This window comes from Lepus europaeus, chromosome 14 (genome assembly GCF_033115175.1).
Source record: "Lepus europaeus isolate LE1 chromosome 14, mLepTim1.pri, whole genome shotgun sequence".
Lineage (NCBI taxonomy): Eukaryota > Metazoa > Chordata > Mammalia > Lagomorpha > Leporidae > Lepus > Lepus europaeus.
In genome coordinates this window covers 49,041,708-49,268,629 of record NC_084840.1, presented here as the reverse complement: position 1 = coordinate 49,268,629, position 226,922 = coordinate 49,041,708, and the positions used below count along the sequence as shown (strand labels likewise).

The 226,922-nt window shown below is 51.6% G+C and overlaps 1 protein-coding gene across 1 annotated transcript; it reads right to left on the bottom strand.

Annotated features, from left to right (window-relative positions):
* Positions 1 to 20,872: 20,872 nt before the first annotated feature.
* On the bottom strand, positions 20,873 to 216,162 carry GALNT2 (polypeptide N-acetylgalactosaminyltransferase 2). The gene is made up of 16 exons (XM_062210588.1): positions 215,985 to 216,162; positions 107,812 to 107,905; positions 85,171 to 85,324; positions 51,366 to 51,464; positions 51,106 to 51,173; positions 50,801 to 50,866; positions 43,629 to 43,750; positions 41,704 to 41,791; positions 38,932 to 39,019; positions 37,726 to 37,829; positions 36,092 to 36,218; positions 31,525 to 31,617; positions 31,224 to 31,307; positions 29,199 to 29,325; positions 25,321 to 25,440; positions 20,873 to 22,346 (listed from the first exon to the last, which is right to left on the bottom strand). The coding sequence occupies exons 1-16, from the start codon at positions 216,108 to 216,110 to the stop codon at positions 22,191 to 22,193; spliced, it is 1,716 nt and encodes a 571-aa protein (XP_062066572.1). The 5' UTR covers positions 216,111 to 216,162; the 3' UTR covers positions 20,873 to 22,190.
* Positions 216,163 to 226,922: the final 10,760 nt, after the last annotated feature.

Genomic DNA, 226,922 nt, shown 5'->3' with positions numbered 1-226,922 from the left:
ACCAAAGCACCCCTGCTCCTGTTCTTTCTGGCTGCTGGGGGGCAAGGGTGGGGAGGGAGACGCCGTGGAGGGTGACGCTATTTTTTATTTTTAAATATATCTTCAGGTTATTTTCTTACTGTTGCTTAGGATCTACTGTAAAAGGAAGGGGTCGTCCTTCCTCCCGCCCCTCTCCCTGCCACACTTCCTTGCATGATCAGGGCTCTGTGTCTGTGCCCATGGTGGAGCCAGGAGGGGCAGCTCGTGTCCAGAACCAATGCCCACCGTGGACCTGGGGCGCATGTCCCAGACGTTGTTGGCAGAAGCCCTTGTTTTGACAAATATGTAGCATTGCTGAAACAACCAACCAAACCCTGCACGGGTGACCATTTGCGGATTGTCTTTCCTCTGTGCAGCACCCCTGGCAGTGTCTGCCGTCCCCAGAAGGGAGGGGTAGTCCTGGGAAAACCCTGGAACAGGACTGTGGCCACACGGTTGGGTGCCACTTGACCCGAGTGCCAGAAGGACTGGTTCATGGCAGAACAGGAAAGAGCAGGGGGCTGGCAGGTAGCAGCGAGGGTGCCGTGGCTCTCCGGAGAGAGCTGGGCTCCTGCGTGTCCATGGGGCCCCACAGCACCCAGGCACTGGACAGGGCTGACTGTCCCTGTGGACCAGAAATAAGTCATTTCTGAAACTACCCGATCCCCCTGCAGCCCAGTCTGTGTCAACACCTCATTTTTACAAATGCAAAACCTATTCTACTCAGGCTTCGGGACGTTTCTCCGTGTTCACACTCAGTTCATTAAAGTGTCGCTGGCAGCATGCTCTCAAACCCCATGTCCTCTCTAGCCAAGTCCATGGTGATGACCCTCACCCTTCGATGCCACGGACTGGAGGCCAAATTTTCAATGGTGTCTCAAAAACACCTCTGCTGTGCCCTTGAATCGGATTGAAAGCACTTTTACCACATGGAGAAATATATTTTTAATTTGTGATGCTTTTCTACAAGGCCCACTATTTCTGAGTTTAATGTGTTTCCAACACTTAGGGAGACTCTAATGAAAGCTGATGAATTTTCTTTTGTGTCCAAACAAGTAAAATCGAAATAAAAGTCTATTTAGATGTTGATTCTTTGTTATTATGTGGATTTGTTTACAGTCAGGGACCCAAATACAGGCTCCTCCTTGAAGACTTAATTTCTCATTATATCATCTAGCATATATGACCTTAGTACCATGAACTACTGAATGGTTTACGAAAGTAATCCAGTTAATCCTTGATCAATAGAACTATGTATTGATACTGAAGTTCTGGGAGTACAGTGGTTCTCCCCTTAGCTGCAAATTCTCCTTCCATGGTTTTAGTCACCCACAGTCAACACCAGTCCAAAAATGCAGGGTGAAAAATTCCAGAAGCAAACAATTCATACATTTTATTTATTTATTTATTTTGCACAAAAATCCAGTTATACAAGTAGTGATTAATTCATACATTTTAAATAGCTTTCATTGTAGCCTATTGCTAGAATTGTTCTATCTTGTTATTAATTATCATTAATTTCTTGCTGTGCCTAATTTATAGATTAAACTTTATTGTGGATGTATATGTACAGGACAAAAAAACCTCCTATCTATAGGGTTTGGTACTCACCGCAGTTTCAGGTACCTGTGGGGTCCTGGGACATATGCCCTACAGATAAGGGGGGACCGCTGCATAGACTTGTTTTAGGTGCCTGTTCCCTTGCAGCAGCTACCGGGCCTGCCTTCCAACCTCGTGACTCCTCTTCCAGTTTGTGCCATGTGTCATTCTGAATTAGCGTAGAGATGTATGGGTGAGTTGATTCTCGAGTAATTAGAGAGCAATTACAGCATCTCAGTGCTCTGTCTCTGACATGGCAGCCACCTGTGTTCTGACACCTGATGGAAACAGACAGCCATCCAGTGGGGCATTTGGGGAGGCTGCTGTGACCACTCATGCCTTGCAAGTGGGGAGTCTGCTGCTTCCAGCAGGACAGAGTGGCCTGCCCGGCTGACTGGGAGAAGCATCAGGACCCCAACCTTACCTTATATGTGATTTGCAGCATCTGCCTGGGTTCCCTGGCCCTCAGACTGGCACCCAGTGGCTCACTCAGTAACCGGCAGTGCTGGCCGGCTGGGAGAGGGCCTGGGAAGTGGCTCTCGTGAGAGAGGGGCCAGCGTGGCCTGTGGTCACCTCCAGCCAGGGAAACCCCTTACTGCCTAGGTCCTGCCCCTGTTACACACTAGTCTCCCGTGGGATGTCTTAGCAGCAGGGTCCAGGAAAGGCAGAGGGGAAGTGAGCTTCCCAGTCCTTCTGCAAAAAGAACAAGACACCATCAAAGGCGTCAGAGCTTCTCCAAGGAAACCCCCCTTGGATTGTACCCACAGGGAGCGGAGCCCACACTGCAGCTTACGATACAGTCCCGAGAACTGTAGTTTTTTTGGAATTAGGTCAGGGGCGTCCGTGGACGAACTGACCTTAAACGAGTGAATTTCTGATTGTGTTTGCTGCCTTCTTTTTTGTGTTCTGTATTTGACTCGTGTCATCTCTGGTCTCCAGAGAACCTCTGTTATTTTGAGCATGGTACTGCAGTCAGTGGAGCATACTAGGGTTGTCATGCACAACGCAGCCAGGTCACACAGGGAAATCTTGGTGTCTGGGCCATCGTGAGCAAAGACGTCTGGTCACTGTGTAAGTCAGACAGGGCCTTGCTGCCGACGCTGAATTCATTGTGCAGTGTGGCGGAGGCCGGAAGGCGTCTGACCTATAAGAGGCTGGATCCTCTGTGGACAGTTGTGTGGACCCTCTAGACAGTTGTGTGGACCCTCTGTGGACAGTTGTGTGGACCCTCTGGACAGTTGTGTGGACCCTCTGGACAGTTGCGTGGACCCTCTGTGGACAGTTGTGTGGACCCTCTGTGGACAGTTGCGTGGGTCCTCTGTGGACAGTTGTGTGGATCCTCTGTGGACAGTTGCGTGGATCCTCTGTGGACAGTTGTGTGGACCCTCTGGACAGTTGTGTGGACCCTCTGTGGACAGTTGTGTGGACCCTCTGTGGACAGTTACGTGGATCCTCTGTGGACAGTTGTGTGGACCCTCTGTGGACAGTTGTGTGGACCCTCTGGACAGTTGTGTGGACCCTCTGGACAGTTGCGTGGATCCTCTGTGGACAGTTGTGTGGACCCTCTGGACAGTTGTGTGGACCCTCTGGACAGTTGTGTGGATCCTCTGTGGACAGTTGCGTGGATCCTCTGTGGACAGTTGTGTAGACCCTCTGGACAGTTGTGTGGACCCTCTGGACAGTTGTGTGGACCCTCTGTGGACAGTTGTGTGGACCCTCTGGACAGTTGTGTGGATCCTCTGTGGACAGTTGCGTGGATCCTCTGTGGACAGTTGTGTAGACCCTCTGGACAGTTGTGTGGACCCTCTGGACAGTTGTGTGGACCCTCTGTGGACAGTTGTGTGGACCCTCTGTGGACAGTTGCGTGGATCCTCTGTGGACAGTTGTGTGGACCCTCTGGACAGTTGTGTGGACCCTCTGTGGACAGTTCCGTGGATCCTCTGTGGACAGTTGTATGGACCCTCTGGACAGTTGTGTGGACCCTCTGTGGACAGTTGTGTGGACCCTCTGTGGACAGTTCCGTGGATCCTCTGTGGATAACTGGTGTGGACCCTCTGGACAGTTGTGTGGACCCTCTGTGGACAGTTGTGTGGACCCTCTGGACAGTTGTGTGGACCCTCTGTGGACAGTTGTGTGGACCCTCTGTGGACAGTTACGTGGATCCTCTGTGGATAACTGGTGTGGATCTTCTGTATACAGTTGCATGCTGCTGTCATCCCCTGGGACGCAGCCTCAGTGTCTGGCAGTGAGGGAGGTTCTCTGAGCATCAGGTGGCTGTAGGGAGCCAGGCACCCCTGCCTTTACCAGTGAGAGACAGCCATGAGCAAGTGAAGTCTTCAAGCTTCATTTGTTCTCCTCCAGTCTCCCCACAGTTCCTGGAAACCTGGATGACAACGAGTCAGTGACATGCCGATAGGGGGTGGGAGGTGTTATACCCCCCAAGCTGTGGCCTCCACCCACACGGCTCGCTCTGTTGATCACTATGTTTGCTCAGAGAGCGCCCTCTGCACCAGCTGCCACTCTTTGCTGGGACCCCTGTGAGGTGGGCATGGACTGTTGTGGACCCCAGGTTGCAGGTGCATTCCAGCCAAGGGCTTGCCCAGGTAAACCAGCTAGGGGGATAGAGTCTTAGGCCCAGTCCTGCTGGACACAGGAGGCCACATCCCCTGCAGTGCAGATCCTGGCTGTCCAGATTCATCAAGAGGGAGGGAGTTTGTTCCTGTTTTATTTAATGTCTTTGTGTAGAGTCTTTGCTCCTTTCCATAACCTTTCTAGGAAGGAACCCAAAACTCTTTGCAGATGACGACTGTGAGCATGGCAGCTCCCCACCCCCACCCCTGCCAAGACACTTGTGCGTAGAGAGCCAGAGCCTTGTGTAGTCACAGGACCAAAGAAGAGACCCCTCTACCCCGCAAGGTCCCAACTGGGGACCAGGGCACAGGCTCCCCAGCCTGGCTCGCGCCTCAGCAGCCTGCTATGCAGGAGAGTCCTGTCTGTGAAGAGATCCCTGTGTGGGCCCTGGCATCCGTCAGTGTGGCCGTGGTCCTCTTCCCAGACACCTGCTGCCTTCACTCTGACTCCATCATTCGATGTTTGTCTCCTTGCAGCTTCTTCTGTGTGTGTGTCATCTTTGAAAAAACTTCTAAACCTTTCTGTCCAAATATGTCATTCTTCTCCCAATAAGAAATAAAAGCGTCAGGTACCGAAGTGGCCCCCAGAGCTGTTGCCATCAGCTCTCAGCAGAAAGTGAGGATGGATGAGCTGTCCGCTGACGCTGGCCCTGCATGTATGTGTGTGTGTGCTCGAGCCCCTGCCTCGCTGTGCCTGGTCCATTTCTCCCCAGTCCAGTTGCCCTGGTGGCCTGGCAGCTTCTTTGGGTACAGCCTGGTGGTGCTGGTGTCAGTGGTTGCTCTGTGAGAACTGCTCGCGCTCCTCATCACCCATGGGAACGAAGCCCCTTGGCCCCTCCATGTGCAACCACGTCCGGGCGTGGGAGACCCCTCCTGTGAGGTGTTTGTGCCCTCTCCTTGTCACAGTTGCTCTACACACAGACACCGCTCTTACCTTCTTTTCCTTAGCCAAGCGTCTTGCAAGCCTGGCCCCTTGAGTGGATATTTGGAGAAGCAGGGAGGGGAGGACCTTGCCTTCTAGAGGACACCACTGGGGAGTGGATGGCTGGGGGAAGCGTGCATGGCCCGTGTTCGGATGTGAAGTCCATGGCTCCCTGGGGTGTCAGGGGCATGATGTGGCCAGGGAAGTGCAGTGATTGGGGTTAGGGGCAAGGCTGAGCCCACCAGAGACCCACCTCCCCATCTCGCCCTGCACTGGGGGTACCACCTGGGCAGTGCACCCCACCCACCTGGGTGTGTCTCTGGAGTCCTCCGTCTTCTCTCCTGCTCTGTTTTGAGATGCCTTTCTCCGAGCCTAATGGTGATAAAAGTACCAGTTCACATGCACAGAGTCGTTGTGTTCCAGGCACGGCTTTGTCTCCGTGCTGGGTTCTTTCACCGAGTCCTCAGGACAACCCTGGGAGGTGGGAACCCCAGCGCCCCTTCTGTGACCAGCCAGGTAATGCTTGCAGAACCACGGACTGCTCCAGAGGGTGGTGGAGTGGGTCCCCAGCCCCTCCCCTCCAGGCCTGCTCGCCCTCGGCCACTGTGGCTCAGGCGTGGTGCCGAGAGCCAGCTCGTGTTAGTGGACAGAGCGCGGCCTTCGCCCTTACGGTGTTAGGATTTCAGCATGCGGAGGGCACAGAGCGGGAAAGACAATCAAAAGAAAGGTTTCGGCCAGGGGCGGAGCCCCCAAGCGGTGGCGGTACCCGTGGGCACCACTGCTGGCTCCAGCCACACAGGTACCGTCTGAGAGGCCTCTTTCCTGTGGGCGCCCGACACAGCTGGCTCCGTGTGTCCCCAGGAACACAGCATCTAAGCCGCTGCAGCCAGCCACATCAGCGCCAGCTTGACCCCAGCCCCGAGGGCCGGTGATGCGCATGTGTATCTGAGGAGCAGGCCCCTGCCCCAGCTTCAGCTAGGAAGGAGGCCAAAGCCGAGCCACAGGCACATTTCCCATCTCACAGATACTGACAGGCAGTCAGACATTTTCTGCACCGTCCATTTTCCCGATGGCTTCTGCTTGATTCTGCTTTCCTCCAAAGAACTGTGGACCCTTCCCCTTCCTCCTGGCTGAAGGTGGGCGTGAGCGACCCCTCGTGCCCGCCTGGGTACTTCGAGAGAGAGCACAGCTTCCACTGGGCATTAGCTTTGGATCGGTTCTTTCCACAGACTTTGCTGTCTGTTGGAGAAGTCGCCCGGCTCCCCCTAGCAGAGCGAGCAGGCTGCAGAGGGAACACGCGGGAGGCAGGGAGGGGGTCTCTGTCCTCTCAGGAGGGTAGAACAGTGGACTCGGAAGGGCTGCACACACTTCAGGGGTAAACGGGAGATCTGGGGGCTGCACTGTCGTGGGACTTTTGCTTGAGGCACTTTTTGGTCACTTTGATCCACCTCAACATAACACAGTTATATAACACATCCGTAGAAGTGCACGTGTGTGCATGTGTGGGAAATCGTATGAAGGACAGCTGCAAGGCTCTGCAGGATCCTCGGCAGCCCGGTTGGCACGGACCTGTGGGGGTCGGTCCAGGAGGGCAAGGGCGGTGTGTCGGCATCACAGCCACGCGAAGACAGGGCAGGTGACGAACCTGCAGGGCTCGGCTTGCGGAAGCACTGCCCTAGGAGGGGTCAGGCCCGGCACCCCGGCTTGTCCTGATCCCTTCCTGGATGCGGCTCCAGAGGCCGAGCGGGAAGGGATGGGTGCGCGTGGCTGGGAGGCAGCCTTCAGCTCGGTGGGGAGAGTGGCTTGCAAGCCCACAGCCACGCAGCCTGGCATTGGGGCAGCTCAGAGGGTAGATGACGTTGCCTTTACTAAATGCCTTCCAACAGAGGCCGTGCCGGGAGCTCCGGGCCTAGGGCCTGTGGGCTTGGACACAACACTCCTGCTACCAGTGCTGCTCTTAACAGAGGAGGGGCTGGAAACAGCCAGGAAGCTCAGAGCCGGTCCCTGGGCTCCTGGGCAGAGCCTCATGGGAAGGAAGAAACATGAGCACATGTGCGTCTCCCTGGGGTGGCCTGGGGGAGAGCCTGCAGACCCATCCCCGCCCGCTGACACAGACTTCACACCGAGGCGTGCTTGCAATAACTTTCTACCAGTTTTGTAAACCATGAGCTAAATTCTGGGTTCTAAAATGTGAAGTGTGACCAAAAAAAAAAAATTAAGATTTAATTCCGGTATGTTGTCATGTGATTTTTATTTCTTCCACCAAGTTTGTTTACAGTCAGCAACTTTGAAATACAGTCAAACATGGTACCTTTGCTGCTGTCTGCTGGTTTTTCTTTGGGGTGGGGGTGAGGGCCCAGAGGGGAGGGAGAGATGCTGCCAAGAGCTGTGGAAGCCGCTGTCGCCAAAAGGGATGGGGGCCAGAGTCAACTGAGCCTGGGAAGCCCACCCAGACATGCAGGGGTCCTGCCCAGGACCCAGCCTTCCTCCACCCTGCCTCCCCGCCAGGGGGAGCTAGGGAAGCGGCTTGTCCATTTGTCCGTGCACCTGTGCCAGCAGAGAGGGACCTGTGCAGCCCACAGCCCCTTACAAGCCTCTGCCATCCTCCTCTCGCTCCTCAGAAGGTGCTGGAAGCTGAGAGGAGCCCCTCCTTTGGAAGAGAGGGGCTGGTATGGTGGTGCATCAGGTTAATCTGCCACCTGTGACGCCGGCATCCCTTACCAGAAACCCCAGTTCCAGTCCTGGCTGCTCTGCTGATGCGCCTGGGAAGGTAGCAGGTGCTTGGGCCCCTGCCACCCACGTTGGAGACCCGGATGCTTCGGCCTGGCCCAGCCCCAACCATTGCAGCCATTTAGGGAGTGAAGCAGCAGAGGGAAGAACTCTCTCTCTCTCTCTCTCTCGCCCTCTCTCTCACTCTGCCTTTCAAATAAATAAAAAAATCTTGGGGCCAGAGCTGTGGCTTAGCGGGGAAAGCCGCTACCTGCAGTGCCAGCATCCCATATGAACTGTTCCACTTCCGACCCAGCTCTCTGCTGTGGCCTAGGAAAGTGGTGGAGGATGGCCTAAGTCCTTGGGCCCCTGCACCCATGTGAGAGACCTGGAGGAGACTCCTGGCTCCGGGCTTAGGATCAGTGCAGCTCCGGCCATTGTGGGAGTGAACCGGCGGATGGAAGACCTCTCTCTTTCTCTCTCTCTCTCTCTCTCTCTCTCCCCCTCCCCCTCCCCCTCCCCCTCCCCCTCCCTCTCCCTCTCTCTCTCTCTCTCTCTCGCTCCCCTTCTCTCTCTGTATAACTCTAACTTTTAAGTAAAATAAATAAATCTTTAAAAAAATAAATCTTAAGAAAAAATTAAACTGAAGAGATCCACAGGTGGGCCCTGTGATCGGAGGGAGAAGTGAAGCTGCCACTGTGACCACACCCCCACCCACCCCCAGGGACCAGGAACTCCATTCGGGTCTCCCACTTGAGTGACAAGGACCCAAGTACATGAGTCACTATATGCCACATCCCAGGTGCCTTACAGGAAGCTGGATCAGAAGCAAAGGCTGGTCTCTATCCCAGACACAGATATGGGATGTGGGCATCCTGAGAGACAGCTTAGCCCACCGTTCCACAATGCCCACCCCTGAATAGTTTTATTGAACTCTTCTGGAATCATGGAGCACTGTGGTATGGAAGATGTAAGACAATCTTGGCCTTTGACAACTGTCGAGTTGTGGGAGAGACACAGACACAAATGTCTTGTGTGGTCAGAGTAATACTGTTATGTAAAAAATGGCCAAGGAGTCAGGGCCACATTTTGTTTTTTGAACCACAGTGGGGCCACGGGCCACAGCTGTCACTGGGCAGAACATGGATGCCATTCCACAGAGTCAGCAAACTTTGGAGCACACCCATGGGACACTGGCTCACTTGGGATTTGCCGTGGGTGGGTCTTGGGCCAACAGGTGTGAGCTTGATGATGCTGCCCCAGTCTAACCACCCCGATGCTACAGGACAAGAGGATGCAAAAGTCTGCACCTGTTAATTTCTGCTTAACTTTGTGTGGCCAGTCTGCAAGGAGGAGGCCCTGGGCTGAAGAAGCCAGAGTTAACTGGGCCAGGATTCTGAGCCTAGCTTTTCCCAGTGAGAAGGCCATGGCCGACTTGCTCTCTCTGCCCCCTCACGTCCTTCTCCCCTGTCCCAGGAATTAGAGAAAGATGGAGGGAGATGGCCCTTAGCCCTAGCGGTGCTCTCACAGCCCCGGCCACACTTGCGGCTTTTTCTTCACAACCGCCATCCAGAGAGCAGGAGGGAGCAGTCCAGCCCCCAAATCAAATGCCCGGCCTGCAAGAGTATTCATGGAAACAGGTGAATGGTTGCCCTGGCACAGACAGAAGAGCCACGACCAGAAGGAAGGTGCCGGCAATTTTGAGCTCAACAGGGTTGCCACAACAGCAACCAAAGTACTTAACAACTCCATCAGCTCACAAAGCAAATGTTGGCCCCTCCCCTTTGCCCAAATCCTCCTGCAGCTTTGAGATGTGGGCCGTTCCCCAGTGTGACCAGCAGAGGGCAGAAGAGTGACACATTGTGAGCTTCCAGGAGCTGTGAGGGTCCCAGGTGCAGTAAGACAGGGTCTCCGGTGATCAGAGCAAGGAGGGTGGGCAATAAGCCAGTCGTCGGGACCGCAGCAAAACATGATGGCGGCAGGACTGGGAGGGGTCCTTGCTGAACCATCCAGCCAGCGTTTTCTGGGGCTTGTGAGGTGCTAGGTGCTTCTAGGGCTGGTTAACAAGACGGCAGTAGTGCCCTCCAGTAAGCACCATAAACACCCAAAGCATTGGGTGGTCTTCTGCAGTACATCGGCTGTCACGGGACAGAGCCTGGAGAGTGGATCTGGGGAGCCCTGCAGAGTGAGGGGCAGTGGGAGGGTAGGCCAGGTCCTGAGCTGTCCGATTGGACCACCGCTCTAAGGGGAGGGACACAGCCAGGCAACCCCAGGAAACCACAGGGCCTGGCTTCAGCCTTGCTGTGCTGGGACCACTGGGGGGGATACCTGGGCTGCGCTCCCAGGCCAAGGTGGAGGACAGCCCCGGGTCTCACCCATCTCACAGGTGAGAGTGGTCGTGCTCAAACAGGCCCACAGCTTGCTAAAGAAACAACAGTTGGCGTTAAAACCCACAGGTGTCCTGACCCAGGCCCAGCTTTCCCTAGCATCACCGCTGTGCCCGGGCCCCCCACCCCGCCCTGGCCTAGACCATACAGTCCTTTCTCTCCTTACCTCAGATGGTTGTTCCTGCCACTGCAGAAACATCTGGGGCGCCCCAGTCCTCGGTTAACTGCAGGGAACGGCTCAGCCTCCTCCCTGCGGCCGCCAGCAGGCAGCGGGGACAGTGCGAGGCCTGCCCTGAACAAGCTGCTCCTCCACAGGGGCCCTCTGTGACTTCCAACATGCGAAACCAAGAGGAGCTAAGGCAGAAATCTCCAGGAGAGACCTGGGCTCCAAAAATGATGCATGCAAGCCACTTGCAGCACAGGGCATCTTAGCAAGAAGACAGCTTCTAAGTAACTTTTAACTTGGGGAGCAATCCTTTGGGAATGAAAATGTTAGAGGCCCTGAAGATCAGCCCTGGGTGAGAACGTCTTCCATGCCTCTTTTTCTTCCAAGCCGCCTGTCCCATCCCCAGGGGGCAGCAGGACCCGGGGAGTAGAATGGCTGGCAAGCCATAGGCTGGGGGCAGCCAGGGACCTTAACGCCTAAGGGTGTGTTCTCCACCTGGGTCCGAGGAGTGTGCCCCTGTGTGTCCTGTGTGTGGGCAGCCACTCTAGGATTCACTGCCAGCTCACCGTCCAGTGGGTGCATTTACATCGGCTGACTTTTTTTTTGAAAGAATGTATTTATTTGAAAGGCTGAGTTATAGAGAAAGAAAGAGACAAAGAGAGGGCAGTGGGGAGAGAGACTTCCATCTGCTGGCTCATTCCCCAAATGTCCACAACAGCCAGGTCTAGGCCAGACCGAAGCCAGGAGCTGGGAGCTTCGCCCGGGCCTCATTTTTTTTTTGTCCCCAGGGGAAGCTGAGTTCAGGGCAGGGCAGAGGGAATGTGAAGGCTTTGGCTGCGGGAGAACAGAGACGGGCCTGGTGACTGACTACTCCCCACTGCTCTGTCTGGAGCGCTGAGGCTCTGTCGCCACCTTGTGGGCACTCGGGCTGCGCTTTCTCCCTCCCAGCCCTGCTTCTCTCTCACCGGGTCACCGCCTGGCCGGGAAGGGGCTGCGTGCTCTGCCCAGCGGGTCGGATTGTCTTGATGCCTGGGCCAAGCGTGTTCAGCTTTGTGCTGGGTGCCTGCCGTGGGAAAACTGGGGTCTCTGACTGGCGCAGGTGTCTCCCAGCTAGAAAGGTGGGGCGACCCGCGGGGCTCCCGCACACCCCCAGAAGCTGCGAGTGAAGCCTCGGCTGCCCCTGGAACAGAGACCTTTTTCTCAGCGGATTCACTTGGGAATACCTGCACCTGCTCCCTCCCTGGGGGGAGGAGCTCCTGCACAGGTGCCTCTGGGACTCACCCCTGCAGGTCCACTCCCTCCAGCAGGAAATCTATGCCTCCTAAAGCCCAGAGGCCATGTGCGCCTCTTCCTCTCCACAACAAGGCTCTGCCTGGAGCCCCTGGGAGTCCCAGGGAAGGCCCCTGTCCTAGTGGGGGTCTCCCATGCTGGGTCTCTCCTCCAGCCCCGGTCAGCACTCGGCCCATTGGCTGTTGCTGCACTACCCCTCCCAGGCCCAGCCTCACTTTAGCAACGGCCCTGAAGACTCGGAAGGCATGGTGGGCCATGTCAAAACCTCCCCCAGGATGCCCGCCTCCTACTTCCTGGAACCAGACACTCTGTGTATTACCCAGCAGACAGAAACTAAGGTAGCGGAGGGAGTTAGGGCTGTTCATCAGCTGGCGTATATGGGAGGATGAATCCGTGTGATTTGGGCAGGTGCCAGGGCAATATGAGGGTCCTTATGCAAAAGAGCCTTCCCTGGCTGAGTTCATGGAGGGTTTTGAGGATGGATGGGGCTATGAGCTGAGGACTAGGGACAGCCCACGGATGCTGAGAAAGCCACAGAGATGGAAGGAGCAGAGCCCGTGTCACACTTGACCTCTGGGATTATAAGAAACCACACCCGTATTATTGAAGCCAGCAGGTTCCAGGTGCTTTGTATAGCAGCAACAGGACACTAATATAAAGGGGTCTCCAAACCCCAGAGGGATGTGGAGGCCACTGGGACATTTGGGAGGGGCTCAGTAAAGGCAGCACTGGCAGGTGCACAGAACATTGCTCTTTTTTAAAAAAAGAATATTTTATTTATTTGAAAGAGTTACAGAGAGAGGTCGAGCCAGAAAGAAAGAGGTCTTCCATTTCGCTGGTTCATTTCCCAGATGGCCGCAATGGCCAGAGCTGAGCCAATCCGAAGCCAGGAGCCAGGAGCTTCTTCTAGGTCTCCCAAGTGGGTGCTGGGGCCCAAGGACTTGGGCCATCTTCTACTGCTTTCCCAGGCCATAGCAGAGAGCTGGATCAAAAGAGGAGTAGCCGGGACTCAAACCGGCACCCATATGGGATGCTGGCATTGCAGGCCAGGGCGTTAACCCACTGCACCACAGCGCCAGCCCTAGCACATTACTCTTGCAGGGCTGGTTCTGCAACCAGGGCAAAAGCAGGCTCTAGCACAGCGTAAGAACGGGGCCCTGCTTCATTCTTTTCGAAACGCACAGGCAGACGTCAGCTTGGAGCCCTTGAGTCTCCCTGTGGTTGTGAGCAGCAGCAGGTGAGGTGCCACTGTAGAAGGACTGCGCAAATGGGCAACCCAGCATGACCCCCATGCTGACTCAGGTGTCACCTCAGCACACAGGTCACACAGTCAGGTCGTGATCCATCGGCGGCAAGTCCATCCTGGAAAGGCATCTTGGAAGCCTGAGGAAGACAAACTGCCGGCCAGGTGAAGCCGAGCAGGGAGGGCTGGCCCCTCGGGCCCTTTGCTGCTACTCACAGCCACCCTGGCTTCTCTCCCGAGAGCTGACCCTGCACTGAAGGGAGGGGGAGGCAGGGCCATCAGAGGGGCAGGCCTGGTGTCCAAGGAGGCTCTCACGGGCAGAGAGGAGTTTTGGCCACGGCGGCAGGACTGTGGAATTGCAACTGACACCTGCTGTGGCCCTGAGCCATCCTGGGGCCCTGCTGAGTGCTGAGTTCTAGATAACCTACGTTGGAAGGTGACTGGGAGGCTCTCGTAAAAGCCGGCAGCCAGCCGAGAACTTTCTGGGTGCCAGGCCCGGCTAAGCGCTTCCCCTGTGAGGCGCTGCCTTCATCCCCCAGGCTGCCGTGAGCAGTGACCAAGGTCTTGGCGACGGACAGCAGCAGAGGCTCTGGCTCTGGCTCTCACACCACCTCTGCCCACTCTGGTGCTCTGAAGCCAGGTGTCAGGAGGGCTGTGCGCTCTCCGGGGAGAACCTGGGAGAATCTCCGGCATCTCTTGGTGTGCCCTGGCCTTGGGCAGCATCACCCCAATTTCTGCCTCCATCTTCACACTGTCTTTTTTTTTTAACCCTCTCTCTATATATTAACAACCACAAATAACAGAAAATGTGACATTTTTCTGTTGGGGTCTGGCTTACTTCACTTAGCATTAATGGTCTCCAGTTGCATCTATTTTGTTGCAAAAGTCAGGAGTTCATTCTTTTTTATGGCTGAGTAACATTCCATCATCTGTATATATATATATATATATATATATATATATATATATATATATACACACACATATATATATATTCCATCACACACACACGCATTTTCTGTATCCAGTCATCAGTTGATGGACTTCACACTGTCATTTCTTTGGTGTGCATCAAATCTGCCTCTGCCTTTTAAGCTTTTTTTTAAAAAAAAAGATTATTTTATTTGAGAGGTAGAGTTATAGACAGTGAGAGGGAAAGACAGAGAGAAAGGTCTTCCTTCTGTTGGTTCACCCCCCAAATGGCTGCAACGACCAGAGCTGTGCCGATCCGAAGCCAGGAGCCAGGTGCCTCCTCCCGGTCTCCCACATGGGTGCAGGGGCCCAAGGACTTGGGCCATCTTCTACTGCTTTCCCAGGCCACAGCAGAGAGCTGGATTGGAAGTGGAGCAGCTGGGACTAGAACCGGCGCCCATATGGGATACCGGTGCCACAGGCAGAGGATTAACATACTGTGCTATGGCGCCGGCCCCTGCCTCTGCCTTTTAAATGAGGACACCATGGCTGGATTTAAGGTTCACTTGCCTAAGCCAGGATTCTCCCTCCACAGTCTTCTTAACGCAACCACAATGAAGATCCTTTCCTTAAAAGCAAACGGTTCCAGGCTCCGGGACTTGGGACCTAATGTCCCTGAGTGGGCTCTTCAGTCACCAGAGTCCCTCCTCAGGTCTCCAAATGTCCACGTCCACACCACATGCAAAGCATATTCTCCTCACCCTGAAGTCTCCACCCCTACAGCATCTACTCCAGTCCAAAATCTCATCAACTCGAAAGTCCCAAATCACATCATCTCACTTAGGCAGAGAGGAGGCTGGATAAGACCCTTCCTGGAGGGGCCAGTGTGGCGGTGCAGTGGGTTGGGTTAAGCCCGGAATATCGGAATGCCAGTTCAAGTCCCGGCTGCTCCACTTCTGATCCAGCTCCCTGCTAATGCACCTGGGAAGGCAGTGGAAGATGGTCCAAGTGCTTGGGCCCCTGCCACCCATGTAGGAGACATGGATAGAGCTCCTGGCTCCTGGCTCTAGTCCTGCCCAGCCCTGGCTTTTGTGCCCATTTGGGGAATGAACCAGCAGATGGAAGATCTCTCTCTCCTTCTCCCCTTGTGTCATCCATCTTTCAAATATATATATATATATATATATATATATATATATATATATATATAAAGTTCCTTCTTGGAGAAAAATTCCTGTCCCTGTCTGGACCAGTGAAACTAGAAAGTAACTTGTGTCCAGAATACCACAGCAGGACACACCTGGTGCACCAGACACAGACATTCCCGTCCGAAAGAGGAAGGAGTGATGAGCAAGGAGTGGCTTAGAAACCCCAGAGTGAGACAGCCATGGGTTTCAAGTTCTGAGGGGAATCCTCAGGGGCCTAATCCTACACCCTCTGGGCTCACAGCCTGGCACCAGGGCCGGGAGTGGGGAGCTTGCTGGGGTCAGTATGCAGGCTAAGACAAGGGCCATGGGAACACCAGGTGACCCAGTCTCAACTGTGGCAGGGTGTGTTTTTCACCAAGACTCTAATACAACATCTTGAGCACGATTCTTCCTCTTCTTCTTCTTCCTCTTCTCCTTCTCCTTAAGATTTATTTATTTGAAAGTCAGAGATACAGAGAGAGAGGGAGAGACAGAGATCTTCCATCCTCTGGTTCACTCCCCAAATAGCCACAATGGCCAGGGCTGGGCCAGGCCAGAGCCAGGAGCCAGGAGCCCCAGCCCGTGCCCCAGCCCTGGTGGTGGTCCAGGATGGGTTCCTCCACTCAGGCCTCACTTCCCCTGCCCATGTGGTCCTACCATCAATGAATATGCCGGGTGTTGGCACAAGGCCCAGGGGTCCCCCGGCTGCAGGCCCTCCCCGTGTCCCATGAACCTGCAGGGAAAGCTGGGAGGCTCGCGGTAGCTCGGCCCTGGGCCGGCCTGGACTGGGAAGTGGCTACCATCCTTCACCTCCAGTCTCACCAAGAATCCTCCAACACCAGTGGGAAGTCTTCATTTCACAGCCTGGGGTTCTTGGTTCAGCTTAAGTGGCAGGCTCTGGGGGTGGAAGCCCCGTCTCTCGGCTCCCATGACCCCTCGCTTCCTCATGCAGGCCAGGAGTCCCTTCTCCCCCAGCTCTCACAAGGTAGCACCAGGAGTCGCTACCACGACCCTGGCCACGCCCAAAGGCTGGCCTGCCTTCCCCTGGCCTCCTGCCTCTGCCCCTGGACAGCGGACAGTCAAAGCACTGGGCGCCACTGAGCGTGTGCAGACTGAGCACATGGTGGGGTCCATCGGGGCCTCAGTTTCCCTGGTGGTGGAAGGGGGGTAGCATTTAAAACCCCTTCCCTTGAGCCTCTCTCCTGCCTCCTGAGCTTCAGTCCTGCGTGGTGGCTCCGCCCGAGCCCGGCTCCCAGAGGCCTCACCCAGACCCACAGGCCCAGGGTGAGCAGAGTGCGGAGGCAGTGGCCAGTGGGCACCCTGCTCGTCCCGAGCTGTAGTCCTGCCCAGGAGGGTTCTAAGGACAGTGTGGTGGACGAGGCTGTGCCCCTGGTGGTCGTGGAACGCCGCCATTGCAGTCCTTCTTCTCCAATAAAGAGAGCAGAAAAGTGTCAGCAAAGCCCCAGGCCCTTTGCCTGCCACGCGCCCCAGGTCCAGCCAATGCAGGGAGCAGGCACTGTGCACTGACAGGGCAAGGATCTTCCCTGCAGCCCCTCCCAGCTCGGCCTCAGCCACCTCCCCCCAGGGCACCTGCCTGCTGCTATTTCTCAATGCAAACGGGAAGCAGTGACTCAGGGTGATCTGTGCCCACGCTGTGCTCAGACTCTGGGCCAGAGTCCAGGCTCAGGACAGCTCAAACCCCGGGAGGCCTTCTGGCCCTACCCCAGCGACGCTCTCCGTCTCCCCCTTTGCCGTTGGATGCCACTGCAGAGGGGAGAGAACTGACTCACATCCGTCAGAGGCCTCCACCAGCACAGACAGAGCGCCAACAGGATCTACTGCAAGAACACCTTGAAAAGGTCGAAAACAAAATTGAGAGCTAAGTTTATTTCGGCACAGACACATTTTGCAATCCACGCGTACAAAGGGTCTTCACAAGCTTCATGAACAATGCCTGTGAAGAAAACAAACTATGGATGGATTTCAAAATGTCTGCACCAAAATAAACATCTGCCACCTGCATCTTCCATGGCTTTGTGAAGTGCCCCTGCACACGTGAGACACACACAGAGGAGGGGCATTTACGAGGGAGCTGGTTGGCCGCAGGCCGGGGCCCTGGGATGAACCTCGGTAGCACGGCTCAGGCCAGAGCTCAAAGCTTCAGAACCAGGAGCAGAGGGTGCAACTTCCAGTCCAACACCAGGGAAACTCGGGGGCAGGGGTGGGGCAGTCGCTGGCGTTAAGTCCTGCAGTCCAAAGGCAAGAGACCCTGGGAAGAGGTTGTCCCTGCTCCACGTGCCTCCGCTCCATCTGGCCCAGCCAATTAGGGGGCGTCCACCCACACTGCAGCTAGCTCCTCCCCTCTCAGGGCACAGCATCAATGCCCACTGCCCCACGGACACACCCGGAACATGCTCCACTGGCCCTGCAGGCATCCCTCAGGGTTCAGAAACTTCCACGGGGAAACTTCTGAGTGACACCCAGCATTTCCTCTATTATGAGTGTAGCCAACACACTGGGAACTTTAATTTAAAACATCGCAGATATTTTCACCACATTATTGAAGAGCTTTCAAAATACCGTTTATGCTCATCACTATCTGGGAATCAGGGCAGCGATCAGATAAGGAGGCCTTGTTATTTAATGCATTAAGCAGCACATTATGAAAATATTGTGATAACTGCGTCAGTATAATCAGCCTTCTTTGTTCTATGTGCTTCATTCACGGGAAAACCTTTGCCAAGGAGGTCCAGAGACGTCCATGGCCCGGACAGGGTGAAGGGCTGAGTCCACACAGCTGCTTCTCCTAGACGCGGGAATCCTGTGGGCGTGCCACTGCCCCTGCCCATCAGGCTGCTGCCAGAGCTCTTCCAGGGGTGGCAGCGTGCTGGGCATGGCGGTGCCCCTTCCCTGGCCTCCCGTCCAGCAGCAGGAAGGACCCTGCCTCCTGGCTTCCCACGCACAGCAGGGCGCAGACGGGGCCTGAGAAGTCAGCAGAGGGCCGTGGTGGGGGGGTGAGGGTGCTGCTGAGAAATGTGTGCCCTCCCCCAGAGAAGACGGGAAGTAGCACAGAGGAAGCCAAGTGGGAAGGGGGTGGTCAGACAGGAAGCAGTTTGTTCCAGGATCCACCCGGATCTTATTACACTGCATTTCTTTTTAAAGATTTATTTATCTATATGAAAGGAAGGGGGGGAGAGAGAGAGAGAGAGAGAGAGAGAGAGAGAGAGAGAGAGAGAGAGAGAGAGAGAGATCTTCCATCCTAAATGGCAAAGTGGCAGGGACTGGGCCATGCTGAAGCCAGGAGCCAGGAACTCCATCCAGGGTTCCCATGTGAGTGGCAGGGGCCTAAGCACTTGGGCCATCTTGCACTGCTTTCCCAGGTGCATTAGCAGGGAGCTGGATCAGAAGTGGAGCAGCCTGGATCCAAACCAGCACCCGTACAGGATGTCAGCTTTGCAGGTGGCAGCTTTACCCACTATGCCACATTGCCAGACCCTGCCCCTGCCCTGTACATTTTAAAACACATGAGATGAGGGGCTGGTGCTGTGGCACAGTGGGTTAAAGCCCCAGCCCACAGCGCCAGCATCCCATATGGGCACCGATTCTAGTCCTGGTTGTTCCACTTCTGATCCAGCTCTCTGCTATGTCCTAGGAAAGCAGTGAAAATTGGCTCAAATCCTTGGGCCCCTGTACCCACATGGGAGACCTGGAAGAAGCTCCTGGCTCCTGGCTTCGGATCAGCTCAGCTCTGGCCATTGCAGTCATCTGGGGAGTGAACCATTGGTTGGAAGACCTCTCTCTCTCTCTCTGGAACTCTGTATTTCAAATAATTAAAAATAAATCTTTAAAGAAAAAAAAAAAACATATGAGATCAATAGCTGCGTGGAGTTTGAGATTTTACTCTGGAATGTGCTGCAAATCTCATCCTCTGTTCTCCCATTAGGAATCCGCACAGCTCCCCTGTCCACAGAACGGGGGCCGGGGAGGGCAAGCCCCTTCCTGAGCATCCCGCCCACGGCGGAGCCCACCTGCCCAGGCTTCCTCTCGTCCCCGGCCCGTGTGCTCATGTCTGTGTCCCAATGCACAGAAGCACAGCTCAGACGCACCCCTTTGGGGCACGGTCCATGCGCTCAGCTGGCAAGACATCTTGCTCCTCCCTTTCTGGGGCCTGTAGCATGTTTCTCCCCGACCCCAGGTCTTCCCTGGGACTCTCGATGTGACACAGAGCATCTCAACAGATCACTGCTGGACGGACGCACAGTTCCCGGCTCTGCTGGGCACCAGGAGATGAGCGGAGAGCTGCTTCTGTGTCTCAAATGGCAGCAGAGACAGACTCAGTTGATGCTGCTTGCGCGGGCACCTGCAGGATGGTTGGCACGCAGGTATTTTAAAAGTGATCCAAAGACCGCCAAGTAGCCTGGGATGGAACTGCAGGGTCCCACATCCCGGAAAACAAACCTAAAGACCTTAACACACGTTAACAACTGTGAACGTATCCGGTCTCCTGGTTTGGGGCCTGGGTGTGGATCCAAATGCCCAGGTCGACTCCGGTGGGTGCCCAGGAGTGGTGTGACCTGCTGGCTGCTGGTCCTGAGCAGGTGAGCCGCTGCAGCCTCCACCTCCCAAAGTACTGCAAATGAGAATTTTCTCTGAAGGCTTCACTGGGTGCCGGGCACATCATAAATACTCCACAGGTTATTACAGATGAGAATAAACAACAAAAGGGCAGAGCAATAAAAGGCAAACGCATTTTAGAGAGGTGATGAGAGACAGCGACCAAGCAGCAGCCCCGGGGGACGGCGCAGCCACCCTGTGGAGACCAGGAAACACGCAGCCGGCAGCAGAGGGCAATTTCTATAAAGTATCTTCTCTTTATTTAAGTTAAACAATTGTCAAGGATGGTTTCCATCTATAAAATGGACAAAGTACAAGCTCTGTACAGCAGTTTGTTTTAAAAATCAACTGGGAAAAAAAAAATTACCAAACTATATTTTGAATTTTGCAAAACATACTCGCAGGTACCATCATTCCGGCTTTTTATGAGGACGTGGGATGACCACAGAGAAGACGGCGAACTGTGTCACGCTTTGCTCCGACGGCTCTTAGCAAAGAAGTTTGCAAGTTTTTAAAAACGGGCGTGGGCAAGTGGGGCAGTCCCGATGACGAGAAAACCAGGCAGCCGCAGTCAGTCACTTTGGCACACTGTGTCATGTAAACATAGCTCCTGCGGAGGCCTGCTCCCTCCAAAGCCGCCCCAGCCGCCCGGGGCGCAGCCAGCCCAGGGCACTGGGTAGACACGGACGTCCCCACAGTACCGAGGTTGGTAAGATTTCTGGGTCATGTGGAGGGGTGTACGGCCAAAGGACGCATCTTCAGAAGCCCCGATTCAACAGCACAGCCCAGGTCAGTGCAACCTCAGTGTGCTCTCCCCTCCGACGGCAGTGAGCAGCTCACAGGTGCCCAGCACACGCCTGTCTGCCACAACCTCGCACGGGTCCCGAGGGTCAAAGCTCCTAAGACGGAAGTGTGCACAGTTCTTCACGCTCCTGGCTGCCCTGGCTCTGAAGGTGGACCTGGCTGCTGAGCAAGGGTCCAAACAGGGAGAAGGTGTGGGACAGTGCCCCAGCCAGGCCTTCGCTTCGGGCCCCACTGTGGGCTTGCGTGGCACAGGGTAGGACCAATGGACCCTGACCTCAGAAAGAGAGCAGCGCCAGTGCCATCTCCTGGGACCACTGGTGACCCCCGAGTGGCTGATGCTGCACCCGGGAGCTAGAGGGCTGCCTGGCCTGGCCAGCCCCATTGAGACAGGGTGTGTGTGTGTGTGTGTGTGTGTGTGTTGGGGGAGGGGGGAGGGGGGAAGTGGAGGAGGAAGCAAGGCCAGGATGTGGGCATGATGACGATGGAGCCGTCCGATAGGGGCTGTATCCAGCCTGTGGCTGCGTGGGGGCGGCTCTGGGGAGCCAGCCGGGGCACCCTGGAAGATACGCCGGCTTCTCCCCCGGCTGGGACTTCTGGTTCACAGCTGTGCTGTGCATTATACAGGACCATGAGGGCTCCTGTTTCACGCCCTGAAGCTGCAAGGCGTTACTTGCTTCTTCCCCTTCCCTAATTCTTTACCCGAAGCCCCTGCAGCCTCGCTTTCACCAGCGGGGAGGGGAAGGTGTGGCGGGGGGCGGGGGACTGTGAGCTGGTCTTCTGGCAGGCCCGGAGGCGTGCGACACCTGCCTGGTGTCACCGATCGGCCCTGTCACCAGGCAGCAGTGGGGGTGCTCCCTGCTTCCCGCTCATGTTGGGTGTTTGTTTATTTTTCTTAGAGGAAGGAAGCATAATTTGAAAAGACCCAAAGTGATATTTGTCAGGATAAGTAACCCATCCAGGTGTACAGATGGCAATGACACGCAGTGGATTCTGACACACAACAGTGGCTCCCAGGCGGAGCCACAGAGGCCGGCGGGCCAGAGCTGGTGGCAGTGGGGTGGGGGGGAGGCCCCACAGCACAGTAGCACCCACAGGCTTCCATCCTGGCCGCCGGCTCCTCTGTGGGCGAGCCACCTGTGCGCTTCTGTCCAGCGTCCCATCACAGGTGAGTTCATACTCAAACACAGCAAGAACATCGTGGAGGGGGTGGGTGGGTAGAGGGGTGGCCTAGGCTGGGAAGACCACTGGGCACAGGGGAGGACGGCAGGGACCTGCACAACGACGGGACTCAGCCCTGCGGAGTGAAAGACGGGGTCGGAGACGGGGATTTCGAAAGCGCTCTCCTGGCCGTGGCGGGTGGGGTGGGCACCAGCAGCGCCCCCTTCGCCCTCCCTGTCCTGCAGCCGACCTGGCCGTGTCCGGCTGCTTCTCTCCGCACGCTGCTGGTTGCTGGGCTGTTCCTCAGCGGCCGGGCCGGGAGGGGGCCTGGCTGCACCCCGGGCGAGAAGAGCAGCCCTTTGCCGGCCGCGGCTGTGTCTGGCAGTCCTCCCAGGGGGCTCGGCCAAGTCCTCCGACTCGCGGACCGTGATGGAATACTGAGGTATATAGTTTCGCGGAAAGTTTAAGAAACATAATCAAGAATGTGATCGGCAGACTCAGCCCGCTGGTGCTGGCGGCGAGACGGCAGGGGCCCCCCACCCCGGGCCCTCCTACTGCTGCAGGTTGAGCGAGAACTTCCACTGCTGCGACAGGGCCGGGCTGCACACCTCCACGCTCAGGCCGCCGTTCTTGGCTGTGCGGCTGTCCAGGCACAGGTTGCTGCCCACGTGCCGCAGCTTCGAATTGCCTTCGATCTGTTCCCATTTCTGCAAGGGGCAGAAGAGCACAGAGCATGAGCACAAGCGGGAGAGGCCCAGAGACGCCTTCCGACTGGGGGGGGCTCTGAAGGCCAGGAAGAGGGGAGGGAACGGATTGCTGATTGACGTGACGTGACGTGACGTGACGTCACGGTTTAGGCTGTAGACGTGTGTTGGGATATCGCATGGCGCCCCATAAAAATGTGAAAGTATCGCACGTTACTACCACCCCAAGCAGACGGGCAAGCTTCCTTGCGTCCTTCCTTTTAGCGGATGGCCTCTGGTTACAGCTAGTGATGGTCCTGGGACACAAGAGCCACGGGCACCGATGAGGACCCAGGAGGGAAGCAGGCAAGCTCCGCCTTGCTGCTGCCTTCACCGGGTGTCCCTTCGCCAGAGCCTCGGTGGTCGGGGCACCACCTCCCTCCCCACCCGGTCGCTACCACAAGGACTCCATATAGGGGAGTTTGCATTTGTTTCCAGGACAGTCTGATCCAGGGAAGTTTAACCCCAAGCAAGGAGCCACGGGAACCCGGGTCGGCCCTGGAGGGGCCTGCATTCCCCTGGCTGCTGGAGGTGGCCCTGCCTGGAAGGCTGCTAGAGGCTGCTCCATGGTCCCACTTGGGGTCTTGGGCTTGGCTAAGCCACAGGAACAGCCCGATGAGAGAGAGAGGTGCGTGTGTGAGTGCAACATTGCATGATGGGGTCTATGTCTACTCTGTCTGCCTCTACCAGGCCATGTGTTGGCTGGGGGGCGTGAGCACCTGCCTCGGTCACCCTCTGGGCCCTGGTCTGCGCGCAGGGCCAAGTAGTGGCTGTTAAACTCTGTTCTGAACTTGCCGCTGGGGTATAATTATCGTGCTTCCCTGCCAACCCTCATACGAGTTCAACCCGCCAATCCCCACCACCCACATCCACCCAAGCCAGAAAACAAAGCCCGAATCCAGGCCCCCTCACCCCACTGTTGTTAGTAAGCAACCGAATATCCCCATTAACAAATCTCTCACATTTGCTCTTTAAAGAAGTAAGGGATTTTTTTTTCCTCCTAAAAGCTCTCCCTTCATTAATGCAGTCTGTGGTTCTAATTAATTTTTTACACTGTATGCACTAAAGCTCCTTTACTAAGTATTTTTGCAAATCCTTTCGACACTGTGGAATCAAATCTTCTCACTCTTGCCTCCCTTTCCCCTTTGACTCCACAAATGCACACATAATATGAACACACGGACGTGCCTGGAAACTAAACATGCCAACTGGCGAGGCGGGGCAGCTCTAGGGTAGCACTGGCAGAGAGGCCTCCTCTGGGAGGGCGCAGGAAGGGGCTGGGGGGGAGCCGGGGCCCGGGGAAGCCGGGAGGATGCTCTCCTTGGGACCCTGCCAGCTTCACTGATGCCCACCTGCTCCTCCCAGGACTCCTGGCAAGAGCGAGAGTCCGTGCAGTCAGGAGCCCGGGAGAGGCCCATCACCTCCTCCTTCATTTCCGGCTGCTGCCTGGCTGCTGTCAGTCACCCACCCCACGGTGCTGGTTTCCTCCATTGTCATGCAAAGCATGTACTGAGGCTGCCAAGTCACGCTGGGCAGCCAGTGCCAGGAAAGGCTCAACAGAGGATGCCCGATGGATGGGATCTGGTTCTGACCTCAGGAGGGATTCTGCCGGTCAGGTGCCAGGTATCAGCTACACTGAGGCCTTTGAACAACAGAAAGTAACCGCCCCATGGCTCCAGTCAGCTCGGCCCCCTGCGTCCGTCTGGCAGGACTGAGGTAAGGTGGGGCCGACCACAGAGACAGCAGGCGGGCCTGAAACAGCCTCTCGGGCAGGCTGTCAGGGGTTCACGGCTCAACAGATCCTCGCTCACATGCACCGTGCATCCAATCATTGCAGCCTTTTCCCAATTCACCAAGGCATGCCCATCAGCTCTTGAAATTGAGCCAGATGAAAGCAACTATTTGTTTTTATAACAGGTTTGGAGGCCAGCTGGAGGCACCGCTGCAGCGTGGCTTCTGTCCCTGGGGAATGCAGCTTGCGCTCTGGGCGGGGACGGCCTCGGCCTGGCCTCCCAGCGAAAGCCGCCTTCCCTTGGGCAACAGGCACTCTGTTTTTGTCTAAGGTACTGAGCAAGTTACGAAATTGCAGCATCAACACAGAGGAACGTTTAGGGGACCCGAAAGGGAGCCGAGGAGCTCTGAAGAGGAAAACTCTCACTACCAGCATAGGCTGGGGTTTGCAGAGTGGGCAAGGAGAGGCCACCCGGACACAGGTGTGAGAGTTCAGAGATGGACAGATGGAAGCGGGCCCTTTGGGAGCACCTCCCTGCCAACCGGGATCTCATCCAGGGACCGAGTCCCCGCCTTGCTTCTCTCGGGCAAAGCTGGGGCGGAGGCACTGACTTCCCGGGCCTAGTCTCCACCTCTGTGAGATTCGTGTTGGAGCCAACGCCTGCCCCAGCAGCCTGCTGCCTCCACTCCCTGGCCCCTGTCCATTTCTGCCACGGGCACTACAGGAAGGGGAGTCCACCGCCCACAGATGGGCACTTAGAGGACCTGTGCCTGCAATCCCATTCCTGGCCCCAACTCTTAGCCTACAGCTCCAGAAAGCACGTGCTTCCAACTTTCCACCAGGGAGGACGTCAGACACCAGTGCACAAGGCACAATGCACGCTCAAGTGTTCAGACAAAGCCATAGAAAGTGTGTGTGTGTGTGCGTGTGTGGGTGAATACAGCCTCGCCCACTTGACCTTGAACTAAACAGGATAAATATTAAGTAAACAAAAACATGTAGTTACTCTACAAAATATGCAGTGGCATGGGGGAAGACAATGGGAATATACTGGAAACATGCAACCTTCAGCCCCTTGGGCTTAGGCTGGACATTATTCAGATAACGACGCACAGACACATGCGCACAGGCTGCCACAAAGGCTGCGTGCGCCCTGCACGGAGCTGCCCTGGAGCACGGGCCTCCACAGGTGCCCGGGGAGCTTACCTGTCTGCTGTCATTTTCCCGGCAGCCCTGCAGCTTTATGAGAGAGCCAGGCGCCCTGTCCACCACAGTAAGGCACAAGTCCATGTGCTTCACCGACTTCTCCTTCGTCAAGGCCCACTCCTGGAACACAGAACGGGGAGTCAGGGCTAGGCCACGCAGGGCTGTGAGATTAAGCAAAGGAAGTCGGTCAGGGGCCTAGAAGGGAGACAGGTTGAGCTGGGGAACCAAAATTCAGCACCTCTGAGCCAGCGGAGAGCCAGCAAATGACTTTCCACCTGAGGGCAGAGGATGCGGCCAGGAGCTTCCCCACGGGGCGGCGAGCCGTGCGGAAGTGCACTGGGGTGTTCCGTAGCTGCGCTAACAATGAGTAGCTCGCCCAGAATGCAGCTTAGCCTGAGCTTGGTCCCGCACGAGACGGACAGCTCAGGGTCCGGCGTCCCGCCTGCACTGTTCCATGAGGCCTGCCCCCGCGCAGGCATGGCTTGGAAGCAGCACCTGCGAATCTAACGGCAACGTGCGAAAATGATGAACGACAAACTGCATAGTTAAAGCGAAAAATGAAGTGCTCAGAATCGAGCCCTAACTTGATCTACTGACGCTCCCGACGCTCTCTGGAACTCGGAGGAAGGGACCCACGGGTTTGTGCAGACACAGCACACGCAGCTAGATGTAGCTGAGCGCTGACTGTGTCCCAAGTGCGTTTACAACATCCCTGTGAGGGCCTAGTATTATTATTCTCATTTTACAAATGAGAAAACAGAGCCAGGGAGTGCTTACATAACTTGTTCCTGATTTTAAAACACGATTTATTTATTTTATTTTATTTATGTGGGAGGCGGGAAGGAGGAGAGGGAGAGGAGAGGGATAGAGAGAGCGAGCGAGCGAGCGAATGAATCCCATCTGCTGGCTTGCTCCCCAGATGCCTACAACCGCTGGGACTGGGCCAGGCTGAAGCTGGGGGCTGGGGAGCCGGATCCTGATCTCCCACGTGGGTGACAGGAAACCCTGGGCCATCACCACTGCATTGGCAGAAAGCTAGAATTCAGAGTGCAGCCAGGACCCCAATCCGGGAACCTGAACCCAGACACTCCAGCATGGCTCTCGGGAGTCTACCCGGTGAAGGAAGCCCTGCACCAAACGCCTGCGCCGCCCGCCCATGCTGTTCAACACTACAGACATACACACTTATGAGTGCCCACGCGTGGGCACACACAGGCCCTGGGCCTGCCCGCAGACGCCCTCCTCCCCCAGCAGGGAGATGTGGGCAGGTGCTCTGCCTCCCTGGCCTTAACTTCCTCATCTTTTCATTATGCGTTTTGCTAATTTTCCTCTGTAAGGAAATGAGAAACTGGCTCTAGGTCAAATCAATATGGGCACACCTGGGATCAGTGTCTTGAACACTCATGGCATACTCGATTAGGGTTCTGATGGGTCCTAGAGCGGAACGGCCGCCTGGCCCGTTCCCTGCGGCATCGTAGGCTCATGTCCCGAGCACGCAGAGGCCCAGCCTGACCTGCCCTGCCAGGCTCTCTGGGCACCAGCCACCCGCAGGCTGCCTTCCGGGAACGGCTACACAAGGGACCCCCACCCCCACTCTGCCAGGACTGTCGCTCGTCTCAGGCACCCACAGGCGTGGAGTGGACCCCCCCAACGCCACAGGACAGCGTGACACAGCATCAGGTGTGTGTCTGCTCCCTGCCTGCACAGGGGCAAGGCAGCAAAGACCCTGGTCACCTCCCGGGCCACCCCAGTGCTAGGTACCATCTTTTGTTCTCATCTTTGGCCTTGGCTGACACAGAGCTGAGATCTTCCTCAGCCACAGCAGCACCTTCTGTTCCAAGGGGTTCCCAGGTGGAGTCCAGGCTCCACATAGACCAAGCTCTGATTAATCAGAAGCTTAGAACTTCCAGCCCTACTCCCACCCCTCAGGACGGGAGAGGGGCTAGAGATTAAGCTAAAGACCAGCCATGCCACACACATCTGAGTTATGGGGCTTGGGGAGTTTCTGGGTTGGTGGACACCCAGAGCTTCTGAGAGCATAAGAGGCGAGAAGGCTCTTCCACCCGGCTTCCCCCACTGTGCCCTACACCCTATTCAGTCTCTTCCATCCAGCTGAGTTGTAGCTTCTTGCAAGCGAACAAGTAACCTGGCGAGGAAACTGCTTCCTGTGAGCTCTTCTACCAAATGATGACGTCTGAGGGGGTGGGTGGGAAGTACAGGTGACAACCTAGACTTGAGCTTGGCCTTGGCAGAAGAGGGTGGCAGTGTGTGGGGGTGGAGCGGGGGATGCTTGTGGAAATGAGCCCGTATCCTGTGTGTCTGAGCAAACTCAGAACAGTGGGTGTCAGGACTGAATTAAACTGTGGGTGCCTGTAGGTGCTGGGGAGTGACACATGTGTCACAAGTACATGCCTGGATGTGAGTATAGAGTATTCACTTGGCCGCAGCAGGTGCTGGGGGTGCTGAGGAGAGACCGAAGCCGTGTGGCGTCTTCCTGCAAACAGCCCGCATTCTGATGCAGAAGTCCAGGGAGAGGCTCGTCCCTACTGCCTGCCATTCGTGCATAGGTGCTGACCGCACCTGCGGTAGGAGGTGCCCACTCCCAGCTCAGAGGAGCCCCGGTGGGATGGCCTTGCTGTGCAGCAGGGTTTTGGATCTCCTGGGCAGCAGGTGCCGGGAGATGTCGGAAGGTTTGTTGACACCGACTTAAAGATCGTGCCTGAATGTTCTGCAGCTTTCTTGCTATTGTGTGCTTAATTATTTTAAAGCAGACTTTACACTGAAATCCAGAAAAACTAATTCAGCTATGCAAACAACAGAGCTCGTTTTGTTCTTCTGTTGCATTTCAATTATCTGAATTTGTAAAACATAGTTCATAAATATTTAAGAAATGCTTTTTTTTGAGCTGCCACTCTTAAAAAGCACGGCCATTAATTTTCCCACTTCCTATGTGTCTGCTGAGGCTCGGCCAGAAACCAGGCAACAAACCTCACTCTTGCAGGGCGCTGGGCCCGATCTGCAGTTGGGAAATCTTATCTGCCCTCTCAGGCCTCATGCACATGCCATGCTACCCCAAAACACACTACATCCCGTCAGTTCCCAAAGACTGACTCTGGGGGCAGGGCAGGGGGCTCAGGAGTAGGAGCACAGGGCAGCACGCGTGATCTCTGGCTTCCATTGCCTCCGGATCATGCTAACATGCTAGCCAACGGCCACATGTAGTGGTTTACACTCACTGAATTAGACTGATGTCTAGGATTACCGTGTGGGCCTGGCCCATCAAGCTTTTGCTTCCATGTGTCCTTTCCAATGAGGACAGAAGGGGGTAGATTTCTGGGCCTCCAGGGATAGGCGTGCGTGTGACTGAAGCAGCTGACAGTTAACATTTTACAACCTGGGCGACCATTATCTAACAGGAAGAAGTGTACAACAGTGACACTAGCAGTAGCTGTACCGTGCCCCGTGGAGAAGCACCTATTAAGCAGGGACACCAGTTCAGGCCTTAGCATCCCACTCAAGTCCAGATGGAGACGTGGTGCTTTGGGGGCAAGCACATGGCAGGAGAGACACAGCTGGCAGGGAGAAGACCAAGTCTACCAGCATTGCCAACATGCTGGGGACAACAAATGCTAAGGCTAACTTTGATCAGTGCGCCCCTTGCCACTGTACTATTGCCAGCTGATGTCGCCTCTGACGCGTCAGTCAAGGCCTGTGACAGCCCACAGCCCCCCACTGAGAGGCTGCGACCAGCAGGAGCCCAGAGCTTCCTCACACGCACTTCTGTCCCAGAGGACAGGTGGCAGCCAGGCCTTTAAGCTCAGGACCGCATCTGCACCTGGTCTGGGCCTTTAGGTGTTCGGGCTCACTCAGACACGTACCTGGTTTCCCCCAGCATTGTGACACTCGTAGACCCCAACAACACCGTCAGCAAAGTGTCCTAAAGTGTCGAGGCAGTTGGTCCCCTGTTGCAAGGCTCCAAATGCGATATCCTGATGGTCTGGGACCCTGGAAGGCAATGTGAGGGTCCTGAGTCGTTCCTAGGACCCCCTGCTCCCGCCCACCTGCCCGCTTGCTCGGTGACTCCACCCCAGGAGGCAGGAGGGCACGGAGCTCCTCCCTGCCACTGCGGGCTGCTTCGGCGACACGGCATGTCTGAGAGTCTCAGGGTTGCTAACTCTTAAGACTACACTGGAGCCACAGGCTTCGTGTTCTCTACCAGGGACATTTTTCTGGCAAGAAACAGCCCAGTAGCTCTTCAGTGCTAGTTGGATGGAAGTCATTCACAGCCATGGAGAAAATCAGGGTGGGCAGCCCCTATCTCCTGGGATGTTCCGCTCTGTTAAGGGGGAAGCCGTGAGTGACCTGCTACAAAGAGAGTGTCAGTGCCAGCGCCAGAGCAGGGACAGCAACCGGCTTTGAGTGAGACCTGTACCCGAGCTCCAACCCTCGCCACGTTCCTGCGTGTGTGCTCTTTTGGGTAGGACCTGCTCTAAGCCTCTTCTGTCTGGCACTGAGCAAGCAGGTGTGTGCTCCATAAAGCGACCCCCCGCAGAGCGACAAGCCTGGTACGTGGCCTCCAAGAAGCACAAAGCCGCTGCACCAGGTGCCTCCCAGGTGGTCCTGGGTGGGGGCAGGGTGTGGGGCCACCCCCACTCGGAGTTTTCACTGTCACTCCCACACACCAGGGAGCAGGCAACCATGACAGCAAAAACAGAGAGTGGCCTGGTGGGGTTAAAATCTACTGCTGAGAAGCCCCTCCAGGTGGGTGGGGCCGGGGTGACAGGGCTGGTCCTGGCCACAGGCACTGTTCCTAATCCCTGGGGAGAGCCATCCTCCATGGAGGGGACCCGAGGGAGAGGACAGGGTGTCTGCCCTCTGCCCTGTCCTGGGGGATGTGGGCTGCCTGCCGGCTCATCTATCATTTTGAAAGCACGGGAAATGGTTCCAAGGAGATGGAGGTAGGTGCGTCTCCACTTCTCAAACAACCTCCGGCGATGGCGGCCACTCCTGCGCTCACAGCCCCGTGCTGGAGATGGGGCAGTCGCTTTAAGTGCCCTGGGACTGTCGAGAGTCAGAAACGTGCTGCATTAAGGCAGAGCCTGTCTGAGGGCCCCTGGAAGAAGCTGGAGTTTTGCTGGCTCCCACAAACAAGCAGCTCTGTGAGTCTTCAGCTGGGGTGATGGAATTCCACGGGATGGGACGGGGCTCACGTTTGCGTATAGCCGAGGCCTGGGGCAGAACTAAAGCTCCAGGGAGGGCTTCCGCCGTCATCAATCCCTGGGCCAGAGGGAAGCAGGCAGGGCGCCGGCGCTAGAGCTAGCCAGGGGAGAGGCACCGAGGTCGCATCCCTGGGCCTGGAGCCCCGCTGGTCCACAGGCAGTGCAGTGGTGCTCTGAACGTGGAGGTGGTGGGAGCGGTGGGGCTGCTTTACCTTCTGTCTCTTGCTGTCCCACCCCCCCCAACCCAGGGCCCCAAGCCTGCAGCCTCCTGAGGCTATAAACACACAGAAGGCGGGAGGGGGCCCACGGGCGAGGATCCCTGGCCTGGAGAGGCAGAGGCAGGTGGCAGGGAGCGCTCCGCTGGCACCGGCAGAGCCTGTGACGCAGTCGTCCCCTGGGTCCCCTGGCTTGTCCTCTTACCGGTGGGGAACAAACTAAAGTGAGATAACGCTTGGGGTTGCTTCCTGGATGATGCAGGCCGGAAGACAAACTGCAGGAAAGGGAGCAGGATGGTCCCAGAGAGGCCGGGGGACGGCCATGGGGCGAAGAGGGGAGCTCTCGCTGAGAGTCCTGGCTCCAGGCCTCCCTCTGAGGCTTGACCTTCATCTCCCCTCTCCCTGCGGTCCCTCTGATCTTTGTTTCTGAGCTCTTACAAAGCAAAACTCCGGGTCCCTGGGCGCTTACCTTAATTCTGGATAGACGTTTTCAAGGTACCACTTGAAAGGCTTGCAGCTGAGTTTCTTCCGAAGCTCCAGTCTGCTCTGAATACTGGGGAGGGGAGGGGTGGTGGTGAGGCCTTTACAAATCGTAAGAACAGATGGGCCCTCCACCCCAAATCTGAAAACCCACGATGCGAACGGGGCCGGGGCAGGTCGGGTAGTACCCATTGTCCCGGCACGGAGCCCAGTGCGCCCCCCAAGCCTTGCACAGGGGCTCACCCCACCAGCCGTGTTCTGCTCTGGCCACGGGACCCCAGGGCACTTACTTCCCGTAAGGAACGTTTCTGGCAGAAGGCACGGCTGCGTAATAGAAATTTTTGTATTCGTCCATCCAGACTTCTGCCGCCCGGCGGGTGTTGCTACAGACAAAACAGAATCTTGAGGTGGGAGCTGCTTTTTGACAGTGTCACTGTGCACTTGTCTGCTCAAAGTGTGACCAAGGGAGGCACCTGCAGGTGCACGGGGCAGCGAGTGCCACTGCTCCCCTCCCTGCCCCGGTTCCTGGGTGACTGGTCACAACCCACAGGACTCCTTTCTCACCTTTCATAGCACAGAGACTATCAAAAAGCAGAAGTTAAAGGCAGCATCACAGTACAGGCTGGTGCTTTTAGTTTTGCTTTGTTTTTAAAGATTTATTTATCTATTTGAAAGGCAGAGTTACAGAGAGAGGGAGAGACAGAGAGACAGATTTTCCATCTGCTGGTTCACTTCCCAAATGGCCACAACAACTGGAGCTGGGCTGGTGAGAAGCCAAAAGCTTCCTCTGAATCTCCCAGCTGGGTGGCAGGGGCCCAGGCGTTTGGGCCGTCCTCAGCTGCTTTCCCAGGCACATTAGCAGGGAGCTGGATCTGAAGTGGAGCAGCCGGGACTCTAAGCGGGGCCCACATGGGATGCCAGTGTGCAGACTTTATCTGCTATGCCACAGCGTTGGCTCCTAGGGGGTGTTTTAAAGAACAGCTTGCCTTGTACCACGCAGGAGAACAAAAGAGAGTCGCTTGGGGACAACTCATATTACGCATCCACAGAGGGCCAGTCTTGGTCTCTCTGGCCTCTCCAGGGCCATGGCGCTACCAACACCAGGCAGCTCTGGGGGAAGTTAAGATGAGATGAGAGCTGCTGTTCAAATTGCGTTGTCTTCTGCAGCCCTGAGCTGAGAGCCCAGGAACAGTGGCACGAGGGGCTGGGAGTGGCATGAGGGGCTGAGAGTGTCACGGCCATGCCTGGCGTTCCTACGGCTTGAGGGCACAGGCAGAGCAGGGTTTCCTAGGAGGGAGCAGAGCCACACCTAACTCACACACTCACGGAGGGATCCCCGAGCTATGATGAACAGGGCCCTGGGACACGTCAGTGTTGAAGGTCGGACATACAAGAAAGGCTACCGAGCTGGGTAGCCGTCAGCAGCACATCCTGCCAACGGTTCTTCTTAAAGTGTCCAGGAAGCAGCGTTAACACAGCGACCCTCTTTGCTATCATGTCCTGAACCCACTTCCGAGGGAGGCCTACGGTGAACCCTCACATGGGACATGCTGTTCTTGCACAATAAATACGCTGGGGAGGCGACGTGCCCTCTGCTCTCCCAGGTTGAATGATGAGCCCTTCAAATGATCGGAGCTACATCAATGAACGTAATTTCTATGAGGGGCCGCTATCTTTCCTATAAAGTGATGCGTGCATCTTCTTCCTCTTACTGAAGTGGGCCATGGACAGTCAGAACGCCACTGAGGAGACAGGCAAGACAATATGCACGCATGGATGCTCTGACCCAGCAGTTTCACTTCCAGAAATTTACCTCAAGGAAATAATCCACCAGGAATGAAAGTAAATGTGAAAATATGCTCACTTCAGCACTGTTCATAATGGCAAAAAAAAAAAAAAATCAGAAATTAGAAACACATGTGACCAAACACATAGGGAAGTGATCAAACAAACGAGCTTCAGGTGAGCGCTGTGGTCACAAAAATTGCAGGTGTACGTCTTACAATGTCCTTGACTTGATGTTGGATGAAAACAGACTACAGGACAGTACACAGTGGATACGTGGTGGGGGAGGGAAGGGGACAGAGCAAGGGAGCGAGGGAGACTGAGAAGCTGAGACATCAGATTACAAAAATACTAGGGTACAATGTGGTTTAATCATGAGACCAGTAATTTCTTGCTCTCTATGAGAAAACACATAAATTTAACCATGAGTACTGGGAGTGCTGGGGATACTGGTTCTCAAGTGTTATTTCTCAGGAGAGCCATTCAATACTCCTAGAGGCAATCTGGGGTCTTGCTGAGTGACCCTGCCTTAACCTATGCTCGCCCGAGGTGTGACTGCGGCCCTCTGGCACCTGGCTTTCTCCAGCAGGAGGATGCTGGATTCAGTTCAAGGACGCTGCTCCAGGTCCCTTGCAGCCCTAACAGTTTATAAGTTTTGTGAATTCTAGCCACACAGTGTTTTGCAATTGCTTAAGTCCTTCAATGATTAAGTCATTTCTTAATTAATCACTAAATGCAAAAACAACCTATTCTGTCTACTGACTAGAGAAAGATGATCAAGGTAGCCTCAAAGCGCGAACTTCACGTGCTACTTAGTGCTGGTTCCGCTTGTTCATTCACAGGGGTATTAACTTGACACTTATTATACTGCAGTCTCCTTGCTGTGACAAACACAGGAACACCTGGGAGGCAGCAGGTAATGGCTCAAGTACTGGGGTCCATCGCTTCCATGCGAGAGACTCAGATGGAGTTCCTGGCTCCTGGCTTTGGCCAGGCCCCGCCCTGACTGTTGTGGGCATTTGGGGGAGTGAACCAGGGGATGGAAGAGATCACTCTTTCTGTCTCTCCCCCTCCCTGTCATTCTGCCTTCCAAATCAATCAATCAATACATGAAAAAGTAATCATCCCCATTCCCCATCCCAAAGCTTCCCCATTTGAGGAGGGCACCCCATCAGCACCTGTGTGACAAACATCTGGGTGTCACCCTTAATTCCTTGTTCCACCTCCCTGGTCTCTGCCACCCATGAGCAATCACAGGGATGGGTGCTGATCCCAACTCTGTTGTCATACACCTGCTCCAGGAGCCCCCTCTGTGGCCTGGGCTACTGAAACAGGGCTCAGAGGCCCCCTGGTGGGACAGACACGGCACCACTGCTTTATCACGGTGTCTTCTCCTAGTACCTCCGCCCAGCAGGACCTGTCTGAGGCTTTAAGCAGAGAAGTCAGGCCCCCGTTTAAAACCCCCAATGGCTTCCCTGTGCCATCAAACAACATCCAAGGTTTCCCAAGACCTTGGGGGTGCAGGCTCAGGCCTGCCTAACTCTTCCCACACCTGCCCACTGTCCCCTCGTTCCCTGGGCTCGTCACCTTGGCTTCCTTGTGGTCCTGGGGTGTGGACGTGCCAACCTCCCCCTTGTGTCGGCAGCCTGGACCTGCCTCTGCTGCAGGGACCCTCACTACTGCCAGTTCTAAGCTCTCACACCTGCTCCTCGGCCCTGCCACGAGCTCGCGGCTCTGTCTGTCCAGGGCACGCTTAAGCCAGGACTACGTGCTTTCTTCCTGACAGCCTGCGGTAGTTCAGTCTTTGAAACCATGTCCTTTGCTGTGTGTTTCACTGTGGACCCCCTGGGAAAAGGGAACCTCCCCAAGGTCGGACTTGTACACTGTTCTATCTTTAGCATCCAAAAGAATTCCCTAGGAAAAATATCTGATGTGATGGAATGGCCATCTGCGATTCTTCTCCAGAAAGTTCGTCGTGTTTTTGAAAACCTGCCTATGTTCCATCATGAATTCTCTCTGGGTATGACTTGATTTTAATGTCTGCCATAGCTTGAGAGCTGAAACTCACGCTGAAATGCAGTGGCTGTGGTAACAAACTGCCAGTGTTAAGAGGTGGGGGCTCCACTCTCAAAGGTGGAGCGGGTACCATGGAGAAGGGCAGGCTGGCGTCCGCTTGTCCTCTCTCGCCCTGTCTCACCGTTTCTGCCCTGAGGTGCAGCAGGGTGGCCTTCGTCAGGTGCCCACACCTCCACACTGCACGTTCCAGTCTCCAGAGTGTGCACGCTTCTGTTCCTTCTAAATCACCCACTCCGTGGTATACTGCTCCAACAGTCCAAGGCTACATAATCTTTAACTGTGCCTTGGGTGGTAAATACATAAACTGTTCTTCCCTCGGGATGGCTTATGGTGCCGTGGGTTAAGCCACAACCTGTGATGCCACCATCCCATTCTGGAGGGCCAGTTTGTGTCCTCGCTGCTCCAGTTCCAATCCAGCTCCTTGCTAATGCACTTGGGGAGGCAGCAGAAGATGGCCCAGGACCAGGGCCCCTGCCACCTATGTGGGAGACCAGCCTAGCCCAGCCTAGCCCAGCCCAGTCTATTGTAGCCATCTGGGGAGTGAACAAGTGGATGGCCTCTCCCTTTTTCTGTTACTCTGCTTTTCAAATAAACAACTCTTCACACAAATATATTTTCCTCTAACACTGTTGGCGTGTTACAGGAACCCTCAGAGGGTTCACACATACAAGTATGCACCTGTGCACCTACCAGCACCATCCGCAGATGGAACAGGGCAGCCCCCCAAATGCTCTGGAACTGCCCCCTCCCCGTCAGTCTCCCCAACCCCAGCCTTGGCTGCTACTGCTCATCATCACTAGAGACTCACCACAGTGCCCTGGAGAGGGGCCCGTACGACCCTGTCAACAGCCTGCTCCCTTTAACTGTGAGTGCAATCTGTTGTACGAACACACCACTCCCATTAAAGGACACCTGTTCCCACGCAGCCTGAGGTCCAGGCCTGTCTCAGTGGCAGGCAGTCCCGTCCCAGTCCCTGCTCATCCCTCCACTACTCACCGCGCGAAGACGGTGCCACTGCCGCCCGGGAACGTGTAGGGGTGCTGCTTCCGGAACACGTGTCCCACACGGCTGCACGGGATGATCTCCAGGCTGCCACCGCACTGCCACACGCGGAACGAGATCTCTGGGATGGTGGAGGAGACACAGGTGACCCAGAGAGTCGGGGGGCAGCTCTGCACCAGCCCATGGGGACCTGCTGAGGGACTGGCTCCTTCTAGGGCATGGTCCAGAGCTTTCCACAGGGGGCACATCCGGCACACTTTGTATTTTCAGGGTAATGCAGAACTCTCTCCCGGGGGTTAAAAATTCCAAGGCCTTTCCTGTCCAAATGCCTCCTTCAACCCAAACCCTGCTTAAAGGGCAGTGTGTCAACAAAAGCCCTTAAAGAGCGCGGTGACACAGCTTACAGCAGCTTCCAGGCAAAGGGCCTCTGGAGCAGAGACGTCACCTCTGACTGTGGCACCTTAGAATAACGGACAAAGTCGGGGCCGGCGCTGTGGTGCAGTGAGTTAAAGCCCCAGCCTGCAGCGCCGGTTTCCCATATGAGCCCCAGTTCAAGTCCTGGCTGCTCCTCTTCCAATCCAGCTCTCTGCTATGGCCTGGGAAAGCAGTGGAAGATGGCCCAAATTCTTGCACCCCTGCACCCATGTGGGAGTCCCAGAAGAAGCTCTTGGCTCCTGGCTTCAGATCAGCTCAGCTCTGGCCGTTGCGGTCATTTGGGGAGTGAACCAGTGAAATGGAAGACCTCTTTCTGTAACTCTTTCAAATAAATAAAATAATTCTCTAAAAAAAAAAGAATGGACAAAGTAACAGGTGGCCCAGTCTTTCATTTGAGACAAAATAAAAAAAATGACCATGGCCTCTGTTGCAAGTAAAAAGTTCTCAGAATGACAACGGGCCTCAGTTTCCCCCTTTTCCCCAGGGGTTCCCTCCCCCAAGGTTAAAAGTCGTTGAACACTGTTCGACAGTCGGGAGGGGTGGCTCAGGACCCGAAAGTCAAGGCTTCCCGAGAAACAAGCCAAGAGAAATCATGAGCCCTGAAAAAAATGAACCAAGATGAAATATGAGCGGCCTCCTGTCTTACGCAGTGAAAAGGAGGCAGCTACCTTTGCAGACCACAGTCTGTAACATTTCATTGCTCCTAAACCTGGGTAAAAATGAGGTCCACGGGTTATTAGAAGTCCAATGCGCTATCCATTGTGCAACAGAGCCACCTGGTCCATGGGTTATTAAAAAAGAAATTAGGCCACATTAGAGCCATTCATAAAAGTCATCACGAAGGGATTAATTGCCAAGGCCTCCTCCACCCCATCTGACTTCCAGGATTACAATACAGTCCACCCCAGCCTCCCACAGCTCACTTTCGCTCTGCCTGGCTAAAGGCACCAGTGCTGCTTCCCCCATCCCTGCAGGTCTGCACTCCAAACCCCCGGATCCTCAGTGTCTCCCTTTAAGGACTTTCTCTGTCTTCTGGCATGCTCTGTGCTAACCAACAGGCACACGTTCTGTGACTGACGCAATGCGCTCCCAGGAGTGCAGGGGTGCTGTGTGCACACACGGGGGTCTTCTAAAGTTCTCCTCCCCGGGCACCCTGCCCTGCCCCAGCTGCCCGCCGCGAGCGGGATACGTACCCAGGTTCTCTCCACCCCACACGTCCATCATCATGTCGTACTTCCCCAGCTCCTCGAAGTAGAACTTGTCCATCACGAACAGCCCACCGGCGATCATGGGCGTTCTGGAGAGGCGGGAAGAGAGGGTGAAGAGATGGTCGCACCCTTCACCAAAGCCAAGCCCCAGCTGACCTCCAGGACAGCTGCACATGGCCTTGTTCCGGACCCTGAGCCCTGGGTGCCTCTGTCTGCCTCACTACTGCTGCCTTCAGTGTCTCCCCCTGGCCTTGCCTGAGCTGTCCCGCAGTGCCAGGGGCTGGCCTGAACCTCCCCTGGGAGGGCCTCACTGTGGCTGCTGGGACCTCCTGCTGACTCTGAGCCTTTTTATGTCTCAGTCCCCTTATAGGGTAATTAAAGACACTACCAAAAATCACACACACACACACACACACACAGCTCCTAGCACACTCAGCAGGTGCTTGAAAGCATCAGTTCCAATTGTCACTGTCACGGTTCGGCCTTCTCCTCCCTAAGGGGGGACCCAGCCCTGGGCGGGAGTGCACCACGGAGCGTTTCTGAGCCTCCGGCTTGGTTTCCAGTGCAGATACTATGAGAATCGAGTTGGGAGTGCTGGACACGGCTGTGGTGGCTCTAAGCGCTGAAGTGCCAGCCAACGTCTTTCAGGGTTTGGTGCTTGGCAGGAGCCATCTGTGTGAACTGGGTGTCCCCCGTGCCCTCCCAGCCTGAGAAGGCGATCCCAACTCCCAGCCAGGATCCTCTGTGCAGCCTGGAAGTCTCGGAGCACACGGGAGCTCCTCTGTGGGCCCACGGGGAGTTGACACCTGCCTGGAGGTTGGGGGAGTAACCAGCAAGGGGAAGCAGCAGCAGGACCCACGCTGGCCCACCGTTCCCTCTTCCAGGAGGTCCCTGAGACAACCTGGAGCCCCTACTCTGCTACAGGAACAATACATCAAACAAGAAGGGACATACAGAACTGGCAGATTTGCCTTATAAATACATGCCACACTTCACCTGAGAAAAAGATATCTCAGCGAACATTATTCTATGATCTGGTGCACAGGTACCTGCCCTTGAGCTAAGATGATGGAAGATGGCAGGGCAGAAGGTGAAGGGCCTAGCCAGGTCTCCAGGTAACACGGGCCCTGCAGCAGGGCCAGAGATGGCTCTCACCCGCAAGGGGCTCCCCAAGGGCCGGCCAGCACTTACTTTATGGGGGCAACAGGGTTTCCTTGCCGAGACCTTCTCTGTTCAGGCGTCATGTAATCCCACTTGAACACCAAGTTCCAATCAAAACCTGCCGGCCGGGAAGAGAAAGCAGGGTGCTGACAATGGGCTGGCTCCTGCCACCCAGCCCGCCCCAGTGGAAAACATTCAGCATCTGGATGAGGTTGGCTAAAAACCAAAATGAAGCAAAAAGATGGAGAGGAGGTGCAGGAGAGAGCCAGCACCTGGGAGGTGGTGCTGGGGGAGAGAGGTGGGCAGGTAAGGCGTCCATTAAAATCTTCGCCCTGCCAGCCCCCAGAAAGAAAATCAGGGTTGGCCTTTTCTGATATCCAGGTACAGAAGAAAAACGTAGCGTGCACAGAGCGCCGGGGTGTGTGTGGGAGCACCACTGCACATCCAAGGGCTCTAAAAAGGTGGAGGAAAGAGTGACCAAGAAGACCGCCGGCCACCTCCTCCAGTGCTGCCCCGCGATGGGAATGCAGCAGAGGGCACAGGGGTCATGGGTTCCCTGGGTCGGCAAACTTGATCTCACAGTGTCTCTCCCTTGCACGAGAAATTGTATTTGTGGCAAGAACAGGGTGGGGACAAAAAAGACATGTGAAAACTCTCAGATGAAAACGAACGGGGGGAGTTGCCAAATTGGACAAACAAAAATTTGGCACCTGCCCTGTTTCAGTTTTAGGGCCCACAGACCACTCAGGGAGCAGAAGCCTGGGTCTGGAACAGGACTTGGTTTCGGGTGTTTGCAGGGCCCCAGCAGTAGGGTCTCCTCTGTGCTCCCCAGAGAACCGGCAGCACTCGGAGCCCCACCTGCTGCAGCTCTCCAAGCACATCCAGAGACCCCCTCTCGGGGAGCTTGTGGCTCCAGCCGCTGCACTTCCAGCCAAACCTAATTACTCCAGGGCCATCTACCTTTCAGCCCTGCGCCAGCAGGTGAAGCTCTCTGCCAGCCGGCGTTTTGTCAACAGGGCTCTCGCAAGGCCACGTTTGATTTCTCATCTGCGTGCTCTGAAATTCAGGGTTCGTCTGCCCTGGTGGCCTCCGTGCAGAGGGCCCCTGGGCCCGCTCAGCAAGCTTGACCAGAGGCTTTGGGACACAAAGATCTCTCAGCTGTCTCTCAACAGAGTAGGGGGCAGGCTCAGCATGCGGACACTGACAGCCACACACAAGAAGGGAGTCGTCGCAGGCCCTTCCCACCGTCTCCTTAAGCAGACGGACTGCCCTGAGTGCACTGCGTGCAAACCAGAAAAAGTCGCGTCCTGGCCGTTTCTCTAACAGAGAATATGAATAATCAGCATGCCATTACCTTTCGTTTTTTATGTCTGCGATTCTTACTACATGTTCTATGAATCTGGACCAAACGGACAAGCTGTATTCGATTAAAAGTCCGCTAGGCACGCCATCCCTGATTTTCTTCACGATGCTCTAACAGTGATTCTGGCCCCATTCATCAGACCCAGCAGAAGGCTTGCAACCGCTCTCCAAGTGCCCCACTGTCCTTGTACCTGCTCGGACCTGGGCAGCTACACTGGGAGATCTCAGCTCCTCTAAGTACTTGGAAGAAAGAGATGCCCTGAACATGCAAGCTCTCTGGTATCTATGGGGTCTGTCCTTAAATTTTAAAGCCCAAACACTCTACTTCTTACCCTGGGCAATCAATCTGTCCTGAGGTCTATCTTTCCCGACTTCAATACAGCAGCCCCATCCCCCCAAGCACGCCACCCTCTTGGTGTCCCTGGGAAGGGGCCGCTTGGTCACATCCAATTGCAGCAAATGCCAATGCAGTGCTGTCTTCACGCAGGCTACCTGAGTCCCTCTACAAGCCTGAGTGGCTTGCAGGGTTATTGTACCATTTCTCAGATGGAAAAACTGAGGAGCAGAGGAAAACGGCCCACCCACGATGACAAGGCCTGTAAGCGGCAGGTGGGGCCGAAGTCCCGTCTCACAAAGCAGTCCTAGCATCCTGGTTGCTCAGTTGGGGTCTGATGTTTTTTCTACCGAGTGGGCACTGTGGTGCAGTGGATCATGCTGCTGCCTGGGATGCCTGCACCCTACATCGGAGTGCAGATTTGAGTCCCAACTCTTGCCTTTGACATGAAACCCTCTGATGTTTAAAGGGAGACCTCATGGCCTACATGCACATGGTGGGGTCTGCAGCCGGCCGCAGGCTGAGGGGCAGCCACCAAGGTGGACATACACAGCCCACACAAGCCAAGGCTGTTTGGGGCCTGCGATACTTTTGACCAGGTGGCAGGGGCACTTTAGACAAATGGCTCCCGGGGCTCTACAGGTGGTGAGTGCGCAGGGTCACACATGGAGGCCGTGAGGACCCAGAGTCATTCAAACACGAGGTGGCCCAGGGTCACGGCACACGCAAGGGGCAGGACCCACAGGGCTGGGTGGTGATGGGGAGCTGGCACCGCACCTGGTCTCCCTCTGGGGGCGTGAAGCTCGCGCAGAGGGCTGGAGAGAGAGGAGGCACAGGCAGGCACCAGCCCTCCCGCTCCGCGAAGCCTCAGCTCTGCGGGGCGGAGGTGCAATGGGAGAACAAGGAGATAGGGTGCAACAGAACAGGAAGCTCTGTAGGGAAGCCCTGCTGTTTCTCGGTCTCCTTGTGAAGCCCGACTTGCTAAGCACACACACGCTCTTCACTGGGAGCACGCTCGCTGTGGTGGAAGCTCTGCCGTCACCGCCGCTCCTGCAATGGGAGGGAGGCCGCACGCGCTGGGCAGGTGCACGGCGACGGACACCTACCGCCCTTCAGGTCGGCAGACGCCCCCACGTACTGGAAGTTGTCCATGTTAATGACGTCGATGATGGGAGACACGACCCGAGTCCTGTCCTGCAATGCGGATGCAAACAAGGTGAGAATGGGCAACCCCACCCAAGGCAGTCACGGCGGGGCACACCCTCAGCACCATCACCCTGTGCCAGGGAGGGTGCCCACCTCCCCATCTCACAGATTTCACCCCTACACAGGCGAAGCTCAGCTATTATCAGGCTGTGAGCTGTAGTCAGCTTTAGGAATAGGCCCATGGCTAAAACAGCCACATGACAGAATCAGGAATGTACTTCTATGGCAAAATGTGGAGTGTGTGTGTGTGTGTGTGTGTGTGTGAGAGAGAGAGAGAGAGAGAGAGAGAGACAGAGTCAATATGATTGCAGCAGAAGGTAAACCAAATCAAGCAGAGAATTCCAGATTCTAAACCTGCCTTAGCTGTGATTCTCCCAAAAGGGAATCTCCCCCTGCAATGGAGCCATATCTTTTACCATTATCATCTGGTAAGTTTCTGAACAAGCTTCTGGGACCTCTTTAAATCTGAATGACTGATGCAGGCGAGAGACACTGCACCTCTGCCTCATGCTGACAGTCAACAAAGAGTGACTGCGTTCCTGGAGCCATTTACAGAACCCCTGTTAGCCAGGAGAAAGGAAAACAACTCAGCAGTGGAATCAGCAGAGCTAAGAACACAATACCTCAAGGAACACACCAAGAGAACGTCATAAAGTGCCAACGCCTCTTAGGTGGCAATTACAGGAAAAAAGCCAGGAGAATGAAATCCGCCTGGCCTGGCCCAGCCTGGCCTGGGTGCCGGAGTCAAGTACACTTTACGTCTCTTTTTGATAGGAGGATTTGGATGAGTGAGAATTAAGAGGCACAGCCCCAGTGCTCCCTGGTTTAGGGGGCGGTGTGTGAAGCTGCTCTGACCACAGGCACGTGGGTTCTGCTTTCCTGGTGGACGGAGAAGTGGTGGTGGTGGGAGGGATGGGTGCCAGGAGGGGTCCTTCTCCCATGCAGGTGTGGGGAAGGGCGTGGGAGAGAGAAACCCACTCCATCCAGATGTGTTATGAAAGTTTGCCGAACCCCAGTGTCCTCACTTGTCAAATGGAGGTGCTACCTGCACTGAAGGTATCATATCAAAAGCACCTAGCATGGACTTCTAGTTCAGTGAAGAGCGGTGCACAGCAATTCTCGTAATTACTGGGAGCTTGTGGTTATTCAGTATTTCCTGACTCACTGCCCGTCAGCTACCCTTGCTACGCTGCAGGCGGAAGAACGTGCTCATTTTCCATTTCTGGAGTAGTTTCATTAAGCTTGCTTTATCTCCCCCAAGGAAGCACTTTCTTAGTAGGAAGGAAGCAAAGTCAATAAAGCCAGTGGAAGGCAAGAGAAATAATCAAAGGCCAAATGTGACATTGGTGTGATGTTTCTAGAAAAGCAGAGGGTGCAAGAAGTGGAGGCAGGAAGTGGCAGCTGTACCTGGCCACTGTGTGGTCATCACCCTGCATTCTCCCCGGGAACCTGGAGCAGGCTGGGCTGACCCCTCCTCACAGGCCGCACAGGGGCAGCACCCACACTCCTCCCCCTCCCCGCCCCGCTCCCCCCTCAGACACGGGCATCAGAAGGCAGGAGTTGAATGCAGAGCTGCAGGCCAAGGAGGCAGAGGCTCCTAAGTGTAACAAAGGGGTTCCCACCCGCCTCCCTCAACTGTCTCCCAGCTGCCTGGTAACCGCTCCTCCTACTCAGAAGACTCCCCCAGCCAACAAGGCGGTCTCTGAAGGAACGCCTCAAAGGCATCAAGAAACCCACAAGCAGCTCACTGCCCCTTGGCCTCCCCCAGCCCCCGCCCCGCCCCTCCCAGGCACCTCCCACCTGCTGGGCCCGCCGGGGGCCTCACCTCTGCCACCCTCTCCAGGAGCGGCTCCAGCCAGTGCTCGTTGCACTCACAGTGGCTGTCCAGGAAGGTCAGGACCTTGGCTTGGGCGGCATCGGCCCCGCGGACTCGCGAGCGCATCAGGCCTGCGGGTGTGAGTTGCGAAGTGCATCAGGGGAGAGCCCGCGGCAGTGAGAAGAGCACGCCCCGGCACGCAGGGCAGCTCACCGCCAGCTTGGCGGGCAGGGTCGACACCGCCCTGAGGTCACCAAGACAGCATTCCGTGAGGAGCTCTCAATACAACAGTTACTCGGGTGATGGGAAGACGGCTTCCTTGGAACGGCTGTCCTCCGAGAAAGGCCTTTGTGGACTGAAGTCTCCCACGTGGCACGCTCAACGCCACTTTTCTTCTGGCACAGCAACAGACCCTCCTGAGTAACTGGGCTCAGGGAGGTGTCCCCCACACATGTCCAGTGCTAACGGTGCTGCCTTTCATGGTGGCACCGTCAGCAAGAGGCCGTGAATGTCTGTCTTCTATGACTCATCACAGCCAAATAATGTACATGGCGAAACCTGGTTGTCTGGCTTTTACGCTAAATAACACTATACTGTCTACATTATAAATATAAACTATGTATTTGTGATCTGTTAATAACACACATTTTCCTTATGATGCACAGTTTTATAAACAGTACACTCATTCGTGGAAACTGTCACCGACGCCTTTGGCTGACTGTGCTGGGCTATGCGGAGGGAGACAATGTGACATCTCACAACCAGTGAGGGCACGTGATTTAAGTTTCTTTGCGCATGGTCAAAACTGATTCCCAACGATTCTTACATAGCTGCATGCTAAGGCAGGGGGAAAATGAAAGATTCCTAATTCTGGTAACAGTAAAGTCGCTTGCATTGAGCAAACCCTTGCTCTGACAACAATGATAAACTCCAACTAAAATATTAAAACAAAGCAAACAAGCAACTCAAAGTGTTGGAGAGAAGCCAGAAGCGCTCAAAAGCTAGAGGGGTTCCAACCTTTGAAACAAGAAGATAACATGGAGTGAGAGCTCTCTCTCTATGCTGTTCCCTTAAAGACATTCTCCAATCCCCTGCAGTGCAGTCTTCTTTGGTGTGGGGTCAGAGGACAGAGCTTAGGGCTTCTAGAGTGGTTAGAAACTGAAGGAGGGGATCAAACAGAGGAAGCTTGCAAGCCCCGAGTCTGATGATACCCTTTCCTTAAATCCTTGGCTGACTCCTCACTCTCTAAGGAGTCCACAAAAAATATCAGTTAGAAGACAAGAAAGGATCAAGATACCAGCTGTTCTCTACTGCACTGGACACAGAGTTTGGAATTTGAGTTCTGCCAAGTTAAAAGGATTTGGTAAACATTTCAGTTCTCCTACAGAAACTCCAAGAGCAATCAGACTGTCTAAGGAATAGAGAACTCGCCCCCGACATACTCATCATAGCAAAGTACAAAGACAGGTCTACACAACTGCAGAGTCATCAGCCAGCAATTTCACTGGCCAGTGCAACAAAGACAAGGAGCATAATCCAGCTTCTTAACCACAAATAATCTATATAATGTCCATCATAAAGTAACAAGTCACTAGGCATGAGAAAAAAACGGAAAATGTGGTCTATATCCAAGACAAAAAGTGAATAAACTCACCCTAAGATGACCCAGATGTGGAAGCAGCAGACGAAGATTTAACAGCAGGTATTATAACCACGCTCAGGAACTCAAAGAAGTGGTGGTTTTAAAGAGTGAACACAGGGAGAATTAAGAGGCAAATGGCAACTTGAAGATGAAACCAGATGGGTTTGCCAAAGCTGAAAAAATTAAATTATCTGAAATGAAAAATTCACTGACTGATCTTAATAGCAGATTGGAGATGGCAGAAAGACCAGTGAACTTGAAGACTGATCAATAGGAATAAATCTATCTGATGAACAGGGAGAAAAAAATATTAAAGAAAAAAAAAATTTAAGGAGCTGACGCTGTGGCGTAGCAGGTAAAGCCACTGTGTGCAGCACTGGCAACCCATATGGGTGCCAATTCGAGTCCCAGCTGCTCCACTTCCAGCTCTCTGCTATGGCCTGGGAAAGCAGCAGAAGATGGCCCGAGTCCTTGGGCCCCTGCACCTGTGAGAGAGACCGAGAGGAAGCTCCTTGCTCCTGGCTTCAGATCAGCCCAGCTCTGGCCATTGCAGCCATTGGGGAGTGAATGAGTGGATAGAAGACCTCTCTCTCTCTCCCCCTCTCTCTGCCTCTGCCTCTCTGTAACTCTACCTCTCAAATAAACAAATAAATCTTTAAAAAAAATTTTAAGTGACCTATGGGACAGCATCAAGTAGTAATAATACAGACACAACTGGAGTCCAAGAATAAGGCTGAAAAAAATACATGAAATAAATGGCCAAAAATCTCCCAAACTTGGTGGAAAATGTCAATCTTATAAACTCAAAGGGATCAACAAATCTGAAACAGGATAAGAATAAGGGAAACTAAGCTTAGGTACATTACAGACAAAACAAAGATGAAGAGAATCTGGGGGCCAATGCTGTGGCACGGCGGGTTAAAGCCCTGGCCTGCAGTGTCGGCATCCCATGAGGGCGCCAATTCGAGTCTCAGCTGCTCCACTTCCAATCCAGCTCCCTGCTAATGTACCTGGGAAGGCAGCAGAAGACGACCCAAGTCTTTGGGTCCCTGCACCCACATGGGAGACCAGGAAGAAGCTCTTGGCTTCTGGCATCATATCAGCTCCGCTCCAGCCATTGCAGCCGTTTGGGAGTGAACTAGCTGATGGAAGATCTCTCTATATATATTCTCTTTCAAATAAATAAAATATCTTTAAAAAATAAGAGAATCTGGAAAGCAGCCAGAGAACATGACCTGTAATATACAAGGGAGCACAATATGAATGATGTCTACATCTAGACAGGGAAATCCAAGACAGATATTGGAACGAGCTTTTTTAAAGTGCTGAAAGAAAAAGTAATGGTCAACTCAGACTCCTTCAATAATGAAGGATAAAGAAAGACAGAAGAGCTGAGAACTGCTGCTGCCTACAAGACAGTTTTTTTTTTTTTTATTTGACAGGCAGAGTTAGTGAGAGAGAGAGAGAGAGCGAGAGACAGAGAGAGACAGAGAGAAAGGTCTTCCCTCCGTTGGTTCACTCCCCAAATGGCCACTACGGCCAATGCTGTGTTGATCCGAAGCCAGGAGCCAGGTGCTTCTTCCTGGTCTCCCATGCGGGTTCAGGGGCCCAAGCACTTGGGTCATCCTCCACTGCCCTCCCAGGCTACAGCAGAGAGCTGGTCTGGAAGAGGAGCAACCGAGACTAGAACCTGGCGCCCATATGGGATGCCAGAGCTGCAAGCAGGAGACTAACCAAGTGAGCCATGGCGCCGGCCCCTACAAGACAGTTCTAAAGGAAATTGTTTGGGCTAAAGGGAAATAAATGACATTAGATGGAAGCTTGAGTCTATGGAAAGAAGTGAAGAAATTGAGAGTGAACAGTATGAGGGTAAGCTTAACTGTCTTTACACAGTCTTGTCTTAGTTTTTAAACTGATTGTTCGAAGCAGAAATTTAACACTGTCTTGTGAGGCCTAAGACACGTAGAAGGCAAATATGATAACACCAGTACACAGGATAGGGAACAGAACTGAACTCTTGCAAGGTTCTTACATTTTATGTAACGTAGGATGGCACTGACTCTAAGCAACTCAGATAGAAATTTAGAAAGTACGCTTTGGGGGCTGGCATCCACCACTTGTTACACTCGCATCCAATATTGGAACATTGATTGGAATCTGCTGCTCCACTTGTGATCCAGCTCCCTGCTAATGCAACTGGGAAGGCAGTGGTTGATGGCCCAAGTCCTTCAAACCTTCCCACCACTTGGGAGACCCAGATGGAACTCCTGGCTCCTGGCTTCAGCCTGGCTCAGCCCTAGCTGTTGTGGCTATTTGGGAAGCAAACCAGCAGCTGGAAGACCTTTCTCTGTCCTTCCTTTTGTCTCTGGTGCTGTGTCTTTCAAGTAAATAAATGAATGAACCTTAAAAAAGGTCTGCTGCAATCTCAGCACAACCACTGAAAAAAAATAAGTACAGCTAAGAAACGCCAAGAAAGATTAAAATGGAATACTTTAAAAAATTAATCCAAAAGAAGGCAAGAAAAGTAGAGACAGAGAAACAAAAAGCAAAAAGCACACGAGAGAAGACAGCACTGTGGTGCAGCAGATTAAGCCTTTTGTGAAGCCAGCATCCCATGCCAGAGTGCTGGTTCGAGTCCTAGCTGCTCCATTTCTTATCTACTTCCCTGCTAATGTGGTTGGGAAGGCAACAGAAAATATCCTGAGTTTTTGGGCCCCTGCCACGCACATGGGAGGCCCAAATGGAGTTCCAGGCTCCTGGCTTCAGTTTCACACAGCCCTGGCTGTTGTGGCCATTTGGGGAGTGAACCAGTAGACAGATGATCTCTCTCTCTCTCTTTCTCTCTGCCAAATAAATAAATCTAAGACAGCTACATGAGACTAATGTAGAATAAAACAGTAGATCCAAATCTAGCTAGACCAATAATGACATCACATGGAAACAGAATGAATACTCCAATGTAAAAGCAAAGATTGTTATAGTGGTTAAAAAAAAAAGGGGCAAGATCTCACTATAATCTGTCTATAAGAGACACACAGATTTAAAAGGATAGAAATGGATACAAACACAAAGCATAAGAAAACTGGTATAGCTTAGTTTATATTGGACAGAGTAGACTTCAAGACATGCATTGTTACCACAGGCAGAGAGGTATTCCATTTTTGAACAGGATAAATTCATCAGGAAGATATAATATTCATAAATGTGGTCATACATAGTAGCCTCCAAACATATAGATCAAGAGCTGTCGGTGTAATGGGAAAAAAAACAAATCCTCAGCCAAGGTTGGAGATGTTAACCATCTTGCTTCAGTAACTGATACAGAGTAGACCAAGAAAGGTTGTTGAGGTCTGAAACAGCTGAATAGCACTGACCACTCTGATGTAACATTTATATAGAGACCATGAGGCTGGACACTGCAGAACTTGTCAAACACAGCTGTAGCCACAGATAGACTGGAAGTCTTGCAGAGTATATTCTCTGAAAATATGGAATTAAGTTAGAAATCAATAACCAAAAGACGAGGCCTGCACCGTGGCACAGCAGATAAAGCTGCAGCCTGCAGTGCCGGCATCCCATATGGCTGCCAGTTTGAGTCTTGGCTGCTGTACTTCCAATCCAGCTCTCTGCTATGGGCCTAGGAAAGCACTAGAAAATGGCCCAAGTCCTTGGGCCACTGCACTCGCATGGGAGACCTGGAGGAAGCTTCTGGCTCCTGGCTTCGGATCAGCCCAGCTCAGGCTGTTGCAGCTATCTGGGGAGTGAACCAGGGGATGGAAGACGTCTCTCTCTCTCCCTCTCTCTCTTTCTCTCTCTGCCTCTGCCTCTCTGTAACTCTGCCTTTCAAATAAATAAATAAATCTTTAAAAAAAAATAACCAAAAGACACCTTTAAAAACTCAAATATCTGGAATATAAAAACATAATCATTGGGTCAAAGAAGAAATCACAAAGGAAACTAGAAAATACGTCAGCACTACTGACCCTAAGGCTGCTCCTCCACTACTTCAGTATTGTGTACAACTGACTGATTCTGTCATCTAGTAGCATCATGATAAGCACCTGTGTGTTACATACATAAGATTAACACACACACACATACAAGTACACACTTATGTGTGAGTGTGAGCATGTATCCACATATTCTCCCACTCACACTTCCTCCAAAGTCTGGTCCCCATAACCTTTTATTTTCTTCCGTCTCGAAACAATGTATGAGTTCTTACCCAAATAAACATCCCAACCTAAAGCCATGAGAAGCTGGCATCTAGAAGTATTGCCTTGATTTCTAAGCAGGTTAAAGGCCAGCAAATGACTAATCAGGTATAAATTGCCCACACGAAACAGAATTCTTCTCTCTCTCCCTGTTTCTTCTTCTTCCTAATTGTTTCTTCTTTGGTCTGTGCTACCCTGTTCTCTTTTTAGGTGATGGGGTGGGATGGCAGACGCCTTGGGTTTAAATTCATTAAGTTATTGTATGGGTTGTTTAGGGGGTAAAAATAGTGCAACAAATCACAAGATTTCCGATGCATTCCTGATTTGGAGGACTCAGACGAGTCCATAAACAGGACTTTTGTCGGGGCAAGGCCTACCCTACTCGGCGAATGTCTGGGTTGGTGACCTTAGTTGGTTAAAATACAGTGCTGGCTGTGTTGCTCTAACAGGCTCAGTCACCGTGTTGCCTGAGTAGATTCTCAGCTCCAGCTGGACCACACAGAGAACTAGGAGAGTCTGCACTGATCAAGAATACAGCCACCAGGCCCAGGTCAGTAGCAGGGTCATCCTCAAATAGCATAAGTGGCATAGGTTTCAAAGCTCTGTGATTTCTTTATGTTGAGAAAAGTTCTCAGGCTGCAGTGGAGTCTAAATTCCAGCCACGAGGCTCTCCAGCAGCACCCGATGCTCTAGATGTTAATTACACTGTGATTAGAGCTTTCTTTCCAGACACTCCAAAATCATACTCTTCCCCCTTTGGCGTTTCTCTTATAACTGCCAACAAAGTAGACTCCATGAGCTCAGCTCTGGCACAAACAAGACTGACAGCCGGATCAGAGGCTGGCATGTGCAAGATCGCATAAGCATATAATTGCTGTACTCTCTCTCAGTTTTGGATGGTTCACCTTCATCAGGCTGTCAAACTCGAATCCCAGTTATTTTATCAGATGCCTGGGGCATGGAGTCATTAAACTTCTCATTGCTAAATCTCTGTTTTTGTTCTAAACTCGCGTACTCAAGGGACTGATACGATTTCTTGGCTTGTGAAATAGAGAGAAGCCAATTTTCTAAATACGTAAATAAAAATGTAATCTGAACTCTTGTCCTATTAGACAAACAAATCTCAATTAGTTAAGCATTTAATGTCTTTCCTGTGTTTGCAGGGAGAGAGCTCCCCAGTGGATCTAGGAGACAGAGGGGGACAGTCACGAAGACTAGACAATCAATCACTCTTTTTCAGTCGAAGCTCTTCTTTATGACCGGACTTGGGAAAAGAAAAATCAGCACTCAACTGCCTTGGTACTGAATTCAGAAGTGAGTCTTACCTTCTCGCCGATCGTTTCTAAGAACTCGCACTTTCTCAATTTTTCCCAAGAGAGCCCCGTCCTCAGCTGGGAAGAGAAACAGCTGTTTGAGTCTCCAGTTCACAGAGGGCCCAGCCTCCCAGCACAGCGATCCCCCAGCCCTCTAAGGCCTGAACACCTCCTTGGGGGCCCCAAGAGGCGCCTCTTCTTTCTGTCTCCCTGATCCCTGGCCTGTTCGCTCTTCAACGGCACTCCCAACCCTGTGACGGGATGGGAAGGCGAGCGCTGGGAGGCGCCCGGGCGGCTGTGCAGGGCTCAGTACTTACGATCGTTGCTGTAGTCATCCACCAAGATGATTTCTTTTATGAGGTGGGGTGGACTTTTCTTAAGCACACTGAGAAAAGACAAAGAGACGCAGGTTGTGGGAACACAGCTTGGAGTAGGGAACGCTCGTAACTTGGCTGGGAGAGTCAGCTGACAGAGTCTGCAGCCCCCTCTGACCACCCTGGCTGGACTGTGCCTGGGACCCAGCTGGGTCCCGCATCCTTGACAGAGAACAGCGCCCGTCAGGTGCAGCCGGCCTCACCTGACCACCGTCCTCAGCAGGGCCGACCTGGCTTCATTGTGAAACGTGATCACCACGCTGGTGGCTGGCAGGTCCACCCGCCACTGCTTGCGCTGACACCTGCAGGGAGAGAAAGATGGCCCAGACTAGCCTCAGCCGGTTTCACTCTTCGAGAGAACAGGTGCACTGAACTGCCTGGACAGACACACTGTGATTAACTTGTTTTCTGCAGTCACTGGCCAGCTCTGAGACGGAGCGCCAATGGGACAGAAGGAAACGGAAAAACACAATCCGAGCTATGCTTTAAAGAGATGGAAGCTTTTGGCAAAGAGTAACATATTGAGAACATCTTTTTCACATGTTTTGTAAAAAGCGTGTTTTAAAACAGAGCGATCCCATCTCGACTTGCATGAGATACACCTCGAGAGATGTGCTTTTCCCTGCTCACGGCAGTTATTTCTGTGGGGCAGGACCAACTCCGTGCTGCTGCTCTTTTCTGTTCTACTACAACAAGCAGGTGGTGCTCTGGTGATATCTGGAACCTGGCTCTCAGCAAGAATGACGGACCCACCGTCTGCTCCCCCTTATGCTGGGCAGCAGAGACACGTGCCCGTCACCTTGCCGGGCCGTCTCCCAATGGCCCAAGCGATGGTGGGGCAGGCTGCCAGCAATGGGGACTGGGGCTGTCAGTGCTCTCTTGTCCTTTAAGCAAGACTCAAAGAGCCCTGGGGCTACCCCTGACTGCAGAAGTTGACTGAGGGGCCAGGTGCACGGAGCACAGGCAGATTTCAACAACCTGCTCCTCAAGTCTGGGCTCTACAGACAGACACAGGACTGGCAGAGCGCTGTGTGGCTACTATAAAAGCAGGGTTCCTAACAGTGCTGTGGCACCACACGCTCAAGTATACAGGAGAAGGCAGGCTCAGGCTCTGCGGAATCCAGCACAAGGCGCCCCTGAAGGCAGCGCGTGTGGCCCTGAAGAAGTAATGTGCCTGAGACTCCTGGGAGAGCTCGGGGCTGCTGACGGTCCCCAGTGACCGTGAAACCAGAGTTGCTGGATTGGTGGCGCAGTGAACGCTAGCCTGGCAAAGGGGAGCGGGCAGCAAAAGCGACTTTGGAGGCTGGGAGGAGGAACAGGCCTTGGCAGTGAGGCAGCGGTGGGGACCTGCTCACGTTGATGATGGGTAGAGTGTTCCTGCAGCCCCCGCAGGGGAGCCCACGCCACTGGCATTGCAGAGTGGAGAAACCTTCCACGTTGGCATTGCAGAGTGGAGAAACCTTCCACGCACGAGACCAGTACGTTCAAAGACAACAACAGGCTTTTAGTTCTCAACGCAGTTTACCGTGGCCGCAAATTCTCTGCTCCCAGAACTCTTAAACAGGAAACCAGGGGAAAGCTTAGGAGAAGACTTTTGACCGCATCTAAGTGGTTAAGGACTGAAGCGGCTGCTGGACACTGACCAAAGACTCCACCTGAAAGGGACGCAATGCCGCTTCAGGGAAGATGTTCCACAGCCAGCCACTGACCCTTGTGACCCGGCAAATCGCTCCAGAGGAGCAAGTTTGGAAAAGGAGCAAGGAAAGCAGTACAATCAAAAAGCAATCAGGTCAGAAGCACAGAATGGGCTTCTTTTGTTGATTTCCGCTATTACGGTGAGGCCTGCTTCAATTAATCACAAGGCAACTGCAGAACACGGCGGCCTGGGGGGCGGAATACCTGCTGGAATTCGTACCTCCTTGGACCTCCTGCACTAAGCATTTGCTGGCAAGCAGACAGATAGGCCAGTGTTTTTTTCAATACGGAGAATGAGCAGATTGTCAGATTAAGGAAGTGAGACTCTGCAAGGCTTCAGCTGTAAACAAATTACGGAATAATGTCATTCCCAAGAACCCAATCTGTGATGCTAATGAAATAAGGACTTTGCGTTGGGGGGGAGTCACCTCCTCTACAATTAGGCTCCACTTAACGCAGCGGGAGTGCTGAGCTGCGCAGACCAGCGCTCCATGCCTGACTGAGAGCCGGCTTCTGCAGCCACGGGAGAATCGGCAAAGAGACACAAGGCGGCGTTTTTCATTCTCAAATCACAGTGAACTGAAGCAACGCGATCATGTCCTGTTCTCTCATTTTCGTTTTCACTGCGGGAAGCCTCATCTTCCGTGAGCACTTGGAAGTCTCACAGGGCCCTGGAGACATTTTTCAGAACACGCAAGGGTGGCAGCATTTGCATCATTTTATTAAAATTCCTCTGCATATTGACAGGCGGGAAGATTTGCTAGGAATTGGCAATCAGCAAACTTAACAGGGATCCTATTTTTAAGGCAAAGACGGATAACAAGTAGAAACAGAGAAAGATTTGACACTCATGAGTTAGACAGAGAGCATGCTAGCGTGTGTGTGTGTGTGTGTGTGCGCGTCCATGTGCTCCTGAATTCAAACCATAAATCTTCACAATGAGCCAAGAAAGGAGGGTGGGCTTGAGGAATTTCATGAAAAAGAAATGAATTCTGCATTTAAAGAGCCACAGGCCCAGGCAGAGGCAGTGGAAGAAAAGACTCAACAGGGAGCTGGCTGCGGGGCACTGCCTGGCTGGTTTTGGGGCCAGAGTAGTTTATTTGAAGTGAGCAGCGAGCGGGAGGAGCCCGTGGTGGGTCTGTGCTGTGACACTGGTGACACTGGGCCTGCCTCTAAGAGCTCCAGCTCACCTCTGTTTCCCAGCGTCTGGTACTGAAGTGGTACTGGAGAGTATAAAAACCAGATACAGATTTTCTTTTAATCCTCAACTTGGTGGCAAAGTGCCCTGAGGTCAGATGGCTATCGAGATCTGACCTCTCGATTGGCTTGCAACAGGAAAAATCCTGGTGCATCCTGAGTGGCGGCGGCCGGGGAGGGCGAACGGACGCACCTGGGGCAGACCTGACTTTGGCCCAGGTGTCTTGGGGAGGCCCGTGAAGAAGAGCACAGGATCAAAGGCAAGCCCTGTAAACTGGGAAGCTGGGGCTTCTGTTAGGGCAGAAGGCTGTTTCCTGGTGTGGAGGAACACAGAAGTATGCCTCCTCTCGGCCCTGGCCCTGTGCCCTTCCCAGCCTCACTGCCCCACTTCAGTGGTTTCTTGCACGGGCCCGTGCTAACCTTGGTTACTCCTGTGTGCTCTCAGGCAACGGCCCTTGGCATTTCCCAGTCTCTCATGATTACTGGGAAGGTTGAAGAAACAGGTTAATGCAAAAGGACTTTGCAAAACAGAAAGCTCACTGCAGTAAATCCAAGATCCCGCTTCAGGTCAGGCAGATGCAAGGGTGACTACCCTCAGGGCACAGGGTTTGCAGTGGGGCTCTCTCTAGTCCCTTGGGAGATGAGGCCAGCGACAAGGGGTCCGTGGGGGTGCCTAGAGGAACGCCCAATTAAAGGGCCTTAAAAAGGAGCTCAAAGATTGGAATGGTAGATGGAGAAACACACCAGCTTTAGGGCTCAAGAATTTCTGCGGGGACTGGGGAGGGGATGTGGCCAACAGCAGGTCCACACTTCCTGGGAGATGGACATGCACACCAAACAGAAGAGGGTCACAGGGAAGAACAGCCCTGGGTAAACACACCTCATCTCCCCAGAGTGCCTCTTGCGCTCTAGTTCTGTGTACTTGCTTAGGGTGTGAGTCCATGTTCTGCAGCTGTAACTGAAGACCCGCGAGTAGGGATCATGTACCTGCAGGGGTTCTGCAGGCTGAGAAGCCCTGGAGCATGGTGGCAGCACCTGGTGAGGGCCTTCCTGCTGCTTCCTAACATGGTGGGACAGGAGAGGACTTTATGACAGGCCTGCCTGCTCCCAGGACAGTGGTGCTAATCCATTCATGGGGGCAGAGCAGGGCCCCGGCCCCCAACACTGGCACGATGGTGATCCAACTGTGACGTGGATTTTGTGGGGGAGCCGTCAGATCACAGTGATCGGTCATTAAGCATGTGTTTATGTTCACACGGGTGCATTTTTATTACGGGAAAGATGGGAAAGGGACATACTCTAAAACCAAAAGAAGGAATTTTTAAAACAACACTGGAGCTCCGTGGGCATCTGTGTTACGCAGCCCCGGGAGTGTGCCCGGCCCATCTCTGCAGCCCTTCCTTGGATGGATGCACTCTGATTAGGATTCGGAGTTCCACGTGGGAACAAATGTGCTGGCCACACAGTCTCAGAACGTCAGCATCCACACCGGCTACCCACAAGCAGGCGTTCCAGCCCTGGCCCAGCGTCACCGCCAGGATCACCTAGGGCATTTCCAGGCTCGGATTCCCCTGACACAGGTTGCTCTTTACAAGTGATCACATCGGCATTCTGCAGTGACTTCATCTGTGAATTGAGTTAGAGTCTGTCCCTGAGGGACAAGTCAAGCTTGGATTTGCTGGCAAGAGAACAAAGCAAAGCACTATGGGGGAAAAAAGGTAAACAATAAACAAAACAACAACAAAGTCTCTGGGTTTGCAAAGCTAAGGGTCAAGTCTGGGACCAGTGGACATTCCCCAAGGCGGCAGGCTCTGCGTGGCCTCTCCGGAGGCTACAGCGAACATTACTATGTGAGTACATACGAACTATTTCAAACAAAATACAGAGCACGCGCACAAGCCCCCGCACAGCTTTACCCCATCGTAACGTTTTGCACATTGGCATCTGTTTCAGTTGTGTAATGTGAAATGACCCGCAGCAGGTAACCACTACCAGTCCCGTTGTGTCCCATTCCACTGCAACACCCAGCAGAGGGAACCCCTGCCCGGAACTTGGCGCTTCATTACTCCCAGGTGTGTTTTAAATGAACGGCACGTGCCCACACTCCCAGCAAACAGCCTACGGCATTCTGTACCTGTTCCCGCTCCCACGGGTGGCGCTGCGCTGGGACCCGCCACCCGCACTTCTAGAGACCCGTGCCTGCTGTGGCCCACAGAGCTCAGTCATTCATGCTCTCTGCTGTCCGGCTTCACCCTGGAGGACACTGTGCACGCCCTTCTCTGCTGACTACTGACTTCTGTTAACGAGGAGCCAGTGGAGCGCGCCTTTCCACCTACATGAGAACCGGCCTGCACGCGGGACCGCTGGGCACAGCTCGGGCCCCCAAACGCCACGCGCCGAGGAGGGGGCTGTGCGTCCACCTCCACCATGTGTGCGAAATCACACTGCAGCATCTCTCACTGTCCCGCCAGCCAGACTGCTACCAAACAGCCTCTTACCATTCTCATTTCCCTGGCTACTGGCGTGTTGACACATCTTTTCCTGTGTTTATGCGCTGATTGGATTGTTTCTTCCATGACCTGTCTGCTTATACTTAACTGCCTGCCCACCTTTTGATTAGGCTTTTACCTACTATTTGATGACAGGAGTTTATATATTCTGGATATCATCCTTTGCTACGTGCATTGAAGCAGTCTCCAACCGTGAGGCAGATCCTTTAATTTCAGGAGGCCTTCTGACAAACTTAAGTTTTTAATTTTAATTTTTTTATATCTGTGATCTTGAGTTACTGTTCAGGAAAGTTTTCCTAACTCAAGGTCATGATTATATTCTTCCAGATTTTCTTCTAAATGTGTTTTAACTTTTGCAAATGTTTTCAACATTAAGGCTATCCGTCTTCACACAGAGACGTGTGGTACAGGTAATTTCATTTTTCTCTATGTGGCTAATCTGCTGTCCCAGCATCACTTAGCTCTGTAGTTCATCCCTGATTAGTAGTGTCACTGCTGTCATATCATTTATACATACACACACACACACACACAGATACATCTATTTCTATTTTGTTCATCTGTTTGTATAATCTTGCACCCTAACCACACTGCCTTAATTATTGTGGCTTTGAAGTTAAGTCTTCATGTCTGACAGGCAAGTAGCCCTATTGTGTGTTGATTTTCAAGGCTGTACTGGGTATTTGTGGACATCTGCTTTTCTTCACGAATTTAAGAAGTAACTCTTTAAGTTCCACATCAAAACTGCATTGGATTTGTAGATTAACTTGAAGAAAATGAATCTTGATAATACATTTTCTAATGTCCTTAAAATGTTTTATAATTTTTTTTCATAAATGTCTTAACACAACTGTTGTTGCATCTGCTCCTGAATTCCTTAAGCGTTCGGCCTGCTGTACTGAAATGGTCTCTTTTCCTAGTCTGTGTCTGAATAGGCCGTGCCTGGAACTGTTTTCACGTGGACCCATATTCAGCCAACTCACTGAGCTCTTTCATTAGTTCTGGTGGCCACTGTGGCTTTTCAGATTTTCCACCCATCAATGCACCTGCCTTCGGTCCTTGCCTTCCCATTCCTTACACATCTTACAATTCATGTTTTAATGCGGCACCAGTGATAGCCTGCAACACAACATGGAATTTAATAAGGTGGTGGAGAACATCTTTGCCTTAACCCATCTTTAAAGTGAACATGGCAAGGATTTCATCATTGTTTTATATTTGACATAGATGTTTAAAAAAAACCTTTTATCAGCGTTAAATTTTTTTTTCCTTGTGATTGCTGACTTTTAATGTTTTTTCTCCCCTTATGTCTATTTTGAGAATCGTTATCACTTTTTTCCTTTAATCCACTGAAAATATAAATTATAATAAATTTTGATGTTGAGTCATTCTTTTATCCTAAAATAACTTTTTCCAAAGAAAGCAATAGATTACATTTCTTTTTAGGCAGATTAAATTAGAAATAGATTACATTTAGTGGTATCTGGTTCTGATTTTTCTCTTTTTGAATCTATAACTATCAATGTGATTGATCTATAATTTTCCATTCTACTTTCTTTTTCCAGTTTCACTGCTAGGTACTCCTGAAAAAATAGAGTAGCTTTCTCTCTCTGGTCTCTAAATCGGTCTGCATTTTATGCAAACATTTTTGAGCCTCGTATATTTTGAGAATACAATTTTTTTATTGCTGAAAATTACTTTTGGCAGTCTGCATTTGTTCTTATTTTCTCTTTCTTCAGAGACTTTGGTAATTTACATTTTCTTAGAAAACTGTCCATTCTAAATAAGTTTCAAATTTGTTTGTATGAAAGTCTACTTATAATTTCAGGATCTCAGTGCCTGCTTTATTGTTATTATCTAATTATGCCTTTCCTCTATTTTTGCTAATCAGTGTTCTCAGAGATGTAAAAATGAAGCTTTATGTAGTCCTCTGCATTGTTTGTTTTTCTAGTTCATTTCTTCTTTTACCTTCATTATTTCCGCCCTTCTGCTTCCATTACATTTACTTTTTTTTTTTTTAATATCTTCTTTAGTTACGGAGTGGCCTGAGCTGCCCTACGTAAGGATCAAGTGGGTGTAAATCCAATCCCTAGAGAAGGGTAGGAGAGATGGGGAGAAAGTCCATGGGTGTGGCCATCAGCTTCCTTAACTTTGGACACAGGGTGCTGAGGCACCTGTCTCTGTCCCTGGTTATGGTGCACACCATGGTCTGTGGTCTGTGCCCTGCAGCCGCTCTGACCGGTCTCTCCAGCAGATCTGGTGATCTGGGGCTGAAAGCCTGGAGCCTCCACCTGCCCCTGGGCCCAGAAAGCTGGGGTGGGGTGGGGGCGGGGGTGGGGCTGGGCCAGAATGCTTTAAAAGTCAAAAGAATTGCTTAGAATAGATTCTGAATCCCTCTGTTCCCTTCTATCTTCTGCTGCCCTCACCCACAGGAAGTGCTGCTCCATTCCCATTCCAAAGGCAGGAAAGGGTGAGTCTGCTTTTTTAGCGATTGTCTGGGCAGCCTGGCACAGCTGTCCCCATGGGTACTAGAAGGGCCACATATTCCTCTGGTTGGCAGTGGGGCTGCAGCTGGGCTGGAGCCAAGCACAGGGCGTGCATACCGTGGGTACATGCTCCTCGCCCAGGGCCTGGATTTGCTTCTGATCATCACAAGGCTCCCAGAGTGCAGTGAGCTGAGACCCCCCAGCCTGGGCCCTGCACACCTCTCCCATCTGAACAGGCAGGGCTGGGAGAGCTGCTGCAGGCAGTGCCTACGTGGGCTGTTCTCAGACTGTCACAGCACGTCTGCAGGACACTGAGGGATGCTCTCAGGGCTAACTGTTCTCGACGGCGGAGCCACAGACTCAGCTGCCTAGCTCTGGAATTATGCAGGGAACCGCAGAACGCAGAGAGTGACGAATACTCGGCCGCCACAGTTGTGGTTTTCCAGCCCTCATCTCGCCCCTGGGGGCCATGCAGCACACAGGGGCGCTGGCCCTGCTGCTGCTCCCCCAACTCCACTATGGCCATGGAATCTGCCCTGGAGACAAGGCCCGGGCAGTTGGAGTAAGCCTCCGACACATATTTTTAAATGCTTATTTAGCAATTTCTATCTACCTGAAAGGTAGACAGAGACAGACAAGACAGGCTTATGGACAGAAACAGAGACAGCGATACCTTCTATCTGCTGGTTCAGTCCCCAAATGTCCAAAACAGCCAGAGCTGGGCTGGGCTGAAGCCAGAGCCCAGAACTCCATGTGGGACTCCTATGTGAATGGCACAGACCCGACCTCTGGAGATACCATCTGCTGCCTCCCAGGATGTGTTAGTAACGAGCTGGACTAGAAGAGGAGCGGCCAGGACTCAGGCACTCTGAAATGGAATGCAGGTGCCCCAACAGGCAGCTTAAACCACTGGGCCACAATGCCCCCCAGCCCCCAACAGGCCTTGTGAACAAGGCCTGCCCCCCACCCCCGCAATCGGGATCCGCAACAAAGAGAGGGGTACCTGAAACAAGCCCTGCTCTCCCTAGCCCCCAAATGGCCTGAGCACGCACCTCTCAACCTCAAGGCGCCTCCACCCCGGCTCTCCCAATCGAGGTGCTCAGCTGCCTGCCGTCATGGCGGCTCACCCCGGAGCCTTCAGGGCCTCTAGTGGGCTGCCACACAGAATGTGACTCGGAAAAGGACGACAAAGGCTGATGCTACACAGCTGCTGTACACTTCTCACTTAATTAAAGCACATTCTTAATAATCCTGCAAACAGTGATAATGGCTTAATATTCCACCTAATCAACTAATTTTTGATCAGTCCTAATAGCTACAGAGCTTACTCCACAGAGATCTTTTAAGACCGAAGAGAAGCAAATCCTAAGATATTTAAAAATCTCGGCAGGACCCCTCTGAAATTAAGCCTCTTAAAAATCTGGTTGGCAGGAGATTTGAATAAGCCCCATTAATCACCTTAGGTTTGTCTCACTTAGAAATTATTAGTCTAAAACAGCTTTCTCGAATGCTGTGGGCCTCGCATCCTCCACTGCCTAGCCAAACAGGGGCATGTTCTCAAAACAAAATATTTATCCTCCCCTCCTACAAGGAACTGTAGCCTGTCCTATTTACTGCTCTCCCTTTGAAGTCCTCTAATCCCCTTGAAAAGCCAAGGGTTCCGGAGGCAAAAGGCACAGGCGGCCCAGGGCAAGCAGAGACTCAGGCTCCACACACTCCTGGCTCAGCACGAGGCGTGAGCGGTCCTCCAGCAGGCCGCTGGCTGATGCAGGAAAACTGTTTTCTCATTCAAACAGCATCCTCCTCCCTGCGCTACCTCCAGTGTTACAGACACACCATTTTAACTGCCAGCTTTTTTTTCGAGAGTCAAGAGCTATGGAAAGGTGAGAGAACAGGATGAAGCCGTCTGAGCTCCCCCATAATACCCTGCAAGTGCACTTCAGTGGCCAGCGCCCACTCAGCATCCCGACCACAGCCACTGCAGGGGACACAGTGATTGTCCTCTAGATGCTCACTGCCCCAACACCAGGGAGAAAGGCGCCTTCTCACACTGCCAATCACACAGCAAGAACCACAAGCCCCGGGTCTTCCCCCTGCCCGACCCCCAGGGCCAGGCAGCGCCTGGGGTCTCACTCAACTATGGGACCTGTTAGGCTTGGGTGCTGCTGTCTCCCGCTCTGATGAGACTGGATTTCCAGGTTGTGGGGGGTTGCCTTTGCCTTTCCACTGCTCCGTGAAGACTGGCTCGCTCCCTGCTGTCTGGCAAAGGAGACCAGCTCTTAAGGGTACCCTTGGGGCTCCCTCAGGCCATTGGCTTGCTTTTGTAGCCCACAGCCCTTCTCGTTCAAGTACCCCCAAAATCTGGGCTAACTGAAGGCATCTGTGGGGCTACTATGCAGCTTTACAGTTGTTAAAAACAGCTGGGAGAAGAGCTGAAGTGATGACAAGGATGATGTGTTTGGGCACCACTCTTTCCATACACATACTTCACCGCTGTGTTTTGGCGGGTGGTGAGAAAATCAACGTTTCACTCAACTCCATTGTTACTAGATCCGCTTCCTCCCGAAGATGAAAGGCAAACAGGTCCTCCAGTCACTGGATAAGGATGAGAATGTGACTACGAAGTAGAAGAGTCGGAGCTGAGCTCTCCTTGTTCCGGGCCTATCAGTGTGCCGGACGAAGAACAGAGCCCCCGCGGTACCCAGGGTCATTTGTCTGGGCCCCTTAAACTGGGCTCAAGTAAAACATAACAGAATTCTGTCGGCATCCTGGTGTGCGTGTGTGTGTGTATGTGTGTAGGGGGGTAATCAACTTTTTGTTGGAGACAGAATGGTATGTTACGGTAAAGAAGGAATCGGTATTGGACCCGTGGCTTGGAAACACTGACGGCTACTGTATTCACACGCAGTCCTCCTGCCTGCACGATGCTGTGAAGAGCCTTCCTCGTACATCTGAAGAAGGGCGCACCTTTCCTGGTAGCACAGAAGTCATTCCCCTCTGGCTTTTCTTGCAGATTTTGCTTTGGGTGGACTCCCAAGCCGCAGGGGTGAGTCCTGATTGGCAAGAGACAAATTCATTTCCCCAGCCTCTCTTGAGGTTGCAAACAGCTTTAGTTGTGGCCTGGGGACTGCAACAGCAGGTTTTCTGCAGTGGGGGGCACTTCCAGGGAGACCTGCCCTGCAGGTAGGGACAGAGGGCTCTGATGGGAAAGGGCCCTGCTGACCCCTTTGCTCCCTGCCTTGAAAAGTCATCCTGGTGCATGGAGCTGTGGCAGCCTTCTTGCAACCACGCATAGCAGAAAGGAAGCAACTGGAAAATGGAAATGCTTACAAGGGGGCTAAGCAAAGGAAGCATCCCCAGTCCAGGGCCAGCAGCGTGGGTGGCTACTTCTGGGCATTTTGTTTAATAATTCAATAAAATATCTTTTTTTTCTGCTTAAAGGTTCCTAATGTAATAAATAAACACAATCAGGATGGTTTCAGACTTATCAATAATACCACTAAACAAATAACAATGAAACAACATATACAGAATTTTAAAGGAAGAAAAAAAGACATGACACAAAAATTCTATACGTTGTGAGTGTACCATTCCTACGAACAGAAAAATATTCTTAGGTAAACAAAGGCTCAGTATTTCAATTACATGGGGCTTCTGAAAAACTACTTTAAGATCTATTAAAACAAATAAACAAAAAAATACAGTCAGGCATTTGGCACAGTGGTCAGGACACTGCTTGGGATGCCTGCTTTCCATCCTGGAGTCTGAGTCTGGCTCTGATTCTGATTCCATCTTCCTGCTAACGAACACCTACGAGGTATCAGACCACCCACATGGCAGACCCAGACTGAGTTCTGGGCTCCTAGCTTTGTCCTGGCCCAACCCTGCCTATTGCAGGCATTTAGGGAATAAATAAGAAAATGGAAGATCTCCCTTTCTCTCTACCTTTCAAATAAAAATAAATAAAATAAAATTCAAATTGCAGCACAAAATGGTAAGAAGCATTAAAGCCATTTATTTCAGCAGTACAGTCTAATAGCCTTGTGTAAATATGGTTATGCAAATGAAAAATTCTCAAAAGAAGATAATTATGTCTTAATACTTAACAACAATCTGTGTGTAATTCCAGACTATATCAACAAAACCAGAAACTGGGTGGGAGAAAGTAAAAGCATATGAATTCTTCATTTTAAAACATGTACTGTTTTATTCTTGGCATTAAACCAAAGCTTCTCTAGTTAATCAATATTTTGCTGGAATTTTAATAAACAAAAAATTCCAAGTAATTGAATAAGAAGGAAACAATTCTTTTTTAACCAACTAGAGGAAAAAAAACAACAACAAAACAAACAAAACCCAACAAAGACAAAAAACATCATCCACATAAGAAAGAAAAAGGTGAATAAATCAGGAAAGCATGGAATGATAAAAACAATTAGATGACAGAAGAAACATGAAAATTACTAGGAGACCATTAAATTTCAGACCATCAGGTTGGCTTAAAGACTAAAACATGGTATTAAGCTGCTCACAAAAGATACACTGCTATGGCTTGAGTCTGTCTACCAGGAGTAGAAGTCTCAGGGCAGTGGTGCTAGGAGGTGGGGTCCAGTGGCAGGTGCTTGGGTCACAAATGAATGGGAAAGCATTAACCAGCATGGAGTTCAGCCCCCTCTTCTCTCTCCTGTGTGTGCCCCCTTCTTCCTCTCTCTGTCACGACTGAAGCAGCACAAGGCCCTCACCAGAAGCTGGCAGGATGCCGGCTATCCTCCAGAACCAGGAGCCAAAATGAATCTCCTGTCTGTGTAAATCACCAGTTCACAAGGGTTTGATTATAACAACAGAAAGCAGGAGATGGCGCATCCTCACATGAAGCGTTACACAGAGAAGGAAAGATAATAGAAGGGGGAGAAAAGTGGAACAAAAATAAGCAAGATAAAGTAGGAGATTAGCATTACACAAAATAAAATATATGGCAGAAAAATCAAACACTCAATGTTAATCACTACCTTCTAGACCTCAAAGCATGACATAAAAGCAGATCAAGCCAACATGCTCAGAAATGGCTGCAGTGGACGCTTCAAACACTTTTGTCAAGTAGACAACAACATGGATTATAAGGCATTTTTTAAAATTTTGTTTACAACATATGATCTCGTGGTGTGTGTGTGTGTGTGTGTGTGTTTAAAAGGACTGATTTATTTATTTGAGAGGCACAGTTGGGGGTGGGGGTGGGGAGGGAGGGAGAGACAGAGAGGTCTTCCATCTGCTGGTTCACTCCCCACTCATGCAGGTCTCTCCAGTGGATGGCAGGGGCCCAAGCACTTGGGCTATCCTCTGCTGCTTTCCCAGGTGAATTGGCAGAGAGCTAGAAGTCAAGATCAGAAGTGGAGCAGCCGGGACTTGAACTGGCACCCATATGGGATGCTGGCGTCGCAGGCGGCAGCCTAACCTAAGCCACAATGCTGGCCCCAAGAGGTTTTTGAATGTAATCAATCAGGCTGATTTAGAGGATGTATTTTGAACTTTGAAACAACTGGAGGCACTTCTAGCCTTTTAAAATCAAAGTTTCAAACAATCTGGTCTCTAAAATTTCCAGTATCCTGGACTTTGGTTTTTCCAGTTTGGGCCCAACTGAAAAAATCGAAGGACCTATGTCTCTCATCTTATAGAGACACCAACTAATCAGGCTATTTGGATTATATTAGAAGTACTGTCAAGATGTGATGTGGTACCAAACTTTAATTTCTATAATGGAAAATGCTATTAATACAAATGTTTGAGAATTAAAAATCTAATGATCTTGTGTTACTAGACATGATAGTTATATTAATGAGAAAGCCCCAGAGGCCTAAAAGGTTAAATACTTGTAAAATGCTACAGGTGCTTTCAAAAATACTGTGAAGTAAGCAAGTGCCTCTTGTTGGTTGATGCGTTTATAATTTTAAACATGGAGACTTAAAGTGTTTTATCATCCACAGTTATATATGATTTGCTGCTCATAAAACTAAAACATTGTTGGTTCTGTGTTTAGCTGTCCTCCTATAGGTTCCTATGGACTTTTTCCAGCCACTTCCATTGTATTCAGTACTTTGGGATGGCTCTGTAAACAGATGAAGCCAATAATGTATTAACAGTACCAACTGAGAGAAAGTATAGTTAACTGAGGTTACTAAAAAAGCAATTCAAATCAATTGGCAATCTACAAAAAGAGTTAAAGATTTTAAAAGCTATTATTAAAATTGCTATATTGGTCTATTATGCTATGTTATATGTGTGTACATATTGTATGTCCACATGGGGAAATTTTATTAAGAATTTTATTTTAAATGGCTTATAGATAAGATTGTCCATAAATTTAAGCTGCTAAAATCAATCAAATATACATTTTAATTTGTGTGACCTGAATTTGTGTATCATATGTTTTAAACTTGTTGGTAGAAAGAAACTAAAAACATTTTATATGGTTGTGCTTAAGTTTACTGGTTAAACAAACTACACCATGTTAGATATTTAAGAGGTGTTTCCAAATACATGATTCTTAAAATTTATAGAAGGCATTGGGCCTTCTGGTAAATGTTTTCTTAAGTTGTTATCTAATGGTTGAAACGGTTTGCTAAGTATTCATGTGATATTGCTATTGTCAGCAAGCGATCTAGGACTTGCTCCCTCATTTCTCTATTCTAAGCCCAACTTGTTCTTTCATTTCTCTATTCTCTTCAAGGTAGGAAACTAATTCTATTATGAAGGAATCTGTAGGACGCACAATTTAATCTTTAGACCTTATAAAAGAGATGGCTAACATTTTTCTGTAATAGCATAGCCAAAATAAGAACTTAAATAAAAATCTCATAGCTAGATTCACTTCGCCATCAGCGAAGTATACAGTAAGTAGAAAAAAACCTCACTTTCAGACCAAAGGGAAAGAAAGTTTTAAAGTGAGAATATAATTTTCCTCATGGGCATTGTCTACCTTAGAAAAACTACTACAGAACATGCCTGTGACTGTAGACTTGTAGTTCAGGCCACCGAAGATTAGAGATAGGACTTGGGCACTCCCTTGGCTTGCATCCTCTGGTCTGCTTTAACACAAACCAGGAGGAAAAGAAAGCTAGGCATCAGAAGCAATGGGTGGCAGGCCTATTAATGGCTGATCTGTAAAGCCCTTCACTCAGCCCAACTTCCAAAGTGACCACTGCAGATGAGGGGATGGTCAAGTAGGGTCACCAACATTACAAGCAGAACTGTAAATTTCTTGTTAGAGATGCCCCCTGCCTTTACCTGGCCAGCTCTCCTCCTAGGCCAGCCAAGTAATGAAAGTCAACAGAGTGCCTTCCCCTAGGAGGTTCACACCTCCCTTAGGATATACCCCATGTGAAGACATAGATAGGTCTGGGTCTCTTAACTTACAAGGCCTAAAGCCCACCAGATTATTATCAAGCCCCTTCTATCAGGTTCTATTTGCCTCTCAATCAGAAAACTTAATTGTAGCTTAGACAGCACCTTTCTTAGCTCCTCTAATAATGACTCTGTCCTTTGTTCTAGACCCTGTCTAGCATACTTGGACCTCATTCCTTTGTAATCATAACCTCTACTCTACCACCAATGGCTCTACTCCCAACCTGTGTGTACTGATGGTCCTCTTCCCCACTTAATAATTGTTCAAACCTGGTAAATGCCACTCTTAGGATCATTGGTTACTATCCTCACCCTGTCTTTTATGACCTTGTCTAAATATGATCAGAGTCGGCAAACTGGGAAGGCTTCCATAGCCTTGGCAACTCATGACGACAGCCTAGGGTGGTTACTGGCACCATAAACTAGAGTGTCAATTTGTTGCGTCAACAACAGGAGTCACTGTGCACTTGCTCCTCATGTGGGATCTCTGTCCTTAATGTGCTGTACATTTTGATTTGATGCTATAACTAGTACTCAAACAGTATGTTTCACTTTGTGTTTCTATGTGGGTACAAACTGTTGAAATCTTTATACTAAATTGATCTTCTGTATATAAAGAGAATTGAAAATGAATCTTGATGCAAATGGAAGGGGAGAGGGAGCGGGAGAGGGGAGGGTTGTGGGTGGGAGGGAAGTCATGGGAGGGGGGAAGCCATTGTAATCCATAAGCTGTACACTGGAAATTTATATTCATTAAATAAAAGTTAAAAAAAAACACTCATCAAATATTTATAGAAATGAAAAGTAAATACTATAGCTCACGCCCTACCACTGCTTAGTTAATTGGACAAGTTACACAACCTCTCTGGTTCTCAGGTTTTATCTATAAAGTCATAGATAAAAACCCTCCATATATGCAAAAGGGTAAAATTATAAGATTGAGGGACCAGCATGGTGGCGCAATGGGTTAAGCCACAGCTTTCCATGCCCATATCTCATACCAGAGGCCAGTTTGTGTTTCAGCTGCTCTGCTTCCAATCCAGCTGCCTGCTTATGTGCCTAGGAAGGCAGTGAATGATGGCCCTAGTGCTTGGGCCCTACTACATGTGTGGGAAACCTGGATGGAGTTCTGGGCTTCTGGCTTTAGCCAGGCCCACACCTGGCTGTTGCAGGCATTTGGGGAGTAAACCAGAGGATGGAAGATTCCTATCTCTCTCAATCTCTGTGCGTGTATATCTCACTTTCTATAGCTCTGCCTTTTAAATAAATTTTTTAAAAATTATAAACTTTTGATATATGACTACACAGCAATAAACACCAAAGACTTCAGTTTAAACGGACAATAAGAGCAAAAAAAAATTTTCTTTTAATTTTGAAACACTCACCTCTGTAAGTTCTGTGTTAAAAGAGAAAGTAAATGTAGAATTACAGACTAGTGAGAAACAACAACATTTTGATAATTTAAAATCAAGTTAAAAATTAATAGACATTAAGATGCTACATTTCACAACACATGAGACTCAGCCAGAGTTGCACTCAGAAACAAGTTAAACAGACAGGAAGTAAACACTAAACATTTAATATCCACGAGGTGGAGGGAGTACAGAGGAAAGAGGTAAGAAAACAGTAAAATGCAGGCAGATATGAATGTACTACAAATACATAAGCATTAGAATTTATATATAATCCAGTTATGATTACTGATGCTGACATGGAGAAAGGAGGAGGAGGAGAAGAGGATGAGAAGGTGGGACCAGAACACTGGCATTTGTAAATAAGAAAATAGAAACGCTTATAATTAACAAAGATCTAAGTGTGTGTGTGTGTGTGTGTAACACTATGCCAATAAATTTGAAACGCTGAAGGAAATTTATGATCTTCCAGGAAGATATAAATTGTCAAAATTAATTCAAGTAAAACAGGAAAGTTTACCATATGTCAATATCCATGCAAGAAGTTTTAAGTTATCAAAGCATTACTTTAATTAAAACAAAAACAGCTCTTGGTTCAGATGACTTTGAATTTCAAGAAACAAACAATACCTTTGCAAATAAATGTTTCTTAAACACCTAAAGAGACAGGCATTTGTTCTCAATTCATTTTACAAAGCCAGAATAATTATGAACCAAAGTCTGCTGAGAGAAGGAAGAGGGAGAGACATGGGGGAGGGAAACAGGCAGGTAGGCAGGCCACAGACAACCTCAATAATGAATCTTGACTCAAAGCCCCACACAGAAGCAGGCATTGGGTCTGGTGGGTAAGATTCCCACATCCCGTACTGGAGAGCCTAGGATGGACACCTGCCTCTGGCTCCAGCTTTCTGAAAATGCAGCCTCAGGGCAACAATGCTGATGGCTCAGGGCTCCCTGCCACCACATGGGCCACCTGGATTGAACTCCCAGCTCTTAGCTTTGGCATTGACACAGCATGGGCACTGCAAACATTTAAGGAATAAAGTGGTGGATGGGGTATCTCTCTCTCTCTGTCTCTCTCTGCCTCTCAGGGAAAAAAAATTTAAAAAATAGCAATATAAAAAACACTCAAATCCCAAATGAATCAGTAGCTAAATTCAGCAATATACTGCATAATGTTTGGTATATTCTCCGAACAAATAATATATTGTCATCTCAAATAGTGTGTCCTTTCAAATGCGTGAGCAAAGAAGCTACTTAGAAATATTCACCCCAAAACCATATCCATCACTAGAGAACTAGCTAAATAAACATAAAGCTGTTAACAGGGACCCATGCTGTGGCGCAATAGGTTAATCCTGTGGTTAATCTGTGGTGCCGGCATCCCGTAAGGGCACAGGTTCTAGTCCCGGCTGCCCCTCTTCCAATTCAGCTCTCTGCTATGGCCTGGGAAAGCAGTAGAAAATGACCCAAGTCCTTTGGCCCCTGCACCCATGTGGGAGACCAGGAAGAAGCGCCTGGCTCCTGGCTTTGGATCGGCGCAGCTCCGGCCATTGCGGCCATTTGGGCAGTGAACCAACAGAAGGAAGACCTTTCTCTCTGTCTCTGCCTCTCACTGTCTGTAACTCTCTCAAATAAAATAAATAAAAATCTTAAAAAAAAAAAGCTGTTAACAATGAAGGCTGAAGAACTGAGAAAATGTTTCTTGTGTGTTACTGAATGTTCAAAGCAGATGGCCAAACAGCAAATGCAGCGCCATCTTGTTTATATAAAATTACATGGATGGGGGCCGGCGCGGCAGTGTTTTGGGTAAAGGTGCCACCTGCAGTGCTGGCATTCCATATGGGCACCAGTTTGGGTTCCTGCTGCTCTGATTCCGATCCAACTCTCTGTTATGGCCTCGGAAAGCAGTAGAAGATGGCCCAAGGCCTTGGGCCCCTAGACCCACATGGGAGACTCAAGTTCCTCTTCCCTTCAGGAGGTCTGACAGGTGACTCAGCCTGACGCTCAGAGGGCGCCTCCCCACCAACAGGATCCCGGAGTCCTTTCAGGAAGGCAGCCACCAACAGATCCAGTTTGGTACAGACAGGAAGTGGGTGACGACATGTTCCAGCAGTTACAACACTGTGCCAGCAATCTCACCCAGGAGGTGTAGACTCTTCTGGGGGTTTCTACTGCCCATTAGGACCTCTCCCCCTGTTCTTTCCTGAAGCTAAACCCTGGCAATTCCAGAGTTACTCCGGTCCCTGTGGGACTAGCTATTCAACGTGTGCCCACAGAATGAATATGACTTTATTTACTTAACCGAGCGAGGGTCCGTAATTCCCCGTCTAGGGGAAAATACCTATCATATCTGATGGCACCTGGCCATCATATCATACCCTGGATATGACCCCACCTGAATTGTCTTGGCAGTAAAAACTGACTTGAACTGATAGCTTTGATCTTTATTTATGCCATTTGGTGCAAATATTCATCTATTTTGCTGGGAAAAAAAAATCAGTGAGTTTTCTTCCAAGATACTGCCCTACAATTAAGGATATTAGCCAGTAAAGGGTGAATGTATCAAATTATCTATCTATCTAGTTTAAAAAAAAATACCTAAATTCTCCCAGTCTTTTTTTTTTTTTTTTTTTTTTTGGACAGGCAGAGTGGATAGTGAGAGAGAGACAGAGAGACAGAGAGAAAGGTCTTCCTTTTTGCCGTTGGTTCACCCTCCAATGGCCACTGCGGCCAGCACATCTCGCTGATCCGAAGCCAGGAGCCAGGTGCTTCTCCTGGTCTCCCATGGGGTGCAGGGCCCAAGCACTTGGGCCATCCTCCACTGCCTTCCTGGGCCATAGCAGAGAGCTGGCCTGGAAGAGGGGCAACCGGGATAGAATCCAGCGCCCCGACCGGGACTAGAACCCGGTGTGCCGGCACCGCGAGGCGGAGGATTAGCCTGTTAAACCACGGCGCCGGCTTTCTCCCAGTCTTTAAATGAAGGATTGATAGTGGTATCATAAGACAGTCTCAGTCCCACAGCAACTCATGAATCCCTGGAGAGAGGTGCGTGTAGCTAGGGGCCGAGGGAGCTCTGCAGAGTGGCTATGAATGTGTATGGGGGGGGGTAGTGACCCCAAGGCACGGGGCCCATCAGAAGTGGTTCTCTGCAAGAAGTGAGGCCAGCTGCATCTTGAGGGGGGTGTGCCATTTAGGAAGGTTTGGGAGGGCAGTGAAGAGCACAGGTTGAATATCCCTTATCTGAAATGCTTGTGACAAGAAGTGCTTCCAACTTTGGAATATTTGCAAGTCCATAATGAGATACCATGGGGATGAGATTCACATCTGAACATGGAATTTATTTCATATTCACTTCATATACATAGCCTAAATGTATACGGCATGCCCATGTTTGGGCTGTGACTTGCCACGTGTGGTCAAGGTGGAATTTTCGGTTTATGGTATCATGTCAGTTCTCAAACATAATTCAGATTTTGGATTTAAAAATACACATTAGGGATGGGTATCAAAATGGTTTTAAATGCTATCTCTAAGTTTTGAACGTCTCTAATGTGGGGGCCAGCTCTGTGGCATACTAAGCTAAGCCTCTATCTGTGACGCTGGCATCCCATATGGGCGCCAGTTTGAGTCCTGGCTGCTCCACGTCTGATCCAGCCCCCTGCTATTGCACCTGGGAAGGCAGTGGAAGATGGTCTAAGTGCTTGGGCCCCTGCACTCACATGGAGACCTGGAAGAAGCTCCTGGCTGCTGGTTTTAGATTGGCCCACCTCTAGCCATTGCAGCCATTCGGGGAGCGAACCAGTAGGTGGATGACCTTTCTCTCTCTTTCCCTCTCCCTGTAACTCTGCCTTTCAAATACATATTTAAGAAAAACAGAACCACCTTGGGGGCATCCACCACTCTTCTCTTCTTCACGCTAATCCTTCAGCACATCTCGTCATCTCTAGCTGCAAAACACGACCAGGATCCAACCACCCCTCAGGCTCTATTGTGACCACCCTGCTCTGCGCCACCATCCTCTCAGCCAAGGTTCGTGCTGGCCTCGCGTCTCCAACCTGCACCCCACTCCCATAAGCCTGGCCTCAACACAGCAACCTTTAACAGACCAACCCTTTAAAACATAATCCGGAGGTCGCTCCTCTGTCTCATTTGGTGGCTGAAATGGGTCCTCTCCCAGTTCAGCTGTTGCGACTCAATGGCCAATGTGATGGTTTCTAAGAGGCGGGGCCTTGAAGAGGTGTCCAGGTCCCGAGGGCTCCTCCCCTTGGGTAAGGGCTCCGTGGAGGGAGTTTTTGCCCCTCGCCTCACCTCCAGGGAAGTCTGCACTGGAGGTTCCACCTTGGAAGCAGGGACTGGACCCTCACAAGACTCTAACCCTGCTGGTGCCTTGATTTTGGACTCCCCTGTCTGCAGAATTCTAAGTGGCAAATTTCTACCCTGTATTACTTAGTCAGCGGTATGCTGTTAGAGCAGCACAAGAGGTTAGGACACAGGCAAAGCCAGGGTGTCAGGCTCCCAGGACCTGGCCCCTGGTTCTTTCCTCTCCGCTCTCACCTCCTGCATGCCCTGCACAACCCTGCTGCTCTGGCTGCCTGCTGAGCCCTGGGTGTCCCAGGCACATTCCCTCTTTGGGGACTTGCAGCCTGCTACCTCACCCAGTGGGACCCCTCTTTCCGTCTGCCTGATGCTTGCCTGTCAATGAGCCCATTCCTGGCTTCCTGCTCACCCGGGAACCAGACTCCCGCCTTATTTCCTTTCTCTCTACTACCATTGGCATAGTCTCTCTCTCTCTTTTTTTATTAGAAAACTTTTATTTAATAAATATAAATTTTGAAAGTATAACTTTTGGATTATAGTGGTTCTTCCCTATATAACCACCCTCCCACCCGCAAACCATTCCATCTCCTACCCCCTCTCCCATCCCATTCTTCATTAAGATTCATTTTCAATTATCTTTATAAATAGAAGATCAACTTAGTATATACTAAGTGAAGATTTCAACAAGTTGCAAACACAGACACAAAAAGTATAAAGTACTGAAGTTTGAAGGCTAATTTTACCATCAATTCTCATAGTACAACACATTGAGGACAGAGGTCCTATATGGGGAGCAAGTACACCGTGAATCCCGTTGTTGATTTAACAATTGACACTCTTATTTATGACATCAGTAATCACCCGAGGCTCTTGTCATGAGCTGCCAAGGCTATGGAAGCCTCTTGAGTTCACAAACTCTGACCTTATTTAGACAAAGCCATCATCAAAGTGGAATTTCTCTCCTCCCTTCAGAGAAAGGTACCTCCTTCTTTGGTGGCCCCTTCTTTCCACCGGGATCTCACTCACAGAGATCTTTTATTTAGGTCATTTTTTGCCACAGTGTCTTGGTTTTCCTTGCCTGAGATACTCTCATGGGCCTTTTAGCCAGATTCGAATGCCTTAAGGGCTGATTCTGAGGCCAGAAATCTGTTTAGGGCATTTATCATTCTATGAGTCTTTTGTGTATCCCACTTCCCATGTTGGATCGTTCTCTCCTTTTTAACTCTATCAATTATTATTTGCAGACACTGGTCTTATTTATGTGATCCCTTTGACACTTAATCCTATCTTTATGATCAGTTATGAACTTAAACTGATCACTTTAACTAGTAAGATGGCATTGGTACATACCAACTTAATGGGATTTGGAGTCCCATGGCAAGTTTTTACCTTTACTTTTAGGGGTAAGTCCGAGGGAATGTATGCCAAACGGTACACCTCCTCCCTCTATTATTCCACTCTTATTTTTAACGGGGATCAATTTTCAATTGGATTTAAATACCTAAGAGTAATTCTGTGTTAAGTAAAGAGTTCAACCAATGGTATTAAGTAGAAAAAGAAAATACTAAAAAGAATAAAATAATAAACTGTTCCTCGACAGTCAGGACAAGGGCTGATCAAGTCATTGCTTCTCATAATGTCTGTTTCTCTTCTACAGGTTTCCTTTTAGGTGCTCAGTTAGTTGTCACAGATCAGGGAGAACATATGATATTTGTCCCTCTGGGACTGGCTTATTTCACTCAGCATGATGTTTTCCAGATTCCTCCATTTTGTTGGCATAGTCTCTTACCATAAAATGACTCATTTGTTTTTATTGACTTCTACCCCTATCTCCATAATGTAAGCTCTATGAAGACAGAGTTTTTCCTTTTAGTTTTTGTCACTGCTTGTGTCCCCAGTGATGAGAAAGTCATCACCAATCACAAAGCAGCTACTCAAAAAATTGCTGAATGAATGCAAGAACTAAACAAAAAACACTGAATATAAAACTTCAGATTCCACTGCAATATTCCCATTGGAATATTTACTAGGGTAATTCAAAACATTTGTGGAAAGTAGAATTAAAAGATAAGTTTATTTTGGCACAAAAAATGAATTCATAGTTTGTTGTTGTTGTTGTTGTTTTTGACAGGCAGAGTGGACAGTGAGAGAGAGAGAGAGACAGGGAGAAAGGTCTTCCTTTACCGTTGGTTCACCCTCCAATGGCCACTGTGGCCGGCGCGCTGCAGCTGGCGTACTGCGCCAATCCGAAGCCAAGAGCCAGGTGCCTCTCCTGGTCTCCCATGCAGGTACAGGGCCCAAGGACTTGGGCCATCCTCCACTGCCTTCCCGGGCCACAGCAGAGAGCTGGCCTGGAAGAGGGGCAACCGGGACAGAATCCGGCGCCCCAACCGGGACTAGAACCCCGGGGGTTCCGGCGTCACAAGCGGAGGATTAGCCTAGTGAGCCGTGGTGCCGGCCCATAGTTTTTCCATAATACACACTTTCCATAAACTTTCTGAGGTACTCTTGTTCTTTTTTAAAAATGTAATGACTTAAAAAAGATTTATTTTATGTATTTGGAAGGGAGAATGGCAGATAGAGAAAGAGATCTTCCATCTGCTGGTTTACTCCCTAAATGGCTGCAACAGCCAGGGCTGGGCCAGGCTGAAGCCAGATGCCCAGAACTCCACCTGACTCTCCCACATGGATAACCGGGGCCTAAGGACTTGGGCTGTCATCAGCCACCTTCCCAGAACTATCAGCAGGAATCTGGATCAGAAGCACAGCAGCCAGGACTCAAACTAGTGCTCCGATATGGGATAGCAGCATGTTAAGTGGTGGTTTAACCTGCTGTACCACAGCGTCAGTGCCCAAATTTCAATTTGTTCTCTCGAGAGGTAGAGATGCACCAAAAGAGAGAGGAAGAAACAGAGGCACAGCCAGAGGCAGACACAGGGAGCTGGTTCACTCTCCTACTGCCCACAAGGGCAGCTGAGCCGGGGAGGAAGCCAGGAGCTGGGAAAGCAATGTAGCTCGCCCATGCAAGTGGCATGGGCCGCTTACCTGAGCCATCAGCATTGCTTCCCAGGGTCTGCATCGGCAGGAAACTGGGATTAGGAGCAGGGCAAGGAATGGAACCCAGGCGCTCTGTTACGGGATCTGGAAATCTTTTTTTTTTTTTTTATAACTATGCTAACCATCCACAGTTTTTTTTTTTTTTTTTTTAATTTTTTTTTTTTGACAGGCAGAGTGGATAGTGAGAAAGAGAGACAGAGAGAAAGGTCTTCCTTTTTGCCGTTGGTTCACCCTCCAATGGCCGCTGCGGCTGGTAACAGCCAGTCTAAGTGCCTGCTTCCCCTGCGACATTTTAATGGACTTGAAAATCAAAAGAGGTGTAGAGTCTTTGTCTATTTTCTCATCAATGTCAGGTGCAGGAAATCGCAGGTGACTCAGCCTAGTTCAGGTACTTTGAATTTTATATATTGAAATGCAGATCTGGGCTCCCCTGGATTCCATCCCCAGAGCAAGTGTGAACTGGCACGTTCACCAGGAAACAGACAAGTGTTCTGGCTTAACAATGAACACACCGTCATTATCAAGGCTGCTTTTTAAAAGCATTAGAAAAGTCAGATGTGATCTCTGAAACCATATCCGAGTGGAACTTACAGCCTAAATGACCAGAAATGTTGAAGCTCGTTTTGAATTTTCCTATGTCCACATCCCGTACCGAAGTGCCGGGGTTCAATTTCTGGATTCCAGCTTCCTGCTGATGCACACCTGGGAGGCAGCATGTGATGGCTCAAGGATTTGGGTCCCTGCCATCCATGTGGGAGACCCAGACTGAGTTTTGGGCTCCCGACTTCAGCTTGGCCCAGCCACAGTTATTGCAGGTGGCATTTGGGAAGTGAAGCAGTACGGAAGGCTTCTGTCTTTCTTTAAAAAAAAAAAAAAAAAGCCAGGTTGTTCTTACTGTTAGGTGATTTCCCAGCAATGGCTTTTAGATGGGTGTCTACAGAGGACGGTCTGTTGAGACCCGAAGATTGATCTCATTTATCAGGTGACACTCGGTAGGCTCCATTTTTCCTGCCCTAATTTCTTTCTGAAATAGATAGCATCGCCATTTCAAAGCTATTTTCTCAACTATTTTTGGTCAATGACAAAACCATCCGATGTTGTGCTACGGTGAGAAGACCCACTTAGCCCTGGCTAACAGAGGCGTTCACACACGAGGCGCTCAGCGTCTGTCCTCGGCACCTGCCTGGCACATGGAGGGCAAGACCTGGCAGAGTACAGCTCGCTCCTTACGGAGCTGGCTTCGCACACACACACCCCCGAGCGCCAGTCACGCACAACAACGTCCTGTATTCGTACTGCCACCTGCAGTCACGAAGTCCACTTGTAGACATCTGAGTTTAGGAACAATGCTGTCCACCAGCAGAGCAGGCATCATTACTGCTCTGCAGAAAAGAAACCCAGGGTTCACAGAGATGATTGCAATCTTGGGGTGACGGCTAAGACACAGCAAAGTGACTAAGCAAAGCCATGCTTCCCACACCCCAGTCCACCGACGCGTCTCTTTACTCGCGTTTGGCAGGGCTGTAGCTGCTCAGGGCAAGATTCAGGAACTGTCGAATTCACACCGAATTTGGATTCCAAGTAAAACTCGGGTGTTTTCCTGTTTTCAGGGATAGTAAATTTCCTTGTTGTAGACCAATGTGCTCCCTGAAATCCACTAGAAATTTCAAATGAAATATACTCCCCCCATACACACACACACAAAATCTATTTGAAGGCCCTGGAGACACCCAGGTGCTATGAGGCCAGGTTACCAGAAAGACAGGAAGCACCGTGAGACAAAGGCCGACGTTCCCTGGCCCTGCCGCCCCAGAGCTGAGCCACGGTGCCGAGAGCCTGAACGAGAGTGATGGCCTTGCAGGCACACGGGGAATCCAGGCTGGCAGCGCTAGTCCCAGGAGCTGGGAAGTCAGAACCGGAGAGCAGAACTCGCGGAGGAAACGCTGCTCTCGTAAACAGATGTCAGGCAGACTCTCCGAGGCCTACTTCCTAGGAGCCAAGAGAAATGAACCTCACCAACTCTCCCCTGAAGTCTGAAACCCAGCGTTCCACCAGCTCAACTCCAGACTTGAGAAAGGTGATCTGTCCTCTTTCAGTTGCCTGCCAGAGAGCAAAACTAAATCCTCTTTGGAGGACGGACATATTAGTTAGAGCTTTTAAACATCTCTATGTTGGTTCATACGCAACCAAATGCACTAGCTGAAATTAAGAATCCAGCAGATGGAGTTAAAAGCAGATGAGATGCAGCAGACGAATGAAATGGTGAACAGGAAGCTAGCTAATAGAAGTGTGCCCAGACTGAAGCACGGGGAATTAAAAATAAAAAGAACAGAGGCACATTAAAGAGTATAGGAATGGCAGAGGACACGCGGCTCTACGGAACAAAATGTAATTAAGGTCCTAGAGGGAGACAGGCGAGAAAGCGGAACACAGCACAACGACCAAAATACATGAAGCTACATAGTCCGGAAATTCTATAAACCCCAAGTGGGCTTAATACAAACAACATCATAAAACAGCTTCGCAAAATTGCTGAAACACAATGAAAAAGAGGAGTATCTGGAAAGGCCATCGGGAGAGTCACCATGCCCTCAAAGAGAACAGGAGCAACGGCTGGCGTTTCACTGGAAGCAACGGAAACCGGCAAACAGATGAATGACAGCACGAAGGTAACAACTCCACATTGAGTGAAAACTGTCTGCTAAAAGCAAAACAAAATAAACAGAAGGATACAATTAATGAAGCATCACGGGCAGTGTTTTACCCCAGCCCAGACCCTCTGTCTACACTGACACATCAGTCAACAGTGCAGCAAGCTGACAGAGGGGAAACACCGAGGGGAAGAAGGGAGAGGAAGGGAACCTGCAAAGAAACAACGGCCTGTAGCTGAAAGCCGGGAGTTGGTTTCATAAAGACTCTAACGATAAAGACGAAGAAGGAGCAAACCTGTGGCTCAGGTCTGAACTCTGCACGGGAAGTGCGAGCCAGGCCCTGGGCTGGGTTGAGGGGGCACCTGGGAAAGGAAGGGCCTTTGCTGTTGGCTAGTTCCGGCCCAGCACTTCCTGGCTGAGCCTGCCAGAGAGCAAACAAGGACGTCACTGTGTCTAAACACTCCTATACATGCACACACTCACACACACACGTGTGCAGGGATGTCACTGTGCCTGAACACACACACACACACATCCCAGCACATACTTTTAAGGTAAGAGTACGTCCCAAAGGAACATTGCCTTGCAATCCACGGCCCCACGGCGCCGAGTGTGACTCCTGGGTGACACACCTGTGCTTTCTGGGGGGTAGAGAGTGAGACCACATCCTACCCTTTCACAGGAGTGCAACGCTGTCCATCAATCAAATCAATGCACCTCAAAGGCTGGCCACATTTCATCATTCCCGATGAAATGTTCAACGAATGTCTTGTGACTATGATTACTGGAGAAATCTTTTTGGGCTTGCCGCTAAGCCACAGCCACATCCTCCCTGTCCCAAATGCCAACAAGGCCAGGCCACCCAGACCAAGAGACTGTGTGTGATCCCCCACCCCCCACACTCTCCCTCTACACAGGACTCTGTCAGCCTGTGTGCAGTGGAGCTTGGGCCCACCCTGTGGCAGAGCAGCCAGCCTCCTTCCCGGAGGTGATGGCAGGCCTGCCGCGTCCGTAGGCAGCATCTGAGAAGCGCAATTTCTGGACCATCCCATGGCCCCTTCTCGCACTCTACCGGGGAGCTGGGCTGCACCTTTTCCCAGAGCTGCTGTCCCCCAGGAGAAAGTCCGAGTCCGATAATAATGAACTCAGCCAGAGCTTCCCTCCGCACCACGCTGGCTGAGTTTACAATGAAAACCTCTCCTGGGCTTCAGCAATGTTAACTCTTCCAGGATAGCAAAGACAACTCGAGAGCGGTCTTTCCCCCATAACTCTTCTGCCCCGCTAGCCACTCTTCTAGCCGACGTGCTGGTGAGAGTCCAAGGCACAGCCCGGTGCTTCAGGCCTGCCCTCTGGTAGAAATGTCCCTGGAAGAGAGACACACAAGCAGCACCCTTAGGAGAGCTGGGCCCCGGGATGCGATGAGAGCCAGGCGTTTCACAAAGCCATCCCGACAGAGTTCTGCGGCGATTCTGCTAAACAAAACAGAGGCTGAGCAACCAGAATTTGCATGCTGCGTAAAAAGCATACAGTCCCGACTCGCAGACTGCCGGGTAAATCCACTAGGTGAGCAACTTGGACACACTCGAGGGCTCCTCTGTGGGGGCCCTGTTGAGGCAGCCCTGTCCTCGGGAGCAAATTTCACGCTGAGACACAAAACTGTTTCAAAGCTCCACACTGCACACTTCGTGGTAAGGGCGAGTATTCGGGGCAGCAGTGAAGGTGCTACCTGGGATGTCTGCAGCCCACTTCACACACCTGGGATCCAGTCCCACCTCCAAGCCAGCTTCCTGCTAGGGCACGGCCCAGGGAAGAGCAGGTGGTAGTTCGAGCATAGGGGGCCCTGGCCCTGTCACTCACACGGGAGTTCTGCTTCCTGACTTTGGTCCGGCCCACCCCTGGCTGTCTGAGGCATTTTGGGAGCGAACCAGCAGATAGAAGATCTCTTGCCTGTGTGTGTCCTTCTGCTTTTCAAATAAACAAAAATGAACAACTGCTTTTTCAAAAATGAATTTAGTGGCAAAAAGGCAGTGGTGGCAACACAGGGAGGAACTTCCTAATGACGTTAATGTGTAAACTTGAAGGAAACTTGTTGCTTTACCAAGCAAGTCTCATTTTTTTCCCAGTGGATTTAATGAAATGAATGAAAACGGACAGGACTTGGATGACAAAGGAAAAAAGAAAACAAAGATCCTGTTTTTCCCCTCCAAGGGTTTATTTGACTTTACTTCTATAAATAGCTTCAAAGTAAGCCATCTCAGCTTTCCCCAGCACAGAGATCGAGATTCCAGAAACTTCCAGGACTCTGCTTCCTGGGCCAACCTCCACACTGCGCTTTCCCATCAGATCCATTTCCAGGCAAAGAAACAAAACCCTCCTGGAAGGGAGGCTGGGCTCTGGACAGGCCGCTGCAGAGAGACCATCTCCTCACCACGCGCCACTCCACAGAAGGCAGCCGGCGAACGTCTCCCCTGCAGCCTCTGCACCCCATCACCCCCAGGAAGGCACTGGCAGAGCCTGAGCGCAAACGGAGGCGACTGGCACCCTGCTACTTCCAGGTCTGGCTCCCAGCAGCTTGCTGAGCTGGGAGTGGAGCACAGGAGGGCTCTGGCTGCCGTCACGGGGGAGCACACACTGGGCGGGTGGGTGGACCGCACCCGCTGACCCTCCCACAGCCCTCGAGGCTGCAGTCCCAGAAGGTGCAGAAAGGGTCCGTGGCTGCCTGCGAGCCACCTCCTCACTGGCTTCTCACACACAGAAGCGACGGGCCCTCTCCCTCTTCTTACACGGACACCTGTCCTATTGGAGCAAGGCCCCACCCTTGTAACCTCAATGAACCTCAACCATCTCCACAACAGCAGTACCCCCAAACAGGCACACTGTGGGGTGTGGGACCCCAACATTCGGATTTTGGAGGGTCAGAAAGACTTCCGGTGCAGCCTGTGTGGTCTACAAAGCTCGTGAGGTGATGGCTTTGCTTCTTTCAGGATTTACTCATTCATTTGAAAGGCAGATTTACAGGGAGAGAGAGAGAGAGAGAGAGAGAGAGAGAGAGAGAGAGAGAGAGAGAGAGAGAAAATGATCTTCCATCTGCTGGTTCACTCCCCAAATTGCCACGACAATCAGGGCTGGGCCAGGCTGAAGTCAAGATTCCATCGGGGCCTCCCGTGAGGTGCCAGGGGTCCAGGTCCTCAGGCCGCCTTCCACTGCTTTCCCAGGCACACCAGCAGGGAGCGCTACAGGAGCCAGCCCCAGAGGTGAGGGTTCACTGCCACCTTGCAGGGGAGGCAGATGAAGAAGGCAAGTCTGACCAGGCAATAACAGAAGCAACTTCAACACTCGTTTGTGGAGTAACTGGTAGGGGAGAAAGGCTAGGCAAACCAGGGGCTTGACAGGAGGCCCTGCTGGTATCTGGGGTAGTTTTTTCCTAGAGTTGAGTTTCCTCAATGTGAGAGACCACCCAATGCTACACAAGGCATCACTGGGTTTTGGTGGTTGGTGGTAGGTGCCAGGAGCACCACACACATGGGCTTTCTAACCCCAGAGGCCCCACCCTCCTGATTCCATCCTTGCTCCATGTGGGTGGTACCACCCTAGGCTGAGGACCACTGGATGAGAAACTCCTTGGAGGCTCCTAAGAAATTTACCATTGCAATTTTGTGCAAGGACGTCCGATGGCCATGTGAGCAGAGCCCCAGATCTAAGCAACCCACAGTGTCGGGCTGTCCTCCAAGTTAGCTGTTGGCCTGAAATCCACGGCTAGGGATCCAATGTTGGAACTGCCCAGGGCTCGGGCGTGGGCCTCCCCTCACTTCTATCTGTGTTCATTCCCTTGGGAGTGACGTCCAGTCTCATGATATTTTGAAAAGCAATTTACTTATTTTCATTTTATTTGAAAAGCAGAAAGACAGGTATCTTCCATCTCCTAACTCGCTCCTCATATACCTGCAGCATACCTGAGCCAGACTGGAGCCAGGAAGCCAGACTTTCACCTGAGTCTCCCGGGAGGGTGGCAGGGACTCATCCCATGGTGCACAGAACAGAAAGCTGGACTGGAAGTGGAGTGGCGACAACTGAACCCGGGCACTCTGATACGGGACGCAGGCATCCCCAACAGTGACTTAAGTCGCAGCACCAAGGGCCCACCTCGGTCTTACAACATTAAATGCTATCCATGTGCTACCCATTTGCAAATGCATGTTCCCACTAAGGCCTTTCTCCTCAATACCAGAGACATATCCACCCACCTACACAACAGTCCCCTACGCTGAGATGCATTAACATGTCCCAATTTCAACTCCTGCCGTGTCCCCTAAACCTGCTCCACTCATAGTGCCTCCCGCCCCCCCACTGCAGTGAGGTGACTCTGCCTTCCTCCTTTGTTCCAGCCAGGATCCTCGGAGCCATCCCCAGTGCCACACCCCTCCCCCAGAACTCCCCACCCTCCTTCCCGGCTTGCTTTTCCTCCATCATTTCCGTCACCACTCACACACCGGGATTTTGAGCCACTCTATTCCAGGTTGTTATTTGGGGTGGGACCAAGGGACTGCTGTCAGCAGGGACCTCACCAAGGTGGTTCTTGAGGAAGTACCTCGAGGAGGAACCTGCCCTTGTAAACACGATCGGTCCTCATGGGTTACAGGTAGGGTAAGGCTGTGTCGCCTTACACAGAACAAGGGCCACAGCGCGGAGGACTGGAGAGTCTGGAATTTCAACCTAGGTCTATGGGACTCCGCAGACTTTTGTTCTCAATTAACCTCCACCTGCAGTGCTTTCAGATTTATCACAACAGACTGAATTCTACTGTGCAAGCATGTCTCCATGTGTACACAAAGGGAGACACTGTAGAGTCGGGAAAAAAAGATTTTTAAATAGGAAGGTCAAATTCCTTAATAGCTCTCTACTAAATATACTGGGGGGAAATCTCCTTAACCCGACATTCAACAAGAATGGTTATTCTTGAGCTTCTACTTTGAGGGCATTAAATTGGTTCTCTTCCAGGCATCCAACTGACTCTGTACAGACTTTAATTTAGCTCGAATTCAACAAATGTGGAAGCCAGCCCAGCTGCTCCTTTAGCACATGCAAATGAACACGACACAGCGGCTGGAACTAAAATTAAACCCACCTAACACACATCCCACCATGATCTGAATATTCACACATCTGTTTGGATAAACTCATATCTCAAAAAACACTGAACAAATGTATATATAGTTTTGGAGACTTGAATGGGACTTGTAGTGGAGGCGGCAGAAGAGAAATCCAGCAGAAACCTGGAGAGGTGAAATCGCAGGACAAAAACTAGCTCTTACATCAAACAGGGAGGGGCAAGCATTCGGTAGAGTGGTGAGGCTGCCATTTGTGACACTCCTATCCTGGATCAGAGCATCTGGGTTCAAATCCTAGCTCCCCTTCCAATTCCAGCTTCCTGCGAATGTGCACCCTTGGAGGCAGGGGGTGTTCGCTCGGGTAGTTGGGTCCTTGCCACCCATGCGAGAGGCCTGGAGGGAGTTCCAGGTCCCTGGCTTCAGCATGGCCCAGCCATGTGGTAGAGGTGGTCAGGTGAGGGAAGGAGGGCAGTGAGGACACACATAACCAGGAACATCTAAAGAAAGCCGGAGACCCTCCCCCCAGAAATGCACACCAGTAGCCACCTGAGACCACACACCCCACTTCCGTTCAGAACTCGCACGGGGTCCCCAAAGCTCATGCCCGGCTCCCTGGGGCCTGTGGCTTTCAGGTGAGCAACCACTATTTTAGGTATGGGATTTAACAGTTCATGAAGGTGACTACAGCCAGGAAGCCAGGAGCACAGCATTTGAGAGCGAATGGGGCTGCTTGTGGGAAGGACCTTACTGCTTGATAAGAAACAGCAGGCAAAGATCACCTCCCAGAGTGCATTTGGAGAAACGATGAGATTTCTAGTACCGTGTGCTACACGTATGTGTATGTATGCTACCGGGTATCATTTCTTAAGTCACATGCACACTCTCTCCCAGAGAACTCTGAAGCTACCTACTTCTGAAGCACTAGCTGCTCTTTGAGTAGAACCCTCAGGTGTAAGGGAAGGGAGCCCCTGGCAGCTGATCAAGTTCCCTGGAAGTGGCAGTGAGGAGAAAAATCCTTTCAGCACACGCTAGGGCTTACACCACAAGCAGCACGCCGATGCGTGTGCACACGCAGCTTTGCTGGCTCCATCTCTGTGTGTGGGTCTCTCCCCCTTGCCTTCCTCCTGGATCCCTGAGACACAGAGCCTGGGTCCCTTGTGGGCTCTCTGGGAGCCAGGGCTTGGTTTTTGTGCTCACTTCCGGCCTGGACATCCCTGCTGGGGGGCTGTGCTGACCCTCCCCCTCTCCCGGGGGTCCCAGCAGCACTGACACAGGGCAGGCGGATGGCCCAACCTCGGGCAGCTGCTGCCCTTGCTGCCAGTCTCCCTGCCCAAGCAGCTGGAACAGGACCCCAGGACGCAAGCACAGAGTCCCGTGGGTGGTGGATGTGAAATCCACACTATGTAGTAAACGAATGACTGAGAGTAACTCGCAGGGCGGGAGGACCTAGCAAGCGGCCAGGAGAACAGCTGCCCTCAAAACGTGGCTCCTTATTTTTTTTTTTTTTAATAATCTGGATTTAAGATTAATCTACTGAGAATTCCAATGTGAGCAACTTCGCGATTAAGACTCTTGCCTGCAAGGCTTAGAGTTGGAGGGTGACCAAGAGGGTGTGGGTATCACTCTCCTACTAAGTGGTGGCTCTGACTGAAGGGCCTGGGAGCCCTCTGCACAGGAGCGTGGCAGTCTCTGGGGTGCCTGCCAGCCTCAAATCCAAGTTGCCTGAAGAACCACAGTAATAATAAAAAGCACGTGGACAAGACGCTGCCTCTTCGCACGGGGTGTGGGGACGTGTCCCTGGTCCCTCCTGCGTCCTGAGCTTCTGGTCCATCTAACATCTGCCCTCCTGGGTGGTTACTTTCCTGCCTCTAGTCTCTGGAACCCTGCCAACTTAAGCCATCCCAACAAGCAGAAATTTTTATTTTCTTTCTTCCAAGATTGGGGACAATGGAAAATGTGGCCTTTTTGTGAATGGATCTTAAAAATAATAAGCGAACAGGAGGCCAGCACAACTTCCTCTTTCTGACTGCCATGTTTGGGCCTCCCGTCCCACATACAGCCTTGGGGCACCTGAGCGACAACACAATCGAGGAAACCCCACTGCCACACGCCACAGGAGTCCTCTCATTTTTATGGCATGGCGAAGGTGCCACCGCACCGGGCCAGGTACTCACTGGTCGTGCCGGGTGTCAGGGATGGCCCTGTCCATTCGCAGCTTGTCACTCTCCACCTGGTTGAACTTGTTTCGCGCGTAAGGGTCCTGCCCGGAACGGACCATCGTCCCTCCAACGTAAGCTTCCTGGTTAAAGTCTGGCCACCGGACTTTCCCTGAAAAGAGAAGAGTGTCGGGATGAGGTGGAAAAGGAGACCAGAGGCTCACACAGAGACTGTGGTGAGTGTGCACTCGAGAAATACTGTCTGGGGCCGGTGCTGTGGCACAGCAAGTAAAACCGCCACCTACAGTGCCAGCATGCCACGTGGGCACTGGTTCGGGTCCCGGCTGCTCCACTTCTGATCCAGCTCCCTGCTAATGTGCCTGGGAAACCAGCAGAGAATGACCCAAGTGCCTGGGCTCCGGTACCCACATGGGAGACCCAAAAGAAGCTCCTGGCTCCTTTCTTCGGTATGGCCCAGCCCTGGCTGTTGCCATCATTTGGGGAGTGAACCAGCGGATGGAAGATGTCTCTCTCTTTCCCTCTCTGTAACTCTGCCTTTCAAATAAATAAATAAATCTTAAGGCCGGCGCCGCGGCTCACTAGGCTAATCCTCCGCCTTGCGGCGCCGGCACACCGGGTTCTAGTCCCGGTCGGGGCACCGATTCTGTCCCGGTTGCCCCTCTTCCAAGCCAGCTCTCTGCTGTGGCCAGGGAGTGCAGTGGAGGATGGCCCAAGTGCTTGGGCCCTGCACCCCACGGGAGACCAGGATAAGCACCTGGCTCCTGCCATCGGATCAGTGCGGTGCGCTGGCCGCAGCGCGCCTACCGCGGCGGCCATTGGAGGGTGAACCAACGGCAAAAGTAAGACCTTTGTCTCTGTCTCTCTCTCTCACTGTCCACTCTGCCTGTCAAACAAACAAAAAAAAAAAGAAAGAAAGAAAGAAAGTGCACTGCTGGGTGGGCTTAGCTTGGACGAAAAGCAGCGCCAGAGAAGCGAGCAGGGGTGTGATGCTCAGACGGCAAACACAAAGGGGAAGGAGAGATGGCCCAGAGGTAGACAGGGACTGACAGTCTGCTGTCAGCCGCCGTTCGCTGCGTGCTTCCTGCACGAGCCCAGACGAGTGTTCAGTCTCTGAAACCACATTCCATACAAAGTGAAACGAGTACATTTGAAAAAAAGAGATTTGTTTCACGAAGACTTCACAGTCCACCATATTCCAGTTCCAAGGTACATTACAAACAAAAAAAAGGGGGGGGGGGGGAGCCTGAAGCAAACACAACCCTGCCTGCATGAAGCTCATAAAATCTCAGCTGGTTGTTAAGTGTGATTTAAAAAACAAACAAACAAAACAAAAACCAAAAAAACCACAGGCTTTTCAGGGAGCAGGGGGCATTGGGGCTGTGGTTTTATCCTGGGGGAGGAGGGTCTGGCAGGATGACTGCACGCAGAGACCTGAACCGTGGAGGGAGCAGACACACAGATATCTCAGAGGAACAAGGTGTGCCCAGCCAGAGCAGGGTGAGGCAGGGTTGCCCATGGCTATGCAGAACAGGTGCGAGTGAGGGCCCACTGCTCTCTTCTGCTGCACATTAAGATCAGCAGGACACTTGTGCCGACAGCCCTGGGTGCCTGCGTGCGTGCCTGCGCACTGTCCCGCCCGACTCTGCTGGCGTGCCACCGAAAGGAGGTGGGTGCACTCCAGAGATGAGGAAACCAGGATTCGGTTACGTGTGGTTTGCTGGAGGCTGGAGAGTGAATTTTCTATCTGAAAGCTCATCTGCTTCTTGCTGCAATGCTCCTGCGAGGTCACAACCTCCATCTCATCACAGCTGGTTGCTGTGGAAATGATGCTCAGGGTCACGGAGGTCCAGCGCATGGAACAGGGAATCAGCTCCCAAACCCCAGAGCTGGCCGCGGCAAGGATGTATCGGCCCCAGTAAATACCTGGCCATGGGAGCCAGCCACGGTGTCAGCATTTTCTCACCTCGAAATAAAATGCTTCCAAAACAATTTTTGGAAACATGCTTTCCACGCAAAGACAAACACTTGCCGATCCTCCATTGTCTCCACATCTTCCCGACTTTATCCTCATCTATTTCCAGGGATAAGAAGAAGAACACCACCACTACCCTGTGTTAAAGAGCATGCACTCCACATTCCTCACCATACTGGGCTTATCCTCTCCCAGACTAATACAAAACAGCCTTTGAAGCCTTCGGCAAAATCTACGCCAGCAACACCCACAGCGGCATTCAAATGAATTGGCTCTAACTTATTTAGCGGCCTGATCTTATTGTTCGCTGCACTAGGGAACTTTGAACGACAAAAAGGAAACACAGTGGAGCCCCAGGCAAAGCTAGAGAAGAAACCATCACTGGAGAGATGGACCAGCTCACGTGAGTCTGCCTGCACCCTGCTTGCTTCTCACCCCGGCATTCCATGGGCAGTGACGTTCAAGTACTTTGGTCGGTGTGCCTGAGTCTGTGTGAGGAGCGCAGTGGCTATGGCCAAGGCCTCTGCGGAGCTCTAGGAGCTCCAGCCCTCTGTACCAGCAGATCCCCCGTCCCTCTTTCTGGGAAAAGACACAATTACAGCAGGGAGCCTGAAAGACACCTAATGCCTAGCAATCATGGGGCAAGTCAGAACCACGTATTCCAGACGTTGACTACATGCCAGACGTTGTGCTGGATCCTGGAGGCACAATCAAGCAAAACCAGGGCAGATGCCCAGCACTGGGAGCTCTAGGAGGTGGGCAGAGACAGAACAAGGGCACTAACAAACACATCACTGATCCCCGAGCCAAGTGCTCTGTGGAAGCGTCTAATAAAGAGACTTTACCAAGACCAGTGTGACCAGGGAAGGCTCCATGGGAAGGAGTTTTGTTGCTGTTGTTTTTTTAATTAAAGATTTATTTATTTATTTGAAAAGCAGAGTTAGAGAGAGAGAGAGAAGTCTTCTATCTGCTGGTTCATTCCATAAATGGCTGCAATGGCCAGAGCCGGGCTGATCTGAAGCCAGGAGCCAGGAGCTTTCTCTGGGTCTCCTACACGGATGCAGGAGCCCAAGGACTTGGGCCATCTTCTACTGCTTTCCCAGGCCATAGCAGAGAGCTGGATCAGAAGAGGAGCAGCCGGGACTTGAATCGGCGTGCATACAAGACGCTGGCACTGCAGCCGGCGGCTTAACCTACTAAGCCACAGCATTGGTCCCACGGAAGGAGTATTGAAGCTGAGATCTGAACGATGATTACGAGACTAGGAGAGGCTCTCTGAGACCGCCCAGAAGTGTCTTCTTTCTTCAACATCCAAAGACGGCCCGAGCCCACCCACCATGACCCCTTCCCTTCACACAGACGCCCCCTTCAGGAGGACTCTGGTGGGCCCTGCCCTGCCTGTGACCACCTCCCCCAGGCACGAGACTGTCTCACTGTAAATGACATTCTCTTCTTGAAAGCTTAGCAGTATGTTAGAACACGGCAGGGGTGTTCCCGTCTCCCTGGCTGTGGCACATATTTTACATCGGGAGCCAGATGTCCCAACGCAAACACAGGTGCACATGCCCAGACATGGAAGTCTCACAGTGCAATGCTTTCCTTCACAATATGGGATGAACAGGTACATTCTTCTTTTATGTGAGCGCGGCGCATGAAATTGACTTCACAATCTAATAATGGAGCACAACCCATCATTTGAAAAACACTGGGCTAAAGAACCATTACAGAAATTGGTTATTTCTGTATTACACAGAATTGCTAGGGTTGGAGCCACCCTAGGGGACACAGGAAAGAAAAAGCACAGAGAATAAGGTTTGCAAGAGGAAACATATGCCCCAGCCTGACCTTACGTGGGAAAGGAAGCCAGATGTTCACACCCCAAGTATTCAAGAAGTGCAAGTGAGACGCGCTGGAGATAAACAGTCAAAACAACAGATAAAATGCTTGACAGTGTGAACTTTGGAAAAAAAAAATGATATTTAGGAGTGGGTGTTTGGTGTAGCAATTAGGTCATCACTTGGGACACCCGCGTCCCATATCAGAGTGACTGGCTCAAGTCCTGCTCCTCTGCTTCCAATCCAGCTTCCTGTTAACGAGTACCCTGAAGCAGCAGCTGATAGCTCATGTTATTGGGTCTCTGCCACCCACATGAGACACCAGGATCGAGCCCTAGGCTCCTGGCCTTGGCTGGACCCAGCCCTGCTTGTTGTAGGAATTTCTGGAGTGAACCAGCAGATGCGAGAACTCTGTTTCTCTCAAATAAAATGTAAATAAATAAAAAAAATTAAGATTTATTTTTATTTGAGAACCAGAGTTACAGAGAGAGAGAGAAAGGTCTTCTACCTACTGGTTCACTCCCCAAATGGCCACAACGGCTGGAGCTGGGTGGAGCCAAGAGCTTCCCCTGGGTGTCCCACGTGGGTACAGGGCCCAAGCACTTGGGTTATTCTCCACTGCTTTCCCAGGCCATAGCAGAGAGCTGGATTGGGAGTAGAACAGCTGAGACTCAAATCAGTTCTCACATAGGATGCCAGCACCACAGGCAGAGGCTTAACCAACTACGTCACAGTGCCAGCCCCAAATAAAATTTTTTTTAAAATGTTTAAATGATATTTGTAAAATATATTTGCATCTATCACATCTTAAAATCCTTTTATAAAGAGTTTGGGGAAATTAAAGAGTTTTAGAAAATAAAGAACATATGAAAATCTAGTGAAAATGGACGTGACTACACTGATGGAAAATTTTATGCAAGGAAGCAGAAACTAGCTTCATCACCAAAGACCACAGACAAGCGAGACACATGTTTAAATACCACTGGGAGACAATGAGAACGTTACCCATCAAGAAAGGCTACAGCAACAGCTCCTTTGGTAAATGCAGTTATGGAAATAATGTGGCGCCCCTGTGTGTGGCACTGCCGTTCCCATTCCCCATCCTGCTCCGGTCTTCCCTCCCCAAGTGAATGAGGACAGAGCTCCCGGAATCACAGACCCGACCTCCCTGTTGGCTGCATCCCTCCCCTAGGGCCACCACAGCGCTCCAAGCGTGTAGCTGGCAAACTCCAGCTCACTGCTTTGCTGCGCGACCCAGGTCCTGGGTCTGAGGGACCCCAGGAGGATCGGAAAGAGCAACCCAAACCCTGCAGGTGACGTGGAAGCACTCAGCGCTGTTCTGGCACTGACAAATGTCCGGCTGCTGCCAGGGCTGGCGGGCGACTCCCACACCTCGCTCCATCTGTCTGCACATACTTGGCACCAGTGCCGGGAGGCAACCCCCGCCAGCCCCCTTGCCTCCTGGGCTGACAGGGAGATCAGCTCAACTGCTGGCTGCAGTGCGCTGCGGTGGGGAAACAATCCTGGCCTCCCACCCACACACACAGAGCCGAAGCTGCACACTCATAGGTAAGTACGGCCCTTGAAGGCCAGGATGCTTTTTTTTTTTTATGATAGCAAATTATTTATTTATTTATTTTATTTATTTTTTTGACAGGCAGAGTGGACAGTGAGAAACAGAGAGAGACAGAAAGGTCTTCCTTTTGCCGTTGGTTCACCCTCCAATGGCCAGCGCGCTGCGGCCAGCACACCGCGCTGATCCGAAGCCAGGAGCCAGGTGCTTCTCCTGGTCTCCCATGGGGTGCAGGGCCCAAGCACTTGGGCCATCCTCCACTGCACTCCCGGGCCACAGCAGAGAGCTGGCCTGGAAGAGGGGCAACCGGGACAGGATCGGTGCCCCGACCGGGACTAGAACCCGGTGTGCCGGCGCTGCAAGGCGGAGGATTAGCCTATTGAGCCACGGCGCCGGCCCCCAGGATGCTTTTCAACAGGGTAACTCCTCCAGGATCCCTCCCTGGTGCCCCCAGCTGCAGCCTCTTCCCCAGGACCTGCCTTCCTGCCCCCTAACACAGAGCTCCCCACAAACCTGGTCTGATAGGTGCTCACACTCCTCTAGCTAATAACTCGGTATTTCCATGGCAGAGTTCATCCTAGACTCTTAACCAATCCTTACATGAACTCCTGGACAATCTGACAGTCAGGGAGCTGCTTGCCTTTGGATGCTTTAAAGTTCAACCAAAAGTTTTTACAAAGATTATTTATTTATTTGAAAGGCAGAGTTACAGAAGAAAGGGTGAGACAGAGAACAAGAGAGACAGAGAAAGATCATCCATTCACTGGCTCACTCTTCAAAATGTCTGAAATTGCCAGAGCCGGGCCAGGCCAAAGCCAGGAGCCTGGAACTCCATCCAAACCTCCAAACTGGGTGGCGGGGCCCAAGCACTTGGGCCATCTTCCACTGCTTTCCCAGGCACATTAGCAGGAAACTGGATTGGAAGTGGAGCAGCCAGGACTCAAACTTGTGCCCCTATGGGGTGCCAGTATAGCAGGTGGTGGCTTAACCTGCTGGGCCACAATGCTGGCACCTCAGACAACTTCTAATTACATTTCTGAACATCATTTTTTCCTTAAAATTTTTGTTTTTTTACTAAACTTCATATTTGAAAAAATATATATAAATCCATGAAACAGAACTTTAAAAGAATCAATGCCACAAAGCATATGGAAACCTAGGTGTGAGGACGCACATGCCCAGATGTGGTCTCTAGGTTAGAAAGCCCTCAGGTGCGAGGGTCCTTGGGCAGATGAGGACCTCTCAGGACACGCTCCTGAGGACACATGTGTCATCGGCCACCTGCATGTGTGTGGGGCAGGGTGAGCGTCCTCCGAGGTGCAAGCTGCACGGGGCAGAGATTCTGCCCAGTGACCCTGGCCAGACAGCAGCTCTTCATTGCCCAGTGACCCTGGCCAGACAGCAGCTCTTCATTCAAACCCTGCCCAGGAAGGGTGGCGTACACTGTGTGAAGCTACCCCAGGTGAAACACAGGGCCTCTTCTGGGACAGCGGCCAGGAAGGGAAACAGCACACATCCAAAACCACAGGACAGGCTCTCCGACTTACTTTAACCTCACGCTTCATCTTAGACTGAGTGTAATTTTACTGTGTTTAAAAGGAAAATATTCCTAGCATTCTACCTCCAGAAGACTCTAACTCAACATATGAAAGAAAAGACGGAGCAAGGCCAGGATTACAAACAAACAGATCCATCTCACTGACAAAGGCATGTAAATTATGCTTTATTATTTGCTACTGGATACCTGGTAAGACAGGGAATTTTGTTCACAGGTGAGGAACTGGCTCCTGAAATAAGGAATTCTATACAATTCAATATGAAGGATAAAAATAAGGGAAAAAACCACAAGAAACTCAAAGAACTGATGAAAAATGATTTAAAAGAAAATCTGAGAAAATATCAGTGGTAATAGGGAAAATACTCTTCATTTATTTAAAGTTATTGGTGCTATCAAAACAGCTTTAAAAACTCATGAAACAGTCTCAAAAGATAAGGTACAATAAAAGCTGACGTGCATTCTGGGGTCTACACCTGGCTTAACTCTTCATATACGCGACTCCTCAGGTATCTCTCCCACAGATTTTAAATAAAAGCTCTTCATTTTCCTCTGCATGTCAGTGCCTAACGATAATAAATCCAGCTTGCTGTACATGGTCTCAACTCATCTCCTGTTTCAGCCCAAATACTAGTGAAGACATCAAAGTGAACCTGCCCCCTAGAATCAAAGTCGACCCACGAAGGGGCAGAAGGAAAGAGAGACAGCCCCCACTAACCAGTGCCTACTGGTCCACCACTTTTGGGGAGATCCCGTCCATACCACATGGTAACCCCGAGAAATATAATGCTATGAGTTTCCATTTTTCATATTAGGAAACTAAGACTCAAGGGTTAAAACTTATCCATGTATCACAGCTACAAAACGACGGAACATAATTCAAACCCAGGACTCTCCCGTGACAGATGTGCTTCTTCCATTGTGCCTGACAACTCACTGTTAAGTGGATAAAACTGAAGTCAAGGGGCTGGCGCTGTGCGGTAGCAGATAACGCCACTGCCTGTGACCCTGGTATCCCATAATGGCGCCTGTTCGAGACCTGGCTGCTCTACTTCCAATCCAGCTCCCTACTGATGTGCCTAGGAAAGCAGCCGAAGACGGCCTAAGTGCTTGGGCCGCTGCACCCATGAGGGAGATCTGGAAGAAGCTCGTGACTCCTGGCTTTGTCCTGGCCCAGCTCCAGCGGTTGTAGCCATTTGGAGAGTGAACCAGCAGATAGAAGATCTGTGTGTGTGTGTGTGTGTGTAATTCTTTCAAATAAATAAATAATTCGTTAAAAAAAAAAAAAAAACCTACAGTGAAGCACCAAAAAGTAACCCCAGGCGTGTGCTGCTCCCACCCACCCAGCAGCGGCCTTTCAGGCGGTGGGACCAGCCCCGGCCCAGCTTCCCCAGCACCAGGCCCACCACTGGGTGAAGGAGTGTCTGGGCACCCAGGCTCTTCTCTCTGCTGAACACCTGACGTCATGTGTGGCGGGAGTCAGAGGAAAAGGGGATGTGTGGGAATCTCTCTTCGCCCTCTAACGTCCAGCTGTAGCTCAGAGTCTCCAGCCTGCTGTTTCCAAAGGGAGACGGCTCCCCAGAGGGCCAGCACCACTGGCATAGGCTTCCTGCTCCCACCAAAGAAACACTGCTTCCCTCTAACTTCTACTCTCTGGGGTCTTAAGTGAAAAGACCAGAAACCAGAAGTCTTCAGGCTCCTTTGTGTGACAGCCTCTCAAATATTTGGACGTCACGATCTCATTTCCCCTCCTGAGCCCTTCCAGAAAAGCATCCACAGTTACGCAGGTGTTTTCGCGTCGGACACTGCTTCCAGCCCCCTCACCGCCTGCATCGTCACCAGCTGGACTGACAGATGTGCGAGAATCCCGGAGACCCTGTGCGCAGAGCAGACCACGTCCCATGTGGGGTGACAGCCCAGAAAGCCCTGCGTGACACCTGACTGCTTTGGGACAGTATAATTCTACTAATAAGGCTAATCATTCTGCTGTCATAGCTCTGTCAAACTCGGGCTACTGATCTGAACTCGTGGTCTCTACTTTGTTACTTACTGAAATAGAGGGAGGGGGACATTAGAAGCTTTTGGAGAGAGTGGTGGGTAGGGAGAGACATCTGCCTACCTGCCATCTGCTGATGCTCTCCAAATGGCTACAGCAGCTGGGGTTGGGCCAGGCTGAAGCCAGGAGCCAGACTCCATTCAGCCCTCCCATGTGGACGGCAGGGACTCAAGCACTTGGGTCAACATTCACTGCCTCCCAGGTGCATTAGCAGGGAGCTGGACTGGAAGCAGAGTAGCTGGGACTGAAACCAGCACTCTACTATAGGATATGCATGTTTCAAGCAGTTGCTTAATCTCCTGTGCCACAACTCCCACCCCTATTTCGTTTTGTTCTAATGTTGGCTGGGGTGTAAGAAAATGGGATTCTTGTAGAAGGCAAAATGGAAATTAATATAAAAAATTAATATAAAAATCCATTGCCACTGGCCTCACCATTTCACTTCCAGGAATCTAATTCTGGATGTTTGGAGATTTACCCCTAGGAATGTTGGCTGGAAACATTCTACACATCCCACAATAAAGGATAAGTTCAATGAACTGAGAGTAATGGACATGGAGTTGGCATCAAAAACACACGGAGGTGTCCATGATACATCACCAGGCAGCACAGCCCAGCCCCCAGCACGGTGACGACACTGAAGTAGGCACGGAGACGGCCTGTGGGAAGAGCTCGCTCTCAGCCGGGAAGGCAGGGCAGGGCCTTCTCCACTGGGAGACTGGAGAGGGACCCTGCAGGATGAGCAGGGATCTCTCAGCTAATCCCCATCCTTCGGAACACTGGTCGCCTCGTGGACAGCCCAGACATTTTTGTAGGAATTCATGTAAAGACTAAACCCTGGATGTGGGATAAAACTCAGGACCTGGGGATAGAGAGGTGAGAAGCCCCAGGAGCAAGCTCTCAGGTACCGTGTGGAGGGCCCCGGGGCCTCACATGCCCATTGTCAGTGCAACCAGAAAGATGCAAAGGAGACTCCCTCATCTCAGCTCCGGGGGGAGTGTGCCCACCCAGGGACATGCCCAAAACGAGTCTGGAGGAACACACGGCAGGAGAGCGACAGTGGCTATGTCTGGATGGCAGAAATGAAATGTGAGAATATAGCTGTCTTATTTTTTGCTTATCTGAATTTCATAAGTTTTCTAAAATAAATACATTGCTTGCTTTTTAAAGCCTGCTTCCCTATACTCAAAGCCAGTTATTTCCCTTCTGATGACACAGTGTAGCCCACTGGGTGCCAGCCCTGGGTCACAGTGACCCAATGCAGAGGTAGCCTCTCCCCAACTGCCACACACTTCTGCCCCAGATGATGCATCTCACAGGAAGGAATTCTGACACATGTGATAACACAGGTGAACCTGGAGGACAAATATGTACGAGTCCCTTATATGGGGTACCTAGAGCAGTCACAGCCACAGAAACAGCCAGTGGAGGGGAGGTAGCCAGGGTGGAGGCAGAGGAGTGGGGAATACATGTTTAATGACTATGGACTTTCAGTCTGAAAGAAGAGATACTTCTGGAGGCAGATGGAGGTGATGGGAATGTACAAATGTCATTGATTTGCACACTTAAAAATGCTTAAATGGGCCAGCGCTGTGGCATAGGGGCTAGGGCTGCCGCCTGCAGTGCCAGCATCCCCCATGGGCACTGGTTCAAGTCCTGGCTGCTCCACTTCCGATCCAGCTCTCTGCTGTGGCCTGGGAAAGCGGTAGAAGATGGCCCAAGTGCTTGGGCCTCTGCACCCATGTGGGAGACCTGGAAGAAGTTCCTAGTTCCAGCTTTGGATCAGCACAGCTCCGGCCATTGCAGCCATCTGGGGAGTGAGCTGGTGGATGGAGGACCACCTCTCTCTCTATGCCTCTGCCTCTCTGTAACTCCACCTTTCAAATGATAAATAAATAAATCTTTAAAAAATGCTTAAAATGGTAACTTTTATGCTGTATTTTTCAACATAAAGAAAGCACAAAGACGGAACCCATTCAACCCACTAACAGTAGAGAGGGGGCCGGGAGCTCTTCACCCCTTGGCAGCAGTGAACCTAAATAAACCAACAGGCACCTTCTAGCTCTCCTCTGGCAGGTGGGAAGCAGAAAAGCTACAATGTTTCTGTTAGGCTCCTTGGCGATTCACACCCTATTACACATTCGCCATTCCCATTTCATTCATCTTTATGTGAATATCAGCAATTTCTGGTTTGAGAAATCAACTGCCTGAGGCAATGGTGCAGCAAGAGGAAGGGGGGGGGGGGTAGGAAGGATGACTAGCACAGCAGGGACAACGGAGAGAATCCAAACTTCACAAGGACGCTCCTTTCCCGCTGCTCCCCACCCCCCCCCCCCCCCCCGCCTTCCTAAACCTCGCCCCTTTACAGGAGGCTGCTCCCCACCCCCCGCCTTCCTAAACCTCGCCCCTTTACAGGAGGCTGCTCCCCACCCCCCGCCTTCCTAAGCCTCGCCCCTTTACAGGAGGATACTAATGAAGACAGGAATGACACGAGGGTTCACCACGGCAAAGAGGAAATCTGTCCCAAGAGGCCACGCTGACCAAAGGACGACAGGTCCCCAAGGAGGGCCTCATCAATAGCTCTCCTGCAAGACAGACCTCGACCGTCCAACCTCGGTGACCTCGGCCACCTGGCTGGTCCTTCTGCAGCGTCCACTGTCCTGCCAGGTTGACTGGCAGAGACGCAGAGCAGGTTAAGTGTGGCTGCAGAGGAAGAGGGGCAATTATGAGAAAAATGGGTTTGCAATCCAGAGAACTTCTTCGACACTACACTGGGTGGGAGGAGCTGAGATTCACCACCATCAGGTGGATTTGCAAAAACACAAAGCACAGATGCTCTATTTGAAGATGAGACTTTGAAAACCAGTATGGGAAACAATTCGGCACCAACTGGAAAGCATGATGCCGAAGTAGACGCGAGCGTCCCAGGGGTTGAAGGGCGAAAGCCCTGCCACCGCAGGCATGAAATGTGGAACAGAGGTGGGAGGCGTTAAAGGTGCACTTTTACAGCAGCTCAAGGATAATAAAATCAGTGTTCCTCATCTGGGGATCAAGATTCCAGGAAATAGAAAGAGAGTCTACAGGACCAAGGGATCTTGGAGCTAGAAAGTGCCATTTTGCAGAAAAGGAAAGCGAAGCCCAAATACACACTGACCTATCCAAAGCCAAAGAACCGGTGGTGGGGCTGAGCTCAGTGCTCCCAGCTCATCATCTTTGTCCCCAAGTCCTGATCCCTAGTTCCCAGGCCAGTGTCTGGGGCCACAATCCACGACTCCTGGCTGGGACTACCACTCTGGTGTGGTGTGCCTCATCCCCAAATTCCAAATTCTACCCAGAAGTAGAGTACACCAGGGCAATAAATGAGTGAAAATAACCTGGGCTTGTTCGGCCATGGCAGCTCCGGTGGTCTCTGGTGATCTCCAGTGAGATCACGCAAGGCAATCTCCTGGGGCATAGCAAATAGACATGTTCAAGAGTTTTCCTGGTTGTTTAGAATAAATGATCTTAAACATGATCTAGAATGTTTCAACAGATTCATAAGTTAATATGCATATCATTTATACATGAATATTTTAATATATGCACTGAGGGGAATCTAAAAATACTTTTGCTCATGGGGTTTGTGGCCAGAAAGTTGAAAAGCATTGCCCCTAAACAGCACTGCTCTCTTAGATATTACTCCCTCTTCTGTCAACAGATTTTGTGGTCATAAAAATATTCGGCTTAGTGCCATATCCTCCAACCCATCTGTCCACAAACACTGGATTTCCAACATGGAGAACATAGGAAGCCACTCAGCTTCCTGAACAACCCACTTATACCCCAGGAACTGCCATACCAGTGCTTATTTGCAAGCTATAAAATTCTAGCCATATCCATCATGCTTGGAGAAATATGCTTTTTAATCATTAAATAATTTCTAAGTTAAAAGTCAGGTGTGTGCTGGTTTTGTAAAAAAACGTTTCAATTTAGAAAAAAAAGGAAGAGAAGCCTTTTGGCAAACATAGAAGGACATACTGTATTCAAAAATTAATAATAGTTCACAAAAAGAGGTGAATCAATATATTCCTACATCTTTGAAAGTAAGAAAATCAACTGTTCACAAGAGTTAGGAATATGAAAACCAAGGTCACTGCATACGTGAGACAGAGGATGACTTCATGGTTACAGGCTCTGAAAAAGCCTTCTTCCTACCTCTCTCCATATGTCTGAAAACCCATGAAAACACTTGGGTTGTTTTTTAATAGAAAATAACTCACAGGAAGTCTCTCAGCCCACACAGTAGAAGCATATCTCAGTTTCCTATTATTACAATAAAGAAATATCTGCTAGCTAGCTATTCTATTCGGATGTTCTCCACTGCGTGGGTAATCACTGTTTTACATATGAAGGAACCTTGGCTCAGGGCTTCCAGATTCACCCAGGAGTTAGGAAGGAGGCGGTGGCAGCTCCAGTATACACATCTAGTGTGCACACACGCAAGCGCGTACACACACTCTCAGAGCCCCTGAAGGAGATAGTTGTGAGGAGGCAGATGGACTCATAGGCAGTCAGGTCAGTCCCGGCTGGAATGAGGAAAAGGAGAGGAGGTAGTGACTCTGTGAGGAGTCAGGTGGGTTGACAGGCAGTCAGTAGAAATTGAGGGTGGAAAATGTCGCCCCTAAAAGTTATCTTTACCAAGGTCAGAAGTGCCTGCCTGCCCACTCCTTGAAAGCTTCCAATCGTATCAGGAGACCAGCAAGGGAGTGACGATTCCTACTGAGCTCCCAGTTTATTATAAAGTAAATTAGGCATCCCAGCCTTCTGATAGCTCTGATAAAGGTTTAAAATCAGGTTTTGTTCCCATCTTGTAACTGAATATCAAGCTGATAAGTTTTTATGCTTCCCCAAAATTGTGCTTAAAAACCCCAGTACCGCTGGCCTCTTTGGGATTTTTCCTCTCTTGGAAACTCCCCTCCATGTTGCTCTGGTTGGAGGTCTCTGACTCTAATAAATCTTGCTTTTAAATCTCTCTGCTTGTCCGCCTGGAAATTCTTCCACGTGAGACAAAGAACCGAGGTGGTTGTGTTCTCTCCACCACTGCTTTACCTGTAACAATTTTACCTTTCTGAGTTTTGGTTTATCATGAGAATAGAAAGGAGAATTTACCAATCACACCTTTCTGATGGTGTTTTGTCTTACCCTGAGCAAGCTGGACAATAGAGGACTATAAATCTGGCCTTTTGATGGCTTTTGTCCCCACGCTCTGACTGATGGTTAGCTGCTGTTCTGGTTTGTTTGTTTTTTTTTTTTTTAATCCCAAAATTGTGCGTTTTTAAAAAGACTTGACCATCACAGTTTCTTGGGCCTGCCTCTAGGGGAGCTCCCCCCTGGCTGCTGTGGGAGGCAGTTTCTGACTTAAGTAAATCTTGCTTTGCTCACTGCCTTGTCAGCATGGAAACTCTTCCTTCACTTGAGATGTAGCCAAGGTCACCTTTCCTCGCCACCACTGTAACCGTGACACGCCTGGTGTCTGGTGCGCTGGCACAATGAGTGTGTGGGGCTGGCATTGGCTGCCATGATGCAGCAAGGAACGTCAGCTCACAGCTTCTCACCAACAGAGGAAACTTCGTGAACAGTCTTCTGGCATTCAGGATGGCATAGAAGAAGACTGGAAGCCATCACTCCACACCAACAAGAAACCAAATGCAAAACTAACAACTCTTCTAAGATTCATTAGAGAACTGAGACCACAGGGTAAACCAGTGCCCCCCCCCCCCCCCGAATTAGAGACAGGCAGGCAAATACAGAGAATCACAACTTGCAGGAGCAGGAACCTCCACAGAACCAGCCCTGAGGTTGGAAAACCTAACCTGTGAGGCTCAGCGGGAAGGGACACAGCTGAGAGACTGAGAATGGCAGGGTCCCCATCCCCTCCTCTGTGCTCTGACATCTGGAAGCTCCAGCAGGGAGCGAGGGAAAAGACCAAACCCCAGCATCAGGAGCAACTGCCTGACCAGAGCCATCCCTACCGGGATCTCAACAGGGCCCAATCACCCTCTTGTCTTACCCATGGGGGCAGGGAGGGGAACGCTGAGAGGCACTTATGTGAAGGTCACAGCCAAGGGACACGGGCTCACCAACAGACTGAAACCTGATCACGGGACTACAGAACATGTCCTCTTCCTCAACAGCTGTCCACCACAAAGCATCGCCAAGGGCTTATGGCAACAGTTTCTTCCACTCATCACACCCTGTCCGGCTTTCAGAAATGAAATAAAACAGTTGCAACACATACTAAAAGGCAAAGGCACAGCTTGAAGAAGGAAGGAAACAATGATCAGAACCAGGGATTCAAGGCTGGAATGATCAGAGGACTTAAGACAGGTAGGTTACGACGCTGAGGGCTCTAATGGATACAGTAGACCAAATGCAAGAACAGATGGATGATGTAAGCGGACACATGGAAGCCTTACAAAGGAACCTAAGAGAAATACTAGAAATGGAAAATACTGTACCTTGGAGGAGCCCCTTAGGACACTAGACAGGGCTGAGAAGATTGTGGACTCGAGTTCATATCAACAGAAATCTCCCAAAGGGAAAAAAAGACAGAAAAAGAATTGGAACAGAATATTCAAGAACTGTGGGACAAGCACAAAAGTGTTAAGACATGTCCTGGGTATATTAGAAGGGAAGGAGAGAGGGGCCTGTGCTGTGGTTCACTTGGTTAATCTTCCACCTGCGGCACTGGCATCCCCTATGGGTGCTGGGTTCTAGTCCCAGTTGCTCCTCTTCCAATCCAGCTCTCTGCTGTGGAGCGGGAAGGCAGTGGAGGATGGCCCAGGTACTTGGGCCCCTGCACCCACATGGGAGACCAGGAGGAAGCACCTGGCTCCTGGCTTCGGATTGGCGTGGCACCAGCTGTAGTGGCCATTTGGGGGGTGAACCAACGGAGGGAAGACCTTTCTCTCTGTCTCTCTCTTTCACTGTCTAACTCTGCCTGTCAAAAAAAAAAAAAAAAAAAAAAAAAGAAGAAGGAAAGGAGAGAAAGGGAAGAATAGGAACATACATACACAACAATGACAACTCAGAAATTCCCCAGAATTCATGTCAGACAACAAACCATGGATGCGTATAGCACAGAGGATATCAGGTGAGTTAAGGGAAAACAAGACAAAACAAGAACCCAAACCAAAAAAAAAAGTATAGTAGGTATATTATATACAAACTGCAGAATCTCAAAGGAAAAGAAACACTTTGAAAGCAGCCAGAGGGAGAAATACCTTACAGACAGAGAAGCAAAGATGAGAATGATATCAAAGTTCTCCAAAGAAACCAGGCAAGCAAGGAGAAAGTGGAGCGAAATGTTTAAAGTTTTAAGAGAGAGACACACAAAGCAGCAGAATTCTGTAACCTGCAAAACTTGCCTTTGAAATGAAGGTAAAATAGACTTTCTCAAACAAACAAAAACTATGAGAATTCGTTGCCAGAAGAGAGAAGAAAAATGATCCTGGTCAAAAGATTCATGTCTACGTAATTAAAAGAGGAGCACTGGTGAAGAAGTAAGTAAAAGCAAAATGAAAAACATCTTTCTTATTCTTAGCTGACATAAGAAGTCACAGTTTGTCCAAAGTAACAATAAAGTAGTCCATGGTACATTCTTATACGTCATTTATATACAGGTGCTTGGGTATGCTTCTTTGTTAAGTGAAATGAATGACAGCAATGACACGGGGCCTGGAGGGAGGAATTCATACTGCCTTGTTGTTATGCCACATGTGCTACCTGAGATGCCACACAGTGTTATTTGAAAGTGACTTTGAATTCATTATAAATGTATATTATAAACTCTAGAGAAACCAGTAAAAATAGTTCAAAAAAAAAAAAAAAGCTTAAAGAGAAGAAAATCAGGATAATATAAAAGGCTCATTTGAAATCACAAAAGGCACAAAAAGCAAGGAAGACCAAAACAGGCACATATATCAAATCAATGAATAGGAAACAATAACAAATACAGTAGAAACTAAGACTACCAACACACACTGTGGCATCGATGATCTAAATACATCCACTAAAAGTTGAAGATTGAAAGAGTGGCTCAACAAACAACACCCAACATATATTTCCTACAAGACGCCCAGTGTAAGTATAGATTAAAAGTCAAGGAACAGAAGAAGATTCAACCTGTTAACACCAATCAAAAGAAAAGTAGAAATGGCTATATAAATCTCTGACACAGCAGATTTCAGAGTAAGGAAAGTTTTTAGGATAAAAAAGGAACACTACCTAACAATTGGGTCTAAGATGTAATTCTCAGTGTGTACATGCCCAACGACAGAATATCAAAATACGTGAGGCACAGCCTGACAGAACTGCAAGGAGAAACAGATGGATCCACTGTTCAGAGACTTCAACACCTCTCTATTAGAAATAGAACCAGCAGGCAGGAAGTCAGCAGGACAGAGCTAAACTCAACAGTGGCATCAACCAACTGAATAGAATCGACTCCTAAGGCCTGCTTTATCCAACAACAGAATATACATTCTTCTCAAGTTCACATGCAGTGTTCCCCAAGAGAGATCACACTCTGGGCTGCAAAACACACCTCAACAAATTTAAAGGAACAGAAATCATAAAATGTATGGTTTCAGATCAAGGAGGCAATAACAGAAACATAACTAAGAACTCCCAAAACACTGAAGATTAGAGACAAAATATTTCTTTCTTTTTTTTTTTTTTTGGACAGGCAGAGTGCAGAGTGGACAGTGAGAGAGAGAGACAGAGAGAAAGGTCTTCCTTTTGCCGTTGGTTCACCCTCCAATGGCCGCCGCGGTAGGCGCGCTGCGGCCGGCGCACCGCGCTGTTCCGATGGCAGGAGCCAGGTGCTTCTCCTGGTCTCCCATGGGGTGCAGGGCCCAAGCACTTGGGCCATCCTCCACTGCACTCCCTGGCCACAGCAGAGAGCTGGCCTGGAAGAGGGGCAACCGGGACAGGATCGGTGCCCTGACCGGGACTAGAACCCGGTGTGCCGGCGCTGCAAGGCGGAGAGACAAAATATTTCTAAGTAACACATTAAGTGAAGAGGAAATGCCCAGGGAAACTCAAAAAACATTGTGAATATGGAAATGAAAATTCAACTTATTGATATTTGTGGGATTCGATGAAAGTATTTGCAAGGGGAAAATTAAAAAATTGATTGTATACAGTAGAAAACAAGAAAGAGCTAAAATCAACAATCTAAGCCACTACCATAAGCAATTAGAAAAATAGAAAATTAAATCTAAAGTAAAGCAGAAGAAAAGAAATAACAAAAATTAGTGATGATGAAAAAGGAAACCAACAGAAAGAATCAACAAAAACAGGAGTTGGCTTTTTGAAAAGATAAATAAAATTGGGATTTCTCTAGCCAGGCTAAGTGAAAAATAGAGAAGTCACAAGTTGTTAATATGAGACATGAAGGAAGGGGCACCCACAGATCTCATGAACATTAAAAAGGTAACAGAGGACTAGTATGAATAACTCTGTACCCACAAATTCAGTAAGCTAGCTGAAATCCTTGAAAAATAATGCGTCAACACACACACAAGAACAACCTGAACAGACCCACATCTATTAATGAAATTGAACCAATAATGAAGAAGCTTCCCAAAGAGAAAGGACTGGCCCAGATGTGCTCACAGGTATACTCTATGAAACATTTAAGTAAGAAATTACACCAATTCTTTAGTCTCCTCCAGACGACAGAAGCAGAGGGAATGCTTCCTAACTCATTCTGTGGGAGCAGTATTACCCTAATGCCAAGAGACAAAGACAGTACCAGAAAAAAATAAAAATAAACAGAAATACAGACCAACATCTCTCATGAACACATGCAAAAATCCTTGACAAAATATTAGCAAATCAAATCTAACAATATACTAAAAATTAGACACCGTGACCAAGTGAAATTTATACTACTTATGTAAGGTCATTTCAACAAATGAAAACAAATTACTTTAATCCATCACATCAACAGGCTGAGGAAACATAATCATGTCAACAAATACAGAAAAAGCATTTGACAAGATTCAATACCCACTCAAGATTGAAACTCAGAACAAACTAAGAATACAATGGGAAAATGTCAATTTGATAAAGAACAATCCACCAAAAAACCTACCACTAACATCACATTTAATAGTGAGAAATTTAAAACTTTCCTGCTAAAATCAGAAATAAGGCAAAGACAGCCCCTGTTTGCAACACTATACTGGAAGTCTTAGCAAAGTACAAAGTCAAAACAATAAATAAGAGCTATACAGATTAGGAAGGAAGAAATAAAACTTTGTTAAAAGATGACATTACTGTTTCCATAAAATATATGAAAGAATCAACCAAAAAACTTCTGGGACTAATGAACAATTATAGCGAGATTGTAATACACAAGGTTAATACACAAAGGTCAATCATTTGGGGCTTGTGCTGTGGCATAGTAAGTTATGCCTCTGCCTGCATCCCATATGGGCACTGATTCATGTCCCGGCTGCTCCACTTCCAACCCAGTTCTTTCTTAATGGCCTGGGAAAGCAGTGGAAGATGTCCAATTGCTTGGGCCCCTACACCCACATGGGCACCCCAGAAGAGCTCTGGGCTCCTGGCTTCGAATTGGCTCAGCTCTAGCTGTGGTGGACATTTGGAGAATGAACCAGTGGATGGAAGACCTTTCTCTCTGTCTCACCCTCTCTCTGTCTCTGTCTGCCTGTAACTCTGCCTCTCAAAAAACACAAATACATCTTTTTTTTAAAAAAAGTCAATCACTTTACTACGCAGCAGGAATGAACAAAGTACAAAGTTGAAATAGGTATGTACAAATCTAAAAAAATATGTGGAGATTTATAAGATGAAATATACAAAATTCATGGGGCTGGCACTGTGGCACAGCATATGCCATCCATATGGATGTCGGTTTGTGTCCTGGGTGCACCACTTCTGATCCAGCTCCCTGCTAATGTGTTTGGGAAAGCAGCGGAAAGTGGCCCAAGTCTTCGGGCCCCTGCACCAACACGGGAGAACTGGAAGCAGCTCCTGGCTCCTGGCTTCAGCCTGGCCCAGCCCTGCCTGTTGCAGCCATTTGAGGAGTGAACAATAGACAGAGGATCTCTCTCCACCTCTGTCTCCGCCTCTCTCTCTATAACTCTGCCTTTCAAAAAAATAAATAAATCTTTAAAAAAAAAAAAAACTACAAAATTCTGATGAATGGTATCAAGGAAGAACTAAACAGAGAGCTGTTCCACGTTCATGGACATGTCAGACTCAAGAGGGCCATGATATCAGTCCTTCCCAGCTTGATCTACAGAGCCAATGCAATCCCCTGGGAGATCCCAGCAAGTTACTTGATGGCTATCAACAAACAAATTCTAAACTTTCTATGAAGCAGTGAAAGATTCTGAAGAGCCAACAGTATCTTAAAGGAGAAGGAAAAAGCCAGAGGATTGATACTCCCTGACTTCAAGGCTGATTATAAAGTTGTAGAGCCAAGATAGTGTGATATTGGCAAAAGAGACAGAAAGATGAACTGAACAGAACAGAGAACCCAGAAATGGACCCACATAAATATGGTCAACCAACCTTGGCAAAAAGAGCAAAGGCAACACAATGGAGAGAAGACAGTATTTTCAACAACACTTTCAACAAGCTGTGCTGTAACAACAGGACATCACATGTTGTGGGGGGTGGGGTGGGGAGAAAGAATCTCAATACAGACCCTATATCCACTACAAAAAAGAACTCTAAATGGATCACAGACCTAACTGTAAATCACAAAACTACAAACCTCCTAGAGAAAACACAGGAGAAAATCTAGGTGACCTTAGGTCCAGCAATGACTATTTAAAGACAAATACCAAAGGCATGATCCACAAGGAAAGAACTTAAGAGCTAGACTTCAATAAATAAAAAACTTCTGCTCTGGGAAGGACACTATCAACATAATGAAAAGAGAAGCCACAGACAGGGAGGAAATATTTGCAATAGTCTGGCCTGATATAGGACTGCTATCCTAAATATCCAAAGAGCACTTAAAAACCCAACAGTAAAGAAATACCCTATTTTTTTTTTTTTTTTTTTTTTTGGACAGGCAGAGTGGATAGTGAGAGAGACAGACAGAGAGGAAGGTCTTCCTTTTTGCCACTGGTTCACCCTCCAATGGCCGCTGCGGCCAGCGCATCTCACTGATCCGAAGCCAGGAGCCAGGTGCTTCTCCTGGTCTCCCATGCGGGTGCAGGGCCCAAGGACTTGGGCCATCCTCCACTGCCTTCCCGGCCCATAGCAGAGAGCTGGCCTGGAAGAGGGGCAACTGGGATAGAATCCGGCGCCCCAACTGGGACTAGAACCCGGTGTGCCGGCGCCACAAGGCGGAGAATTAGCCTGTTAAGCCACGGCGCCAGCCGGAAATAGCCTAATTTTAAAAAGAACAAAAGACCTGAACATCTCACCAAAGGAGATACAAAGATGACAAATACGTATATGAAAAGATATTCTCTGCCATGTCATTAGGAAATTTCAGAATAAAATAACAGTGAAACACCACTGTACACCTAGTAGAATGGTAAAAATCCAGAAAATACCAATGCTGGAGAGGCTTTGCAATGGGAGCTCTCAGTTCATTGCTGCTGGCAATGCAAAATGGCACAGCCACTCTGGAGGTGTCTGATAATCTCTTCCAAAACGTTCTCCCATGATCTGTACCAGCAGTCGTGTTCCTTGTTACTTAGGGAAATGAATCGAAAGCTATGTCCACACAAAAACCTGCACAGATACTCATGGCAGCTTTACTCATCACTGCCCCAAACTGGGAAACAACCAAGCTATCCATCAGTAGGTGAACATGGTATACCCAGACAATGGCGTATAATTCAACACTAGACAGAAAGTGATTTTTGAAGCCATGAAAAAGACACAGAGGAACCTCAAATGACTATTACTAGTTGAAAGGTATCGATGTTGAAAGACTGTACCCTGCATGACTCCATCTCTGTGACATTCTAACGAAGACAGGACAAAGGAGACAGTGAAAGCACTGAATGGTTGCAGGGGTTAAGGAGGAGGGCGGGACAAACAGGGGAAGCACAGCCAATCTTCTGGGCAGTAGTACTATTCTGAATGACACTATAATGATGGATACGTGTCACTACGCATTTGTCGAAATCCACAGTAGAATGAACCCTAATATAAACTCCGGGCTCTGGGTGATGACAATCTGTCAATATAGTTAATGGATTCTAATGAATGTACTATTCTGGTACAAGATAGAGATCACAGGAAAGGTTATACATGTGTAGGGGCAGGGGATGTATAGGAACTCTGCATCTCCCCCTCAGTGCTGCTTTCAAAGCCAAACTACTGTGGGAAAAAAAAGTCTATTAAAAACTTCACCAACTCTTGTATTTTCTATCTTTTGCTATTTTCTCTTTAAATGAGCCCTCAGCTTCTACTGGACTTTCAATTTTACCATCCACTGATGGGCCTGACAGAAGTCAGTCAATTAGCGCTCCAGGGCAAAGTCTCCAGCTGGCTTAGGAGATCCACTGCGTATCCCACAGGCCTCTTGTCCCAGGCACTACCTTCAGTTCACTCAAGATTATGCAGGCAAAGCAAGGTGACCCCCTGGCCCGGGGGCCCCGGCAGTACCTGGAGGGAGGGTCTCCATGCTCTGTGCTTTCTCTTCTCCATTGCTGTGATGAAGGTCTTTCTTTTTAATGGGGTCAATCTCATTCCAGTCCTCCTAGGGGGAACAGAGACACCAAATGAGTTGATTGCTTCTTTAAGCACACCTTCATTCACCAAGTCAATACATATTGAATCTGCCGATGCCAGGTGGCCCTGGGGAAGAAATGGTGAACAAGAGAGAGTTCTTAAGCACCCCACTCCTACCGGAGAACTTGTCAGAGTGTCGCGGTGGGAGAGGGGAAATAGTGTGGGAATACCAGTTTCTCAGGAAGTGTCTGCATTCCCCTCTCCATTTTATATCAGTTCAGCACTTTGCTAGGAAGCGAACACTGGGCTCCAAACACTCCCAGTGCTTTCAGGGTAAGGAAGTGAGACAGAGAAAGTGGATTACATGACTGACTAGGAGTTAAGCCATTAAAGCGAAGGTAGAGCTCGGGACACCTCAGCAGGTACATGGTCACCCAAGCACCAGATTCTCCAGATGGTCCCTCCTAAGCACCCCTCAGAAGCTGTAAATCAGGGCTTGCGCCGTGGCGCACTAGGTTAATCCTCTGCCTGCGGCGCTGGCATCCCATATGGGTGCGGGTTTTAGTCCCGGCTGCCCCTCTTCCAATCCAGCTCTCTGCTGTGGCCTGGGAAAGCAGTGGAAGATGGTCCAAGTGCTTGGGCCCCTGCAGCTGCATGGGAGACCTGGAAGAAGCACCTGGCTCCTGGCTTCGAATCGGCGCAGCTACGGCTGTTGTGGCCATCTGGGGAGTGAACCAATGGGAAAAAGACCTTTCTGTCTCTCCCTCTCACTGTAACTCTACCTCTCAAATAAATAAATAAAAATCTTTAAAAAAAAAAAAGAAGTTGTAAATTGGGGCCAGTGCTGTGGTATAGTGGGTAAAGCCACTGCCTGCAGTGCCAGCATCCCATATAGGCACTGGTTCGAGTCCTGGCTGCTCCATTTCCAATCCAGCTCTCTGCTATGGCCTGAGAAAGTAGTAGAAGATGGCCCAGTGCTTGCACCCCTGAACCACGTGGGAGACCTGGAAGAAGCTCCTGGTTCCTGACTCCAGATTGGCACAGCTCTGGCTGTGATGGCCATCTTGGGAGTGAACCAGCGGGTAGAAGACTTCCCCCTGCCCCCCCCAGCTTCTACCTCTCTGTAACTTTGCCTTTCAAATAAATAAATCAATCTTTAAAAAAAAAAAAAAAGTTGTAAATGCTTGGTTAGTTCCACTGACTACCACAGGACGGGGAATGGGCTTACTCTAATAGGGCTGACAACAGAACAGAGTTGCAAACTGAAGATTTAGTGTGAAACCAGAACTGATTTCTGTGACTATAGTAAGAAAGATTGCTGTACGGAACCCAAGTCAGAGATCTCTCACGGCTAGTTATTTTCCTAGCAGACTCCTGAGAGGCAGGCATCATCAACCAGCCACTGCCCAAGCAGATGCTACAGGGTGCTGTGCAGCGGTAATCCCTCCCTGCAGGGACACAGTCCACGCTCCACAGGCTTCTGCAGCCAGTACTCCTGTGGAGCAGCTCGGATTATGCACCGTGCAGAAGTTGGTCACAGGACACATTCTGGCTCTTTAAAATGCCAAGTGAGATCTGTGAGAAGGCTAGCCCCTAGAACCCGGGCCAAATGACATGGTTCCCCCCACCCCCAATGCAACGTGCTCTGCCAGTAACCTGCATACTGAACTCAAGAAGGACACTAGATGGACAGAAACTGTGCCTAAGCCTCCTTCCTGTCTCAGTCTTTCTTCCGATCGCTTCTGAGATGAAGCAGTACAGCCCGGCTCATCACACCAGGGCTACCATGGAAGCAGCAGGTGTGTGGTGAGCTGGTGAGGGAAACCAGTCTGTGCCTTGGGGGAGGGTACAAGCCCCACCCGCCCAGCACAGGACCTTTCACAGGCTGTCAGGCACTTGGATCACTGGGGATGGTCCTATCTCACTGTAATCGTTTTTTGCTCAAAAAAAAAAAAAAATCTTGAAAAGATAAGTAAACTTTGTTTTTGAGATTATTTGACTGTAAATAAACTTTCATTGATGGAGTAGTGTGGCAAGTATGGCAAATATACACCAGTAAGAGAATCTAACCCACCAATTGGTTTTATGATACAAGGAAACATGTGAGAACACTACATCGGCAAGTAATGAAGTTACCAGAATCACCGCGCGTAGACTTTTAATTAAGCTTTAGTTTTAACTTTGTAGCTTATTTACAACATCTTGTGGCTAATAATTACCCCAACTCCCTACAGGCAATTGGCCTCCTGCATACACTGGCTAATGGGTCAAACCATTTAACCTTGTACTTGAATTAAATCAAAAGCAAATGCTGCTGGTGGGGCCTGCAGCTCTAGTCTTGTTGTCTACATGTCAGAAGCCAGTCATTAGCTATAGCAATGACCAAATCAACATTTTTGGGAGGGTCAACCATCAGTGTTTTTGCAGAAAATGAACTTCTACTTCTTCCCATGAACAAGATTAATTAACACATAAGTAACGCTTCTTCAACCTCTCTGCCCCTCCCACTCAACTATGCCCTTTGTAAAACCAAGGTGTGAGGTGAAGTTGTGCCCACACAACCAGGGCACAGCAAAGCACCAAGCAGGTGAAGCAACACTGTGTCATTTATGAGTGCACCAAGCACTGCACCTAGGTGATTCCTCATCCTGCAGCAACCTTGGCATTTTATAATACCTGTCTCACAATGAGGACGCCTAACATCAGAGACGTTAGTGTGTCCAGAGTCACACAGCTGGTAAGAAGCTAAAGCTGATGACGATGGTGGCCTAGGGCTCAATTTAAATCAAGTTACATGAGCTTGGTTCTCAGACTGTCATGAAAACAGTTACCGTGTTAACTATGTATTCTCAGAGTAAGAGAGAGAAAGAGGAAGTAAAGGCGGAGCCATGGCAGCCACTGCGAACTGGTCACAGAGCACTCACAAGGAGCCACACTCCATCCCAAACACCACACACACAATCTGCTTCCTGTGACATAATTATTACCCTCATGTCATGCGTGAGGAAGCCCAGTCACTCAAAAGTTTAAGTAATATGAAGTCTGTAATGAGATAGGATCTGATCCCCAGGGGGTTCAGTGGAGTCCATGGTCTCAATCATTTGGCTACACTGTCTTTAGGTAAGATACTTTCCTTCTTCCTCAAACTAAAGAGCCAAAGTTGAATGACCTATTATCTATTCATTATTTATTAAAATATGTTTGGCCAACGGGAAAAATTCCTGAAAGACTTTCAGGATTGACTGGATTTGGTGCAGAGACAATACCCAGGGAATGACCTGCAGCTCACCCCCCAGAAGCTCATCTGTCCCATTCTCTCCTCCTCACCCCGACCCCAGTTCTGGGAGCACAGGGTGGGGGTGGGGGGTCAGGAAGCTCCTCTGCGAGCGGTATACACAGGACCTGGTACAAAGCCCAAGGAGATGCTGGCACAGCGCCAGACAGGTGGGGACAGGGATCGCAAAGGCGGCTGGGCACAGCACCCCAGCAGAGATGTGAGGGAGGCAAGGAGAGACGGGGGGGGGGGGGGGGGCGGAGGGGTGGCAGGTGTTCCAGATGGAGAGGACAAAAAGGTGGAAAACGGGAAGTCACGGGAAGTGGTGAGTGGTTTGAGATCTACGTTCTGTAAGTACCACTGGCTGCAGGTGGAGGCAGACTGGAGGGGGACAGAAAGAGGCCAGGAGATGGGGCTGGCAGAACACCATGGGGAGACAGTGAGCTGCATAGGTCCTGGTCCCGGCCATGAAGAGAGGAGGCGGGTCCAGCTGGTGGTGAATGGAGAGGGGCTGGTGGTGAATGGAGGAAGGAATCAGTTTCTGACCCCAGCACTTGGTCGACAGGAGGGATGGTCACCGAGAAGCACAGGGAAGTTCACTGTTTGGGCAGCGTAAGAAACAGCACCGCTAGGGGAAAAAGGGGAGTTTGGTGTGGGGATGTTGAAGACCCTACAGATACCAAGAAGAGGCAACTGCAGAAGGAAGGGCCCGCCCATCTGCAGGTCTGGAAAGGGTCGTGTCAATCAAGCTCCCGGGGAGCGTGACAGGGAAGGTGTGCGTGGACTGAGAACAGGGCCAGGCAGCAGAAGGACAGCGTAGAAGGCGCGGCCAGTAGAGGAGTGGAGACCGCATGGCCATGTCGGGAAGAGCCTTGGCCTTGAAACCAGAGCTTCAGAGTTCCCACCACAGCCTCATTGTGACAATGCAGCCTGCAAAAGCTGCCTAACTTCTCAAAAATCGAGGTCCCTGCATCCCTGGGGCGCAGGAACACTGCTAGCACTAGATCTTGTACATCATCATTTCACAAAAGTCTGGGATCCAAAAGGAAGCGAGGTCCTCGGAGGGCACCAGGCCTGTGACATCCCTGTTTCGAATCCTCATCGTGCCGAGTGTGGCTGCCCAAACACAAACACAGCTGAAGGAAAGCTCCGCGCCCACTCTTGCGTGGGAGCTTTTCGTCACAGCCTTCCCCCCCGCACATCCACATGCACTAGGAGATGCGCCCACACCAGCATGCAGCCCCGTTCAGGGATGGACGAAGAAGGCTCTCCCGCCCCGCGTCTACTGCTGGCCAGGCTGTGTAGCGGCTGACCCGTGCCTGTGCTTTCTCCCTTTGGAAGGGGAGGATGACACTGTGATAGGTGGGTCCCCTTTTCAGCGACAAGTGTGAACCAGGGAGATGAGAGGAGCAGCGAAGTGGCTTACGCTGGGTGGAAAGTGGCGGAGAACTCGAGGCCTGAGCTCCGGGAAGCCTGCTTGGGTTTGGACGCGGCCCCATCTCCGCTCTGTTTCTCTCTCCCTCCACGGATGGATGATGACATTGAATGCAGTGACTAACCCACTGCAGAAAAACGCACATGCACAGTGGAAGGCTCAGTGGTTCTGGCCGGAAGCGGGATCCCTACAGGTCTAGGAGCCCCTGCCAACCAGACCAAGGCACCTCAAGCTTAACTTTATCACTCACGGTTTACCAGGGTGCTGGACGACCTAAACTGGGTCCTGAGACTTTTTCTTCCCTTTGTAAAAGGCTTTTGGGCCACATAATGGAACCTGAATTCCCCTTATGGCGGCAGCTGTTTCTCACACACCTGAATCTGGTTGGCCTGCACAGCCTACACAGGTAAGAACGCAAACTGTGCATTCCACCCACATCACTCTTACAAACGCACACGACAGAAGCAGCCGGACTCTGCACCTGAAGCAAAAGTGGAGTCAGACCAGGCCCTGCGCGATACCAGACGGGAACTCCTAATGCAGCAATGCTACTAAGCCACCCTACGCCGAGAGCCCAGCAGCCAACACTCACCCTCTTCCTAAGCAGATAAAACAGCAATGAGGTTTGAATTAAATGACATTATTTTCAGAAAGAACAAATCCAATTGGCTAGTTTACTGAGTGGTTGGGGAAGTTAATTAAGTGTAAATGCAAGTTTAGTCATTAAAAGAACATTCCCAATTACATTCCCAAATATAATCTGTCTCTGTTCCAAAATAAGACAAAAAAAAAAAAAAAAAAAAAGAAGAAGAAGAAGAACTGAAGGAAGCCAGCCTGCTCTGCAGGGAGTGGCTGTGCTGAGCGGAGAAGAGCCAGGAAGCTGCAGGCAAGATGGCCGGATGGCAGAGGCGTGGCCCTGCTGGCTGGGAGAGGAGCCTCCCGGGCACGGGAAGACGACCATGAGCTGCCAAGGACGCTGTCTGGTGGAACCCCCCACTTCCCAGGTGAGGAGACGCATTTCAGCAGGGCTGTGTGACTTACACTGTTAACCTGTGCACAACCAACGAGCTCAGAACTCAGGCCTTTCTCTCACGCAGTTCCTGAGGGCCAGGAATCTGGCTGGTCTCTAGCGAGGCTGCTCAATACGTCAGCCATGGCTGCCACCATCCGAGGGTCTGCCTGGGGCTGGGGCTGTTTCCAGGAGGGGTCACTCACAGGGCCACTTCCTCACCACCGAGCTAGCCACACAGCGGCTTGGGTGTCCTCCCAACACAGCAGCCGGCTTCCCCCAGAGAGAGCAGTGAGACGCCACGATGCTGCTGACACACTGCGACTCCACCGCGGTCTATTCCTTACACATGGGTAGCCGTGGCCCCTCCATGCTCTCCAGGGAAATCAGATGCCACCTTTGAGAGGAGGATGGTCAGACCATTGGTGAGAATCTAGAATCTTCAAAAACCACGTCTACCAATGTCATAGGACAGTGGCAACAGTAAAGCCAGAATACCCCAAGGCAGATGGACACTGATGTACCCAGGCAGTTAATTCATATGCAGGAGTTGTGGGAGGATGGAGCCCAGGAACTAAGTCACAAGTCTGATCCATCCACGACCAATACAAAGATAAGGACCACCTAAGGTACTATTTTTGAGTTAGGAAATACCACCAAAATAAACATGGCAGCACTCATAAAACCAGATAACAAAGAGTAAATGTTATGCATATTGCTAAGTCATCCGAGGCTACACTCACTTCATTTAAATAGCTAACATCATATTTGTTAACAGAGATATAAAAATATTACTGCAGAAGAAAGAAAATAGGTTGTTTTTAATCTTCCCTTTACTGAAACGTATTTTGTCAAATTATTCCAGCTGACTGGACCATAAGCTCAGAGGCAGATTAAGATACCAAAAATACCACCTGAATGTTTGATTCCTTTTTCAATTGTATACTTTCCACTGTTACTTAATGACTGCTCAGTAACGAAAACATACAGTAATGACCAGTTTGGGGGGAAAAGCAAAGTTGCCAGATAGGTTAAAGACATGATCATTTATACTTTCAATTTATATTTCCACAGACCTGTCTTTTTAAGATTTATTTATTTGAAAGTCAGAGTTACAAAGAGAGAGAAAGAGAGAAAGAGAGAGAGAGAGAGAGAGAGGTGTCTTACATCCACTGTTTCACTCCCCAGTTGGCAGCAATGGCCAGAGCTGTGCTGACCCGAAGCCAGGAGCCAGGAGCTTCCTCCAGGTCTCCCACATCAGTGCAGGGGCCCAAGTCCTTGGGCCACTTCTACTGTTTTCCCAGGCCACAGCAGAGAGCTGGATCAGAAGTGGAGCAGCAGGGACTCGAATCAGCACCCATATGGGATGCTGGCACTTTAGGCAGTGGCTTAACCCGCAATGCCACAGCACCAGCCCTGAAATATTGTTTTATTTTAAAGATCTATTTATTGGGGCCAACACTGTGGTATAGCGGGTAAAGTGGCAGCTACAGTATTGGCATCCCATAGGGATGCCAGTTCAAGACCTAGCTGCTCCAGTCTGATCCAGCTCCCTGCTATGGCTTGGGAAAGCAGTAGAAGATGGCTCAAGTCCTTGGGCCCCTGCACCACATGGGAGGCCAGAAGAAATTCCTGGCTCCTGGCTTTGGATCAGTGCAGCTCCAGCCGTTGCGGCCATCTGGGGAGTGAACCATAGGGATGGAAGACCTCTTTCTTTTTCTTTTTTTCTTTTTTTTTTAAAGATTTCTTTATTTATTTGACAGGCAGAGTTACAGACAGTGAGAAAAAGAGAGAGAAAGGTCTTCCTTCCGATGGCTCACTCCCCAAATAGCTGCAACGGCCGGAGCTACACTGATCCAAAGCCAGGAGCCAGGTGCTTCCTCCTTGTCTCCCATGTGGGTGCAGGGCCCAAGCACTTGGGCCATCCTCCACTGCCTTCCCAGGCCACAGCAGAGAGCTGGACTGGAAGAGGAGCAACTGGAACTAGAACCCAGCGCCCATATGGGATGCTGATGCCACAGGCAGAGGATTAGCCTAGTGCGCCACGGCGCCGGCCCTGGAAGACCTCTTTCTCTCTCTCTCTCTGCAACTCTGCCTTTCAAATAAATAAATCTTTTTTAAAATCTATTTATCTTGTTGGGTGGCAGAGTGATGGGGGTGGCAGGGACAGACAGACTTTCTATCTGTTAGTTCACTCCCGAAACGGCTGCAGCAGCCAGGGCTGGGCCAGGCCAAAGCCAGGAGCCAGGAGCTCCTTCCCGGTCTCCCATGTGGGTAGCAGGGACCCAAGCACTTGGTCTTCTGCTGCTTTCCCGGGAGCATTACCAGGGAGCTGGACTGGAAGTGGAGCAGCCTGGTACTTGACACAGGATGCCGATGTCATCAGCAGTGGCGTAACTTGCTGTGCTACAACGCCCACTCTGCCACTTCTTAGGAGGTGAAAACATGTTGCCAAAGGAAGCCACTAGAAGACCCCTACCACACAGTTTACTGGAAGGCAACTTTTTAAGAGTACACTTAGCTTCTTGCTGAAGACCAGGACCTCCCACAGTCATGCATTTTCACTATAAATTGACACAGGACTAGGAGGAACCAGGACTACTTGCATTTCTAATTCTTGGGGCAGGTGTTCTACCAGGGTGGCTCAGAGGAATCATCTTTGGACCTTCTCACAAGTGGAGGAAGAACTGACTGATATACTGGGTCACTAAACTTTCACTTTAAAAATAGGGTGGTGAACCCTTAACAAACTGACAGATGTAATTTAAATTTTAAAGTATTTTTATTTACTTTAAAACTGGACAGATACAATGAGAGAGGGAGAAAACACACGTCTACTGATTCCCACATCTTCCCTCCGCCCCAAACACCAGCAACAGTCGGGACTGGGAGTAACACACCCACAGCAAGCCCTCAAAACCTTTCCGGGGCTAAGAACCAGAGACAGGAAGGTCCAAGAATCACTACGTGGGTAGAGCAGAGAGCGAGGAAACAAGCAAGGCCGAGCTTCCTGGCTTTCCCAAGGCCTAGTTGTGCCCCAGCCAGCTTACTCCTAAGCTCAGGGGATGGGGCCCAGGACTGGGGGTTTTCTAGGGTTTCCCGGGCAGAACCACTGGCCGTATCCCTGCACACACAGGTTCCCATTCATCACTCCAGCTTGGCTCTGAAAACTGTGCAGGTAGCTGAAATGGAAGGAGGGTATATTTCCATTGTGGGCTGGTTCACAGTCGAAGAGTGCTCTGCACGTAGGAATACGGCCTTGCTCACAAGTGAAAAAAAAAAGTTGCATTAATGAGAAAGGGCGCGGCTTCATTTATTTTATTGCGTGCTCTCAGAGAAAAGCAGGCTGGTGAGAAACAACAGGAGGCGGCTGGAAATTTGGGAGCTGTCACCCGCACTGACGTCAAGAACGACCACGGCATGGCCGCTAGTCCCTCCAGCACGGCGCTTTCCTAACATGCAGCGGGCCTGCAGGACCGTCCCGCACGCTCAGCCTGGACGCGCTCAGTCCACTGCCTTAACCTGGCTGAAGTCTTTCCACTTGGACCCCTATGGTCGCATCCAGAGGAGATGGCCATTAGCAACCCAGCCTGTAGCACCTGACACAGGACAAGAAAAGGTTTGCAAATACCAGGTCGGCACAGCCAATCAACGTTGCTCTCTCTCCACCGGCTCGGGCAATTGTGATGGTCTCTTTGAGCCTCAGTTTTCCAATGTGGAACACAGAAATTTAAAAAACAACCCTATTCTAGTCCCTGACATACCACAGCTGACAGGCGTTTCTTGAATTGTGAGGCAGGACACAAGTCGGATCCTAAGTCCTGCCCTGGGAACATTAAACCTGACTTCCTCCAGTTGCCTCCCCTGGAAACCAGCAAGGTCACGCACATGAACCTGTCAGCAGCTCAGCAGTGGGATGCGGGGACGTCACAGCAGGGAAAGAACTTGAGGGGCAGCCGCAGGGAGTCTGAGCCAACAACACTGTTACTGGCTCTTCAGTTAGAACACATGAATCCTACTAAGGCAAGATTTTAGTAAGAAGAAACTGGGTGTGGCATTTCTGAATTCCTGAATGTTGTGTAAATCAAACTGCTCTAGAAAAAAATTAAAATTAAAAAATTAGAAGTAGAAATTGTACTTATGGACATGGAAGTTCATCATATGAATAAAACACGCCTGGGCCAATGTCTGCCAACTTTAAGTCTTTCTAGGGTGCCTGTCCACTTCCTTTATTTATTTATTTATTTATGTGAAAGAGTTACACAGAGAAGAGAGAAGGAGAGAGAGAGAGAGAGAAGGGGAGAGAGAGAGAGAGAGAGAGAGAGAGAGAGGTTTTACATCTGCTGGTTCACTCCCGAATTGGCTGCAATGGCCAGAGCTGCACCGATCTGAAGCCGGGAGCCAGGAGCTTCCTCCAGGTCTCACGTGCGGGTGAAGGAGCCCAAGGACTCAGGCCATCTTTTACTGCTTTCCCAGGCCACAGCAGAGAGCCGGATCAGAAGTGGAGCAGCCAGGTCTCGAACCAGCACCCATATGGGATGCCGGCACTTCAGGCCAGGGCGTTAACCGGCTACGCTACAGCGCTGGCCCCAGTCTGTCCACTACTAATGGCAATTTTAACCCTCTGTATTCCCTCTCCCTTCAAGGGAGTGAAGGAGTAAGTCTCCTGTTAAAACCGATCTGCTGGAACCAATCTGCTAGGGCCGGCGCTGTGGCACAGCAGTACAGCGGGTTAAAACCCTGGCCTGCAGTGCTGGCATCCCATATAGGCACCAGTTCTAGTCCCAGCTGCTCCACTTCCAATCCAGCTCCCTACTAATGCACCTGGGAAAGCAGCAGAGGACGGCTCAAGTCCTTAGGCCCCTGCACCTACTTGGGAGATCCAGAGAAGATGCTGGCTTTGGACTGGCCCAGCTCCAGCCATTGCAGCCATTTGGGGAGTGAAGCAGCAGATGGAAGATTTCTGTCTGTCTCTCCTTCTCTCTGTAACTCTTTCAAATAAATAAATCTTAAAATACATATATATATATATATAAAGAAAATAAGGAGTTGGAACTGTGGCACAGCAAGTTAAAGCCATGGCCTGCAGTGCTGGCATCCCATGTGGGCACTGGTTCTAGTCCCGGCTGCTACATTTCCAATTCAGCTCTCTGCTATGGCCTGGGAAAGCAGTAAAAGATGGCCCAAGTCCTTGGGCCCCTGCACCCACATGGGAGACCCGGAAGAAGCTCCTGGCTCCTGGCTTCAGATCAGCTCAGTTCTGGCTGTTGTGGCCAATTGGGGAGTGAACCAGTGGATGGAAGACTGTGGAAGAGAGACAATGGAAGAGAGTCTCTCTCTCTCTCTCTGTCTCTGTCTCTACCTCTCTGTAACTCTTTCAAATAAATAAAATAAATTTTAAAAAAATGAAAAGAGGCTGGCGCCGCGGCTCACTAGGCTAATCCTCCGCCTTGCGGCGCCGGCACACCGGGTTCTAGTCCCGGTCGGGGCACCGATCCTGTCCCAGTCGCCCCTCTTCCAGGCCAGCTCTCTGCTGTGGCCAGGGAGTGCAGTGGAGGATGGCCCAAGTCCTTGGGCCCTGCACCCCATGGGAGAGACTGGCTCCTGCCTTCGGATCAGCGCGGTGCGCCGGCCGCAGCGCACCAGCCGCAGCGGCCATTGGAGGGTGAACCAACGGCAAAAGGAAGACCTTTCTCTCTGTCTCTCTCTCACGGTCCACTCTGCCTGTCAAAAATAAAAAAATTTAAAAAAATTTAAAAAATGAAAAGAAAATAAAAAATAAAACCAGACGCAAAGGGCGATCCCAACGAGTGGCCTATTCCATGCCACAGCCATCTTCTCACGAGCAGCCCACTCCTCCTGCGCTCTCCTGCTCACAGCAGAAGCCCAACAGAGAAATAGCCCAGAGCAAGGGGAGCACGAGGCAAGCTACTGATATGCAGCATAAGAGTCTATGAAGAAAGCCAGCTCTTGGCACCTTTTCCTGAGGGCAAGCGCGGCAGGATGACATGTATGTAACGAGGGCCCAGGAGCTGGTGGGCTCCTGCCATCCAGCAGCCCTGGACAGCCTGCTTCTGCACCCTGTCTCCCATCCCCCCCCCCCTTTCTTCCTGTAAACAGGAGGCTTGAGAAAGCCTTCCACGACTACAGCCCCACTTCTCCTGGGTTCCTCCACTGGCAGTGGAAGCAGATTCTCCTCCTTTGGAGAAATGATGGTTTCCATCACATTTGACCAGAACATGTTTTTTAATTAAAAAAAAAAAAAAAGGTACTTTAGTAAATATTTCCCCCATGACTTAGATAAAAATCAGCTGCATTTTGAAATAATTCCCAGAAGACAAGTGGCAGAAGGATTAAGCAGGCCAATCGCCAGGGAAGTCCACATCCAGGCTGCCCCACCCCCACCACTGGAATCACCTCCAAGGGTGGCCATTTCCCCCAGCAAAGCTTCGTCTGGAATTTCCGAGGTCTCATAGAACCACACTGCAGTGCTACCCCCTCACCAGCAGATGGTGCCCTCTCACCCCCCCCCCCTCCCTGTTAAATCATTCCCACTGGGAGTCCAGCTTCCACGGAACAGGTTCCCTTTCTTGGTCCAGCTCTGGAACCAATGAATTAAACCTTCTATCTGTCTGGAACAGCATTTCAAAAGATCAAGTCTCCGAATGACATAATGGGAGCCCCAGGGGAACAAGGGGTTGGGAACTGAATGGAAAATTTGTATTGAAGCATCTTCTCCCGCCAGTCCCTCCACCAAATAGGCCACCACAAATTGATACAGAGGTAGAAATTCCTGGTAGTAGGGCCCAGGTACAGCTGACCCAGGTCTGAATGGCATGGACTGCTGTTTTGAAAGCAATGGGCCGATGCTACTGTTTTCTCTGTAGCTTCTCACGTCTCCCCACCAGACTGGATATAGCAGTTTCTCCCTGGCGCCGGGGCAAGCGTAGCTCGGACGCAGATTCGCTTCTCTTTGGGAACCATGAGAGTCAGACCTGGATGTGGAGAGGGGGAGGGACGCAGGGGTGTCAGGTGGAGGGGAGAGAACAGTGGGCGGGGCCAGCTCCCTGGGATCCCCCAACCCCACCCTGGGGGCTCCACAGGGCTGAAGACAAGGAAGCAAGCGGATGTCCTGAGAACTAACAAATCCTGCCTCGGTTGGGCAGCAGAGTGACATCGCCCACGTGGGTGTTTCAGAGACAGCTGACATGGCCGGAAGCCCAGAAGCGCCACGTGCAAGGCCCACCCCGCGGTGCGTGTGCTCCCCGCAGCCAGGAGCATCTCGGTGACACCGCGGGCAAGAAGCCTCAGAGAGGCTGCACAGTGAGGAGCAGCACGTGGGAACTGTGCACCTGCTTTTATGAATGTAAAACGTATGCGTTTTCATTGATGACCTCTTCCTGGGGGGGTCAGTAGCTACTAGCTGTGTGGTGTTACCCCAATAACTTCTAAGAGTGTCCTAAATCTTTTTCTCGTGGGCCACAAATTCTAATACAAAGCATCCGTGCAAACAGAACATCGCCCTGCCTTCTTAGCTTATATTATAGCCAAGGAATCACATGTGAAAGATGATTCCCAAATTCCACTCCAACTTGATCCCGAACCGCCATCTTTCCATGGCTCCAAGCTCTTTTCTTAGAAGGCTATTTAGGTGCAACCGCAAGGGCCAAGTGGAGGGTTCGTGTTATTCCCTAGTGTGAGTGGCGGATGACAGGGTTCTGCAGAACCCGCCAGCCCTAGTGGGCACGCCCCAGTGCTTCCCAGGGCTGACGGTTACCGCAGGGGCCTCCTTCCCTTGAGTCCTGCCCTGGGGCCAGATGGACAGTGCCCAGCAGGGAGAAGCTGTAGGAGCCCCTACCTCTGGCACACTCCTTTACAAGTCCATTCTCAGCCTTCGGCACTGCCACGCTATTTGGTATCATAATATGGGCTGCGGACGCCTCACTGTGGAATTTAAAAGCTAAAGGATGCAGTGTAGGGGCTGGCATCGTGGTGCAGTGGGTTAAGCTGCTGCTGCTGGGACTCCAGTATCACCTTTTAGAGTGCCTGGGAAGGCATCAGATGATGGCCTGAGTACTTAGGCCCCTGCCACCCCAGTGGGAGACTGTGGATGGTGTTCCTGGCTCCTGACTTCAGTCTGGTCCAGCCCCAGCTGTTGTGGCCACTTAGGGAATGAGGCAGCAAATGGAAGAGCTATCTTTCTGTCTGTCCCTTTCTCTCTGTTGTTCTGCCTTTCAAATAAGTAAACACATCTTTAAAGAATATGGTGTAGATTAGTTCAACCTTACTGGAAAAAAATCTGGCATACCGGATCAAGAACTGGAATGACACATGAAACCTTTAAGCCAAGAAATCCCACCCCTGAGAATCTATCCCAATGAACAAGCCCAAAATAAGGGAAAAATTGCATGTATGAATATTATAGCATTAGTTATCAGGAAAAAAGAGCCAAAGTGTTCAATAAAAGGTTAATTTATGTCACAGCCCCTTAAAAGAGTATTAGATAATCATTAAAAATTATAAAGGCTGCATAGCCATATGCAAAATGGCCATAATGTGTTAAATGAAAAGCCAGAGAAAAAATTTTATGTACACAATGAAACAACTATATAAAAATGTGTATCCATATGGATTAGCCTGAAATGAAATGCAGTGAAATAAAAACGTTGTCTTGGAGTGCAGAATGATGAGTGCCGCTTCTACTTCTTTCCTTCATGTTTTTAAATTATCTTCATGAATAATTTAAAAGTTTAGCACAGACATAAGGTTGGAACTTTGAACCTACACAGTATGACCCCACCCGGGGGGCACAGGAGCTGTTTCTGAAAACAGGAGTGAGCCTGGCCTCTGCTCCTGAGACATGGGGTCCAGGAGCCTCTTAGAATGCAGGGAGGCCTTCTCCCACCCCCATCTTCACCCCAGGCATTAGGGGAGGGGCTGGGGGAGAAGTGGGCACTACAGGAGGGAGCTCCAGTAGGCCCGCCGAGGGGCCCGTCTCTTCTGTGTGCACCACTCTCCCTGCTGAATCTTTCTCTGCCAAACTGGGCAATGAAAGACTTAAGTGATGTTGGATGCTTCTGGCAACTGCTGGCACTAAACGTTTAAGCTACAGGCAGTGCTGGGCACTGCCAGTGAGTTCACAGGCAATGAGGCACGTCTATCAAGCAACCCACCACGGGGTTGGCTGCCCCTGTTCTCCCAATGTGGAACTTGCGAATAATGACAGCAGCCCTGCTGCCTCCAGCAAACCGCCATCTGCCGGGCACTTCCCACGTGCCAGGCAAAGCGGAGTGGCGCAAAGATGCACCTCAACAAGCGAGACACAAAAAGAGAATCGGGGGGCACGTAGCGAACGGACGGGGCATCCACTGTCACATCAGGGTCTGACTGGCCTGCAGTGCAGGCTCTATCCACTTGTGACTCAGAGCCCATGCATGGAGTTGGGATGGCTAAGTCCAATCAGCTCACGTCCATGGGGGCACTGACACGGAGCCTGGTCACTTGTTCACACAGTGGCTGGGGGCTTCCCAACCTGCTCGTCTTCCCTCAGCCAGTTTTGGAAAATTATATCCGACTACTATCCATGGTCAAAGGCTGCTTTTTGTGTCCACCCTTTATCTCGTTTGCTCATGATGAGACAGCTGGGGAGGACGTCGATCACTGCAAGGAATTCAAGCCCTGGAAGGTAAGTTCCTGGAGGTCACAGCAATAGGGACTGTGTTTTATTCGTGGACGTACCAGGAGAATTAAACAAGGTTAACATGTACAAGGGGACTTCAAAAAGTTCATGGAAAATGAAGAACATGATAAGCTTATTTGGAGACAAAAAAAATTTTTTAAGATTTATTTATTTGAGAAGCAGAGAGAGAGAGAGAAAGGGAGAGCGACAGATCTTCCTTCTGCTGGTTCACTCCCTAAATGGCCACAACAACCAGGGCTGGGCCAGGCCAAAGCCAGGAGCCCAGAATTCCATCGTGGTCTCTCACCTGCGTACAGGGGACCAAGCATTTGGGTCATCATCCACTGCCTTCCCCGATTCATTAGCAGGGAGCTGGATCGGAAGCAAGATGCTGGCATCACACACGTAGCTTCATCTAGGCCCCACAAAACATTTTTGAAATCTATAGGTGCCGTTTTCTTAAAATACATATTCCCCACAACTTTCTGAAGACTCCTTAGATTTCAAAAAATTCTGCACCAAAGTGAACTTACATCCTCATTCCATGTTTCCATAAACGTCTAAGTCTCCTTAGGTGATGATGCTAGCTGGTATGTGATCTGACACCTGGGGGTTCCCCGTGCACTGTGCACCGCCTGATACGTTTGCACAGCACTCCGTTTTATAGCCAAGCCAAGTGAAGCAAGGAGACCACCTGAATCACCCAGGGCCCCAGGACGGCTGGCCAGCAGCAGAGCAGGTGTGGGCCACGTGTCGTCTCCCTCTGCACCCCAGACACGTGGAGTTCACGTAACTCAGGCTGGCCGGACGCCAACAAGCGCCAAGCCCACAGGATCTGTTCCAAGTCGTGCTTGACTCTCACTTCTCTGCACCTCGAGGTCTGAGAATTTAATAATCCCCCGTGAGGCAGAGTTTTTTTAAATGATGATTTTCAAAGGACGTGTTTACCTGTCTCCGTATGCTCTGCGGAAAAAAAAAAAAAAAAAGGATCCATGTGTCCACTGACTTTGAAACCCGACAGATACAGATTTAGAACTCTGAGGCTTTATAAATTTTGAGCCTCGCTATCTCAGAAGCATCCTCCAGAATGCGAAATTTTCAGAGGACAGAGTGCACATAAAATGTGTGGAAAGTGGTGGTTGTTCAGAGAGGAGAGCCTCATCATAATACCTGTAGGAACCTAGTTTTCTTTTTAAAGAATTATTTATTTTATTTGAAAGGCAGAGTGATAGCGGGGAGTAGAGGGATGGAGAGAGAGAGAGAGAGGGAAGATATCTGATGTTTTACTCCCCAAATAGCTGCCATGGCCAGGGTTGGGCCAGGCTGCAGCCGGGAGCTTGGAGCTCCATCTGGGTCCCCCACACAGTCAGCAGGGGCTCAAGCACTTGGGCCATCTTCTGCTGCCTTGCTGGGCATATTGGCAGGGAGCTGGATTGGAAGCTGAACTGGGACTTGAGTCAGAGCTCTGACACGGGACTGCCGGTGTCACAGGTGCCTACTCACTGTGCCACCACACCAGCGTTGGGATCCAGCTATCTAGGGGTGCGCTGGAGCAGGTGAATGAAGTGCTAGAAGACTCTAGAATATTGGTCAGTCTTACATGGTTGTAAAAACTAGCAGAGACCACTTGAATGGATCAAGAGGAACGTGGAAACTCACTTTCACTCACATCTACATGTGCTGGCTCAAGAGCATTTCAATCCTGAATTTCACTGGCAAAACCATATGCCTGTGCCATTCATGATGGACAGTCAGAGTTGGACCCTGGACTTGACCACATGGTTTGCTTCAGCCAACGGGATGCCAGCAAACATGAGGTAAGGAGGGGCTTGATAAGCTTTTTTTTTTTTTTTTTTTTGACAGGCAGAGTGGACAGTGAGAAACAGAGAGAGACAGAGAGAAAGGTCTTCCTTTGCCGTTGGTTCACCCTTCAATGGCCGCCGCGGCCTGCACACTGCGGCCAGCACACCGCGCTGATCCGAAGGCAGGAGCCAGGTGCTTCTCCTGGTCTCCCATGGGGTGCAGGGCCCAAGCACTTGGGCCATCCTCCACTGCACTCCTGGGCCATAGCAGAGAGCTGGCCTGGAAGAGGGGCAACCAGGACAGAATCTTGTGCCCCGACCGGGACTAGAACCCAGTGTGCTGGCGCCGCAAGGCGGAACATTAGCCTGTTGAGCCACGGCACAGGCGATAAGCTCTTGTGCACTGGATTTGCGCTCTTGAAACGCTGCCCTGGGACCACATGCTGTAAGGAAGCTGGTCTAGGCCATGGGAGCTTAACACACACGTAGAGCATTTCAGTGCTCTCGACAGGAGCCCACAAATACTGCAAGACACGTGAGGCCAGCATGGCCCCAACCAGCCAACCCCACTGTCCCCTGACCACAGGGCACCCGTGAGTCCCCAGCAGACCAGCAGAAGGACTGCCCAGGCAGCCACACGGTAGTGAGCAGTAACCAATCATCCCCTTGTAGGGGCTACTACGTTTGGCATGGTTTGCTAGGCAGCAACGGACAACTGAGACATGGGTGTGGAATGAAATAACAGGAGATTTTCAACAGCCTCACAGTGGACAGGAAGTACACCGTGTCTGCCGGATGCCTACAGAAACCTTGGAGGCACAACGTGAAAGAGCAAAGAACACTGTCAAGATGACTGTGCGTGGAGCGGAAGGTAGTGAGAGCCACAGCGGCCCACATCCGGGGTACTCCGCACCTGTCAGCAAACACAGAAGGAAAGCTGGGGAGAGGCTGCACGCGAGCACGGCTCCAAGTCTCGGAGCTTCGGGAGCCATCTCTGATGTGACCGGCTCACTCACTGACAACACTGTTCTGAGTACTCTGCCGGGAGAAAGTCGCACGGATCATGGCACACAGGTGCTGCCCTTCAGAGATCGGCGGCTCGGTGAGGACAGGCAGGGGTGTGGCCTCAGCCGCACCAGACGCCCTTCCTGTCCCTCGGCCTCTCATCTACTGAACGGGGACGGTGGTTAGTGAGCACGGTGTAGGATTTTCACAGGCTCTTGGACAGAGCCCAGCACGCAGGACACGTTCAGTAACAACAGGCACTGCTACTGATGCCAGGGAAGATCTTGATCCCAACAGCACCATCGTTTTGCTGAGACACGGACACGGGCCTGGAGGAGCACTTGGTGGGAGGAAGCCAGGGAGGACTGAGAAGAGACACAGTGGTCACCTCCTGGAGAAGAGAGGTGAGGGCCTGCCCGGTGAGCGGAGGCTTTGGGCACTGGATGAGCTGGGGAGCAAGGAACCGCCTGTGTGGGACAGCTCCTGGCTTCAGCTGCCACTCCACAGGCTGGCCTGGGCTGCTCCCTCGCCACCTCTCAGCAGTCACTCTGGAAGGCATATGGTGGCCAACTCCTCTGAGGCCGGGAAGCAGGGCCCTGGCCAAGGGCCGGCCGCACTGGCACCTCAGTCCACTGTGAAAAAGCAACCGAGAGAAAGGGAAGCCGCTGTGCTGGGCCCGGCCCCCTGGTGGGGGCGCCCTTAGCAGCTCCTTTTTGGAGCCGACCCACAGGCATCTGGCCCCACTCCGCAGACACAGTGTTCATCACTGTCACAGTGTGAGGCCCGCGGCGGGAACGGCAGTGACCCTGGCAGCTCGTGGCACACCCCAAGCCCCGCCCCTGGCACATGCTCTGGGTGGGTGGTTCTCACAGGCCTGGTGTGGAACACGGCAACTGTCCCCTCCCCCACTGAGAGAAGTCTGGCCCATCCAGCCTGCACCGAACTTCAGTTCTCAACAGACCCAGTTGGGAGTGCAGAGCGGGGGCCTAGAAGACACGAAGTCACCGGGTGCAATTCTCGCACAGCTCTCCTGGAAGCCAATGCTGTGAGAGGAAGGCAGGAGGAGTTGGCCTCAGATGCCAAGCTGAACAGTCACCGGGCATCACACGCTGCTGAGAACGGAGCAGCCGGTGACAGCAAAGATGACAGTCCCTGGGTAAACAAACGCTCTGTGGACAACAGAGGGCGGCTGCAGCCAGCGGGGCAGAAAATACGCTGCGCTGCTCCCCCCAGGCCTGCGGGAGCCCAAAGGAGCGCCTGCAGACTGCAGGTCACAGTGTGTGCCTTCCTGAATGCTCCCTGTCTCATCTGAAAGCACACAGACGCAGCCCGCCCTGCACCTGCCCCGCGCATCTGACATTAGAATAAACAAGCTGCCGCGGCGGCCACAGAAACCCAAAGCCGCATGGACGCAGGGGCACTTCTCAGGAACACAACCTCAGGGCACCAGTATCTTTGTTGCCAGCTGTTTGCAACCGCGTGTGTAAATGAACAAAGCCTTTCGGGCAGCATTCATCCCACTGGCTTGCAGGCTGATAGTCCAAAACCGTGCTGGCTCACTAGGGTGGCAAAACACAGGTGCTCCCCTGGGAAGAGGAGAGAGCGAGCCCTAGACGGCCGCTGACCATGGGAACATCTCCCAGGGCGGACGGGGTGCCCTGCTCTGCGGCCCCTGCCGGCTGCTTCAGCTCTGGCTGCTGGGCTCTTCAGTGGAATCCGTGTGCACACAGGGATCCCAGATGCAAAACATTTCTGTAGGCCACAGGTCCTGCGTATAAAGTCTGACAGTATCTCAGGAGGCTTCGCTTTAACTCCTACTTTTGACATTTTTTCTGAAATAAAAGTCAGTGGCTTTGTGCCTTCGTTTCCCCATCTCTAAGAAAAGGTAGCCTGTGCTTGCTACAAGCCTCACATCTCTCTGGAATCCCTTAGAGACGCTGTGTACTGGGGAGCGGCACCAGCCCAGGCCAGGCCCTCCAGCCACCCATCTCCCCATACTATCCATCTCTCACACAAGACGCCACCTTCACCTTGCTGGGTGTCTCGTGGGCTCTCCATGCTACACCACATCTAGTGCAGACACCTTCCTTTTTATTAAAAAAAAAAAATTTTTATTTATTTGAAAGGCAGAGTTACAGAGAGGCAGAGACGCAGAGAGAGAGAGATCTTCCATCTGCTGGTTCACTCCCCAAATGGCTGTAATGGCCGGAGCTGAGCCATTCCCAAGCCAGGAGCCAGGAGCCAGGAGCCTCCTCTGGGTCTCTCACACAGGTCCAAGGACCCAAGGCCTTGGGCCATCTTCTACTGCTTTCCCAGGCCATAGCAGAGAGCTGGATCAGAAGTGGAGCAGCCAGGACTTGAACCAGTGCCTATGTGGGAATGCCAGCACTGTAAGCGGCTGCTTTTCCCACTATGCCACAGCGTCGGCCCCAACACTTCCCTTTCAACCGTTCTGGAACCAGACTCCAATCAGCCCATGCACCCTTCTCTGCTCAAGCCACACCTGTTCTGTTGTGGCTCTCTACACACAGCGTGGTCACCCTCACTTCCTAACTGGGCTCACTTTTAAATGCAGGTATAACCGCATCAAGTTCACCCTTCTCGGTATGCAGCTCTGGAAGTTCTGACAGCTGTACACAGTGGTGCAAACTTCGCCACAGTCAAGATCTAGAACAGTTCACTCACTCAAAACAATTCCTGCTGCATACTATTGCAGCTAACCGCCAGCAACCCTCCTCTGCTTTCTTCCTCTATAGTTCTGTCTTTCCAGAATGTCATATAAACAGAATCATGCAGCACATATGTTCCAACTCTGGCTTCTTTCACCCATGCCGAGTGTGCCACGCTGGTCTCCTTTCTACTATGGGGTGAGATTCCACTGTGTACCTCACTCTGTACACGCTCAACCACTGCCCTCACAGAGCTCAGACCAACAGGGACAATCCAGCTTTAGACTGTGAACTTCCGAAACCGTGAGCCAAAATAAATCTCTTTTCTTTATAAAGTTAGGCTGCTGCAGGCACTTTGCTGCAGCCACAAAAAGCTGATGGACACAGCCATTACGAGTGTCAGATTTCCATTTCCCTTGAATATGCAGCTGAGGGTGGGATGCTGAGTTGAGAGCCTATGTTGACCTTATAGGAAACTGCCCACTGTTTCCCAGAGGCACTGTACGAGGACACACGGATGCTCCAGTTGCCCTGTGGCCTCACCAGTGCTTGGTGTTGTCGCTCTCCTTCTCTCTGGAGACACTCCAGCAGGGAGGCAGATGGTCAGGGAGGCAGGGGGACAGGGGGGCAGGGGGACCAGGGAGGCGGGGGGCAGGAGGGTAGGGGGGTAGGAAGGTAGGGGGCAGGGATGTAGGGGGTAAGGAGGCAGGGGCCAGGAGAGTAGGGGGCAGGAAGGTAAGGGGCAGGGAGGTAGGGGGTAGGGAGGCAGGGGGCAGGGGAGTAGGAGGGCAGGGGGGCTGGGAGGAAGAGGGTGGGAGATAGGGGGTGGGGGCAGGGTTGCAGGGAGGCAGGGGATGGGGGGCAGGAGGCAGGGAGGCAGGGGGCAGGAGGGTAGGGGGCAGGGGAACAGGGAGGCAGGGGTGCAGGGAGGCAGGGGGTAGGAAGCAAGGGGGGCAGGGGAGTAGGGAAGCAGGGAGGCAGGGGGCAGGGATGCAAGGGGCAGGGGGCAGAGGGGAAGGGATACAGGGAGGCAGGGGGCAGGAGGGTAGGGAGCAGGGGGGCAGGAGGGTAGGGGCAGGGAGCAGGGAGGCAGGGGGTCGGGGGGCAGGGGGGCAGGGAGGCAGGGGCAGGGGGGCAGGGGGGCAGGGGGCGGGGGGCAGGGGGCAGGGGGCAGGGGAGGCAGGGAGACCAGGCAGTGTTCTCAGCTGCTCTAACTGTGCTCACCACAGGCCATGCACCTTGCCCAGTGGCTCAGAGGCTCCCCCATCAGTGCTACACAGTGAGCTCTGTGTTTGCTCTGCTTTCAAGTGCAGAAACTAAGGTGGTCCCAGGGCCAGATCAGTGACTACACAAGTCAGGGCCTGGAGGGCTTTCCTAGAATGGTCTTATGTGTCCTTTTGTGAATTTTCCACCTGTTTTTCAGGCCCTGACTCGAATTTCACCTCCTATGCGATAGTTTCTCTGAACCATAGCATCACACTGCACGGTCAGAGTTGGCCTTGTGCTGCGTTCATCAATTCCCTAACTGGGGAACCAAAGAGTTCTTTAAAAAGCTCATGTATCTTGTCTCCCAAACAAGAGAGTTCACGTCCTGAGGCCAGGACAGCCGTCTCCCTCGCCCCTACCCACACCCCCAACTCCGCCCTGGCACTCCTACCCTATCTGCTGCATTTCAGGCACCAACTGAAGTGCATCGAAACGTGCAGAGAGCGCTCTGACATCATGGGCGGAAGGCACGACACCAGCACCCTTGCAAGTCATGGCTGCAGGGTCACTGCTTCGCAAAGCCACAGCCTGCAGGCCACGTTCTCCCCCAGGAAGGCAATCTGAAAGTTCAGACAACTCAGTAGTGAAAAATGCAATAGGTTAGGCGATCAAGCAACAGCTCCCCTCCCCCAATTTAGTAAAAATTGATTCAGGATAAATGACAATAAAATATCTAAAGTCTAGAAAGTATGTTGGAAATAGCTGGGGATGTTATTTAAAAAAAAAAAAAAAAAAGAACAGTGTCAGAAAGCAAACACAGGAGGCAAAAGAAATACCAATGAGGTCTCTTGAGTTAAATAACCAATTAATATCCTGCCAGGGACAAGGTGACTTCCCCGGGATGACAATGCAAACCGAGCCTAAAATAACACGGCCGTCCTGGCCGTCCTGGGCCCCATCGCTGGAAGCTGCTGGGAAGCGGCCCCGCTGGGCAGGCTGGTGACCGACTGCTTTCCTGGGCCTGTTTCCCACAGGGTTACTCTTCTGCCCAAGACTCAGGACCCAGGCCTTCCCCTGCTCCCCAACTTTCTCTGAAAATTATAATACATTACATTACACATTCCATCTCCATTCAATATTCTCAGCTTCTCCACCCTCCAGCCCCAAGTCATCCCCACCCAGCGGGCAGGTCTACTTGCTGGCCCCATCAGCATTTTCAATCAATGGTTTATCACCCCCTCCTCCCCCAGTTTTATCAATCACCACAGACAGCACCCAGCCGGGTCACCTGTACCTCCTCCCCACCTGCTGCACCTCCCTCACTCCTGCCTGGGGCCTCAGCACTGTGTTTTCCTGATCTGACTCAGGGGTTCCCTCTGTCCCCTACGCAGCAGGCAAGCGGCTGGACACAGGCTGAACTTCTCCGTGAAGTTCTTAGCCCTGGGAGCACTCCTGGGACCTGGGCCCTAAGCCGGTCACTCTTCTCTTCCGGTCAAGAAGAGGCAAATACACATTCTTGATTTGTGCTGTCCACTTAGGAGCCCAGTGTGGGTTTATAACCACTCCTGCTCTCAGAGATGGCCTTTAAATGACACAAGTGTCTTCAGACCTCGCACAGCCCAGCTCGGCCTGCGGGACTCAGTCGGGACAGGAGGGGAACTATCCCCAACCCCCTAATTCCTGGTCTGCTTTTGCAGGTCCTGGAATGAGTTGAAGTTTCTTTGCCTTCAACTTCTAAATTAAAGGCAATTCTTTGAGAGAGAGAGAGAGAGAGAGAGAGAGAATTATATTCCAGTTTTTAGTTGAGAGAGAGCCCAGCTGGAAGCAACGTCTGGGCTGTGATCAGGGAGAGGCCGGCCTCAGGAGGTCAGGGGTGAGGAGCTCAGAGACAGAGCTGGAGGGTGAGCCAGAGCCCAGCACGTGTGTGGATAGAGCACGCCAGCAGCGCCCCCGTGATTTCTGTCCCACTGATGCGGGGGAAAGCAATGCTCTTTCCTGGGGGAAGTATCTCCTCCCACGGAGAGCTGCAGGGGCCACTGGGCATGTGCAGGGCCCTCCCTGGGGGGACCCTGTGCAGTCACGGAAAGTCTCTTAACTGACAAGGGCCTTGGCAGCCACACAGCACGTGATACCAATGTATGATCTCCCAACACACACCACCCGAGTGAGTCTTCGAGAGCATCCCTGACAAAACACCACAATGTATGGTCGCACGGCTCCGGGGGTCAGAGAGCAGGCTGTCAGCGGGGCTGTCCCTCTCCGAGGGCTCAGACACAGCAGAAGCTGCCACGGGCCTCTCCCCTCGGCCCCTTCCCAGCCTCCTCCCTCTGTCTGCGTGTGTTCTAATTCCCCCTCTGCATGAGGACACCAGCCATGCTGGCTTACAGTGCACCGCACTGTAACTTGATTCTGTCTGTCAAGACCCTGCCTCCTCCTGAGGTCATCATCTGAGGTTCCGGGGCAGGAGGGGGGCACCCGTAACACCATCCCTCCCCCAGAGATGTCTCAGGAGAGGCTGCTGCTTTCCCTCCAACTCGTGGCTGTTCTTGTTGTGAGTGACTTAAGGCCGCAGCTTCTAAACAGTGCCGGCACCAGCTCTGTACCCACAAGGGCAGGGCTGGAGCAGAGGGCCCCAAGCTGTAGGGATCCCAGTCCTTCTTTGTTAAGGTGCCCCACATGGAGAAGAGTGTGTGCCCTGCATGACAAAGGGCCTATTTCTGACAGTATTCAACAGAGAAGTATTTCAGATACAGGGAGTGGGCATTTAGTCTCACATTCAGCCACCCACGTCCCCACCCCAGCGCCTGACTCTGGTTCTTTCCAATGCAGACCCTGGAGGTGGTGCTGATGGCTCAAGTAACTGGGTCCCTGCCACCCACATGGGGAACTTGGATTCAGTTCTGAGCTCACGGCTTTGACCTGGCTCAGCCTTAGCCACTGTAGGAATACAAGGACAGCAGATAAGAGCTCTCTCCGTATCTCTGTCTCTTTCTCTCTCTCTGCCTCTCAAATAAAATTTTTCTTTCAATGCACAAAGTACACATTCCCATTGCACAACAGAGAAAAGTTTTTGGCTGAACAGCTCAACAGACACTTCAATTATGCAAGCTCTATCCAAAAAGCTTTGAGCCCCCAACAAGCTAATCTGACAGAGACTTATTATTCTCTCTAAATAAAGGGTGAAAATAGAAACCGTTTTTTTGAGTCTTTATAAGATAAACACCCAGGCAGACAGACCCACATGATAAATCTGCATGAAAGTGCCCGAGAGGGCCTGGGCACCAGTAGCCTTTGTTAGCGTATCAATTCCACCAGACTCCAGCAAGGGTAAGAGAGTGAATGGTAAGTGCCACGGCCAGGGGCCCCAGAGGGCCCATCCCCAACCCCCACCGGCGTCCTGCCTGCTGTCAGCCTGCCAGAAGGGCAGGGCAGAACAATGGCTGTAATCCATCTCCCGGGAGTGCGGAGCAGGGCCTCCAACACAGTCTGAGCTCACTGTTTCTGACAAAAGACACTTTTCACTGCCGAGACCTCGGGGTTGCAGTCATGAGAAGCTGGCAGAGTGGGGGGCCGGGCCGGTGCTCTGGGGACTGATGACTGGCGAGTTTAGAAGACATCCTCAGATAAAACTGGATGTTCTCTGTGAATTACTTTTTCAAACAGCTGGGACAATTATTCCCAGGGTCACCGCAACGCTTGCTTCTACTCAGCAAGTGCTATGGGTTATTTCTCCCCGCTTTGCCTAACACAAGAAAACATGCTTACTCAGCATTAAAAGAAGGACTATCTTTAAACGGTTGGGTCTAAGCCTTGCAGGCTAAGCCCTCATAAGTGACTCTGTAGTATCTATGCCAGATCTGATGACAGAATGCACCTGTGTGTAAGGAAGAGCTGACCTGGGGCGGGACCCGAGGCATGTCTGTTGTCTTTATCTCTGGCGGGACCAAGGCATGTCTGTTGTCTTATCTCCCTCAAATGCATTCAGAAGGAATGAATGCAGCTTAGTCAAGTCATCAGGTATCAGGTTTCACTCACAGTGAACAAAAAAACTCAAGACAAAAGAAGATGGAGAGATTTTCTCCAAATCAGAGCAGGGGAGAAGGCGGAAGGTGCACGTAAGGGGAACGGTGTCAACGCCTGGGAAAGCAGAAAGGTCAGGGCAGGTGAGCAACAACCTGCTGTCCGTGTCCTGGGGCAGGACAAGCACTGTGGAGACAGCTCCTACTCCACCAGGACAAGCGGCGCTGAGAGGGAGCCGCCTGTGAGTGGACGGATGCCACGGATGAGGGCCACACAAGCCAGAAGAACATGCACGAGCCACATTTCCTAGTTCTCTGACAGCCTCTCTCTTTAAATATATATATATGTATACATATATATATTTATTTACTTAGAAGTTAAACAAAGACATCTTTCATTTGCTAGTTCACTCCCCCTGTACCTACAACAGTTGGGGCAGAGTCAGGCCAACGCCAGGAGCCAGGAACTCAATCTGAGACTCTCACCTGGGTGGCAGGGACCCGGCTACTTGAATCATCACCTGCTGCCTCCCAGGGTGTGTATCTGTAGGAAGCCAGAAGCAGAAGCAGAGCCAGGACTCAAACTACGCGCTCTGATAACGGAGGCGGGCGTCTCAAGAGGACTTCTCACGTGGTGTCTTCACTGCCGTGTCCAACACCCACCCTGTTCCTCTCCTGGTGTGCCCCTCAGCAGCTTTCAAACTTCATTCCAAAAAGCCACAGTAAGAAAGGAAATTGGTGTAGACACCCAGCACACATTGCATATACTTACAACACATACACACTCACATACACACATGTAATGGGCTTCACAACAGACTTTACATGTGTGATATGCTCTAGTGGTTTCTTTCCTATCTAATTCTTCTCTTAAATCCTGATGCCACCCTCTTCGATTTGTTCCATGATCTAATTAGTAGCTCACAACTGAGAACTTGAGAATCCTTGCCCTCGCCTCTGTAATGGTCAAGCGCGAGCTTCCAGCCCAGTGTCAGATGCACAGTCAGGCCATGAGTCCAAGCACAGGGGCACCGAGGCCAGTCTGGGCTAATGGGAGAATTAGACCTCCTGGGGCCACCTTGGAGAGAGCAGGAAGTTAGGGTCTCAGTGCTTACTAAGGCAACAGCACTGCTTTACAAAGGGACATGCGGCCCATGGAAGCCTGTGCTGTAACGCTGGCTCCCGTTGCTGGCCTGGTCTTCATCCTTGCCTTCCTGGAGGCACGAGGACAGACGATGAGACGCCCACCTTTGCCATCACCCAGTCTGGGTCTCAACGTGCAGCAGCACTGTGTGCCAGTGGGGGCACGGTCAGAGCAGCAGCTGCACCAGTGAGGCTCTATGGGGACCCTTCCCAAAGGTCTCCCTGCCAGGAGACGTCCTGGCAGTCCAGCAGGTTGTAGGGAACAGGGGGGTGGAGGGAAAAGACAGACGGCCACTGTGACTGTCAACACCTATGAGTGTAACTGTTGTGTTGACAAAGCTACAAAATCCAATCCAGGAGACTACAGAAAACCCTGGGCGTATTTCCCCACGAGAGAGAATATTCTGCTTCAGGAAGCAACCCTGGCAGAATGCTATAACTACACAAGAGTTGAACAGAAGTCACGCTAAGGTTCAAATCACACCTGCCGGCTGCCGTACCCAGCGCGGGGCTGAGTTGTGAATGACGGCCCTCACTGGGAATTCTAAGTGGCTTTGAGGCTGCAAGGACAGATTGCTCGGGGAAGGAAAAGCAGACAGAGTCCTCTGTGCTTAGGAGACAGCAGGCTCCATCTACAAAACCACACGGCCAGGGCCAGTGCCATGGCGTAGCAGGTAAAGCCCCCACCTACAGTGTCGGCATCCCATTTGGGCGCCGGTTCGAGTCTCAGCTACTCCACGTCTGACCCAGCTCTCTGCTGTAGCCTGGGAAAGCAGTGAAGATGGCCCAAGTTCTTGGCTCCTGCACCCACATGGGAGACCAAAGAAGCTGCTGGCTCCTGGCTTCAGATCAGCGCGGCTCCGGCCATTGCAGCTAACTGGGGAGTGAACCAGCGGAAAGAAGACCTCTCTTCTCTCTCTGTGTAACTCTGACTTTCAAATAAATAAATACATCTTTAGAAAAAAACAAAAAAAACACATGGCCAGAGTGGAGTATTCAAAGTCCCCCTTCTGAGTGCTGAGTCGCTGGATGGCAACGGGGTGTGCATGTGCCCCTGCCACCCTAACAGGCTAAGGGGAGGGCTGAACGTTCCAGCGACCCTCGGTGGAGAGAACACTCCACAACGCAACACAAGTGCCTGGCACAGAACTGAAGGCAGAGTGTGAAGTCGGGAAGCTCGCGAGAAAGCGCTACAGGAGGAGGGTTTACAACAGTGGAGACTGGGCTCTCCTTTCAGAACACACCAGGGCACACAGGGCACACACCCCACCCTGAGCCGCAGCTCACACTCCCACAAGAGTTACCGGCTTCTCAGAGACAAAAACACGAGCAGACGAGTGAAGGGCTTGCTCTGGTAAGTCTCCCCGAAGTAGTCTTTGGAAACAGTTTCAGTTATATTCGTTTTATCCAAATGTAAGTTTCCGGGAGCAAATATGACACCTTGGGAGACACATGAAATATGGCTGCTGCTCCAGGCCTGTAAAGCCTCTTCTGGGTGCTCCATCTCAGGCTCCCCAAGGGCAGGTCAAGAGGACAGCCTTCTGGACAGACAAATGGAAGAGCACAAGCGTGGGCAGCTTCTCCAACGAGACGACAGCTCCCCGGCCCCAAAGCCAGCAGGTGTCGTCCGGGCCATTATTCACAGTCTCCATGCCCAGGAGCCGACAGCAACTGTGTGGGTGTCTGGCTCAGTCGCTGCCCAGCCCCCACGGGTCTCCTCATCCTGGGGAGCGGTCACACTGCGTGGCTGCCGATCTGTATTACGGCGTGATTAAATACGGTGCTGACCATGCCACCATGTGTTTCTGCGGATTGAATCCAGGGTGGGTGGCCTCCAAGGACCCCCCAACCCCACACCAAGACAGACGGAGCCGACGGCCCCCCGAGGAGGCCTGCTGCACTGATTCAGCATGTCTGCCCAAGCTGCAAGGAGAGACTAGAAGGAGTTGTTGTGGTTGGTGCATCACACCACACCACGCTGTCCTAAAAAGAGAGGCGTGCCCGGCTGCAGCTCCCTCCTCTGCACAGAGGATGAGCCACCCTCTCTGTTTATATTTACAGAGCTGAGATATAAAACAAAGCAAATGAGGAGCCCACCATTCAGCTCATTAAGCCAAGCTACGGGGGCACACAGTGACAGTGCACGCCTGCACATGTACACTCACACACCTCCAATCCGATGTTTTTCATACAGCCTCTAAATCCAAGATTCCCCAGCTTTTTACTGTACCAAAGGAGACTGCGTGCCTCCAACCTCAGTGGCTCAGCCCAGAATCACTACCATGTAGAGGGAAAGCGCTCAGCTTGGAATCTCCCTGCCCACAACACCACACCCAAGAATCACGGGGATGACATGATGTCAGCAGCTCGGCAGTCTATGGCATGGACACCCAAATAAACCAGCAATCGGGTGGTAACCGTCACCCATGCTCCAGCGAGGGGCGCCCGTACCCCAAGTGAGCTCTTCCCAGGAGACACGTGGTCAAGGCTGTCAAATGACCTCAGGAGCCAAAACACCAAAAGCGGCAGCTTGTGAAACCAGGCAATTGGGAATCAGAGCTGGAAAGCCCCTGGAAAAGGCTGACCCATGCCGGGGAGTGACTTGTGGGGAGTGAGGCCGCATTCCACCAAGAGCCAGTTAGGACCCAGGGGATGGGGAGGGGCACCTGTGTTACATACACAAGGGCTCTCCAGGCCACTGGGATCTGGGGGCGGACCCAGGTTCTCCTGGCTCACCGATGTAGACGAGGACTCCGTGACCAGGAAGAGACTGCTTTCAGATCTGGGGTGAAAATAACGCACTTCCAGAGGGCTCCCCGCGAGTGTGCCTTCTGCATACCCCAAGCCCTCTGTCTAATCACTTTCCTGGCAGGCAGCCCTTCATCCATAGTCTATGGCTCAGCTTCCGACCGGGCAGCAGCACTGCTTTAAGATAGGGAGCTATGGGGCCAGTGCTGTGATGCAGCGGGCTAAAGCCTCGGTCTGCAGTGCCGGCATCCCACATGGGCACTGGTTCTAGTTCCGGCTGCTACACTTCCGATCCAGCTCTCTGCCATGGACTGGGAAAGCAGTAGAAGATGGCCCAAATTCTTGGGCCCCGGCACCCACATGGGAGACCAGGAAGAAGCACCTGGCTCCTGGCTTCAGATCGGTGAAGCACTAGCCATCCCAGACATCTGGGAAGTGAACCAGTGGATGGAAGATCTCTCTCTCTCTCTCTGCCTCTGCTTCTCTATAACCCTGCCTTTCAAATAAATAAATAAATCTTTAAGTTAAATAAAATAAATAATAAATTTTTTAAAAAGATAGGGATCTGTACCGACGGCTGGGCAAGTCTGTGCCCAGCCCCCAGGGTGAATGTTGGGGGAGGAAGACCGCCTGTATTTCTGCTTAATCACTCTCCCAGGGGGAACAGTTCCTGAAACAAAGAGAAGCAAGGCCAGGGGCAAAAGGTTTGCCCTGAAGAACTGGGGTGGACGCTGTTGAGTGCCCCCACTGCTGACCACCTGGAAACGCAGCAGCGCACGCCTCCCAGGCTGGGAGCAGCAGCACCCCTGGGCGAAGTGGAGGCCAGGGAGCTCCCCTGGAAAGGCAGGAAAGTGGCAGGGCGGGAGGACCCCCGGATCCTCCATGGGATCCCTTAGCCTTGACCCCTGCAAAGGCATGCAGCCAGGCCTCCAGCCAGTCATTGCCTGGGGAATCCAGTCACTGTCAGCTAAAAATGTGAACTAGGAGTGGCCTTGGTCTGAGATTTAAAAAAAAAAGAAAGAAAAGAAAAAAACCCACAGGACCAGGAAAGGAGATGGAGTAGACAAGTAGGTGCTTGGCCGTGTTCTCAGGGGCAAAGCAGCGCCCATCGTGGCCCTTGGGGAGCTCCACCTGCTGGCTCTATAATTTTTCCCAGGAGTCAAAGAGACAGAAAAACTAGACCTCAGCCCCAAGCAGACAGGTTCCTGCAAGGAGTTTTTAGCATAATGAACGTGTAATAAAATGAAATCATTCCCAGCCAGTCTTTTACATTAGGAAATGCCAGAAGAAATGGTTTTGGGGTCATTAGCTTATCAGTCCAGGAAAAACATACTGTTGGGGGGGGGGGGGCGGCGTCATGGCACAGTAGGCTAATCCTCCGCCTGTGGTGCCAGCATCCCATATGGGTGCCTGTTCTAGTCCCGGCTACTCCTCTTCCAATACAGTTCTCTGCTGTGGCCCGGGAGGGCAGTGAAGGATGGCCCAAGTGCTTGGGCTCCTGCACTTGCATGGGAGACTAGGAAGAAGCACCTGGCTCCTGGCTTCGGATCGGCGCAGGCTGGCCGTGCGGCCATTTGGGGAGTGAACCAACGGAAGGAAGACCTTTCTCTCTTTCTCTCTCACTGTCTGTAACTCTACCTCTCAAATAAATAAATAAAATCTTAAAAACACACACACACACATACTGTTTGAGGCACAAAAGCAATTTATCCAAAGGCCATCAGATCTACCCCTCTCCCCAGCTCAGCGACCCACCACTCAGCCTCTCAAACTGCCCAACCCTGTTCCCAACAGCCACCAGGTCCTCCAATGCCACAGACTCTGCCTCCTCTCTCTCTAGCTCTGGCCCCTCCCTCCTGACCACAACAGGCGGCCACTTCCTCTCTCACCTGGACTCTGGCCAGAGCCTCCTAATGACACACCTGCCTGCGACCTGGCCTCCTGCCCACTGCCCCCAAGGGTCACCCCGCAGAGTGACCAGACGGAGCAGCCAAGCTCTTCAGCCTGGCAGACAGGTCCCTACCTGCGGAACAGCCAACTAGGACCCCTTCGCCCGAAGAAGTGGGTCCACGCTGGGCCCCCTGGAGCTCCCCAGTAGGTGTGACTCCCACTCCATGCCTCCTTTCTGCCCTTCCACCAGCAGCCTGGGCCCTCTCTCTGGTTCACTCCCGAGAGCACCGCATTCAAATAATTTGTTTCCATGCCTCTCCTTCTCCTGAACGCCCCAGCTCCCGACAGCGGAATGAGCGCCTTCCTCATCTGCTATGCAGTGTGGGCGCGCGCTCGATAGAAGTTGGCTGAATGGTAAATGAGCACCTGAGAGCTGCTTGAGCTTGCTGTCCTACGGCCACGCTTGCTTCGCTCCAGCCCGGCTGGGAAGAGGAATGGCAATGGCTTTCAATCAACACTGGCAGAAAATGCAATCGTGCTCACGTTAAGCAAAGCATCAGAGCTATGACTTAGCTGTTAACAAAGAACACCAAGGAGGGGCGACTGCGTGTGCAGGGGACAAGAACTGGTGAGTGCAAGTCCCCCAGCCTCTCCTGCCGGGCTCCCTAACCGGAGACATGACATCGGAGGGGAAACAACCATCTGTCTTTCAGCTTGCTGATTTCTCATGTCCAGCTCCAAACAGCAGAAGTACAAAGACTGCCTTTTTAATTCCTAGCCCTGGAGGAGGATGGGGAAAAGTACTTATTTTCAGTCAAGCCAAAACAAAACAAAACAAAACAAAACATAACCTTCAACAGATCAATAAGGAGCAAAGGAGGAAAAGAGCCTTGATGTGAGAGCAGAACCACAACCAAACCCTGCAGGCCCACTGATCACACTCAGCAACCAGAACCAGGTTTGGACCCGTCTTCTCCTTCTCAATCTCAGGATGATGGAAATGCAGGCAAGAAACACCTGTAGAACACACGTGCTGGGGAGCTGAGCAGGCGGCTGAGAGGGCTAGCTCCCTTAGCGGTGCGAGCTCCCTTCTCTGTCAGTACGTTATATCCAAGTCGAGACAAAACCACTGCCTCCGAAGACAGCTGGTCCTCTGCAGGGCATCCAGACCTGAGTGGAGACACCTGCCACTTCCCCTCCTGCACCTGACACCGCAGGGGCTGCTGTGCACAAGGGTCTCTGTGGATGCCTCAGCCCCCACCCCACCAACCACACCTGGGTGGAAGCCTCCCTGGGGGACTGTCATGAGTCGGATCTGCTGCAGGTTCTCATCCATCCCCATGGAGACATTCAAATAAAACCAGAAAGAAAACACCAGACACCCAGGGAACCAAAGCATACAGGGATGAGACCTGGTTTTCAGGAGCAGCTGCCGCAGAGGACCTGGCCCAGAGACCACCAAGCACCTCATGCCTGGAAGAGCAGATGGTGCAAGGTTCCTGAGTCCCCCTGGGCACTTGGAGGGGGAGGGACCCGGAAGTAAAACACAACAAAGTGAGCAGCAGGACACAGGCCACCAGTGCTGCATGGGCCAGCAGGAGGCCCCTGGAATGCGCAGGCCTTTCTCCCTGACGGGGCAGGGGCAGTCCCGTCTAGGTTTTGTGGATCACCCTGCAGAAGGAGGAGCTCCACTTCACTCAAGGCCTGAAGGCTTGAAGGTCCTGCTTTCTTTAGACCTTGGAGATACCATCTCTCTCCTAGTGCCCTGGCCTCTGATTCATCCGCACCCTCTCCCTACCCGACATGAACAACACTGACACAAGGTTAATGACTCTCACTTTGAAGTAAGTGTCCGAAGGGGAAAAAGACAATGCGTGGGATTTCCAATAAACCGGTGGCCACCCCGCCCCACCCCGCAGTGTGTGCAGGACAAGACCGAACAAGCAGAGGCAAACTCTGCCGGTGGCAGAAGGTGGCTGGGAAGGCGGAGGACACAGCAGCGACTTCCGCGGATCATGACACAGTGCAACGTTTAAAGGAGAAGAAAACACTAGAAGTCTGCAGACTCATTACATCGTGGTCATAACTCCGGGGATGAGGAGCAGTGCCCGCCGTGCACCTGCAGCCTGTGACTCTTGGCTTTTGTTGCGCGGAGCCTAGGGCAGCATCGGAGCTGAGGCAGTTTGGTCACAGGCAATCAACCTGGTGGAACAGGGCTACTGTTTGTGGAGAGCCACCACCGTCCCCGTGTCATTACGAACAACCCCCCCAGGAGGCAGCGCCACGATGCCCCCTCTCCTGTGCTACTCTTCATCTTGACCTGGGGCAGCAGAGGCCTTCGGGCGTACCATCGTCCACACCCCTCCTGTCTACACAAGCACAATTACAACCCAAGCTCTCTGCTGGCGGATGCGCAGCAGCCACAGCCGGATGCTGTCAACAGACCCCGAGCAGCCGCTGCAGCTGGGAGCTCCCCGCCGTCTCCACCACCTGACCCCGCACACACGGCGGATAAAGACAACCACAATACCCTGTAGGTTACCAGGGCAGGAGCAGAGGCCTGGGAAAACCCAATGCTTTAGTAAGGACATGGGGCTGACAGTTTCTTCTATGGAAAAGCCAACATGCTGCCTCAAGCCAGGGCAAACAAACGGGGCGTGTTCTGGCGACAGGCGACCTTGTCCTCCTTGGTCCCCATTGCATCTATCGCAGCTCCAATGGGGCAGCAGTGGCAGTCCCAGACAGCCAGGGCCTCTGTGCAGGAGCCACTCAGAACCGTGGAAGTCACAGATGGCCAGGGCCTCTGCGCAGGTGCCACATAGGACTTCGGGGTGTCCTGAAGGATGGGCGCCTTGCTGTGTGGAGTTGTGGACACCTGCACGCTTCCACTGCTCTGGCCAATGGCCCCGTCCCTGCACTTCCTTCCTGCCAGCTCCTGGCAGGACATTGCTTAACCAAAAAATACCTACTTGTTCCAGAGAACCTGTCAGGATCTCTATTCCCCTCATTTCTTGGTATGTGGAAACAGAGCCAGAGAGAACAGGGACACTGCCCAAGACCAAGATGCTCATCAGTGACCAAGATACAGACAGCACCCCAGCATCCCAATTCCCAAAGTCCACTGCCAGGAGAGGACCAGCAGGCTCTGCTTCTGGATTCAGGCTGCAGTACAAGAGGCCAAGCCAAGCCCGCACAGGCTCCCTGCCGGGGGCCTTCAGGTGGGCAAGTCGCCCAGCCCCACTCCTTCCAAAACTGCTTGGATCGAGGGCCCGGCCAGCTTGTGGACTGCTGCCCCGGGAGAGCAGCCACAAGAAAGGAAATGGATCTGTGGAATCGAGGCCCCTGTCCCTGGACTCAGAGAGGGCTCCTGTGAGGCCATCCAGTGGGTCTGGGGGTCTGTGGGCCCCTGAGACATAGGTAGAATGTCCTTCACAAGCAGGCTGCCAGCTGTGGCTGGAAAGCCTGTCGCTAGACCAGCCAGCGTCTCCCCCACTAACAGCTTCTTGTGCTGCATGTGTGACCTTATGGCTTTAAATCACGCTTTCAGTCTTCCACGCAGAGCTAGCGCAGGAGGGGGCTGAGCCCCTAAGGAGACGGGCAGTCTCCAGGAGACCCCCTAGCCAATCAACATACAGTATGTGAACCCCCCAACCAATGGGCACCCCTACAGAATGACCCAATGAAAAAAACAGCAATGCCTTAGAAACCCAGGACACTTCCTCAAAGCCTGTGCCCCGCTCAGGCACTCCGCCTGCTCTCTTCTCAGCCCAGACGCTTTCTCTGTCACTTGCCAATCAAATAAAAGTTTCCTTTCTGTCCAATGAACGTTTCCGCCTCTTTGCAAATTGTTTCCTGGCTTTTTATTTCCATACTAAGCTGAGGAAAAGAACCCACCTCCCCTCCGCGACCGGTGGTGACATCCCGCCTTCTCCAGGGCACAGGTGGCTTCCCACTTAGTGGTGAACGTGAGGACACTTCATCAGTGAGTAGTCAGAAATACCTGCCCCCGTCTGCACGGCGAGGAGCCGCGGACCGGGGCCCCGAGAGTGCTTACAGCTAAGCAAACAGCTCGAATCTAGGAGGTGAGCAGAGACGGCAAGCGATGCCCTGCTCACAGACGTTACATCCCAGACTCCCAGACTCACCAAGGGCCTGCTTATCCTTACTCACAATACAGCAGCTACTTAAAAGGTCTTAACACACACTTACCCAGTGCTTGGACTGTATGAACTCCTGTAGTCCTTAGAACAGCCCTTTGGGCGGGGGTTATTTTTACTGCCATTTCTTCCAGGAGGAAACAACATTACAAAACATTACAAAAAAAACATTACAAAAAAAAAAAAAAAAAAACATGCCACAGGTCAACAGTGATCACTGGCAGAGGCCCGGTGTAAAACCTGGCCCCTTAATCTTGTGGCCACACACACACACACACACACGTGTGCACATGCACACAAACCTCCTTCAAGCACTGCTTGAGTGAGTGCCACTCTGAGACCCTCTTGGAATCTGCAAAGACCCTGTGTGGTGGCTGTTGCAGGAGAACACAGGCGTGGAGGGGAGAACTGGCCAGCTGGGAGAGAGACCCACCCGCCACACTGCACGCCACACAGGCCCCTGTCTGAAGCTTCTCCCCTCTCCCCTTCTCCTGCCTCTACAGGAGCCCCTGGTCCCAAAACCCAGCTCAGCCTCCAGGTAAGCAGGGGAAGGCTCCCCAGCTGACTGACACAAACCCTCAGTGCAAGGAAGTGGCCCAGCAATCCCACTTCTCGTGCACACAGAGGAACAGGAAGCAAGGTCCTGAAGAGAACCCGGATGCTCACCCAGACGAAATGGGAGCAACCCAGTGTCCAGCGCTGAAAGGATAAACAACCCGTGGCCTGTTGGAAGGGAATCCCGACTCCTGCCGTAACATGATGCTAAGGCAAACACTCCCAGCACTGAATGACGAACGCTGTGTGATTCCCTGGCAGCAGGGACCCAGAGACAGAAAGTAGGACGGTGGCCACCAGAGGTGGGGCAGAGAAGGGGAGCTACTGCTTATTTCAGGGTGGGATGACGGAGGGTGCTGGGGCTGGATGGTAGCGATGGAGCACTCAATGCTACTGAGCTGCGCATTTACATTTTATGGTACACGCAGTTTACCCCAACTCTAAAAACAAAATCAATAATGAGGAACAAAAGTAAGAAAAAGATGGGGCCAGCACTGTGGCATAGGGTAAGCCTCTGCCTGCAGCGCCAGCATCCCATATGGACACCGGTTTGAGTCCCGAATGCTCTACTTTTGATCCAGCTCCCTGCTAATGGCCTGGGAAAGCAGTGGAAGATGGCCGAAGTGCTTGGGCCTCTGCACCCACGTGGGAGACCTGGAATGAGCTCCTGGCTCCTGGCTTTGGTCAGGGCCAGACCCAGCTGTTGTGGCCATTTGGGGAGTGAACCAGTGGATGGAAGACCTCTCTCTAACTCTGCCCTTCAAATAAATAAACCTTAAGAAGAACAACAACAACAAAGAAAAAGGGTGGGGCACAGCCAGGGTCCCTTGGTACCATGTGAAAAATGATGGGCAAGGTGCAACAGTAACACTCCAGGACTCACCATCAGCATTTCCAAAACCAATGGAGTTCCTACTGGACTCCTGTAGGGGAACTCAATTCACATTTACTCACAGTCCTTGGCAACACTATCACCTCCTAGAATGTTCTCAAGCAGCTTTAGCCGCATCTCTGTGTATTCTTGCTGAGTTTGCGGTTGGTTCCAAAATATACACATATGCAAAGAATGCTAGAAATTTTCACCAAGAAGCAAAACCAGAAAATGAGGGTAGGGCTCTCTCAGAACAAAGACAGCCACAGGAAAGCAGAACCTTGCTCATCTGGTGGTTGGAAAGAAGACCATCCCAACCACTGTTAAACGGCCAAGGCAGAGGCTGCTGGGAGTGAGCTCGTTTTGTGTTATGCTAAATTTCTTCCACAATTCATTGACCACTGAGCCCTACAGGAGCCTCTGCTAGAGGAACAGGGGAAGGGAGGGGCGGGGGAGAGCTGGAGAGATGCCATCTCACCCCTCCACGCAGAGAGAACTCAGTGTGGGAAAGGAAACGAGGAAAACACAACTCGTTCGCCAAGGAGCCTCCACTCCAGGAAATGCATCTCGCGAGCACCCCCAACCTCACTCCCAGTTCTGACTGTGAATCTCTACAGCAACAGGCAGCAGCTTCAAATGGGGAAGTCACAAGCCACCGGCTTTCCCGGCCTCTCAGGAAGACAGAGGCCAGCTTCGCCTACCTGGACACTGCTGTCCAGAGGTTAGGGCGGTGTAGAGGGTGGCAGAGTCCGGCAGAAGCAGAAATCACGCAGATTCTTGGCCAGATCGGCCAGCCCCAAGTCTGTTTATTTACATGCCACCTGGCAGGGACTGTTACCCACTGAAGGCTCTGCTGTCCCCAAACCCAGGCCAGTGGGATGAATATCCCCTAATCCCACGCCCACCCTGTCAGTCACGCCACCTTCAACAGATGCACTGCACAGAGGCAGCCCCACTGCTCCTGCAGGCTTCTTGAACTAAAAAGCCAAACCCTGGGGCCAGTGCTGTGGCATACTTGGCTAAGCCTCTGCCTGCGGTGCCAGCATCCTATATGAGGGTGGTTTCTAGTCCCAGCTGCTCTACTTCTGATGCAGCTTTCTGCTTATGGTCTGGGAAAACAGCAGCCAAAGACCCAAGTGCTTGGGCCCCTGCATTCATATGAGAGACCCAAAAGAAGCTCCTGGCTCCTGGCTTTGGATCGGCTCAGTTCCACACATTGCAGCCATCTGGGGAGTAAACCAGTGGGTGGAAGACATCTCTATCTGCCTCTGCCTCTCTGTAACTCTGCCTCTCAAATACATAAATAATTTTTTTAAATATTTATTTATGTATTTGAGAGGCAGAGTTACAGATCTGAAGCCAGGAGCCAGGAGCTTCTTCTGGGTCTCTCACGTGGGTGCAGGGGCCCAAAGACTTGGGCCATCTTCTACTGCTTTCCCAGGCCATAGCACAAAGCTGAATCGGAAGTGGAGCATCTGGGACTCAAACTGGAGCCCATATGGGATGCTGGCACTGAGGCATGGTGGTGGCTTTATCCACCTGCCACAGCACCGGCCCCCATAAATAAATCTTAAAAAAAAAAAAAAAAGCCAAACCCCAAGGGGCAGGAAAAGCAGGGCTGAGGAGCAGAGAGAGGGCCTGTGGGGACTCAGCAGCCAGGCACAGGCTCTCTGGACCCAGACTGTCTCCACGGGGTCTAAAGGAGGCCTGACCAACTCATCTCTATGGTCCTTCTGCACTGTCCCAGTTCTGCAAGTCTGAATCTACAACTTGGATGACCAGCCCACAGGGCAATTAATGGCTTCCAGAGCTTCCAGGATCTCACAAGGGGTCGATGATTTCTGTAGTGACCAGGGCAAAGGATTCCCCAGAAACCCGAGTCATCTTCATAGACAGAAATGAGACGGCATTTCCTTCCAAGCATCCTGTCATCCCATCATCACCCCGTTCGTCCACACCCTGGCAAAGTACAGGACACAGTGCACCGCTATTTTCTCTAGAATCTCATTTAAAAACAAACAACGATGACACAACAACAACCCCTTACTGCTGCACTGCTATGTGCACTGGGTGCTATTTTGTCACAATTCTAGCTGCTGTCAGCCAAGGAGAGACTCCCTGGCCCTGGACTCAATGCGCAGCTCAGAGCATCTCTGGCCTAACAGAATTAGAAAGGTTCAACCACGTGCAGCTGTTCCCCGTGCAGGGAAACCCCAGTAAGGTCCCTGCCTGCAGAAAGCTGTGCTCGGGGTCACGAGTGTTCGGGACACCCAGGCCAGCACTGATGACTCCACGCTAAGGGAAGCTGGAAAACAGCTCAGCAGATCCATGCCAAGAATCGGAGCCCTCCACTGAAGGCCGCAGTGTTACCCAACGACGCACTGTCAGGAGTCCAGGGGTGGGGCAGCCCAGCCACGGACAGGCCCCCGCACATCTTCCTGCTCGGGATCCCTGGCTCTGAGCACCAAGGAACCTCTCTTTGCACACAGCACTCTTGGCTCTATTTTAAGATGTGTTTGTCCCCATTGTCCTTCATGCTGGGAAAGGATGGAGCTTTCACACCTGCCTCCAGGCCACTGGGTCTGAGGATCAGTGAGGGAATCCCCTCCAGGCCCAGGCCAGCACTCAGGTACAGTGTAATGGCCTCTCCTCATGGGGAAGGAGGGGCCGCGGGCACTGCAGAAGGCGCTGCCAGGGCTCAGGACTCCGGGCCTCGCTGTCTGGAGGCCCAGGCAGGGGACACTTGCACAGAGGGGAAAGCACCTAGCTTCAACACTCAAATCAGTATTGCTCAGAGTTAGCAAAAAGTCCTTGGTGCCCTCACCCAAATTCCCTCATTTAAATACAGAACTTGGACATGCAGGTAAGAGACTATTTCCCACGGTGGGGAAAGGGGGGGGGGGGGGCGCGCAGCCAGGAAAGGAAGCCGGCAACGGCAGCCAGAGGGAACGGCAGCCAGAGGGACCGGCGCCTGAGCCTCCCCCTGCGGCTCCGGCATCCCATACGGGTGCAAGTTCTAGTCCCGGCTGCTCCTCTTCCAATTCAGCTCTCTGCTATGGCCTGGGAAAGCATCGGAAGATGGCCCAAGTCCTTGGCCCCTGCACCTGCATGGGAAACCTGGAGGAAGCTCCTGGCTTCTGACTTTGGATCGGCCCAGCCCTGGCTGTTGTGGCTATTTGGGGAGTGAACCAGAGGATGGAAGACCCCCCTCTCTCTGTCTCTACCTCTCTCTGTCACCTCTTAAATAAATAAATAAAATCTTTAAAAAAAAAATTGGAAAATTGGCAGCCAGAAGCCATCCGCACTTCAGATTACAAACCCCTTGAGAACAGACACTGTATGCTGCTTCCTGGGTCCCACTGTCCCCGGCAGTGACAGAGGCACTATACTCCAAAGTGCCTTTTTCTATGAAGTCACCACTGAACAAAATCCAAGGAGAGAGAGGTAAAATGGATGAGTGGGGGACCACAAGGAGGCATAACTACTTGTAAAACAAGTCGACACCAAGAACCTAGGGAGCAACAATAATGTGGCTTAAAGACTTCCAGGAAATCTTTACTTCCAATGTAGAGCCAACCATAGTCAAAGGGGACTAAGTTTCAGCTCCTATTAATGAAGGAAGGCAAAAATGAAGCACACGCAGCATCAGTCCTGAGTCCAATCCTGCTTCCCTTCTCCATTTTTCTCTTTCCAATGTGTGGTGCTCACCTGGTTATAACTAGAGCTGGGCCATCCAGAAAACCTGGGGCAAGATGCCGAAGGGCGTGCCACAGCGGGGTCCAGGTGCTCCAGCAGGGGAGGGTCAGGAGGATGTAAGCTAAGAGCCTCAGCCTCTGCAAGTGATTAAGTAATTAATCCCCTTCCGCCCCGGGAGAGAAAATGATTCTCCTCTTGTGGGGTGACAGCCTCCGCTGGCTGTCCAGCTGACGGTCCCCAACAAGCATCCCCTAGGCGGCACTGGGCAAGGAGACGAGAGCCCCACTCCCAGCCTGCAGCACCTCCACGGCAGACCCTCCCTACCACCCAGGACACCTGGCCGGACCACAGGTGCTCTTCGATGGAGTCCCAGAGCAGCAAGACAGACAGCAGGATTCCTCTCCGTGAAGTGTATGCACCTGCTAGCACCGTTCACATTCCAGTGAGTAGCACATCTGGCCGCTCCCCCGGCTCCAAGTAAAACCTTGGGGCAGCCCACGCGCCTGAGTGTTCCACCTCCCAAGGAAGCTCCAACAGGATAGGATGAGCCTTTCTGTTTTAGGAAATAGTCTCTTTACAAAGAGCCCCCTCTCATCCCCACTCCCCTGCACAGGTGGAGAGAGGAGACCGGCTGAGCTACAGGGGAAGGGAGCTGTACACGCAGCTGGCTCTTGGGTCTGAGGATTATTTCAACCTGCTCCTGCTGAATGACCTTGGACCAGATAAATGACATTGAGCTCCTGTAGAATGATGCTGGTATCAGCCTCTTTCCACTCACTTCTCTCCCAGGTCCCTGCAAGGCTACAAACAAGCAGAGTTTTGAAGATTCTAATAAAAGCATCGTGGCGGAACACTGCCCCCATTATCTCTGAAGTTACCAGAGCTCCACGGGGCTGCCGGCTCGCTTTACATCTGCGCACTCTCTCTCTCTGGCTGTGGGCCTGGGGCAGGGAGCTCAGAGGAGCCACATAGCTCACTGGAAGGTGCATGATAAGTAGAGAGGGGACGGCCTTGCTCCCATTTTGAAATGCCAGGTTACCTGCTGGAAGACGCAATTCTGGTAATTCAGGAGACAAGGCACAGGTCCCACGCTTGCCTGGGGCTCTATGGCAGAGGCATCTGCCAGATGTGTCAGCTAGTGGGGATCTCAGACTGTCAGACCAGTAGCAAATGGGCCAGGCACAGCCCGGGGTGGCATATATATTTATACAGGATCAGCTGGTGCTACCTGACACACCGCCAAAAGGATGCACACCGCATCTTCAAGTTCTCAACCCTGCTGTGTCACCCTGCAGCTCTGGAGGGAAGACAGGGAGGAAGGCTGACGGAGTGTCCACTGCACGCCCTGGGAACCACCGGAGCTTTACCCGGCAGCTCATCCAGCTCTGCTGACGGTTCCTCCATGCATCTCTTCATCCTCATCTTACAGAAGTGAAAACCAAGGATCAGAAAGACGGCACTGTTCTCGGATCCCTCAAATGATAAATGGTAACGGCAAAGTTCAAATCCAAACCCAGGCTACACCTGCCATCCCTACAGGCAGGCACACATACACACTACACTGTACACACACGCACGCACATACACACACAATCTCTGTAGGGGGCACGAAGAAGTCCATTCTACAAGGACACCAGACTCTGGCGACTCCTGAGGCTCCTGCCTGACAGCCCACAGAAAGCAAAGGGGAGGCCCTGTAGCTGAAGTCAGCACAATGGAAATGAGATGGAAAAAGCTGGAGAACAGTTTCTTCTCTAAGACAAGCACCACTGAGGGGGATTATAAGATGAAAAAAGAAAACCAAGAATCCATTTAAAAAATTTTAAAGATATTTTATTTATTTAAAAGGCAGCATTAGAAAGAGAGAGAGAGAGCTTCCATTTGCTGGTTCACTCCCCAAAAGGCTGCAACAGTTGGGGCTGGATTATGCTGAAGCAGGAGTCCAGGATTCCATCTGGGTTTTCCACATGGGTGGCAGGAGCCCACCCACTAGAGCTATCTTCTGCTGCTTCCCCAGCAGGGAGCTGGATTGAAAGCAAAGCAGCCGAGACTCAAACCAGTGTCCTAGAGAATATCAATGTTGCAGGTGGCTTAACCCGATGCGCCATGATGCTGGTCCCAAAGATTCCATTTGATTAGAGAATGAGATGTGAGTGTGACTGTCCCCACCCCCCATCCTGGATTCCTGGTAACTCCATCATTTTTCACATCTCATTAACATCATGACCAAATGCCATCCATTAAGGATGTACGATGTTTCCTATTTCAACATCTCTGAAATGCGGATGAACCTTAAAATTGATGGTAGGACATTTTGTCATCGTGTTTTCTTGGGAGAGAAAATACTTAGGCATTTAAAGACTGGCTTACATTCTTTAGCATCACAAAGGAATATGTTAATACTGCTTTGAAAATAACACTTCAGATGATCAGAAACAGTCTCAAATACTTTGTCTCATTTAAAGTTCTACAACAGGGTGCTGACACTGTGGCAGGATGGGTTAAGACACCACCTGCAGCGTCGGCATCCCAGGTGAGCCCTGGTACAATCCCCAGCTGCTCCATAACAGGTCTCCAAATGGGAGACCCAGAAGAAGCTCCTGGCTCCTAGCTTTGGTCTAGCCCAGTTCTGGCTGTTGCAGCCATTTTGGGGAGTGAACCGGCAGGTAGAAGATCTGTCTGTCTGTCTCTCTGCTTCTCCCTCTTTCTCTGTAACTCTGCCTTTCAAGTAAAATAAACAAATCTTTAAAAATAAATAAACAGTAGGGGCCGGTGCTGTGACTCACTTGTTTAATCCTCTGCCTGCGGCACTGGCATCCCATATGGACTCCGGTTCTAGTCCCGGCTGCTCCTCTTCCAGTCCAGCTCTCTGCTCTGGCCTGGGAAGGCAGTGGAGGATGGTCCAAGTGCTTGGGCACCTGCACCCGCGTGGGAGACCAGGAAGAGGCACCTGGCTCCTGGCTTTGGATCGGTGTAGCTCCAGCCGTAGGGTGGAGGGTGAACCAACGGAATGAAGACCTTTCTCTCTGTCTCTCTCTCTCTCTCTCTCTCACTGTCTAACTCTATCTGTCAAATAAATAAATAAATAAATAAATAAACAAAGCTTCACAACAGGTCAACCAAATAGGGTTTCAGTGTCACCATTCACACTTCAATAAAAAAGGAGACACCAACTGAGACAGGGCCAGAGCTGGGCCCACGGGAGGGGCCTGGTGCCCAGTGCAGGTGACACAGGGAAGGTGCAGGGGACTTGTCCAGAGCCTTTCAGTCACAATAAGGAAGGTGAGAATGCAAGTGTGCGATGTCTATGAACCGACAGAAGAGGTTTCTTTTAGTTTTTAAAAGATTTATTTATTTATTTGAAAGGCTGAGTTATGGAGAGAAATAGAGACAGAGAAACACAGACAAAGAGAGAGCCTCCATCCACTTGGTTCACTTCCCAAATGGCTTCAACAGCTGGAGCTGGGTCAATCCTAAGTCAGGAGCCTGGAGCTTCTTCCAGGATTCCCATGTGGGTGCGGGAGCCCAAAGACTTGGGCCATCTTCCACTGCTTTCCCAGGCATACCCACAGGGAGCTGGACTGGAAGTGGAGCAGTCAGGACTCAAATCGGCGCCCAAATGGGATGCCAGCATTGCAGGCCAGGGCTTTACCCACTAAGCCACAGCGCTGGCCCCAAGAAGAGGTTTCCAAACACAGAACATCACTGGCCTTAAAAGAAGCTAGGCCAGACTGAGGAGAGGCCCAGGGAGGGATGGAGACTTAGATGCTGCTTCCCTGTCAATGAAGAAACAGCACATGGCTGACCCACGGGAACAGCGTCACACCTGACCCCAACAGCCACTGCAATACTGGGAGAGGTCGGTGAAACCAACTTACACGTTCACTTCTTAGAAATACCAGACACAGGCAGACGGACCAAGAGTTAAATACCAAAACCAGACAAACCAAACCAAATATCAGAAAAACACCACTTACTGATTTCTCAATAAGAAACACACTTCTAAGCTTAAAGGCAATGGAAGAAAGCACAAAGGAAGAGGGTGAGAATTTAATTACAAAGAGTTAGGTCTCCCTGTTTAAAAACAGAAAACAAAAGGTCTGGGGGAAACACTAGCCAGAAGCAGACAAAGGGGTCTGAGCTGTTATAAAACAGCTCAAAGGGAGGCTATGAGATCAGATAATGTGCAGAAAGCTGTTTCATTCAACAGAACTGAAGAAATCCAAACGGAGACGTCAGCTACCACTGAGGCAATAAGCAGAGATCTCACTCACGAGTTTCAGCACCTAGTGTGGCCCGCACGGGAGACGCTCCTGGGCTGAGTGCAAACGGGGACAGCCTTTCCGGAAAGCTGCCGACAACAGCCCCGCACAGCCTCGCGATGCTCACACCCTGATCCTGCAACTCCGTTCTCGGGCATCTGTTCTAAGGAAACAGTGAAAACTGCAGCAGAGTGGGTTTTGTGAAAAGGTGTTCGCCGTGCGTTAGACGACCAACGAGGCAGCTGGGCAGGTAGAGTGGACACACCCACGCAACGCTCACAAAAACCTCCCAGTTCACGTACACTCACTGACCCTCGTGCAGCGTTGAAATCTTCAAGTCAGGAAGAAACCCCAGACCACATTAATTATGTCAAGTAAGTCCATTAAAATATCACAGGCAACAGAGCCTGGCAGGGCGTGGCAGGGCAGCTCCCGGAGCGTGGAAAATGTGCTTCCTTAGGCTCTCTCAGGTTTTCATAATTAAAAGGCTTCAGTTCCACAACTGAGAGGCGGCCGAAGACCCTCACTCTCTTGTTCCATGCAAAAGAAACACAGTTTAAGGCTACGCGAGGCCATCACAACTGACACCAAGATAAACTCAGATTCAGAAAATGTCTTCTAACAGAACAGTCCTTTATTCTGTACCAAAGTGCTCAAGGTATTGTTTCTAATGACAGCTGCAATCTCTCGACCTCCAGCCAGTACCTGCTTCAAGAAATGCACACTTGGGCCGGCGCCGGCGCCGTGGCTTAACAGGCTAATCCTCTGCCTTGCGGCGCCGGCACACCGGGTTCTAGTCCTGGTCGGGGCGCCGGATTCTGTCCCGATTGCCCCTCTTCCAGGCCAGCTCTCTGCTATGGCCCGGGAGTGCAGTGGAGGATGGCCCAAGTCCTTGGGCCCTGCACCCGCATGGGAGACCAGGAGAAGCACCTGGCTCCTGGCTTCTGATCAGCGAGATGCGCCGGCCGCAGCGGCCATTGGAGGGTGAACCAACGGCAAAAAGGAAGACCTTTCTCTCTCTCTCTCTCTCTCTCTCTCTCTCTCTCACTATCCACTCTGCCTGTCAAAAAAAAAAAAAAAAATGCACATTTGGTTTTTTTTTTGTGTAAGTACTGTTAGCCTCCTTTCTTGCTAAGCAAACCTCAAGATAGTTTGCAAGTCACCAATCCCTCCCTAATGGCGCCAGATTTCACCTTTACCCTGCGGCCAACACAGATGAGGAAGCATACACTGCCAGCTGCAGGGGACACAGGACCCAGCCACCATGTATCTTCCCAGGGTTCAGAGAGCTGTGACGTAGGAGACTGCCCCACCTGACTGTGGCGGATACACCAGCCAGACGGACACCAAGCCCGGGACGGAAAAGGAGTCCGAGTGTGCTCTTGTCCTGGGAAGTCCAAGGAATTCTACATTTCTTCTTCAGCTGGAGGTCCTGGAATCCCCGATCACTGTGCAGCCTGAAGCTTGGCCCCAATGCCACCTGCGTCCCCTCTGACCCAGCCCTCTGGCGCTAAGTGATTGACAGAACTTGGGAACCCTTTTCAGCACCAAGGCACCGAGCTCCTGTGGAAGGACCCGCGGGGCACTGTCTCCTCCTGGAAAAGTTCTATTTGTGGATTTTTTTTCCTCCCCAATGATAAACAGGCTACGGGATAGGAAAGAAAATAGTGTTAGGAAATAGAAAAATTCACAGCATATCTGCAGTCGGAATTTGGCTTTGAATCCTGGCAACACAATCTATTTTGAGCATGAGACGAGTTTGCTAATTCCTAATGAGCCAGATTAGAAACAGACTACAAACGAACAGCAAGCTCATCATAAAATTGTGAGAGTGCCCAAAATATACGACAGTACTGATGTATTGCAAGCGGCAGCATGGTCCCACTCCCCACCCTAGGAGACAGGGCATGTGCCTCACAGGGGTCTCTGGGCTTCAGGAAGTGGGGGAGGACTTGCAAAAAATCCTCTGTGCAGGCTTGGACATCAGGACTGTCCAGACGGCGCTGGGCCATTACACGTCCCTGATGGGAAAGCGCAGGCGCCCTGGATGGGGTTTGGAGACACTGGCCCCGACGAAGGCAGAGGCTCAGGAAAGCTGTCCTGAGCTCCATGCCCTGGACTTCTGGGAGAAGGGGAGACTGGAGCACGGAGGCGCCTGGAAGGAAGACGCATCGCGCCCAGCCAGGGCCCTGGCTGTCTGATCACTCAGGAAATCACTTGGAAATCTGATCACCCAGGAACTCACTTGTCTGATCACTTGGGGAAAGAGGAAAGTCCCACTAACACATCCCTGTCAAATTCCCTTCTCTGGGTGAAGGTGGTTTCTGCTTCTCTTTCTCCTTTTACCTCCCTCACCAAGAAGAGGCAACTGTCAGGATGCAAACCCAGAAACTGGTGGCCCCAGGCTCTGTACTCAGCCCCAAGTGGGGATCTCTATTCACTCAGCAGGAATGTGCGTGCCAGGCTCCACACCCTCGAAGGAACAGAGCTCTGGAGCAGAGGGACAGATGGAAGCGTCCAAGGGGCTGCAGGGGTGAGGCCACTAAAACCATCTGCCCTGGGGTGCTCACTCGCCCTTCAGACCTGACAATGATCGGGCTCACCCAGCCCTGCATTTACAGACACCTGTACATGGGGTGTGGGGTGAGAGAGGCGCTGTGACAAAGGGCCTGGGGAGAACAGTGGACACGACGCAGGGGAGAAGGCCCCTGCCTGTTTCCTGGCCCCACACAGGACTCAGACACCACACCTGTTTTTGTTGAGCTCTAGAGAAGCCCAGTACAACTGTATCTGAGGCCAATCCTCTCTGCAATCCACCCATAAAGTCGCCTGTAGCACACGAAATGTAAGCCTTGCCGTGGTAACGAGGAATGAGTTACCGCACAGTCATTCACACCTCGGCAGAGTTCACACACCCGGCAGCAGGCACGGGTGGAGTGACACATCACTGTGATGAATTTATAATGGGAGCGCATCACCAAGGGATACTACGGCATGCAGTGAGGGCTGGCATAGAGTCCGTTCTCTAAAATAATAATAATAATAATAATAATAATAATAGTGATACATCCAACTTGTCACAATGAATTTTTAATCAAACCATCAGGGCAGTCTTTCTGAGCAGGCAAACAGGAAAGTCACAGCTGAAGGCACCCAATGTGCAGGGCTCACAGCAGGATTCAGGGGCGCCTCTCCCCCCCACGAGGCTCCTCCCCCACAATGAAGGGGTATGTGGCATGCCCCTGCCTCAAGCACCCCAGGCTCTGGGGCAGCAGCTGTCCAAGGGGACCGGGAGGGGGTGCCTTCCACACCCACGTTTTACCTCCAGGAATGTGAAACTGCCAGATTGAGCGGCCAGGTTGTAAGTCTACAGGGATGGCTTAGGTCTGGACACAACAGGCGGCCTTGTCAATCCGCTTCTCCTCACTCCACATGCAGAGTCCGGGGCGCAGGTGGTTGGGTGTTGGATGCGGTTGCCTCTTGTTAGGCCTCCTTCTGCTGCCTGCCTTGCAACGCGAACCCCAGAGGCCGCAGGAACCTTCGACCCCGCAGCCTGAGGCAGCCCCACATCTCGCAGGTGCAACCCCGCCCGCCACTAGTGGGGCTGCGGCCTCTGGATGTCATTCTCGCTTGTGTTCGTTTTTCTATCAACCGTGGGGTGTGATGGGACAGGCCGCTCCTCCTGCATCCCAATCCCGCTCAAGGCAGCAGCACCCACCAGCTTTCATCTGCAACCCTCAGGTGCCCCAAGTGAAAGCGTGACTCCGTGCCCTTGGTCTGCAAGGCCTGACACTTGTGCCAAAGCCAGCCCCTCCCAAAGAACCCAGCTGCTCCCCCACCCCCACCCCACTGCTCACCAAGCCATCTCTTCTCTGCAGAGGGGTCCCCACGGGGTATCTTTGCCCTGCTGCTACCTCCACTCCAGATGCTCTTCAGCCCGCTCACACACAGCACCTGCGCCCACCACTCCCCTACACTCTGCCCCATCTTTGATGTGGTTTGCATTCAGTTTGAGTGTGTCCCCCAGAGGCATGGGGCTTGAAATCTGACCCATGGTGAGGTGCTAAAGGGTAGAAACTTAGCTCAACTTCAGGGTGTGGAGGTGAGGCTGCTGGGAAGGTCATCAAGGGTCAGGAGAGATTCCTTGTCTCTCATGTGGGATGCCCTAGCCCTCTGGGGCTCTGCCAGCAACAAGGCCACACTTGGGCTCTTGAACCCCCAGAACTCTTTTCTTTACAGAGTTACCCAGCTTTGAGTACTTCATTATAGTACACACACACAACCGTATGGATACAGCCTTCATCAGCTGGGTGGCTCTGGGATCCTGCCCCACTTTGCCTCCCTGTTCAGGCCATCAGCTGTCCCTCCTTCCTCCCCTGCCTGCCCACCCTAGGGCAGCCTGGCTGAGCGAGGCCACACCGTCTTTATGTGTCAAGCTCCAGGGAAGGCCACGGCCCTGTCCATTGCCAGACTTATCTGGGTCCTTGAAACGTGGGATGGGGTGGTGGCAGGTGGGAGAACAAAATTCTGCAGCTCATCTTTCTTAGGAGTGTCTGGGGGCTGGTGCTGCAGCATAGTAGGCTAAGCATCCGGCTGTGACGCTGGCCAGCATCCCATGTGGGCGCCAGTTCATGTCCCAGCTGCTCCTCTTCTGATCCAGCTCTCTGTTGTGGCCTGGGAAAGCAGAAGATGGCTCAAGTCCTTGGGCCCCTGCACCCTCGTGGGAGACCCGGAAGAAGCTCCTGGCTCCTGGCTTCAGATGGGCCCAGCTCTGGCCATTGTGGCCATCTGGAGAGTGAACCAGCAGATGGAAGACCTCTCTCCCTCTCTCTGCCTCTCCTTGTCTCTGTAACTCTACCTCTCAAGTAAATAAATAAATCTTAAAAAAAAAAAAAAAAGCGGAGAGGGAGGGTCTGACGAGTGAAGCAATGACAGTATGACGAGGGAAGCGTGGCTGCTCCACGGGCTCCCCCAGCCCAGCATCCGACCCAGAGCTGCCTGTCAGCCTTCACACCCAACACAGGTTTCCTGTTGCCTGCAGGCGACTACCAAACCCCTGCAAATACATCACCCTCTGATGAGAAACTCCCACTGTCTCATGTAACTCTGGAACCTGTCAGTATTTTATTGACCTTTCCCATAGGCGCCATATTACCAGATAACAACATTGAAGACACGGTCTTGGTTTTATAGGCTCGCGATCTACACTCAGTAAACCTTTCGTCTCTCCTTCCTCAGTCTGCCTTTAATTTAAAACATGTGATGCCATCACACTCCAGCCAGGCATGGCTGGCCCTCCGCAAGGAACGGTGGCCAGCAAACTGGAGGATCTGAAAAGCACAGTGACTGTCTAGGCGCTCTTCTTTCTCTCTCTGCCCATCTCCCTCTCCGGCCTGCACACCTTCCTTAGCCCTGTCCTAGTGAGCCTGGTTTGGAGACAGAGACTCCGCCCTGTGACTGTGTCATGGTTTACTGCATCTCGCTGACGAATGCTCAAACCCTTGGCAGACTCCGATAGCCAACAGGCATCAGCTGAGGCTTTGGGCAGCCTTCACATCTGACAGCCGCTTAGTAGACATCGAGTTACAAGTTCCACAGAGCCCTTCCAATTGCACCAACGATAAAACAAAATGTGACTGTTCAGTAGAGGAGAATAACGCTCAGAACAGAGAGCCACTGGCACACACACCTTGGTGCTGTCCTCCGGTGTCTGGCTGATGGATGTGCACACAGTAACCATGGGGCCGCAATCTCGAGTGAACGACCACACGGCTGGGTTCCCAGAGTTTCCCCTACTGGTCAGACTTGCACCTGCCGAAAGCTGAGCCAAGTGGGGCCCTCAGAGCAGGTCCTGCCTACCCTGCGACACCCATGTTGGTTGCTGAGTTCTTGGAAAGGACTCGGGTCAAAAGACAAGGTTCCAGGACCACGAGGTTCCAGGACCACGGCTTTCACTTCTCAAAGGACCGAAAGGAATGCAGTGTGTTCAGGAACACTGGAGAGCCCAGGGCCTTCACCCCAAACCTCCCTAACCAAGGGCGGCCGCCTGCCTCTCCAATAGCCGGAATCTGGGAATGAACTCCCTTTACGTTCCACCACACTAACTCCAGACGCTGTACAACCACGGAGGTTTTGGAAAGAACTTTTAATTATGTTCTCTCTGCTTCTGAATAGCAGACATGTCACTGCTGACAGAGGGACATGGCAGCTTGGCACAAGCCCAGGATGACTACAGTTTGGGTCAAAAGGGCTCTTTTGGTTGTGTACAACTCTTTCAGCAATGTTTACCAAGAAACCCACACACTACACACTTGAGAGCTGGTCTCCCTCTCTCCTATCTTCATGCTTGCATCAAAAATTACAGCGAAGAAAACAAACTGAATTCCAAGAAGGTAGCTATCAGCTTACACTTAATTCCATCCAAATCAATGCTGGGTATACTGCTGGCATTACATTACACAGATTCGATGACTACATCTTTGCTCCTTTTTCCAGTTCAGACAGGCATGTCACTGGCTTAAGCGCCACTTAGAAGAGGGTGCCGAGTTACATCTACAGGTTATCTACACAGATGTCGCTAGCGGCATGCTTTAAATTACACGGCCGAAGCTGTGCCTTTAGGGCCCGCAGAATTCACCAAGTAAACACAATAACTAAGAAACCAGGACCATGGTGTTTTCCTATTTTTAAGCTGTTTGCGTGGTATGGTCTGGAGGCCTGGTTTCTATACCACATCTACCAGGTGTCCAGGTCATTTTCAAAACTGCAGATGCTGAGAAACTAGCAGAAGCTGTGATTACGGGCCGGAGCAGACCAAGGATGGCAATTACATTTCTATTCCCCCATTATGTCAGAGAAGGATGGCAACAGAAAATCGGCAGGTAAAATCATCACCTGTAGGAAATTCAGTAAAGGGGCTACCTCCACGTGGGCTCAGGCGAGAAGACACCCAACAGTACAGATCAAAGCCTGAAAAGTAATGCAGACCATCTACGCCGCCTGAAAGGCTTGGACGTAGCTGTGCGTACAGCACACGTGCACACACAACTGGTACAGCTGTTCTGTTCTTTTTAAAAAAATATATTTATATATTTATTTATTTATTTATTTGAAAGTCAAGAGTTACACAGAAAAAGAAGGAGAGGCAGGGGCCGGCTCTGTGGCACAGCAGGTAAAGCCGCCTCCTGCAGCGCTGGCATCTCATATGGGTGCCGGTTCAAGTCCCGGCTGCTCCACTTCCAATCCAGCTCTCTGCTATGGCCTGGGAAAGCAGTGGAAGATGGCCCAAGTCCTTGGGCCCCTACACCCTCATGGGAGACCCAGAAGCTCTTGACTCCTGGCTTTGGATTGGCACAGCTCCAGCCATTGCAGCCAATTAGGGAGTGAACCAATGGATGAAAGACTTCTCTCTCTCTCTCTCTCTCTCTCTCTCTCTCTACCTCTCCTTCTCTCTGTGTGTAACTCTTTCAAACAAATAAATAATCTTAAAAAGGGGGAAAGGAGAGAGGCAGAGAAAGAGAGAGAAGTCTTCCATCCACTGGTTCACTCCTCAATTGGCAGCAATGGCTGGAGCTGCACCAATCCAAAGCTTCTTCCAGGTCTCAATGTGGGTGCAGGGGCCTAAGGACTTGGGCATCTTCCACAGCTTTCCCAGGCCATAGCAGAGAGCTGGACCAGAAGTGGAGCAGCGTGGGACTTGAACCGGCACCCATATGGGGTGCCAGCAATGCAGGCGGCGGCTTTATCTGCTATGCCACTGAGCCAGCCCCCACTCAGTTATTTTTGAACCCTGGCACTCACACAAAAACGTAACCCATCAGCCCCTGCTGCCTTCAAAACAGTCCCTTGGGGAGGATGGCCCTGATGGTGCCATCACTCAAAATCTTTCTGGAAGTCCCTTAATGGACTGGGCCCTGCGCCCACAGCAGACCTGCCAGCCGCTATGGCACATTTGTTTGTTGGAAACAGCTACAGATCACTCGGAGCCAAGAGTCATGAAGAAGACGGGTGATACAGCTTGGTAATTTTATCCTCGGTCAGAAACTCACAGTGGGCAACAAACACCAAGAACAGCTTTCTCACAAGGCTCATCAGCTAACATGATGGCAACACCAGATGCGGCTCCCACAAGGTTCTGAGCAGCAGCAGCCGCCGCCACCTAAGTGCTGAGCTTCCCTCCCAAACAGCATCTTTAAAAAAGAAAGCCTATTTATTTATTTGAAAGGCAGCATTACAGAGTGAGAGGGAGAGACAGAGGGAGACAGATTGTCTATCCACTCGTTCACTACTCAAATGGCCAGGGCTACACTAAGCCAAAGCCAGGAGCCTGGAACTCAATCTGGGTTTCCCATATGGGTGGCAGGGGGCAAGCACTTGGGCTGTTTTCCCAGGCACATTAGCAGGAAGCTGGATCAGAAGTGGAGAGGTCAGGAACTGAACCTACACTCAGACGGGATGCTGGCATGGCGAGCAGTGGCTTGACCCTCTGTGCCACAACACTGGCCCCACAAACAGGACCTTTGAAGACTGTAGCTTCCCTGAGTGCACACATTCTCATGAGCCTCTAAGACCCAGCCTTGCGACTTTATAGCCATCGCTTGACCTACCACTGCTGCAGACCCCCAACTCAAACTCCAAATACGTCGTTAGTGCAGAGACACAGGGCACTTCAACAGTCAGTCAGGATGACGAACCACGACCCTGAAAAGTGTCAGCACTCCACTGGCAGAAACCAAAGCCCAGGAGTGTGTGCAGACATAAACACACTTCACAAACACGTGCAGAGATACATGCCCAGGATTGTATGCACACATAAATACACTTTGCACACATTTGCAGAGATCCAAGCCCAGGAGTGTGTACAGATGTAAATACACATCACACACATGTGCAGAGATACACATACCATACACAGGTTCACAGCTCACCTCCAGATTGCTAGCAGGTTTATCCTAAAGAGACAATAAAATCAATGCCAATAATAGCTTGGGACCAAAGATGCTCTAGAGATGTGTAGGGAGCATCCAGCCTGAAGGTCATACGAGGTCCATGAAATCACCGGCAACTGCAGCCGGGATTCAAAATTCAATAAATCTCCAGCAATTGTGTTAATTTTGTATGGCCCGCGTATGATGATGTTACAAATATCCAAATGGCCCTTGGCAAAAAAAAAAAAAAAAAAAAAGCCCCCCCCCCCCAACACACAGCCAGCCCTATGCACTTTTCCTGCACGCTGACTGATGAGCTGGTTTTCTGTACCTGGGAGGAGAACCTACAGAGGCACCACCAGAACGCCCCAGAACCCCTGTGCTGACGCACTGCGGCCAGGCGAGGTGTGACGTCCAGATCAGAGGCCAGAGGAGCAGCCACCGCCGCGGGCTTGGGACTCGAGGCTGTAGACGTCCATCTCATGGAGGACGCACATCTTCAAGAGAAAGCTACGCCCCTGTCTTTCCCCAGCAGCCACTGAAGAACGGGCCCGCTCACCCCTCGTTCACCCAGCACAGCAGAGGGAAGAACCGTGTGTCCACCCATGCAGAGGCCAAGCTTCACGAGGAGCAAGGCTGGTTCAGGAGAGCTGGTGGATTCCGGAACGAAGGGTGAACGCTGGAACCACAGGCCTGGCTCTGGAATCCACACCCCTCGTCCCCTCATCCCCTCTTCCAGCTGTGAGACCGCGGATGTCTCGGTAGCGGGGTCTACACAGAATGGGGTTCTCAAGGACCCTCACCCTCCAGTGGCTGCGTAGTGGACCTGGAAAGTGCCCGCCACCATGCTGGGGATAGAGCCAGCAATCGTAATTTGCACGGTGGCAACTGAGTGGCCCCAACATCATGCTCCTCCGAGGGACAGACACACAGGCACACGATGGTGACAAGCGGCCGTGTTCACCAGGCCCTGCCTGCTGGAGAACCGGAAGCACACGCTGCTGCTCTATTCTACACAAACAAATCCTAGCAAGATGTGCACCTGCCTAAGCCCCCTCCCTTCACCTGGCCTCATGCACCCACAGGAAAGCAGTGAGCAGCAGGACGCGGAGTGCGGGGACTCAAAACAAGGGTGGAGGCAGACCCAGAGAGTGAGTCAAGGAGTGGAAGGGGTGAGGCCAGGACAGCAAACAGGAGTTATAGCCCGCCGGTGCTTCCTGCAGCACCAGGAGCCCACCCCCGTGTGGTGCCGATATTTCACTTCTCCAAGCGTGACCCAGGGCCCCACAGGAGCTGCCCAGGGCCTCCACAGCACACAGCAGGCATGTGTGGAGTAAAAAAGGGAAGGGCTAGAGGCAAGCACCCAGATCCTGGAAGTGTGAAGGGAAGTAGCTCCAGCCCTCCTGGGCCCTGGCGCCAGCTCCCTGCTGTGCGTATCAGAGAAGGGCTATGTGGTCAGCACAAGGCGGGCGCCACAGAGAAACGTGGCGTTGGAAGACCGTCCTCAGGGAAGCTTGCGAGGAATCTGGAGAGGCGTGAGAAGTCCTAACCTCAGATGACTTTTTTTTTTTTTAATTTATTTATTTATTTGAAAGGCAGAGTTACAGAGAGGCAGAAGCACAAAGAGAGAGAGGGATCTTCCATCTGCTGGTTTACTCCCCAGATGACTACAATGGCTGGAGCTGCGCCGATCCAAAGCCAGGAGCCAGGAGCTTCTTCGGGTCTCCCACACAGGTGCAGGGGCCCAAGGACTTGGGCCATCTTCTACTGCTTTCCCAAGCCACAGCAGAGAACTAGATTGGAAGCGGAGGAGGCGGGACTCAAACCAGCGTCCATAAGGGATGATGGCACTGCAGGCAGTGGCTTTACCCGCTATGCTACAGCGCTGGCCCTCACAGGTGACTTCTAGCCTGGTATCCACACCAATGTTTGCTGACAAGCACCTCAGTCCATGCAAAAACCTAAGGAAGGGGCAGGTGTTGTAGTGCAGCAGGCTACGCTGCTGTGTGGGATGCCCACATCTCAAATCAGAATGCCAATCTACACCCAGCATCTCCACTTCAGACTCAGCTTCCTGCGAATGCGTCCTGGGAGGCAGGGGATGGCTCAAGTGCCTGGGCCCCTGCCATCCACATGCAAGACTCAGATGGAGTTCCTGGCTCCTGGATGAACCAGTGGATGGAAGATTCTCTCTCTCTCTCTCTCTCTCTCTCTCACTCTCTCTCTCTCTCTCTCTCAATGCATCTTTCAGGTAGATGAAAATAAACAAAGAGAAAAAAGATAAACTGAAGGGACGGCGCCGCAGCTCAATAGCTAATCCTCCGCCTGCAGCACCGGCACACCAGGTTCTAGTCCCGGTGGGGGCGCTGCATTCTGTCCCGGTTGCCCCTCTTCCAGTCCAGCTCTCTGCTGTGGCCAGGGAGTGCAGTGGAGGATGGCCCAAGTGCTTGGGCTCTGCACCTGCATGGGAGACCAGGAGAAGCACCGGGCTCCTGGCTTCAGATCAGTGCGGTGCACCGGCCGCAGCGGCCATTGGGGGGCGAACCAATGGTAAAGGAAGACCTTTCTCTCTGTCTCTCTCTCTCACTGTCCACTCTGCCTGTCAAAAAAAAAAAAAAAAAGATACACTGAAGGAAGTCTCTGGGAATTTTACTTTGACCCGAGTGGAAGCTGTGTCAGCATGACCTGGCCACGTGTGACCACCTGCGCCCATGGCCACTGGACAGGACCTTCCTGGTGCGCCCAGTGCGTGTGAAGGAGGAAGGAGACTTTCTCCCCCAGCAGCCTTGGGGAAGGGTGGGGAAGCAAGGTATGAGGCATGTGGGCCACCGGCCACGAGGAGCTGCGCGGCCCTGGGGAGCCACTTCGATGGGGGCTGAGCAGAGCTGCCTGGTATCCCACTGGCATCCCACTGCCAGGGTGACCCGGGAAGGAGAGGCCCGCGGTCCACAAAGCAGCCTCCGCGGACACGGACGGGGCTGAGGCACCAGGAGCAGCTTTAGGAGATGACCCCCTCAGCAGGGACCTCGCCCTTCTCAGGAGGGGCCCTGGTGACAGCTGCTATGGCAGCGGCCTCCACAAGGCTGGCGGAGACCCAGCAACCTCCAAAGGCAGCCCCCGGACCTGTGGCACTGAGTGGGGCCTGCAAAAGAGGGGCTCACACCATTGCTCAGTGCACGGCAGGCGGGGAGGCCTGGAGACGCTCTGGTGCCGCCTTAATGCCAACACTCCCCACCCCACCCCACCCCCCTACACAAACAGGCAAGTGAAGCCCATCCAATGGACGTGGTGGCAGGTCCATGCTGGGAACTGGGAGTTCAAGATGAACTACCCCTACCCCGCCCCCTCAGTGAAGGGGAAGGACCGAGAGGCCAGCAGGTGTGCCTCCAGGCCGGACAGTGATCGGCAAGCACCACTTCCCAGCACAAGGAGGCCGGAGTCTCTGGAACACAGTTGAGTCCAGGTCTGAGGCAGGAACAGACGAAGGCGTCCTGGAAATCCATCACACCGGGCTGTAACACCAGGACTGCGCCAAAGGGGTCTGGGGCCCACCTGAAGCCACTCTCACTGACCAAAGCCGGGATCACTTGAACGTTAAGGTGAAGAACAGCTGGACTAAACTGAAATGCAAATGTCTAAACCTGTGAGTTCACAATGATGCAAAACCAACCAAACCAAAACCGCTATCTGGCCACCGGTGGCTGAAAACACAGATCCCCAAGCAGCCAGGTGTGCACCCTCTCCCAACAGGGGCGGCAGGTGCCACTGGGGAAGCAAACGGTGGATGGGGAGGAGAAACATTCTAACAAATGAAACTGGCCTGGGCAGGAGGGAAACATCACAAGGCTGAAAGCTTAGAGAACCCTGAGACCTCACCACAGCTGCTCACCTAGGAAAAAAAGCCCGCACCCAGCAGGCCTCCCCACACCGGAAAGCAAGGATCCCCCACCCCCAACGTAATCTGGCCCATGCGTCAAAGAAGGAAATAAAAAGACATGAAATCTAAACCCAACTCCCAGTTTGCAGAAAACAAAAGAGCAGAGAGGAACTTGAAAAAGTACACCATGGAGATGATAGCCACGAACTCCAGAATGGAAAAATGAAAGGCAAAAACTCTGCTGCATTTAAAAAAAAAAAAAAAAGTTGCAAAACAGACCAACAGGCTGGCGCCGCAGCTCAATAGGCTAATCCTCCACCTGCGGCACCAGCACGCAGGGTTCTAGTCCTGGGCGCCGGATTCTGTCCCAGTTGCCCCTCTTCCAGGCCAGCTCTCTGCTGTGGCCCGGGAGTGCAGTGGAGGATGGCCCAAGTCCTTGGGCCCTGCACCCGCATGGGAGACCAGGAGAAGCACCTGGCTCCTGGCTTCAGATCAGCATGGTGCGCCGGCCACAGTGCACCGGCCGCGGCAGCCATTGGAGGGTGAACCAATGGCAAAAGGAAGACCTTTCTCTCTCTCTCTCTCTCACTGTCCACTCTGCCTGTCAAAAAATAATAATAATAATAATAAATTTTAAAAAAAACAGACCAACAAAACAAAATAACAAAAAGCAAGAGAGGAAGAAGGAAAGTCTGATTTTAAAATATGTAAAGTGGGGGCCGGCGCTGTGGTGCAGTGGGTTAATGCCCTGGCCTGAAGCGCCAGCATCCCATATGGGTGCCGGTTCGAGTCCCGGATGCTCCACTTCTGATCCAGCTCTCTGCTATGGCCCGGGATAGCAGTAGAAGATGGCCCAGGTCCTTGGGCCCCTACACCCACGTAGGAGACCTGGAAGAAGTTCCTGGCTCCTGGCTTTGGATCGGCGCAGCTCCAGCCGTTGTGGCCATCTGGGGAGTGAACCATCGGATGGAAGACCCCTCTCTCTCTCTCTCTGCCTCTCTTCTCTTTGTGTAACTCTGACTTTCAAATAAATAAATAAAAAAAGATGTAAAGTGTACAAGGATACTTTCAAAAGTTCTTAGAGAAATGAAATTAAAATATCCGTTTATTTTAATGCAAAAAAAGTTTGAAATCCATGCATAGTTTTTTTCACAAAATGCATTTTCCATAAACTTTTCAAAGACCCCTTGTATAAATCAATCACAGAGGGAAATCTTGTGGTAAATCCAGAATGGAGGGAGAAAAACTATAAATTTACATTTATGCACCAAACGAAAATTTGAACAATCATCTAATATTTGGCAGTATAAAGATATTCGTTCGCTATTTTTTAGGTATGAATGTATGGTACTGTAAGTTGGTATCTTTTAGAGCCAGGTACTGAAATATCTAGAGACAAGATTTCTGAGGCCCACTTCGGAGGGCCCCTGACAGGGCACGCTGGGCGGATGGGTCAGAGCAGGGTGGACGGCATGTGGGGTTCATTACACTATTAGGTCTACTTTGAATTTCTTCTTTAAAATCAGGCTTGGGTGAGGGCGAGGGCCTCTCAGAACGAACCACGTCGGACAGGGTAAGGACTGCAGGCTGGTATGACGGGGCACCAGCGGCGGTATGGCCAGAGCCACGTGGGGAGGCCGGCCAGTCCTCGCAGGGGGCAGGCGGAGAAGCATGGTGCTGGAGGCTGCAGGGACAGGCCTGCTCATCCTGCAAGGCCCTTCCTCCCGAGCCATGGCGCTGGGGCTCTGCGGATGAGAAGTGTGGCCTGACTGTGATCAGACACTGCAGCTGACACTTGTGAGCCCGCAGAAGACGGCTCTGCAGGCTGTAGAATACGCATCGCCAGGAGGGAACTGTGACGCGAACCACGGACTTTGGGGGGTGGTGATGGTGACAGATGTGCCATGGCGGCCCAGGATGCTGACGGCAGGGGAACTCTCTTCACCTGCTGTTCAACTTTGCTGAGAACCTAAGGCTGCACTGACAAAGAAGAGCTACGAAAAGTAAGTTTGCACCTTCTAAGAAGTTCACAACTGTCCACCTTTGCAGTTTTTGTTGATGCCACAGCACATGTTCCCTGCAAAGATCCCAGAGCTAAAACCAACGAGCTGAGTGCACGTTCTCATTTCCAGCCCACAGGCCAGCTCCCGGCGCTGTGCCCAAGATGTAACCAGGCCAGGGGACTTCCCACCCACTGGGTCGGCCCAGCGCCATTTCTCCTGCTCGCGTCACCACAGTGCCTACTCCAGCCCTACCACCGCATGTCCTCCTGCTGAGAAGTCCCACCTACCTCACTCCACTTCCCAAGCATTCTTTCGAAGACAAGAGATAATGCCATAGCAAGTGCCCCTCAGTCTTACTAACCGGAAACGCCTCCCTGGGTGTCGCTTGGGGAAAACACAATCACAAGGAAACGTCTCAAGCTTTCGGGTGACAGCAAGAGAAGTGACAGGAATGGTTGAGCCTCTTCTTGGAGCGAGGCAAGGGAACTGAACCTGAACCTGACTGTGGTCACAAAGAGGAATCCCTGTGTCCTGTTTCCAAACACCTCAGGTTACCGGGGCTAAGTGTAACTGGGTGGGAATCTCTAATGCTAACTGAAGCCAGCTCCACACTAAGGGGAACCATATGTCAAAAGTGGCTTTCAAAGCCGGCGACGAGAATCTGACACCCAAGGCTCCTATCGCAATGGCTTTCGTTCCCTCCCGTCGGGCACAGCACGGAGATTAAGTCCTTCCTCTACTGCCTCGCCCTGTGAGTCACACGCTCAGCTCATGTTGATATTATTCTGCAGGAAGGGAAAAAGAAATCAATGGCTTGCTCTCAGCCCCAGCCATGAGTCACAGGCGGAGCCAGCAACAGAGGCCTCCCACCTCCCACACCAGGGCTCCGGGCTGCACATCTGGCAGAGCCGGGGATCCCTCCCCGAGAAGCACCTTCGCTGAGATCATGCCGTCTTTCATCCGGTCAGCACAAATAAGCTGTCATCACTCCTTCAGCCTCTGGAGGCAAGGAGAGCAGGTGACATCCCACGTGCACTCTGTCTGGCACAGGAAAGGTCCTAACGGGCCCCACAGCCCGCCCCACAGCCCCTGGTGGAGAGGAGCCTCACCCTGTGGTTCCAGGTATAGACTGGACACCAGGGCCAGGCACAGAGGCCTGCAGGGAGAGAAGCCAGCAAACTCACCCTTTCTCAACAGTCTCACTCTCTGAGCTTGACCGTCACAGCCTTGCACAAAGCAAGCGGGGCAGCTCTGGGCATCATCAGAGCTGCCCAGACCCGGCTGGCCCATCCAGCGGACCCCACCCTGGGGTTCTACCCCACCCTTCGCACACAGTGCTGCCTCCCAAACAACGTGGTGTGGGGGTGGGGGTGGGACACTTCCTGGGATCAGAATAACCCTGAAGGAAGCCCCATGCAGGGTGGATGGGAAGGTGTGCAGGCCCTCGCACCCTGGGCCCAGCTACTCCATCCGCTTCGCTCTGCCACTGGTCTACACTGAACAGGCGATGGAGCCCAGAACAAAAACCCCAGGACTGAATCAACCTATCCTGGGCCTCCCACAAACTCAGGAGGACGTCGTGGAAACAATGCTTTCCTGGTGCATCCTTCCGTCCTGGCGGACAGCCCAAGAGCACAGCACCGTCAGACCTGGCCCCGCGAGTGCTGCCTGCCCCCAGGGCCAGGCCACAGACAGCGGGCTTTGAGCAGGCGTCCCAACCGCGCTTCCTCCCACTCAGCTGGCCCCTCCGCCTCTTCACTGTACTCATCCTCGCAAAGAATAGAAGTCTCTGAGCCATTTGGAAAAGGACACATCACACAGCTGAGCAAGAATACAGTGAAGGAGAGCGGCCTTTCACAGTGGACCGCCTGGCTGCCGGGCCCCTCCCTCACCTGCACCTGGATCCTGCCAGTTCCAGCCGGGCGTGAGCATCTCTGTCGGAGGCAGGAACAAAACGCTTTCTGATCCTCGAGACTCCGTGAAAACAGAAGCGAGCTACACGCTCCAGGCTGTAAACACGGGCCCTCCTGGGGACTCTGGAGAGTGCTCCCCGTAAGAACTGCCAGCCCAGGGCACAGCCTGCACGCCACCCACCTCGACTCCGATGCACCAGAAGTGGATGCCCAAGTTAAGCTATCAGCAAAGCTAACCGGTTTAACGAAGGAGGCACAGGTTTAGTCTAGGCCGGGAAACTGAACCCAGACAATTAGACACAGGAGGCCTGGACACAGAGAGGAGAGAGCAGACTCCTGGCCTGAAATTACAGAGCTGAGACCCAGTTGTGGCCACCAGGCTGGGCTGGTTCCAGGTCCCTGTTTCCATGCTTTCTAGCCGGCCTTCCTCTTCTAATGGGAGACAACCCATAGCCCCACCATGAATTCCTTTCTCTGCTTAACCCTGCCTGAAGTAGGCTGTTTTGCACTTGTAAGCAAGAGGGTCTTTGAAAAGGAGATACATTAAAAAAACAAACAGAGAAACAAAATCAAATAACAACAAGAAGAAGCTGCTGGTTCATAAACCTGCAAACCCCCCCACCCCCGCCCCATCCTTAGGTGAGGCAAGAAAACAGCAATACATCTTGCACCCAGATTTCAAGTCCAAAGCTCTAGATTCTGTATTCAGACTGGTTTTCCCTTTCCTCAATGAGACAATCTTCCATTTTTGATCTTGCATAAATTTCCCAAGTGAAACAGTTTTCATTTTAAGAAGCTTTGGTTCCAGGCAGCCTGACAATTAATTTCATGCAACTAGCTAATCAAAGTGAGAGGCATAATAGCAAACTTGTTTCTGTTCAAGTGCTGGCTCTGGGATTTGAAAGAGCAAAAATCAGAAGTTAAAAGTTTGAAACAATCCCTGATGATTTTGGCAGGCAAAGGAAAGCACGCCCGCTTGGGATCCTTCCCTAAGGTGGGATGCTTTTTTGGACCGTGTCTTTGAACATTTGAAGAGCGTCGCCTGGCAGTGTCATGTGGGGAGTGTTCACCTTGAAATGGATGAGTATGTATGTACATAAATCAGGCAAAGATGCATGTCTCATGTGCACAAATCCATAAATGCAGGTGTGTACTGTGACATGCTTTACATATATATACATGCAAACATGTTCCATACATGTATGGGGCAAACATGCATGAGTGTCATGTACACACATACATATGCAGCTATGTATCATGTACACACATACATAAATACAAAACACACACTGAGATGGGCTGCATACATGGAAGACGCACTGGCCATGTATGCTATATAAGTATGGTTGGGCAATATGCATGCAAATGTGTGAAGATACACGGAACTGTGTAGAGGTCAAGTGTGCACATACACAATCACGCATCTCGCATGCCTGTACATGTGCAGATGCATGCAGAGACTACTCTCTCACAGTGTGATCAAATCCTTCAATCCCTCCTTTATCAGCTTCTGCCTGGCAGTAGTGCCATTTTGCATTTAAAGAGAATGTAGATTTCCCCCAAGGTCTAATGGTCTGCCAGTAGCCTATCCAGAGAAAACTATATATTGCAGTCTCCCTTCACCCCACCCCTGTTCTCCAAGGTCAGGCTGACAACCAAACCACTCACAAATTATGCTCAATGCACCTGCATTCCCAGCCTCACTTTGCCAGAAAAGCCCCTAGAAAAATCTGTTGAAGATTTTTAAAAAAAGAAAGAAAAAAGAACAGCACAGCTGAGATGGACTCTCAAGGCTTAGGCATGGAAAAACTAAAATAAATAAGTAATATAACAGCAGCAGTGAGCAATTTACTGCATTGCTACTGTGTGTGACACAGCACCATAGGCTTTCTGGCTACATCCATTCATTTAATCCTCACACAAGAACTCAGGTTACCCTGACTTGGTATAACTGGGAAACGGAGTGCAGAGCTCAGGCACCCCCCCGCCCCATGACACAACAAGGCTGGACCATGCTCAAGGCATCCGTGACCTGCTCCTGTGGGACACTAGCGGGCAGCCTGGCTCTGCACATCCCAGCCCCGATAGGTAACGGCCCAATGACGCAGAGAACAGCCCAGCCCCGATAGGTAACGGCCCAATGACGCAGAGAACAGCCCTAAACATTCCCTACTCCATCTTACAGCAAACACAGAGAAGAGACACAGGTGCTTTCTGCCCCTCAGCCTCCACATGCTCCTAACCACACAGGGAAAACGCGCATGAGGAGGGGAAGGGGCGACAAGCGCTATCAAGAGAACCAGAGCTGCAGATCCTGCTGCAGCAGTCTCCTAGGAAGGAGCACGTTCATACCCAAGCCCCCTCTTTGGCTGCTCTTGGCCTCGTGGCATCTGCACCACACAGGAAAGCAAGTATTCTCTCCCCAGGAGGCCACCGCTCCAAGCACCCACCGCCCAGCTGGTCAGTTTCACATCTCCAATCTGCTACAGAGGAAACAGAAACCCACAGAGGTCCCCATCCAAAGAGAGGCTGACGCTCAGCATACCTGGGAAATGAGCTTTCCTGGCTTTCTGACCTGCGGCTGGCTCACTGCCTACCGACCTTGTGGCATCCTTTCTCCCCCACCCTCTCTCTCTCTCTCTCTCTCTCGATTTTAAAGAAAGGCTAAGTTTACAGAGAGAGAGAGAGAGAGAGAGAGAGAGAGAGATCTTCCATCTGCTGGTTCACTCCCCAAATGGCTAAAACAGCCAGGGCTGGGCCAGGCTGAAGCCAGGAGTCAGGAGCTTCATCCAGGGCTCCCGTTGGGGTACTGGGGCCCTAGAGCTTGGGCCATCTGAACTGCTTTCCCAGGCCACCAGCAGGGAGCTAGGACAGAAGTGGACCTGCCGGGACATGAACTGGTGCCCATGTGGGATGCTCTGTCGCAGGTGGCAGCTTTACCCTCTACACCATGATGCTGGGCCCCTAGTTTTTATTATTATTATTATTATTATTATTATTATTATTATAAAGAGGCAGAGTTACAGATGGAAAGACAGAGAGACAGAGAGGTCTTCCATCTGCTCGTTCACTCCCCAAATGGCTGCAATGGCCAGATTGGGCCAATCCAAAGCCAGGAGCCAGGAGCTTCTTCCAGGTCTCCTATGTGGGTACAGTGGCCCAAGAACTTGGGCCTTCTTCTACTGCTTTCGCAAGCCATAAGCAGAGAGCTAGATTAGAAGAGGAGCAGCTGGGATACAAACCAGTGCCCATATGGGATGCCAGTGCAGCAGGTGGAGGGTTAGCCTACTACACCACAGTGCCGGCCCCTGGCACTCACTCTAAAGTGGACTCCAACTGTAACCATGCATGCTGAGGTGGACCAGGGCATCCTATCCTTTCCTTCCCTGTTCTGTCTCACTCCTAATGCCAAGCCAGGCCGCATGAAATTATTCCACACCGCAAATCTCTCGAGAGAAAGTCTCTGTAATTCATCACTCATGGCTTCTGCTCCTCACAAAGGCCCTTGCACCACTCAGCCCTGGCCAAACCCCCTTCCTCTGACTCCAAAACACACCCTTCTTCTGCTCCCGCCCCAAGCTCACCCAGCTTCCCAGGTCCCTCCTCCTGTGACAGTCACCCCAGCCTGTTTCACCCCGGAGAGACGACCACACCCCAGGAGGTCGTCTGGCTGTGTATTCACCTCAATCCAATGGGGGAAATGGCCCACGAGGCCAAACAGACCTTTCCACTACTGCCCAAATGCACTCAGGGGCTGAGCAGCAGTGTTTCAAAGTGTAACCTTCGCCAAATCCCACAAGACCATATCCCTGGCACCCAAAGTCCTCCAAGGACAGTGATTAGCGTGGCCTATGGAGGCGCCAGGGCTGACAGCTTTCAACACCCTCAGGACGCTCAGGCTGGTGCTTGCAACAAGGGGAAGAGATCTGGTGATTTCCCCAGAGCCCAGAAGTGGTGGCCAGGGAAGAAATGACTGTCACTGGCTCTGTGAAACCAACTCTCGGTCTCTGGCTCACCCCCAGCCTTGCCGGTGGAGTCCCTGCTGGGCCCCAAGCTCCTTGTTGCTGTTGCCAGGCAGTGCCCACCTCTTCCCACATCAGAGGTGGGCGTGGGACTCACAGGCCTCACATCACACGTTCCGGCTGCTTTTCTGTGCACCCACCCTCCCACCTGTGAGCAGGAGACCAGGACCCCAAAATTCTCCAGCACGTTCTGCTGGCTGAAATCCCCATGCCAGATGCACCACGGGTGACATGAGGAGACAGGAGGGCTCCCCGATGCTCAGACACTGCTGCTGGGACCCTCCTGCCCTGAGGAAGACAGGGGTCTTCAGACAGGAGGGCTGGAGTTATGGAGACACAGGTGGCAGAGTCCTCCCAGCTCTCTTTGGGTTCTTCAGGGCTCTGGGGGTACTCTGGGATGCTGTGGGTGACCAGAACAGTAACCAGCATCAAAGCTTGGCCTTCATCGAATAGGGCAGCTGTGTCTACTCTCCATCCTTCGCAAGTCAGAAAATCAAGGCTCAGACCGATGGACGCCCACTGGAAAAGTGGCAGAGCCACCGGGAGCACAGGCCAAGCAGAGTCCAAGTCTGCTCACTGAACTGAAGACGGCCACCACCACAGGCAGGACCCCCAGCCGGTAGAAGAGCAGTCACGTCTGGTTACGCAGGGACCCGCCACTCCTAGCCACACAGCCCTCTGCCAAACAGCCGGCTGTGCCACGGGAACTTGAAGCACGCCAGGGCAAGGAGCTGCAAAGGGGTGCTCTCCCATCTGCAGTCAGCATGAAGGTGGCAGGGCCTAGGCAAAGTGCCACAAAGGGGCTCGGGAACCTGTCAGAATTGCCCGGGGCTCCTTTCCCAGCTGCCCACCCAAACACCAGCTGTCAAGGCTCAGCATCCACTTCAATTAAGAGAGACAAGGTTACCTCACCTTACAAACTATCAGAGTGGAAGATAAACACCCAAGCAGCCACTCCAGGGGAGGAGCTGCCAATAGCCACAGGAGAGACGGGGGAAAGCCAGAGGCAGCAGAAGGCTTTGCAGGCCCACGCCTGTCCCTGGCCCCTGGAGACTCAGGCTCAGGGAGGGGAGAGGGGTACGGGCCTTGCACTGGACCCAGTCAAGACCAGCCCTTGCTCGTCAGGACACATCTTACACCTCTCTCACGTCTCCAACACGGCCCAGCAGCCTGCCAAACAGCAGACACTGTTTTCTGAGGGATCCCGATGGATAACCGACCCATTCAATGCACGTCCCTAAGAGGGGAGAATGGTCTCGCGGTCTGCTGGCCGTGCCCCGCTTTTACCATTCAGTGTCGAGCCTGATGCCGTCTCTGCCTGCCCCGTTCCACTAGTGTTGCTAAATGCTTGCCTGTTTCCACCTCACAGATGTCAGAATTTGGTGATCCTGCCTCCAGAATTCTGGCTTACATGGTAAACAAGCCACCGTGCACACGTGGGAGCCAGTCCCCGCTGGGAGAACTCAGGAACAGCCCCCTGGTGACTCTGAGCCATCAACTGGTCCCAGATGCAGATGTCTGCCCCAGGGGGATGACCACGCAACCCCGTGCATGCGACAGAGCTGCCTCACAGCACTTGGGTTGCCTGTTTCTGCTGACCACTGATGTGCCCCTCACACAGCACCAAGGGAGCCAACAGGGTCCCCAAGCACTGCTACCACCCCCATACCACCACCCCCCCCCCACTCTCTGGGTTTGCAGAACTGCAGAACAGTGAGAACACCAGGTGTATGCAAACACAGTGAGCGCCCTGTCCACAGCTCGTGAGCCACTGGCCAGATTGCCCTCTTCCATGACAACCCCCTACACAACTGCACCCCACATCCAGGACTCAGGGAGACACGCACCTCAGGGCAGTGTCCTCCAATGGTCAGAGGGGTCCATCAACGGAGCAGGAGATCCCTTTAGTGGGTCATCACCGGCCAAGTGTTTCAAGGGACAGAAAAAGCAGGACAGATAGTTCGTCCGGAAAGGATCAGTACCGCTCGTGAAACCTGGCTTCAAGTAGACAGTCACGCACGAGAGGTCTTCAAAAAGTTCGTGGGGAATGCATATTATGAATTTCAGTATTTTTGAAACAAAATAAACTTATAAACTTATCTTTTTTAGTCCCTTTTTTTTTTTTTTTTTTACAAACTTTGTGAAGTACCTCATGTATATCTCATCCAATAGAGTCTGCAGGAGACCGAGCCAGGACCCTCGTGTAGAAACCAAAACCAGCAGATGCCGAAGTTCCTTTTGTAAAGGGCACGGTGTTGGCCTACGACCTCTGCACCTCCTCCCACTACTCTGTAGCACCTCTAGATTCCTTACCCTTAATCCAAGGCCAATGCTATGTAAATACTTGCTGCACTGCACTGGCTCTCAATTTGCATTATTTTTTGTTGTATTGGTATTCTTTTTTTTCCCCCAAACAATTTTCAACCCACAGTAGGCTGAATCTATGAAAGCCAACTGTAAATGTTATCCTCTGTGCGTGTGTATATACACATGTATTTCATTCTATGCATGCTTATCTCTCTCATTCTATATATATCCCACACATACACACACACACACAAGTATCTCTCATCATACACAGACAAATAGGTATCACCATTATACACTTCTGTATATCACGCTACTTCCAGAAAACTCGGAAAAGCTCCTGCTAGGACCTCTCACGTCCAGGCTTCCCTTTGTCAGGACAGCCCGCCGCTTCGCAGCAGACCAGCACCACATGCTTCTGCGAGTTCCCGGCAGCACAGCCTGCTTCCTCCTTCCGTGCTGACCCTGACCCAGCACCCAGTTCTTGCGCAAGCCATGAACCCCATGAGCCCAGGTGTCCGGACACGAGCAACACTCCCTATACCTTTCACTGCACTTTGCGACGCACACTGCTAACCCTCATCCGGCTGTGCCTGCATTTGAAAAAAAGGAGAGGCCGGCACCGCGGCTCACTAGGCTAATCCTCCGCCTTGCAGCACCGGCACACCGGGTTCTAGTCCCGGTCGGGGCACCGATCCTGTCCCAGTTGCCCCTCTTCCAGGCCAGCTCTCTGCTGTGGCCCGGGAAAGCAGTGGAGGATGGTCCAAGTCCTTGGGCCCTGCACCCACATGGGAGACCAGGAGAAGCACCTGGCTCCTGGCTTCGGATCAGCGCAGTGCACCGGCCGCAGTGAGCTGGCCACGGCCGCCATTGGAGGGTGAACCAACGGCAAAAGGAGGACCTTTCTCTCTGTCTCTCTCTCTCACTGTCCACTCTGCCTGTCAAAAAAAATAAAAAATAATTTAAAAAAAGGAAAAAAGGAAAAACAGGACTGCTCTCAACCACAGAAGCAGCAGAGACAGACTCGGTGACCGGGAGCTGGGGCCCGGCCCCCTCAGCTCACAACACGACCTCCAGGGAAGGAAGCTCCAGCCCGACCACAGCACCCCAAAGGGACTATTGACACCGTGCTTCTCCCCTCCTGACTCCCGATTCATCAGCTCTAATTATTCACATAAACCACCCTCCAAAATTCCTGCTTCAGCAGCATTAAGTAAACCACTTTTAATCACAGGAAACCTATTTGGAAGTTTAAAGAGCTCTATAATTCTCATTTCTTTAATCAACAGCTAAAACCACACACGCGCGCACACACACACACAGTGCAGGGGAACAAACAGAATTAATTTTTTTTTCCTCAACAGAGTCAACTTCAAAATTCATAAGAACAGCTGATTTTCTCAAAGTGGGGCGGCGTGTAACAATCTGGATTCACAAGCGACTTCTGGGGCCACTGTCATTCCTCACTTCTGAGTCTGCAAGTCAGCTCACCGCCACAGAGAAGACTGTGTGGCAAAGCAGCCCTGCTGTGCACTGCAGCCTGACCCACGGAGCCAGCCTCCTGTTCCGCTCTGAGAGCTGGGCCCGGGGGCCAGGACCCCTGCAGCCCGGAGAGGGAATGCCGCCATTGCTGGCATGGGCCCACCGGCCCCCACCTTAGCCCTGAAAACATGGGGATACAAATACCGCCTTCCGCCCTGTGTTGTTGTGAGGATTAAATGAGATGCTGGAGGTGAAACAGGATGAAATGGACTGGAACACCTGTGGCCGCGGAAGGCACACGTTCGTCCCCACACTGGAACGGCAGACACCCTCCTGCACTGCCCCAGGCACGCTCACAAGGCACCCTGGGCCTGCTTGCTCGCTGTGGCCAAAGAGCTTGGCACGAGCAGCTGTTTTGGGCTGATGACAGGAGAGACCAAACAACAAGAATGTCAACAAACACACTCTCACTCATGCCTGCCGTACAGTGAAAGCTCAACAATTATTCGTTACTGTTGCATCATCCTGTTCCCATGTCAACCTCTAAAAGCCTTTGATGTAAAATAAAATGAACTCTCCCCACTGCCTCACAGGGCAAGGGAAAGCTAATCACAAAGTAGAAAACTGTGCAAATCACAGCCCCAGGCTGCTGGGTTTCCAAGGCACTGGGCCACAGCTGGCTGCAGCAAACCGCAGGGAGTCAGAGCCTCAGGTGCACAGATAGTCGCCTGGGGATGCACAGCTCTGGGATGCAGCACTCTGCCTGTCACCTGCACGCAGCACCCCTCCTCAGAGATGCCATGCTGTCTTTTTTTTTTATAATAAATTTATTTATTTTATTTATTTTTTGACAGGCAGAGTGGACAGTGAGAGAGAGAGACAGAGAGAAAGGTCTTCCTTTTGCCGTTGGTTCACCCTCCAATGGCTGCCACGGCCAGCGCACCGCGCTGAACCGAAGGCAGGAGCCAGGTGCTTCTCCTGGTCTCCCATGGGGTGCAGGGCCCAAGCACCTGGACCATCCTCCACTGCACTCCCAGGCCACAGCAGAGATCTGGCCTGGAAGAGGGGCAACTGGGACAGAATCCGGCGCCCCGACCGGGACTTGAACCTGGTGTGCCGGCGCCGCAAGGCAGAGGATTAGCCTGTTGAGCCACGGCGCCGGCCGCCATGCTGTCTTAATACAGAGAAACCAATGTGCTGGCCAGAGACGTGCGGCTCATCCAGGCAGAAAATGCAGAACTCTGCAATCGCTCCAACGTCCAGGAAGCACAGCAGACGACGAATGCCTGGGAATTCTGCACTGCACAGCCATGAGCAGACAGAGTGGGCACACCTCCTTCACCGAATGGTTAACATGCAACTACTGCACAAGGCCAGCTTCCAGGAATTGCGGTCCAAGAAGACTGGAGAAATGACTCACCCTCATTGCGCTTGGTGCCATCACTAAGGGAGGGTGGGGAAGAAAGGTGAGCGGGAAGAGGTCAGACGCTGACCAGCAGGTGTGTGCTGATCTGCCTTGTCACTTACCAGCTGTCCATCTTGCACAAGTCTTTGAACCTTTCTTTGGGTGCCAGCGCCCTAGTTTATATGATGATTGTGACCAAGTTTAGGAGTCAGTGGGACACGGATCCCACAGAGCATAGACGCAAGTGTCTGTGCTCCATGCCGGCCCTGACAGAGCCCTTGACGGCTGCCGTGGACATCACCGCCATGACGGAGGTGGAGAGTCAGGAAGATGCTCCCACAGCAGCTTACGTAATGGTTCACTGCGTCTACGGCACCACAAACTGGTGTATGGGCACACCATTAATTTTGCATTCTACTTAGAAGGAAAACACTATTGATTAAACAAACCATGAAACACCAGCAGTTAAGACCCATCCTGATTTCAGAGATGTTAGAATGTGAGGGGAGAGGCCAGCACTTTGCCATAGTGGGTAAAACTGCGGGCTGCAGCGCTGGCATCCCATTTGGGCACTGGTTCGAGTCCTGGTTGCTCCTCTTCTGATCCAGCTCTCTGCTGCAGCCTGGGAAAGCAGTGGAAGATGGCCCAAGTGCTTGGGCCTCTCCACCCACATGGGAGACCCAGAAGAAGCTCCTGGCTTCGGACCGGCCCAGCCCTGGCCATTGAGGCCATTTGGGGAGTGAACCAGAGGATGGAAGACTCCTCTCTGTCTCTCTCTATATATAAATCTGCCTTTCAAATAAATAAATAAATCTTTAAAAAGACTGTGCATTTTAGAATCCATGAGAGACAGTGTCCCAGGCAGGCCCCGACGCAGGCTCTGGCCCCTGCTGGACAAGGTTCGAGGCCAGCACGTGATCATGACCGTTCGCTCAGACACTCTTCCGGAACCTTGGGAACTTGCTGGACTTTTCTAGCCCCTCACAGAGACTCTGAGCCCACAGCTGCGGCAAAGGTGTCCGCAGAATGCCTTTATTCAAAGCTCCTGGGGTGACTCATCACCCAGGCCTTCTGCTTCTAAAAGGGACAGGTGGGGGAGGATTCCTGCCTCCTGCACCCCCACCTGCCCCAACCCACTGCCAGGCCCTGGGATGTGACAGTGGGGAGCAGAGATGGCCCCCAGGCCTCAGGCACGTTGCCCGTGCCAGTCGGGAAGAGGGGCTAGGGGCACAGCACGACGGATCTGACCTCCTGACCTCTGGCACGAGGACCCCTGGAGCAAGAGCGACCACAAAGAACTGAAAGTGCATCTGAACAGGCGTCACCGCGGCCCTCCCGGCCACACTTCCTCCTCTGCTGCTCTCACACGTTCTGATTCACTCCCCAAGTATGAGGCTGCAAACCCACACTCAGAACAGGGCGACGGCAGGCACCCGGTGTGGCGTTTACTAAGTCGGCAGTGACTCGGCCTGGCAAAGCCCCAAGTGCCTTCAGAGCAGCTTCCCGCAAGGACCAGCAACACCGGGCGAGGCGCTGCTCTGGGGCAAGACGAAGAAAAAGTACATGAATTCAGCCTCCCACCTCCCGGCTCTGCAAACAGCTTTTAGGTTTTAAAAGAACAGGGTACATGGGTGGAGCCACACGGGCTGGTGAACTCTGCCACCGAGGACATACGAGGCCTATCAAGAAAGCAGGACTTGGGTCCGGCGCTGTGGTGCAGTGGGTTAACACCCTGGCCTGAAGCACCAGCATCCCATATGGGCTCCAGTTTGAGTCCCGGATGCTCCACTTCCGATCCAGCTCTCTGCTATGGCCTGGGATAGCAGTAGAGGATGGCCCAAGTCCTTGGGCCCCTGTACCCGCATGGGGTGGCTTCGGATCTGCACAGCTCCAGCAATTGTGACCAATTGGGGAGTGAACCAGAAGATGGAAGACCCCCCCCCCCACCTCTCCTCTCTCTGTGTAACTCTGACTTTCAAATAAATCTTAAAAAAAAAAAAAAAAGAAAGCAGGACTGAGTTTCCCTTCTCCTGCCTCGCTCTACATGTCACATTTCTGTTATTACTGCGTGCATCTGACGACAACCAGGCAGGGAGCTTAAAGCTTCCCGTTTCTGAGGCCAGAGAGCTGGGGGGCTTGGGAGTCAAGACCACCAGGCTGAAGGGAGAGGTGCCTCCTCTGCTGCTGATAACCCATCCCACCAACATAAATGGGATTCTCCGGCCTTCTCTGCCCAAAGCCCCCGGAAGACAAGAGTTCAGCCTGTTTGAGACAGCAGTTTCATCAAGTGTTGGGGTAAGGAACAGGAAAGCCTTGTGCCAAATAAAGGCAGAGCTAACCTCATGGTGTCCAAGGCCCTCGCAGGCCAGGCATCCTCAGCCTGCACCTCTGGACAGCACCACGAGAGAGGCGCAGGGCGCTCCGGAGTTTGCAGGGAAATGCTGCTTCCTGTACAGGAGCACACGCCCACCTAGTAGGAGCAGCGCTCAGTAGCACCGCGTGAACCAGTTCATGAATTAAACCTGATACGGGGGATTCCTTGGGGCAAGATCCACCCCCGAGTGAGGGTCCCGGGAGGGGGAACCAGCAACTCCCACAGATGCTGAACACCAGGCAGGTGCAGCTCTCGCAAAGTGGCCAGGAGAAGAGAAGGAACCCGCAACAATCCACGACCTAATACGGGGGCTTTGTACACCAGCTGGCTTGTTCCAGAATTGAGGCCAAAATCAGGGTGAACTGCAATAGCGCTCACGTGATAATTATGTGCTTTTTGGTTCTGGGTTTGTTGATTGGTTGGCTGTGTGTGTATTTATGTTGTGAGGTTTTGTTTTGTTTTGTTTTGTTTGCTTTAGGGGTTCTTTTCTGTTATGGTTTTGTTTTGTTGAGCCACCTACTGTCTCCTTAGAAGCAAACACAAAATCCTGCAGGAAGTGCTTCCCTGGGAGCAGAAACTCTCACGCCCTGGACAGCCACACGGACATGGACAGACCCTTCAGTGCACAGACGCCTGCCACAGAACCCGGCAGCAAAGACACTGACGTGCAATTCTCCTGACCACCAAGGCTGGGGCCAGAAGCCCGTGTGAGGCTGCGCCGGGGAGAAATGGAGGCAGCTGCAGGACAGCCGTGCGGAGCTCAGCCCTGCGGCTAATCCTGGCTGAATGAAAAGCAACCACTCTGCACACGAGCAGCACAGTTGCTCATGGACACAAAGTAAACCAAGGGGAAGAGAATAAAGGCCACGCTTAAGATCTCCCTACGTCCAAACTGAGAGCCCACGCAGGTGCCTCAAACTCGAAGGGAATTTAGAGCTCCCTGAAATCCAAGGAACAGTCACCGACACAGGACAGGACCATGCACCCCAACTCTCTGCAGATAGCTCTTTCTGGCAAGTGTTCACTTGGACTGTCCTGCCTAGCCGGCAAAGACTAAGGTTCGCAGAATCCCTTATTGCAAATGACTGTGTTCTAAGCACCACCTCACAAAACCCAATGGACCTTGATCTTGGCCTCAAAATGACAGCTGGCAAGCAAAACATCACTTCTCCTGGTCCCATGTCATCCAACACCACCCTCTTGTTACACCTGCGCATTCTCCACTCCACCGTGGCCCAGTCTTTCCACAGCCCCCTGCATAAAAGGTCCCTGGGCACCTGCACTGTCACCTTCATTTTTGCTACTCCGGTCGCCTTCATCATTCCCTCCCCGCCAGAACCTACAGTCCCACCAATGGCCACGGAAACATTGGGAAGGATTCAATCTGTTCACTGCTTTAAAAAAAAAAAAAAAAGCCATCAGCTGTCGTGAGTTATCATAGGAAGTGTCTGTCATTCTACCCAGACGCAGGCACGTTCATCACAGTAAGCCCGTGCGGCACACTCTCCACCTACCACAGGCAAACAGCGGCACTTCCAGGACCTCAACTAGAACCCCTGAGGTTTAAACGTTCCCCCTGCAGAACCACAGCTGCCGCAGGCTCTTCCAGAAAAATACATCTGGAATTCTAAAATCTGAACAAGGAAATGATTTGTTTGGGTTTATAGTTTCAGAGACACGACTTCAATCTCAAAACCTAAATGCGTGTATTCTGAAGCTGAAGCTGCAGGCGCTGTATCCAGCAAAAACTCCCTCTTCTTGCTGCTATGCCGCCCCTGTGTTTACAGCATGGAAAATCCCACCTGCGGCCAAGGGCTCCTGGGGGCCGGGCCCGCCAGGCGCCAGCCAGGCACTGGGCACCGCGGTAAACGGGACATGCCTGCCCTCACCAGGCCTCGGCTAGTGTCCCCTTGGGCTGATGCTCTCACGTAAGAGAAAAGCACTTCTTCTAAAGAAAACAGACAACGTGTTGAGCCCTGTGAGCCCCTAAGGCTTACCAGCACCTAAAATGAGCTCCCCTGGTGGCCCCCTGTCTGTGCACTGCTAACACAGTGCGGCCAGCTCCCCCAGAAGGGAGCACCATGCCAGTGCCAGCAGCAATCCGGCAAGAAGCACCGGGAAAACAAAGAGGAGAGCTGCCGAGAGGCCGGGCATTCTCACTGCAATTACTTTTTGTGCTTCTGTCTGGCGACGGGACAGGAAGGAAGATAAGGAAATTGCTCCTGTATATCTCTCCTGGGGCTTCTACTCACCACATCAGTCCGCTCCCCAGGCCCGGGCCTCCCGGCTACTAAAGGGGAAGGCCGGGTTATATGCTTCGTGATGAGGAGAGGGAAGTCTCAGGGAGAATGGGAATACCCACACCCACCACGGCAGGGGCAGGGGCAGGGGCCGCCCGGCGTGCAGACCGCACAGCTCCACACAGGGTGCCCCTCTCCTCCCATCACCCGTCTGCCCCTTGTGTCAACATTCACGTGGGGGCCCACAGCTTGGCTGACCGGGACCTGAAAAGTTATGAAAACACCTCTGGCATCACATCAAGAATCATTTAAAAATAGTCCAAGAAAGGCCTCTGCTTTATTTATCTTGACAGACTGGGAATATACTCTGTAGGCTGAAAAATTCCAGTTCGATAAACATACCATGGCACCTGACGCACTTGGCGGTGGGCAAGCAGTGTGAAAAGGCAGGCCCACAAGTGACCGGAACCAAGGGGATCGAACAGGAGCTAGACACAAGGCCCAGGGGTCCCAACCACTCAAAGGAATGAAGGGACTTGGGGCAGGGGGTGGTGGTGGTGGTGTTTATTTAAAATTTATTACAAAAGCCAGAGTTACAATGAGGCACCTCTGGTGTGTAACACATCTGGGAGTGCTCTACACTACGCATACACACGTGTAGTATCTATTATGTGTATGTACACGTGTGCTGTACGTACATAGATCTAGAAATACCCATATGCACACATAGATTTTGAGAGGCATTTCCCCCATACCTCTCTTAACTTAAAGGCTTTGTGACCTTGAACAAATTATTTTCTTCTCTGTGCCTGCTCATTTGCAAATCAGCGGAGTCACCGGCTCCCCTCGCAGACTAAGGATGAAGGCAGACACCGCACATCCCTGACCCTGCACAGCGCCAGGCATGCATCTGGTGCAGAGTGCGGTTTCACCACTGTCCTCTGGGGCCTTCGAAGAAATATCAGCTACACTTTAAAGTTTAGAAAACACAGAATGTTTGGGCAGGTTGCCCAGGACTGTAGCAAATTAAAACCCCTGCCAGGACTCCACCCTTCCGCTTTTAATCATTCACTGGACAATCCATGAAACTCCTTGTATGCACCACAGGCGGTAGGAGGAGGTGGGAATACACCCTGAAGGAGCCTGGGTCAGATGGGGAGGAAAAAACGCCATGACCCATCCTCATGTGCAGGGAGGGTCCCCTGGGAAAGCCCCAGGTAAAGCGGATCATCAGACTCAGGCCGGCTCATAACCATGCGATAGAAAGCAGCTGCAAGGGGCCCAGTGGCACACTACAGACACGGGGAGTAGACTGGCCCTTCCTACACACGCCAGACCCAAAGGAAGGGCCAGTCCACAGAGCTACAGGGACTTGGTGGATGCTCACAAAACAGAGCCGTATACAAATGGTGCCTTCAGCTCTTCTGGCCTCGGACTCTGAAGACATCCGACCACAGGCTGCTCCTCACATCACATTCTAGGGTGTAGGGACCCTGAAATTGCTATCATAGCAACAGGGCAGCCCGTGAATATGCATGGGCATCGGCAGAGTGGACAAAATGTGTCCTTAAGGAAGACAAAAGCGTGGGACAGGGGACCACAATGCTTCGGGCCAACAGGCATCATCAGTGCAGGCTTTGTGACTGGTACTCTGCAGAGCCGCTAGTACCACGTGCCAGCAGCATGAGGAGGGAGGCTAAGGCCAGCCCTTCCGAGAAAGGACCGGGAAGCCCACGGTGCAGAGAAGCCGCCAGCGCTCCCATCTCTGGTCATTCTCTGGCGGACGTGACCCCACCCAATGCATGGTGGGATCTGTCCACCACACTGCTCAGAATCTCCAGCCTATCTCCCCGCCTCTTCTTGGGGTGAACTCCCCTGCACCTCACACCACGTCTTGGTCAGCCCCCTGGCATACAATCAAGGCTCACTAAATCCTGGATCTGGATAGAGCACTGCGGTCTCAAAACTATCCCAGGGTGGGACCTCCCACTGTACAAACACAAAAACAGTCATGCGAAGTGGCCAGGCAGAGAGAAGACACAGCTGCCCCTGGGAGGGCGCCCGCTTCCCACAGGAGTGCACGGCTGGCTTCCTTCCGTTTCATTCCAGCGAGACAATAAGCTTTCAGACCTCACAACTCCACGAGCAGCCCCGTGCAGTTCAAGTCTGCGTGGAAAAGAGTGAATGTGAAGCATCTGAAGTTTCAGAAAAATGTTAAGCCCGATCTCTCCTGTATAAGCCTACTTCCACAGAATGCAAACAAGAAAATTCAGCATTTATTCTATTACGCACATTTAGGGGCTGGCGTTGTGACACTGCTTTGCGAGGCCAGCATCCCATATCTGCGTGCCAGTTCAGGTCCCAGCTGCTTCACTTCCAATCTAGCTCCCTGCAAACGCATCTGGGAAGGCAGCTGATGATGGCTCAAGTACTTGAGCCCCAGCCACCTATGTGGGAGACCTGGATGAAGTTGCTGGCTTCAGCCTAGCCCGACATGGTTATTATGTCCATCTGGGGAGTGAACTAGCGGATGGAAATTCTCTTTCTCTCTCTGCCTTTCAAAGAAATAAATAATTCTTTTAAAAATACATTTATATAGTCCTTTTTATAAAATGTATTCACACAAACTAACTCATGTTGATCCCTGAAACCCAAATATAATTGGCAGTACTATCTATTTTATAGAGACCAAACCTAAAGATTCAAAATGCAGAACTTGTCCCAAATTCCCAACCAATTAAGTATTAATGACACAACATGTATTTGATGTCTTTTATTATAATTCTCCATTGTCAAAAGACACTCAGGGGTAGCTGTTTAGCCTCACTGTTGAAACGCAATATAGGGGCCTGCGCTGTGGCGTAGCAGGTAAAGCCACCACCTGCAGTGCAAACATCCCATATGGGCACGGGTTCAAGTCCCAGCTGCTCCACTTCTGATCCAGGTCTCTGCTATAGCCTGGGAAAGCAGAAGATGCTCCAAGTCCTTGGGCCCCTGCACCCAGGAGGGAGACCCAGAAGAAGCTCCTGGCTCCTGGTTTCGGATCGGTGCAGCTCCGGCTGTTGCAGCCATCTAGGGAGTGAACCAGCATATGAAAGACCTCTCTCGCGCGTTCTCTCTCTCTCTGCCTCTCTGTAACTCTGTCTTTCAAATAAATAAATAAATCTTAAAAAAAAAAAAAAAAGAAAAAAAAAAGAAAAACGCAGCATAAGCTGCCCACATCCCGCACGGGAGTACCTGAGGTCAATACCCAGCTTTGGCTCCTGACCCCAGCTTCCTGCTGATGTAGGCCTTAGGAGGCAACAGTGATGATGCCCCAAGGAATTAGGTTCCTGCCACCCACTGAGAAGCCCTAGGTTGAGTTCTCCACTTCCAACTTCAGCCTAGCCCAGTCCCAGCTGTGACAGGCACTGGAGCAGTAACTCTGCGGACAGAAGCTAGCCGTCTGTCTCTGTCTCTCTTGCTCTCAAATAAATGACATTTTAAAATGTCCTGAGATAGCAAAGATAAATTATGCCTTGTCTCACTGTTAAAACGTAAGGAAGAGAAGGAGGTGGAAGGTGGAAATGACCCAAGTATCCACTGATGAATGGGTAAACAAAAATGTGTATGCACATCAACGAGAACAGCAGTCAGTCTTTAAGAGGAAGGAAATCACCACGCACGCTGTAGAGCACAGGGGATCTTGGGACATTAAGAGAAGTGAAGCAAGCCACTGGCAAAAGGACAAGCCCCGTGCGACCCCACCTGTAGTAGTACTTACAGGACAGAACAGTATGCTGGTTGCCAGGTGCCAGGGGTTGAGAGAAGGGGGGTTGAAGGGGGTACACAGTGACAGCCTGGGAAGATGACAATGTTCCGGAGGCAGACGGCGGTAATGGTTACACCACAATGTGCCTGTACTGGGTGACGCTGGCCAGGATGCTTGAAAATGGTTATAGCACTGTTTTATGTACCCAATTTAAAATTTTTACAAGGCGATTAGAAAATGAAAAAAAGTAAGAAAATAATTTGGTTCACTAGAAATTGATTACCTCAATGTGATACAACTCTGTGTCACCTGAGCAAACTGCCTAGTGCTTTAACAACTTGGATTAACAGCCCCGTGAAGCAAGGCCAGATCTGGCGTGTCACAGGCCGGAGGTCCTGGGCCGGAATCTCCAACATCAAACAAGCCCTTTCTCTTTCTGTCACTACCCGCCCCCTCTTCCCAGATGTAGCTTTGGACACTAACTTAGTATGATCCTGATGTTCTCACAACAAACTTAATAGGAAGAGGGACCATTCTGTTTGCTTCTAAACAAACCATTCAGACAGAAATGAAGGAATTACTCATTCTGCAGACTTTATTTACCATCTGTTGCTGAAGGAAGTCTTGGCCAAACCCGAGGCTGGGCTGCAGGCCCTCGGGGTGCTCCAAGCCGAGAGGAAGTGCGCCCTCGAGCCTCAGCGTGCTCTGACTCTCTGAGTGTCCAGAGCAAGCTAATTCTGTTTGAGAAGAGATCCATGAAAGGATCTGACGGATTCAACGTGGACAGTAGTTCCCAGGCGGGTACAGGAAGGGAGGGGAGGGGCGGACCGGTGTGGGACCACAGGCACCCTTTGGCCCTCAGTGACAGGCAGGCAGCATTTTTTTTCCCAACTATCCTCCCTCTCGCGATTCCCTCTGACAAGATACGCATATTAACAAATATAACATTTAAACCACTTAAGCAAATGACTAAGCTGCACTGATAAGGAAGCTTTAGTCATAATTACCGCAGATAAGTGCATATTTAATGTTTTCCATTCAATAATTAGAATCGTCTCCGAATGGGACATTTTATTAGCACACAGCTCACCTTACCTTGGCAGGTGCCACAGTGAAAAGACTCACAAACACAGGCGGGACGTGGGGCTCAGTGTGGCTGGGAGAGAGGGATCCCACGTGCTGACGCGCGGCCGGGTGACGGCTCCCTCCTCGCAGGCTGGCTGCGGCTCAGTGTTGATGCCAGCACTGGACTCTCCGGGGTTCCGGCTGCCAGTCCTGCACGAGGGCCCTCCCCCAGTGCAGTGGCTGCAGCAACCGCAGCCCTCAGGCTTCTGGGCTCACGGGCGGCACAGGTCCGATCCTCCACGTGACGGGACCACAGGCACCGGAGACTCCACCTGCCCACGGCCTTGGCCTCGTCCACACAGCCTCTCCGTCTCTAGCAGGGCAGCCTGGGTGTCTGCTGGCACGGCCACTGGGCCCCAGGAGGGACGCGGGAGCTGCCAGGGCCAGCAGCACATAGACAGCAGCCTACTGGCTCAAGCCTGTCCCCAGCCCAGATTCATGGTGGGTGAGAAGTGGCCTGCAGAGCACACAGGGAGCAGACGCGGCCTGCCACATCACTGGAAGCAACCACCAAGGGACACGGGAGTGTCCCCTCTGCAGCTGTCACTGCCCCCAGAACTCCACACCTCACCCAGGAAGTGGACCCCACCCTGGAACACGCCACGAGGGGGAGTCACACACTGTGACCAGTGGGAGTAAGCTTAAGTGCCACCCCCACCATTGCTACACTTGTGACCTGCAGCAACTCACAGAGCCTGCCTACCTGACAGAGTCTTCATCTACAGAGTGGAGACAGCAAAAGCACTTCATGGAGGTTTTCTTTTTCTTTTCTTTTTTTTTTTTTTAACATTTATTTATTTTGAAAGTCAGAGAGAGAGACAGACAGAGAGATCTTCCATCCACTGGTTCACTGCCCAGATGGCTATAACGAACGACCAGGGCTGGCCCAGGCCAAAGCTAGGAGCTTCATCTAGGTCTTCCCTGCGTGATAGGGGCTCAAGTACTTGGGCCATCTTCTGCTGCTTTTCCCAGGTCATTAGCAGGGAGCTGGACTGGATATAGGACAGCAGGAACACAAATTGGCACCCATATGGGATGCTGGCCTCGCAGAAGGCAGCTTTTCCCACTATGCCGGCCCCTCTTGGAGTTTTTATATGAGTTTCAACAACACACAAAATGCTTGGAAACACATGTGGTCCACAGTAAGCACTCATTCCCCACTGGACGGATCACCCTGAAGTCCACCCAACCCACAGGTGTGCTGCCCACTGCCCACATGCACACCACTTCTCGGCTTACTGAAGGTGTGGGCACAGCCTGGCTCCAGGGTGCCGTCGCTCCCTGATGGCAGCCACTCAACCCGCATGCTCAGATACAGACAGGAACAAGCTGAGAACCAGCATACGGGAGCAGAAGGGCCAGTCCGTAGCAACACCGACAACCTCGTGACCATGACCGCTGTGCGTCACAGCCCTCGCAGACAGCTTTACCTGCATCTTTGCTTAATCTTCACCCTCTATTAGGAGTGATACACCTGACACAGGGAAGGTTGCGAGTCAGAATCTGTGTCCTGTGTGTAACAGGGGAGGGTGCAGTCACGACCTCCTTGACGACCTGCAGGGAGCAATAGGAGAAAGAGCACACAACGTACCTGGCAAGCCTCAAGGAGAGTCCTCCACCCACCTCGCGCCTCCTTCTCCCTGCCTCAAACTGTCCTACTCTGTTCATTTCTCTGACAATAGTCTGAATTCTACTACCTGTGCTCCTTGTAACAGCAGCGGGCCAGGTAAGGTGGGAAAGCAAATACTGAAATAGCAAAGAACAAAAACACTCCTTAATAATCAACGAAGCCAGGGCTTAGGGAGATTGAGGACCTCACCCAAGTTTGCACGGTCAATCGGCCAGCCAGGGTGGGGTCATGCCACTTAATGAAGCCTGCCCCCCTCGCAAGCTCCCTGTGCTGCCGAAGGGCAGTGAGGCAGCAGGCAGGGTGGGGGCTCACCCCGGCCATAGCAGCTCGGCCCATGACCAGGTCAGGGCCACAGGAAGCTCCTAGGGAGAGAGGCAGTCCTCCTCTCTCTCTCTTCATAGCCCTGCATCAGCCTCAGGTGTGGATTTATACAGACGGCCACGTGTGCATCTTTGCATTTGCTTTTGCTATTTTTCACACCAGTGGACGCTAACCATTATTATGTCCAATGACCTTCAAGCTGAAGCCCACTGGATTCTTATCAAGCTGGAAGGCTGAGAAAAATGCCTCACGAGGAAACGCTTCATTTAATTAGAATATGAGGACGATGCAGCCCAGCACATCTCCTTTCTGGCTTCGGCTACCAAGGGGCAATTCTGTGCCCAACTGAAGGAGCAGCCCACGGCCCGCTGTCAGCAGGTGTGCAGCCCAGCCCGCTGTCTGGGTCTCAGGCTCCCGACCTCTAAATGGGGTTAACAGTGCCTGTCACACGGGCTTCTGTGAAGCTACACAGGGATGGAAAAGGCCTAACCCGGATCCACACAGAGGAGGTCGGTGCTCAGCGCCAGGGCTCCCTCGTTTGCTAGTTCTTGCTTTCTTCATCCTTTCAATCCCACCCTATCCCCCTCCTCCCAGAAAATTATTTGGCCCGGGGCCAGCACTGTGGCGCAGCGGGTTAACGCCCTGGCCTGAAGCACCCGCATCCCATATGGGTGTCAGTTTGAGTCCCGGCTGCTCCTCTTCCAATCCAGCCCTCTGCTATGGCCTGGGAAAGCAGTAGAAGACAGCCTGAGTTCTTGGGCCCCTGCACTTGCGTGGGAGACCCGGAAGAAGCTCCTGGCTATGGATTGGCGCAGCTCTGGCCGCTGCGGCCATCTGGAGAGTGAACCATCAGATGGAAGACCCCTCTCTCTCGCTCTCTGCCTCTCCTTCTCTCTCTGTGTAACTCTTTCAAGTAAATAAATAAATCTTAAAAAAAAAAAAAAAAAGAAATATATATGGCCTAGAGACACAACTACTATCACTTACAAGTTGAAGGAAGTTTCTGAGTTGTTGCATAATGGGTGTACAATCTGGAGACAGGTTGGGAAATGTTACCCACCAAAAATAAAGACAAAAAGAACCAACAAAATGAATGGCACTGTCCACCTCCCCCACTTTCCAGAGGATCACTCAGCTGAGCTGGTGATTTAGAAATGTAGCTGACGAGAAGAGATGGAGGAACCTAACTAACATCTCATCAGGAAGACCTGAGCAAAAACACCCAATGAGCAGTCAGGTGAGCTGGAATCTAACTGTGCTGTGAGTCCTATTGTGAAACAGTTTTGCTCAGGGCTGGGGTTGTAGCGCAGCAGGTTAAGCTGGCATCCTATATGAGCACTGGTTCCAGTCCCTCCTGCTCCACTGCCCATCCAGCTCCCTGCTAATGCGCCTGGGAAAGCAGCAGAGGATGGCCCAAGTACCTGGGCCCACATGGGAGACCTGAATGGAGTTCCAGGCTCCTGGCTTTGGCCTGGTCCAGTTCCAGCTGCTGTGGCCATTCAGGGAATAAACCAGTGGATGGAACATCTCCGTCTCCATCTCTCTCTCTCTCTCTCTCTCTAACTCTGCCTTTCAAATAAATAAAATAATTTTTTTTAAAAACTGGTCTTGTTGGCTGACTCCTGAAGAACACTGAGAAGAATGGCAGATGATCAGTCAGGACCCAGTTAGAATTCAGAAACCACACATGCCTTTTTAATATAAATTGTTATTGGAGCATAAAGTTGGTGACTAAGCAACAGAAATAACTAGGTAACGGGAATACTAAGATATCAGGGAGGTGGCAAGTACGGGAAGCAGCCACCACTCCAGGACCGGGGGAGCCAGGGGAAGAGGTTGGACTCACTGACTCTCAGAGGCCTGCAGGATGGACACCACGGTGGGACCCCGGAGGTGGGGGCCTTTGAGAAGGGACGCTGCTTGGCTGCCGCTGGCATCTCCATAGGGCTGCTCTGCCAGTGCTGGGGAGCCAGGAAGCCAAGAGGAAGGACCAAGCCCTTCTTATCTCCCATGGCGCCGGTGCCTCTACCGCCCCCTACTGGCGGAGCCTGCAAGGGAGAGCAGCTGGCCAAGCAGACAGTGTGGCCTGCAATGCTGGCTCCCATACCACAGATGGGTTTGCAGCTGAGACAATAATTTAATAAGCTGCACATTGGGAGTTTTGAAAAACGAGTCCCCATCACTACTCTAGGGAGACAGTATTGATTCTAATACAGAATGATCCCTAGAACGGGGAAGGCCGATGCATCAAGCCCGCACAGACTGATGGAAAGGAAGCAGCCTACAGAAAACAGAGCCACACACCCAACCGTGTCCCGGCTGGCTGAGCACACACACCCCAGGAGCAACGGCCTTTTCTGAAAGGCCCTCTCATCACCAATTAATGACCTGTCACTCTTTGCCACCAGCATCCTACAGTTCTGACTCACGTAAACCTCAATCCTTGATTGATAACTTCTGGGTGAACTAATAATATCGAGTTTCCAAGCCTATAAAACTAAGAGTGAGACCTCAGACCCGTGTGATTCTCTCCCTCAAAGCTCAGTCAGCAACAGCCCCTGACGGCCTCTCTTATTTTAACGACACGTTTGATTACACAGGCTGTATACACTGGAACATATATCGGGTCTGCTTTAGAAAAGAATCACGCATGCCTCAAGTATTTCTCCAGTTATGTTACACACACATAACTGTGCACAGAGAACAGAGAGCTGCATCTCCTGCGTAGATAAACCTACTTCGCACATTCTTAATTTCTGGCCAGTGTGTCCACCGGAGAGCAAGCAGCCAAGCCTAGGAACTTCAGGAAGCAGCCCTGCACCTGCCCTCTCCTCTCTTTCTCTGTTCGTGCACAACTGACCTGCTCCTGGGACTGAACAACTCCAGGAACGCAGCTCTGCCAGCAGCTCCTTTGCCTTCAGGTCACCTGGCCTGTGGAGAGGGGGCGGCTGGCACTGCTGCAGGGGACATTTCATGCCTCCCACCAACCCCAGGTCGCAGGGGAGACAGCCCTGTCAACTCCCCAGGAAGGTACGTGACTCACGTGTAATGTGACAACAGATAGCAGGGTCCTCCAATCATACAAAAGTTGCTGGCACTTCCAATCAGCTTGGGCATGATGCAGAAAAGGTGGTCCTACAGCAATTTCCCCCCTGAGAATTATATTAGCCACTCTACCTCAGGAACAGACACTCACCTCCATCCCTCCAAAAGAGGGAAAAAAAATCCAGAGAAGTGCTTATCAAAGCCATGATGAGCTATCACTGGACTATTAGGATGGCTACTATCAAAACCAGAAAAGTAGTGTTGACAAGATGCAGAGCAACTGGAACCCCTGTGCATGGCTGGTGGGCGTGTAACATGGTATGGCTGCCATGGAAAACTACCACAGGACCCAGAAAGTCCTCTGGGAATACACCCCACAGCATTCAAAGCAGGGACTCGAGGTGCTTGTAGACCCAGGCTCACAGCAGTGTCATTCACAACAGCCAAAGGATGGAAGCGCACGCCAGCCAGCCGTCGGCAGATGAATGGGGTGAACAAAACGCGGTACACAGCCAGACAATGGAAGATCATTCAGCTTTAAAGAAGGAAATTCTCACACACCCCACGGCACGCGTGAGCCATGAGATCATGCAGACTGAGAACCCAGGGATGGATCTGTATGATGCCACTCACAGGAGGCACCTAGAGCCCTCAAACTCATGGGGCTAGGAGGCAGAGTGATGGCTGCCAGGGCTGGGTGCATAAGGAGAATGGGAAGCTACTGTCGGGTGGACGCAGGGCTTCACTCTTCGAGGATGAAGAAAGTCCCGGCGTGTGAGGGGGGTGGTGGTCTCATAACAAGATGAACGGACTGAGTACCAGTGTACTGAGTGAAATGATCAACTTTGTTATATGCATGAAAGGTCTTCAAAAAGTTTGAGGAAAATGCAAATTATGAAACAACTATGCATGAGCTTAAAAAAAAAAAAAAAAAAAAAAAACTCTGCACTAAAATCAACTTATCTTGGGGCCAGTGCTGTGGTGCACTAGGTTAATCCTCTGCCTGTGGCACAGGCATCCCATATGGGCACCGGTTCTAGTCCCGGCTGCTCCTCCTCCAACCCAGCTCTCTGCTATGGCCTGGGAAAGCAGCAGAAGATGGCCCGAGTCCTTGGGCCCCTGCACCCACATGGGAGACCTGGAAGAAGCTCCTGGCTCCTGACTTCAGATCGACCCAGCTCCGGCTGTTGCAGCCATTTGGGGAGTGAACCAGCAGATGGAAGATCTTTCTGTCTCTCCCTCTCACTGTCTGCAAACTCTACCTCGCAAATAAATAAATAAAAAATCTTTTTAAAAAATCAACTTATCTTTTAAGTCTACTTTTCCACAAATTGTGTGAAGTGAGTGATCTTACATTGTACCATAGTCAAAAGAAATTGGAAAAACAAAAAGGAATGAAGTATTGATACATGCTACAGACAGCATGATGAACCTCAAAAAAACTATGGCAAGCAGTAGAGGCCAGACACAAAAGGACACGCACTGTAAGACTCCATTTACATCAAGTATCTTACATAAATCCTCAGGGATGGGAAGTAGGCTGGAGGCTACCAGGGACATGGGGAGTGACTGCTTAGCAAGCGCTGGGTTTCTGTGTGGAGTGACAGACATGCTCCGAGACCAGACACAGCTGTTCTAAACCCCACTCAACTGTACATTTAAAATGGTTGGTTTCATGTTATGTGAAGTCCACCTCAATAAAAATGGATTAAAAAAAAAAAAAAACACAGAAATCCTGTCACACACTATGACACAGGATAAGCCGTGAAGACATTACGCTGAATGAAATAAGCGAGTCACAACAGGACAAGCACCGCGTGACCCCGGTGACGTGATGTGCCTACGGTCGTCACATTCAGACAGAGGGTACGGTGGCGGTCACCACAGCCAGGGCAGCCACGGTGGACTGGGTACAGAATCATTGCGACACAAGACTGAACAGCTCACAGGACTCTGGAAGTTTCCCAACAATGTGAACACACATATCACTGTACAACTGAAAAATGGTTAGCACAGCTTTTGCATTACATGTTTTTACCACAAAGAAAAAAAAATTAAATAAAATTAATCTGGTCAACAAAACAAATAATATGGAGAACCAGAATCTAGGGTTGCCGCACCACTGAACGCCTGAACCTACCCCACACTCACTTAGCCCAGAGCTGGTAAGAAACGCTGCCTGATTTGACATCCTAAACCGTCATTTGGTAATTTTAGTACCCGTTGTTCATTGTTTTTACTGTACACGGCAGGCTTCTGGAAGTTTCCAGAACAACTACTCATGGCTAACAACATCGCTCAATAACCAAATGGGCATTTCATTACACGCCCATCAACACTTAACTCCGGCTACGAAAGCCAGCACCGAAGCCAGACTCAAGGTCAGTGACACTGGAGGGCTCCGTGATCTTCACCAGTGACGTCAGAAGACGGAAGCACTCACCACTGCCCTCCTTACCGCCTGAACCTGACTGTGAGAATCCCTGCCCCTGGGGTGCCTCCCACACACCACGAGCTTGGGGCCCGAGGTCGCATGTGCCGAAGGAGCCGGGTCTGGGATGAGCCCATGGCATCTGCGGTTGCAGAATCTGGCCCAGTCCTGACAGACTGTGAACCACTGGCCCACAGGGTGGGCTGGCGGGAGGCAGCGGAGAGGAGAAAGCTGCAGGGAAAGCTGGGACGCAGGGGATGGAAGACGAAGGCAGGAAGGAGTCTGAGGCCTCTGCAGTCCTTGAAATTGAATTTTAATGCAGTTAATTCGAGTGCAATCAACAGGCAAATTCCTTCACCCTGCATATATTTCATCTGTGAGACTCGATAATTAGTACTGGTCATCAGATGAGGCAGCTCTTACATACGGAAACTGAGCGTGCCCCAGCAGGCCAAGCCTTCCCTCTGGGGGGGCGGGGGGTTGTGCAGATGCTGGCCCGGTGCCTGCTGTCTGGAAGACAGGCAGGCAGCAGTTCCCAGGCCGGCCCTTCATCTCCACAGCCAAGGGCACCCCCGCCCCCACACTGCCCAGGGCAGAGGGGCAGGTTAGGTGCCCACCAGGCCAACACCGCAGTGAAGCCTTGAACAGCTCCCTCTCTTAGAGGAGGCGACTGAGGCAGTGAGGTGCCCGTCCAAGGACACACCGGTACGTGACAAGGCTGATGCTTGAACCAGGTGACGAAGGCCTCGGAAGCTCAACACCGCCTGTGCCATCTCCGTACAGGGCACTCGTAGCGGCCTGCAGAGGTACAGCCACGGGGCAGAGGCGCCACTGGGTGGAAGGTGCTGCGGCCCAGACACATTTTATGAATAACAAGTTATTAGCTGCTCTGAGAGCCGGCCCAGGAGAGGCTGCCTGCCAACGCAAGCCTCACCTCTGCCAAAATTACGTCCTGGGCGGAGGTGAAACTGAGGGGGAGGAACAGAGTGAAAAGGTACATAAATCCCCTGGACTCAAAGAAACCTGCTCATTACACTGCTGCTCTCCTTCCCAGCCAGTAAGAAACACTCCCCAACACACACACACAATATCAACTAAAGAAGGCGCCAGTCTCCACCAAGCCAGTTAGTCCTGGTGCAGGAACCCCCCACAAGGCCTCCCTCTCACCTGCTCCCCTTCTGTCCCCTGTCTCCCTCCACTCACCCTGCCCCTCTCCACTCCACCTCCCTGGTCAAATAAGCAGCAGGTGCAGGGCTAGGATTGTGGTTTTGTTGCTTTTGTTTTGTTTCTTAAGATCGATTTGAAAGGCAGAGGGACAGAGAGAGAGAGAGAGAGAGAGAGCTTCTATCAACTGGTTTACTCCACAAAAAGCCGCAACGACCAGGGCTGACTCGGGCTGACGCCAGGGCCCTGCAACTCCACCCAGGGGCACTTGGCCCCTTCCACACCATGGGAGGCGGCAGACAGCCTGGGTGTCTGTATCCTTGTGATCCACACGGGAGACCTGGATTGAGTTCCTGACTACCATCACAAGCCTTTCAGGAGTAAACCTGTAGACAAGGAAGTTCTCTCTGCCTCTGCAGAGCAAACTAATTGAAACACACACACACACACACACAGCCAGTCAGAGGGAGCTCCCAAAGATCCAGACTAGACTGAATAAAAGGCCTTCAGCTGTCTAACCCGACATCTAGCTGTGTAGACCAAGCAGGTGGACTACCCTGGGGATTCTCCAGCCGAGGTGACTGGCTAACGGTTACCTTCTACAATAATGAACTGGTCTAAGAAGGGTTAATAATGGAAGCTTCTTTTCCAAAGAGAGCTGGAAGGGACTAGACTGCTTAACAATTCACAATTCTATTTCTCATTATCTCCCTCCTATACTTCATTCCTGCACAATCTTGCTCCACTCCTCAAAAAGCAAAAGCAGCAGCTCCATCCACTAAGGACTGAGGAGTGAGCAGCTTAGCTTATAAACACAGCTGGGGCCTGGCGGCTGCAGTGGCAAAACAACATTTCTGCATGAAAAGGCGGATGTGCTTGTCTCCCAATTCCATGTCCACACTGCACCTGGGGACAAAGCCAGATTCTCACCCAGACATGCTGCAGACTCCCCGCCTGGACCAGCAGCAAGGACCACTGCTACTTCCGGGGCTGTTACCAATCAGACACTCAGCATGCAGATCCCAGCATAAGAAGGGTAGACCTACAGGGAGGTCCTCCAGCAGACGGCCCAGAGGGAGGATGGAGAGCAGAGGCACAGTCCCTGGACAACAGGTCCTCCATCACACAGCTCGCTCAGCTGTTCTCACCATGGGCCCACCAGTCGCGCCCAGAACCTTACCCACCAATGCCTGGGTGCTGAGCCTGATCCAGAGAGTATAATGACAGACCAAGCAATGTCCTAAAGGTTCACCATGCCAACCGTCTCTCTGATTGTTCTTCCTAGCAGTCTTCCTTCTTTGGTTACCCAAGAATGTTAAGTTAATTTTGGCCCTGGGAATTTTGCACAGGATTTTCTGCATGCCTGGAAAGTCACCTACCACATGTTCATGGCTGGATCCTTCTAGTCACCACTTCTCCCCATGGGACGTTTCCTGATGATGACCTGATCCCTCGTGAAGCCCCACGTAGCGTGATCTGACATTGGCTTGGTCACTGAACTCCCCATAACCACTCCCAGACTGTACACCCCAGGCCCACATGTGCCTGGCTCCCCTCCGACTCCCGTGAACATGCAGACCATCTGCTAACGCCTTTCTGAGGGAGGAAGGCAGGTAGGCAGGGGGCAAGCTGTGCCAGCCCTCCCAATGCTCCCACTGCTGGGATACAGGTGAGCAAATAAAGGAGGACATGGAGGAGCAGACGTTTGTAGCACAGGTTAAGCACTGCTCGGGATGCCCACATCCCGTATCAGAGTGCCAATTCCAGACCCGCTTTTCTGCTTTCAATCTGCCTTTCTACTAATGAGTCCTGGGAGGCAGAAGATGAGGCTCAAATTCCTGAGCCCCTGCCACCCGTGCAGGAGAACTGGATGGAGCTCCTGGCTCCTGGCTTCAGCCTGGCCCAGTGCCGGCTGTTGCGGCCATTTGGGGAGTGAACCAGTAGGTGGAAAATCTTCTCTCCCTCTCTCTCTTGCTCTGCCTTTCAAGTAAATGAAAATACACATTTAACAACAACAAAAACACACAGAGGCACTGGGCAGGTTGGGACAGTCCTGGGTGCCCACAGCAGCACATAGTGAGGGGGAGAGTTCCTGAGGTACAGCCCCCACCTGACAGGCATGCACCCCACTATCTGAGCGCTAGTGAAGAAGGCTCAGGTCTATCCACAGGCCTAGTCCCTCTCCTCTGTGGCCAACACCAGCCCCTTCAGCTCACATGCAGCTCAGAGGCGGGAAACAGCAGGGCCGCCTCCAGGCCCCTCCCAGGGGAAGGGCCAAGAGAGGCCCACAGGAATGTGCAACACGTCCACACAAGTGCAGTACCCAAATACGCCACATGAGGAGTGGTGGTCCCCCCCCCCCCCCCCCCCCCGCCCTGAGTCCCTGAAGAGACAACCTGCGGAATGCCGCCCCCCTCTGTCTATACTCTCCGGGCACCATCGAGCAGAAGACATGGCTACCTGAAGGAAAGGCCAAAGCCTGAAAATGCAGATTCTAAATCCTGAACTCTCTGAACTCAATGCAAGCACCAGAGGGCTGCAGGCAACTTTTAATGGTTATCTTTCAGTCCTGCTCCCTGTTCTACCAGCCTGGCCCCTACCCCCTCATCCCCGCCCCCTGCCCCCTCATCCCCGCCCCCTGCTCCCTCATCCCGCCCCCTGCCCCCTCATCCCCGCCCCCTACCCCCTCATCCCCGCCCCCTGCCCCCTCATCCCCACCCCCTGCTCCCTCATCCCCGCCCCCTGCCCCATCACCCCACCAACCCAAGCAGCTCATCAATGCGCACCTTCCAGACCATCAGCTGTGGCAAAGCCTAAGTTTCAAGGCTCCCTTTTCTGACAGCTACTATACCCCCTTCCTGGCATAAACAAATAAAACAGAAACTACAAATGTGCCTGGGCCATCCAGCTCAGGACTGGGGGGGTGGGGGGGTAGTGGAGTGTGGTGGGAGAGAGCCTACTGGGGAGCAAGGCAATGCCACCCTGGGGGACCCCTCGCGGTGAGCCAGCTCCAGAGGCCTAGGGAGATGAGCAGCCTGAATCCCTAATGCCTGTGCACCTGGAAAGGCAAAGCAGGACTTGAAACCAGACACCCATGAAATTACCACCCCATGAGCTCACTCGATCATGTCCACGAATCTATTAGGCAGGCCTGCTTAGTTCCCCAGTGCCCCTGGGAACTTGCACTGCACTCTGGCCAGTTAGAGCACCTTAGCAATGCAAGCCAAACACGACACTTCTGGCTTTCCTCAGTGGCCACTGGTCCACTTCAAAACAAGGCAATGGGGACCCTCCTAGATCCAAGGCGACTCCAGAAGCTGCACAGGAGTGAGAAGGATCAAAGGAGTGGGCATCCTCCCTCATGGACGCCTCTGCACCAGACTGACATCCTGGCCCAACAGTTCACACCTGGCATCACCATAGACCTGTGTTTTTGTCCTAGATCAGAGTCACCTGGCCAGCACCAGCCCAGAAGGCTCTCTGGGGAAGGAGCAAGCCCTCGCTGAACTCACTGGCATCATCTCCAGCAGGAAAAACAGGCCAATGCCTCACACCTACTCGGTAGCAACAGCGGGATTCGAGTCCAGGTCTACGGGGCCAGCCAGGCTCTTAACTCCTGGACCAAGCATCCTCACAGCAGCAGGCAGCAGCAAAAGTCCAGGTGTTTGCATGAGAACGCTCCTCCCAGAAATCACCCCAAAGTGCACCTGTTAACCTGCAATGTAGCCGTAAGCTGTCTTAATCAGAGGCATCAGAGAAACCACACGGACTCTCCTGCTAATTGACAGAATGAGTCCTCGGCCCTAACAGAAGCCCTGCTGCACTGCCACAATTATTAATTTGTCTACCACTTGTCACTCACCTACAGTTTCAAAAGCATGCCAGGAATGGAACTAATGAAACTAAAGAACATTTACTAATTAAAACCTTGTGGAAAAGTTTTCAAATAACATGGTATATTCAGATAATAACAGCTCAAGATATTGAAAAAACCAGTTGCCAATTAGAGTTTTAAAAATTAATTATACAGCCGCACAGTTAAAAACCACATCTCGGTGTAAGTTTTCATAGGCAAGTTACGAGAGCTTAAGGGACGAAACTGGGAAATAACCTTTTGGCAGCCAAAACTGGAGGGGGAAGGGCTCTGGCCTGCAGCTCCTTGCCTCGGCTTCGCCCCTGCCCTGGACTAAGAGTCTGCTGGCGCTCACACCAGCTGGCTGGGGGGCTCTGAGCAGCTCCCTCAGCCCCTCTGGGCTCAATGCATTATCTGAGAAGGAACAAAGGCCTCCAGGGGCCTCTCACCCTCACACTCCTTCCAAGTCAACCCAGCTGTGTGGGACTGGAAGTCCCGGGTACCGGGTATGGATGCTGCAGGTGCTGACTTGACGCACGGCACAGCAGAGGCGGCGGCTCTGGTTAGGGGCAGTGCCTCCAGGCTTGTGATGGCCCGCCGTGCGTGAGATGCACCCTGGCCATGTCGGCACCTCCCACAGCACAGGCTCCACTCTGAGCGCTGGGCGCACGCTAGACACAGGTAAGTGAAGAAACTGAGACATGCACGGAAGGGTTACGTGACTCGTCTACAGTCACAGACCTACCCAGAGAAGTCAGAATCCACACTTAGGCTCTGGGGCCAGGGCCTGGGGCCCCTGTGCTGCCCTATAGCCAGCTGGATCACCAGGAGCTTCTGTGCACAAGGCTAGGGCTAGAAACAGGCAACACTGCTTCCAAACCCCCATGCCCGTGCAGGTTTCTGGAGTTGCCCTGGCAACCCTCAGCCACTAGAACCTTCCCACTGGCATCAGTTCCTCCCAGGGGGGCTGGAACCACTGCCTGGAAATCGCCCCGCATCAGGCACAGGGCCGGGTGTCCGATCTGTTCCTTAGGTCCTCGCAGCGCACGTTTCTGCAGACAGCACAGATCCCACACACACAGCAGCCCTACACGGAGGCCGCCTCCTCTCCACAGCAGCCCAGAATAGCGAGGTACAGCGCTGAGGAGACATTTGCTTCCGAACAACTATGGCACATTTGGTAATGATGCCCAGCACTTTCCAAGGCTGGGGCAAAAAAAACAGACTTATTACAGGCAAATGACAACACACATGCTGCCACTGCCAATTAGGAAAGAAATTCTTTAAAATAAAACCCATGTCCTGGGTACAAATCTACTGGAATAATGACACATATCGAGGCAGATTTATCCCCAAGGATGGGGATGGGGTAAGGGGGTAGAGGGGCTTAATCTGTATTTCTTTTCTTTCAAAAAATAAAAACATCCAACTCACAGCTTCCTAGGCAAATGCTTGGGGACCCACATTATTTCTGTGTGGTCTCCTAAGTTACCAAAGTGCCAATGGAGAGCCCTCTGCACATGGATGCCCTCTGTGAGCCCACACCTGTCTACATAAGCTCGTTTACGAGGCCGTGATGGCCACAGCTATGACCGTCTCATGATGCTAGGCCTCGGGCCTGGAGCTCAGACCACCCAAGAACCCAACCAAACTCCGCTCCCAGCTCCGGCTCCTTGCTCGTGCACGTCAGCAGTTTTCAGTAAGGATCACGTAGACGGCTACCAGCCCAGGTAATCAGTACCTTCCAGGCCTGGAGCTGCAGCTCTGCAGCAACAGCAACAGGAGGGAAACCTGCTATTTGTAGCTTCCGACGTCCCAGGGGCTACAGCTCTGAGAGCAGGCCAACCAGAGCAGACTTTCTCCAAATCCATCCTGTAGGTAGTTAGAGGGACATCAAAATTCCAGCCCCAGCTCTGCTACTGCGTGACCTGGAGCAAGCTAATAACCTTGGGGTCCACCAGAAGTTGTCTGGGTGAATGCTGAAAGAAAATTCATTCCTGACATTCTTCTACGCATGCTGAAAAGCAAGATAAATGAGCAATGGCTCTAAAGCATTTCAGGCATCCCAGCGACAAGGCTGATATAAATTTGAAGTTACCAGGAATTACACCTTACAGAAAATATGCAGCCTCATATATTTGCCAACATCTCTGGCTTACAAATGCGGTGTAGAACATGAGGCTTTAGCAGTCATGTCTTGTTGGAGCAATAAAAAGGGAGCATCCCAAATCATCCACAGCTTCTAACACAGCTTTTAATAAGTGCCATGGATGAGTGAAAACATTGGCAAGAAAAAACAAACTTAAAGACACATCTGACAACAGAGGAGTGTGTTCCAGGCCGTAACACATGCACAGTGAACTCTGGTGGGCGATGGGGTCTCTGGGACACTAGCAGCTTGTTGAGGTGTAAGTGATCTCAACTCATACTCCACCACCAAAAAGCTCAGCCGAATGAGCAATTCTCGAAGACCTTGGGTAATTCTTTTTTTTTTTTTTTGATTAATTAATTTATTTTTTTTGACAGGCAGAGTGGACAGTGAGAGACAGAGAGACAGAGAGAAAGGTCTTCCTTTGCCGTTGGTTCACCCTCCATTGGCCGCCGCAGCCGGCGCACTGCAGCCGGCACAACACGCTGATCCGAAGCCAGGAGCCAGGTGCTTCTCCTGGTCTCCCATGGGGTGCAGGACCCAAGCACTTGGGCCATCCTCCACTGCACTTCCGGGCCATAGCAGAGAGCTGGCCTGGAAGAGGGGCACCGGGACAGAATCTGGTGCCCAGACCAGGACTAGAACCCGGTGTGCCGGCGCTGCAAGGCAGAGGATTAGCCTGTTGAGCCACGGCGCCAGCCTGGGTAATTCTTACAGCAGAAAGGGCAACCAAAATTTCCCTGGGTATACAGTGGTTAAGTCTGCGTCTGGCACAACCTCTGAAGCACCCATGGAAGAGACGCACCACTGGGCTGCTGCTGTGGCTGGTGTTGCGGCATAGCAGGTAAGGGCATCCCATATGGGCGCTGGTTCAAGTCCTAGCTGCTCCACTTCTAATCTGGCTCCCTGCTAATGGCCCAGGAAAAGCAGCAGAGGACGGCCCAAGGATATGGGCCCCTGACACCCATGTGGAAGACCTGGAAGAAGATCTTGGCTTTGGCCTAGCCTAGTCCTGGCCATTGCAGCCACCTGGAGAGTGAACCAGTAGATGGAAGATCTCTCTCTCTCTCTCTCTCTCTCTCTCTCTCTGTAAATCTTTCAAATAAGTAAATAAATCTTAAAACAGAAAATGATTCATTATTGAATATTCTTAAACTACAAACAGCCTCTGCACTGCCATTAAGTTGCTTTTTAAAAAAGCAGGAGTTTTTAGAGAGTTCATTATGTTAGACTGCACACATCTATCAACTTTGTTTTTTAGAGGAAACTTTCAGAAGTAGATACAGGCCAGCGCCGCGGCTCACTAGGCTAATCCTCCGCCTGCGGCGCCGGCACACCGGGTTCTAGTCCCGGTCGGGGCGCCGGATTCTGTCCCGGTTGCCCCTCTTCCAGGCCAGCTCTCTGCTGTGGCCCGGGAGTGCAGTGGAGGATGGCCCAAGTGCTTGGGCCCTGCACCCGCATGGGAGACCAGGAGAAGCACCTGGCTCCTGGTTTCAGATCAGTGCAGTGTGCCGGCCGCGGCAGCCAATGGAGAGTGAACCAACGGCAAAGGAAGATCTTTCTCTCTCTCTCTCACTGTCCACTCTGCCTTTCAAAAAAAAAAGAAGAAGTAGATACAAATAAAACAGCATAATGAAGTGCCATGAACCCATCAGTCAACTGGTAATTTCTGCCAGCTATGATAACATTGTATCTGGAAGTACTTTAGTTTGTATCTTCACGAGATATGGGGTGTTTTGGAGATATATTTATGACCATCTCCAAAATACCCCATATCGCGTTTTTTTTTTTTTTTTCCAACCTTTTAAAAACATAACCCTGATGCCACCATCACTGCTAATAGTAATGCCTTACTTCATCTGCTATCCGGATCTTGTTCAACTTACCTTTAACATAAAAAAGTCTGCCAAAACCTGCTGGCTTGGTCAGTGATTGCAAGCTCCGTCAGCAGTGTCTGCTCGTCCACAGACCCCAGAACACAACATGCTAACGTGTGCACAGGAAACGCTCAGAAACGACCCCGGTGGGTTCACGCTCATCAGCTGCTCACGGCGCAAAAAGACCACGCAGAAGTAGTGCTTCTGAGTACACGGATTCTGGGAATAGAGGCGGAACAGAAGCAAACATACACATTCAAGCAACAGCTACTGGCTTCCTTTCTCAGAGACAGGAGGCCTGGGGAATTCTCAGAAAGGTGAAATGATCTGACATATCAGAAAAACAAAAGAGACCATCACTGGCCAGATCTAAGCTGCCCTTCCTGTCTCTGTAACCTGCACCCCACAGCCCCGCCCACGGTCAACGACATCTGAAGACACTGCGGGTTCGGCAAGGTCCTGATGCCTTCTGACCAGCTCACGCTCAGGCACCCACACCTGCAGGATGCGCGTCAATGGCTTAGAAGACCCCAGAAACAGTAAAGCACTCCTGACCCCTAGAAACCAAATCGCTGTGAGACAGGAATAGATGGGGAGTTGGGGAGTTCAGCAAAATTCCCAGGACAGTCTAAAGCTGGCTGGCTCCGCAGAACTGCCAAGCTGTCTCAAGAGTCCAGAGCCAATGGCTCTGTGTGTTTCTGTGGATGTGTTGTTGTTTTTCGTAGGAAATGCTGTATCACCAACGCACCTGGGGGCACCCATCAACGTCTCTGAGCCAAAAGGTGACTCAGAATGGTTAGACTCTGAAAAAGTAGCAGCAGCAGCACCTGACCCGATGTATTTCACTTATATTTCCTTCCTATCCATGTACAAGAGTGATATATGGGGAAATCGATGTCTAATTAAGTCAGAAAGAGCTTTTTCAGTAAGCAGAAAATAAAAACGTTAGCTGATAAGTAACTGTCATGCCACAGTTCAATGGACAGTGTTTTTTCCTCCCCAGTGGTACAGAAAATAATGCTGTGTTTTATAAACAATGGTAGCTCCCAGTTGATGAAGAAGGTATGGCACAGACAAGGGGGAACCAGCAATGGTCAAAAGCAAGAGGGCAAGGCGGGCAAGGCGCGTTCGCCGGTGGCAGAGGACAGATGGGGCAGGGCGGGGGTGGGAGCTTTGAAGCTCACAGAGCAAAACTCAGGATCTAGGTTAATGGGGAAGCCTTGATGGGGACAATGAGACTGCAAAGCAGCCCATCAGCTGGCCATCCAGGCCATATAATCCCCCAACATGAGAGACGGCTACACTTAGCCAAATCCTAATAACAGAGTGCTTAATTTATGGGCATCTCTAAAATACAGGCCTTTAATTTGCAACAGCTCCTCAAGCTACCACAGGGTGATTTGTTGAGGAAGGAAGACCCTTCATTTGAAGTATGTCAACTTTCTACAGCAGCACCTCTCAGGCAAAAAAATAAATAAAATAAAAATAATTTAAAAAGGCTCCCTCCCGGGGCCAGCCTCAGATGAGAGATGCAGAAACCTGCATGGCCACCCCTGAATGGAAGGCCTCTAAAATGACCCGTCCTTTGCGGCCATGTCCCAGTTGCTTCATCCAGGTGCCCAACCCCATAAAATATCCAATGACCCCCTCATAAACGCCAGTGGCTTCTACAGAGTGCAGCAGGATGCTCTCACTTTGAGAACCAGGAAGAGCTACAATTTCCCACAACCCCACTTCTCCCAGAGGCTGTGAGCAACGGAGTCACCTCTCCACAACGTCCACGGATCCCAGAGCCTCAGCACAATCCACACTGCTGAGAATACCATCTCTAGGGTCCTCGTACCGGGCAGGTCTCTGCCCTCTGGTTTACCGCAAATGCGAATCAGTGAACCCCAGTCACCCAAAGCAGCTCCCAGAGATCACATCACAGTGGAAATTCTCGCTGGAGCCGGCGCTCAGGGACCCTGGAGGATTTCTGATTAAACAGCAGTGGGCGTGGAAGGCGCCCTGCAGGCACGCCACACCGTGTCTGTAACCGTGTGCCTAAGGATGGACGGCTCACCCAGTCACACCTGGCGCTTCACGCAAGTCCGCTCGGGAATCAAGACCTGAGACTGCTCCACGGGCACAGTCTACGAAGTGAACAGCACGCCCACGCTGTGGAGAAGGAAAGGGCATGGGAGTGGGCTTCGCATTTTAGCCAGGATGCAAGCACACATCACCCAGGAGACCCCATGGTACAAGAACCAATGACCATGACGTCCTCATGATGGGTGAGAAGCCTCCATTAGCAAACCTAAGGCGACAACCTTCATGGAGGGAAACTGGCTCATTTACCTAACAAATGAGATCAGGGAGCATGGAGGTCATCCAAAAAATAAGCAAATAAAAGCTGACCACAGCTGAGACCGGGGGGCTGCCCCTGAGCACAGTGAGACACAAAGGCCTACCTCCCTCCAATCCTGGTTCAAGCCTGTTCAAATCCCACCCCTCCAGCGAGCCCAGGTGACCACCAACTTAATATTGCAACCTATCTCTCTGCTCCCATTGCTAATCCCTGCACTCTGTTCTGCTGTATCCACAGCACGACACACTTTTGCCCACACTATGAAGTTTATCGTGTTCACCATCATCTAGCTCCCCCCGCACCCAGCTCACACCAGAATGAAAGATGCCTGAGCACGGAAAGGCTGTGTCGGCTGCGATCGCTGCCATCTTCCCAAATAGCCAAGCAATGCCAGGCACACAGTAGGTGCTCAAGAAATACTCACTGAAAGAATAAATGAAAGGTGGGCCTGGTATTGTAGCATAGCAGGTAAAGCTGTCACCTGCAATGCCAGCATCCCATATAGGTGTCAGTTCAAGTCCCAGCTGCTCTACCTCCAATCTAGCCCCAAGCAGTAGTACATGGACCACATAATTGGGCCCCTGCACCCACATGGGAGACCCAGATGAAGCTTGTGGCTCCTGGCTTTGGCCATTTGTGGCCATTTGGGGAATGAACCAGCGGATGGAAGATCTCTCTCTGTTTCTTTTGTTTGTTTTTTTATTTGAAAGACAGAATTACAGAGAGAGGTAGAGAAAGAGAGAGGTCTTCCATCCACTGGTTCACTCCCCAGATGGCCGCCATGGCCAGAGCTGCACTGATCAGGAGCCAGGAGCTTCTTCCGGGCCTCCCACATGGATGCAAGGGCCCAAGGACTTGGGCCATCTTCTACTGCTTTCCCAGGCCATAGCAGAGAGCTGGAATGGAAGAGGAGCAGCCGGGACTAGAGCCGATGCCCATATAGGATGCCAGCACTTCAGGCCAGGGCATTAACCTGCTGTGCCACAGCACCGGCCCCTCTTCCTGTTTGTCTCTCCCTCTCTCTGTGCAACTCTGCCTTTCAAATAAATTAATTTTAAAAAATGAACGAGCTGCCAGTGCTGTGGCATAGCAGGTAGAGCCGCCACCCGCAATGCCAGCTTCCCATATGGGTGTTGGTTCAAGTCCTGGCTGTTCCACTTCCAATCCAGCTCTCTGCCAGTCTGGGAAAGCAGTAGAAGATGGCTCAGAAACTGCTATCTTTAGGACAAGCAGACACTTAAGGGTTAAGAACATAAATTTCACAGAGCAAAAGGTGAAAATGAAGAAAAGAGCAAAACAGAGCCACACTGTGGCCAAAGCACTCCTGTGCGAGCATCCACACTGAGACACCCTCCAGGGACACACTGATGCTCTGAGGTGGGACAAGGGCACTGCCAGAGCAAGGCAGGCAGTGGGCAGCCCGGAAGCCAGCGCGAGCACCACCCCACACCGCCAGTGGGCAGGAGCACGGCTCAGGGCTGGGGCCCAACTGCCACTGTCTCCAGCAGCCTAGGGGGACACCTCTCCCATCAGACAACCCTGGATCCGCCACTTGCCAGTCCTGGGGCTTTGAAAAAGTCACGTAACCTTTCTGTGCCTCAGTTCCTTCGTCAGGCACATGGGAGAAACAAAAGGGCTGTTAGGTAGAGAAGATGCATGAATACCTGGGACGCAGGTGCAGTGTGCAGACACTGGAAAAGCATTTATCAGATTTAGAAGTTGAAACTCACATCGGTCCTCTTCACAAGGGGCACCCAGACAGGCAACTCTGTTCTGAGAGGACCTAACCCACAAGGCCCAGGGACAAGAACTGAGAGCAAAGCCGGCAGTGGCTCCGGCAGTGACTGCTCAGTACAGGTGATGCCGCCGCCCGCCGGGACACTTGGCAAGGCCTGCAGACGGGTTTGCCCTTAAAAACTGGGGAGCAGAGGAGGGTGTACCACTGGCACCCAGAAGGCAGAGGCTGGGGAAGATGGTAATGTATATATAGAGGGCAGCACCCCACGACGAGAACCACCCAGCCCCAAACGGCTACACAGTGCCAGGGTTGAGAAACCCTGATTAGACCCAGCACTGCCCCTCCAAAGTATTGCTGTCCCTGCCGAAATGCATGGCGTGATGTGGGCTCTGGAAATGTCAGAACTTTACTCCCAGCCTGCCTGGCCATTCTGCCTCTCCAAGAGACAGGGATCTGGTGGCCAGCAGGAGGGCACTAGGAGAGACTGCCCTGCACTCTGTGGGGCGCTCCCAGGAGGCAAGGGTGGGCACAGAGTTCACCAGGGAGGCAGCCCGGCAGAGGCAGGCTGAGCCCAGAGTGGGTAGCCCACGTGCTGTGCTGGCCTCCACACTGCCACTGCTCACAGCCTGCCGCAGCAGACAGGGGATTTGAGATGTAAGCCCATGAGTGACGCTCTAAGTGACCGTTCTTGGTTTTTTCCAAATCCAGCCCTGATGAATCACTGCGGTCTACATTTCAGGATGCCAAGAAACCCCATCTGTGTGAGATGACACAGGCTTCCCGGGCCCACACTACTGGACGGGACTAGGTATAAACTACTAGCTGCTTCCCTCTGTGCTGCGGGAGGCAGGGGCCAGGCAGGAGCACAGAGCTGCCCACCTAGGGCAGGGAACCCCAGGACAGGATGGGGGGGGTTGGGGGGTGTCTCCACAGGGATAGGCCAGGCAGGAGCACAGAGCTGCCGACCTAGGGCAGGAACCCCAGGACAGGATGGGTGGACAGGGTCTCCACAGAGATACCTGATTAGTATCTTAAGCCTGATTTCTATTTTTTAAATTCCTTAGAAACAGGCAAACAATCTACAAAGGAAAAAGGTAGGGGAGGCTTCCTCGACTGGACAGGTAAACTGAAGTACACAGGCCTAGCACCTGCACACCTGGAGCTCATCTTAAGCTCAAGCACAGAGCCAAGAATCTGTACACCAAAAAGAGAAGAAGATCAAGTTCCACTCTGGGGGCATGAGTCCGCCAGTGAGCTCACAGCAACACAGCCAACATAATTCTTCCGGGGGCACCGTTTCTGGCCAGGGCCAGCCCTTGCTGGCATGCATTCAGGAGGGTTTCCTTAAGAAACCTCATCCATAAGGGAGTCCAAAAGGCCAGGACTCTTGAGGTGTCGGAAGTGAAACAGGGTTTCCCAGTGGCAACACAGAATCAGAGACTTGAAGGGGAAGGTGCCCTTCAGGTCATGGATATGAGACCAAACCCCTTTCATCTGAGTAGCACATTTGTGGGAGGGATATACAACTCTACTAGCACACAGGCGACAGAGCAGGTCAAATAGGCCGGTGCAGCTGCAGGAGTTAACCCACTAGTTGCTGGGCATGGGAAAGGGACGGCAAGGAAAGACCAGAGCAGCTGCAGGCTAAGCGGCATTCAGGGTTCCCAAGCCAGCAGCACACTGAGCCACCAGCACAGAAGACCCTCACCAGGAAATCCACGTGGCATGGCTGCACGGGGGCGCTTCCATCCAGATATCCACCCGCATGTCCACCTCAGCAGCATGTGTGCAGAGTTGCCGGAACAGGCCTCACCAGGAAAAAAAAGCACAAGAACCCAAAGGCCAGGGAGGGGGCAGGGCTTGGCCAGGTCTTCCCAGCTTCTCCTGGCCTCCCAGGAGACTTCCCGGTTTCCCCAGGAGCACCTTGCCCAATCCCCAGGACCTCAGCCAGAACCTCACAGTCTACTCCTGCTGGTACCTGTGCCGGCCCCAGGCGGTCTCACCACTGCCCCCCTCCCTCCTCCAAGCTCACTGCCTCTGCGTCTGTCAGAAGTTGGAGCAGGAGCCTTGCCCACTTTGACACTGAAATTGGCACCCTCCCAAACTGACTTCCCTCGTCTCGAAAACCTGCGAAACATGAGCAGCCGCAATGAGAAAGTGTGTGTTCCCTTCAACTCCCTCAAACCATTTTTTCTTATCCTCTCTTCATCTGATCCAAACAGCAGTTATGGTAGAGAGATTGTACAGAGAGCCTGCGGCCTCCATAAAACCTTTATGAGTTTCCAGAGTGTTCTCCATCCCCCCAACCGCAAAGTGTGAGGGGTCCTGAGCAGGCTGACCCCCACCCTACGCTGGCTACGGCAGCTTCTTTTTCATGTGTGCTGGAGGATCTAGGGAAGAGCTTGTTATGTTTGTGCTATTTATCAGTCACAATCTGTTTCCAGTAGGCTTGAGCACCCTCAGGCAGCCACAACATGACTTCAGAATACGGAAATTTCACTTTCTTTAAAGAGGAAAGTTTGTATTACGGTGTCATTTGTCACATTCTCTGGCTACTCGGTGTCTCCTCCCCTGTTGTTCTCCGTAATTCAGTTTCAAACTCTCATTTCAAATGGACTTTCTTTAAACTCCAAACTGATCATAACTGGTGGCAGGTGTAATCCGCAGCCCTCCCCCCACTTGCATCCAGACATACACATCTGCTGACAGCCACTGGAGTGAGTGGTGGCTTCACGCTCAACCACGGACCGTGCACGCTTCCTGTATTATAGCCACCTCCCCTCCTGACAGGAGCAGGGCTGCAGAGGGACAGTGGCCAGCCCACAGCCTGCCTCCCGAGCACAGGAGTCCCTGATCAGGGACAGAACCACCCGTGACATTCCAACTACTGACATAGCCACCGGTACAAGCTGTGCCCCAAGCCTGCTCCCTTGCTGGGCTGTCCACTGGTGACAACTCCCCTCTGACATCACTTCCAGGTACAAAAGAGCCGGCAAGGGCTTCTGGGTGACTCCAGACATATGTCATTAATGGCCTTCAATGCTCATAGCACAAGCCCCAAACAAACCAATCAAATCAAACTCAGGGCTATGAGAGAAGGATCAAAGAAAGACATCGACAACCTTCAGGAAATCAAGAGATCACTTAAGATTCTGCGCTCACTCCATTTTCTTACATTTTGTTTTGTTAAGACCGTTATTCAGTACCTAACAATAGCACTTAATTCTCAAAAAGCGCCACATGATCGTTCCCACTGTAAAGATGACAAAACCAAGGGTCAGGTTCAGTACATCAGTACTGGTCACAGAATGGAAAGAGGTGGAAAGCCAGGTGTCACCCAGTGCCAGAATGTCAATCCTTCCCATTTCCCTTCATCTGGATGCCTGCTGCCCAGCTCAAAAACATCACTGGGTCCCTCCCTGTGGTCAACCAAATTAAGAACCAAGAAGCTGGCTGCGCATTTGAAGCCCTCTACTCTTTGGTCCCAGATACCTTCTCTGACCACCTGTTGAGTGGCACGCTCCAGCCAAGTGAGGTGCCTCACCATTCCAAGAGTCCCACGCCTCCTGCTTCAAGATCCTCCGACACCCACTCCCCTCACCCCAAGCAAGTAAGGGCTGCAGCACCTGTGCCAGCTCTTCCAGGAATGGTGCTGCTACCCTGGGAAAGAATGGGTCTGCGTGGACTTCCCCTGGCACCAAGAATGCCAGGGGAGCACGAGCAAGGGGTCAGGGGCTCAGCACAGTCTTTCAGCAGAGGTCACTCTTCACACCCTGGAAAACCCTGCCCTCTCCATCCTACACAGCCACACTTCAGGCAGAGGCAATCTCACAGCAACGGAAAGGACTTCCTCTCTTCTTAGGCTCCACCCACTGCCAACAGATCAGGACCAAGGAGACTTGATTAAAATTGTAAAGCATTTAGATGCTCAAAGGAAAAGCAGCCTTGAAGTGCAAATCATCAATTTAGGGAGAAAGAGCAAAATAGGCAAGGGGGAGGGAGGTACCAAAATGTAAATGAAATGCAACCTTAAACAATCTTATGCATAAATTGTTTTAACACACACATCCTGAGCTGTGCGGCAGTGTCCAGGGTTGGTTTTCAGCACCCGTTCCTGCTTAGTTTATTGAATCTGCAATCCGAGGTGAGCTGGCTGTCTGGGTTTTGCCAAATGGAGAATAACAGCTCTGCGATGAGTTATTTAACAGGCAGGGCACACAGTGACGACGAGCTCGGCCGGGCTGCTGAAGCAGCAGAAATCCCAGTCAAGCTCCCCTCCGACAGTCCCCGCAGCCCAGTACCCCATGAAAACCGTCAGGACGCAGAGAGATGGGCTGAACAGGCAATGAGATCCCTGCCTTGAACAGCGTGAAACAAGAGAAGAAATGGAAGTCCGCCCCTCTCTATAAACCCAAAGCAAGTACTCAGGTTCTGCCTTCACAGATGTTCCCTAATACCCTTTGGAACACCCATTCTTCACAAGCTAAACAAGCCCCATCTCTGCCTTTATCATACGGATGAGGGAATGGGGAGACTTCCAGTACCGAAGAAGCAATTCAGCAGGAAGGATGAGGCATTCGGGCTGTCAGGGTGCGACCCATTGCCTCCAGAAACCATCCCAACCTCCACTCTGTCTGTCAGGGCGCACCGTGTGGAGTTAAGGAGGCTTCCGCAATTTCAAAAGCTATTGCTTTTACACACCTGTTCCTGAACCAACAAATCACTAAACCATTCTAAGGGCCAGGATTAAGTTTTCCAGTTCGTTGACAGAGACGAGAGTCCCAAATCACCAATCCAGGTATAACTGTTCATTTCCCCTACTTTTCCACTTGCCCTTCAGCGGACCACAAAGGAGTTCTCCGATTGTCATTTTTCTAACTACCTATCACACTTCAGGGGTGTCTGAAGACATCACCAAGGCAGGCCACTCAAAGTCCCCAGCAGCCCAAGCCCACCAGGATGAGAGAAGCTGGCCTCCAGGCAGCAGACACCACACAGGTGCTTCCTCATCACCTGTATGAATGAAAGTGGCAAAGCCAAGAATGTGAAACGCCAGGGATACTTTATTTCTTTGCTTCTCTTTGCATGCAAGGCAGAAAGCTTTGCCAAGTCTCACGGGCACAACAGGCTCGGTGAGTAGCCAAGGCACACTTTACCGGGAAGCAAAGTTCTTCAAAATCATTCCACCGCGAGGCCGCGATGGTTTTCAAGGACAGGACTCTTCCCATCCGCGGCGAGCGTTCCGCCACCGCAGGCTGTTCCGGGCTCTCAGGTGCACACACAAGGTTTAACAAGCGAGCCACAAGTACAGGGTCGGCGCCGGTGCAGGTGAGGCCACTTCAGCACATGGGAAATCTGTTTTCATTTCTGTCTCGCTAGGGAAAGCAAATCCATGAACTGACCAACACCCAAGTGAGACACCAGCCTCCTCCTAAGGCGTGAATGAATGAACGAATGAACAAGGCAGTGAAACCTCAACGTGGGCAGTAGGAGTCTGATTTCAGAGCTAAAGTCTGTCCACCTATCGTTGGGGCCATTTGCCCTTGTTCCAACCCAACCCGCGGTCCACCTCCGTTAAACTCAGGATTTCCTGGGCTTGTGGGGTTGAGGGTTACAGGGCTCCGGAAAAGATACCGCCGCTTTCCAAGCCGATCGGCCAGAGAAACACCGCAAACCGGCCAGTGCACGAGCCCGGCTCCGGCTCTCGCCAGAGGCGCACAGCGGCAAGACGGCGCCGTCTCGGCTTCTCTGGCCGCTCAATTTCCTCCTGAACACCGGGGGCCGTCCGGCGTGGTCGGCTCGGGACGGGGTTCCAGGGTGGTGGGGGGGGAGGGCGGCTAGCGCTGTCCCCACCGCCTACTCTCCTGGCCCTCGGAGCCTGTCCACAACACCCCCACTCAAAAAAAAGAAAAGAAAAAAAAAAAAAAAACTGGATCCGCGGTAATCGGAGGGGTCGCAGCCGGGAAAAGCAAGCGCAGGAGGCCACGACCGGCCCGCGTGGAGGGGTCAGGGCCGAGTGAGCCAGCGCGACTAGGGGGAAAAGTCCGCGGGTGGCCGCAACCGGCCTGGCTCAGCGCAGGGGCACAGCGGCCCCTGCCTTCCACCAGCCCAGGGGTTTGCTTTGGCGCGGGGAGTGCTGCGCCCCCGCACCTAGACGTAAACGGCAGAGAAACGCGGCACACGCACACGGAGTGACCAGGAGCGAGGGGGCGAGCATGTGCAGCCGCTGCTATCGCTAGGCTGAAAAGAAACTTGGACTCCTCTCTCCTCCTATGCATGACACGTTGGAAAGGCGGCCGCCTCTCCCTTCTCTCCTCCCCACCCCTTTGTGTCTCCCAACACCCCCACCCCTAAACTTCCTACTGGAGGGCATGGGGCTCCCGAAGGCAGGACAGGACTCAGATGATGTGGGGTAGACGGAGGGAGACGCCCACCGGGCGGCTGAGCCCAGAGAGGGCGAGCGGGTCCCTCTGGCCAGAGCCCCGCGCGCACAGAGGCGCCGGCTGTGCCCCGGCTCCGGGCACCGGGCTGGAGGCCCGGGACGGGGGCGGGTGGCCCCGGCGGAGGTCGCGGCAGAGGATCGCAGGAGCAGCGGGGAGCCTGGGGTGGCCCGCAGCCGGGCAGGGGGCGCGTTGGCGCCAGGAGAGACGCGCGCGGGGATCCGGGTGGGCACCGGGGCCGGAGCGCAGCGGGGCGCGCCACTCACCTTCCTGCCGGCGCCGCCGCCTGCGCCCCCGGCCAGCGCAGAGCCGCCCCCGGAGTACATGTAGTAGGCGATGCCCAGCACCCACAGGAAGGCGAAACAGAGCAGCATCCGCGAGCGCCGCCGCATTCTCCCAACTCGGCCGCCGGCCGCGGCCGCCGCTGCTCGCTAGTGCTGGCTGGGCCGGCCGCGGGCGCTGTGGGGGCCGGGGGAGGAGCGGAGGAAGGGGAAGGGCGTGGCGGCGGCTCCTCCTCCGGCGCGGCAGCTGCTCGGCGGCGGCGGCGGCGGCGCGCACTCGGCGCCCGAGCTCCGCCCCGGGCCGGCAGCGCCGCGCGGCGCCCGAGCAGGAAGCGCCGGCCTCGAAGGCGGCGAGGGGGGTCAGAGAGCAAAGGGCGACCAATCGGCGGCGGCGGCGGCGGCGGCGGGGGCCCGGGTGCGGGCCGGAGGAGGGGACTGCCGCGTCTCCATGGCTGCAGCACGCCGGGCTCCGCCGGGAGGGCCTCCGCCCGGAGCGCCGGGCGCCGCCCCGCCCCGCTGCGTGCCCGCGCCGCTGCCCCCCGTGAGTGACAGGTGGCTGTCCCCAGACGGGGCGGGGAGGGGGGAGCGCACACGTGCACCCGGCCGTGGCCGCTGTCGGCCACCGCAGCGCTGCCGGCGTCCGCGCCTCTGGTGCCAGACCCTGAGCGGACGCGCTGTTATCCGCAGACAGTCCTGAGTTTTAGGGCAGACCCCTCGCTCCTGGACCCGACCCTGCCTCTTGCTGCGGTTCTGTTACTAATCCTGCAGCAAAATGCCCCTGATCCCCAGGTGGCAGAGTATTTATTTAGGCAGAGGTGGGGCCTTTGAGGTGGAAACTGAGAAGGTAATTTTCCAAGGACCCTTTCTCTGGGGATGAACAGAGCTCTTAGTGGCGAGGTGGTGGTGGCTTTACGTAAGCATGAAATCAAGCAGGAGGAAAGCAATATCCATTTTTTAAATCTTTCCTTTTTCATTGGTGGCTTTCGTAAAAGAAGAACCAAGTCAGCACGCCAAGCATGGTGCAGGATGCAAGAAAACAGATCTGTCTTGCAATACAATCTGTGTAACCTTGGCCATGCCCTTGCCACAGGCGAAGTTTCCAGTGCCCCTAAGTGCTTGATAAAAAAAAAAAAAAAAAAAAAAAAAAAAAGTCCAGGGAGTCGAAAGGGAATCCACCCAGATCCCCTGCAAAGCAAAAACACAAACAGCTTCCCGCGTTCCTGGGGTTAAGGATGTCATAAACCGAACTTCAAATGACTTAAGTAGAAGAAAGAAAAGACATCAACGCCAACAGAGTCCCAGGGGAGAGAAAAAGCCTCGCTTTTGGGGAAAAGTCAGGTCATCAGAAAAAAGGCGATGCCCTTCAGAGACCTGGCAGTGAAGGGAAAGAAGGAAGTCAGAGAGAAAATTAAAGATGCAGCGAAAATACAGCCAGCCAGCCCCACCTGGAGTCACCGCCAGTGTTATTAGAAACTGCACTCAGGAGTGGGCGTTTGGCATAGCTGTGGAGTCCCAGCAGCCCACATCAGAGTGCCATTCCCAGCTCCTGAGCTCCTAGTTCCCGTTTCCTGCGAATGTGCACCCTGCCAGGCAGCAGGGATGGCACAAGTACTTGGGTCCTTGCCACCCACAGGGGCACCCAGGTTGAGGTCTGTGCTCCTGGCTTTGGCCTGGCCCACTCCCACCATGGAGGCCACTCGGGGAGTGAACCAGCAGCTGGAAGCGTGTTCTCCCTCTCTCTCTCTCTCTCTCTCTCTCACGCACACAGCAGCTGGAAGCGCGTTCTCCCTCTCTCTCTCTCTCTCTCTCTCATGCACACACACAAACACACATGCACACTTACACACACTGCCTTTCAAATAAAATGAAAATAAACATTTTTAATTAAAAACAAAAAACGCTTCAGTACACAGATAGAAGAGAACATTCTTTTTTTGTTTAAAAAGATGTATTTATTGTTTGAAAGAGTTAAACAGATAGAAAGAGAGACAGAGAGAAAGGTCTTCCATGCCCTGGTTCATTCCCCAATTGTCCGCAACGGTGGAAGCTGTGCCGATCTGAAGCCGGGAACTTCTGCCTGGTCCCCCACACGGTGTGGCCCAAGGACTTGGGCCATCTTCCACTGCTTGCCCAGGCCATAGCAGAGAGATGGGCTGGAAGTGGAGCAGCTGGGTCTCATATGGGATGCTGGAACTGCAGACGGTATCTTTACCCACTTTGCCATAGCACCGGCCCCAGAAACTACTCTTGAACGAGGAGCATTGCCTTAAAATGCCCAGTAACAAACACCAGATTAACAGCATACAAAGTTACTGCAACAAGAAACCAGAAAATGAGATTTCTGATCAGAGAAAAGCAAAGCATAACAATTCAGCTGATGAAACTCCCCCACTCCAATAAGAATTATGAAGCAGAAGAAGATAGTCATCTCACATTTGAAACTGAACCAAGTGTCGTGGGTTTGCATATAGACACATACACACACAATTGGAAATTTGTAAACGGGCTAGCATTGTGGCACAGCAGATTAAGCTGCCTCCTGTAGTGCTGGCACCCCATAAGAGTGCCACTTTGAGTCCTGGCTGCTCCACTTCCAATCCAGCTCTCTGCTAAGGCCTGAAAAAGCAGTAGAAGATGGCCCAAGACCTTTTGAGCCCTTGGGCCCAAAAGAAATTCCTGGCTCCTGGCTTTGGATTGGCTCAGCTCCAGCTGTTGCGGCCAACTGGGGAGTGAACCAGCAGATGGAAAACCTCTCTCTCTTTCTCTCTCCCTCTCCTCTCTATGTGTAACTCTGACCTTCAAATAAATGAATAAATACATCTTTAAAAAAAAACCTATAATCCCAGAAAATGGTCCAGTAATAAGAGAAATTTCACATCCATAAACAAAAGTGTCTTTTATGTACCCTGGAAAACTTGGTCTGAAAAATCAACTCCAAAACTTACCTTAGCCTAAATCTGTATATGCAAAATATATGAAACTTGTATAACTTTAATACAATCCTAAAAAATGTAAAAAAAAAAAAAAAGCTAATTTTCTGTTAAAAAAACTTACCTTAGTAAAATCATTAGATTTTTAAAAAGATGAAATCAGTCACAGAGGTAAAAGTCGGGGGCTGGCACTGTGGCATATTAGGTAAAGCTGCTACCTGGGTGCCAGCATCCCGTCTGGGCGCTGGTTCAAGACCCAGCTGCTTCACTTTTTTTTTTTTTTTTTTGGACAGGCAGAGTGGACAGTGAGAGAATGAGACAGAGAGAAAGGTCTTCCTTTGCCGTTGGTTCACCCCACAGCTGCCGGTGCACTGTGCTGATCCGAAGACAGGAGCCAGGTGCTTCTCCTGGTCTCCCATGCGGGTGCAGGGCCCAAGCACTTGGGCCATCCTCCACTGCACTCCCGGGCCACAGCAGAGAGCTGGACTGGAAGAGGCGCAACTGGGACAGAACCGGCGCCCCGACCGGGACTAGAACCCAGTGTGCCGGCGCCGCAGGCGGAGGACTAACCTTTTGAGCCACGGCATCGGCCCCAGCTGCTTCACTTCTGATTCAGCTCTCTGCTGTGACCTGGGAAAGCAGTGGAAGATGGCCCAAGTGCTTGGGTCCCTGCACCTGTGTGGCAGACCCAGCGGAAGTTCCTGGCTCCTGGCTTCAGATAGGTTTAGCTCTGGCCATTGCAGCCATTTGGGGAGTGAACCAGCAGATGGAAGACCTCTCTTTCTCTTTCTCTGTCTCTGCCTCTCTGTAACTGTGCCTTTCAAATAAATGAATAAATAAATGAATAAATCTTAAAAAAAAAAAAGTCTAGGCTGTCCTCAGACTTCTTAAGAGCATCACACAAGGCAAGGCAACAGTGGAGCAGCACGCACAGGGACCTCAGACAGAAAGTACCAGCCAAGGATTCATATAGCCCAACTTCAGGTGTCTAGATCACAGACAGGTGTGAACTGAGTGCAGACATTCCGAGAACACCTTCCACATGTACATTTCCCAGAGAAAACCGAGGAAACAAACAGAATGAGTGATGGACAGCATTTCATGTTCTGTGGATGCAAGACTAGTGTGTTCCCATTATAGTCTCTGAGAAAGTAGAACAGGTGCATCTAGAAACAACTGAAGAAGGAAAGGAGCGAAATAAACCATCTGTTATACAGGAAGTAGACAGGAGCCAAAGGATAGCATATAAAACTAACACTAAATGTTAAATGGTTAGAAACCAATAAAAAAAAAGGAACTAAGAGTAGTATAAAAATATGAACAAAATTGTAACCACTAAAACAAAATGTAAATATTCCTAAATATTGGAAATCCTATTCTAAAACCTCCAAAAAATGTTTTAATAGTGAAACGACTGTGGTTAATATAGCATAATACATGCATTATAACAGAAAACAAAATGACAAAGCTGAGATCAGACCATGTCAGTCATATTAATTTAGAGTGGGCTTAATTTACCTGTAGAAAACTGATTTTCCGTGTCAGAGCTGTGGATCAGCAGGTTAAAGCCTACAGTGCTGGCATCACTGGAGTCCCAAGTTCCACTTTCAGTCCAGCTTCCTGCTAGTGCACCTGAGAAAACTGCAGGGGCTGGCTCAATTCCTTAGGCCCCTGCCACCCACAAGGGAGACGAGGAAGAAGCCCCTGGTTCCTGGCTTCAGCCTGGCCCAGCTCGGACTGTTGCAGCAATTTGGGGAATGAACCAGCGGGTGAAAGGTCTCTCTCTCCTCTCTCTCCCTAACTTTACCTTTCAAATAAATAAATAAATAGTTGAAACAGTTACACAGAGAGAGAAGGCGAGGCAGAGAGAGAGAGAGAGAGAGGTCTTCCATCCGCTGGTTCACTCCCCAGATGGCCGCAATAGCTGGAGCTGCACCAATCCGAAGCAAGGAGTCATCAGCTTCTTCTGTGTCCCCTACGCAGATGTAGGGACCCAAGGACTTGGGCCATCTTCTACTGCTTTCTCAGGCCATAGCAGAGAGCTAGATCAGAAGAGGAGTAGCCGGGACTCAAACTGGCACTCATATGGGATGCCAGCACTGCAGGCAGCAGCTTTACCCAATAGGCCACAGTGCCGACTCTGTAAAATAAATCTTAAAAAAATTTTTTTCAGGGAGGGAGGGAGAGCAATAAAAAGGGAATAAATATCTTTTTTATTCTTGGAATTGTATCTATGAACTATATTGAATCTGCTAAAAATCATTAAAATTTTAACAAAAGAAAAAATTTTCAAATGTGGCCATAAAGGAAAATTTAACTCAGTCAATAGAGGCCAAAGAGCATTAAATGAGACAAAGAACTTACAGCCAAAGCCTTAACTCCCAATGAAAGCACAACAATTGTGTATCAGGATTTTGTCTGAGAAACAAAACCATTATTAGTGACATGGAATTAAAGATCTATGATAGGAATTACCATTTATGGGGATTTTGTACAGCTTTGGAGATAGAGGAAAAGATTATGGATGTTTGTTTCCATTGTACATGGGTCAGGCCTAAAGTCACTGTCAGGTGCAGACCTGGCAATCAGAATAAAATCTGGACGTGGGGGCCAGCAATGTGGCATAGCAGGTAAAATATGTATAGCATGGGTGAATCTTGGCAGCATTCTGCTGAGTGAAATAAGCCATACACACATAAACACACGAACATTTGTGACTACACTTACATGAGGCACCCGGAGTAGTAAAAATAAATAAAGACAAGAAGTAGAATGGTGGTTACTAGGCACTCAGGGAAGGGAGTAACGGAGAGTTATTGTCCAGTGGGGACAGAGTTACAGTTTAGGATGAAAAAGTTCTGTAGATGGATGATGGTAACCATTTGCAGAACAATGTGAATATGAGTAATGCCATAGGTCTATACCCTTAGAAATGATCCAAATGGTAAGCTTTGTATATTTTACCACTCAAGTGACAAGTCACTCAAGTGACAAATTATAATAAATTATTTCCATACGCACAGATAAAGGAGTTAACAGCTGAGATACAACGAATTTATACTGGTAAAATATTAAAAAATAAAAATTGGCAAAATAGCTAAGACAATTCACAGTAAAGAGCTAGAGTCCATAAACATAGCAAAAAACATTATGCTCTACTCATAGTACAGCTTAAAATTAAAGCTACAGAGATAGTATTTATCCCCTCATCAAACTGGCAAAAAAAATCAAAAGCTTGACACAGCTCCCTGTTGGCAAGACTATTAGAAAGAAGAAAGAAGATCTCTGTGAACAGCCATGGAGTGATTTTCAGGATATGTTTGTCAGTCAGAAAAGCAAAGTGTAACAGAGTATTCCTTTTTGTGTAAGAAAGAAGAGAAAGTAAGAAAACGCACAGATACATTTATCTGCATATTTTGACAAAACACTCACATACACAGTTATGAAAACAATGAAGCTGGTTGCCCACGCAGGAAGAGAGGGGAAGGCTGGAAGAATAGGTGGAGTGATGCTCCTCTGAGTCTATGTTTCTTCTAGATTTAGCTTCGGCCAACATGAGAATGTTCCACGTGTTCAAAATGCAAAATAGAATCAACAAAGATGGCGGCAGGGCTAAAATGGGAATCCAGACAGAAATATCTGAACCCAATGTCCCTGCAAAGAAGTAACATAGGGAGGGAAAGAACTAGTATTTGTCACTTTTACATGAAAGACTTTGGCTATACACCCCCAGACTAGAGAATGCAAGGTGTGCAAAGAATTTTTGAACTCTTCTTTAGGTTTTTAATAGTGTTTTGTGTATAGCAATGAAACTATTTTATGCATAGGATATGATTGGGCAAATAAGAAAATGTATTGTTTTGGATGGAATGGGGGAGTAACACATGGGAGGGAAAGGCAAGGCAAATTGCCATGGAGTAGATTTGGAAATGGGGATAACACTGTGAACTCATGATTTCATTAGCGCGCGCGCACACACACACACACACGCTCATAACTCTGCATATAGTTAGATATGCACATGCGCAGGCACACACACACACATTTCCTAGTTCTGTCCATCAAAAGATCACTAATAGCCCCTGAACAGTTAACACCTCTTGCACCCAGATCTTGGTTTCTAAACGCTACTCTATATTTTCCACTATAAGAAGATTTCCCTCGACAGATGATTGATTCCTGGAAGGTACTGGATGAACCTGGGACGTCTTGCTGTCATAGAAAGTAAGGAAGGGGAGGAAAGGGGGAGCAATATTAGAAAAACACAGGAGCTGGGCTGGTGTTACTGTGCTGTAGGTTAAGCTGCGGCTTGCCATGCCGGCATCCCCTGATGAATGCCAGTGACTGCTTGGGCCCGCACTTATCACCTACATGGGAGACCCAGATGGACTTCCTTCCTGGCTCCTGGCTTCGGCCTGGCCCAGTCCTGGCTGTTGTGGTCATTTGGGGAGTGAACCACCACATGGAAGATCTCTTGTTCTCTGTGCCTCTCTCTCTGTAACTCCGCCTTTCAAATAAACAAATATTAGGGCCGACGCTGTGGCGTAATAGGTAAAGCTGCTGCCCACAGTGCCGGCATCCCATATGTGCACTGGTTCGAGTCCCAGCTGTTCCCCTTCTGATCCAGCTCTCTGCTATGGCCTGGGAAAGCAGTAGAAGATGGCCCGCACCTGCGTGGGAGACCTGGAAGAAGCTTTTGGCTATGGATGGGCGAAGCTCCAGCCGTTGCAGTCATTTGGGTAGTGAACCAGCAGCTGGGAGATTTCTCCCTCTCTGCCTCTGCCTCTCTGTAACTCTGCCTTTCAAATGAATAAATAAATCTTTAAAAAAATTTTAAAAACAAAAAAGGAAGAAAGAAAAATACAGGACTCCACCCCCCACCCCCACCCTCCCACCCCCACTCCGTTAAATTTGGGACAATATGTGCATCAAAATAAGTAACAAAGTAGTAATATAAGTGTCTTTACTGATAATTAACAGATAAATAAGTGGGGGACAGTGGAGGGCTGTTTCACTAGAACACCAACTGATGTGGGACAAAGAACTACTTATGGCCAAACCTTTAACTCCCAAAGAAAGCACAACAATTGTGTATCGAGTGAATCTCCGTTTTGCAACCATCACAGCGAAGACTGGAGAAGACTCATCAGTGAGAGCTGAAGTGGTGCAGGAGAGGGCGTTTTTCCTGAGTAGAAGGTATTTTCAAGGTCTTCAAATGTCTTTCAAGAGAATACTTATCAGTCTGCAGTGACGAGGAACAAGAAGACCTTGGCCAGATGGTGAGAATTAGCATCACTCCTGAGGGTCATGCATGGCCCTGAGAAGGAGATAACATCACAGTCTCAGTGTTCCAACCAAGGTTACAAAACCTGAATCTAATCATTAAGTATCAGAAAAAAAACAGACCCAGGAACAGTCTAAAATAACTGGCTTGTATTCTTCAAAAATAACATTATGATGAAAGACGGAGTGAGGAGTTATTTCAGATTACTAGGCCTAAGGAGAGATATGATAAGGAGTGGGCATTTGGCCTGGTGGTGAAGACCCCTGCATCTCACCTCTGAATACCTGAGTTCCATTCCTGGCTCTGACTCCTCACTCCAGCTTCCTGCTAACACAGATCCCGGCAGGCAGCAGCGGTGGCTCAGATAACTGATTCCTGCTACCCATGTGGGAACCCTGGATTGCCACCTTAGCTCACGGATATTTGGGAAAGTGAACCAGTGGATGGGAGCCTTTCACATAAAGACACTTTAAAAATTTTAAAAAGAGACATGCCACTAGATGTAATACAAGATCCTACGCCATTGGGTAAAAACACTATAAAGAAAATAAACAAAATCGGATGATGGACTACAGATTAAATAGTGGTATTTTTATCTCCTCCAAAACTCATGCTGAAACATAACCCTCAAATCTACAGGGTTGGTTGGGCTGGTGCCGTGGCTCACTAGGCTAATCCTCAGCCTGTGACGCCGGCTAATCCTCTGCCTGTGGCGCCGGCACCCGGGTTCTAGTCAGAGTCTGTCCCGGTTGCTCCTCTTCCAGTCCAGCTCTCTGCTGTGGCATGGGAGTGCAGTGGAGGATGGCCCAAGTGCTTGGGCCCTGGACTCGCATGGGAAACCAGGAGGGTGAACCAACGGAAAGGAAGACCTTTCTCTGTCTCTCCACTGACTAACTCTGCCTGTCAAAAAAAAAAAAAAAAAAAAAAAATCTACAGGGTTGGGAGGAGGGGCCTGATGGGAGGTGGAGTGGATTTTCCCTGTCTCGCGTCCTGCACAGGGTGCAGAATTCAAGGCGCCGTGGTGGAAGCACAGATTGGCCCTCATCAGACATCAGCTCTCATCAGCCAGTGCCCTGATCTTGGACCCTGAGAATGAAAATTTCTTTATGATCTAGTCTGTGATATTCTGTTGTAGCAGCACACAATGGACTATGACAAGTGTTCCATACCATAGCATAGCATGAAACTTTCTGGTTTTGTTACTGTGCTGTGATTACATAAGAATGATTGAGTTCCTAGAAAATAAGAAGTGTCAAAGGTTAATGGGGCATGATGTACATAGGCTTCTCTGAAAAGCTTTGGGAAAAACGGGATGCGCATCTAGCCTAGTGATTAATATGCCTGCTTCCCATATCCTAGTACCTGGATTCAATACTCTTCTCTGGCTCCTGACTCCAGCTTCCTGCTGACGCTAAGAGGCTGTGGTGATGACTCCAGTGGTGAGTTCCTGCCATCCACGTGGGAGACCTGCACTGAGTTCTCAGATCCTTGCTTGGTTTTGGCTCAGCCCCTGGCTGTTGTGGGCATTTGGAGGGAATGGGGGTGGGTGAGGGGGACTAGTGGATGGAAGCATGGGAGGGCTGTCTCTTTCTCTCTGCCCCTCAAAAAATAACTTTTTTTTTATTTCCAAAATGTTCAGGGGGCAAAATAGAGACCTCAGAGGATAATAAAATACATGTGACAAAATATATAAAGCTTGAGTCTGGGTAAAGGGTATATGTGCCTTTTCTGAATTGTTTTAGACACTTTTCTGCAAGTTTAAAATTTCTTTCTTTAAAAAGTTATCATTTTACTTGCAAGGTGGTAGACCCTGGTTATTAGTTTCATTTTGCTGATCAGGAAAAATACAGAAATCACCCGACTAAAGCTGCACAGCCCAGGCCTCTGTGCTGTATTGCGCCTTGCTTCCCGCTGCACCTGCTAGGCGCACAACTGCTCCTGTCCTTGCTTTCCTAACACGCCTCCACCACGCTGCCAGCCACTTGCGCATTCTTTCCACAGTTTTCCTTAGGTAATGGGCCAAGTGGCAAACTCCTCCAGTAAGTGTCGCCTTGCCCTTTTGTCAGCTCCTGGAACTTCGGAGCACTGTGACTTCCTTTATTACTATTTTCCAGCCAGAAGCCCCGAGGGGCTGTTTTTCCTGGCTATATAGCACCAGAACAGCTACATGTTTGCAGCAACACCCAAATATAGCTTCAATATTTCTGTTTCCAGTTCACAGTCCTGTTGTCAGGGATGTCAGGAGCCCTGTACAATTTAATGATACATTGTGTCTTGATACAAAAGCAACTTATAATCTGATGGTCCAATTTTCCTTTCTCTGGAATATTTTAACAGAGGAAAATATCCAATCAGGAGAGAAAGGTAAACAAAATGATGACAGCTCACATAGGACTAAAATATTAAACCCTGAAATTAGATAATCAGAATATTATATGAAGCACATTTACAAGGGATCTTCAAGTGAATGGAAAATGAAAAAGTTATGCACGGATTCAATTTTTTTTGGCATAAAAATCAACTTATCTTCTAATTCCGTTTTACATGAATCTTTTTGAAGTCCCCTCACACAGAAAGAGGTAAATAGAAGATCTTAAAGAGCTCGTGCTCACACTGTCACGGGCTGGCCCTATCAGCAGGGGACACTTGGCAGTGTCACCATCCTAGTAGCTCCTAGTGACTAAACTCAAATCTCCCAGTCCCCACTGG

Bases quoted from the DNA above. Each gene is read 5' to 3' on its own strand.
- GALNT2 (XM_062210588.1), bottom strand. From the start codon at position 216,110: ATGCGGCGGCGCTCGCGGATGCTGCTCTGTTTCGCCTTCCTGTGGGTG. The intron at 41,792-43,628 runs GTGAGGCCCCCG...TCCGCATTGCAG, and splicing joins TCCTGGAGAGGGTGGCAGAG to GACAGGACTCGGGTCGTGTC. The intron at 36,219-37,725 runs GTACGTATCCCG...CCACCATCCCAG, and splicing joins GTGGGGTGGAGAGAACCTGG to AGATCTCGTTCCGCGTGTGG.